General features: G+C 28.3%; 1 protein-coding gene across 1 annotated transcript; it reads left to right on the top strand.

Annotated features, from left to right (window-relative positions):
* The first annotated feature begins 51,285 nt into the window (after positions 1-51,285).
* Positions 51,286-211,141, top strand: LOC129959490 (fibroblast growth factor receptor-like 1). Its single transcript, XM_056072341.1, has 8 exons — positions 51,286-51,355; positions 82,977-83,075; positions 172,020-172,295; positions 182,176-182,493; positions 196,404-196,516; positions 198,229-198,475; positions 201,925-202,371; positions 208,198-211,141. Exons 2-7 carry the CDS (start codon positions 82,997-82,999, stop codon positions 202,359-202,361), a joined length of 1,470 nt encoding a protein of 489 aa, XP_055928316.1. The 5' UTR covers positions 51,286-51,355; positions 82,977-82,996; the 3' UTR covers positions 202,362-202,371; positions 208,198-211,141.
* The last annotated feature ends 77,217 nt before the right edge of the window (positions 211,142-288,358 follow it).

The following is a 288,358-nucleotide window of genomic DNA, read 5'->3' as shown; positions in this document are numbered from 1 at the left end:
TTTTTCTAACCTTTCAATTGCCTTTTTTTTTTCTTTGTTAAAAATTGGAACGATTTAAGATGGATGATAAAATTATTCTTCCGTTAGTATTATTCTCACCCTGCGCTTTTTGTGTGCACTTTCAATTTCATTAAATTCTTTTTTTATTCATTTTCATTTCATTTTATTTGAAAATATTAAGTTTATTATCAGAACTGTCTTCTATTATCTTTGTGGAGCTCTAATATTAGCATTTAAAAAAAAGCATTAATTCGTTGTGGATTGCTGTTTATCCTCATTAAAAAAAGGTCTAAGATTTTAATTCAGAATTTTACATTTTTCCGGGAAAGTTTTTTTTTATTTTCGCAAGATTACATTGCAATGCAATATACAGTCTATATTTTCTTCAATAATGTTTATAAATCCTACAATTACCATTATTTATGGGATAATAATAAATCTGAATTATTTTCTTTTCACATTAATGTAATAATTAAAATCTTACTACATTTTTTTATGTAATTTTCCTTAATAGAAATAATTTTGTAAAGAACGAAAATGTTCTCAATGTAATGAAATCAGAAACGCTTTCTTTCTGAGTAAGGTTCAACTTCCAACTTATTTTCCAAGCTTTTTCGATTCATGCTTCCGAAACTTCCTGGAATTCTTGTATCTTTTGAAGTATAGAAATAATCACTAGATGTATTTTAACATATGTATTTTAACATATGGAAATTTAATAGTACCTATTAAGTTCTATATGAACTAACGCCAACTTTAAAATAATTTTTCTTAATAGAAAGAATTTTTAAAAGAACGAAAATGCTTTCAATAAAATGAAGTCAAAAGTGCTTTCTTCAGGGAAAGATTGAAAATCCAACTTATTTTCCAAGCCTTTAAGAAACTTTAGATTCATCTTTCCGAAACTTCTTGAAATTAGTTTGTATATCTTAAGTAAAGAAATAACCATTAGAAGAACTTAACTTATGAAAAATTAATAGTATTATTAAGTTCTGCCGAAACTAACGCCAATTTTAAAATAATTTTTAAAAAATGATTTATCAATGTAACAGATATCTAGAAAGATATTGGTATATCGTACAGGACGTTCATTTCTAATAATATTCACCTTTTCATCCATATGTACAATTTTGGAAAGGACTTATTTATTTTAGAATTGAAGTTAATATGCTTTATACAAACCCTTTTATATTAAACTTATGAAAGCACTGAAACGAAATCATTGATCCTTTTCAAACTAAATGATATGCATAGACGTCCATATGAGTTTGAATTACTGTATGTTTTGAAACTATGTTTGATACTTGGAAATATGCATTTTTATATAAAATAGCAACTCCATAAAGATTGCACTACTCTTGGAATTCTTAAATTTAAAAAAAAAATGTAATTATTTCTTTAAATAATTGCTTCTGAAGGAAATAGATTCCATAGGATTTACATATAAAGAACAAAAATCTCCAAAAGTGGTTAATATTCAGCTTAGGCTACACTGTAACCGTAGTCACAATAAAAAGAACATAATCATTTTAAATACCCAAAACAACTTTATAAAAATTAACAGATAATAAAAAACAGAACTTAACAATGATGAAATTGTACAGATAACTGACTGTTAAATAAGGATATGCATTTTTTTTCCTATAAAATTCTAGTTTCATTCCAACTATGATCTTTACCTATCAGTGAAAATTATATTACACCTGTGTTTTCTTTAATATTTGATGCAATTATTTCTTTCAAAAAATGGCATGTATAAGGAAAATAATACTATCCTGATATAAAAAAATAGCAATTTAATAATCCATGTTTAAAATATCCAAAAGGCTGTTACTACAAACAATTTCACTAAGGTCAACGATAAACATTATAAAGAGAGAGGTAAAAGGAGTTATTTAACAGAAAAGTAAACTACAAAAGCAGTATTAATTGAAAAACTACACTGAATTGCAAGGGAGGGAACGGGAACTTGTACAGATAACGATGATTGTTGAAAAAGATCAATATTATCGGCTCTTTTTCTCACAGACAGATCAAGATGACATTAAAAATGAATGATTTCGTCTGTTCCAACCGAAGAATCGATCAATGCGTACAGAAGTTCAAGTTACGAGAGTTCGGATCATTAAATATTCGACATGGCATTGTAGTTAATAATGCATTTAGGGAAATAAGAATTTATATGCAATCGAGTTAAGCTGTCAGTTCGGGATATAGAATACCCCTTATTATTTTCGCATTATTTAGCTCTTGATTTTGATCATAAATAAATCATAGTCATTTAAATAATAATTCTTCTTTTCTCAAAAAGAAATGACATTTTTCTATTTTTAACTAGCCGCCTTTGGCGACCAGTCGGTTCGCCAATCTTAATGTTCGCTTAAATTTTAATAATTAAATGTTTTACGCAATTCCAACTTTAATAGATTCTTCATCAAAATATATTAACACTTCAAATTTTGATAGTCATATAATTCACTCATAATATTATAAAGGCCTTCAGTCATAACGTAATATGTATCTCTCTAATTTTCTGTTACCTCTCTTAGAATTTATGCTTTAAATTAAAATGGAAAGAATTAATCTGCAATTAATGTAATAATATTTTTTACTGAAAAAAGCATTTTTTTGTAATATGATTACTGATAACAGAGTCACTGAGCGTTTAAACTTTATGGGCACTAAAGAATATCTTTCTTAATTTATGTAATATCTCAAGAATTTGTCAACAAAATTTTCTGAAATTCATCATGAACAGATCGATTAATTAACAATGTTTAATTTTAAATGCATCAAACACTAAGAAAATAAAACGAATCGTTTAAAATAATCGGTCGAACACAGGTTAAAAAAAAGTACTTAAAAAACGATGTACTTAAAATTATAAGCATATACAAAAAATATATAACTAACATAAATAGAATTTAATTACAAAAGCATGCAACTAATCTAAAAATAATTTAAAACAAGAATCATCCGTTGATAATATTGTCAACAATCAGAACACAATGCACATGCGTGAATTTCCAATACCCGTTACGGTAACGCAAATGCGTGAGATTTTCGATATGCAGATTAGAAATTTTTAATTTCCTTTATTCTGTGTTATTTTAATTCAAAAATACTTCAGAAGGAATCTGATAGATCGATTAATTAACAATGTTTAATTTTAAATACATAAAACATTAAGAAAATAAACAGAATCGTTTGAAATAATCGGCCGAAAAATGTTAACCCTAGCTTTAAATTAAAGTGTAAATGATTAATCTGTAATTAATATAATAATATTTTTTACTGAAACAAAGCATTTTTTTAATAATATGATTACTGATAATATAGTCACTGAGCGTTTAAACTTTATGGTCCCTAAAGAATATCTTTCTTAATTTATGTAATATCTCAAGAATTTGTCAATAAAAATTTCTCAGATTCATCATGAACAGATCGATTAATTAACAATGTTTAATTTTAAATGCATCAAACACTAAGAAAATAAAATGAATCGTTTAAAATAATCGGTCGAAAACAGGTTTAAAAAAATACTTAAAAAACGATGTACTTAAAACTATAAGCATATACAAAAAAAGTATATAACTAACATAAATACAATTTAATTACAAAAGCATCCAATTAACCTAAAAATAATTTAAATCATTGAAAATAGGTTAAAAAAAACTACTTAAAAAACGATGTACTTAAAACTATAAGCATATACAAAAAATATATAACTAACATAAATACAATTTACTTACAAAAGTATGCAACTAACCTAAAAATAATTTAAATCATCCGTTGGTTGTCATGTGCACAATCAGAACATAATGCGCATGCGTGAATTTTCTTCGCCAGTTACGTTAACGCAAATGCATGAATTTTTCTACGCCAGTTGGGGTAACGCTATGCAGATTAGACATTTTTAATTTCCTTTATTCTGTGTTATTTTAATTCAAAAGTACTTCAGAATGAATCTGAAACATGGATTAATTAACAATGTTTAATTTTAAATGCATAAAACATTAAGAAAATAAGCAGAATCGTTTGAAATAATCCGCCGAAAAATGTTAACCCTAGCCTAATTACTGTTGGAAGAAGAAAAAAAACTGAAGCCTTACTCATTTGGCGGTGGGCAAAATGGAAGATTTTTTTGGCGGAAAAGTTGGCGGTGGGGAAAATAGAAGATTTTTTTGGTGGGAAAATTAGTTTTTAATTAACAATTAAAATTTCAAAAAAAGGGACCCCAGGTGCACATTCCCGACCTCTAAGGTATACATGTACCAAATTTAATAGCTGTATGTCAAATGACCTGGCCTGTAGAGCGCCAACACACACACACACACACACACACACACATTGAGCTTTATTATAAGTATAGAGTATAGATGAATTATTTCTTAAATATTAAATTAAATTATACACCCAAAATAATAATTACTCACATAATATTTACACTGAATCGAAAATACAATTTCATTATTTTTTCATGTACAAATAAGTTCCATTAGATTGTATAGTTTATCATTGACATATTTTATAAGAATTCAATTATAGTAACTTTAATATAAAATTAGCCATCTATTGCCCAGAAATAGTTTGAAAGGATTTCTGAACGAAGGAAATATTTTTCTGAATATTCAGACCATTTTTAACATCATTTATTTAAAGTTTAATTCAATACGTTCTTTGCTTTTTTTGGAAAGTATAACTAAAAAATTCTTCGTTTCGAAGAGATATTTTATAGTAATTGAATTTATTATTGAATTTCTACTTCCATACTTGAATAAATTATATTTTAGAAAAAAGTATTATCATTTGATACTTTAAAACCTAAGTGTATGTTCTTTAGGTTTATTCTTATTTTTGAAAAGTACTTAAAGTTATTAAATTTCATCTTGAATATTCAAGGAGAGGAATTATATTTTTAGTAATGGCTGCATTTTCGAATGAGAATATTCCTTTTAAAGGCTTAAGAGATTGCAAAAATCTTGAAAATGCTTATTTTAACCCTGTCTAGGGCGATGGAAAGTATGCTTCTTACCAAATTTATCAATCGTTTTATGAATTGATGTAGACTGGCGTAAGTTCTGACAAATTTTTAATGAGGCAGAAACTTAGATGCTTCAGTTCCTTATCTCACACAAAATAATGTACTTGATTTGCTACTTAATTATTAATTAACCAAATTAATTAATAAATCAAATTAATCTAATAAACTAAATGAATTACTTTTCTTAAGCCAACCTCAATTCTAAAAATATTTTAATATGTCATGACTTGAAAAAATGGGATTTTAAAGAGTTAACAAATTAGGATGATGTGTGATTGACCAGGGTAAAATGAGTTTGCTTATTCCCTTTAACCATAGATATTTAATTGAAGCAATGTAAACTAAGTGATTGAAATTACAAAACATTGGACGTGAATGCCTGAAATCTGGTATGGCATGAAATCAGGGCATATCGAATATAATCAGAAGTACCCATTCTGGCCGCTACTCAAAAGAAGTCATATGAAATAATAATGTCTTCTGTACCTTTAGAAAAAGATATTTGTACTAAAAATTAAAACAAGATATTTATTAATATTTATCTGATAATTATATATTATTTAATAATTATTATAAATTATAAAAATCGTACGAAATGTTATCCGAACAATTACACATAGTAACTAGAAGTTTGAAATATCAACAAAGCATTTTCATGTAGAAATACTTTGTAAAATCTCTTTTAAACTATTCATATAAAATAATTTATATGAATAGTTGAAAACTATATTTGATATGAATTATAAAATATAAGGACATATATTTTATAGTTTCCATTGTGTAGCGAATTATTAAACTATTGTAATAACTATTACTTTTATCTATTATAATGAGAAATTTAAGATTTTTATGATGAGGTTTATGAAATATTGTCATGTAGTAATAAACGAAAATATCGATATATGGTATTAAGTACAATGATAATTAATTCAAATTTTTAAACATTTACATACAAATTCAAAAAATAAATAGAAATATGTATGTTTCACACATATATTTATAACTCGATAATTGAATTTAGCCAGTTAGGTTTAATTCATGATGCAAAGTTTACGATTTTTTAAATAAAATTTCTATTTATTTTTATACTTCTTTCATATTTCAATATTGTTTTTCTACATTTCAAAATTTCCGCATTTCCCAAGTAATTTTTCTTTAAAATTCTTCTTTAAAAGTTGCTGATTGTCAGATTCGGTACCGCTAAATTTAAAAAAAAAAAAAAAAGAAAGAAATCTACACATTTCCTCTACAGTGCTTTTGAGACTTCTCAAAATTCAACACGGATATATCCAACTTATTCAGAAATTACATTACTTATCTTTATAAAGAGTGTGTTTGCTTAGCTGAAGCTGTTTTATTCCTTTTCCCATCACTTATCCAATGGATAAAAAGCAACAACAAGAAAAGGAAATAAAATCTGCGGCATGAAAACAGCTGTGAATTTGAAGCAAGATCCTTCATGTAGACCTCAGATATCATATATAAGAAACTATTACCAGAAAAAAGATTTTTTTCCTATCCTATAAGTAAATTTCATTGATCGCCAAAGTATAGGGCATAAAAACGACACTATCTTCCCTTAAATATGAATTGTAACTATGATCGGGGGTTTTCTAATATTCCATCAAATTTTTAAATAATTTCAATTAAGAAAAAAAATGTATGATTATTCACAATATTTTTTAACAGTTATTGACTGGAGAAAAGCAGAAATCGGCATTATAAATCTTTAGAAGAAAAACGAAAGCTACATATTTCTTCTTCAATGTCTTCGATGCTTTTCAAAATTCAGCTCAGATATATCCAATTGCTTGCACAAATAATTTTACTTATCATACCAGAAAGTATGTTTGTGTTGCCCAAGCTCTTTTATTCCTTATTCCATCATTTATCCAAAGGATAAAAAAAACAACAAAAAGGGAAAAGAAATCCACGCCATGAAAACAGCTGCGAATTTGAAGAAGATTCTTTATGTAGACCTCAGAGATCATATGTATGAAAATGTCACCAAAATGAAGAGATCTTTTTCTATCCTATAAGTAAACTTCATCGATCGCCAAAGTGTAGGTCTCGATAACAACTATCTCTTGCTTTAGATCGCGTGCTTTGAATGTGATCGGTGATTGCAGTTTTATATGAACTCAGTTGAGAACTTATTCATTATTCATGACTGTTTAAAGAAACAGCCACTCATGTCGGCGAAAAGATAGTTTGCAAGTTCTTATCGAGGAATGTAGAGAAATTACCATGCGTGGAATCTTTTTAGAGAGAATTCATAGTTTAGTAATGCTTATTTTGAATGCATTCTGGGACATTGGATTCTCATGAAAATAGTGATTGTTTGTTGAAGTAAAATATGTGGATTTACTTTCCCATTTTCTTTCAGTTCAGTTTATAATATTTAAACTAGACAAATCGAGAAAAGAGTTTTCTTAAAATTTATTCTAGTATGGTTCTGTTTAAAGTTTAAATATGAATAAGAAGGATTTATAGCATTACTTACTTATAGAGAATTAGAATATGCTTTTATGATAAATATTCAAGAATTCAAAGAGCTTGCTGTGTTTTTTCTTATTGTTTCTAAAGACAAATCTTACTGATGGTATTTGCTATTTGAAGACAGAATTTCCAGTGAACTTTTTTGATATTAGCTTTAGAGCGATTTCCTAAACTTGTGTTTACGTTAAATAAAGCAGAAGATTTGGGATAATACTAAAGAAATAAGATAATGTACATTACGGATATTGTTGTTGTTTGTAGACGGAATAGGCATTCAGACTAACTTTAATTTTAAAAACAAATGCTCATAGTTGAATATATTTTCATAAATAATTTTGTTATATATGTACGGAATTATAATACAAATTTTTTAAAATTCCTTATGATTTTGCAAGATTTTCTTTCATTTATATATAATAACTCTATCCTAAAATAATGTGGTTCAAGCGTTTCAGAGTTGATACAGAAGCTGCCAAGTATTAACATCTAGACTAAAAATCCTTCTTCTGAATATTTTTGCAATGTAAATATATATTTTCTTAATCTCACTCAATTTCTGAGCGATAGAAAATATTTTTATCGTTAATTCCATCTCACACAATTCATAATGTTATGTAGATCAAAATTGTTGTTATTTTCTGTTGAATTAAATTATTTTTCTACTATAATTTGCAAAGAATGTTATGAATTATAAAGTACTTGCATTCTTCACAAAGCTCTGGGAGTAGTTACTTAAAACACCAATTAATGCAGCACATGATTATTCTTATAACCATACTGACCTGAAATATTACTTGGAAAACATGTTAGGGCTCATTTTTCAGCTAAAAAGAATTTTTTTTATTACAGGAATTCTGTTATAACGTGTGACACTCTACAGATATTACTATTAGAAATACTATTAGAAACTATGAGATATTATAAGAAATGGTATAATCAAGCTTTCAGGTCGTTATTGTTGCAACTTACGTTTTTTGTTATGATTTTTTGGCCACAGTGTTAGTGTAAGAATATTTTGATGAATTGCGCTGTATGAATCTCTGTAGTAATTAGAATGTATGGGATGGTTTCTCTGATAAAAGATTCTAACTGAAAATTTTGAGGGAAATGTTTTTATTACATAAATAATATTACATTATTTGAATTTTCATTCAAAATGAAAAATTGCATTCAATTTTCATTTCGAAATGTTTTGCGAAACCCTTAAAACTGATGTTCCCTGTATGCTAAATTTGAATAAAATATAATTAATTAAAATCTATCTGAATAATCGTTCATATAATTTTTGGTTGTTTCAAGAAACATGTTCAAAGATTATTCATAAAAAAATACTCACATTTATAACAATCTTACATTTATTTCCTTCAAAAGAAATGGCAATAAACTTCCTTCTAGAATTCATTCACTGTCTAAAGAAATAGAACACCGTTTTCCGGGATGGTGCCTTGCTGACCCATTGAAGTTTGTACTTTGTACTTTGCTGATCCATTTAGGTCTTTATAAACTGGTCTATGATCCCTACAAAGATTATTTTCAGCTTGAATAAAATCCAGAAATCAGAAGGAATCATGTCAAGAAGAATGTAAAACCTAAAGAAGTACAAATATGTCGCTTTTCGCCAAGATATTTTTTATCATATAGGAAGAATGAGCTGATACGTTATTGTGATGAATCTTCACAATGACATTGTATTTTACGTTTCATATAAAAAAAAACAAAAAAAAAACCCTTGTTTCAGTACTTCTGATTGATGAATGAACCAGTTGGTACTTACAAAGAGACACACCATTGGAGTAAGAAAAGGGAGCCTAAATAGCTTTAGTCTTTCTGAAGGCTTGCTTGCTTGCTTGTGATGAATCTTCTCAATAGCACTTCATTTTATGTTTCGTAGCAGAAAAGAACTTTGTGGTACTACTCCTTATTGATGCATGAACCAGTTGGTTCGTACTCGTAAAGAAACACACCACTGAAATAAGAAAATGTGGCCTAAATTGCTTTAACCTTTCTGAGGACATGCCTTGCTTTTTTGGAGCAGGGAATGCTGGGTATTGTGATGGCTGCTATTTGATTTCCAGGCTGTATTTATAAAACCAATACTCATCTTTAGAGATTACTCGGTCTAGAAAGTTAGAAGCATTACTAGCCGGCGTCCTGGCATAGGGGTAGCGCGTCTTTCCCGTGATCTGAGTGTCCTGGGTTCGAGTCCCGGTTTGGGCATGGTTGTTCTTCCGTTGTTCTATCTGTGAGATATGTGAATGTGCCCTCCTGTAAAAAGGGGTTGTGCAAGCGAATGAGTGATGCGCGAGTAGAAAAGTCGTACTCTTGGCCCCAGTTGGCGCTACTAAAAAAACAAGAGACGCTCCCCCGCCAGCTTAAAATCGCTGTCTTTGTAACAGCGTGCTTGTCCATGGCAAGTGCCATAAGAAACAAAAACAACAGAAGCATTACTGGCAGCTTACTTTATTTTCAAATGAAATTACTTCCGTTCAATCGCTAGTATCTATGGCATTAACTTTTCAGAGATTCTCTTGAATTAATCCTCAGTTGAAATGAAATGAAAAGAACCGGTTCTGATGCTCTTTTTCTGAGCAAGTTGTCTGATTACTATTTAAGGATTTTACGTGACCGATGATGATATTATTCCTGCATGTTGGGACTAGTAGATCCTGCTTAACGTTTCACTGATGTGTGATCATGTGTGAAAATGTTATGCACCTTTTAAACTAGGTAGTTTTGATCTAGTTTTTCATTTATTAAAAACAGAGAAACGAAAATCCGACGCAATTCATTTAAACCCTTCAAATTATAAGAAGTTTGCTGGCGATAAACAGCTACTGCAGGAATGAACAAATTCGAGAATATGTCTTATAGGATTGTCTTCACATATGCACCTAACCACAGCTTCTTAATTTTCTCACAAAAATGTTTGGACTAAACATTTTGAACAAACCTCATATGTCTGCTGTCTATTTTTTATATAAAACAACAATTCTGAATAAATTAATAAAAAAAAATATTGTTGAAAATATTTTTATTAAGACTTTTTTAATAATTTATCAATTTTATAAAAAAAAAAAACTTCGAGACCTTATTTCTTGATCTATGAGCATAGATTATATGCACAGATATATATAAAAGCTGTTACAATTTGGCTGCTATTTCTGAAGTATTTATTAATTTCATATGAAGATCACTTGGACAATAACATGATAAAAATGATATTTTATTATTTTGGGTACAGAAAATAAAATTATCTCATGCATTATCAAAAGAGTAAATATGCATGTTGCATTTTCAACTTGAAATAAAGAAATTATATTTACTCGTATATTAGAGAAGCCTGCATTTCAATCCCTTAAGTCATCTAGAAACCATATATTTATTCCCATAAATATGACCAGATTATGTATGCAAAAAATGGGAGCTTATTTTCTGGAACATCAAAGAAAGCTGATCTTTTTCATTCTGAGAGAAAGCGATTCTAAGTGTCATAAGCAGCTTATTACTGAAATAACTACATGAAACATATTATCTGGAGCAGCATTAAGCATTTCATACATATTTTTCTTTTTCATTTCTTTTGCTGTATTCCGTTGTCATCATTAGATACGACTTTTTTGTCGTTACGTGAATTGTACTGATGGCAATTTTGTCCCTCTCTTTTGCATTAATTCCATTTTCATTTTAAATTAACCATTTATATAGAACTGTTTATTACAGTATTTTGCTTTTCTTTAAATTGTGTCATAGCGCAAGATATATGGACTATTTATGTTGTTTTCTAGTGCATGAATGGATGTTATTTTCTAGTGAAAATAATACCCAAATGTTTGTGAATTCGGGATTGTTAAATTTAAGTGTATGTGAGATTGAATGACCATATTTAGGATTAAAACCTTGAAAGAATGTGATCTTCTTTAACTATGTTTGAAATTTCAATAAATATCATCAACACTTTCTGCCACATGACATACCTCAAACAAATCAATCGCATTTCAAACTCTACTACAATTTTTCAAACGAACGGAGGGGCACTACATTTGTTGTTTTTCATTGCATATTAAAATTATGCTGCCATACACAGTAACTTTTACCATGTGCCGATGACGTTACATGATTTGTCTCGTTAAAAAAATATTTTGATAATAAATTCGGAATCAAAAATAGATTTTTCGGGGTTATGTTGATGATATTGTTATGCTGTAATTCCCTCAAGATATTTCAGCAATTCAGGAATTCTCCACGTTTTGAACCATTTCAGAAATACTTGAAGTAATAATTCACAGCATTTCATTTAACACATAGCATTGGAATTTTGCATGATTTAAACTTTATCGAGCTTAAAAAGCAGCATGAAGGAAAGTGGTACAAAAGAAATTTATTTAGATTAAATATTCTCATGTGATGTTTCGAATACCACTTGGTCTAGTCTATTGAATCAAGGACACGCCAGAAGTTTGACGAGCAATAATAAAGAACTGAGCTAGAAGTCTCTCTTAGCTATGATATATCATGATAGATTAAGAAATTCAGGAAGGATTTAGAGGAATCTGACAAACAATTGTATTTCACTTGAAAATGTATCAGGAATACTTCCAGTAGGCAATTGAGCCACATTCAGCGATTAACTCCTAAAGCGCACATTTGCCTATCTGTTATTGTATAATGCTTGCTAAAAGCACAATAAGAGCTTCGTCTCTATAATCATCTAAAGTCGACTCATGCCCCTCAATCATGCTATAACAACCCCCCCCCTGAACGGATTGGCTTATTTGTGTAAATAATTATTAATTTCTGACATGCATTTTTTGAGCATTTTACAATCATTTTCAACGTCATTTAAGATGCAAGATGTTCCTCAGCCGTGCCCATATTTATCTCACGTCAAAATGGCTTTTTTGTAAAAATGATTTTTGATGGCTGATATTCAAGTTTTTGCAAAAGCATCTTGAACGTTATGTAAGATGCACTTTATATAAATAAGAATTGAAAAAAAAACTATTTACCAATTGACTAAATTTTATGTAAATCGAAAAGATTTAGTCATGGAAATTCAATACGTTTGAGTTAAAATATGAGATTCTTACTTTTAACTGTAAAAAATATCCGACTCCTGTGCATTTCTTTCTTTTTCTCAAATACATTTTGCCTGAGAAATATTTCATCTTTATTTGATTCCATTATCTCAAAAGAACAGAATCATGTGCAACAAAATATCATATGTAACTTATTTCTTTAAAGCATATTTTATTGACGGATACATTTCACTGAAAACTTATTACATTGGTGGCATGTTGTGGATTTTTTTTCTGACACAAATTTAAAGAAAACTTTTTGCCATTTATATAGAATACGGGTATACAACATTTAAAAGAAAACTCGTGTTCAGAAAAATAAAATTTGATTTTATAGAAAAGAATAAATAAACTTTAAATGTATATAACGCCAGATGTAAGAGAAGCAGATTCGAAATCGAATATCGAATGAAAAGAGAGCATTCCGTATTGTGATTATGTCATGTGATTTCCTTTCATAAGATTTTATTCAAGTTAAAAAAAAACGTTAAAAGTCTTTGATCGCAATAATAGAAGTCTTTCTGACTGAAATGTCGATCTTATATATTTCGAAACTTAGTTGAATTTAAAATCATAAGGTACTCTCAAAATGAAAGTGGTTCTAGTGACATTATTCCACTTATTAGAACGGCTAGATTTCTCCAGCTCATGTTACGAGAAATCTAATATAAATCTTTCCGTTATTTTGTATCTCTGGATGATAAATGTAACGAAAAACAAATAAAATAGGGCCATGAAGTCGTCAAAACAGGCTCAGGGAACTGCAATTGAAATTTTGTGAACAAAAATTATTATTAAATAAGTATTTTCTGTCGGATGAAAAGTATATATGGAATGAAATATAAGTCACTTTATGCGTTGGTTGTAACATTGGAAATGTGAGCACAACTTTTATGTTATATACAGGGTAATAAAATTAGAAACTAATGTCATCGTGCCTTGATCTCTTCCAAATAGAGTTAGCGAACAGTAATCGAATTTTTGTGAACAGAAGATGATAAAAGAATAGATGTTTATTGTCAAATAAAGAACGTATATGGGAATGAATGCATCTCACGATGTGCATGAGTATGTGGCCACAGATGACAGGTCAACAGCACTTGACCATAATAGGAACAGGCCAATAGCATTGAGAAATTAGAGAAAAGACACAGTGCCGTTGAAAACGTACAGTATGTATTAAACACTCTTTAGCTAAAATGAAAGCATCGTGACCAACATTTCTATCATTACCTAATATTATTTCAGAATATAAATTGATCCTTTGAAGCACAACCGTATACTGCCTGATTGATATGTTCAGTCTTCATGCCATCGAGCAATTGCTTTGGTTGCATTATGTATGCTTATATGTTCCCTTCTTATAACCCAATTAGAAATAAATAGTAAGTTTAAATGCAAAAAAGGAAACAAAAGGAAAGAGATAGAAAAAAAGAAGAGATAAATCCGGTCTGAAGACTTTCTCTAGCGTCACCCTCAGGCAGGGATTTAAATCGGGGATTTTTTCTGTGAGGGGTCTGACTTTCGTCAAAAAATATTGACCCTTCATGACCCAAAAATTCTAAGAAATTGAGGTTTTGTAGATAGATTGAGCAACCCCTTTTTTAACGCAGATAGATGCAGATCTAAAGAATGAGAAAATTAACAAATCATTGAAAAAAAGAAGACGTCCTGGCTTAGGGATAGCCCGTGTTCCCCGTGATCTGGGCGTCTGGGGTTCGAGTCCTGGTTCTGGCATGGTTGTTCTTCCCCCCCTGTGTTCTATCTGCGAGGTGTGTGAAAGAGCCCCCCCCCCCTGTAAAAAGGAGTTGTGCGAGCGAGTGTGTGAGTGTCATCTTCATATGAGCTGGAAGTCAGATTCCTGCCCTCGGGTGTTCAGGGGTCTTTACCCTCAGAAGCTACTGCACCCCCCTTCCGTGGTAACGCGGACACGACATCATCATCATCAATGAAATAAAAAAAAAATTAATGGAGAGGGTTATTATTACAGAAGTAGATAAATCAGTAAATAATTTCTATTTAATTTGAAAATATTATTATAAGGAACTTTTGATTAATGAATATAACTCTAATTCGGCATACATTTTAAATAGAACTGGGAAAAAGGAATTAGATAAAGGAATGCTAGTTTTCGCTAAAAAAACTAAGATTAAGACTTGCTCTTTAAACTGTCCTTATTTGTTCTCAACAATAAAATTTCATAAAAAAACACCATTAAAATTTAGATTCGTAACTTGTAGCACTGGCAGTTATAATAACTATACGGGAAACATTTCTTTAAATATTTGAAAATTATCCTGAATAAAATTAAAGATGAGGATAACTTTATAATCAATTGTAAGAAAGAAGTTTTGGATTTTTTAAAAGATGGCAATATTAAAAAACTTAATACTTAATGATTTTGAAAAATTGTACACTAATCTACCGCATGAAAAATTAAATTATATGTCTATATATGAAAATTATGTGTATTTCATATATAATTATATATATGAAAATTATATGTCTGTACTTTTATATATGACGAATATTTAAATAAAGATATTATTACAAAAAGTAATTGGCTAGAATTATGCAAATTTAATATTAAAGAAAATTACTTTTTTAAAGGAATTAATTTTTATAAACAAGTAAAGGGAATTCCAATAGGAACATCTTTTTCAAGTGCTTAGCCAATATTTTCCTTCATTATTATGAGAAAAAAATTATTGGACACAATTTAATAAAGGGTTTAGATATATTGATGACTTACTTTTGTTTCGCAATAATAATGTTATCAATTGTTACACAAAATATTTAGTTTTAACTGTAACCAACGAAAATCAACTTAAAACTACCTATCTAGATTTAAAAATAGAAATTTCTAATGGAAAAACTTTAGTAGGTATACACGATAAAAGAAATGAATTTAATTTTAAAGTAATTAAACTTAGTAATTACCATTCTAATTTAAACTCTCACAATTTAGCAGGATTAAAAAAAATGTAATAATAAAATTTCTTATATTAAAGCAACAACCAATCTCATTAAAAATTTAACTACTAATGAATTTCCCTAAAACTTTTGCAATATAAAAATTTTAGTAAGAAAGTTCTTATCTATTTTCTTATCCATTTTTTCGCAACTTAAGATAAGCTTTCCAGTTTATTCACTTTGATATTTTAACTCAATAGATGGCGCTGAGGTCCTTCAATTATACCTTATGATGACGAAGCGGTCTGACGAAAAGTGGTAGGCGTATGCAGCTTTAAACGCGGGAAAATTAAATTTAGTTTAACGTGGTGCTTTTGAACTGATAGGTTTACTTTCTTAACTAAATTTTTTGGAGTTTTACTTTCAACTGGTATGTACTCTTTCATATTTTAATGATATTATGATTAAATGGTCTTTTTTGTAGTTTGGGCTTATTGAATTTTGCTGTGATCTTGCTTAGATTTAGAAAATTTAGTAATGGTATTTTGCTTATCATTGTGTAATTTATTGTCTTTAATTTTGTGATATTAATTTATCTCCGAATCCTCAATTTCTTGGGATTTTTGGGTCACGAGGAGACAATCTTTTTGGACGAAAATCAGATCTTTCAAAGAAAAAAAAATCCCTGGTTTGAATCCTTGCCTGAGAGTGACCCTTGGGAAAGTCTTCAGGCCTGATTTGTCTTTTCTTTTTTTTTTTCTTTTCTTTTGGGCTTTTTTTTTGCATTTAAATTTAATATTCATTTCTAATTGGGTAAAGTTCATTTGTGTTTTCGTTGTAGTAGCTTTAACGCTCTCTAAATACAATGCATCTTTTATTAGTTTGGTTCAGGAAATATTTAGTTTTAATGGAATTTCATAATGACTTCGTTTTAGATTAATAGTTTCTTTCCTTCTTATAACTAATTCAGAACAGAGTACTTTTTCTATTATACTGTGTAGTGATATTTCGCACTTATTCTTCTCTTTAGCATAGAAATTTAATCTATATGGTGAGGTAGAATATTAAAAATCCTGTGAAAACGAGAACAGCATTTAATAATCTTTTCTTGACAGACTTTCAGAAGAATCGAAATGATTCCTATCCGTTTTCACTTTTAAGTCTTGCGTCAGAATGAATTGAGATTGGCACTAAAAAGTTTTGTCACCAATGAATGGTGATCCAGTGGCCCATCAGTGATCTAGTATGTAAAAGTTTCACATGGTTGAAAAGTATGTAATGGATGAAAATGATTACGGATGTATTCGCATGTCTATGTTCTAATGAAGCATTATTACAAAATTGACCACCTCATGAGCGATTTTAGCAACGAAATCTCTATGCAATCGAGTTGGTTAAATGCTGCAACTTATCCTGATTTCCTTTAAGCTAAATAAAAATTTTGGTCTATTTGTTCTGAAAGCTCAGTAGTTAGTTAGCATACTCACATATATAGTAGATTAAATCAGTCTATAGCTTATATTGATATATTTGTTGCTCAAGGTCACAATAAACCAAAATTTCGTCCTTACCATGAATTCTTGTCTTACGAACGTGAATGAAAATTTTAAATCAAGTCGGATTAAGCTAATATTTTCCAAAGGAGACTAGTGCAGATTGACAATGTTGACAACTAACCGTTCTTAATAAATACAGTTTTTCATGTAAGTTGTTTTTCTTTGAGTATATTATTAGAATAGTCTTTCCTAGTATTGCTTTTCTACTAATTGGATAAATTTAAATGTTAATCAATATTTTGTTATTCTGAAAAGAGAACGCAAAAATGTCATCCTGATCTGGTATTGGGGATAAAGGATTTTGTCCTTGAGGCAAAATGGCAACTTTGGCAAATATGGATATATTTTTATTTTTAGAAAATACGAAAATAAAACAATTAAACATTACTAAATACATTTTCTAAAATTATATATAAAAAAGATTCTGTTTCAAACTCCAACTCAGACTAAATTAATATAATTCAATGTCTATGTCTGTTATCAAAAATTGAATGCAAATTTCCCTCCTAAGTGTGAATACCTCCTCCTCCTTCATATGCAGCTTATATAACCTTCTATTATTATTTTATGATAGTAGGTCAAAACAGATTTTACAACATGTAGGAATTGCAGTATTCTTTATTACAAAATTTCATTTTATGCCAGTAGTGTCTGGAAACGAATTTCTGTTTCTTAGTAGCAACTCCTTTCTTTTTAAATCCCGAACCTCTTTATTTAGTGCTTTAAATGCCGTTATATTACCTTATGTTTTTCCTTTAGAACTAGCATATCTTCCAAAGATGAGGTAGTTAAAACATTACCTGCAGGTCAATGCAACTTAAAATATAGTTTGAAACAGTTTGTGGATCATGTTGATCAAGAAACTCGCACGAAATAAGTAATAAATGCATATTAATCTCAAAAAGAGAATAATAAGAAACCCTTGATGTATGATGAGATAATTAACTTAATCTAATGATCTTGCCCCAGATGGAAATGTAAAAAGATTGAATTTTTAATAGTTAAAAAATTAGTATTCATAAAAATGTGCTGTCTAAGGTTAGTGCTTGATATAATATAAATTTTGAAAGTAACAATTTTCAATTATATTTCTCTGAACTTCACAAAATGGCTTTCTATTATATCTACATCAAAAAATGGCCACACTTCTATCTGCACTACATGGTACCCAAAATATATATTCTTAAAATTAAAAAGACAACGATAAAATCTATATTATTTTCTACAGATATATAATAAAAGGCTTGCCACAAAAATGGCTTTTATGCTAAGAAAATAAATGCAAGTTCCCGAAGGATTGTAGAAGAATCAAGTTTCAGAAAGTAGTGAAGTTATGGCTCCTGCTCTATACAACAGAAAAATATCTGTAGAAAAAGCAGACGGATAGGTGGAAGCGATTGTTAAATCTGAAATATGAAAAATAACTTCCAGGAAAAAAAATGATGCAATGTTTCAACATCGTTCCGAAAAGAAAGAACTGCAGAGAAAGCACGTACTTTCAATAGCCAAGAAAGGGCGGCTTGAGCAACAAAAGATTTCAAGAGTTACGACTGCAGTAAAAACTTGATTTCTGAGCTACAGTTACAAGCAAATGCCAGGAGAGACGAATAAATAAATAAAAAATGCACAAAGAAATAAAAATTCGTCCGTATTTGTTGCGCATGTAGTTAAAGCATGCAGCACGTTAGAAATATTAGTGATATTAGCCATTCATATTTAATTTAAGAACTCGCCCACCATTGTGGCATAATGATAAGGTCATGTCTTTGGGATGGGAGGGTTCCAGGAATAAAATTAAATTCGATCGAAGTTCTGCTGTATGTGTGTACTTGATGCACATGTAATCTGAAGACTAAAATAAAATATCATCTTACTGGTGCGGTGGGGAAAGTTGGATTGGGTAGTGTCGATTCGGATACTGCCCTTGTCATTTGGATATTGTTCCAAAATACGACCCCCCCCCCCAGTAAATCGCATTCTTACTTCTTTAAAAGAAATGTTATGACTAAACTAAATTTGCCATTGATTAACTCTTTAAATATATAAATTTTTATATTAAAATTTCGAATCAATTTTTGCAAATTTGTTTAAATGGCTTTGAAATAAAGTTTTTTTTATGCCTTTAAAGAAGAAGAGACATGGGCATTCATTTTAAGAATCATTAGATGCTCATTTGACAGGTTATATTTAAATTTAAGGGATTAGAAAATTCTGCTACATTATGGTTGTAACTTATTGTTAAGTTTCATTATATGAGAAACTATTACGACCAATGAACATAAGAAATTTATGATATCTATTCATTTTTACTTTTCATTACATAACAACGGATTCAGGAGGAACGTTAATTTTAAAACAAATAAAATAAATTTTTATTCCCTTTTTATTTAAATACAGACGCTCATACAAGTGAAATAAATCAGATTAAAGGTTTAGGACAGCTGAAATTTGAGAAATATTACATAATAAGAAAGCAATCAGCTATCAAACTTTTAGTTTGAAGAATTAACATAATGAACGTACAATTTCATGGAAAAAATTAAAAATATCAAATTACTAACTTCTTTGCAGTTTAATTTTCTCTTTTGTTAAATTACGCAGTGATTGTTATTGTTTTCGTAATGTGTTATTGTTTTGAAACTACTCATGTTAAAAAAAAATAAATGAAATAGTTTTGGATTATATTTCATTTCTGTTTCTCACCTTCTTTCCTTTAAAGCATTTTTGTGAAAAAAAAATGTAATAAGTTAAAACATATTTGATATAGTACAACTCGCAGATCAATAAATTAAAGTATACATATTTAACTAATCAAAACTTTGTCATAAAGCTTGACGTTTTAACAGATCCGCGTCTTAATCGCATTTAAATGAGTGCCGCAATAAAGTATAGTTTTTGATTATATCCTCGGGCCAAGGGGAATTCTTGCTTTGAAAAATATTTAATATATATTTATAAAAACAAAAGAGCGAGAAGATATGTATCTTCATCTCTAAAAATATATTATTACTATAATCCAAGAATGTATTTTAAAGCTAAGAAACTTTGATAATGAACGATTTTAAGATTTATGTGAGGGGAAATAAAAAATAATAGCGTTTTGTCTTAGAACTGTAGGTAAACACAGATAAAGAATGAATAATAAAGTCGTCATTTCCTGATATAGTCCCCTTCTTTCCGATGCATTTATTATCCAAGTCGTCCCAAGAGAGCGAGAGTGGTTAGCCCGAGAGAATTCTCAAACTTGTACATTTTCTTGGAATAGAAGGTTTTGGGTTGTAAGGTCCAATACTGATGCACCGCAATTTACATGTCCTATTCTATACAAAAGGAAAGCCTGCATAATAAATCGTTGAACTAGTGTCTCAAATCACTGTCTATAGAATTTTTGGAAAATTTCCTATTAATCTTTTACTTTTGCTTCAATTTTCAATCTGAGGAAACTCTTGACAACTTATTGCTCCCTTCTTGTACATGCTATATATTCTTACTCTTCAGCAGATTCAAGATAAATTATACCATCGCTATTAAGTATGTTTGTTACTACAATTTTGCATACTGTAAATATGAAGGCTAAGCACTATCAAAAAAACTATGGATAGTTTTTTATTTATCTATGTATGATGAATATGGCCTTTACTGCCTTTTATGAGTATGATTTTTTAACTATGTATGACTTTTTAATTGCCTTTTATGAGTATGACTTTTTAACTATGCATGACTTTTTAATTGCCTTTTATGAGTATGACTTTTTAATTGCCTTTTATGAGTATGACTTTTTAATTGCCTTTTATGAGTATGACTTTTTAACTATGCATGACTTTTTAATTGCCTTTTATGAGTATGACTTTTTAACTATGCATGACTTTTTAATTGCCTTTTATGAGTATGACTTTTTAACTATGCGTGACTTTTTAATTGCCTTTTATGAGTATGACTTTTTAACTATGCGTGACTTTTTAATTGCCTTTTATGAGTATGACTTTTTAACTATGCATGACTTTTTAATTGCCTTTTATGAGTATGACTTTTTAACTATGCATGACTTTTTAACTACCTTTTATGAGTATGACCTTTGAACTATGTATGACCTTTTCACTGCTTTAATTTAGATTTCAAAATGAAAAAAATGTGTTGTCCATTTTGGATATCTGATATCGCAGGTCCTTTCAAATGAAATGAGCTGAAAAATATTATCCGGATCATCTATATTCCTATATCGTAATTTGATGATGGTTTTAAAATATTTGAGGATAAAGAGAATATCCATTAAATGTCTTTGATAATAAATTTGATTTCAGAAAGTAGCCTTAATTTCTTATTTTATTTGATTTTAAAATATTTTTCTGTCAATTGAACTGATAGAATACATTTTAACTAGCGAAGGGCTTGCATTTATAAAGATAAGGTAGTCGCAGGTTCCTCTCTTTATAAATAAATCAGTTTACTATTTATAAATATTAGAGATTTACTATTTAGCGATAAATAACAGTAAAAATATTTAAATACGAAGTAGATAGGCAAATCAAATGGGAAAATAGATGATTATTATTTTCAACTACTCATTAAGGCGCAGTAAATTAGTTTTGTTTGATTTGAGTACAGTAGCCTAGCTATTTAATTTATTATTATGTAAACTATATTAAAGGAAAAATGACTAGCTTTTTCTAACGGAACAGAATATTAGTGGATTATACTGTAGAAAAAGAATGAACTTTCGCAGAACCACACTGATCAGTTATTTAAATTAGCATCTGTTTTGAAGTTGCAAAAGGACTTATTTAGGATGGGCCACACAGTTTTCAATCGTGATAATGTGATGAGAGTTCCAATTCAACTAACCCCGCACTTTGCAAAAACAGCAGGGCATCATAAGGAGTGTATATTCATCACATTATGATCTGCATGATCAGGTAAATGTTTAATTGTTAAGTTTTGTTGAAGCATGCTTGTTATTTAACATTTAAAACTTTTCATATTAAAATCCTTGACTTTTCCAAAAGGTTAACTGGATCTGGGATACTATGGAGAAGAATACTTGATTTCCTTTCATGCACGCGAGAAATGCTACCGGTTAACCAATTAAACACATTTACCAAATATCCAACTATATATCAGGATAATGCCATTACACTTGTTTAATATTTATTTCAAATATGTGAGTATTTGGAATCTAACAGAAGTATTTCCCAAGCATCTGATGCTGTGTAACATGATACGGTTGCAAAGATTTCTTTTAGTGAAGATTATAGTTCTGAACACAACTGCGCGATTTAAAAATTCAATGAAATATAAAATGCATTCAAACCTTTTCATTTGAATAATATGCAAGCAGCTGCATTTTACATGAATGAGAAAAGTTGTGCAAGAAAAAATGACATTTCTAACTTTTAAATATGAAATAGGAATGAGGGTTTGAAATAGACTTTTTCCTCCAATACATTTTGAATCATAATATCTTCTTACTGATATTGAGAAAATTTTTTTGTCCAACACAGCCACTGATAAGAAAAGAGATTTTTGAATGAGGAATAGAATGCATGACGCAAACGATTTCTTATTGTATGCCTGTCATTAACTCATGTTTTGAATTCTGATTATTGAATAGGGCATCTAACATTTGTTTGCTTTAACAATGAAATCCTTTGGGAGTCTTCAAGAACGTCTCCATAAACTGGAGCTGGTTTCTTAAATTCTTTTGAATGCTAAAAATTCGATAGTGCTTAGGATACTATTAAATATGTCATGAAAGTGAAATATAACAATATAAGATTTTATTTTTAATCATGCTTCCTTTTCATTCTCATTCTCTATGCTTAAATTCGTACAATTGTAAAGAAAGTTCTTCTGCTGTACAACTCGACCTCCCGCCACCACTGTCCGAAACAGTATCGACAGGATTTGTTGCGGCCGACTGCTGTCTTGAACATAATCCGTCCATAGCACCGACCGATTCGCCAACGTAATTCATCCATTGTAAAGGATTTATAGGGCGGGGGGGGGGTGACTCGTCACAATAATAGTGTTGTGACAGGCTAAAGGTTCCATCTCCGATGGTGGGATATATGTTTTTTGGAAAAGTTCTATGTTTGAGCCGTTGATAATAAGCTATATTTTGTGATTCTTAGCGGTATTGTTTCTGATGATCCTGCGTTTCAATTTATCTCGAATCTTTGGCTTAGATGGTTCCATATATTAATAACCACCAAAAAAATTAATTCAGAATATGTTTGCGTCCCATTCTTAAAGTAATTCTTTCAGCTTCGGTCATAATACTGAATACATCTAAGGAAACTTGGATGTCGGAATTTTGTTTTTGTACATTCATGGAAAATTTTGTAAGTGGTACCAGTTGAATACTTACTTTGTTTCAATAAAGAAATGTATTTTGTTTATCATCAAGTATTTCACAAATATCTAATAGCTAAACGCTCTGCGTACCAATCAGAATCGGCTAGAGATGTACTGAGAGTGTTCTCCCCTCAACTTTCTCAAATTCTTACATAACATTACCCATTTTTTTTTTTTTTTTGCTAAGTATGATAGCTTAATCAAGAAATATAGCATGCATTGTATAAACCTTCCCTTTTCGCGATTAAATTTGAATTTGCTACAGATATGCAATTTTGGAGGCAATAACGCTTACTGAATTCCATTTATGGAACATTTTGTCTATCTGAGCAAACGTGGTTACTATATATGCGTACAGAGAAACTGACAGATGATCAATATTTTAATAGATTTAGACCAATACTGACACAGATCTATAAATCATATGGCAAATTTAAAATATTTAGCTCTTTACAGTTTTGAAATGCCGCATTCAGAAATAAATTTAAATTTGATAATTCTAATTGCAATTAGACAGTCTCCAAAAATAATTTTTTTTTTCAGATTCCAGCAGATATAAAACGTGGAGATTTATCACAAAATCGTTTACCAAAGTTTTTGAAAGTTACTAAATCTTTCTTTGTATACGAGAAATTAAAACCTTTAGAGTGTTAAATGTGTAAACAGCAATAAAATTTAGAATTAAAATCTTACCTCTAAATTCCCATCAAAACTATCAGCTAAACATGGAAATACTTCATATTTTACAGAGAAAAAGAATTTAAATACATATTTGATCATCAATATTTTCCTACCTGAAAATATCGATAATGAAACACGTAGCCTTCTGTTCCCTTATGGGACACGTATTTCCTTTTAGTATCAAGCAATATCAGTTTCTGTCGTCAATTCCTATTCCCCCAAGGAAAATAAAACCAAACATCTTTTAGTGAGGATTCATCCATGCAATCCATGAAGGAAATGTGAAAATAACTAGTCGACGAATTTCATCCCCGTGTGTTGATGATGAATCTGGCGTCGCAGGATCTTTAGAAAGTCATTCTTTAGTGTTTGTCAAACACCACTCTCAATCTTCAAGACGGAAATGTGTTCCAGGAGACGGTGTTTTTTTTGATCACTTGTGTCTATGAATAAGTTTTCACCTCTTCTATGGCTACTGATATAATACTGGATAATACAACATCTATGTTAGCCGGAAATTGATGTTTCTGGAAGAACTCGCTTCTCTTTCAAATATTATATGCATCCTAAGGATTTTTTTCGTCTTAGGGATGAAAGACATTCCATCATTGTATATTAAATTTGTAAGTTGGGTAGATGGTGCTCTCAGTTTGAAAGATATCTCAGTCATTCAAATGAATGATTATCCCAACGGCGTTTTACTGAAGAATTTATGAATATTTTGGAAATATTTCGGTACAATTATTTTAGGGGAGAGTGGTGCAAGCGGGATTAGCGGAGCAAGATGTGATAATTGAGCTGCTGGTTCATTTGATAATGAAATTGAACTTTCAATGATGAAACGAAGTCTTGGGGTAAAATTGCTGAATCAGTCAGATTCAAGTTCGAAACACCGGAAGTCTAAATATTGTTTACAGAGTAAAGGAGAGTGGTGTAAGTCAAGTAGCGGGGAGGGGTAAGATAGTAGATCTGCTGGTTCTCTTAGTGGTATAATCGATCTGACAATGTTGAGGTGAGTGGTAATAAAGGTGAAAAATCTTGATGTGAGTAGTAAGGTTTTTGATTCAGTCAACTGGCTTCTGAAAAAGCTTTTCAAAGACGTTGTCTAATTTCACTTGCATAGCTTATTTGCGACTTTGCAGTTTCACAGTGAAATAAGTAACTTATTAACTTAGAATTTCAAGCGTTCAAGTATAAATCGTAGTTTTTAATGATCTATTATGAGATATAATCATTCACGATGATAAAGCAAGACGAAGACTTTTGCGGGGCATTAACCCGTTTTATTTCAATCTTACTGCGTTGTAATTTTTCTTCTGCAGTTTAGTTTAGTTATATTAACGTCCCGTTTTTAAAGCAAGACTGGGGCTATTTCGGGACGAACCTCGTAATTTTGAACCACGGTCAGATGACGAGGGTGATACAAGAGCTGGCATCCCCTTTCCGAACTCCCCCACCACACCACACCAGCGGGAGGACGTTTGCAACCTACGGATGTAGCGGGCACTAGACACGCTTACACGAAAGTTCTTAGATGGAATCGGGTCTCGAACCTGAAACCCTCCTGTTTAGAAGTCGAGACTTTACCATCAGGCCACCGCGACCCTTTTTCTTCTGCAGATTATCGGAAAAGATTTCTACTTACATAAGAAACGCTAATCGAGGAAGATTTGATATCGCTTAAAATGCTATTATCTGTAGCTAATGGACCATGATAAGTTTACCGAGGGCGTGACCTAAGGCCAAATCGTGCTTTGCAGGCTTCCACTATACAGAACATAAAACTGATTATTGATGCTATTTTGCATTGAACCCGGAAACCTCTCAGCTCCAAGCTAAAATTCTTCTTCTAGTCCGTCAGACGGCTATACTAAAACATATGCAGCTAAAAAAGGATTCAAAGATTTCAATAACAATTTCATTGGAATTGACTGCTCTTTAGTTAAAATGCATATTTAACTAAAGAGCAGTCAATTATAAATGCGACTAAGTCAATCAATTTAACTAAGTCAATCAATTTTCTTGTAGGCGAAGATTATAAGTGGTAGTATATGCGCTAATATATGGAAAATTATAATTCTCTTGATAGCGTATTATGTCTGTAATACTATTTGTATCATGCCATGTATTTAAAGATTCAAAAACATTAGATTTGGTGTGTTTGAATAATTTTAGGCATTCAAATTAACTTTAAAATATTTTGTAAATGCAACCTTCAATTTCCTTCAACGAACGTGGTTTCACCAATGAAAAATTGCATTATGTAATTTCAAAGCAAAATTGAATTAAAAGAAATCTAAGAAAAGTTCGAAGTTTTTGAAACTGAAAGAAAAATTTTATATCATACGACAAGAAACATATTTTTCCCTTGATATATCTTTTGTACTTTATAAATTTTGTTTATTCAAAGAATCAAAAATATTCCTGTAATTCTTTTTTTTAATCTAGATTTAAATAAGAATCGAAATTCATGTTTTTACGAATCGTATGTTTCCGAATATGCAAAATAAAATTTAATTTTCCCTTCAAACGAATTGTGAATACAAAGCAGATAATTCTCAAGTATAATTTTTGAAATCTGAAAATGTAATTATATTTTAAAGAAGTTAAGGAAATTCAAATTATTCAATCATTTCAGTGCAATGCAGTTTTATTTTAACTGAAAGAAATGAAACAATTTTTTGTATTTCTGTAAAAATAATATCTCCTATTTCTGATTAGAAATATATGGAATTTATCATATATATGAACAAGAATATTTTCATATGGCACAAAAGCTAAAGGTTTTCATTTTAATTCAAGTTTGAAAAAAAATAGATTTTACAATCCAACTGCAAAACTAATAATTCAACTTGGTGGTAGCATTAACAAAGAAAGAATTGACATTACAGAGTTTAATATTTATTAATGGAAAGAAATCGCTAACAATGCGAAAGCATAAGAGAATTTTCTCTGAAACATTTTTGAGAAAATTCACATTTGTGTATTTGGATTTAAGAGTAATATATAATATTATTTTGAGCAATTTTTCATAATTAATTTATACAATACAATTTTGTCATCTCCATTAATAAAAGGTAAATTAGAAAAGAGATTTTAACTTCTAAAATAATTTAACTAAACCAAACTCTCGTCCATTGCTTGACTCTCTAAAAATTAAATAGTCTCATGCATTTAAAGGAATGAGCCGAAATGTTTAAAACAAATATTCTCTAATGCATAGCATATTGGCTAAATTTGTCTTAATCATCTCACCCTATATCTTCAGGCGTATTTAATTTTCTAATTTTCTCAACATGTGAAATGCGTCCCTTGGATTGCTGCTTTCCATCGGAGTTGCATTGCATATTGAGATCGATGAAGAATTGGAAGTTTCTCCTAATGACCCTTCCAGGCATGAAGGCGTAAATGGGGACTATATGCTATCACAAAGTCCTGAAGTAAATTATTGAAATTTTGGAAGGAGAATCCTGTCTTCCTAGCTCGCAATAATTAGAAGCGCTGATTTAACCTTATGTGTTTTCTCATTATGTGCTTTGAAATAATTTTCAAATACAAAATATTCATAATATCTTGGAGTGAAAGGCTGTATTTTAAATCCAAGAGCTGTTTGTTGACAGCTCTAATTTAAACTTTTATTATAATTAGTGAAACTTCAGGGCTCATCAAATGTATAGATAAGACAGATGTGTAATATAAAAAAATGTTTTACTGTCCAGAAAATATTTGTAATAATAAATGTAAAATGATCATGATATTGTACTAAATCATTTTTCTCTGTTGTAAATGAAAGATTGATTAACATTTAGATACAGGGAAACTATTTCAAAATATCTTTTTAAAATGAGAAATATGGTAAAACACAGTGCTTTCCTAATTTTCATGTAATGTTAAAGTGAAATCTTCTGTAATTTTTGATCTCTTGTCGTGAAACTTCTTCTTGCACCCCATACTTTACCTCAACAATCAAATATGCACATGAAGTGATATAACTGGACAACGGAGTTAAAATGTCTAATGCGAACTTAGATTATTATATTACGCTTAGATAATTATATTAGTAGAAAAGAAGATAACCAAAAACTGGCTACTCCGACTTGCCGGAAGTCGCATGAAAAAATCTGAATGACCGCACTGCCGCAGCAGCGCTGACGGGAACTGCGGTTGAGTTCCTAAGGGCTATCACCGGCCATGGTACAACCCTTCCCTAAAGAAATGAGTCCCGTCATCAATGGGAGGAGCCAGATCCCCACCTTTTTGTGTACGCACCAAGGTGGCGTGAACCAACCACCATGCCAGAAGGAAGCTAAAGAAGATAATGCTATTGCTAACAACGAAGATAAAGATGATAATGATATTGCTAACAACGAAGATAAAGATGATAATGATATTGCTAACAACGAAGATAAAGATGATAATGATATTGCTAACAACGAAGATAAAGAAGATAATGATATTAGTATCAATAACAATCTTAAAGCTTTGAAGCATCGGTACATGATGACAAAAAATTGTTCTAATGTGATACAAGTTTCATCCATAAAGAAAGGCCAACTGATTTCTACAATCATTATATGCCTTCGAAGAGTTATTATAATCCTACAACTATAGAATTAAGTGCTAAGTTTTCAAACAGGTCTAAATAGTTTTAAAACTAGCCAGTTGTACTTTATGTGAAACTTTATAATTACGCAATACAATTCAGCGCTAGTAAAAGGTAACATATTCAGCAGCGGAAATCGCTCTATGCTATAGGGAATAGACTAATTAACAACCCTTAGGATTAATATTTAGATTAAGATCGTCATTTGATCAAATGCCATTCCGGTGTCAAGTGTATCGTAATAAATGGGAAAATATATTTACTATCGAACGCTACATAACATTATAAATCTTATAGGATTTATTAAAATTACGAGCAATTTTGAAATAAATGTTTAATAAATAGAATAATAAAACATCACGTATCATATTTTTGCATAATAATCAATTCACAAGGGAAATTTCTGAGTTTTTTATGATGTATATTAATTTCTTGTGAGATTAAAATTATTGTACCAAATGGAGTTCATTACTGTACTGTTAATTACTGGAGATTACTGTACCAATTAATCTTACTGTACCACTGTAAGATTAACGGAAGTAATTGATATCAATATTAAGTGAAATATCAGAAATGAACGAGAAAAAATTTATACTTTTCGCCTGTCGAAGATGATCCTTCCAAGAATCTCTAATACATTTGAATGAATACTTAAAAAATCAAACAATCTTAATTCTACATTTCCTCGAACTTGGAAGAATTTTCAAAAAGGCCCATAAATCACACATTATGATTACCACTTTTACGCATTCAGTATCTGCAATAAAATAAATTTATCCCATTTTTACTAGACAAAGATCAATCGGTTTCTCAAGGTCAAATTAAGAGTCGATGCCTGATAATCTCCTTTAGTATTTCATTGAAATATACATATTTCAGTTATTTCAAAAATTTTAAAGGAACAACTTTGTAGTAACATTGCCTTAAAATAGAACTTGGTTTGTTACAGCAGTATTTAGGTTTTTTCCCCCACATAAATTGCGTTTATATAGCGATTAAAAATAGATAACAATTTTATGTTGAAAAGGAACGCAAGTGGTCTGTAAGAGGAATTTTCTTGCAACAGATAATATACAGATTGCTAAACTATGTGTAAGTGATATAATTCCTTTATAAAAGCACAGCCTCTTTATTAACTTTTAATTATAATTCGTAATTACTTTTAACTTTTCCTACATTCGTAATTTATCAAATTGAATAAAGGAATGGATGGTTTCTATGAATGATAAACTTAACCGATGATATGTTTAAAAAAATCATCAAGCATTAGAAACTAATATTTGTCAAGCCTTCTTTTATACAGATACCAGCAATTTACATAGGTAGGATATAAATTATTCAATTCTCCAAACATTTAACAACGAGCACAAATTTGATAGATATATTAAACAGCTAGCATGCAAAGTAGAGTATTTTACTTAAAAAAAGTTAATAAACAAATTATTTATTTAAATGTAGATTTTCCGAAACAAGTACAAAACAAATAGTAGAAACGCTTTGTATGAGGCTCATTAAGTTATATTTAATTCTAATGAATCAAAATACATTACATTCTTATATGAAATGGCATGTGTGACAAATGGGAGTGCTGGGAATCAATGACTGTTTGAAAACCACTTTCAAAAATGGAATCGTCGATTAATGTGGAATGTGATTAGACTGAGCTACGACTATACAAGGTATAATCATGTACCAAAACATGTGCAACTAAAAATTTATTTGATAAATTGATAATGTGTGTGTGTGTGTGTGTGTGTGTGTGTGTGTGTGTGTGTGTGTGTGTGTGTAAAAGTTCAGTTCATTCGTTTTAAGAGCAGATTTTTTCTAATCTTAAATTCTTAAGATTAAAATATTTTGATACTCGGAGAGGTAAATTATTGTTTCATAAAAGAGATAAAAAAATATGCCGAGATTTTCAAATACTAAATAAAACTGCAGAGGACAGCTTAATTTTTTCTAAATCCCTTAATTTTGAACTTAAAATCGAAACACGCGCTCGAAACTAATAATTTTTTGCGATTTATTAACAATGTGTACGTGTGACAGAATAAGGAATGGGCTATTTTTTTCATCTGTAGGTTATAAGATTAGAATAACGGGAAACTCGGAGGGGTAAATAATTGTTTAATATAGCAAAGAAAAAACATAATATATTAAAAGTTCGAAATAATCAATAAAATTTAAGATAGAAAAATTTAGTTTATCCCATTGGTTTGGTTATGAATTATTTTGATAAATTTTCAGGCATAAAAAAATAAAGTTTTCAAACAAATAAAATTATTTATTGCAAACTTATAATAAAAGATACAAATTGGCTTTATAATTATCATAAATAAAACTATGACAATAAATATTGACTGTAAAGTTCACATATAATAATATGAGTTGTATGGTAGTATAAGCAATGGATACTTTGAATATAGCAATGTCAATTTTAGTTTTCTGAAATTGCAATTTAAATCTGAGAAAAAATCCTTAAGATATTATCTAAAAATTAAAATTTAAATATTGATGTTAGTGAACAAAATATTTTCGCAGTAAATTTTGGTGACTAAAATTTCCGAATGTTAAAGGAGCGACTTATTAAAACCGGGAAATGTTAGCTTTTATAAAACAAATAGAATTAGACTTTCATAGTTCTATCAAAAATAATATGAAATATTCCATTTAAAATAATATAAAATCTTCTTAATATTAAAAATTTTATAATATCTATGTTTACAATAAAATAAAAAATAGTAAATTATTGGATTTAAACTATTCTCCATTTCAATATATAAGATTTTGTCACATTGCTGATAGTATTTTGACATTTTTTATTGTTTTCTAATTATAAATATGGATCCCAATGAGTACTAAATGAATTAGTCACATTCCTAAAAAGGAATTTATTAAAATTTAAGAAACTGACTTATATTAAAAGCAAAAAAAAAAAAAAAAGCAGATTATCAGGAAGGAAACAACCTTAGGGAAGCTTCAGAAATTTAAATTCATTTCTTTCTTCTTTTGAATAATTCACACCTTAAATTAGGCGTGAATTATTCAAAATTACTAAAGTAGAACAACCACACCCTGTAGACAAATGTAGCATTATTTTGGGTAGTCTTTGTGTATAAAATTAGTTTGAATATGAATAGGTATTATTATTGCGTAATAGCTGTTCTGTATAAATTGAAAAGTATTTTCATTTCCTTACTCAGCATAAGATGAGTTTGAAAAAAATTTGTAAATAAAAACTACTTATAATAAAAAGCTAACGGAAAATTAGAGAGGTACTGAGTACACATAAAGTTTCTAAAATAGTATAAGTTATATGACTATCAAAATTTGGAGTTAAAAGTATTTTGCTGAAGGAGCTATTAAGAGACCAAGTTACAATATTTAATTGAATATTTTAGCGAACTTTAATTCTGGTGAACCAGCTGGTCGCCAACGGCGGCTAGTATTAAATAAAATCCAAATTATCATAAATTTATTATGTTTACCCATACTTTAAAAAAATCTAGCAATGCAAATGACCATAATATTTTCTTATATTTAAAATAAATTGTCCATAAAATTAATTAATTATCGATTAAGACACATTTTTTTCAGTCCCTTCTTATACAAAGTTGTAACATTTTTATAAATTCGAATTTAATCTCACATACGATCTGAATAGTTTTAAATTGCTCTATGCATTGATCAGAAAGTGTTTTTACAGGAATTCGGAAAAAATGAGCAAAAATAAAAATAAAAACTCGAAGAATGTATAACCATGTGAAGAATATTATTATAAAATAGTGATATAGTAATATCACCTTTTTTAAATCCTTTTAGAAAGAACATTTGGGAACAACAATCAAATTAGCAATATTGTAAATTGTCTTTTCTTCGCGTGATTTTTTTTTAATCATAAAGCTATTTATCAAACAATTTTTTCAAACGTATGCTTGTTATAAATTTTCATCAGAAGTAATTAAATTCAGAAAATTTCAAAACTCTTAACACATCAGAAAGCAAGTGAAAAACTCATTGCAGCTTCCCAGTTTTCCAAATACGAAAGAAATGAGGTTGAACAAAAATGTACGAATTTTCTTTTTGTTATACAAGCACATATTTTTTATATATATAAAGCGATCCAATTTCGACTCGTAAATGTATGTAGCTATATTAAATCATTTAACTGACATTTTAGCAGCAAAGCAATTGTAGTATTGCAGATCACTATGCACAAATTTCAATAATATCATCATGTTTGTATAGAGTCGTTCAGAATTTATCATATGAAATTGCAAGTGATTTGCTTTATTTTGTTTTGTTTTTTAAACTAAGAATTTCATTTAAAATATTTTTTTTTTCATTTTTGCTTATATTGTGTGACATTCTTCATTTCGAATAAAATTGCTATCCAAATCCTTAAAGAGATTTTTTTGGAGTTTCAACCTTTAAGTGAGAAATTAAATTTTATATTTTTCTATCAACAAATCGGAATAAATAAAAATAATTACTTTTATACTAGATCAACTCGCCAAGATTTTTTATCTTAGGGTTTAATTTTTATATATATTCCCTCAATATATTATATTTTATATATATTCCCCCATTTTTATATATAACCCCCAATTTTTATATAAGATCCTCCAGCTGGTATGGTGTGGAAATTTGGAGAGGAGGTGCAGCTCAGGTTCGGTCATCTAACCGTGGTTCAAAATTACGAGGTCCGTCCCAAAATAGCCATTGTGTTATTTTTAAACGGGTCATTAATATTACTAAACTAAACTAATACAGACACATAGAACAATTCTAAAATATCATTTTCATTTATCGATTGGTGAAGCGAAAAACAATGTCAGTTCCACTACTCATATTCTATTCTTCAAAATTATACTTTCTAAAAATGTTGGCAAAGGAATTAAATTGATTTAAATAGTATGAAGTAATTTGTGAAAAAATCCTGAAGAGCTTATAGTATAGGGAATAACATATGCATAAATAGGAAATAGGATTATAGGGGACATGCACTTTCAGACGAATTTTCGCAAGTTCAAATGTTTCTATGTTGTAATTGGACATATTTCTAGAGAAATGCTTCTTTTCATAAACTGACAGTTTCATTGCAACATTAAAACGACAAATAAATATACGCATTTTCTTTTCCAAACAAGAAATTCAAATCTATGAGATTGATTACATTTATCTTCATGTAATTGTGTTATGTGATCTCAATATTACAATTATTTATCTTATTATAAGAATTAACACTATACGAGAACTCGCGGTAATTAATGTATTTAAAAATTATTCAGACAAATCAAAATATTATTATATCTGCAAAAGTCAAAATTACTTGATAATAATCTTCAGACGGATTATCAAGCGTATATCTGAAGATGTTTATTTATTATAAAATTGAAATGAATAGGATTTGTCAAGGAATTTTTTTAAAAATTATAAAGTACCATTTAACTAGGAAGAGACTAAAAATCAGAGTGTTGCTTATATGAAATAATTTAAAACTATATCAGCTTAAAGAAGCATAAATTATAATTATATCCATTTTGCTTGCAAAACTTTAAACATTTGAGTACTGTATTATTTTTAGCAAATTAAGAAAATACATCTAATTAAAATTTTCAAGGAAAAAAAACGAAATTGTATTCATGAATTTTTTACGAGGGTCTTCTATCTCGTTTACTTACAAGATATTTCTAAGGTAGACAAGAAAATTAATTAAAGATTGCTACTTTTAACGAATATAGAAGTAATGTGATTTTAATTAATTCTTAACATGCAATTCAAACAAAAAAAAATAACTTTTTGAAACTCAAACTGCTTCTGCTCAAAATTGATTAATCAAAATTAAATTACCTCTGATAGAAGTGGAATCCGCAACAGAAATAGCAATTATCTTACAAGATCCCTGAAATGTTAGAACCAACTTTATTAATTTGGATCTGTCGGTTTTTTAAAGTGGGTAACTTTAAATAAGACGAATGTAATTTGAGAGCGATGTTTGCATAAATTTGTATTAATATTTGCGTTAAAAGGCTACGGTTTATCACCGGGACAAAATTTTAATTACTCATTAAGATCAAAGAGTGGAAAATTTTTCTAAATTTTATTTGCCTTTAAATTAATCTGTCAATGTATCCAAGTTTTTTTTTTTTTCAAACTATAGATGGTAACCATCGGCGCATTAAAAATATTTCTGCAATGTTTTCGAATTAATGATTTTCGCATTAACCTAGAATGAATCGCTTAATCTCAAAGATATTAAATATTTCAAAATACAAATTTACCAAAATGACTTAATATTAATTTTTGCTGGTATTAAAAAAAAGAAAAAAAGAAAAGAAGTTTTCAGAAAATAATTCATTGTAAATATTATGATCGAAAATCAATTTAAAAGTAATAACAAAAACACTCAATTTATTCAAACATTTAATGTCCTATAAGTCCTTTAAATTGATGAGTGTTGCGTGAATCCCCTGTGATTCACACCTACTTTTAAGTACATGAACCCTTTTCTATTATAGTGAAGAGATAAAAAAAAGGGACCATCTAAAAATAAACACAGTGCGGGTATTTATGGTATAGAAAATACTTAAAGGCATTGATAAATTTTTACTGATGCTAAATACAGTATGAAACGTATTAAATATGAATTTAGAAAACAGTTTAAAAATTTTATGCTCTCCATTTATACATATATATGATGATTTTTTTAAATTTAATTTATTCCTAATTTATTTCCAAATTTTTATCTTAATTCTGCCCATATTAACTTCATTCTAAAATATTCTCTTATTTCCGGATCCCATTCCACTTTTGAATGACTGAAGGTTGACTGAAGCTTTGTCAAAATGCTTAGGTCGGCGATTCCCCCACTCCGAGCGAAGAGATAAAAAACTGTAGTTTAAGACATTCTTTAAAAGATCCCTATAATTCCCTTGCCAAAACTGGCACGTGTAAAGAAATCCCTTTCAAAATATCATAGTATATAAGCACTGGGAAAAATATTTCCCCTCTCTTTTAGATTTTTCTCATTTTGCTCTGTGTCGTTCTATGCTGATGTGCTCGTCGCTTATGCTTGTACATAAATCATGCCTCCTGGGATAGAATGAAACGAGTTTAAAAATTCAAAGTGTCATCTCTGTCTTCGGCCACTATTCTGCTTAAAAAAATTATATATATAGTTCGACTATTCTATATGCGTTGTAGCATACAGATTTCATTTAACCGCATGGTATTAACTATTCATTGTTACAAGTATTATGAAAATTCACTTTTAAATAACACTGCGTGAAAATAATGCAGCATAGTAACTGCACAAATATGTTTGGTTTATTTTTTAGTTTTTAAAATATAATAACCATTTTTCCTTAAAGTTATTACTATGATACCATGCACTGAAAACAAGTCATTATATTTAATGCTTTGATTTTGTATGAATTCCTTAATCGGTTTTGTATAAACATGTATAAATTTCATCGTGATACTATGGATAATATATTTAGAATCCGAAAATATAGTTTTGAAATCAAACCAATTAAATTTTTATGCATAGACTTATTTTTTAAGAATATATTCGAAATTAATTAAAATCGAAATATGTGTCATACTTTAAAACGTTGGGAGTTATTTAAGATTTAAAAGATAATTCAAATTATCGCAAACGAGAAAAATTTTCAGTTTCCTCCAAATATTTGACTAACCGCTATTTCAACTGTTCCTTTCCTTATAAATTATATAAAAATTTACCAGTGCAGTTTATTTGAATTCCATCGTATTTTTAGACGAATTTTATTTTTTCGGTGTTCCGTTTATAAAACCCTTGATGATTTTTCTCAAGTATGATTCCATAACTATTTACTAATTTCTCATTAGGAATTCAAGATGGCAAATCTTCGGACACTTGATAATTATACTTGAGATAATTATGAAATCCTTTTAAGTATATCCATATTCTCTAATTCTAAAATGTAATTGTATCCATATTGGTTAAATTTCTCTCACTGGGAATACAATAAATTAAATATAATCTTATATGATATGCAGGCAAAGGATATTGGTCATACCTTGATGATTTTCAGATAAACTATTATTTATAAAAGAAATATCCGTTGGACTTTTAAATCGTAAAACTTCCGAGCCATTAACATTCTATGCCTTTCCGAAATATGGCCCCACAACAAATTAACCGTAATAAAGCATTTACGAAACAGCAGGTACATAGATTATTAGATCGACGCCAAAGACCCCCGAAACTATCAGGTAACCGTATGCAACAAATCTTTGATTTTAATAATATTTTGTAGGTATTAAATAAATTATCGGAATTTGTAACAGAAACCTTTATTTCAATGACTGATTCTGTTTTTATTTTCTATTTTAATATTATATTTTATTTCATCAAAAACAAACCATTTCAGAAAAAAAAATCTATATTTCATTAATTGAGAGATTTAATATTCCTTTTTCATGAATAAAGCATTCATGGTTTCCAAATGCACTTCATATGTTTTACTTTATCTCCCCTTTTTAAGTTTTGTTCATCTAAAAATTTTGTTGTTGTTACTTATGGCACTTTACAAGCCTGCTGACAGATCTGTCAGCGATTTAAGCCGAGTGAGCGTCTCTTGTTTTTTCAGTAGCGCCAACTAGGGATAAGAGGGGGCACATTCATATGCTATTTGACATTTTATTTTGTTATCATAGTTATAGTTCTGTGTAAAATATTGTATTAAATTGATGGAAAAATAGCATCTATAATACATTAGATTTTCTTGTACTGGCGCATTAACCATATTACAACAATTAAAGATTTCGCACTGGTACGCTCTTTCAAAAACCTTGTTCCCAATGATATGTGGTTAATAATAAATAAGAATATTTGTTAGAGAGTATTCGATAGAACTTCAAGTCGACCACTCTCACTGGTTCTGTAACTTGATTACCTAAAATTATCGACTTTTTCTCATTGAAACACATCTAAATAGTTACATATTATTACGGAATTTCCGGGGTTCGTTTGGATAGTGGGAGTTATATGGTGTGAAGAACACTCAATCAGCAGGCGGCAGTAGAAAATGAAACAACGACGTTTATTTACAAGAAGACACACAGGACAACACAAAGACGACAACTATATACAGCACACAATTATCTTCAGCCGAGACGTGCAGACAACAGACTCTAATGCAGACCGTAGCGCACAACTTAATTCAGCGCTCACTTGACTCCGTCGCTGGTCCGCTAATCTCTGGAAGGCCAGTTCTTTCTATCGATTCCGACTACTCTTCGACTCCACTGGTCCACGACCCAATTCACCACTGGCTCACCACTACTCTGCAGCGGCAGGAATGCTTCCTTTTATAGGCATCAGGAGGCTGGGCTAGAAGCCTCTCAACCAATCAGGAACATTCGAGGCGTATCTCCATTCCTACTGGACGGATCGGGAAAATTCCGATGTTTCGGGTATAATCTATTTTGGCGCCAAAGTCACCAAATTCGTCGCCAAGTCGCCAAATGGTCTCCAAGTTTGTCGCCAAGCTCTGGGACTTCCTATGGAACCCACTATTCTGGGAAGCCGCATCACAGGTTCGTAACAATATATATGCAGCGAAAATATTTTTGATTGCATATCAAGAAAATCGCAATTCATGTGCATTGAAGACTGAAGAATAGTCAGTCTTTTAGTGAACTTATAAAACTTTTTCTAAATAAAAATTCCACAATTTTGGTAATTTTGTCGTTATTTATTAGAAATGCTCCAGTTTTGTGCTTATTATGATAATGTAATTGGAAGAAGTGGGCCTGGACGTCACAAGTATTGAGAATTTTATCTTCAGAGACTCGTACATGATTTAATAAAATCAAGTATAATTAAAATCAAGAATGCATTTTGGATAATTTTTTTCCCACCGACAGAAACCAGCATTTGATAAAAATAACAATTTAAATATTAAGATTTTATACGAAATTTCATTTAACTAAGTACTTGCATGTTTTGAATTACTGCAATTATAGGCATGCGAATGTACGAATCGACTAGGAGTCACCTCTTTGACAGATTTGGTTCAAAATTTAATACAAATTTACAATCGGAAATGCTCGATCTATATGCAAAATTTTTTCTCAGTTTATTTGTTCAAAATCTGATCGAAATCTACAGATTTGATCTAAAGACTGCAGCAGTCAGAAAGAACTGTTAAAATATGATTTTTTGAAACAGGGAGGCCTACACGTGGCGACTCGTCAAAATCAAAATCACATTTTTTTTGACGATTATACTTCTTTCTTCATTACTACGCATACGAAAAGGTTAAAAAAATTCCTGCAATAAATCATGACAATATCTCCAATACACTCCGCAACCAGTGAACTAAATCTTGATGACCGAATCTACATATTTCTTTGGTATCATAAAATACCCAGTCAAATCCTCCGTGGTTCTTTCTGATTGTGACACATCTGAAAAAATATATATATGAACCTCGGAAAAGGAATTCATCTTGGGTATCAAGAGAACCCCATGCTGTGGGCACAGATAACTAAAAAGAGAACCAAACGGTGTATCAAATAAGAAGTCTTACAAAGCAGGGGACGAAGAAAATCCGACATAATGATTATTGCCGGGAAAACATCATGTATTCTTGTTCGAACAGGAGCTACAAATGTTTCCTTTACCGTACTACGTTGCTATATTTGCAAGAAAAGTACATTTACAGAGATTTAGTTGACGGTTTGGTAAGACCAGTGATTTTCTCATATCACGTAAAAAAAAAAAAAAAAAAAAAAAAAAAAACTGCCGGGGAATTGCGTCAAAGCATTCAAATTCACGTTCAGGATTGTGAGTCACATTTATTGCAGCTGTGCTGTGCTCTTCAGAAGTAAGCGTAGGATTTATTTTAAGCGTAAAAAAAATTGCTCATTTCTTTTCTTTTCTTTCTTTTTTTTGTTTCAAAATGAGGGTAATAAAAATGTTTGAGAATGTTTGTTTTTAAATTAACCTCAGAAAAGGATATTTAGAGTGTTTCATATAAAATGTATAAAAAAAACATGGAGTTAATTTGAATTCAGAATTTGAGAAGATAACTGTAAGAATACACCTGTTTTTGCTATGATTTTGTTATTAAATTTATTGCTTAAAAAATTATTGACTAATATAAGGATTACGATTATTTTTTCCTTTTTTAAAAAATGCTTGTTGAGGACAAAAAGCATTAAAGTATGGAGCAGTTAGAAAAACTATAGTCAATATAAAATTTTGAAGCTTAAAACAATTCTGTTGTAATTATTTATTATCACTTTGAGGAAATTGTTATTATTATTTTACTAATAGTAATACTAAGACCCATTTATTGCATCTATGGTATGCTCTCATCGGAAATAAGAGCAGGATTTATTTTAAACAAAGGAACAAATATTGTATTTTTTAATTAATTTTTTTTTCTCAAAATAAAAGAAATTGAATGTTAAGAGAAAATGTCATTTTGTTGCTGAAAACAAATTTTTGGAATATATAAAATGTATCAAACAATCGATAAAACGTCTCTGAACTGGAAATAAAAGATAATGATTGTAAGATTAAATTAGATTCTGCTACCAAATTTATTGAATAAAAAGTTAGCAGAGAAACTTAATGTTTATGATCAAATAATTTTCCTCTTAGAAATAATTTTTATAAAGACAAAGTTAGAGTATAAAGAATCTGGAAAGTTTATAGCCAATATAAAATATTATAACTTAAATAATGTTTCTATTAAATTATTTTACAAACTAGACAAGCAAAATACATTATATATATATTTGTGATATATTTGGTAGAAACTTACAGAACGAACTTTCATTTCTTATTTAAAACTTCTCAAGCATAAATTTGCAATAAGACAATTTACCATATAAAAAAATAAAAAAATGTTGAATAATTATGTCTATTTTAATTTATTGATAGAAAATGATTATAGAAGGGAAAAGTTATTTTGTTTATTTGAGATTTTTATTATGCATCAAAAATCCTGTAGTATATAGCCTGGATACCCATACCTTCCTTATATTATTTTTACGCCTGCTATTCTTATTCCCTGCCGAAATCTTCTGAGAACATTAACATTAACTCTATCAAGACTGTGCAAGCGTTTTCGGGAGATCAGATGATTATCATTTAACAGAGAAATATCGCTTCGTTATTAAAGGGTTAGTTTAAATTCTATAGTTTGAAGATTATTATGAAATCAAATGAATTAGGAATAGAATAGAAACAATTTTTGCTGAATCGGTTTTATGAGAAATTGTGGATTTAGCGCTAAAATTTAATGCGCTGCGGGGAAAAAGACTAGGTGTTTAGAATTGTAACGTAACAATTAGATGTTACATGAGATATACATTTATGTTTACCATGCAATTCAACCCCCCGGTGGCACCTCAAAATGAGGATGAGAAGCTTCCGGCATGGTGGTTGGTTCTAGCCACCCTGGAGGGTACAAGAAAAGGTGAGGGACTCGCTCTTACCATCGATGACGGGACGCACTTCCTTGAGGAAGGGTTGTATCGTGGCCGGTGATGGCCCTTAGGACTCAACCACAGTTCCCGCCAGTGTTGCTTTTGCGGCGCTCCGATCATTCAAGTTTTTCCGTGTACCTTTCGGAGGGTCGGAGTAGTCAGTTTGTAACTCCAATGTGATTCAACTAAATTTACTTTATTAAAGCGATGATTAGTATGAATTGTTAATATTAGTCCCTGATTTAACATTGAAATGCGTTGTATATTTTACAGTAGGAATAAAGACTTACCGTGAAAGCAATATACAATCAGATATTACATGGGCCATCCAAATACATTTGTCAGTTAACTGACTTGTGCATTCAATTGAATTCACTTCATTAATGTGATGATTATTAATGCGGCGCTCTACTCAAATGGATTTTGTTTCCAGTCTTGCTTTTATTCTCATCCAGTTATTTAGTACACCTGCCTTGTTGTGCCTCCTTCGTATGAAATATACATCTGATAACTATAATTATATGCACGCATTATCTGCACACAGGGTGCGGCAAAAAAACCCGGACAAAGATATTACATCATAGAATAGAAGTTAATTAATTTTATTTTAATTTTTGTTCACTTCTTTTTGTCTACCACTTCAATTATAACATATTTTATAATGTATCTTTTAATTTACGTATTGGTTTTTGGCTTTTTTACAATGCTAAGCAAAAGATATGCTATTTTAGTGCTACAAGGAAAACGAAAGTATGACATCCTTCGTTTGCTTAATATGCCTCGGCAAACAGTGTCTGATGCAATCTATCGTTTCAAATAGCTTGGAAATGATAGTCAAAGTCCAGAAAGGGAACAAAAACTTATGGTGAACACTTTCAATAGCCGTAAGGTTATCAAAAAATGAGTTCAATGAAAATCGAGGGTTTCCATGAGAAAGATCGCTCGTGAACTGGGAAAAAGGGACCGATCAGTGCAAAGAATGGCAAAAATAGAGCTTGGATTAAAGCTTTACAAGTTCCAAAAGTTCAGCTTCTCACTGAAGAAAACAAACTAGTGCGGCTCCAAACACGCCGAAAACTTTTGAGACTGGCCGCAAGTCAATGCTGAGAGAGATTCCTTTGCACTAATGAGATGCTCTTTAACGTGCAAAAGCTCATAACTCCTAGAACTACAGGATCTAGTATGTAGACGCTCCAAGCATTTCAACAATTGTTGAACATCGTAAAAATCCAAAGTAGGTCATGGTCTGGGGCGGAATTTGTGCTAGCGACAAAACATCTCTGGTTTTTGTGGATGAGGGCGTTGAAATAAATAAAAAAGTGCATCAACGGGACGTTCTAGAAGCTGTTGTATTTTCGTGGACCAAAGTGCATTTCGGCAATGTAAAGTGGGAGTTTCAATAAGATTCCTCACCAGCTCACAAGGCTGAAAAGGCAGAAGAGTGGCGCAAGGCGCATTTTCCTGATGTGGTATCATCTGGAGAATGGACATAATACTTGCCGCATCTCAATCTCATGATTACAGTGTATGATCCATTTTGGAGTCGAGGGACGACTAAACGACATAAAAGTTTGGACTTTCTAAAGCAATGGCTTCGGTGGTAATGGGAAAGATTAAAGGTAGAAGATTTGCGGCCCATTACTGAATATTTCAATAAGTGTTTGCGCAACTGAATCACTGCAAAAGGCGACCACTTTGAAACAAATTAAATTTATTTATTATTAAAAGTCTAATCTTATTATTATTTGTTATATTTTTTAATTTATTTATTTTTAATCAAGTTAAATTAAAAATTGTTTTACCTGGTTTTTCTGCCGCACCCTGTATATCCCACAGAGTGTTTAGTTCTTGCAGTAACTATCTGTTATAAGATTATTTTTTTAGTCTTTATAGGATTATCTACACCACAATTATTCAAAAGGTACTAGATATATTATCGCCAAATATTATATTGGAATCCTAGCATCTCCATTCGAATAAACCTTTCTATTGGTGACAAGGGCGTGATTTGGACACGTGATCATCTGGTGTTGGTATACATAATTTCAGATATATTTTACATTATTTATGATTGAAGAAAAAATCGAATACCATTAACTCCAGAATGTTTTAAAATAAATATCAATTCATTAAAGAACTTATTCAAAGATCTGATTTTTGATTTATATAAAGTTTTTTTATATACTTGAGTAATAATGGATTAATATACTTCAAAGCAGAAACTAAAAGATCATCCAAATCCATGTTTAAGTTTTAAAGTAATTGAAACGTGTAATTGTTATTCGTAAGTAAGATATGTTTGTTACTGATGCCATTGAAATAATATTAAACATTAAACGGCTCATTTTTTAACACTTGTGCAGAAAATGTTGTTGTTGCGTTATTTCTTCTATAAAATTTGAAAGCATAAGCATAAAGATTGTTTTCTAGTTTCAAATAAAAGAATTTCTCGTCAGAAAAATGTTTATTAAGTTATAGATGTATATTTCTTCTATTCAAATTTTAGCTCTGAAGTTTTTTTGCAGCTGATCATTATACAACCTTTAGTTTCTCGAAAACAACCTCAGTTCATTTAAATAACTAAATTTAAAGTTTAAAAGTTTCTTTCATCTTTTTGCCTTTTTAATGAACCTTTTTAATGATTGTTACCAAAGAAAAAAATCCTCTTTTTTTGTAGAAAAATCAGATTTTGTTCGAAACAATTCTCGGCAAAATCATTTTCTCTCTTTTAATGAATACGTGAAAAAAAGGTCCAATATTAGTTTTTCATTCAATTAAAAGTTCTTATAAAAATGGTGGATATTTTTACTTTCAATGGTAATTAAAATACAAGATGTTTGACTTGAAAAATAATGCATTTATGTTTTGGTACAAAATAACTCAAAATATTTCATTTAATGGGATCGTATATTTTTTTGTAAAATTGAAATTAACTGAAGAATTAATAGATTTTAAAACAGTGTTTATTATTTAAATACTGTTAGTCAATTTCATTTTTGCTTTTTTTTTTCAAAAGAATCATTTTTAAGGTTTATTAAACAATTTTAAAATGTTTACAATAAAGCTGTATTCCCTCAAGAATTTTTTTAAATCCTATGAAAACTGCAATCGGCGCTGACGATTAATTAATAAATTAAATTTTTATTTCCAATCTAATCAGAATCTAGAGCTTTCCATTATACCATTATTATTTTTTTCTTAATTCTAAAGATCTGTTTACTGTTACGACTACGTCTCATAAAAAAAGAAACATAAATATTTCATTACAGTTGTCTGAAATGAAGTAAATGATAATTATTACTTTTACGAATGATTGCTTTTACGAATCTTCACTTTCCAGACTTTAAGTTACAAAAACTCATTTTTGCATTGTGTCTGCTCGTCTGTCTGTCCGAGAACACGATAATACAAAACCGCTTTGAGTCATTTGGTATATTGAATTTAGATCAGCTTTGTAGATTTCTGTTTAATTTTGAACGAAATCCTTTCTGAGGAAATACATCTCTCTGGCTGTTTGAGTACAAGTGAAGTCGATATCTACAAAACGTTTAGAGCCAGAAATATAAAATTTAATCCACAAGTTTGGTATCTAACCATCTCAAGATAATTATAGTTCCGGTACCTCATAAAATTGGAACGCTCGAGGTTTATTCTTTCAAACACTAGAAGAATTCCTCACCTCCTCAAAATCCGCATTGATAGCCCGTGTTCTTAAGGAGTTGTACAATAAAAGGTATCCGCTTAGTTGATAGTTATTAAGCAAACGTTCACTCTGAGATCCTTTCAGTGTTCTTAGAAAACTTTCATGTGTCCCAAATCCGTGTGGACGAGCTTCTCTAACGAGCTCAGTACGATCCACGGGTATTTAATAAATCCCGCTTAAAACAATATAAGGGATTTTGCAGTGATATCCAGGCGACTTGAAGGGGTGGGTGGGTTACGTAGATTCATTGAACCGGTGTTGATAGAAATAAAATATGTTAAATGCACTCTTGTCAAATTTTGAACCAACTTCGTCAAAAGATTAACCGTCTGTTCTTTTGTACCTTTGCGTGTATGTAAAAGCAGTAACTCATAAGTGCAATGATTTAAATCAATACGATTCGGTTTGAATTCTTGTTACTGCAACTGTAGTTTCTTGTTAAATTTTGATTTCAATCAGTTGGAAAAAGGGCGTTGAATATAAATATTCACACATTATATTCAGCAAAAATACAAGATCCACGCTAAAGCAATATATTTTATAACTACTGTTTGCCAATTCTATGTCAGACATTCTATGTATGACATGTGCGATTGATCACATGGCATTAGTAAACAATATTTGTGCTTCTTTGGCGTGAATTTAGTGTTTTTATATTGAATCTAGCATCGGTCTTTGGTGCTACATTCAGTATCAGCTATATTGGGTGCAATAAATGCAACATGCGTTTAATACACAAGAACCAGAAAATCTATTATTTATTTTCGATGCTTTTTTCAGACAGATTGAATGAGTTGCATTTTCGAGTTTAGAGTGAATATGCATGCGAAAGTTCAGACAGGCAGACTTTCAAATCCTCGTAGGATTTGATTCCAAGTTTGATACAAATCTATATTTTAGATAAACTTGTGCACCGAATTTTATTTATCTAGCACTTTAAGCTTTTTTTATGTCATATTCATTTATACTCTATCAGCTGGGCAGGAAAGATATCTTCTGAATAGATTTAACTCCAAATTTTGCAGAAATCTACAAATTTGTGTGAAGACCATATACCACATTTTATCCATATACATGTCGAATCTGGTTTGAATTATCGTGTTCACAGACAAACAGATATAATTAACAGGTAGTCGAAAGGGTTTTTGAAACGCGGAGATTCGTGAAAATATCGAATTCGTCTTTTTCGACATTCTCGATACTTTCTCTTAATTTATTTCGTATGCAAGAAAGTAAAAAAGCAAATTTCTCCCTGAATAGTATTTGTATCCAGGTAAGAAAAACATAAACCAGAATTATTTAATCATGCTCTGGTGTCGAAATTCTCCATATAAAAGACTAAGCGCTTGAATACTTCTGACACAGATATGAATTCAACTTTATAGTTCCATCGGCTGCATCGAACGTTGACAAATTCGTTTATTTCAAAACCTCGAAATACGAAAGAGCATCGTATCCCACACCAAAATGTTCCGATTTCTTTCGGAATTTCAAACGCATTATACCATAAGCGACAGCTGTACGGGCATATTTCATTTGCCAAGTAACGGATAAAAAAAATGCTTAACCTTTTCCCCCATTCGTTTAATATTTTGTAAACTTTTTAGATGTGGGAAATGTCGTTCCCTAATAACAAAATAACTCTTTCTTCTGAGAGACTCTAGTGATTGCTGTATCCTTGAAATTTTGATAGTAAAAAGCAGATTGGCATTCAAGTTTTTTGTGTTGCCTAAAACAATCCAGTCAAGAATTTATTTTGAAATTTTTCTATAAAATTTATTAAATTGTTATTAAGGGAGAAAGTAATCTTCTTTAGCTAGAAAAATGTATTTTAATATTTTTAAATTAATGCAAATATCTTTGCAATGTTTGCAAAAATGTTCCGGAATGCAAGATTTTTAACAATTTTTTTATAGATACGTAAGAGTTATTTTTCATTTCTTTCAAATTAAGGGTAATGTAGAATACTTTATTGCTTGGCTATAAACATTGTTATTACTCGCCATTATAAAAAAAATGGTCACATCAATATTTATACTTGCTTACACCTAATAATAAAAAAATAACTGTATAAAAAATATCAGATATTATTTTTTAAAGGTTATAATAGCTAAATACATATCCTACGACTTAGAAATTTGACAGTTGTGATGAAATTTATTGAATGAAATGGCATCTAGCGAAGATTCTGTATCTTTTAAAATTAAAATCGTTATTCTTTGTTATAAAATTGTTATGGGTCCAAACCTTCTAAGTTATTAGAAGGATGGACACATTACTAACATGAAAAATCATCAGAAAAAACTGAAAACCGGGATTTAATTTGAAAGGTAAATCTTAACAATCAATTCCGTATGTATCTACAGAATAAATTTCGGAAATTTAAGAAAACATAACAAAATATATTTTTTATTATTAAATTTTTTCATTACAAAATTTTATCTTGTAGCAAAAGCCATCAAATTATAAAATTTTTCCTTTAAATAAAAAAAGAATTAATAAAGAAAAATAAGTGTGAAGTAATGGATAAAAATAGGAAGTTACAAAATTCTTCTCGGATTTAACTTAACCTAATGATTTTTACTACAAAATGAGCAACAAGATGTCAATTGAAATGATTTTTTTTGTATCCTGTATAAGAAATGTATTCATTATATTAAAAATTTAGATTTAGATAAAATATCACCTAATTATTATCAAACTATTATGGAAAAACGCACGGATTGTATGTTTAGTTCCATGATTAAAAAAGTAAATGGCTAAAAATTTCGGGTGTGTCTTAAAATGTCTCAGAAAGCCTTCAGCTTACATGATTGGGTACTGTAGATATCTTAATTGTTTTTTAATTCTTTAAAAGTTTTAATTTTTAATTAAAAATTAATTTTAAATTTAAAAATGTAATTAACATTCTTGATTAAAATATTTTTAATATTTAAATTTAAAATTAATTTTTAATTTTTAAAAAATAAAATTTTTCATTAAAAACTGTTTGTTTTAATTAAATGTTTTAATTTTTAATTAAATAGATAAAATAAAAGTATTAGTTTATTAAGAGTAAATATCATATTTCATTCATAAAAATGTGAGTATATAAATTAATTTTAAATCATTTGTAAGAAATAGTGCAGTTAATTCATCTGAACCTTCTCTATTCGGAGTTATCATTTATTAGCAAAAAAAAAAAAAAAAACGATTTTATAATTTTTATTTTAAATATTATTCATTTCATCTATTCCAATTAATTAATTCTTTTCAAATTAATTAATTAAAAAGATTCACTCATTATCTAGTCTCATGTAAGAGCAACATGAGCGAAAGTGCTGCTGTTCGTTGATTATAAAAAGCAGATTACTCTGCTGATGTCAAGTCGGACCACTGCTCAGAAAGGGGGAAAATTAGACTTCATTTTCCAAATATTGTATAGTTTCATTTATTGATTATCATTTTCTTGTAAAATGTTTCTGATTTCTTAAAATCCCTGTATCCTAACACAATATTGATAACCCTGGATTTGCAAGAAAAACACTGGAATCAATTTTGGCTCACACCATAGAAGACAGAAGCGCCGACAGAATTATTTTTGGAATCCTTTATGCATCTTTTTAGGGGCATATAGTATAAAATATTGAATATTGATAAATAAAACTGAGAAACAGTTTTAAGACGCTATATAGCTTACTATTAAATGCTAGAAGGCACATGAGATTTAAGGTGTCATGTGTCATATGAATGTTGGCTATGAGAAGAAGAAAGAATATAGTATTTAATTTTCATTATTGTTTGATGAAGAATTTATTATATAGAATATAATATATTAGTATATATATTAGTTATTAGAATTTAGTTATAGTCGTTTTAAATCATATTTAGGATCTTCTTTCACACCAATGATTTTAAGATTTAAATTTGAATCTATTTCTTAATTTATTTCAGTAATTTATCTATTTTACATTGATAAATTTCTTTGAACGGTAAAAGTTCTTAGACTTCGCTTATATAATTTTTTTACTTTTCTAGACATTCCTTTTTAATCTTTTTTTGCAATATCTCATCCCGAATTATTGTTTTCTTAAACCATCATTGATATATGAAAACATTTGAAATTAAATTAAATGCAGCAAGGAAACTCTATTTTTTACGAATCAATTACACATTTCACAATCTCACTATATAATGATTTTCATTACTTAACAAAATAATGCCTTCACTTAGATATTATCAATTTTTCAAATGGAAATTTATCTGTTTGAAAAATCTTTTGTTGAAAAATACAAATAGGGTATAATGATGTAAATATATGAAGTGTTAATTGTTTGTGCATTCGTATTCTACACATTTCAAAATCTCACAATAGAATAATGTTGGTTTATAATTGTATATAAAATATGACCATCACTTGGAATTTGATAATTTCTCAAATAGAAATACCTGGATTTGGAAATTAATTGGTAGGAAAATACAAAAGAGCATGAAAAATATCTTGTTGTATATAAAGAAACTACAATTCATTCAAAGAAAATTCTTGCGATTTTGGACAATTCTCAACATGTAAGATTCCATTGAGGATTTCCTTAAATTACTTCCCTGTATATTTGCAGCAGTATTCGTATTCTTTTTCATTGAACCGTTCTATCTTTGAAATATTCTAAATTACTTAGAAAACGATGACTCGTATACTAAAAGTATGATTCATATCAATTTAAAAAGACAAATTAGGAATTTAAATGAATGTGAACTTGTAGCATTACAATCGAGTATAAAATCGTTTTATCGTTTAGTTCTAATTCTCTAGAAGAACAACGTACAAAGGAATGCGTTAGTTTTCCGTTCCTATATCATTTAAGGGTCTCATTTTGGCGTGAAGTGAAATTTTACTGAAAGTTGGGGTCTGATGGCACCTTAAAATTACTTGGTCTGTTTATGCGGGCCATACATCAATTTTAGAAATGTTTGTTAGTGTTATAAGGTTAATGTAGTCAAAAGTAAGATGCCATTTTATTTTCAATCTCTGATGGACCATATAAAAAGACAAGGGTAGAAAACAATATTAATTCATTATGAAATGTTATGTGCACACATGGTCACCTTTCGGCATAAATTCCGATTAATTCAAATATTTCTCATATTGATGGATCAGGTTGCCGATCTCATATTCGAAGACAGTTGCCACCAGTGATGAGAAATTAATGAATATCACTCGGCTTTAAACCGCGTTCTCGATGAAGGAATACAAATGCGCAAAATTTGTCTCCACATAATTTGTTCAACGAGTTGATCAAATGCTCGAATCCCAGGCAACCAGCTGGCCGACCAGTTTGCCGAAACTGTTGCTTCGGAGAAATTTTAGGTATTCCCTTTCCATATCCTTTCCAGAAAAAAAAAACTTAAAGAAATAAAAAATAAATTAGAGGAAAAATGAGGGTTCACGTCCACCTCAGTTACTGATGGTAACTTTCTTCATAGGCAGAATGGAAATATAAATGCTTGTATCTTAGCTGTGATTGTGCCGAAAAAACCCGTTTTTTGTATACATTTTGGTGATAAATTCATTTTATTCTCTACTCTTTCCTTGTCATATAGTCAGGGGAGCAAAGGGGAAAAAAAAGAAAAGAAAAAAGCTGTTTTTTACTATTATTAGTTTTGAAGGGTACAAATCAATATTACTATACCATGAATAAAATGATTTGTTGTTTCCCATAACTGTGTTATGTTCAAATTATAATTTAGAAAATTTGAAGTATTATGCTCTATAGCGGAAAAAATGTATCGCATCTTTAGTTATTGAGTGAATCATTTAAATTCCAGGTTTCTTTTAAAAAGTATGCATTGTTGTTTAGTTATAGAACTATGCATCTTCCTCGAATTCGAAAACATCGACATACTTCTACCACAAAAAAAGGTATTTAAAAGTGCTTCGCAAAATTTTATGAGCGTCAAAATCTTTTAGAGAATTTTTTGTGAAAATCAAATCCTTTTCTCTCAAATTCCTTTCTCGTCATTCTATTTTCATAAAAAAAAATTCTCCTTTTGAATTCTAGAAATAAAAATGGTGCAATTATTTCGAGTAGAAAATGCTGGAATCTTTTGACGTAGAATTTGTTTACTTTACAAAAAGTTTTAAGAACTTTTTGCAAAAACCAGATGTTACCGACTTTCTTAATATAAGACGACATTTTTCGCACAAATTATCTAAGAAGAAGCCACATTTTGTGTGGAAAAGCTTGTTTGTTCCAGGGGGTGGCGGGAAAAAGCAAGGCGAATGTGACGTCATGTGCGCTTCGTCCCCGGCCGACCAATAGTGAGAAAGAATCGAGCACCTGCGTGTTAGCGGCGCCCTAGCTCCCCCGTAACATCCCGGGTGCTGAGATACAGACCAGCAACAGTAGCGCGAACACGCGCTAGAACTATCTTCACTTCGAACAGTAGAATCTCTGACTGCTCAAGGTAAAAACAACCCATATCCTCTTCTTTCGCCTTATACTTTTTTTTCAGGTTGCGCACGGTTAGCTTAGCATTTTTTTCTCATTTCCCACTTCAGATGCGTCGTATTTAACTTTGTCTAAAAACTTTTTTAAAGTATTCTTAATGATATAAGTATTTAATGTAAAGAAATGAGAAGTTTTTCTAACGTTGTCTTGGGAACCATGCACGCATAACACAGATACTATTCTCCCACTACAATCGATTGTTAGGCTAATCATTTAGACTGTCTCTCTGTGTGGACAAGTAATCGGAATATTAAATTCCAATTAGTTTTCGGGAGCGTTAAATAATCTGAATAATTTATTTCGGGCGGGAAAAAAAGGTTTCCTGACGAATGTCATCTTGTAAAAATAGGAATTATTAAATAAAAAGATCTTTACAACTTTTTAACTTATTAAATAATTTTCTCAGTAGTAATTTTAGCATTTATTTGTGAATAGTTCTGAAAAGAACAAGAGTGTTTAAATAAAATATTTCCATGTGTATTAAAGATACATTTTGCATTCTACTTAGTAAAAAAACTTGTAAAATTATGAATATACGTTATCTTAAAATATAAATCTTTTCATTTTTAAAAATTAATTGCGAAGGATTATTGCATGAAAATTTAAAGGCCATTGCGGTATATGAAATAAAACTTTTTTGTTATAAAAAAATTTTTTTTCGATATTTTAAAATCATATTACAACATAAGACAAATTTTATTTTAATAGAAAAAAGTAATTAAAATTTTTAAAAATTGAATAATTTTAAACATTAAAATTATTTAAATTATATTCTTTTCATTGTGGTCAATGCGTTTAATCAACTATTATTGATAGTAAACGCGGATTGCATTAAAATGAGTATTTATTAATACTAATGGAAGTCTAATTAAAGTTATATTATAAATAATATTAATTTTATTTTAATTGGAACAAAGTTTATATTATTAATTTTTTTTAAATGCCATAAAAATTATTATGGCTATAATATATATGCTGCGGTCAAAGCGATTAATCGGCAATTATTTTTAACAAATGCGATTAATATTAATAATAAGGGATAATTATTAATAATAATTTATCACTTTCCTATATATATATATATATATAATATATGATATGATAACTCCTAATTTACGCAAGGACAGTTCAATAGAAAATTTTATTCAATAAAATCCTCCATTCCTTGTCGAAGACATTTACATACCTGGAATGTTATCAAATTTTAAGTGTTTTCATGATGTTCAGTTTTTCTGTTATAATCATATTTAATTAGTTTATAAAACTGAAATATGTAATTTAATTAAATGTTACATATAATTATTTTGAATGAACGTGTAATGAGTAAAAGTGTGGTATTAATAAATTTCTAATTTTATTTTTAATTTTACCGCTTTATAATTAAAAATTAATAACTAAGATATTTTAAAAGTAATGAATAAAATTTTTTCATTAGTTTTGTTATTTTTAGTAGACTTTGAAATTAACTTCTCCGATAGTAATTTTTAAGACTATATTTTCTGTTCATGGGCACACATATTTCTAATAATACATGCTTGAGAATTATATAAATAAATTTTAACTAATAAGATTTCTAATCTTAACATACATTTTCTTATATTATAATAATTTTTACTAAATACTACCACTTCTTTTATTCCATTTTTTTTGTTGGAATGAAAATGGTTTCATTTATTTCTTTAAAAGTAATTATTTTCTATTTTGACGTGCATTAAATATATGTGCTTGGTTATGCTTTTCTATGTGGTTGCAATTCACTTTTTATTCGGCAGTATCGCCGATATTTTCCAAAGAAATGTTTCATTGTAAAACATAAAAATGCGTGTTTAGTTAAAAAAAATAACATACTTAAATAAAAATTTATTTGTACTTCTAAAACCATGATATTGTATCAGTAAAGAATCATGATGGCTGCGTAATATTATGAAAAAAAAATCCTTTTTATAAAAATCAGAAAAAAGTAAAGACTAATTAAATAATTCCGTCTAAAAAACTTGTATTCAGTATATCACGTATTTTAAGCGATTTATGGCATTTCCACTAGATATTCAGGTTTACAGGTTTTTCAGAGGGCCCAGGTTTACAGTATTTAAGAGCAATGTTTTGGATGAAATTCTCTCAGATAACTTATTACCAATTTTCCTATACAGTTTGGTGAAGAATTAATTTTAATATGCATTATTGCATTATTATAAGACAAAAAAAAACACTAATATCAATTATGAAAATTACAACCATCATTTTCTGTTCTTGTCAGCAGTAGGTTTGTTTTAATATAAGTTTCTACTTACAAAAACAACTATCAGACACTCTTAACCCGGGGGATGCGCATCGGATCTCCGAGGTATAAAATCGGCCTCCGGGCATCGGGCATCCCAGGTAGCTTAAAAATATATGGGAAAATCGTTTTTTCAGCGAAAAAACTCTAGTTTTGCAGTAGCTGCATTCAAGGTCATTTGGAAGCGGTCCACAGGTAATTTGAGATTTCTCCCATTTTCTTATCTCGGAACACATATGCCCGGGACCGTAAAGACCGGTGCGCGCGCTCTCACTTCAGAGTTAGTGCGTTTTGAAGATCATATATGTTATATTTCGAATATAATAATAATTTTTTGATACGAATAAATCTTAATTTCTATTAAAGTCTTGTTTATGAATTGTATTTTTCTTTTATAAAGTACAAAAATCAAAAAAATTTCTTTTTAAAATTCCAGATAAAAAATTTTTTTTTAAATATAAAATTATAAAATTTATTTTTTATACTATTTTATTTTTTTAAAAATCTCCGAACCTGCGACGCTCTCTCTCTCTCTCTGTCTCTGTATATATATATATATATATATATATATATATATATATATATATATATATATATATATATATATATATATATATATATATAGTATATATATATATATAGTATATATATAAAAATTTATTTAACCTTTGAAAATATCATATATTATTTTTGGATCTTTTTAGATTTTTATGGATCTAAATCTCTTCTGATCTTTGCAATCAGTGAAGTTGTGCTATAATGTTATGTTTAGATTTTCTTAAGTATTTTAACTTTGAGTGCTTTTGAAATTTTTCATTAAAATAAATGATAATGAGAAATTTTGTTTTAAAATAGACAAAAAAAATTATGTGTTAGTGTTAAAATTGTAAGATATATCCTTGAAACAATTACGTATTTCGAAAATTTACTTAGAACTTATACAAAAGTTTTTCGTTGAGGTACAGAAAAACATTAGTTATCTAATATAAAAAAAACCCATCGATTATCTTTATGAATAATATCAATTTAAAAAGAAGAATAAGCGCATATCTAAATCTAAAATCTAATGCTTATAAAAATTTCAACTACATAAATTTATTTATAATTTTAGAGGGAATCTTAGACAAAATACTTTTAATTTTCTTTGAAAAGTTCAAAAAAGGAAATCTTAGTAATAAATATAATATGAGGAATTATTTTTTTGCTTAAAAACGCATCGAACGAAAAAAAAAGCTTTTGGAGGAAAATAAAGATTATAGATTATGTTTCAGATATTTAATTTAGAAGATTGGGTTTGAAACTAATTAAATGAAAATAACTTCTAGAACTTTTTAGATGCAAAGTTTGATAAGAAAATATTTAATAAAAGTTGTATCAAAAAGATTACTTTTAATAGATTTATTTAAAAGCCTATCTCTATTTGCAAATAAAATAATATTTTTAAAATTTTTTTTATCAGTATGTAATGGTGTTTTCTTTATGAGGACATATCCATCACTTTATTGAGGTTAAATTATTAATTTATATTCATTAACGTGATAATATTTACTAAAGGTCTTTGAAAAGTTGATATTTTAATAAAATGAAGAAAAAAGTTTTTACAAAACTGGCAATTAAAAACTATTATAAGAATTAGTTGTTTCATAGTTTATTAAATTAAATTATTTCTTTAAAATAATTTAAAACATAATTAATAAAAAGCATATTTCAGCATATATTAAGGATCTCATACTTTGCTTAAAATTTAAAAATGTTAGTATTATAAATTGGAAGCTTAATCATGGAAACAACATACAAATAATCAATAAGTAAATGTCCTGTGTTTGCATTGGTAACTAATTCTAATTGAGCAATTCATTGAAATTGTACAACCTTATTTTTAATTAAGTTATAAAGTAAAATATTCCGAAATGTCTTTAAAGCAAATACTGTTTGAATTGATACTATTTAATTCATTAATGGCTAGAATATTTTACATCATGTAGACTGTCTATGTAGTTAAATTGGAGTTGTTCTTAGTTTATATTAATTAAGGAAATTTATATCAAATGATTTCCATATATCAGTTAATTTCAATCGAGTTTAATGTTTCTTTCATAAAACAATTGTAAATACAATTCATAAATTTAATTTTATATTTTCATAGTTACTTTGTTTAAAAATAAAACATGAATTGTAAATGAATTGGGATTAATTGAAAATATAGTCAAATATTTATAGTCTGTGATAAACACAGCAAATATATAAATACAATGATATTTTTTTTAATTAAAATATTTTTAAAGGTTCTTATTCTGTCCACTATATAAGTAAAACTCTTTTACTATTAATTGCAAAATATCTTCTAATTTTATACTTAAAATGAATAATGTTTCCAATATAATCTGTAAAGTATATATTCATTCGTTAAAAAAGTTTATTTACTTAAATTAGTAAAGAGAGAGGTAAATTCCTATTTTTGTAGAATATTTTAAAATATGACGGAATCAATATATTTAAATAAGATCTATTGCATCTAAATTAAGCTCTAATTTACATTGTTTCTTAGAGGATTAAGTAATTAATTGAAATTGAGAACAATAGAGCTAATTTCAAAATTTATGTTGTTTTTTTAGATATTCCGTTTATATTAAAAGGCTCATCTTAGAATACTATAATTGCTAGTTTATAAGTTTCATCTTGTTATTAAAAAGTAAATTTCAGTGTAAAGGCTATAGGAAAAAACAATGTAAAAATTTAATTAAATTTCTTTATATTTTAAGGGTTGCGTTGGTTAATGTTTTATTACGCAGTTGCTACTAAGAGCGTGAATTTAAAAAAAAATGAAATTCATACAGTTTTAAATATATTTCATTCTTTTTATTTACATTTCTACAATAATTTGTTCATGCAGGCATATAAAGAAATATTAACTAACAAAACATTAAAATATTTGATAGTTCATCAAATATCTCAATGAAGTTTCAGTTATATAAAATCTTAATGATAAGTATTTTTAGTTGATTAATATTTTACATTGTGTAAAATTTAAGTCTGAATATGCTTAAATGAAGATTCATTCTATATCATGTCCTAGTTCTAGATTATGCCTCAGTGAAAAGTTGCTGGTATTAAAATTTGGGAATTAAGGGTTAAAAATTACGATTTCATAATTCTATTTAAAATACAATCGGAAAGTTACAATTTGCATTGAAGATCAATATTTTAGTTTGAACTAAATAAATTAAATATTGCTCATAATAATATTGATGTAAATAAATTAATATATATATATATATATATATAATATTTTGTAAATATAATTATGAATTTATGTGTTTGAATATATCTATAAACATGAAAATGGGAAAATGTAACTGTAAAATTCCTTAATAGAACAAAAATTCCCCAATAATTTATATTCTCGATACTTACAATATTCTTAAGAAAAGTAATCTATACGAGTCTTCTAAAATCTACGCATTGAACCAACGCACTTCTAAGTACTAAAACACTTCGGAACTTTTTCAAAAAGAGCACAATCCCTTTTACGAATGAAAGAAAAATTGTCTTTTCCTCTAAATTTTGTCCTTTAACGGAGCGCAAAAATGATCCCTTGGCTTACAGGAAGTTCGAGAAAGGAAAAACTTACAGGAGAAAGGAATACTCTGATATTATAAGAGCAAAGAAAGTCTCCGCGAACGAAATCTTGAAAGCTCCGTAGTAGAAATTACTGCTGTATGCTCACATGGGACTCAGAAAAATGGTTCAAATTGGAAAGAAGAATGCCATTTATATTGAAATAGCGATCATTAAACTTCGAAGGAAAAATGATTTCCAAATTTTATGTGAATTATTTCTTTTCTTGTCGACAAGATCTTCCAGACGTGGTTTCTGCTTTCTGCTCTAACTAAGTAATAAGAAAAACTAATCTAAGTATCCTTTTTCCATAAGAATAACGATTGAAGAAAAAAAAATTAAAGTGCAGATTCATGTTTGTCACGCATTATCGCTCCTTTTTACAACGCGATGGAGATTTAGAAATCTCTTATTTTTATCAGGTATTCATGTCGCATTTAATTAAGCAAATTATCTAAATTTTTGCCAAAATGTGTTAGAAAAGAAGGTTTCCTGTTCTTTAAACATAACAGTGTCAGAATGGAAAGTCAAAACAGTGTTTTTCCCCCCTTTAAATAAGGTCTAAAGTACTATTATCAAAATTTCTGTTGAAAATTTCAATGGAAATATATAAATGCGTTCTATACATTTTGAAGATTTCAGAAGTTGTTATTGTTTCTAATGGCACTTGTCATAGACAAGCCCATTGACTTTAGAAGTCAGTGATTTTAAGCCAAGGGTTCATCTTTTGTTTTTCAGTAGTGCCATCTAGGACCAAGAGTACGACTTAGTTACACTCACGTCACAACCCTTTTTACCGGGCGGACTTAATTTAGTAATTTAGACCTGAATCAGAGAACGATCGCCCCTGATACAGTACCCCCAGTGGTATTACTCTCGACATGGATGACTTCGCGACTACGACAAATTTATACGTGCCCCAGCAACCACACACACGGAGATTTCAAAAATTGAAACTAAATAAGAATAGATATAAATAAAATAGATTATTAATAAAAATATATTTAAAAATAGATATAAAATATATAATAAATAAAAATAGATTTGGTAATCAAATGATTTAAATTGTCTATATGATAAGGAAGAATTAAGTTAGTCGATGATTCATTACTTAAAGAACAATGAAGAACTAAAATTAGAATTATTTATATGAAAGCTAAGAAAATTTTTATTCGTTAAAATTAAAGAACAATATTATTCATATCTTTTATCATATATCTATATATCACACACACACACACACACACACACACACACACACACACACACACACACACACACACACACACACACACACACACACACACACACACACACACACACACAAACAAACAAACAAACAAACAAACAAACAAACAAAAAAAGCTTGAATCAAATTATGCAAAACTTTCAAACTATTTTTTAAAAAAAACTTTAATTTTTAAAAAAAAGAATAATACTTTTTTAATACTTCTTCAGTTGCAATTATAGCAATAGAAAAGCGCTTAAATTAACCTACTTTAAATAATTAGTACTATTTAAGAACTATCCAAAATTCTTCTTTAAAAAATTTAATTTCTACTCACTAAATTGACTTTCCAAAATTAATAGTAAATTCCCCTTTTCTCATATCCCTAGTCTAAAATATTTGTAATCATGAAATATTTATTGGCAAAAAAGCGATTTGTATTTTAACGTTTCTTAAAATAATAAAATACTTTAATAAAATGCATTTTTATTCTTCTGTTATATTAAAAAATGCGGAAAATACTTTAAATTACTAAATTCATAATTTTTACTTTCTTGTAATCGTCGAAAATTCGTTTCTCGTCAAAAAATTCGAACACGAGATTTTGACGAATCTCTATATTTCAGGCTTTCCTGAATTCAAAAAACATATTTTTGGCATTATGTCTGTCTGTCTGTGAACATGGTAACTCATACCCACTTCAAGCTAGATCAATGGTTAATGGAATTCCAATCCTGTTTATAGATTTCTGTCACATTTTGAATGAAATCCATCAAAACGAAATCTGGTTGTTTGAGTACAAGTGAAGCCAATAGCTAGAAAACTCAGGAAGCTAGAATAGATAAAATTTGATACACTGGCTTACCATCTAAAATATAGATACTTTTCAAATTTTGAACCAAATCCGTCAAACAGTTGATCGTATACCGTTCTACACTTTCGCATGCATGTAAACTCAATAACTCATAAATGCAATGATTTAAATGAATGAATGTTATCTTATGATAAAATCTATAACTTGTGTCAAATTTTGGCTTCAACTGGCCGACAAAAATGTGTCGAAAATACATATTCTCGCGAAAGATTCAGTAAAAATGCTAAATTCATTCCGAAGATCTGTATTTCGTTAGTATCGTTTCCTACTGCCATGCAAAGTATTCGTGGCTTAGCCAAAGTCCATAAATTTATACAGGGGGAGGCGGGTAAACAGACCATTCTCCCTGGTTGAAAAGGTAATTAATGTCATGTTATTTTGCATGACTATTTTTAACTGTAATATATATACAGCCATGCCACAATGTGAATGCATATTTGTTCTACATAATGCTGTTCACTAATAAAACTATTTATATTTTAAATAAATGTAATGTTAAATACCAAAAATCATGAAATTATGAGAAACGTTGATAACTGTCTGTAACTAATAAAAAAAATCAAATCAAAAGTTTCTTAATTACTAAATTCTGAAATAATAAAAGGAATTCTTAAGTTTTTTAAGTTTAAGTTCTCTTTTCCTCACGAATATGAAAATCATTCGAACACATTTCTGACCTTCCTTCAACAATTTATCATCTATTTTCGGTAAAATTACCAAGTCCAGAGTAGAAGCAGACTGTCAAACTTTGGACAATTACCAGCAATGTTCACTAGCAACTGTTAGTTTATATATGCAAAAGCAGCTGCATCCTCTTTACCTGAACAGCCAACATTAACATAATTTCCATTTATGGAGAAAATGACTTGTAAGAGTTCCACTGTCTCTAGGAACGTTAATATTACAAAACAGGGAGTGAAAGGTATTTCCTAAGATTTTCAATGTATTAAATGTTAATGCAGGAAAAATAAATTTTTCTGATTCACCAACGTTGTATATAAAATTGATATGGAGATTTTTTATTAGTTATTAATAATACTGATAATGATAATTAATCATTATCAACTATCAATTTTTTAAAACTATATTGTTTATTGTCGTTAAACATTTTATTTCACTGTTTATTTCTTATTTTAAAATTATATTTTAATTAGTAATAAAATACTCACTTTCAAATTAATACTTATCAACAGTGAAATATATTGCAGACTAAACTAAAGTGTCAAATTTCGTAGAAATAATAAGGACGCAAAATTAATTTTATCCCCGAGCTTCTTTTAGTGACATTAATTGTTAGGTTATTTGACTTAATATTAAAAAAAAATCAGGTTAGAGACCCGATTCCACCGTCATCGAAGAACCGTAGCGTAAGCTGGTCAGGTGCACGCTAAATCAGTCGGGAACAAACGTCCTGCCGTCGGTGTGGTGTGTAAGTACAGGTGTTGTCTTCATCATCTAATCGCGGCTCAGAATTACGAGGTCCGTCCCAAAATAGCAGTAATGTTGCGTTTAAAAACAAAGTTAATATAACTAAACCAAATCAAACTTAATATAAAAAAATTCTAAAATACATTGATCATTTAAATTGATAGTAAAATATTTTTTCTTTGAGATTGCCAACAAAACAGCCAATACATTTGTAAAAATTACTGATTTTTTTTAATTTAATGAATTTTATATAAAACTATATTTGTATGCAAAAAAATAAAAAAAGAGAAATTATCATTAATAATCAAGAGAATGTTAATCTTTTTGTATGTGTACACTCATATACATATACGTAGAGACAAAATAACTAAAATGCAACATATTAAAAAAAAGAAAAAAAAGAATTTAAAATGGACGAAAAATCGTAATGTTTAACACATATTTCATACTGAATGCTTATGATATTTCTTTAATTTAATCCTCTCGTTCATATGATCATTCGAATTCAGATATCTCAGAATATCTGAAAGCACAAATTTATTTTTCAAGGATAAGAAAAATGCCCTACCTCCCCTCAATATCCATAATGAACTCAACTCAAACACCGTAACTGCACATCTTTATAGTTAATATAAAAATTATGTTAATTATTATGTTAAATATAAAAAATTACCCCGCTTTTCTGTTGGTTACTTAGCAAATTTATGCTTCATGTCTTTTGAGACTACTCTGAAAATATACCTGCCCCCCAGAGTCGTCTGAATAAACGCATCTAACAGACAACGCATGTACTACATGTATTCAATTAATAACAGCGAAAGCCGAGGGGGGGATTCCGTTGTGATATCCAAGCGTCTCGGGTACCCTCCGTAGTTTCGTTGAACGAGCTATTTTGGGTCTTTCAGTACTGATAGAGTTAACTTATTTCATTAAAATTTAAGTGAGGAAGAAAAATTCCGTAAAATGCAATAATGTCTCTTGAATTTTTAAAAAAAAACATTAAAAAGTTTCGCATGCAAAAGATGACATATTAAAGAAATGAGATGCAAACGAATAGCAGATTTAGATGTTATTTATGCATTCAATAACTATTGAAAGTTTATTAAATTTGAATTCACAAATGCATGCAACTTCAAAGAAGTTAAAACTGTCAAAGCCTTTTTGAAATGAAATTAAATATGGTGGTGGAAAGTACAATTATCGGTTTCGTTTTTTTTTTTTTTAGTGTAAAACTTTTAACAGAACTCTTTTGATGACTTAAGAAAGAAAAGTCCAAACTTTCTACACTGAAAAGAAGTATAATTTCAAGATAATTCGAGTCTTTTTCAGATTTATAGCCAAATATTTCTTGTTAAATCCTACTTTACAAAATTTATAGAACTTGAAACTTCAATAGGTGCGAAAAAAGGTGATGATAGAAAGAAGGCAACCAAGGATTTAAAGGAAAAAAAGGTTGATAGAAAGGTTGAAAAGTGAGAAATCAGAAATATGGCAGCGGTTGCCGAATCTCAGTTCAGATCTTATCTCATGTCTTTAGATTTGAGCGAAAACGTCTTTTCTTTTTTTTTCCCCAGTCCTTCTAAGCCCAGTAATTCAAAATTTGAATAGTGAGTATCGAAAATTCAATTTCTTTCCGAGCTTTTTCATCGGAACATTTTGTAATAGCGGCTTCAGAAAAAAAAAATTCTTTTTTCAAAAACATTTTATTCTAAACAGAAAACTGTTTCGGTTTTTCTACCGAAACAGGACTTCACAATACTTATGTTCGGGTTTCCCGTCGTAGTGGTAAAGTAATTTTAATGATGTTTGAAGATTTCGTATTCAGATTTAGGATGCGTTTTGATTTCTTCAGGTTTTTCAAATTTAAATAGTCGGAGAAATTGAGTTCTTTAAAATCAGCGAAGCTCTACCTTTTGCGTCAGTTTCTTCTTGGGAGCAATATATCACGACTGCGTTTTTTTCTCCAATTCTTCCGAAGAAAAGATTTCAAACTTTGATGCATTCCATCTTGCTTCATTGTTACGAAAGTGCAAGTTATCATAAAATGCGGGCTTTAAGTTTCAAAAATAAAATGTATTTTCACATGCATTGCTTCACCAAGAAAATTGGAATTGCATCTGGAGCAAGTGCATAAACATATAAATAACTTCGACTTTAAAGTTATAAAATGTAGATTCTTAAAGGAAACTATGAATCTAAAGGATCATTAGTAAGTAGCTTAATGGAAAAGAATCAATAAAAAAAAGAAAACAATAGAGGAATGAAGGGAAAAAATCTAACATTTAATTAATATTCGATAAAGTATTTTTTAAAAATTCAGATCATGTGTTCAAAATAAATTTCTAAATTGAAAATTTTCAAATTAAAAACATTTTATTAATTAATTCGTAAAAATACTTGTTCTTTGTTATCGGAAATCAAGTTTTATATCAAAAACACTCATATAAATATTTTGGTTCCGTATTTCACCGAAAAGGAATTTTACAATTTTTATGCATAGAAAAGCAAATGTTTTCGCTTTCCTGTTGTTTATATATAACCAATAAAGCAGACACCTTAAACTCGGGTCTTACGATGGCCCAACTACAGATATGAATTGATTTCTAATGTGAGCATCTCGCTTTATATAGTCTCCCGACAGGGTGCGAAATCACATGGAACACTTCAGAAGAATCACCAGATTTCTGTTCCAAATACAGATAGGAAGATAAATCTCGCAATTACTAGAACCTTCTTTTTTGTCGCCAAATGCGTGACAGAGCAGCTAAGTGGGAGTCATTCAATCACTCTTTTTCAATCTATTAAGAATTTATGTAGATCTCATTTTCAAACCCTAAGACTAAAATGAAAGTGCAACGTATTACAAATTCATAAAAATATTGATTTTTATATTGATTAAAATAACTATGTACATAGAATTAGAGAACCTGCTTAGCACTAGCAAAACATCACCAATGTTTCATTCTGGGTGCCCTCTTGATTGCATTTCGGCTTCAAAATCCACAAGTAAGAGACACTGTTCTATGGAAGAACCATCATGTATACGGGATGGATGCATATTAAATCTTAGTCAAGTGTTCTCTCATTGCAATGGTCTGGAACTTCGGATAGGAAGTGCAGGCTCATATTTCACCCTCGTTATCTAGACCCGATCGAGAATCACGAGTTTTGTTCCAAAATATCTCTTTGGTAGCTTCGAAACGGGTGAGGTAGCGAAGCTAAACTCCTTTCTGGAAAAAGATATCAAAGATTACAAACGAATTAAGCCTACAAAAACTTCCTTTCCCTATTCCAATTGTAGTTCCAGAAAGCTCAAAATTTTATTATAAATATTTTGGAACTTGCTTTTTTATATAAAAGTATTGTGTAAGTTTTAGGCCCTTAAGCTTTCTTAGAAATCTTTCCCAAATATTTCTTTTCTATATTCTGTCACATGCAAGAAATATGGCAAATAAATCAGAATTTCAAAATTGTCAAATAAAATTTAACATTATATTCAGTAAGAATTTACAATAATTAAAGGAAGAGAAAAACATTTAATTTTCAAGAATGATAATCCAAAAAGGAGTTTAAGAAAAATCTTTCAAAAAACCGCCCTGTTCCAAGTTCAATTACAAAGAATAGCGAAATACTGATAAAAGGGAAAAAAATTAATGGACTTAGTGAAAAGCAGATTTTAAACATATTTATTAATGTATTAAATGTATTATAACTTTTATATGCAATTATATAATTAATTGTATAATTCTATTTATTTATATTAGACATTCTATACTGTAATTTATATTTCATTATCATAAATATTATAGAATCTTGAAACAATTTTTTCTTTTATATTCACTCCCATTCGCATAAAACATAAAAACGATTCTAAAGCTCTAAAATATTAATATAATATCATCGAAAAGACACATATATTGAACATTTCAAAATTCTTTCCCCATCAAATATTTAGGAAAAAATTGATCGTAAAATTACATTGTTGCAAAATGAAAAATACCAACTTAAATAAAAACGTGTGGAAACAGCGAAATAGAGTATAGGATAGCCAGAAATATTAAAGCAAAATATGGTAATAGATATGCAAAAACCATATACAAATCATGTGGAATACTTTCAAAAAATGAAGACATAAGAGTAAAATGGATGAAACTCAGTAGATGGGATGATAAATATACCACACATTCAACTGGATATTTTGTATAATAAATCATGAAAACGTTTCTTGCGAGAATAAGTTGAAACTGAAAGCGTTGAAAGATTTTTCACTTACTTACAAAATTTTCTATCTGAAAACAATTCTCTCTTGAATAAAATGTTGGGTTATTTTTTTCAAATAAAAATAATAGTTTTCAGTCAAAATGTTTCACATGAACGTATTTGTAATTGCTGAATTTGAATTAAATACCATTGAATATATTTTTTTAAAAAAAGAATTAGCGCTAGAAAAAGTTTAAATTAACAATATATTTAGTATTTTTTGAAGACAAAACTGACAATTTTTTTCATGCTAAAAGGTTTTTATACAAAGTTATATTTATTTGTAACTATAAAATTTTTAACTAAAGTGATTAAAATTTCATTTGAAATTCAGTATGAAAATTGAGCTAAATTAAAAAAAAAATATTCAATATTCCTTACTTAAGTAAATATGAACTTTCTTCGTATTATACTTAAAATGATGAAATCATAATTTTGGAGAATTTTGTACTTATTTCAATGCAATTTTTCAAATCAAATAATTCCTCAAAATTCATCCATGCATGACAATGAACAATCCATTTTTATAGTTTACCTCACTTTGTATTTACTTTTTTAACTTAAATAAAATTATGTTTAAAATATTATTATAATTAAATTATTATTTTTTAATAACTATTCATGTATTCAACACTAAAATTTTTTAATATTAATACTTGCTTGGATATTATCGCTTCTGAATCTTTATTAAAAAAAAAGTAATCATTTCATCGCATTCCTAAAATTTTAAAGGATGAGATATTCTATAAAAATTTAATTTATTAAAATTATTTTTATTATCTCCAAGATTAATATATAATACATTACCTAAGATGTATAAAGAAGTTGCGTTGAAAAGTGATACATTTATTTTGGCTAAATGTAATATGCATTATTGAAATTATTTTCGTTATTAATAAAACAAAGATCTCTTGATTTACAAAACATATTTTTTACTAATGAAAAGCTGTCAGGAATGTTTTTTAGCTACAAGAAATATGAATATTGATTTTCGGATACAAATGTGAAAGTTCCTAAACAAAAGGAAGATGGTAAAAAAATAATAAGCATTTTAATTTAATATTACTATATTGGAAAATATCGTTTTCGCTCATATTAAACCTTTTATTAAAATATATGTGAATATTTTATTTTACATAATTAGATATTTAATTGTAAATTACTATAAAGTTCTTTGTGGGAACTATTCTGGCAGAACCAACCATTTTAGCATACATTTTAATGTCGAAGCGATGATGGAAAAAATGTTCATTTTTAATTAAGAAAATTAATTTTTTTGTAATATGAATTTAAATTTAAAAAAATTACTTTAGAATTTGAATTGAAAACATAAATCTATTTAACACGTGGTATTCTATGTGAATGTTAAGTGTTTTTATAGAGAATCTCAGTTCATTTTATCAACTCAGATTCAAAAGCTGTGTGGAAAAAAATAATTACAACATGAAAAATTTAGAAACGAAAAAAAAATGTCTTTATTTGAAATCAAACAATTTTTTTTTCATTAGTTAGAGCGTTTACTCTACGTAAGAAATGGTTTTTATTCAGAGTTTAAGCTAATTATATGATATAATGCTGAATAAATTATTTAATTTAAAAAAATTCATTAGATTACTAATAAAATGCAAGATTTTGCTCATCATTTAAGCGTCTTTAAGATATTATAAAAAGGAGTTTCTTTCACAAGTTCATGTAATTTAATCAAAAGTAAATTTAATGAAAGTAAAATAAGGGAAAAGGTATCAGTAAAAAGAAAACTACGACCTCAAAAAATGCAATAATACATAAAATAATAATTTGATTAAAACGTTCAAATAGAGTTTTGAATTATAAATTTTAAAAATATTAAACTTTAATCAATATATTTTTGAGAAGAAGCATTAACAAATGTTTTCTTACGCGACATAAATTTTAATTGCTTTTAGTTTTAGATTAAAAATTAATAAGCGAAAGTTAAAGAGTATTAAATACTTTAAAAAGCTTTTATATTGAAAGAAATAATAAGTGATAACGCATATGTTTGAAGATATTAAGAAATTTAGTTAGCTGAAAAACGTGTTCTCATTGAGAACAATTAGAAGGTTTAATTTTTTTTAAATATCTTCATGTTGAAATTCTAACATTGTTTTATATTCTGTACATCATCAATCCTACGCTAGAATTGGCATTAATTTAAAACGATAAACAATAAATAAATAAAACGGTGACGCATTTTTCTAATCTATATTTCACCATACTTCAATGACTTGAAATATCCAAATCATTATCTGATTCTGAAAAAAAATTGAATTTTAATAGAAAGCCATTTTTTCATGTTATAATTCAATACTCTATATTCATTTTCTTAGTTACAAAAATATCAATCAATTAAGGCTGAGCTTGAAATTTATTTTTTGTTTTAAAGCAGTAAATGTTTTTCAAATTCATTCAAATGCTAAAACTGTTAAGCTAAAAAAATGCAAAAAAAAAGTTTCAACTGAACTAAACTGTTACTGAGTTGAATCCCAGTACAGCAGAATTATGCTTAGAACTCACGCTTAATATTACGGAAAAAATGTTAATCAATATTATTGCGTAATATCTCTGCCTGAAATGCGAGATATTAAAATAAGTCATTGGACTACTCTTGAATTTTATAAAGTAATTATTTGAAGGATCGAATTAATTGATTAAATTTCCATTATTTCCATAAAAATTTATTTCATTGAAGATTATGATCCTACTTGGATCATCCCATATATGGGAATGAGTTGTTTATGATGTGGTAATTAGTTCTCACCACCCTGGTGGATATAGAAACGGAGTGGGTTTGACTACCTTCTGCTGATGACGGTATGTGCCTCCTAGGGAGATGTTGCATTATGGACGATGATGGCTCTTGAGACTGAACCATAGTTCCTACCTATGCTATTGCAACGTTCCGATCATTCCGTTTTTCCCATATACTTATAGGCGGGGCAGAGCAACTAGTTTTGGTTTTTTAAAGATGGTGCCATGAAAAATTCTTTATTCAAGTATTAAATATGTAATAAGATATTTGGAATCATACAATATCTTTAAAATGTTGTTGTCTTTGAAAATTTCAATGAAAATGGATAATCTGTTATGGGTAAAAAAATTTCTTGCTTCACCAACAAAATTTCTAATCCTATCGAAAGCATAGAAATTAAAACACATAGAAATATACGATCTTTATACTATAATCACTCGAACTATTTCCTTTCTTTCACCTTTTTTTTTCATGTAGACTATCAAATTAGTTTCTGAAATATCGGAATGCCACACATTCTGTGGAATTCTACATCAAATGTCTTGAAATAATCCTCTTTGTATATTCTGATAAAGATTAATTGAACAGTCCTTAGGAATGCATTAATCAATTTGCAAGTTCAGTATATTTATATTATATTCAAGGAATGAAAATAAATAATAATAATAATGCTTAAATTAATGCGTGTAATCTCTAGTCTGGGAATAAAGACGTAATAAATAAGTTCTTTTATTCGGTTGTATAATTCGACTGCTTTTTATACTGTATTATAATAGACTTAGACGTTTTTGAGCAATTGTTCGAAACGTTACGAAATGGAAATACATCATTATTCTTTTTTAAAAATATATTTGACGATTAGATGGAAATATTTTTCTGAGTTTTTACTAAAACCATTAAAGGCATCAAATAAAAAAAAATTAAGCTTATTTGAATAGTAACTTTATCGTGAATGGTTATGGAAATTTTAATAATTCAAAAGCGAAATGAATAAAAGAATTTAATCCATATTTTTTTATTCTAAAAAACACAGTTCGATAGCGTTGAATTGTTTATGATCATTCTTAATCTTTGTTCACTTAATATAATAATAAATATACTTAAATTGCGGATAGATTGATGTATTGAAATAGGTTATTTAAGTCGTCTTAGTCAGTTTATACAAAGAATATTATTGAGGGAATTATGTGTAGTATTATGTTGTGATCAGAAAAATTAATACAAAACAAAAACGAGAAAGCAAGGTTTTACTTATATAATGTATGTATTTATAAAACTTACAGTATTTAGTTTATAGCATTAACATCACGGAACAGTAGAGTTCATGTTTCTTACATACTTTAGTACATGCATTTACTAAATTTAAAACGAAACGCAGTTGTTTACTAAAATTTTAAATTAACTTAAAATGTTTGATAAACAAGGAAGAACTTTAAGCGAAAATATCATTTAGGATTGTTTATGAATTCTTATGAAAAATCAATCGAAAGATTTCAAATAAATACAGTGCCGTTACTTTTTTAGATTTACTAATAAAATATATTGTTTTTTAAGAAAATTAGTTCAACATTGAAACTTATGTTTTAGCGATGAACAATTATAATGGCGTCAGAATTTGGTATTCAAAATTACCTCAGTAGAGCAATATTTTGATTGATCCTTCTGAAAATAATGAAAAGGTTATTAATTGAATATTTTATTATTGAAGGAAGAAATTTTACGTTTCCGTGCTTTTAGAATATCCCTAAGATACTCCTTATGTTTCAAGTTTTTAATAATTTGATGGCATCTTTTATAACGTGCGTATAAATGAGAATGAGATGCTTCCGGTATGGTAGTTGGGTCTCGCCACCCTGGAGGGTACACAAAAAGGTGGTGGATCTGGCTCCTCCCATCGATGACGGGACGTACTTCCTTTCGGTAGGGTTGTACCTTGGCAGGTGATGGCCCTTAAGACTCAACCACAGTTCCCGCCAGTATTGCTGCTTTGGCGGTCCGGTCATTCAGTATTATTTATCTGTGTGCCTCCGGGTGGGTCGGAGTCAGTGATATGTCTTTATAACGTGCGTGGACCTAAGTAAACCTAGCGTTTTGTGCACACCATGAGAGTCCTCGGTGAGGACTTTAAATGTATTTCGAGATATATAAAAAGCTGCGGTATTTATATAACATCATTAAACCTCAATTTAGCATAGTTTGGCGTTACCTCAAATGGAATAATAAGATTTTCAGCCCACGCAAAGGTGAATTAGTTTCTCTTTTGTTCCGTGTCTCAAACTAACACTTGAAGCGCGAGAGTCACTTCTTTAACAATTTAAGCTTATTCACCCATTTAACCTGAGCCATTTCTATTTAGGAAATTTGTACATATAAATAACTTAACGTTAGATGCTATTTTCTTCGAAAGAAGATTTATTTTTTGTATGTTTCTATTTCTCTTCATTAAAAAGACTGGAAAATTATTTGTTGACAGTTACATATACATGTTTTGGTAATATGCTCTAAGGAAAATATTCAGTTCCTCTTGAAGTAGAATAACACTAATGCATACTTAATCACCCAAGTTTGCTGATAGCAAACATTTTAATTGAGTTTTCAAATTTTATTTGTATCAAGTTATTTATTTTTTGTTTAAACATAATTTTTTAAATTATAGAACTGGGAATACTTTTTGCATTCTGCAATTTTATTACATTCAGATTATGATTTAGTCAAGAAGTAGATTGAAATACGCTTTCATAGCTTCTCTAGAATACACTGCGCAGGAAACATGTATGTAAGAAGATCTCAATGTGAATAAATTATTTCTGAAATGAATAATTTATTTTGAAATAATTTGCTACAATCATTAACATGCTGGAACAATTGAAGTGCATCTTTAGCTTATTTCACAATCACAAAGGCATAAATATATATTCTTCAAAATAATGAAATGGGTTTTAAATTATTCGTATTATTTTTAATCAGTTATTAATAAGTAAATCAGTATGAACATTCACATATGGAATCTATTTTATATTTTCAATGTTCAATACTTCAGGCAATTTCTTTTTTGTAGTCATTTTATTTGTCAGCCATTGTTTTATACACATCAGTGTATAATTTCTATTCTTCTATAGCTATTTACTCCGAAATTATCTGCAAGTTATAAATTTTTGAATAACATTTTCTTTGCACTTTTCAAGAATCTGTATCTAGATGCAACTTATCTTGACATATATTGAAAGTACTCTTCTAATCTGAACCTGCACTTATCTCACATTGCACTCTATATACATTTTATAGTTCTCACAAATGTCTTCTTTGAATATGTTTTCGACGATATTTATTTCTGTAAAACTAAGTGAAACTTAATTCCAAACTGAAAATAGCAACAGGAATTTAATTCTTGTTTTACAGTTTATGTTATATCAATTACTATAAGAAGCTGAATACGCTATTGACTCTCCCATATGTACCAAATAGCAGCATAGTACAAAATATTCTTTGCTTTCTTTATATATCTGTTAAAATATTACAAGCTTAAACTTATTTTTGTAAATATCTTTTAAAAATAAGATTGCTTTTATATAAATTTTGTATTTTATTTATATGTTTTCTAACTCGTATTGATAATCCTATATTTTATGTATCATGTATATATATTTTAATGTGATTAAAATCTTGGCTAATTCACAGTTTAATTTTTTATGTAATAATGAACTTTCGTTCATCTGAAAGCTATTTAAAGTGTAAAAGGAAATATTAGTAAATATAGTTTAGACTCTTAGTAGATCCCTTAAATCATATCATCTGATTATATTTAATTAATAAGTAATGATCAATTATAAAACACATTTTTTCGAAATACATTGATAAAAAAAATAACTTTTCAATAACAGTGACTAAATGAATAAAAGAAACGATACTTTTGACGTCAATCTGTAGTGTAAAGGTAACAACTAATTAGTTAACCGGGCAGGAAATTCTCAGAGGCTGTTACTTAGAAATGTGCCAAGTATTCTGCTAATTGAAAGGTTTGGTGGCTGAGATTCATTGTTAATAGAGTCAAACAACCTACTCAACCGAGCGGTGTTATTTTAATGACTCTTGGAAAATTTATGAACAGTTGGACAATGGATTGCAATTACCTTTTTAAAAATTTCGTATTAAATTTCATGAAATTGATTTTGCTCTTTTTTGAGATAACTTTATGCTGCTTTGTTTTGTATGATAGTAGATCGTAGCAATCACTAAATTCTGAATTTCTTTTAAAAAATTTATATTTATAGGTTTTAACGTGTTAGTAAATGATGCTTAGTATCTTAAAGCTGTCATTCTTTTTCTTAAATATTTATGTATAATAAACATTTCATTGTTGACAAATGTGGAAAATGTAACGCGTAATACATCTACTGTTTCGCATGCATTTACAATCATGCTACCAGGGATGTTATGATGTTTCTATTACGTAAGGTACCTAGATGAAACATATATATTTTTTACCTCTCTCGAAGGAAGACGTTGATTTTCTGAAAAGTATATGTCCATTACATCATTCTTTATTTAAAAAAAATATATGTTCATTACATCATTCTTTATTTAAAAAAAATATATTTTCATTACATCATTCTTTATTTTAAAAAAATATATATTAAATCATGATATCTAAAATCCAAAATTTTAAAAGTGCTAATATTGTTAGAGCTACAAGTTGCATAGAAGAAAAACTTTCAAATTAAAATTAGATTTAAATTAATTAACTAGTCCACAAATGTCAGCAGTTTGCTTCAGAAAATAAATGATAATTTCTGATTACTTGTCATCTGATCAGGTGACAAGGATGGCAAATGATCCGACAACTCTCTCGAAACTTCCACTTACAATGACGTGACCACAATTGACTCTGCCTGATTCGGCGTGCACTAGTCCTGTTCGCAAAGCTGTTAATTGGCAGAGATTTGTCATGTCCCGAACCCCCCCCCCCCAGCTGAGTAGACAAGATTTTACCATTAAGTTACAAAGAATCTAAAAAATTTTAGTAGCACATTAGTTGAATGCGGTAGGATCCCATGCTTAAAATAATTTGAGGTAGCGTTTTACCTTGAGAAGATTTTGGTGTCAAAGTTGAGCTTTTTAAACGGTCAATATTATAAATTTTTGGATAATAACTTTAAATACAGTCAATAATCAAAATTATTTGAATGATTGTTAGTCTAATTATTTATTATCATCATTATATCTTAAAGCAGTTGTTGGCTTTATAATTTAATCAATAAGAAAAATTCTTGCAAATAATAATATTTTTGTTATCAAAGAACTATATAAATGGCTTAAGGTAATTCTTCAAAAAATAACCGAACGCTGCTTGCTATTCAGGATCTGATTATCGCACATTAGCATTGAAACTTTTTGTTATCAAGAAAAGTAGTATCTGAAAGTGTAGGCATTTTTTTTTAAATTTAAGACATCGTCTCCATATTAAAGTTCGTATTAACGAATTTTTTTCAAATAACAGAATTCTCATTTGGATGAAAATCCAAATTTCCAAGATAAAATTATCTTGAATACGCATAAAATTCTTCCATTTAACCAATTGGGGTGTTCGATTTAATATATGTATCTATGTAGATGGGAGAAAGATGTCATTAAAAGTATTATACATTAATAGTTAAGTGTTAGTAAAGTTAATTAATTTAATTAAAAACCGAGAAATTTCGAATTATCTCCTCAAGAAACATACATGCATTTCATTTTTCCTGCAGTTAGGTATAGACGTCTTTAAATATGGTAATCTTGATGCTCTGGATATAATAGTTTTATTTATTTATTCTTAAAATACAATAAAATGAAATATAATTACTTTTATTTTCAACGTAAATGAATTGTTACAATAAATATACTTACTTAAACTATAATTAAATTCCTTTAATGAGTCCTTCATTATACGTACCTAATTAGAAAAGATGATCTAACATTTTGAAACGTTAGATCCTAATGCAGCTTTTGCAACGTACGTACTCAATTATACACAAACAGGTGCAAATATTAAGACATAATTATAAATAAGATTGATTAAGGTACGCTTCATCATATAATATTGGAGGTTTATAAATCTTTAAAACTTTCTAAACCTTAAGGGCTTCTAAGAAGAAGGGAAGAGTAGTGTTCTCTGAATGTTTTGAAATGCCCCTTGGCGCTTTTGTAATTTTCTTAAAACTGATTAAATATTCTAACATTAATTATCAAATTTAAGAAGCTAATTCTCTGCTTCTTTCAGTAAACTTAAGTAGTTTCTCCTCCTATTTAAGAGCTTTCGAGTTCGTAACAAGTTGTTGCAATTGCTATAATTTAAAACCATTAAATTACCTTTTAAATAGCAGCTAATGCAAAGCTAGAAAATAGGAATATATGTATACATAAGTAAATAAAATAAATCCGAGATATTTGCGTTAGGTAATTAGAATTTGTTTCGGTAATATTTGGAAATTGTGTTTCCGAAGGAGTCATGAGACAAGAAAAAAAAACGAAATTGAATTGATATGGTAATGGTTTATTCGTTACACATCGTCAAATAAATCATGGCTTTGAAGTAAATTATACAATTTATTTTACTTCTATATTTAAGTATAATTCCACATTGCTCTGTTTTAGTGAAATTATATATACTCAAGAAAACTTATTTGCTAACAAATTGTAGCTATTCGCAACATTTAAAACAAAATCTAATTTACTTCTCCTAAGTACTTCGTAACAATTTGCAATTGGAAATTGAGTAACTAATTAATTTATTAGGTTAATCTTATATTAAACAGTCAACTGAAACTGATATTATTCTTATAACCATCAGCATGGCATTATCATATTGATTAATTTCAAAAGTTTGCTTAAACCTCAACTACAATAACATCATTAATGATTATGATACTTGTTCATTTCACAAGTGTTTCAAAATAATTACGATTAAATATTTGATATTACAATGTTATGAACGTTGTATAGCGTATATTTCAATAATAGGCAACAAAATGGTTTCAATCTTATGTTTTATGTCTCCCTTTTTTTAATTTGTTAAAAAATGAAACATTTAATTGTACTGATTTCACCAATTTATCATATCCAGATTTGGACAAATATATATGGATTAAAAATTATTTGATTTATTTATTTGATTCAAATTTTTATAAGGACAGTTAGTTTAGCATCTTTAACTAATTAAAAGCGAATAAGTGGAAACTAAGCTAAGGCAGTTAAAGAGTGACAAAATATGAGGACAGCAAATTGTGAATACATTTATGTTCTAATAATGCAAAATCTGCTGTATTTTGAAAAACCATCATATAAAATATGTAATTCTGTTTTAAATTTTTAAATTTGAACAGCAACATTGACTCACAATAATTAAGTCAATCTTAAAGTAATCCGAGTTTTTAGAACCTTATATCTGCTTATCAAATCCACAATTCAAATAACTTAGACAAAAAAAAATTATAATTTTTTTTCATGCTGATAAAATTTTGTTGCTCATGAGAAATATTAAGTTCTTCTAATCAGTTGAAGTATCCTAATCTGTGAAATACAGCTATACAGCTGCATAAAAAATGGATTTTTTAAAATTTACAAAATTACACATATATATTTTTAAATATAATAAAATAAAAATATTACAGTTTTATGATTTCAAAAATAAATTGCTTGATTTTGAGAAATTCAGCGCTATCGTGTGAAAGGTAACGCATTAAGAAATATTTATCATGGAAGCTTTAAAACTCTTATAGCTTTCCAACTGCTAATATAAATTATGAAATTAGCAGTATTTTAAAATTATATTTAGTAGTTTTACTAGGTAATTTAGTAATTATGCTAGGTAATTTAAATTTCATCAAAACTGCTGAAAACAAGATGCATCGAAATTAAAAAGCCTTAAAGACGGCTGAAAAATCAGCAAACATTCAAATATGTGAAGCTACAGTGTAATTTTGGTTCTTGAAATTACCATTTTATGATTCCCAGGAGAAGAATATTTTCTTTTTATTGCCTTAATTAGAAGCAGTTTCAAATGTTATCTGACGATATAAATTTCTAAGTCTGTAAACACGTTTCTTCTTCTTAAGAAAAGTCGTAAAAGTTAAAATCTGTCTTTAACGTTTGTAAAGAATCATTTAACGTAAATTTATTTATTTAGCATATAAATTTCAAATTTAATGCACTAGCGTTTTATTTCTTTGTTCATGCTTTATTCACATGTGTCTATGTATAAAGCTAATAATTCTTAGCTTATTTGGAAGAAAATAAGCAAACGTTAATTGATATTGAAAAACTTCTTAGTTTTGTTTTCTTACTATCTTTCTTTATACTTGGAAGTACAGCAAGAAAATGTAATTGTTATAGCAGGAGATAAATCAGTATTTTAGAATTTGTTAGAAAAATATCAGGATTCTTCCTTTACAAAATGAATGAATTTCACGGATGGTTATTATTACCCTTTCCTATGTCATGAAATAGTTTCATTTCACTCATTATTGTGTTAATTTCTCCAAACCATGGCCTTAAATAATATTTTTAAGGGTTTATTCTATCACCTCATTTCAACTTTTGTTGTTTGAGGCGGTTTTCTCCAGTTTGCTGCCTATACTTGTAATCGATGTTTTATTGTATTTATTATATTTATTTTGTCTTCTAATGATTGTTTAAATAATGCATTTTAATATAACATTACAGTGAATTTGTTACTAGATAAAATTACTCACAAAGTAGAATAAACATTTGAATAAATTAAACAGTGTAATATATTTTCAAAACAAAATGGAGTCAATTTTCATTGCATCATTGTCATATACAATAAAAATGTTATTTCGCTTGCCATTTGGCATTTTACAGCAAGCTATTTCATTCTGTGATGAAAAGTCTGGTTGTTTTGCTCTTGTGCACAGTGAAATCGAAAATTGAACGCACATTCATCATAAAATGCGTATAATAGCTCCAACTAGACAAATAAGCTTGAACAGAAACAATGTTCACATTTCAGTACATCGCATTGACATTTTATTTTACATGGAGGTATCAAAATAATACAATGACCTTGACACAATCGTCCAATACCATCGATCCGTCGCTGTAAAGCAACCCCCTCCTCCAAAATAAATCCACCGAAGGGAAACCCATGTCCTTCAGATTGACAATTAGTAGAATACTCACCTGCTTTGAGATCTCCGATTCATTCTCCGCCAAGAGAGAACCAGTTCCATCAGCAACACTTTATTTCTTTTTCAATTTTGTATGCAGACTGCAACCCTAAATTATGCATAACATGAATAAACCGAAAAAGTTGTGCCATAAAAAACTACAATGCGCAAGGAAACATAGAATAACAAATATGATATACAGTCAAACCTCGCTTAGAGAAAAATAACAAGTAAAAAAGTGACTCTCTGAAAGAGCGATATTTCGCTGAACGAGTGACGAGGAGACATCGTAACACACATGCTAGATTGGCTTGTATTAGTCTGTACTAAACATTTGTTTGAAAAAAAAAATCTTTATATCTATATATAAGAAGCTTCGATGGCTAGCTTTGCCGAACGCGATTTCGAGGGGTTTCAACAAATGCCTGTGGAGTCTTAATCGACGAGATTTTGTCTTTAAGCCAAGATTATGATTTGCCTGCAAGATTTTGTATCCAAGCCAAAAGAAACAGGTGGATAGCAGCGTCGTCAATGAATTGATGGAAAAAACAGTAAAATTAGGCGAGAAATTATATTTGCTAAACGAAGTTCCATTGTATTATGTAAATCAAAATAACGTAGGAAATAAATCGCGAGTTGTCTGAAAAAACTTGAGACCTGAGAAAGTTCCGAAAAGTCAACATAGAAGTTTCAATGTATCATACAAGATAGCATGATGAAAACATGGGAATAACCTACTCTACTATTAACTCAAGCGCATATATTGATGGTATTCATAGTGATACTCCAAAAACAACCAAATAACTACATCACAACGCCGAAAACAGGTTCAATATATATGGCAAAGCCACCCGATCCTTTTCTTTGATCATAGGGACACGCTATAGCGAGACAATCAATTGTCCATTGTTATTTTTATTCTCATGAAAGGTATAATAAAAACATCTACCAGATAAAGTAAGCATATTGATGCAAAAAAATCTGTTTTTTTTAATGCTTAGCACAAAACAATTTTACTCACAATTCGCGGAAAAAAAAACATTTCCAGAATGTTTTATCATAATTCATGCTTATGTCGAAAGAATTATTGATAGTCATGAGATGTACAATGTTGTACACACATCACTGTCAATAAATTTAGGGCATTGGGATATTTTTAATAAAATATGAAATAATAAGAGTGTCCCAAGAAGTACAAAATCCATTAAGTCTTTTGAAGGTGAAAATAACGTGCAACGGATCGAAACGTCTCATCCGTTTGCCTGCTTCGTGATTAGGAGACCACACCCTAGAGTAGGAAAATCGAGTTCAATACCAGTCTTCTTCACATATTAATTGGGTGGAACCTAACACATTAATATTCATCTTATGGCCGTTATATTTGTACATGTTCAATGTAACTCTCCCTTTAAAATTTTAATTCACAAGGCGTATCTCCGACAGAATACTGATATTTTCGATTGAAATCAATAAATCAATACTATCATTTTTGAATATCTTCTAGAATAAAGATAAAAGTGTTTTACTATGCTTTAAAGGTTGTTTTTCAAAGAAATTATTCTCTTTTATAAAGAGAACCAGTGAAAATGTTTTAAAGAAACCTATGATTATTTTTTAATATAAAATTTAAAGGATTAATAACGCTTACACTTAACAATAGTATTCTTTCATAGAGATGCTGTATAACAATAGTTTCCCTCTAATGATTTAAGTATAGTATCGCATTGCTTAATGTGGGACTTTTTTAATGAGTGTTTAACAAAAGCTAAATTTGTAATTATTTAATTAGGATTATTAAGAATTTAAAAAAAAATGGACTCGAAAATCTTTTTAATTATTTCCAACAAAGACAGATCTCGTAAAATCAAGAATTCATTACTTTATTCAATTAGAATACTTTCGAAACAGGAGATATTTAATTTCTGCACTGCATTTAAAATAAACGGGTTTAAATTAGTTTAATTTGAATAATTGAATTGCTGTGCAGTTTCTATTTTATGCAAGCAAAACTAATTTGAGTTTAAAAAAAGTTATAGATATTCATATTGAGTAAATTAATTAGATTTTTTTTAAAATTTTACTTATTTCTCATATTTACTATTTCATTATTGTTACTGAAAATCCCTTAATGATCTATCTAAAATATGACGTTATGAAGTTAATTTTTAACATGTTATATTAGCTGTAATTTTTCCATTGAAATTCATATTTTAACAGAGAACGTTCCAAAGATGTTTCTTTGCTTAGTAACATTTTTTTTTATTACAGAGGACTGTTTCTTAACAGGCTACACTTGTTAAAAATTTTCAAAATTCAAAGTCAATCCGAGCATTTTTTTTTTCAAATTTTACTTTGCATTAGGAAATTTGTTGAAATTTTACAGGAACCTTAAAATAACTAAACTCTTTGATAGTAAAATTAAAATTTGTAAAATAGTTTTGAATGACAAGAAAGTACAATCCGAATATCCGAATATGCTTCATACTTTTCACGATCAGCATAATTTCCTGCTTACAGCATAAAAAAGTAATAAATAATTTTTCGAATTGTATTCTTTTAATTCGTATTCCTATGCTAGGTGTGACAGTATCAATATTTTTACTTACTAATGTTACGAGTCTAAGCGATGGGACGAATTACTAGCATTTCATCTTAAAATTGCTTACCATTAGAAACCATTAAATTCATGCAACTATATATGTATTTTCTTAGTAAAAATAGTACAAAACTAAGTTTCAGTAATCCAAATTATAACCATTTTAAAGATGATTTTTGCATAAATGAAATAATATATAATTCTTTTACTCTTTGGACAGAAAATATATGTATATTCCGTAATATGTAACCGTCAGTAATATATTCATTTGTATGATTTTAATCTTTCAAGAGCCTTGTACATTCATCATACATTTTGAATATCGTGAAATATTAGTGAAAAATTTCATACAAAATGTTTTCTTTATCTTTTGATGTATGGAATATGCACATAATGATTCAAAATGATATCCCGATTTCAGCGCTTTTCTATGCAACACAATATACGTATCTTAAAAATACATATTACATGCAGTAACATTTTTAGATTATAGTAAACATATGAATTCAAACATTACAGATGCTCAGTATGCAATTATTTTATTTCATTGCCTACATCGAGTCAGTAAAACAATTCCTACAAAATCATCAATGATCTATTTTAAAGACTGCAATAGAAATAGTTATAATAACACTCAAAAATAAAATTGATTGCTGTGCTTTACTATGAAGTACGCTAAGATAGCTGCGTGATTTTTATAGGCAGTGCCACAATTGCTATTTCCACAGTCAAAGATATTTTACAGAAGACTTGAAAAGAGCTTCTACACAGGCTTTATGTATTGCGTAGGAAATGAGCGTAAATTGACCACATGTGGCGGTTCTTTGCAAAATCTAAGCATATTGTAGATTTTTCAATATTTATCTTGTAAATCATCTTGTTACCATGTAATGCATCTCTAGGAATTAATGCACATGAATAAATTTCTTTTAAAAATTATTATAAATCTCAGCAAAAGAAATTATATAATTTTTTCAGCCTAAAAATTTGCAAACTGCTCAAACATCTAAAACAGTTGAACTAAAAAAAGTGTGTAACCTAAGGCATGATACTGAAAAGCAATTCAAATGTAGCATTTATATTAGTTTCTAAGAGATATAAAGATACTTATAAAACAAAAGCCATTTACTAACAACAGATCATATTTAAACTATATTATAATTTTAATAAATATGCCGAAAAGTGATTTTTCAAATTTCTTAAAAGCACAGCCATAGATTATCTGGTATGATATAATTCCGACTATTATAATAAATTAAAATACGTTTATATGTTTTCATACATATTTTGCTATTCATAGAAAATTTTACTTTAGTATGTTATATAATACTTCTTCTTTTTCTCATAATACATCCTTCTTAAGTGAGTAACAAAACTATATATTAGGATTTTATTTTTTATTTGATACGCATAAAATGAAATAGTAATAGAAAACTAATTCAGGTAAGAGCCTCTTTCTAAACATATAAAGAATAACTATAGTTATAAATTTTGAGTGGATCATATTACGAAAATGAAAGTAGGTATATAGTTTTCATGCATATAGATAGTTTTGATATAATAATTGCATTCATATAATGAAAACAGTTGGGTTGCTGAGAACTGCAAAATTGCGAATTTATTTAGATAATAAGAAGATAAATAAACTATTTAAAATGTGTTTTTAAAACTTTTTGAAATGATTTTGTGAACCTTTTAATATATTTGTATTGTCAAATTTCTTGTATTTCCATTGTTCTATGTCTTTCTATTGTTAATCATTTTTGCTTATTGTTCGTCTAAAAATATTAAGCACTATAACCTTATTTTCTTTCTGTGTTAACATATCCGTTTTATCATGGAATATTTTAAAAATGACTTAACACATAAGAATGAAAAATAGTAAAAACTGAAAAAAAAATGCGAATATGTTGGTAAGTAAAGAATATGATTTTATGAAAAGCATCTTCTATAGAAATTAAATAATTTAATGAGATAAATTTTAATGAAGCTTGGCTTCTATGATTTGATTTTCCATCGTCGTGTCTTATAAATATTTTTGTTTCCATTCATCATCGTTATTTTAAAAGCGGTTATAAACTATTCTGATGATGTATTCTTCTAACATAATTAAAATAATCTTGAGAATATTTAATGTAAATTAAAATTTAACGAATAGCTTTCATCTTTTGGATTTTCTTTATATCCTGTAAATTTACGGTAGGAAAACACACATTAATAACTTAGACTAAACAGCATAAACACACAAATTGCAGTCATGACAAACAGCAGTCTTAATCACACAAATAATAACTTAAGACTAAACAGCATATTTACAAATAAAGATTTTTCTTAGTAAAATAAAATGTTTTTTTTTGTTTTTTTTTTAAAGAGTAGAATAGTCCTGTTATGTACATTAAGCATATAAATAAGAATATATTTTCATTAAGTAAGTTCAAAACTTGATAATTTTAGATAAAACTCACATTCTTAAGGTTTTCATGAAAGTTATTACATTGTTTCTCCGGTCATGGCCCTAAAACCTTAAACTACTAATCTTTAAAGAAAGATTTAGCATGATGAAATTTGTTTCAAAAACATCTAAAATTTTAAGTGGAGCAATTAAAGTTTATGAAAGTAAAACACATAAAAAATACTTATTTTCCGTTTTAATGCGGGGAAGAAACTAACAGTAATAATGCAAGATGTAAATAAAAATAAATAAATTAAAGAATGGAATTGTTTACCTGAAACACATTAGCTGCTTGAAAATACGGCAGCCAGCAGCACCATTGGCTTAAAAGCATTAACCAACAAAATCTCAAAAATATTGGAAAGAGACACTCGGAATTTTTTAAAATCGAAATCAAACAAACTTTATAATGCCAATATAAAACTAAGATATACGAGAGAAAATAGGAAAATCATAGGGTCTAATAGACAAATGTGTTTTTTCCAAGTTCACTCGGTGAAAAAATAAATTGGAAGATTTTTCATTCACCGTTTCTGCTGTGATTTAATTCAGAATATACTGAAATCATGTGCTACCTTATATGATGTAAGCTCCTCTAACAATTCAAGAATCGTGCCTTTTGTTGGATAATATGCTCGTGATTTCTATTGAGATGGTTTGTTAGAAAAGAATAACAAGTAATCCTATAACACTGTGCGACTTTCGATCTTTGGATCGTATTCTAAATTTAAATTTGAAGCTTCTCGTTTAATCTATAGGTTTTTTTAAAAATCTTTCACGAAACATAATGCTTAAATCGAAGTAAATTCATGACTGACATTTTGGAGCTTTTCTAACAGGTAATTCATGTTCCAATTTTTTAAATATGATTTGGGAATAGTTTCTGCAGCACTGTCTTCTTCATTACAGGTTGGTACTTTTCTGGCGAGATGTTTCTTAAAGGCAAAGGTCCTTATTTTCTGTTGATCTTCACGATTATCGCTTTGGGGAAGGGAGTTCAACATGCAGGTAAGTTGATATTTATGTTTATTAAAAATTTGTATTAAATTTACTTTCACATTAATTTCCACACAAAAAATGTATATATTTACAGTACGTAACCTAAATATGGTTCTTGTGTTGGAAATCTATATGCAATGGAACTTGACTCATTCGAAAAATGTTCATTCAAATGTGTTGTAAATTCGAAAATGCCTTTAATCTTTGAAGCTTCTATGAATATAATGCAGAAATATCATAAATAGTTTGATTTCATTTTAGTTTGCCTGAATTCAAAAATGCAGATTTTAAAGCATTATAGGTTTGTTAAAAACGTTATAATGTTTGTTCTAAGTGCTTATAATTAAATGATTTTTCAAGGCCTTTAATTCAGTTTAAGACTTAATTGTTGTATAATGCTTTCTATAAAAACATAATTGTTATTAATCAATTCAAAATTGGAACTACTTAGATATGAACTATATCTTTATTTTGAAGTTTTAATGTATATATATTTTTTTTCATTTAAGATGCTATGTAAAGATTGTTCAATTATTTCCAGAAGTTGATCACACTTTAAATTAGTAGCTTTAAAATTGAAAACTTTTATCATTTATGTATTATTTTTTTACATTTTTTATTTATTAAATTTATTTATTGTAGAACAGTTAAATTACTCAAAAAATCTTTATTATTTTAATTACAAAATTGTCATTTCCTATTGCTGTGCTTGTTTTAAATTTAGATTTTTAATTTTTAGATGATTAGTTAAATTTGGACTCACCGTCTTTGAATTAGTCATGCTTCACTGCATTTTAAATATATATCAAATTTTGTAACTTCTGCATCCACCAGGATTTCGAATCAAAGTCTGACAAATTGCAAAATGTGCCAGAGATTTTCTGATAAATAATAATTTTCTAAATTATCAATTTTTTCTAGCTTAAGATAACCAGCATACAAAAGTTTGTACATAGACTCCATTGATTTAAATTATTTGTATCGGTACAAAAGACTGTTTAATAAAATTCGCGTAATAATTCATTTGGAACATCTGCTTATTTATATTTGAAAAAATTAATAATGGTATTTATTTCTTAACAAAAATTAGTTGTGGCAAATTTTTTTATGATTACTTGGATTATTGTTCTTCATTTAAATTTTAAAATTTATTTAAAATAAAGAAAACCTGCTTTTTTTACGTTTTCGTTAAATTTTTAAACTTTATTATTTAGGAGAAGTTATTATTTCGAATTATATTAAAATTTTTATTAATATGCTATTTCTTAACTTTATTAAGTTTTTCTAGAACTTTATTAAGTTTTTTTCATATATAACATTACTTTTAAAATACTATTATTGAATTAATAATAACTCAGTTTTTATTTAAACGAATAAAAAAAGATTGAAATATTTGGAATAAATTTAATATGCTAGTGCTATGAAACAATAAATTAAATTTGTAAAATAAAAAAATTAAGAAGTGAATATAATAAAGTATTTGGAATCAAATAAAAATGTGAGATCAATATGATGAATTATATAAAATGAAAGAGCATCTAAGAGTAAGTTTGCATAATATTGAAGAGAGATTTACAAAAATGTTTCAAGCTTATAATAAACGTGAATAAATTATAAATGAAGTCGCTGAACTCGCTTTGTTCGCTAGTTTCGCTAAATATTTCGACAAAATATTCGTTAAATTTACCTACGATAGTTTGCCAAAGGTGTTTATGAAAATGTGCTGAATAATAAGCTGTCATTAAAGTGTACCACATGACTCTTAAAGAGTCGATGTAATAGGCAAATGAAACTTGCAAATTTCAAGGTAATGATAGCTTATTCAGAAGTTCCTGGGGCGAATAAATCTTTAAAAAGATATTTCCACAGTAATGGAAGTTTAGTGATTTATGTGATTTAAAGAAAGCAAATTTTGTTTAAGTTTCATTTCTGATGATTTATTTGGAATGCCTTCAAGTGCTTTGCATATCAAATAATAATTTCAAATGAAATTTAATTAACTGATGTTAAAAATGACAGTTTTTAAAAATATTTTTTGATCTACAAACATAATATACAGATATTCAACAGATACAAATGAATGGAAATGTTTCTATACATTTCGTTCTTTTATTTCCGATCAATAGAGAAGTAGAATTATACAAAATATAGGATTGCAAATGTAAAACGAAATGCAAGAAGAATAATTTTATGCTGGATGGAAACTTTTTCTTCGAAACAATTCAACACAGACTATTTTGAATGCATAAATGGGAAGTCCCCATCACCTGTCTAGATTTTTAATTTGTAATTAATGGATTTGATTAAATATATCATAGGTTTATAGGAGGTCGCAAACAATTATGTTCATAAGCAGTATTGAGGAAAATGTACAGCACAAATATTCACAAATTCAAAATATGAGAAAATTGTTCACATACAAATGAGATTATAGAATGGATGAACAGTTTATTTTCATGATTTTTGTAAGACAAGAGTTCAACATGTCAACTATACAAGAGTTCTGACATATTTAGTAATATTTTGCGGCAGTTTTGATTGAATAGTTGATTTACAATTCAATTTATTTTTTATCATTTGCACATAAATAATATAGATTTCAATACCACTGATGTAATACAAAAATATTAAAAAATAATTGAATACATATTATTGAATATATTAAAAAGATAATTGAATAATATAAATTAAATAGAAACGGTTGTTGAAAACAGTTTTATTAGTGCACTGAAAACTTGAATTTTCTTTTTACTTTAAATAGTTTCTACTTTATAATCATTAGTTTATAAATGATAATTATAAATGTAATGGAAACTTGAAATCAGTTTTAATTCATTACCAGATGACGACATGTGTCTGAGATGGCTGTTTAATTACATCAATCCCTTAAAGGATAATTAAAATCTAAAAATATTAAAGCAATGTGATGTTTTCTAGAATATGAGAGATACAGAATTTTAAAACTAACGCGGTAGGAAGTGTTTACTTCCATTGTAATTTCGACTATGAAATATTATAACACTTAATTTGAGATAACATCAACAGGATATTATAACAACATTGAGATATTATAACACTTGAGGTCAGATCATCCGGATTCGACAGTTAACTGTGAGCTTTGATTCCGCTAGAGGACTGTCATGTATGTGCACTGGTGCACATAAAATACACTGTCGTTGATTGAATACTCTCACGCTTGCGTAGCATGGAAGTTCGGACAGCGGGATCATAATGGTTCATCATTAAGGGTTCATCCCTAAACTGTCCTAGTACAGCTCCAAAATATGATGTGAATCATATTGATATTAAATCTACTTATATTTCAATTTTTTTTTAACTTTGACGAATTAAATTTCGCATGTAACTTCCAAAAGAATGCAAATGTTCATATATAACTTTTGAAAATAATGATCAAATAACTATCGTTATTCTACAGTAAATCTTTAACTAACTCTTTCTTTTTTTTCCTAACATTTTCAATGAATTTCTTTCTTTCTTTAATTCTTTTGTATTTCTCAGATACAAAAAAAAATTTACACCATTGAGAAATGGATTAGCTTATTTGAATTACTAAATAAATAGTTTTAAAGCACAGAATTTAATTTTTACCAATGTTGAAATAATCAATAACTTAAAAAGACTATAAATATTCATAATTACTGAATTAAGGAGAACTGAATTTAATTTATAAGCTGAAATTTCTTAGTTATAATGTTTCATTCCCAATTATTCTTTAAAGCATTACCCAAAAGTTATAATCACATTTTTTTTAAAGTTTTTAATTATATTTTTGTTTCTTTTGAAATTCTTGAATGAAATACGATATATTTTGTTCTCCTCAATAACACCAGATGAAATACATTTGTCGATCTTAAAGAAGAACAGGCATAAATTCTATTCTTTCTGGATTAGTTGTGATCAAATTGTAAAAGTATTCAGTGAATCGACAGCTTACAATTGTACATTTCATTATTATTAAGATGTATACATTCGATATGGCTGATGTTTTTTTAAGCGAAACCAAATTAATTTGGTTTGATGAACCCTTCTTTGGTTTCAATCAATACTTTATTCTAAAGCGAAAATAATTTTATGGGAATAGCTTCTAAATGAAATTTAATATGGATGTTTTGGTAGTAATTAATTGAATCCTGGAAAAACAATTTTTAATATATATTTTAAAATTGCATTATAAATTGAATGATATCTACCTAGTTGAATAATAAGAATTGTTTACCTCAGGATAATTCGTAATCGGATATCGGTGTCTAATTATTTGAAAATCATTTGTTCAATTATACCAAATCAAATTTGTAATTTCATTTCTTTTAAATTTAATTATTTAGATATAATTTCTTAATTAGATTTAATTGAAAATAGATTAATTCACTTGAAGGCTGTATTTTAAGGTAGTGAGTTAAAAAAAAGAACGTGGGGAGTACAAAATTTTAACTGACAGGGAAATGGCTTTTTTTATTTTCACCAGGAATAAACATATTTAATCTTAACATTTTTTTAAATTAGTTTTTATAAAGTTTTTATTATTTATTGATTCACTGATAGTTAATCTGTGAACTTTACACAAGTAATGAATTAAAAATGATGTATTCTGTTAAATGTTTTTTTAGTGAACATTTCTTGATTTATTTTTGTATTTCTTTCAACTTGGAGGATCATGAATATCACATAATCTACCATTCAAAATAATACGTAAATAAATTTAATTTCAATAGAAATTATATGGATATATATTATATTATATTTAATTACAACAGCAATATATATATTATGTAATAATATATATATATATATATATATATATATATATATATATATATATATATATATATATATATATATATATATATATTACAATAGCAATTATACTCTTAAACTGGCATAACGTACTTTCATAAATCAGTATATTCTCTTAAAACACTGTATTTGTAAAACTGCTCTTTTTCAGACGTCTACACTTAATAAGTATTTAACTATATCTAATACTTGAAAAGCGTGACTATCATTTGAACATTAAATTCCGTGAATTAATTTCCAAGAATTCAATCGAAATTTGCTTTAAACCATTATACAGCCAGACCTCAGAAATTTAAATTACAGAATATTTTCTCCATTAGGTATACATTGCATTTCAATTTGCAGGTAAATTATATTGAGTATGTAAATACGACTCTTCGAAATTTTAATAAATGACATTAGTAGCATTGCTTGCCAGCAAATAAATTTGAAAAAATGTATCGAGTTTCGTGTCATAATTTTGTTTAAAACGTTGTCGAATTTGGGGCGAAAAAAACATAATTTGTGGGAAATTATTTTTTATTGTTTGATTGCAAAGAAAATTGCAGCAGTTAAGCTTCGGTTTCATTTGGACATTTATGATGAAGATGACCCACTGGTTGCTATTGCAAAGAGAGATTTAAAAATAACGATTGTAATACATATGCAAAGATCAAGAGTTTATTATGAACTGCTGTGATCCAATCAAACCATCAATGGTGAACGATACCAACAACTGTTGATCAGTTAGAATGAAACATTGAAGTAGAATGTCCAGAATATGGCAATATATTTTACTAAGTTGTTTAAAATCTGGCAGTGCTCGTTTGCATATTTGACAGATTAGTGAACGAACCTTTAGAATAATTTTGCTGGGATATGCAGCCCCACCATCTATATTCAACAGATGCTATTCATTCGGACTGAGATTTGTCTCTCTCCATGCAAAGTACACTTTCTAAAGAGATGTTCAATTCCTACGCAGATTTCAAAAATTGTCTTGATAAACTAAGATTGCATTTAAATAACCAGACTTATTTTCATGGAGCTCATTCCTTGCTTGGAAAATGTTGTAAATGTTTCAAAAATGTTGTAATTTCTAAAGAAAAAATTTTTGAAAAAATCGATATTTAATTTGTATAACTAATAAGCATCGTTTCTTAACTTCAAAAATTATGAAATCATATTTATAAGCTCAATATTACATTGGATGAATATTCTAACACTTTATAAATGGCCGAATTATATACTTGTTATTTTAAAAATTAAAAAAAAAATGGCAGCAAGAAATTGTTTAGATAAGTAACCAATTTCTCTTTTCCTTTCTCAGTAAGTAATTTCTCCTAGTTTGAAATATTTTTAGTAGTATTGTGAACAAAACAAAGGTATTTTCAAGTAGGCACGAAAAAGTAATTTAGAATGCCATTTTTGACATGTAATATTATATTTAAAAACTGAGATATTTGCAACGTTGCTGAAACTTTTATTTCAAGTCTAAGCAAATTATGATTGTTAGAAAGTGCAAATACTATGTCAGAAATGTCAGTTTATATTGCACTTCTAAGACGAAATAGTCTGTTCTGTGAGATGTAAAATTTTGAATTCATAACATTTTGGAATAATTTTTGGAGTTGGAGATTTTTTAAAAAACATCAGACTCTTTTCAGAACTGTCTGAAATTACGGTATTTCAAAGTTATACTTCGAATGCTCCATTTTTTAAAAAGCAAATTCAGTTCCACTGATCTGGTATTTGGCATGGCATAGCATCATGACAACAATATAGAAACTCTGGTCGATGATGTTTGAGCCGTATCGTCTCAAGAATGCTATGAGCATAACTATATTTCTGAGTTATACTCCTAAAGTAGGATCGTTTCCTCTTAGGAATCGCCAAATTTTAACACGCTATTCAAATTTGGGATTTATTTTTTTAATGAAACTTAAACATTTACATTTTGTAGCCATGAAAAAAGTCAAGTAAACACATTAGTATGCCTGCCAAACATAAGTATATATTCAGCAAAAATACCCATACTGAGACATAACTTCCTCGCTGTTTTCTATTAGACACAAAAATTATGTTGGAATACATTTAAAATAAATTACATATTCTGCTGCTTCACACAATATTTTAATTTTCAAAAATCAGGAGAATAGGAGTTTTTTTTTTTAAAGTAATTCTCTTAACAGCAACTCTCTGATTCTTCAATTTTGCACTTAGATATGTTTTCCTGGGTAGTTACCCTGCTAGTCTAACTTGAGTTACACCACTACGATGCTGAATTATGTCTCAGACTTTTTACAAACTCTAGTTTTTTTTTATTATTATTATTACGGATTTGTAAATATTAATCATGTGTGAATGAATTTCTTTGTTTCATTTAAAAAAAATTGTACATACATTTATATTTTAGAACGAGGAACTAAATTTTGAGATTAAATAAAAAATTTTTAATCTTTGCGAAAGATGACTACTGGCATTGTTTTTATACAAAAGGATCCATTAGATTTTGTGTATATTATGACACGAACTTTGGACAAATGACAATATTATACCAGCTCATACTGAAATTTTTCTTTACCAGTGGAGTTTAAAGTTGATGATTCAGATCGTGATGATTAAATTTGACCTCCAATGCGAAACTCAAAATTAGTCTCTAACTTGACTCTCGAGAAAATGTTATGAACAATACGTTGAGACTAACGTCTTTTAAACAGCATTTAATGAATTAATTGATTTTTTTCCCTCGTCTTTAAAAATTATTTTTCAGAAATGTCATCTTAGTGACACAAAATCAAAAGTTTCAGAAATTTTTTTAGAATCTGCCAGTAATTTTTATACTTGGTTAAACATAATTTTTGTTTCAGATTCGTTTACTTTATAAAAACCTCTGAAAATTTAGCATAAATATAGTAAGTTAGTAAAATAGCATTTCAATCAATTTAATATAAAAGAAGTTATCTCGCTTAACACCAACATTAAATTAACATACTGTTACTCAGAAATTTCATTAAGATAAGTAACCTATTATATAGTGAGGGGAATTTCAGTTTCATGCAATTAATAATTGGCAATTTAAAGGCTTAATTTACGTTGAAAGAGCTTATAATTAATTCATTTTTTATTAAATGATCAAATCGATTTTTTCAAATCTTTTTTTATTTAAAGCTTCATTACATTAATGGAACTGGAATGTTATTTTCTTTCTAAAAATTTTATAATCAAGATTAATTATTCAATATTTCAAGCATTTAAACAAAATTATTTCAATATTACATTATTCTAAAAATATTAACAATCATTGCGGGATTATGATTTGAATTTTTAAAGTCTGGGAAATTAAATTTATGTTTTATAAAACATATAAAGCATTTATGAAAGTAATATAGGATGTAATATGAGTATAATCCTTAAAGAATCATTGTAATTTAAAAACTATACTGCGGTTAAAAAATTTAATGTTTTGATTATACAGCTCACTGAAAGACAAAGAAAGTAGGCTTAACTCTATTATTCTCTAAATATGCTAAAATAAGTTATATGCGAATATATTTATATATTATTACATATTTTTTAAAATAACCTTTCTGTTATAAAATGATAAGTACCTAAAATTAGGTAGCTCTAACAAGATAAAATTTGTAACATAAATTTACATTTCATCTGATTATTCAGTTTAATATCAAATAGAATCTCTGTATTTTATAATTCAGAAAAATGAATACAATTGTGTTGTTTCTTTCTCTAGTTCTATAATGCAAAAAAAAAAAATCTTTACATTTTTCTAAATAGAAACAAATTGAAAATATTTTATTAGATTTCTCTATTTTCTTATCCAAAATGTAACGATTAGATCAAGGGACATAAAATATGATATTTGTGTATTCTTTTCATCACTTCTTAGAGTATGAAAAAATGGTGTAAAAAAAATTCATCAGCTGTTTAAAATAAATAATAACTTGTCATACTTTTCAACACTTTAAAGTTTAAATGAGTATGTTAATGCAAAACATCCATTTGTAAAAATATTGATAGTTCCTTTTCCGATAGTTTGTAAAAAAAAATTGAACTATTGTTTCATTTTGAGAAACAAGTTTCTTCCATCACGAAGAACAACGAATGAGATGGATGTGTTTCCTTAGAAATAAAGTGATAAAAAACGTTCAGAATGCATTAGCGTGTCTGCACGCAAGAGGAACAGTCTGAAAATATACCTTTAAGAAGAAATGCTGGTTTAGCTTTCATGTATCGATTGACTGACAGAGTTAATGAATAAGTACCATAGGAAAATAGTTCATAATCCATCTCACTGATCATTAGGCATACTGAAAACGGTCTTAGCATTATTGCATTTGAAAGTGACTTTCTAAAATTTTCAACTGTTTCGAATAATCCTAGTTAAATGTTATATATATTTAGGTTAATGGGCTTAACAAATTATGTTAATAATAAACGGTAAAATGATTAATTGATTTATCATATTGGCAGGTTAGTATTAACTTTTAGCAGCTGCTATTAATATTTACCAACTAACCGCTTTGACTGTTCCCTATATATTGGTCAGAAAATTTGATCGGTGATTTTATTAAATACATGTCATGATATAACTAAAAGTTATAAGCAGTATGTGTGCAGTTTGAATATACAAAAAAATAAAGATTTAAAGAAATGAAAAAAAAAATCCATATTAAATAAGTAGAAAGAAAAATACAATAAAATATAAAGAAAATGCGTATTAAAAGTGGTAAATTTTAAAAATGTCAAAAAATTTTGGGGAGATTCCAAAAAAATATTCAAATTACCGGGAAAACCATTGCTTGCTCTATTGAACTATTTAGAGGATTAACAGAAATTTTCCACGTTTATCATATTCTAAAGTATAGCTCATTAAATGTGAAAATCGGTATTACTTTGAACCAATTACATCATTTTCTCGTATCTCTCATTTTTGGGTCTTATCTTTTACACTTTTCATTTTTTGTACTTAAAAAATGGAAAAGAAATTGTGAATCATTTAACATGATTTATCTAGAGATAATTAATTTTTGAAGTTGTATTATTGAAGACATACAAAATTTGAAAATGTATTATACAAATGTACGTTAAAATGAAGTAAGTCTGTAATTGCGTATTATAATGTGAATTATAATACATAAATTTGTATTAATCAGATTATAATACTTTATTTTAGGAAATTTTAAATAATTAAAATGAGAATCTGTGCAATATGCTTATATACGGAAATATCAAAAACTCAAATCAAACTAAAATTGCTCTAAGAACTAATGCTCGAAATCAAATTTTCAGTCAGTAAATTAAAAAAAAAATGTAGTGCCAATTATGAAATTTATTGAAAATTTAATTTTGTAATAATAATTATACTCTAGATTTGAGTGCATAAGAATGCTCTAATGCTCAAAATAAAATTTTCAGTCAGTAAATCTTAAAAAAATCAACTCTAGTTCGAATTATGAAATTTATAGAAAATTTAATTTCGTAATGCTACAGCATGACCTTGGAATCATTTCCTTATCATTTGATAGCATGCAATATAAAAATAAGACGATTTTGTGTCATAACTAATAGATTGTATTTTTGTATTTTGAATGAGCATAAATGTTATTATATGTATTTATAAACCTAAGTTTACTGGATTCTACTATTTTTCACTGAACATTTTAAAGGCTGGAAATCTGAATGTTTCTTTAAAGCTAAATAGAAAAATAGAAAATCACACTCACAAACACACAATTTCATGATACTTTTTACCTTTTATACTTAGTTCTTGAGTCGAACAATCAATCTATAAGATTAATGTCAAGGAATTGATATGATAAAATTAATATTTTTAAAAATTCTTTAAATATATAGAAAAAAATAAATATAGAAAGGTATTTAATAATTTTATTGAGTGACAGATTAAAGTCTATGAAAAGAAACATGTGCCTTACAAAATTGCTTTACTGAAATAAATCAAGCTAAATGAAGACTGTATATTTCCAAGAAAATTTTTTTCTAAAATATAACTTCTTTCGACTATAAATGCTGGAAATGATATATGTTGTCTTTTAAATATTCGAAGCTGCTCATTACGATTTTAAGAACCTTAATGGATATTCTAAATTCATATGAAAAATGACATAATGGGATATTCATGTTCTGTTTTATCAATGGTTATCAAAGCGTAGCAAGATAGAAACTCAAATAATGGTCTTGGTCATATATTAATTCTTGCAGAGTAATATATCTGGATAGAAAATAGTTTTCTAAAAATCTTTGAGCTTTCTAGTTTTTCTGAAAGGTAAAACACACTTTGAATCGTAGTGTTACAACCTAAAGAGGAAACATGATTTTTTTTAAAAAAAATTATCTTTAAAGATATCATGGTATTGAGCATATAAAAGTTTCATGCACATTTTACAAAAAGTTATTATTACAAAAGTTATTTCAATATGAAGGTGAAGAAATAAACAAAAGAAACAATTCATATTATTTTTTTTTTATCAGAGAGACATTAGAAGTACATCAAATTGCACACTTTTCTGATGGATCTGTTTACTCAGAAGAAAAGTTTGTTTTTGTTTCGTCTCATATTGTGTTTGAAATTTATCCTAATGATTGTAAACAATGTGGAACTATGCAAGTTTCTTAAATAACTCAAAATCATAAATGGTCATTTATTCACTCCTTCGTTCAAATCTTTCATATAAGATATCTTTCATAAAAAAAGAATATTTCAGATTACTTAAAATTAGAAACAATTTGACTGAGTAATTTCATACATTATAAATTATTTTATCCTTATTATAATAATTGTAATTCATATTGAGAATGCATTCTTAATATTTCTTTTCCGAAGTTAATAGACAAACCCAAACAAGTTCCAAAAAAGTAATAAGCCTTAAATTAGGGTAGTAATCTGATCACCGTTGGCCTTTATCCCTGCAGTACTCATTTGCTTAAAATTTTTAATGCAAAAATAAATAGTTTTTAATATTGAATAATTTGTAGAAATCTTTATTTCCTTATTTAAAATTTTTTACTCGATATTTTGCATATCAAACCGAAAATTGTGTACTGCTTTTATTTATTAATTATTAAGGGGAGAGTTGATTTTGAAATAAGCAAAAGTGGACAAAAACATGTAATTTTATTTTTATCATTTCATCACCAAACTACGTTTATATTCAAATAAAATAGTGTTATAAAATGTATTTTTCAGTAAAATAAATATTTGAAAGGCCTAGAGGAAAGTACATCTTAATAACTTTTCTCAAAATGATATTGTAATTAGATATGAATATCTTTGAAGTGATCCAGGTGTCCAAATTTTCGAAGAAAATAAATAGAATTTATAATTAAGATTTATGTTAAACACTTAAAGAAAATGGGCTATGCATTTTATATTATATTTCGAGTTATTTTAGATAGTTAAAAGTCAATTTTAGTTCAGAAAAACATAAAATTCCTATGAAAATTCAGTATACGTATGCATAAAAATATTTCTAAAAAATTAGCATTTAATTGGAATTACAAAATCATATATAGCTTTGTCCCAAATAAATTTATATAGGTTATTAAGAAAAAAAATTAAAAATTACGTCGTTTGGGATATTTTTAAATTTTTAAAAATTATATAGCTTTTATTTTTTTTAAAATAATATATTTAATTTTAAAAGGGCTTTAAAGAAATTCGACGCATTTATATTTTGTTGCATATGCAGAAAAATTTTGTAACTCTAAGTGAATGATTCGTAAAAGTACCTAGTAGACTCCACTGTCCTCTTAAATTACTCATAATTCATATAATAAGCGCAATAAGTAAATGCTAGAAGCTTACAAGGCAAATTTACAATTTGGACGATAAGATTAAAATTCTAAGTAAAAATAGTCATCTGATATACCCTACTCCGAAATAGGAAACAAATTGCTGTATATCCATAATTATTAAGATATAATTTTACGACGATATCTAAATCTACTGAAAGACAAATACTCACATCAAGAATTTGTAATGATGGCTAGAGAAAAAGACCTTCGACAGAAGGATTTTCAAAGAGTCTTTGTATTTTGTAGTGAGGAATGTTAAGCAAACAAAAAAAAAAAAAAAATAAAGGCTTATTTTTTTCTTAATCTTTCGTTATGCGTAATAGAAAATTCTTTTCAAAATCTACAAATAATTGGATAGAGGTCTGGTCTATAACAACTATAACAATCTCCCGATTCCGTGTTTTTTTAAAAATAAATATATTTCTCTCATTGAATTTAAAGTTAGTATACATATATGTAATAACATCTCTTTATCTGTATAAATATAATTAAGGATTTCAGCAATGCGTTTGTACTTTTCACATTTTTTTTTCACTGAGAATACTCAAACTTAAAACAAGAATGTGTTTAACTCTAAAAAAACTTCCACGATCAGCCACAGCATGTACGAAAACTGAATGACTGATTGCTGTCCACAATAAAAAGGGTAGAGTGAATTGTTCAATATAACGGTGCCGCCCATACACAGACCATTTCCCGGTGGAAATACGTGAAGTTCATCGACACTGATCCCGTTAAAAATGCATCAGCATCATTATAATTTCCACCTCCCCTAGAGACCCGAGAACCTGCTAACGTATACGAGAACCTCATCTCTATATTTGACGTCTCACCTGAAGGGGAAGTAAATAAAAACAACTAAAACTTAAAATAAGTAAATTGAAAATTCTGTTTCGGAATAATGTACTTATTACGTCGCTATGTAAACTTTATGGCAAACTGGCGGTGACCTGATTGTGCAGTTTTAACCCTAATATAGGTGAAATGTAGATGTAAGACACAATTCCATTATAGTGCACGAGGTTCGGGGGTATGTTAAGTTGACTCTACACTCATGTCCAAAATTAAGGTCACAAAAATATTTATGAAAGTCATTCTAAATGTCTACCAGTAAAATTTAAACAACTTATATTTTATATATTGTGAAGGACTGGTAACACGATATTAACCTTCGTTGTGGGAAAAAAAGTTGTTTAGCATTAGTTTTTGAGGAACTACTGAAATTAGGCCGTTTAGGCATCTGGGATTTTCGCCTGCAATTTTGTAAATATTGCACAAAAATAAAAAAATGTAGCCTGTTTCAGTGAGAATGAGTTCTCATAATTGTTTAGACGATTCCTTGAGATGGAGAGCCGTTGGCAGGCTTGAAGCTGAGCAGTCTCAAGCGGAGGTGGCTCGATGGTTACAAGTAGCACCGAAAGTGGTATCCAGGTTGTGGAATCAATTCCAAACAAGTGGTACTGTAACCAGGAAGGCCGGCCAAAGTCGTCACAGAGCAACGACGCCTGCACAGGATGGCTATTTGACATTAAGCGCACGACAGCATAGGCTGACAACGGCTCCTCAACTTGCTCGTGACCTTGCTGCTGCGTCTGGAATAAGAATTTTCAGATAAACAGTATACATACGTCTAGCAGAGAGTGCCCTTTATGCCCGGCGACCAGTTGAGTGCGTCCCTTTGACTGCATCCAACAAATAAAGCCCGGTTGTTGTGGTGCCGAACACATCAGTCTTGGTCACAGCAAGAATGGGAGCGTGTTCTTTTCAGTGATGAGTCAGGATTTACCACACAGAGTGACACTCGTCGAATTTTCATCTGGAGAGAGCGAAGAGCTCGCTATCATCTCTCCTACGTAAAAGAAATCGACAGATTTGGTGGCAGAGAAATCATTGTCTAGGGTGGCATAATGTTGGGCAGTCGTACACCACTGCACGTCTTCGATGCGGGTACTGTCAATGCCCATCGCTACAGGGATGAGATCCTTGAAGCCTATGTGAGGTTGTTCCGTGGTGCTTTTGGACCAGACTTCATGTTTATGGATGATAACGCGCATCCACACAGAGCCCAGATCGTTGTTGATTTTCTTGAGGAAGAGGATATTCGACGTATGGACTGGCCCTGGAGGTCTCCGGTTCTCAAACCTATTGCACATGTTTGGGATGATCTCGGAAGAGCCATTGCAAAGCGTAACCCCTCTCCTAATACCCTCCAAGAGTTAAAAGCTGTGCTTTTGGAAGAATGGGCTTTGTTACCCCAAGCATTTATTGACACCCTCATAAACAGTATGAAAGCTCGTTGTGAAGTCTGTATAGCAGTGCACGGTGGTCACACTTCATATTAGACAGGCTTTCCACGAGATAAATGCTTTTTCTCTGATTCATAATGCAACACTTTTTGATATACCTTGTTTCTTAATTCCCAATTAAAATCTTTTCTATGTTGTTATGTGCCTATGTTCTTTCTTCCATTGTAGTGTACCTTTGTGCCAAATTTCGTGGCAACGCAGTGAATAGTTTTTCATTTTTTTGCTGATTTTATGTTTGTGACCTTAATTTTGGACATGAGTGTAGTTCAAGATCCGCGTTCAAAACGCGATGCCAGCTCAGATGTTGTATTTATCCTTCGACAGCAATTCAAACTCCAAGATCCTTTCTAAAATATCATCCGTTTAATTTTCAGATAATTTTTTTAACTAAATGAACCACAAGATGCTTATTAAAGTTGCTACAAAATTTCATGTTTATTGTATAATATTCAAAAAATCTTATATGATCGTTAAAATATCACTCAATATCTTACGCTCAGAGAAGCTAACAACCTGGTGCTGTAAATTACAAAGTCAAAAAGAAATTATTAATAAAAATATGCTCTGTATTAAAAAAAATGAGAAGCGACATAAAGGGAATTTTTTTTTTCATTCCGAAATTTTTTAACCGTAGTTAGAGAGCCTTCAACAATGACCACGGGCATATATTAATTCTTTCAGGGCAGTATCTCTGAAAAGAAAGGAGGTTTCAAAAAATCTTTAAGTTTCCAAGTCTCTGGAGTGGAAAACAAACATGAAAATAAAAATTGACTTTGTCGTGGTCTTACAAATATAGTGAGAGTATTCATTCATTTTTTCCCTTTCTTTTCCATTGCCACTCAAAATTAAAAAAAAAAAATATCAAAATCCTTTCTCAAACGGGATATCCAGGATACCGATACGAAAAGAGAAATAAAAACTGTTGGATCAATATGAAGGAACAAATCTTTAAAGCTGTTAACATTCAGACCTTCTCAAAATCTCCTCTTGCTAAATTATCCACCATGTCAGAAGAAAAACTTATTTTGACATACTCCTGGGCGCGTGACTAGGAATTAAAACCAGTTGGACCGTCGTCTTTATTTATAGTCTTGAATACAGTCTCGGATGAAAGTACTTTTTGGGCTGTCTTAATACTTTACGCAAACATCAAGCTTTGCGTTAAATTTGTATTTATCTTAAAGTTTATTTGCGTCTTTGTGTGCAGCGGTTCGTATTAAAATCATCTAAGACAAGTGGAAAGACTGATGAAATAGAAAAGAAACTGGCTGCTGTGCTAAGGTGCGATGGCATATAATTTTGGAATCTAATGAAGTTTTTGAGAGTTGGATTTATTTGCCAATGTTTGAGGAGTTTTATATTTTTAAAAGTAGAAGCAAAATTTTTGACTTCGTTCGGTGGTTTCTGTATTTATTTATCACTCAGACAAGCTGTTCTTGAGGTACATTCTGCTTAATGTTTATCATTAAAAGTGTCTTTTTTGTTTATCTAGCGTAGTTAATCTGTTTGCGAATAAATTTTCGATTAATCTTTGATTAATTATGTATTGCATCATTTCCTTCTTTGAAATAAAATAAATTTGTGGGATCACATAAATTCAAAGTATGGCCGATTTATTAACAGAATTCATTAAAGATCAATATGATCATTTATTAAAATTCAGCTATTGAAATGATATTTCTTTACATGAAATAAAAAATAATAAATAATATTTTGAAAATGAATAAAAAAAGAGCAGTAAATAATTTATTAATTGGTTTAATTAATAAATATTATATAATTAATTTCTTTGAAAGAATATATTTCATCATAAAATATTAAACATAACATAAAGAATAAAACATTAAATATTTATAACTTTTTAGCGGGAATATATTTATAAGTTTTATGGAACACAGAAATTTATCATTTGCTTGCTGTCTTTTGATGTAAAAAATCTGATAGCTCTTTTAGTAAGTGAAACTGGGAAATGCAATCATTTCTGTGAAAGGGAACAACAAAAGAGATCAATTTTCCATTAACGTATACGATTCACGTTTTAGTGAGTGCCATTTCCTTTTCTTTACCTGAACCGGTTCTTTATCATTTCTTACCACTTTCACTGAATTTATATGAATTCTTAGAAAGTTCAATCCAAACACGAAATGTATATATATCTTAATTGAATTCTGGGTGTGGATTGGGAATAACTTACAGATCCTTATCATATAAAAGGATGCTGAATAAAATGAGCATTACTTTGAGCAATAAAAATTGAGAATTAGGAATATATTCTTGGTCATATTGAATTTAAAACTGATCTATTACAAATGGTATCAAAATTACCAAGACTAGAATGTTAATACAAATAGTATCAAAATTACCAAGGCTAGAATGCTAATACAAATGACATCAAAATTACCAAGACTGGAATGTTAATACAAATGGTATCATGGTATCAAGATTACAAAAACTAGAATGCTAATACAATTATATCAAAATTATCAAGACTAGAATGTTAAATTAACTCAGATTTAATTCATATGAAAATAAACCTCTGATTTAGTAATGCAATATATAACTGATAATTCTTATAAATATATTTTGAAATTAAAAATCATCTCTTATATCATCCTCGTAATAAATAGTCCATATTTATTGTTTTTCTATAAATTATTCAAAGCATTATGATACGCTGTTAGCATACAAAGATTTATGGAATTAATCAAAACTTTCACCAGTTGTTTTCGATTTGAAAATCCATAACCTTAATGTAAAAGGTGAGATAGTAGTGCTTATGCTATTTATTAATCAGAATAATAGCCCTTTTCATCTTGTTAGATACGAATAGGTGAGGCCTTAATCAAAAGGCATGATGCATTAGAGAGAAAGAGAGAGAGAGAGAGAGAGAGAGCAACGTTCTAATAGTTAGGTTTGCAAGAGAATGCAAGATAGATGGTGAAGTTCCTGATAAGAACTCATACATTTGGATGAAGTGCTTTCCATATAAGCACTATAATGCTGATAGGCCTTCGAGATTGCAAAATTGTATGGGATCCCTTTGAATGGAATAATTTATTTGGAAACAAGATGAGTTTTCTCACAATACCGCGGAAACTTTTCCTTCCTGAATTGAGTGTGTTGGTGCAAAAATGCTGAATTAATTTACTAATGGCTCTATACATGTAAATATTGTTTATTGTTTTATATTATCTCCATATTTTTTATTAAATATTTCACCACACTTGTGATGAAGTAAATACTTAAGCTCAAATAATGTTGCGCTTACAATGAGAATTATTTAAAGATTTTATTACGAATATATTGACTGCTAATAGTATTGAATGTCTTGGTATAGAAAATCTAATTTCTGTGTATTTAAAAAAGAGATATAATTTCATTTCAGAAGGAAGTAACCTTATTTTTTATGCTTAAAAATGATGTTTTTTTTAATTTTAGAATAATAAAAATAGCGACAAAATACCACAGAAATTTTTTTCTTACTCAATGAGAAAAAGATATTAAATATGAACGATGTTTTTCATTTATATATAGAAAAACATTTTCTGATTGATACATATAGAGAGCATAATAATATTTTTTAAACATTAAAATAATTATGAGCTATTTTTTATATATTTGGTTGAACTAATTTTGAGAAATATATATGATGAAATGGGAAACATCCCTACAGTTAAATCAGTTTCACAAATCTTCTTATATCTCATTTTCTACTTTTATCACTTACTGTGTAGATGCTATATCTTAAATATCATTTTCTCTTGATTTCAGCATCGAGTTTCGTTGTGACTTATAAAATTTAACTGTTTTTGCAGCATATGCAAAACTAAAATATTCAATAAAAAAACTGCTAAAACTTCGTTTTAATCGTGGAAATAATACATTTATGTTGTTTCAGGTTATCTGACAACAAATAAGTATTAAGCACTTTCATGAAACTTATTCGAATAGATTTAAATTCATATTCTTGGTCTGTGTCGCCCATAATTGCTGCTTAAGATTTCTGTCAGCTTCTCAACAAAAAGTAAAATGTTTTTGACAGAGAAAATATAAAATAAACAAAAAAAAGCCATCTTAAATCTCTTAAAGTAAGAAATCTTGTCTACAAATGGAAAGATTGCCAACAAATGTAAGCAGTTCTTATAAAGAGAAAATTAGAACAAATTTTCCCAAGAGTCATAAACTCGGAACCTTCCATCGCTCTTTAAATGACGCTTTCGTACATTTTCCTCGACAAATGCGAATAATTCTGATTGAAAGTAGTGATAAATTCAACGATGTTTGGATCTCTGCGGATCTCAACAATAAATATTTGAAAATCATACATGATTTCGAATCAACACTGAATCTGATTTCTTTTTACCAGTTGAAGAGCTATGAGTTTTCATCTATGTTTTCGAAATGGAAAGGAAAAACAATCATTCACAAGATCTTTCGATTACCCTGTTAAAAAACTTTAACGTGAAATCATTTCCTCGCTTTGGCTCTAGGAAAGGAAAAATCAGGGCGTTTTTTTATAAAATCTATAATAACAGAATTTCGTCTTGCTGATAATGAATGGAAATGATAATATTCCATTCTTCAATGATGATATTAAAGAAAAGAATATGATTCAGCAATGGAAATTAAATGGATGTGAATATAATTAAATAGTAATATAAATTTTTAAATAAATAGAAATGATTAAATGAATAATACTGTTGTCTAATCAGGATCATGTGACAACACATATACTAAACTATTGTTTATCTTTCATCAGTGTTATTTCATACTTCTAAAGCTACAGATGCGAAGGCAATGTGGAATTTCATTTATTTTACCTGAATTCATTTAATTCTCACATTTAGCCTGTGGTCTTCTTTAGTTATTTACAGTATTGGCCAAGCCCCTAACAAAAAGCAAATAGTAAACCAGCAGCAAATAATGAAAAAGAAGAGAAAGGCACCGTCTTCAGCCTCTTAATGTAAGAAATTTTATGTACTTACAAATGAAAGGCTTACCCTCAAACTAACGGCAATTGTTATAAAGGGAAATTAGGACGTAATTCCCAAGGGCCGTAATCTTAAAAGTTTTCCATCCTTTCTAAGTACTACTTCAATATATTTTCCCTGAGGGGAGAGGATAATTCCGGTGAAAGTGGATGGTAAACAGAGGAATGTTTGGATCTCTACGCATCCTAACAATAAATATTTGAAAATGGAACATGACTTTGGATCCAACACCCAAGCTCATTTCCTTCTACCAGTTGAAGAGCCGTGAGCTTACCTTTCAGCTATACGAAAGGGAAAGGGAAAAAAAGGGATTTTCTTAATAGGATCTTTCCCGTACTAGGGAAAAAGACAGAAACTTTAATAGGAAAACTTTTTCCAAGCTTAAATCTAAGAATACTAAAAGCATTTCGTTTTTGTAAAATCTTTAATGAGTTACCTTTTTTTTTACTCTCATTGACGTTGAAAATAATTCTTCACGTCGTACTTATGATTCTTAAAGAATGATGGGGTTGTATTTATAAATGGAAGAGGGTGTTTCATTTAGATCTCAGAAATACATTTTGGAATACAAAATGCACTATAAAACATCTGTTCATGTTTGTTGCAATCTCCTGTCAGAAAATATTTCCCTTTTCATTTTTACTGTTTTTACATAATGTAGTTATTTTGTATTCCATTTTTTAAACATTAATATGCCGATAAAAAAACTTGAAGAGGATTATCCAAATAATTTTATTGTAATTGTATTTGGATTATAAGCGAAAGAATGCTGAGAAACTAGAATACTTAACGTTTTGTTTGCTTACATAATCAAAGCAAAATCCAAAAATGGAAAATCAAATTTTATCTTAAAATAATTGCAAACATTGGAATAATAAATAGAAAAATAAGAATAAAATTGTATAGCACAATAAAATAAAATAAAATAAACTAGCGCAATAAAAGCCTTCATGTGCCAGTTTATTAGTGTAGTGGAAACATTAAGGAAATTTGGAATTAACAGATTAAAACTAGAAACAGATTGGATAAAATAATATTTAAATTTCAGAAAACATCATGATATCCGGAGAGCATCTGAATTCATGCTAGTAAGATATTAATAGAAGACAAGACTATGTTGGACACTGCTCTATTAATTTTAGATGCAGATATATTTTATGCGGAAGCAAAAATAAATTAACAGCCGAGAAGAATGCAAGATATCGTAGGTTTATTATGCAAAATCATGCAAAATTGCTTTGATTTTGTTACTTCTCTGACAACTACATTGAATAAATTAAATTAAGCTGAATAATTAATATGTTATATTTTCAAATTTTATTATAAATTCGAAATTCGATTTTTTTTTCGGAATTGATTTTGTTTTCGGAATCGCAACATATTAAAATTGCAATTCAGATATAATTTCGTAGTTTTCATGTTTTGACTCAAACTGCTTATTTTTCCAAAATGAAAATATGACAAACTATCCATCACAATGCAATACTTAAATAAATTTTATGCATGCAGTTGTCATACGCATTACAACTAAGTTTTTTACCATTTCAATGGATTATGGGATCGTTCATGCATTTAAATCTGCAGTAAATGATAAACTAACACTGTTATAAAAATAGTTCTTCATGTACATTTCACAATTTATTTTTTTCATTTTTAATATTTATATTTAAATCATGTCTTATTCTCAAACTATTAACTGTAATGGAGCAACACAATTTCCCCTGCATATGAAATTCTGGAAAAGAAGAAGAATGAATCATGTAGTATCTCCTGAAAACATCATCAATTCTTTTCAAAAAGAAACACGAAATTATTTAAGATTTTCCAACGGGTACTTTGAAAGAATATGAAATATCGATTTTCATATCTTCATAAAACTCCTCGTATCCAACAAAAGGAGAACACCTTATCAAATATCGCCGAGAAACTAACTACACTATCTTTTCCCTCTTTTTTTGTTTTAAATTATTACTTGTAAGATCATTGCATTTTTTTTATTTATTCATCCGTATTCTTTTGGCCAGTGCTATTTTTAAGAACATGTCTGCTTGCGTAAATGGATTCGGTAGAAATATACCGTCTCTTATTATTGTCTTTTTTTTCCATCAGAATCGAGTTTCTTCGTAATTATTATTTTTTTCAAAAATTGCAATTAAATGAAAGCCTCTTGTGAGTTACTCTGCAATCTTTAAATAAGTTCAATGAATAAGTATTAACTGCAATTATGACGGTTGCGTTGTAAAATACTAGATTTTCTTTCAGTAGATTTTATTTGTCTCAAAAATTATTCCATACATTCTTTCTTTGTGCAATCCTCTACAGCAATCATATCCTCCAAATGCATAAATGACAATCGTTCCCTTTGATGGAGGAAGAAAGATAATAAAAATCTTATGATATTTGATTAAATCACAATGGATAGAAATATATACGTTTTTATAAAAAATCACTTCTCCTGCTTCATAACGCTGAAGACAAACAATATTTCACATAATTTTGCATTCTATTTATATGTAACTCCAAAGGATGCATTACCAGGTTTCTTGTTCTAGCGAGTGAAACTTGATTTATTTCAAATCACATTCCTGAATAAGGTGTAGACGTTTCATAGGTGGAAATTACATCTAAAATAAAACTTTAAATTGTAATCTTTCAATGAATAATTCAATATATAGAGCTGAAAAGGTTATAAAGAAGTTTTATTATCAGTTACCTATTTCCTGTTCATTTAATAGAAAAAAATGGTACAAGGCATACATAATTGAAACTTTTTTCAGAGTTTTTGTGCTCTCTCTTTCATGACTTAAATCATTTCTTGAAGAAAGTCGACAAAAATGGCGTGAAATTTTTGCGTGTAAATTGATTTTAAGAGCAGTAGTTTCTTTTTCTTCCTCCATGTTTACAGAAAATTCCAAACATTCTTTATTAGCATTCCAAGGCGCTTTCTGAGTAAACTGTTTAACACTTTTAAAGCCATTTTATAAGTGAAAAAGAAGTGCCTAATGACTCTCGAGGTAAATGAAGACATGTTTCCCTTCAAACGAATTTGCTGTAGAATTAAGTTACCCTTAATGATCGTGATATTTTAATCTAATGATGAATTGTCTGGAACTAGAGGAAAGGTTAAAAATTGCCTCAACATAAAAAACAAATCATGAAGATGAATGATTATTTAAAGAAATGTATACTTTCTATTTGTTCCCCATAATTAGTTTTGGATGAATTTTATTGCATTGAAACTCACTGTTAAAAACAAAATGGTTTTTGAGCGTTTTTTCAGGAACAATTCATTTTCTTGTCGTACATAATTGAGTCACATTACTGTCTTTTCTAAAGTCATGTCGTTTTAAAAATTAATTTTACTTTGTTCAAAAAGACATTATACAAGTCAAAATTGAAAGAATCATAATTTTTCATCGATTCATGTATGTATCCTGAAAAATTACTTTGATTTCACACAAAAAAGAAAAAAGTTTGATTAAAGTACTAAATTTGCCTTTTTTATTCTAATTTTTATCCAAGCAGTTATTTATAACTATAACTAATAAAAAAAGCATACATGTAAAACTTTTCCTCTGAAAATTAAAAGTATTCAAACAAAACCATTATTCATTTAGAATCGCTACTTTTCCAAAAGTAAAAACTGAAAAAGTTGAAAAACTAGGTTTATGTAGTATTTAAAAAATACTTTTAAAAAATATCTAGAAGAACAAAAAAAGCAAACATATTATTATTTGTGGTTATAAAATAAAATTAAATATCATTTTTAATTCAATATTCTGTTTAAAAATATTTCTGCTATTTTTGAATCGCGAAGAATGCATTTTTAATTTAAAAATCCAACATTTTTTCTACATTTGTGAAGATCTTCATTAATTTGTTAAGTTCATTGGCAAAAACTAACATTTATAATATTTTTTTTGTTTAAAATATGTTTTGATGAAAAATTAATATCTTAGAGAACGCTGTATGAATTTTTGATATCAAATAATATGTAATATTTCCAGTCATAATGAATATGCAATACTTTCAATCATTTTGAATGAAAAGGCAAATGCAATACTTCCAATCATTAGTAGTTCATATCTTATGCATCTATAATGATATAAATATTTTTAATTACAATGCTTTAATTTAATAGAAATTAAATTAAATAAACAATTATTATTTGCATTTCTTATATGCTATTATTACGCATATGAGTAAAGTAAGAAAATTAGTAAATAATTTTAATGACATCATGTTTAAAAGAAGAACCAATTTATATTAGTTAAAAATATATTGTGTTGAGTTAATAATTAGAAGCAAAGAAGAAAAGATATCATAAAATTGTATGGACTTCATATTTAAAATACAAATATCACATTAATCTTTTCAGCTTAATTTACAGCAATAAGATTTTGCTGCATTTTGTTTTAAAACCTGATATAGAAAGACGTTAAAAATACTTCAGATGAACTTTTCTTTTCATTTTGGTAATCATAGTCGTGCGATTTTGCACAGATTTTTTTTCTTTTCTTTCTCTTTTGACCATTTTGAATAAATATGGCTGAATTTCTTTAATACAGCTCTAAATTTCCTCTTTCACACAGTGGAGGGTTGTCGGCTTGTTCGCATAAACCTTTGATTTCCAAGCCCTCGAAAGAAAAAAAAAATACAAGGGTGTTACATTTCATGACCTGGGAGAGACCTATTCTGATCACCAAAGCCGGAAATTACACGTTTAGGAAATTATTAATTGAATTGTTTCTAGGGCTGTATAGCACGTGGCACCGACAATTTTTTGTACGAAAATTACGAACTGTAAATGCCAAACCAACATTATTTTTGAAATATTTTTGTACACTGAAAACGTGTTATTCATTCATATAGAGTTCTAATTTTAATAACCCTGAACTGACAGTTGCTACGTTGTCCTTTATTTATTTGCAACACTTTATCGTACAAATGGCTTAAAACTGTCTCAAATTTTGTTTACATTTTGGGACACCCTTTATTCTTCTTTTGAATCAAACCCATCAGTGGCAGCAAGTCTTAATGCAATAATAGTAAGCGATTAATAATATGAACTATCAGACTGTAATAATCCATGATTTATAAAGCAATTAGTTAAATAGCAAAGTTAAAGCAAGCAATTAGCAATGTTAATTCATGTGAAATGCTAATTTTATAATTATTTTACTTAAAAAATTATCTTAATGAAATTGTTCTATGAAATTGATGAATTCGAATATGATATTTTGGCAAAATCAAAAGATATTCACAGAATTTGGAACTTCCGCCTGTAAAAAAATATTTCGAAATTTCGCAGGTATTTAAGTCATAAGATTCGCTGTACTATTTTCATCCTTTATTACTTCCATACGATAAAAGACAAGAATTCCCTAATCCTTGTGTTGAGCATTGAGACGTTATTAATGCAAATAAATATAAGACAATAGATCTCTACCTTTTGTCAAAAGAATAAATTAAATAGGCACGAACACATATTACACAAAATTACGTGAAAGGGATATCATTTAAAAATCAAATTTATTTTACCAACAGTTTTGGTTAAAAACCTTCTTATCCAAAATGACAAAAGATAACTTTTCTGTGTGAAGGGTAACTAATCGTGTTAGTATCCATGTTTATGAGGGGCAACATTTTTCAAAAAGGTTCCACGTTGACATCACCTTGACTTTACCAGTAAATGAACGTTGCTCAAGTGCTAAAACTCTCTTTGAGTAGAGGTCGCAAAGTGATTAATTACCATACAGCACGTAACACCTTTTATATCACGAGAAAAGTGTGTTAGCAGCTCTCTGTGAAGATTACAGAAGCACAATGACAGGAGAAGGACAGGAAACCCACTTAATGTCATTTTTTTGTTTGGCTGAATCAATAGAGAATTTTAACACTTGTCACACGTTTAAGGGGTAATTAATTTTAGTTCACGTTGATTACGGAAACTTACGGATAAGAGATAACTGACATTAATTGCTCCTACGTTGACGTCTTCAAATATTTTGTAAGTATAATTAATTTGTGGTTATTTTCCAAGAAATTTGAGGGTATAATTTTCAGTTTTAATCTTTGATCTGCCGAGCTTTAAGCAAATGTAAATTACAGTAATCAAGATGAGGAGTTTTCGAAGCGATATTAGGAAGAAATAATGAATGTTTGCTTTATGCGACCTTTTTGGAAATCCTTGTTTCTTTTCTCGTAATATAATTTCAGAAGAAAGGCTGCAAATACAGATTGATTGTGAAAATGCTTTCGTGGGTGCCAATTTTATCATTAAATAAAGAAAATATGGAAAGAAAGGCAATAAATACAATAAATTTGATGTATTACGTTTTTTCTTTCTAATTAACCACTAATTATGGGTTTCTTTCTTCTGTTTTTATCGTTATATGCTTGTTATCATAATAAGTCTTTCAATTAATTAATTTTTTTAAAAACATTTTTTTTAGAAAAATGCATTACTAACTAATATTTGGCTATTTGCTTTCTGAAATTTAACGTTGAATGTTATGTTTAACTTAAATAACTGATACAATTAAAGAATTGATACATGAAAGTTAAGAAAATAATGGTTTAATTACGAATACATCGTTATTTTCAGCTTACTTTCTGTATTATTTAAATTTAATGATTTTATTGATGCTATAAAACATTTAATTAAGCATATTTTCAGAGGCAGACATAACACAATATATCAATAAAAAAACACTAACAGTAAATGCAATACCTTAAAAAAATTTAAATAAAATTATAGAGGTCATTATTGATTTAAATAATGCTAGTACAGATTTATTCAGTATTTTCCGTAAAGAATTGCAAGTGTATGTTATTATTTTTTTTTAGTCTGTTCCAGCTTTCATTACTCTTATGCCGTGAAATATTACTTACAAGTATAAGAAATATTTATTGACTGACACAGAAGCGTCAGAACAGTGCAGAAAATAATTCCAAAAAACTTAAATTAAAAATTTCTCCTTGCATTTACAAAAGAAGATAAATATAAAGGAAACCACAAAGGACAAAAAGTTTCGCCGTCCTGAGTCATAAATATAAAAAGCAAGTGACCACCTGACCTTCTGGTAAAGCACGGTCATCAAAAACTAAAGTACGGTAACTTTATAGAGTTAATCTAGTTTTACGATGGGATAAACAACAATAAAAAGAGAAGTAACTGCCTGGTAGAAATGAAAACCAAGATTTGAAGTATAAAAAAAAAATGTTTCAATTTCCTTCGAAATAAAATTTTTCGATAACTGTGGAAATAGCGGTATAAGCCAAAATATTTAACGATGATGAATATTGAGGCCAAGCAAATGCTTAAAAATCTTTCTTTGAAACTAGATATAATTTACGATAAGATATCTTTAATGAATATCTGTTTTACTAATTATGCTAAAAGCATCTACTATTTTCTTGAAAGAGCTTAATTATCTCGAAAATCCCAAGATGGATTTAATTTTCGTATAATTTGTACTACCAGTACCTGACTTTAAATGTCAATTACCGAAATAAATAGAGTGCTTTGAAGTGAAATGGATTTTTTTTGTAGAACTCCCCACTTCACCGTTACTTCGGTGTGTGGGGCAAATTCTTATTGAACCATGTGTTTATCTTAAAACACGCAGTAAGCATTTTCTTAGAAATTACTGGTGGCCCGCATTTTATAATAGCAAAATTTTTCTCTGAAGTACAGTTGTTTGCATCTCACCACATTGCAGAATGCATTACACTTATGCAACTCAAAAATTCAGGTGCTATGTACTTATGCGCCTGAATTACGCTCCCAACGCTCATTTAATGAATAGTATACATAATCATATTTAAATTTTTTTTTAGTCTTGGGTTTTATTGCATTTTATCTGCAGTATATTATTTGCAATTAACTACAAATTGAAAGCGGTTCAGATTCTGCAATAATGGAATTTTCCTGCATACAGTTGCTATATGATAATTACATTAAACGGGATAGTGCAACTGCTATAGCATTCAAGGTAGCAATTTCACGTCTCTAATTTAAATTGTTGAATATTTAGTATGCAACTCAAAAATTCAGGCGCAAAGCACTTATTCCCATTGCTCATTTAGTGAAATGTATGTCTAATCCCATTTTAAAGATTTTTACTCTCTTTTTTTATATATCACGTGCCATATGTTATTTGCAATAAACTACAAATTGCAAGCGGTTCAGATTCTGCAATAATGGTAATTTTTTCTGCATAGAGTTACTATATGATAAATACATTAAATATGATAGTACAACTGCTATAACATTCAAGGTAGCAAATTCTCATCACTAATTTGAATTATTCAATTTTTATGGAATTTTTACATAGCTTTCCTCCGCTTCCCAATTGCCTTTTCTTGCTAAAAGTATAGTAACTGAACTTTTTTTTTATAAACAAGAATAGGTAACTGAATAAGAATTCAAAAATGCTGAAAGATTTTATATAAGAAAACTTGATTAGAAAATGAGAAACGTACCCGCCTGTTTATTCAATAAAATCTATTTTTAAACGGATATTGAAATTCCATCTGGTATGGAATCTAAAGTTTAAAGAATAGAGTAATAATCAGGATTATGAAAGAATGACGATTTATAACTGAAGAAAGAAAATTACCGTTAGTAAGAAATAACACAAAGACACTAATTAGTGAATGGAAAAACCCAGCGTATTATAACTCAAACCCCTTTTTAAAAGAAGCATTTAAGAATTTATATCATTGAAAAATTTTTGAACTAAATGACAGAATTTCAAAAATGAAATATGAATTACAACAGGATTTGTTTATTCTATTTAAACTTTGTAAAGAAAATTTGAAGAGAGGTTGTCTTACATATGAAATGAAATATATTATTATGGTGTTTTTCATTTAATTAACTTGAGTCGTATCGATAATTATGCATATAAGAAGAATCCAGTTCAGTAGAAATTGTAATATTTACTAGCGATGCTACCCGAAGCTCACTAAATTATTTAAAATGTTTCCTACCAGCATATCTTGATTAGTCAGCCTTTTTATATATTTTCCAATATAATAATATCCAGACATTTAGCTGGTCTGTAAACAGCTGATTTTAAACACCATTGGAGATGTTAATAGATGTCCTATCCTGTCCATCCTTGATCACCTAATTCTGATCCTTAAGGACGAAGCTTAGATTCCAGTCGTTAAATGTGATCCTTGTGCTTTTCTCTACCGTTCAGAATAAAAAGGTTAATTATGTTACCCTATCGAACTGATAAACAGACCATCAAACTTCCTTCTTCCATTCGATGTGTTCAATTAAATTCCAATAACGTTTTCACCTTCCTATCTTTTTCTTTTTGAAAATGTTTGCGTTTTGGGAAAGTTGGGAATTTCATGGTTACAGTTGCAGCGTATAAGTGTAATCTCACTGAAGGATTTATTACTAATTTTATATGATGCCCGAACATATGCCAAGGATGCTTCTCTCGGCATAAGAAATTGGAAGTAATCAACTCTTACCCTTCACTTACAGTATAAATCGAAAATTCAACATTTTTAAGCGATGTCATTCTACTTTTTTATTATTATAATCATTTATACTCATTTTCTAAATAAAGCAGAAATAAATATTTATTTTGTAATTCATGTCAAATAAATTATTATCAAATATGTGTGTAAAACTCCGACTCCAGAATAAAAATTTATTGCATGATGAAAAAACGAATTTCTTTTCATTTTTTAAGTATAATGCAGGAAAATACTAAGGTTTCAAGAAGTAAACATTGACATATCTGCTGGAACTAGTTAGTCCAATTACTGTATCACTATTACTATTTCTATCCCATTTGTTTGTGCGATATTTTAGCATGTTGTTGAGATGTTAAGTTCTATGGCTTATTTCATTACTTCATGCATTACGAATATTTACACTGACGTTAGGAAAGTACTTTATTTCTTTATCTGAATATTCGTTTAAAGAAAATATTGATGTTTCGTTTAACTCATAATGGAAATATTGAGACATTTTGGGCAAGAAATATAGTCGCAATTGGAGAAAGTAGACTAATATGGAAATTTTGCTATGTTTAAAAATTTAATGACCAATGTGTGATAAATTTAACTACCTAAAACCAGATCAAAAGAGATGAAATAATAATAATATATTTTTTTTTTTTTTTTTTTTTTTTTTACTTATTTCTTGTGTTCCAAACAGGATTCTTGGGAGTGAACCAGTTTCATTTAGCTTCAATCAAAACTCGAATGAAATGCTAGAGGGGATATTTTAAGCGGAAGAAGATAGGTAAAGAGAATTAAAAAAATAATTAAAACAATTGAAGTAAATAATTTTAACAGTAAAATATTTAAAACAATTCCTTTTCACCTTCAGAGGAAAACAATTGAATTCTACTAGCTTTAAATCATGGTGAAGTGAAATCCACGATCTTTTCTTTAAAGAGGGATTTTGTGAAGAAGCTAGATATCATTATCTCACTTTTATAAATATTGGAAAATCTTATCTAGGATACGTTTATGGTGTTTTTTTTAAATTTGAAATTTATTTTTTTCTTACGAGAATACAAATAAACACTTATGGATTAACTATTATCGTTACCTTCATTATCAGAATACTTATCTGCCAAGCATGATGTTTTACAATCGTGCAGTTGCAAAATAAATACTATAGACAATTGATGCTATAGACAATACTATAGACAGCTAGGGTGAATCAACACCAAGAGAGATGAGCAATGTCAGTGTACTTGTAAACTGCCTTAAATCACAACAACAACAACAGAGATGAGCAAAATTATGTTAGCTTAATCGTAAAGAATCCAGCTAAGTCAGCGTGTCCAAATAGAAAAGAATCTGTAAAATACCTGACAAAAAAAATTCCGTACCACTTACATAAGAAAATTTATGAAAGATTGGCATTCAAATTGCATGATTTTAATCAGCATGTGCATCTATGTAATATCAAAAAAGATATGAAGAGTCGTTTCAAAAAACGAGAAGAAAGCAGGTTGAATTTAAGCAACTAAGATAAACAGCAATTGTTATTTTATTTTACAGTATAAAATACAAAACAAAAAGGATTGGAAAACAATCAGACAGAGAAATGGTAATCAGGTATATGTAGTGGAGATAGTTAAAAAACATATAAATAAGTAAAAAGATGAAAGATAACTCGAAGAGAAAGTGTTTTCGCCGCAAAAACTTCTTTGAATTGAGAAAATTGAATTACGAAATGAAATAGTTCAATAACGCTATAAACTAGTAATGATGGTGAATATGGAAATCGGTGTAGAACGTTAAGACGATACAATATTAAAAACATCATAAAAGTCAAGTAATACCATTAGGATATGCTATTTTATCTTACTTTTCCCTTTACATTTTTACTATTTGTTTCTGCATTTTCGTTTAATGCATTTTATTTTCATTTTGGAGTCATTATTATCTTGCTTTCGTAAGAATTTAGTAATTCTGCAATGTACATTGCTATGTAATATAAATTTGTAAGCTCGCCTAGATACATATGTCGAGATAAATTAAATGAAATTTGAGTTTTTATCCGAAAATTTATTTATATCACATATTTTTCGTGATTGACATTAAGTTAAATTCAAGATCTGAAAGAAATTGTTTGTCATTTTACATTATTTTAAAGCAAAAAACATTCATATTCTTTATCGTAAACAGGCTGTAACAATATGTTTTTAATTATCTATGCCTTCTGTAAGAAAAAGAAAAGTAATCAATTTCCATTTTTTGAAATGATTAAAAATATATATAAAAGGCTCAAATAACATTACAAAAGTCGAAAACAATATATGAAATCTTATAATTTAGTTTACGAATTTGAAAGATTTTCTACATCCAGCATCGCGCATATGAATTCAGCAAACAAATAAAAATATTATTTTCAAATTAATCTAAGCAATATAAACAATATATTATTTTCCTTCTATTTTCCAAAATTAAATTATTATTATAGAATTTAGATAAATCTTTGATAGAAAAATTCTAAAATGTGAAACAATCTGTTGTTTGCATCAGTATAGAAAAATATTTATTGGATTGCAATTCTTGGCATTCCAAATGAAAAAAAAATGAAGACACGTGTTTATTATTATTATTTTCTTTAAAATTAATTAAAATTAGTCACTTAGCTCATAATTTAATCTTGAAAATATTTAAACACTACCTCTTCATCAAAATACCATAATTGTTCAAAATTTCATAAATAACTCATCAAGAAGTAAGATCATTTTTTTTTCCTTCTAAAATTTAATTTTTAGAACCATGAAATTAATCAAATTATAAGAATTCCACAAAACGATATCTGGTATTAGTACATATGTTATAAACAATAAATTGTTTCGCTTGAATTTTGAAACATTTTTAAACTTGAAAATGTCAGAAGAAAAGTGTAAAAGATGAAGAATTAGTATTGGCATATACTCAATGAATCTGATATTTCGAACCCTCTCTACAAAAAAGAGAAATTTTCAATGATTCCATGCTAATGAAAAGGAAAAAAAAATAATATTTAATATATTTAGTTATTTATTAAGCACAGAAATTCTTAAAACTTAAGGAATAAAATTAGATTACTGAAAAAAAAAATCAGATAGAAGAATTTTGGCTTGAAACTGTTGAGCGTTATTAATTAAGGCTACGGATCATGAATTAGAAGTTCCATTCATATATTTATTAAAGTCAACGTTTTATGCTTCAGACTTCAAAAATGCAAAGTCAAGAACGTTCAATTTTGCAGTTTGTTTTATCATTAAGGGTAAAATGATGCAAATAATGTAAGTTTGGAAGAATATTTCTACCATTGTGCATTTGCTATAAATGGAATCGTTAATAATAAAGAACAAGCGAATTTTCAAACATTTAATGTCATTTTCCATTTCTATAATTTAATGACATTTTTTTGTTGAATATTAGACTTATCAAGATATACAACAAGTAAACAATGGTTTTTAGCAATAATTCATGCTTTCTTACTTAAAAGAAACTCATTGTGAATGATAATACATGTAAGGATAGTAAAATTGTACTGTAAATTTTTTTCATACAAAATACAAAAAATTTCATGCAAGTTACATGGTCCCAAAAAATTATGCTGATTATTTTTGAAAGTTTATTTGAAATTTCATTTGAATATTTTAAACTTTACATGAAGAGAAACATAAATATCTTAAATACAAAACGTGCATTTCATTCGAATATTAACAATACCATTACTGCCTACAATTAAATGTCAACAACAAATAGACTGAACACAAGCATACACAAATTGATTAAACAAAAATAGCATATTTTTCTTCTATACCTTACAAATTTTATTTTTTCACAATTCGATTAACTGAAGAATTTTCTTGATTCATTTATATGTATGAGCTCGTATAGTAATGATGAATTCTACTGTTACCTCTTTATGAGAATTCTGTTTTAGATGAGCTTAACATATGCTACATCTGTAAGTGATATTTAAAATATATGTATCAACTAAGGACAACAGAAAATTAGGCGGATGGCCTTAAACAACCTTGTTATAGTTTAAAATAGAACTTCCATTTAACTGAAATAAATTCTTGGAAATAATAACTATTAGCAACTTTTGCAGATTATATATCCTTTATGAATATTATTCTCTTTGCTTCTCGGAATCTCCTATATTCCATTTATATCATGGATTTCTTTGCATTTCCATGAAAGCTACATATCAAATATGATGGGTATGCTTTCAATAAATATAATGCGATATCTTGGAAGAAAAGAACACAGAAGAGAATAAAAGACGTTAGATCCTATTTTTATTCCATTGCTCTACGTGACATCGAATCAAATAGTCAGCATTCTTTGATACCAAATGGATATCAAAATGAAGGATGAATTCTTTCGCTGTAGGTGAAACTAAGCTCTAAATAGTTTCTTTTAGTCTGACTGTTGCAGCTGACGTATCTCAATTCCATTACTGGATTTTGTATCTACAAATAGTTTAAATTCTTAAACACAGAAAAGGAAAACTTAGTGTGCAAGATGATACATAAGTCGGGCAAAATTTGAAAACCCATCATTCTTAAGCGAATAAAGACATAAATATACTGTTTGAACAAATAAGTTGGAAACAATGCCTGACGTGCTCTTTCTGATCAATGCCATGTTAGTAAATGCGATAAAAAGTTTGATACCTTGTTTGACATTTGAATTCCGCAATGTAAGACCATACATTGAGTAGTAGTCAGCCTTTACTTCCTCTATCCTTTTGTCTTTTATAATTTGTCGCTACATCCTATACATAGCCATCTAGTAGATTAAATCTTTAAACTAATTTCGTAATTAGAATAAAATTTGGTTTCGCGACAAAAGTGAAGTTTCATTATATCTTGATATCTTCCTACATTCTTTTATTAATACATTGTTGTTTCATAAATTTTTCCTGGAATTTAAATAAGTTCCACAGCATTATACATCAATCATCCTTCCCTGTGTTCTTTTTTTATTGCCTTATTTATTTTATATTTTCGTAATTAGAATTTAGATCTGTTTAAGGGGAAAATAAGACCTGGAGGATTAATCTTATGATTGATGCTTCTAAATAAAAATTAATTAATATTTTTTGTTGATAATACTTTTAAAATTACAAAATAAGATTTGAGCATCTATTTTTGAAACCCCGTAAAGGAGTAACAAACTACTGTAATGATGGATATCGTATAAAGTGGAAAAAAAATCCAATACTAAGAAATATATATTATGCCACTGCTTCTTTTACTTATAATAAGGCGATACTTTCTCAGTAAATATTAAGCAGGCAGCCTTATGAATATTTTCACAGTCTTGATAGAAGATACATGATCAATACATTGCACTTGTCTTAAGATTGATCTCAATTTATATGACATATTCCCTGCTCTCTCGATATAAAAAATTCGTATTGAATAGCACGGCGATTATATTTCAGAGAAATTTTAATAAAGAAACCAAGATAAATTTAATATAAATGTTTAAATGGGAATTTTATGTCATTCATTTTCCTTTCCTGCTGATATTCAACATATTTTATTATTTATTCCAGGATATAATGGCGGTAATTAGCGTAACGGAAATTGATCTATTTAAAGGATATCTCAATTTAACATCAATGTTGACAATGGAACTGAGCTACCAAACTTACATGTCGAACCAATTATTTGTCGCATTAGAACTTAATGCATTAGAACTAAAATCTGATATAACTTTTTATATTACAAATCAATCAAATAAATGCTATACTAGAAAACAAACTAGCTGAACTAAATTAAAATTTTATTTTACTTTTTAAAACAAGTAAATTTTGTTCTAGAAGATCATGAGGAAAGAAGTTTCTCTACTTAATATAAGAAAAACATTAAAGGTAAACTCAATTAAAACTTTTCCCAATTACAACTTTACCTTATTACATTAGATCATTCCTCAGTTAAATCTTTATATTATGAAATTACATTCCTCGATTACATCTTTAAAATATTACATTAGAGCGTTTTCAATTTATATTTTTGCAATATTCAATAAGCAAAATTTTGTTTTGTATTTATGGGATGGTGGACTATGAAACTATCAAAATTGTCCAGGATGCGAAATTTTTTTTAAAAAATGTTTTCAGCAAAATACAGTCAAATATAGCATTTATTATTAAATGGAGTGAATAATCAGAAGAAGAATAAATATATGATTAAAGTATTTTCCTCATAACAATATTTTTTTCAGATTGAAATAGTTTTTAGTATTCAGTGCCCTTTAATTTTTAGGCAATCATATAAAATATGCCATACAATTTCTGTTACACATTAAAATGAATCTGGACATACATTTTAAGTATTGACTTTTTTTAAATATTTAAAATTTAATTTTTGCTCAAAACAATTTGAAATTTCAATGAAATTTTCTTCTTAATCATTCCAGAATGTAAAATATTTTAAAATAATCCGTTTTACTCTCAATACATTTTTATCCAACAATAATGAAAAATTAGGACAAAAACATTTAACAGTTAGAAGTTTTTGAAATTAAAAATTTTTAAGCTATTCAAAATTAGTATAATTAGTTCAAAAGATATTTTTAGAGTTGTTGAATATAATAAAATTTTAATGAACATGTTTGCAAAATTTCAGAATATGTCAATAATTTTCAAAAAAGTCTAATACAATCCATCCTTCAGCTAAACTGTACAGGACTCATTAGACCTAAACATGTTATTATCTTTAAGGTTAATACTTTATCAGTTACAAACTAGAGATTAGCATTTAATGAAGGAAACCTTAATTAATCTTCAAATTAGCAGAGGGACTGTCACGTTCCTAAAGTTCAACGCATATTACCTATTTTAGGAGTATAATCGTGACTGTTCCTAACTCAAATGCTTGTATTAACTGTTCTAAGACGTGGATAATTAAATGCATTCTTTCGTTGCATTAATACTGTTTATGCGGCAGAGGGCAATACAGATTTTGTTGCTTTATGTTGAGTCTTTTGCTATTTCACGAAACAAATGTTCTAGGCTCATTTAACGGAACAAAATAGTGTGTGGGTAAGGACCAGATAGTATTTTACAGTTTTATCGAACCTTAATACAACAATATATATTTAGCAGAACATTTTGTGAAATACCATATTATAATTTTAAACAGTATTTCACAAAATGAAATTTAAGAAATTAAGATTTGCCCTTTAAAAGTTGTTTTAAAATTAATTATATTATTAATATTAATATTAATTGCAGTCGTAATCATTTAATGCAAAATTTGTTTCACATGGAAAATATATTATTTTAGAAATAAAAAAAAGAGAAATATATGTCTGAAATCAGAGCGGTTGGCATTAGTAGAGACTGATTATAGTTCACCGAAAAATGCAACAAAAATAATATAATTTAAAAATATAACCAAAAAGATATTAATTGCAATCTCAAAATGTGTGCTTCCTAAAAGGTTGCTAAAGCAGTCCCAAAAAATGTCTAATGGTAATTATTTTATGAAGTACTAAACAAAAGTGCAAACATGCACTTTCTGACAGTATAAATAGAATAAAAAACCGTAAAGCATTTCTTCACAAGTTAGATAACTCAATATTAGTAGAGTACTGTCAATGACGTCTACGCCAGAATACCATTTTGACGTTTTACATCGCTTCGATTTTTGAAAGGCCATTGCATGAAAATCATTTCTCCTTGTTCTCATGAGAGCATATTCCATCGAAAGGCCTGTCGACCTTGTCAGGGCACGAAGAGAAAATTGATGAAATTTGCATATTACGTCAGTGGTGCTTATTTATATTTAGAACAAAGCAATTTAAAATGCAAAACTGATTGTCAGAAAGCAATCATTTCTTAAAACAATGAATTTGAATAAAATTCGTTGTTCATTCATTTGAATTTTTCATATTTAATTCCATTTATTGGTTTTCTTAATTTTAACCTTTAGCAAACTCGCAAATGTATTGCTCATTATTATTAAACTTATTTTATAAGGGAAAGGGGTAAATCATTTATAATTCAAACTAGAAATAAGCTATAATCTTAAGTTAAAATTGCATTAAGATGGAATAAAACTTAAAGAAATGATGAAACCGGCTTGAAAACTTGATTAAGGGTCAAATTCAAGCAGGGATTTTTTTTTCTATGAGTCGTCCAAGTATTAGCTACAGAAAAAAATATCCGTGGTTTGAATCCCTGCTGGAAAGTGACTCTTAATAAAGTTTTCAGGCTGGATTAATCATTTAAAATTTTTTTCTTCAATTTTACTCTATATTAATGCAATTTAAACTAAAGATTGTTATCTTCTTCCGTTTGCATTATTTCATTTATGTTTTAAATGTAGCAGCATTATATGTATCAGCAGCAGCAATGTATTTTACTCTAAAATTTGTTTTTTGCTGAGAAAATATTTTCTTAATGTTAGTTTTCATAAAATACTTACTTTTATCTTTATCATTTGTATTTTCTTAAATTAGTTGTAATCAATTTCTGATTATTCTTACAGTTTTTTTCGAATTTGAAATTTTAATAGTATTTTACTGAGGTTACTTTACTTACCTTATTTCTGATTGATTAATATATCAATCTATTTTCTGAATTCATGCAAGGTAAACAATAATTACAAAAATTACTGCATTATCGATTTGATTAGAAAAATTAAAGACTAAACTACGTAGATGAAAAAAGAACATGCAAGGGATTTGTCTTTTTATAGCTCTTTTTGCTTTGAAATCCTAAATGTCTTAATGTTCCTGGAATTTTAGAAATAATCTTTTCAGTTTTCTTATCTTTTCAACATAACAAATGGAACTCCTTTATTATTATATTAATTTACTCTCTGGATTCTACTAGTATCAGAGAAAAAAGAATCAAAATCAAAAAAGTATCAGTAAAATCTTGACTGCTGTGCCGCTTATGTCATATTATATTAAATTTTAGAATCATTCAACTAATCATTTCTCACAACTGTTATTTTCCAGAGCAGAAACGTTACATTTTAAAAATTGACACATTATGCTGGTTTTTGAAATAAAATGGAAATAGAAGAAATTCAAAATTATGTTTTGCTGCTGTACTTAAATAGCTTGTAATCTGAATCTACACTCATGATCGTATATTTTAATTTTTAACGGATATTTAGGTGCATCTTTTCTTATGAAATACGTATAGATTTCAAAATTTCAACCATTGACTATTTCTGCACCTAAATTTTGATAAAAAATATATTTTCTATATTTTAGTAAATTAGTATAAGAGTATTTTAAATTATTAACTTAGTGTTAGCCAAAACATTGAACCAAGTGAAAGGTTCTTTTTTTTATCGCTGTCTTCGCCAAAGTCATGGCTAGCATGAGAAAATGACAAAATGATTTTTATTCAAATTTCACTTCTGTTATAAAAATAAATTTAATAGAAACAGTTTTGAAAATGATATTTTTATTAGTGCATACAAAATATGCAACTTTTCAATTTTAATTTTTTCCTACTATTTGTTTTTAATTTACAACTTGTTATCAAAAGGAGTCCGTTTTGTCTCAAATTAACTACTAGATAATTCCTTTCTCATGGAATTCAGATCTAAATGAAATCATAAATAAATTTCATAATTGTTAAACACTTTACAGACTTTATGAATACATACATGTACAAAATTTCAAAATTTTAGTGAATCAAGAAATGAGTGGATATCTGATAGTTATTTTCCATCTTTACAAATCTTAAGTTAAATTTAAGTGAATAAAAATAGTGATTTGAATCGATTTTTAACTTTGACATCAAGTTAAACAATAAAACAAAAAATATAAAATACATAATTTATAATGCATCAGCCATGTGATTTTCGTATAGATTCAACCCTGACCTTTGAGTGGCATAACCAGCTTAAAATTCGATACGGTTTTTTATTTCCTCTTTTTATAACAATCTAACTAACCAACTGCAAGAGCAAATATCTCTTTCTGTACAGAAAAAAAAAAACTTTTTTCAGAAAAGGTATCCTACATCCTAGAGTTTATAATGTCCCTGCTGTGTTTGTTCTTAGGTAATAAAATGTGTGTTTATAGCTTGGAGTGAATTCGTCTCTGATGACTTTCTTTTATTTGATTTTGAAGAAAGGTCATTTTTAGTGGACTGTCGCAATAAAAGGAATTCAGCACTAATGTATAAGAATAGAAAAAGCAGCCTTACCCTGACAAATCGCAAAAAACTAATCAATGTGTAATGTGATAACATTTATATTAAGCAATATAAAATAACATTCTTTTTAATTTAAGATTGCAAAAACATTACATTTTCTACATGATAGCATTTAATTTTTCGACTTCTATAAAGTAAATTTATCACGGAATATAGATTTCTGTGATATTAATATAATATTTTTATGTAAGATGATTATATTTTACATTTCAATCTTTCTGATGAATAAAATGATTGTTAAAACTTGTCCAGAGTTTCTGAATATTTACAGTGATCGCATCCTCAAATTTAAGATTGCAAAACATTACATTTTCTATATGATGGCATTTAATTTTTCGAATTCTATCAAGTAAATTTATCAAGGAATAGAGATTTCTGTGATATTAATATAATAGTTAATGTAAGATGATTATATTCTACTTTTCAATATTTCTGATGAATAAAATGTTGATTGTCAAAACTTATCTAGAGTGTCTTAATATTTATAGTGATAGCATCCTCAAAGATTCCTGAGACTCAAGTTTTTTCAGGAATAAATTTTGTTAGATAACGACTGCATCAACTAGTGTCTCAAAATGCTAATTCTAAGACTATTATTATAAAATATTCACATCTAATAATAATTCTTCATTTCAAGTCATGAATAATTATTTTATTTGCTACCTAAAAGTGCAACTTTCAATTTTTCTTGCGAATGGTCAATCTAAGTTCGAAAGTTTTATTCACATTTTCTAAATATTCACGTCATCCATAATAATATCAAAACTCTCCTAAGGCTTCAGTCTCTTTAGGAATTAATGTAGCATAAAATAAATTTATTCTGAAACAGAGCGAGAACAGAAAACCGCCTGCAGAAAAATCATTATAGTCAGACGGAATTCCATATTAACAATCTTGGCAAACTGAGGGAATCTTTTCCAGTTTCTACGTATTATATTCACAGAAATTTGAACAGACCATGATTTTCCGCTTACTTAAATTACCAGTTAAAGGGGCGCTTTCTGCAAGCCGATCACCTGAATTATTTATATTATACATTTAAGAATTATTAGGCAACGGCAAATCAGGAAAAATATAACTTAGTTTCAATAGAGTTCAGTTGAAGACTTGTATATTGCAGACTATTTCACTGTATTTGAACAGATATATTTCAGCGATCTCACGTGGCAATTATTTTGAAGAAACTAAAAACGAAAAGATCCGAAATCATTGGAGATGCAAGGAATAGTGAAGCAATACTGCTCTATTTGTGTTTCAATTTCATGAGGTAAAAATGGCATTTGTCGAAAAAATTTCAAAATAATTCCAAGTTTCATAATTTTTCACATCTATGTCTAGAATTATGGCAGTAAAATTATTCCCTTACAATTGCCTCTTTATAATTAATTTTATTCTTTCTGTTTAAAGCATAGCTAAATCAAAGTAAACCGAATATTTTACTTGAAACTTTCTAAATATAAGACGTCCCAAAAAATAATAAATTTTGAGTCTAAATTAATGCAGCATCTAAGCATGAATTTTGTTGCAATTAAGGGGACGGGGGACTCTATTAGACACTTTTGCGAATTACTCACTTAGGGTTATGAAATTTTTTTATGCATATGTATTAAAATATGAATACGTCAAATTTCTTAAAAAGCATTTTAACACGAAATATATTATTTTTAAAACATTTAAAATATAATACTTTTTTAAAAATTTCAAAATATTCCAAGTGATTTAATTTTTAATTTTTTCTATTATTCTTTTCTTACTACCCAATGTCAATTTATTGGAACAAAACTACTTATGATTTTGTAATTCCAACTGAATGCTAATTTTATAGAAATATTTTTATAAACACCTACTGAATTTTCACAAGAAATATATGTTTTTCTTATCTAAAATTAACTTTTAACTCTCTAAAAAAACGCGAAACATAAAATGCATTCTGTATTTTTTTTAATGTTTGACCAAAACCTTTTTTTATCAATTTCATATAATTTCTTCAAAAATTAAGATATCTGGAACTTTTCAAAGATATCTTAATCTAACTACAATATCATTTTGAGAAAAGTCAGTAATATTTACTTTTTTTCCTCTTAACCCTTTAAATATTTATTTTATTGAACAATGCATTTTATAACGCTGTTTTAGATGAATATAAACATAGATTTTGGTGATGAAACGATAAAAATAAAATTGCACGTTTCTGTCCATTTTTGATTATTTCAAAGTCCACTGTCGCCTTAAACGTTTATCGCAGAAAAGACAAATCATCAATAAAGACGACATAGGAAATATTAAAATTTTGATTCCAACCGGACTTTTGGATAAAAGACTGTTTCAGAAAAATGTAAAAATTTCGATTCCAACCGGACTTTTGGACTGTATCAGAAATACATTTGAAAATTTCTTTATTTACAACATTTTGATTACAATCAAGAAAAAATAATTAAAAACCTTTTAAAACAAGGTATTTGAGGAAAAAACAAGAAATTACTGGACAGCCATGGAGTTGCTAATCTTGTTTTCTCTAATTAGTATCCTAAGTTCGCATCACACACGAAGTAGATGAATGGGGTCGGGAAACAAATCGAAAAGCTAAATGATTAGAACAGAAATAGATGAGTTCAAATGAAGTGAAGGGAGGGGGAGGGGGTGAAATACTAAGCGTTTACTATTAGCAGTTACATCACCCAATAAATAAAAGCATAAGTTCTGCATGTATATATCTTGTAATGCTTGAAAGGATTATAATAAAGGCATAAGATATTTAACTTTTTGTTAAATTTTGTATGTTTAAATTATTTGTAATAATTTAACAAAATATGCATCTAGTCTTCACTATGAAATGAGTAAAAAGATAATTACTATTCGTTTCAGTATCCTGAGACCACCACTTTTCGACGGTTCTCTCTCACTAAAAGGTGAGACGTGGAAGAATGCGTTCATTTCCGGAATTTATTACTAAATGAAAACATCTGTTCCTTTCATCTTTCCTCTCATCCCTATTTTGTCGAATTAAACCCATCCCAACGCATGCGCAAAAGAGCGGAATTGTTTTAGAATCCGTTGGCAAATAATAATACAATGTTTTTCATTTTCTAAAATTGTCATAAATTGTGATTTTCGAAAGTGTAATTTAATTATTCAAACTGTTCGTCTTAATGGCTTAATGTAGTGACTTAATGGTTATTTCGGCTTAATAGCGGAAGAAAAGATGATGCGACTTCCAGTTACGTCAAATATTCTCTGTAAATGTGGGTCGTAATTTATAGTTTAATCTTATCATAGAAAATCATTAAATGCTACCAAACGTCCTCATATTAATATAGTATAAGTGCTTTGAAACTGGTTAGCTAGTAAGTGTTTTTATTACCATCTTATCATTAAGAGATGTGACGTCATTTCTAATAATTAAATTTTAAAGGGAAATAAGATAGTGTTCTAAAATGTGTAACTGAAAAGTCTCAAGAGATCGATTAAGTTGTAGAGTATAAGGATTAAAGAATTATCAGACACGTTCCAATACCTTTTCTGTCATTTATAACTTTCAAACTGGGCATAGTTTATTTAAGAAAAGGACATCTGGTCGATTAGCCTCAGGGCAGACAAGCCATTTGTTAGAACAAGTCGACACATTTGACCTTTAGAAGTCAGATGGAATGCTTAAACTGTTATTTTAATGTTTAAAAATCGCTGTTGATTTAATTGTTCCAGACGATTTAATTGCTTTCTCGATTAGTTCGGAATACTTTGAAATTTAGAGTCGTTCTAAATATTTACTGTGAAGTATCTTATATCGCTGCTTAATTTTCTCCATTAAGTGCACCATAAGGAAAGGATATATTTAAAATTGGAATGAAGACTGTGCAAGGACTGTTGCCATGAATGTGAAAATATGCGCCATTAAAATGTTTTGCAATAGAATTATTGTCTAATGAGCAGTTTCTTATAAATCCATGCATCGTAAAAATATGTCCATTTTTTAAATTTATATTTTAAGTAATCATTGTTATTTAGCTTCCGTTGATAAAAGTAAATTTTACATTTATTCATATTATTATTGCACTAATTTACACTTCAACAGCAATAAATGCGTAATATCACATTTTTAAAGTTACACGAGGACCAACATGAAGATATTTGTTTCCTTTAAGCAGATTTAAGGATCAAAAGATCAACACACAAAATGGTTCTCAGTGCAATTAAGGCTAAAACTCATGACTCCTATTCCAATTTTAAAATCACTCTCAAAGCTACTTTTACATAAAGACAAAATATATTCCAAAGAGTCCGACTAATAGCTACACAGATTGCATAACGCATTGCTAATTTATATTCCCTTTTGTTCTTAAACCATGGAGCACTATTTTAAATAGGTGAAATATTTCTAAGATGTTCCATATTTCTTATTCCCATCTTGATATTCTGCATTTATATTTTGAAGCGATATTTTCTGGCAGTGTGGGATTCCCTAGACATGTTGTAGTTAAATTAACTTTTTTGAAAACCTTTTATTTCTAGGTACAGTTTCAAAGGAAATAAATAATGTCTCCTTATAAATAATAGTTAAAAATGCACATAAATAGTTAAAGGTGCAAAGTGAGAATGATTTTTTTACACACTCATTTATAATGCTGTAATCAAATAAAATCTTCACACTTTTTAAAATTTATATGAAACTTCCTAAAGTAATTTTAATGCGTGAATCAGTTATTTATTTATATATTTATGTTTCTACTATACCTGGTTAATATGTAATTATATGGAATGAATAAAGCAATTCAATTAGTATTGCAAGAAGATCGAATGCATCAAAATTTTTCTGGCAAAATATTATAGAATTACGATTTCTTTAGTAAAAGTTGATAATTTTAATTATAGAATGTATATGAAGCTTAGAGTCAAGCGAAGTAAGTGTGCACATTTATAGAAAGGAGGCTAAAATAAGTAAATGCATATGTAATGTGTAATAAAAAAATGTATCAGCTTATATAAAGACTTAACTCTATATATAAAATTTACATGAAGTATAAGTTTAGATGAATAAGTATAAAATTATAAGAAGAATAACTTTATTAATAAAACATAAACAAGATGCTAATGTTCTGTAAATATAAAAAGATATTGACTATTAAGCTTATAAAAATTTTCCTTCATTTAAAAGTTTACCCCATTGTTTTATTTAGTCGAAATTAATAAATAATTAATAAACATATTTTTTTCGTATAAAAGTATCGGTTCCCTTGCCTATTAAATTAAGTTCGAGTCTATGAATATCAAACTAGAATTTTATTAAGCTATAAAATTATATAGCTTCGAAAAGTGTATTATTATTCGTTTTCCCTGTCGATGAAAACAAAATTATTTGCCTTTTTTTTCCATGTCTGAAGGATTAATTACTTCACATTTCAAATCTTGACGGCAATAAAATTCATTCTACTTTATAATTAACAACTACGTTAGGTTTGGGAAAATCATATTGCATTAATAAAAATCAGTTTTTATGAAAAATAATTTTTTTCTCCGACTTTTATAAAAGCATTTAAATTAAAAAAATACTGTAGAATGTTCACATTCGGATTATAGAGGACTGATTAATTTATGAAAATTTTATATATAACTCTTTAAAACTTTATTGAAATATTTTATTGCTTTAGAAATGCATATAAAAGACATCTTATTTCCATGAAATAATTAAAGGAACCCATTTAATTTCCTCCAGTCTTTAGATTTAATAAGACTATAATAATTAACTTTTGAAGTTATTTATTTATTTATTTTTCATCAAGTTAAAACTGCGAGGCATATTGCAATTTTCCAGTACTTATAATTTCAAGTAAAACAAAAGAAATAATTGAAATAAAAGATTGAAATACCTAATATCTTTTCATGTTTCTAATAATATTCAATTTTAAATTTTATCTTAAATGACCGAATTTGTATATATAGAAACATATCTGAGATTATTATTTTCTTATTTATATAGAGATAAATAGATACAGATGTCATTAATGAACTCATTTTTCTTACTTTTATATTTATTTTTTTTTTTTGTTGAATAATACAGAGAAATGAAGAAGACATTAACTTTTCATTTAGAATTTCAAATCTAGAAGAGTATTTAAATTTTGTGAAAGATTCTAATTTTAGCAAATAATAATCAACATTCCTATTTAAATACGATAATTTTGTTTTTTTTAAATCAAAATAAAGAAATTATTCATTTAATAGAAATTCACACTGAAAAAATTATGAAAAAAAAATGGTTGATTTGTTTGCTATACCTTTCACTACGGCAATAACAACAATGAAACCGTACAGTATATAAATAGTATAATTTAAAATAGCTAACAGAAGTATTCAAAATCAAGATTATTTTAAGTATTATATTTGATGAGATATATCATTAAGAAACTTAATGCGATTTCAGCTTTTTAATCAAATTCCATTTCTTGCGTATTTGTTTTCCCGTCTGCAGCAAATGTGAGACATTAATCGCTAATTAACAACAAATTCAAATTGATCAGCAATTGATGTCCTTTTTGGACAGTTTTCTATTTAGGGATAAGATGTTAGATGTTTCAAAATACAGGGTGGTTATAATTAAAGTTCCACTTTGAAATGATCATAAAAGGAAAATTACTGGATCAAATGTTATCAAACTTGGTAATAGTTTGAAAGGAGGTCAAGAAAATTTCTTCTCCATCAAAAAAAAAAAAAAAAAAAATTCAAAAACTCACCACCAGGAGTGAAATGACGCTGTATCAATATTGTTAAGCAAAATAGGAAATGGAGACACCGTTTCAAAATGTGTTTAATCATTTTTGAAACGTGTTACAAAGCATGTTCAATGTGGCTTCCATCATTTTTGAAGGCAAGTTAAGTCGCCTTACTGCATTCTCAACAATAGAGCTTAGCAAATCAGGAGAAATGTTACGCACATTTCGGTGTATCGAAATTTTCAGTTCCTTTAAATTGTTTAGATTTTCACCATAAACAATGCTTTTGAGATAACACACATTGAACATGCTTTATAACACGTTTCAGAAACGTTTAAACACATTTTAAAACGGTGTCTTCAAGTCCTATTTTGCTTAACAATATTAATATAGCTTCGTTTCACCCCTTGTGGTGAGTTTTTGAACTTTTTTTTTTTTTTTTGGCAGAAAAGAAATTTCCATGATCTCTCTTAAATTTGATAATATTTGGTCCAGTAGTTTTCCTTTTATGGCCATTTCAAAGTGGAACCTTAATTATAACCACCCTGTATTTCAATGAATCGATTTCTATTAAACAATTTTCAAAAATTTTCAAACTTTTTTTATTAGTGAGGAACAGCATTTAAATATGTTTGCATTTTTATTTGATGAAAAAGAAACTTAATACATACATGTTTAAAATTGTCTTTATAAACTTCACAAAATCCACGATTTCATCATCTTTATATTTTCTAATTAACTTTACGCATATTATTATCCTATCTATTGGAGGTAAAGTTTAGTTTGATTTAACTGTATTTCACAACAAATTTACTTAACAACCGTAAGTAACATGAAGCTATTTAGAATCAGACATCATAACTTTGAACCTTTATTAAATGACGAGAAACATATCTGAGCTGTCACTTCCCTAGAAGGAGGACCTCTCATTAATTGGAGAATCTTTGATTCTCAATATCAGATTTAATGTGCATCATATCCACATGCATGTCAAAGTAATGTTGAAATCTGGAGATCTAATCATCAGGGTATATTGGCTGTTTGGTTAAAAATGACCTATGGATAGTTTCTAAGGTGAATTTGTAGATATGGATTGTATTTCTATTTTGTTTTCTTTAAAAAAATCATCACGTATCTGGCAAGACAGCCCCCCCCCCAAAAAAAAAGGAACAAATTTATCTATAATCTCATAAAAATAATTCCACATGCTACATTTGTTAGCGCACATTTTAACTAAATGAAACCTATAATCCTTATTAGAGAAGGATAAACAACAACGAAATTGTATACATCGTAATTATTGTATTTATTGAAATTGTATACATCGTAATTATTGTATTTATTGAAATTGTATACATCGTAATTATTGTATTTATTGAAATTGTATACATCGTAATTATTGTATTTATTGAAATTGTATACATCGTAATTATTGTATTTATTGAAATTGTATACTTGTAAATCTTATATTCACGCATAAGAATTATTTTAAAACATATGACTCGTGTTAAATTATTAGATACTTGATAAAATTTAAAAATAAAAGTTTATGAAAATCTATTCAAAACAAACTAAAAATTAAGCTGTTCCCCATTTCTAGGAAGTTATATAGCCGAAGGGAAATAAATGTTTATATTTTGAAGAAAAGCACTTCAGAAATATCTTATAAGACTCTACTTTTTCAAATGATTGGATAGGTGTATTCACTATCCAAGATTTGTCTTATTTGTTCCTGAGTACCCGCAAGGCATCAGCCCTTATAGATTTCAATATATATTGAGAACTTTATTTTCTGTTTCAAATAGTAATGGAAATCGAGTACTTCTAAAACTGATGAGCTTCGAATAGGATAAATGCAATAAACTCCCTTGAATATTGATAATTCTTTGCCTCTTAAAGTACTCGATAACTTATATTCAAGTGCAATATTTGATGTATAGTACCTGCTATAAGCACATATGGTGATAAGTACAGATATATACTATATATTCATACTATTTGCTTTTCAGGTACCTTTATGTGAGTTATACTAAATTTTTTTCTTAAAAAATTATGAAGCAAACATATCAAAATTACGAATCAAAAATTATCAATGCGAACATAATTCTGATCGAATTAAACTTGCATTAATAAAATGTTCCAATACTCCAAAACTTCAGCCAATTTAAATAATGTTTAGTACATTTTTAAAAAACAAATTGTTGCTGTATTTTAGTTAAAAGGGATATATTTCAAATAAACTTAGTGATAAACCAATAAACAAGAGTGGTTTACTTTGTATTTTTGAACTTCGCTATGCTTCGATTCTAAGAGTGGAAAATTATTTTTTCTTAATATTAGTTTTTAGCTCGAGCATGAATATTTTTTTAAGTTTCGATATTTCGTGCTGTTAAAAGCTTTATAGTAGGTTTTGAAATAAACAGATAATTTTATTTGTTATAATTTAGATTCGCTATATCATATTTTAAAATAACCCAAAATAACAATTACTAGTAATAAGTAATATAAGGCAATATAAGCAAACCTATAAAAATATTTCTGATCATCTCTTTATCTGCAAAATATTGTGTATAAATTTAAATACACCATCAATCTTAAGGATTAATAATTTATGTAATAAGGTTAGCCAAAGTATTAACAAATTCAATTTCTGTTTTTATAAAGATTTATTTCTCAAAATACATTCCTATCGAATCTATTTAAGTTACATTCCATCTTCTTTTGCAATGCAAAATAGCAGAAAAAAACCCAGAGATTGAAAAGAATTTAGTGAATACAATTTAATTTTCCGCGTTTCACCCTGCCTTGGTTTAGATATACACTGGCATCCAAGTTCTGTTTTGGAAATTTGTATATTCCGTGCATTTCCTAAAGAACATCCGGAAGTAATTATTGTCAAGTTGGAGGAGAATGTGCAGAATTAATTATTTTTTGTACATCTATTCATCATTAATTTCTTTCATAAAATTATCTTAAATCGAATCAATTCAATCAAAAAATATTTCAAAATCAATCCATATGATAAAAAAGATTTTTAAAGGAAAAGTATAATAATATCATCAAAAATTATTAACATTTTATAAAAACTAAATACTTTACTTATAATAAAATTTTTATTAAAGGATTTGTGTATAAATTCATTAAAAATATTTTGTTAGTTTTAAAGTTTTATGAACAAATTTGGTCTAATCTGTAAAAGTCATTATCAAAAATAACACAAAATTAGGAATACATGCATTAAATTTGTCATGAAATATCAACAATACATATTAAATATTTGGCTTATCAAATGGATTGATAAGTATAAAACATTGTTTTTTTTTTAACTTGCAATGCATTAGCTGCATTAGAAACTAAGGGATTCATTTCGAAATGTAACGCATTATCTTTCATTTTACTGAAAAAGAATAGGTTTATTTTAAGCAGCTTTTACTCAAAAATACTGAATTTTAGGAGTAAATACAAAACTTAGTCATTATTTACGATTGTAAAATTATTAAGTATAAATTTTGAATAATTTAAGTCTCAAAGTTTCTTTTTATAAGCTACAATTTTATAACAATACAATACATTAATAATACATAACAAAACGTGGACAATCTATTAAGTTACAAAAGCTGAAATTTCATTCCCAAAGCGTAACTTCTTGGAGTACAGACTAAAGAAAGTGTTCTCCTTTGTGTGCGAGAGATTTCCTTTTTAAGTTTTTATTTACCAGCTATTTCTCTCGAGCAAATAACTTCCAGCATTCTTAAATCTTTCCCCTTTTAAATCCTCTAATCTAAAATCTTCCTTTCTACGTTCCAAAGACTTGTCATTACAAAAGGATCGAGTCAAAAGACTGTATTTTCAGCTGATTTGTTTTGTATTGAATTTTCTGCAAAGGAATTACTTTTTATGAAAAGCTCTATTGATTTTCACTATTAAAATAATAAGCTTCTCAGTAGCATTTAAAATTTTTCTCGTAAAGAAATTTTTTTAAGAATTAAGATTACTGTAAATTAAATTTTATATTTCATTGTTCCTAAAGCCAGCTTTGATTGAGATTATCTTATGTCAATTTATAACTTTATTTCTGTTTTTGCATTTTCTTTTTGATTCTTGCTTCGATGGACTCACTTTTTCCAAGCGTTTGAAAAAGTAGGCTAAAAGTATTCAACGGTATGTAGGGTTTATGAATGGTTACGTTTTGAAGTATTTACTAAAATCTTTTTTTGGAAGAAAAGTATAAGTAATATCATTTAATTACATTACTTGGAAGCAGGATTTTCTTTAAACTTTCTGGAGTGCGCTTTAACTACCCGTTATGTGATTCAGTCCACTTACCAAATAGATTGACCAAATGAAACATAAATGTTTCACAATTCCCCCTGAAAGTTGTTATGGCTCGTAAGCTAATATTTCAACGACGATTTCAGTTTAAAAGCGTCTTTAGAACTAATAGTTTAAAAGCCAGGAAAGGCAATATTACAGGAGAACAACAAGCTAGCCATCGAAGGCGTTTGTTACAATAATCATTTAAAAGTTAATCATTTAAAAACTTATGAATTATGTGTTCTTTGAATTCTAGATTTCTATTGAGAAAATAGGCATCTCAGCTGCAATTAAAGTTATAGAATGGTTATATCTGTTCTATATTGTGGCATATTATGATATTGTGGCTTAGGTATACTTAATGAACTTGGATAAGCTTTTGGATTAAAAACAATAGCTGGGAGCCGAATTTTGCTCTGCAGTTTCTTTTCTTTTTCTTTCTTTTTTTTTTTTTTTGTAAAATTGTGCTTGTTTGGAGAAAATATTTAGTTACGAATCACATATTGATTATATATATAAATATTTTTCAATCTTACCTATATATAAGCTGGTCATTTAAATATCAAAAAAATCATGATACGCTTAGTTTAACATGTTATTCGAAACAATCTACTATATTACAGCATTCATTTTACCGTTTATCTATCATTACTTATATTTTTGTGCTTACACTGAGTTTTACCATAGTGAAATTCCAACAGGGAGGGAGCCATATGACATTTTCAGCGTGAGAGCAGTTAAAAAGAGACTGTAATAGTTATTTATAATTTTTTGTACGTAAAGTCGCTTTTTTACAGGAAAAGCACCTATACAGATAAATTTAAAAATCAAAAATATTAAATATAAATACATGAGTAAAAAAAATACTAAGCCACAAGCGTGACTCGAACCGAGGACCCGCAACACACGCGTCATACATGTTCAGAATACTATGGTGCACTGACCACACTCCGAAGCGGAAGTTGAATATATTCATTCTAATAGTTAGTTATTAAAAGAAATTGAGTGTGTAAAAGCGAGTTTTTTCAGCAAGAAAAGACACATATATAGATAAAAAACAAAAACTTATCTAAACATAAAATTTGATCCAATTCATCAGAGCCGTTTCCGAAATACACGAAATAAATAAATTTATCATATATATATATATATATATATATATATATATATATACACACACAAAGTTATAAGATTATTTAATAACTGATACTACAGTGTGTCCTTTAGTAACAGATTACACCAATAACCTTCTACTGTAGACGACTATGTGCAGGCCATTTCTATGTGAAAGTCACCCAAGAAACTAAACTCTTCCATTATATAACAATGAAGTCAAATTTTTACCTCAGATATTCCTATTTGCACCAGACCGCCTTGACTGATACTGTATTCCTTTTTAATCATGATTATTTAATTTATTTTGTAACAAATATCAGCATTATGTTGGAATGGGCAAGTGACTAAACTTTTTGAAATTTGTTATGCAAAATTTCTATGTTAAGGGATTTATATTGATTTAAATTAATTAGTCGGTTGAATTTAATTCTAACCCAAAGTATATTTATAGTAAATATGTAACAGCTGAACTTATGTCGAGATTTCAAAGTAAATAAAGCTAGCATTCCAACTAGAAATTAAATACTGCTCTTAAATGTCATAAATTCAGGGGAAATGAATTTCTCTGCACTGCTCATTCTGAGGAAATTAAACTATCTTGCAAAGTATTTTAAGCTAATTAAGTTTTAGAGTTAAAGAGATTAAAAGTGCAAAGAAATTTTGGATATTTCTCTGACTCTCGAAGCTTCTAGAAAAAAAATGTCAGACGGAAAATGTAATTGATTACAGCGAAGTTTCCTTTTCTCATTCTTTGAATAGTTTAAAAGAGATTTCTGACAGAAAAATTAAAAAATGAAATTGAATGTCATTTCAACTTTATGAAAATCGAAGGGGCAATTGAATTTAAGGCGCCGATTACTTTATTTTTCGGAAGAAAGGATTCCGTATCAAAACTGCCAATAATAGCATATTGAATAATTTTTCGGTCGTTTTTATTTTTATAAATTTAATGGGAAATTAATACAAATTCCTTTAATTCTAAAAATATACATTCTCATTATCATTCTGTTGCATTTTTAAAAATCAAAAATATAAGTTTAAAATAAGAACGATGCGAGCCTCAAAGCCTAGATATGAGGATATGAAGCTTTCGGATCAGTTTTTTTTTGTGGGTTTAGGAATGTCCTAGGGTTGCATTTATCTACACTCAACTGACAGAACGGATCTGCTGTGGGAGAGATGGTAACGTGACCGGTAATGGTCATTAGGACATAACTTGAGTCGCATTCTGATTACTGCTTGCTATTTAGTGAGAAGAGGTAAATGCTTCTTTATAAAGACAAAAGCAAACTTTTGTTATACAGTGCCTTGCTAAATTATTATACTCGCAACACATATTAAATATATTAATTATATTAAATACATTTTTAAACACTTTTGCTTGCAAATGGTACCTAAGTGCGTTACTACAAAATCAATGTCACAAATAAAACTAATTTTAAACGATATGTATTATTAATTTTATAGACAAATATAAAGAAAATAATAATAAGACTTTTTAAAAATTATTTGGTTGTTTTTAATAAATACGTCTTTGATCTTTCTTGATATGTTACTGGTATTGATCACTGCGTATTCTCTTTTATTTGCGCATAAAGTTTCCTTATTGCATGTGAAAATAATAAGATTTTTAAAATTTTGCAAGCTTTCATACATCTTCAAGATCATGGGACTGTATTGGGAAGGCCAAAATATCATACTACTGTTTTTTCAACACAAAGCACTTGTGTAGAAAAGTACCGCTCTTTTCAGAAACTTGTACCTACCACTTTCTGACAATTTCATTCAACAAAGAGGAGATAAGCAGTGAATAAGAGATCTTTGCCTGAAGTGCTCTTTGTTATGCATGTTTTCGTTTTACCCATTCTTTTCCATATTGATTTCCAGTTTCCTTTTTGTTCCTACTTCGCTTTGATTGAAAGCTTACGTCGTGTTTCAATATAGTGCTTCATTAAAATAAACTTCTCCTACATCATCTTTCATCTTACTTTTATTTCTGTAAATTCATAGGTGATCGGCGCATGCGCAAAAGAGTGGAGGGCTTTCTCCTCTGAAAATACAGTAATTTGACTTCTATAAAAATTACCTTGTGTTTTATTGTACATATAGTAATTTCATGATGGCCAAAACATCTTATTAAGGATTTTCCACCTCAAATTTTTGGTATAGAGACGTAAATAGGATAATCTAAAAAACTATTTGTATTATTTTATATAAATTACAATTAAATAGTATTAAGTCGATCAAAACTGAGAAGTCTAATAATTTAAAGAAGTGGTATGAGGTAAAGAGAAAAAACTGTGGAAAATTCTCCTGAACTTTGTCTCATTTACCTTACACAAATAACAAACTGTGCAAAATTATGCGATTTATTTATTTTGAACCATCGCTTTTATGCTTCTGTTAAATTGAAGACCTCAAGTGTCAGTTATAGCATTATTTTTTACAAATATATTAAAAAAAATTATGATAAAACATATCTAAAAGCCTTCAGGAATTTTCGAAAAGCCTTTATGAAAATTCATGAAAATCATTTAAATTATGAAAAGAAATTATTTCTTGACTTATAATATTCTAAGTTTTCCCGTACATTTTCATATTTCTTCTTTTCTAAATTACTTGAATAAGAATTCCATAAATGTAAGATAATTAAAGGAATAGAATAAATTTTATTATATATTTTATAAAATGAAGATTTCCAAATAATTTTTGAGATGAAAATCAAAATGATATTCTTTCAAAATAATGAGAAGTTATAAGAACTCTAACTTAATTGCTTAAAGCATAATACGAAAAATTTAAAAATGAAGAAAAAATTTCCGAGTTAACTGTATTTTTGCATAGTTTGATTATATAAGCAAGCCTTGAAGCTGAACTTTCTTTTGATTAAAGCGAAAAAAATGTCGAATGTTTAGTGTGTCATTTTAACAGTTATTAAAAAAACTAAAAAAAATGTTTAAATAAGAATTAATTTAATTATTAACAATGATCAAACTAAACAATCATCTAACATTGAAATGAATTATTAATCTATTAAAAGAAAGAATGAAAAATGTGATTTAAAATAAATTTGTGAATATTTATTGAACCAAAAACAAAAGACATCCTAGATAATTCAGCTTCAATGATAAATGACATTTTAAATTGCCATACATTGTAAAATTCGTTATATGTAATGGGTAAAAACAAATTAGTAAAGCTTAGTCAAGCAATACACAGTCACTTGTTGTAGCAATCATATGATAAAATATTATAGGATTCTGCATTTATAATAAATTGGCCCTTTGAAATTGATGGATATCATCTAAAATTGAAATGATTGCACTCCTGAAAAATTACGAAGATATTAAAATTGCATTTCATTTAAATTCATAATAATTTAACTATAATTTTGAAAATTCCTTCACAAATTCAAGCTTTTAACATCTGAAATAAAGCTAAGCCAGATTTAAGAATTTCTAAGTACGCATTTATATTGTTTCTAGCGAGTACCTTGCAATAGATTTTGGAATCTCTAGATTTGAAGTTGTCACACTTCTAATAAAACTTTTAATTATAGCCCATTCTTCAACACTTCTAATTTCAGCCCATTCTTTTATTATCGTTCAAAATATACTACGAAGATATATTTAATTGGAAAATACGAATATATATTTAAATGGAAATTAACCATAAATAAATCGAAATAACAAACGATAAAGATCAAAAACTAAAATAATAAATAGAATTTTGGAAATCCCTTATAAATTAATTCTTTACCACTCCCAAATAAATCTTTGACAGATTTTATCTCTAGTTATGCAACAATTTCTCTTTTAGAGAAATAAATGACACATACTTTTTTTTAACATCATTCAAAGTATTTTGAATTCTATCAGCAGATATTTAAATGGGAAAACCTTGCATGTGTAGATATTCACAACCGTTTCCAATTAAGCAACCAGATCCGAAACAAAAGGCTATTTCCCTTTAACAGGAAATACCCCAACACTTCATTTTCCGTTATCTTTCGAGTATCTTGTTGAAGGTCCATAACATGTAATGGTATCGACATTTCACTGGCAACTTTCTTTTTTATTGCTGTCATTGTTTGAGCCCAACACCACTTCCTTTGCTCAAATAGTGCTTTTGTCTGCTGACGACGTCACCACCATTACAACCAACCCTGATGATCCTCCATTTACTTCTTGCATCGTTACCGCCATTTCATTTTCATTTTCTGATGGCTCTGACATCTGCAAGTCCGACGTTGCTCAGAAGTGGCCTAAGCCATTTTTCCTTACCTCCCTTTTTGACATGTTTCTCTTATAAAAATTTTATCTTCAAAAAGTATAAATTTTTTAGAGTAAACTGATTTTTTTTCGTAAAACAAACTCCCATATTCATTAGTTATTTTGTATTTCCGCATATATTTCCTGACTGCTGAAAATGAAGAGTAAAGCAAAACTAGTGCAGATGTGACGGAGACAGTATTTTGTCCTTTCATATATTGTTCTATTTGAGGTTATTCTATTCACATAAGATATTGTGTAAGACATCCACATGATTTTGTTTGATATTCTTAAAGAAGTACAATGTCGTGATGATATCGTGGAAATGTTGTAGAGCATTATATGTTATTAGGATACAATGCTTTACAAGATAATTCGTTTTCATAGAAACTGATACAAGCTTTTCTTAATAATTATGACTATCGACATGTTTTTTGTGAAATTCTTGTGGAAGAATGTGATTACCAAATTATCAGAGTGGGCTGCTATCTGTTTCTTCATCAAATGTTTACTGAATATCTTTACAAGCAGATCATCAAAAACTGCTACGGAGAGATCAGAGTTACGGTTGATTAATTAGAAATGTACAACAAAGGAAATAACACACAATATTATCTATCATAAATTTACAAAAAATTTTGTGTGATGCTATGTTGCCATAAACCATTAATGCAAGAAAATAACATAAAATGATTTTTTTTAATCCGTTTGAAATTTAAGACCATCAAAAGCTACGTTTCGAACGAAAATTTTCCGGGAGGTATATACTGTATCCTCCCTATTAGGAAATATATCAATACTACAAAATTAAGTCCATTAGTTCTAATTTTTTTTAAAGAGATTGTTTACTCCGAAGAATAATTATACTTATTAAATTAAACATACTTAAATGCATATTCATACATTTTTTTTATTTTATCATGGAATTTTTGTAAAGAGTTTTATGCGCGCATGCATTGAATGACAAAGCAAGCCGACAGTCGTTTCAAAACTAAAAAAAATCACCCATGCTAATAATTGCAAATTGTTCTAAGAAAAACTTCTTATGTTGATGTGTCTTGTATTAAAACTATGCCGTTTGAAGTTCTGTTACCTTAATGGGAAAAAATGTCATCTAAACATAATTAACTTTGAATTCCCATTAACTTAATTTATTAAATTCATTCTTTGAGGCTATATGATTTGCATAAGAGTTTAAAATCAAATTTTAATTACCTTGTATCAGCAGAATAACAGCTGTGACTTTTTCAATTTCACAAAATGAAGCTGTAGACATCAAACAATGAAATGATTTTTTATAATCATCAATTCAATATTTACGCTTCCAATTTTATCGGATTAAATATATGTAGTCTTTCTATTGAAAAGAGATTATATCTCGAGGCACATTGTTCATAATCAGAAAATATTGAAAGACGCGCGGGAAATTGCTAAACTTAGTTAAAGGACCATAACATAAAAAGAAATTGCTGTTATTTAGAATAAGGACAGGAAGAAAATGAGCAAGTATCTATGTATCCATAGCATAAACATCTATAAATTTCCAAGAAGCATTATCGTTTATTGGAAAAATGAAACCGAAACTCGGAATAAGGCTAGATACTCATGGCTTGTGTAGAAAGCATTGTTGAACATCTGGGTAGTCACAATTTTATAGTTCCTAGGCTATACTATTCAGTTAAAGAAGGAATTTTTTCTCTTAAGATAATTTAAAGCTTCTAGCCTGGGAACTGAGCTCCACCCTGAGCTCTTTTTCAAATGTAGGAAAATTATTTTAAAATTTTATGAAAGTTATTTGCAAGTCAAAGACAACACCCATTTAACTATAAAAGCAATTAACATTAAAAAAATTAAGTATGATGCTTCAAAGACCATATTACATCGAGTAAACTAAAATTCGCGAATAAAATTTTCAAAAAACATATTAAATTTAACTTTATTATAAAAAGAAGCAATCAAAAGTCACACCTTGGCTATAATGTGTGAATAATATATATTTATGAAGTAATATATATTTATGTAGGTTAATTTTTACCTTTTTATATCTTTGTGTTAGACGCTACAAAACCGACGCTGGCTTTGCATAAAGCTGTTGCCAAAAAACGCCACATATTCCATCTTAGTCTATTAAGTGTTTTAAACTTAATCTATAATATTTTACCATAATAGTGTTCGACAGCAATGACTTATCTTTTGACTTGTAAAATGATAAAAATGTGATTATTATCCTATTAAAGCTAATTAAAGCTAAATTATTCTCCAAACTATGCATTACTATAGTGATAAAATAAAAAAGGATATTTTTGAGACATGGAAAATATTGGAAAAGAAAATGTTAGTAAGTATTGCAGTTAAAATCTTTTTCAGAGCCAAATAAAACCTGATTTAATGTATTTGAGACCTGACGATATATAATTGAACTCACGTAAGAAGAAATGACTGAAAATTACATGTATTCAATTTACATTGCATTTATTTTCAAGCGATTATTAAAATTTAATTGTGACAGTAAATTTTTTGAAATTTACGATTAAGGAATAAGAATTAATAAAAAATGTAATACCTATTATTATCCAAATTATATATACCATACATATAATCAATTACAAATATTATTGTATTTAGATTCAGATTTTTTTTTTCCTTACACGGAAATATTTTTGCAGCAGATAGCACTTGCATGGCATAGTTTTTAAAATTTATTTACTAAATAAAAGTTAAAATGTAAACAAAAGAGTTTTAGAAAGTTTAAATTAATTTTAGCAAGAAAGACAATTTTGAGTTTGAACAACTGTTTTAGAAAGTAAATCTTTTATCAAAGAAACATTTAAGTTCTTTTTAGTAAATAAAAGTGAAAAGAAGGGAGCTGAAAGATTTCTTACCGTTGAAAACTCTTATTTGAGGAAAAAGAAAGGAATTGGTACGATTGTTCTAACTATTAAGTACGAACTTACATGAATGAACCTTTTTTCTTTGAAAATTCCAGAATTATCTGAAAATATACGACACAAAGTCTTTGATCCAAATGCCGCCTTTTGTAGCATGCATATTTTATTACAAACTCTTAATAATTTTAAACTTTTTTCTATTATTGAATTGAAACAGAATTCCCAAATAAACTCAAAATGTGAGACATTACCAACATAAATTGTAACTTATATTCTTATATTTATGTAATATTGCTGATAATAAAATGTATTTCGCTATCTCAATATATACACTTTTATGTGCTATGTTATATAGTAAAATTATTGATAAGTAAAAATTATTGATTCTCTTTAACACAAGCGATGAGTAAAATTCAAATAAAAATCAGATTATAGAATTTCTTTGAATATAACTTTATTTCGATTTTAGATCGAAATTTTACAATTTAATTTTAAGATTATAATATTAATAAATTCGGAATTTTTACTGGCATACATGGTACCTCGTGTGGACTGAATGCCTTTTAATTGAAAGTATAAGAACTATATTATAAATCGGAAGTAGGATATTAACTTTGAATGTATTTGTGCCAGCAATTGTTATACTCATTCAAAAATACAAATTCATCCAATTTGTATTTTTCTTTGTTCTAATGAAGCTATTTTCAAAAATAATTTAATTCTTACAATTGTTGATTTAAAAAAAAAGTAATTGGTGGTAATTATTTTTTTTATTTAGATGAAAATTTTAAATGTGCTTAGAGTTTTGTTTTCTTTATTAAAAGTCTTAATTACATTATTGATTTTTGCCTACTAATTAATATATAATCAATTATTTAAAAAAATCATGAAATTACATTGATTAATTAATTATATTAATACTAATATAATCTATTAGGAAGTGCTATTTTAAAATTTCCTTAAAACTTACATTCTATTTCCTTGACTAAATCCATGTCAAATTTCTTAAATACTAGCCATCTATGGCGAATAAATTGCTTCCCGAGAATATTAGTTGTGTTTAGCTTCAATTAGAATCCAATTACTGTCGACATTAAAGCCGTATACTTTAAAAATCTTACATTAGTACTGTTTATTCAGGAAATGGATCTTTCTAATAGAGTTAAAGCAATGGAATTGCAATGCCATAAAAACTGCAACTGTCTGAGAAATCTATCTTCTAATTACACATTGCTTTTCACAGTAATGGAACTTCACTTACATATTTCGCTTGCAAACTGTATTGGTGATCAAGAAAATCTTTCTCCCTTCGCTTTCATCAGTGGACAAAAGTTAAATATTTAATAAAACAATGAAAATGGCATAATATTCATAATTAATTTAATTAATTATTAAATTTTGTAGTAATAATGAAATTATTGTTAAAAAATATGCAAAGCGAAATACGTTTAAAAAATGTCAAAATTCAGAAATAAACAGTAAGATTCTTAAATAATATCATTGAAGAGACTATTTTTTTTAATTTTAAAATAGTATAATAACTGTATTTGCTCAATAATATTTTTCGAAATAATTACGGGTAAATATCAATCAGCATATCACTTAAAATAAAAATACTTGCGTTCAATTAATTAAAATGATAATTAAAATTTCAAAAAAAATCGCATTGAGGTGTGAATTTTTACTCTCGTAAGTATATTTGTTTAAACATTTCTGGATTAAACGGTCTGATTTTTAAAGCACCACACAAAGAGAGATAATTCTCCTTTATTATTATTAGAGATTAATTAAAATCTTAGTTATTAATTATTTTCTCTCGAGTTTTATGAAGATTTTCTAAGGAATAATCAAAAAAATCAATTCTATCCAGTCTCTACGAGGAATTCTTGAATAATAGTAACAGTAATATTTATTTCCCTTTTTCTAAAATTTTAAATGAATAGAGAAGTAATTTCATGACAATTGAAATGAAAATTCCCTCAAATAAAAATACTAGTTTGCATTACAAAATTCAGGTGGGTTAAGTAAATAAATTTGTAAACGTCTACATAATAATGAACTGCATTGCCAAGATGTCAAGTCGGCTTTCCTTCTTATGCAATTTTCGAAATAATTTGAATAATTTACAAACGAAAGTCGTACACAAACATGACATTCAAGAAAGAAAATTTGTAAAATTGACTTGAAAAGGAGAACATCTTCATTTATTCAATCATTTTTCTTTAAAACGCTCTTCGTACTCTCTTTAAAAACAGAAGTAAGTTTCAGTATCTTCAAAGAAAACTGAAAAACAATGATATTTGTAGACGGGCCTTTATCAATAGTTACTTTACTCTGAATAAAAGAGGAGAAAGTTTAATCAACGTAGTCAAACATGTATTTATTGAAGAATGGATTTCTTTTGAAGTTTGAAAGGATTTCTATTCTGATGATTGTTTTATTTGACTAATCATTCACATATAAATTTTTGACTTCTTTTGATGAACATTTCTGAAATGATTACATTTTTTTTTCTTAGTTTCACTAGTAATTTGTTCCTTTTATTTAAATTAAATGATTTATAGTGTATAATTAGAAACTTAAATGAAATTTCTTTCGGATTTTCTAGTTGAAGCCCTGTATTTCTTTTTTTTAAAAATAAACAATGGAAGTTTTCATTATTTCATTACGGTCTTTTATTAAAGATCTCAAATAAAAAAGAAAATGTTATTCATAATTTTTGAATAACAGAGATAAAAAAAAATTCCATTTTCATTCTTTATTAAATGGTAGATTAGTTACGCAAAGATCAGTAAAGCTATTTTATGCTAGTATTTTATATAATTACATAAAAAATAAAAGTTTATTCATTTGATTGCAGAATTATTCATATTAATTTGCATAAACTGTTTTTAGAATAAATAATGAGAATATATGAACAGATAAGGATTCAGTAATGTGTTAAAAAATATGAAAATAAATTTACTTATTTTAATATAATATTACGTATTGTTTACTTTTTTTGTAATGGTTTTAAAATTATAAGCATGTTTTTAAAACAACATGATGAAATGAGATTGTATGAACTTCTATAATGCTATACTCGGCATTATGATATTTTAGTTAAATCTTATTTAATCAATAATTTTATCAAGATAATGTCCTCCATTTTTTTGAAGTGTCAATAAAAATAAAGCATTAAAATCATTAACAATATTATTTCTTTAAACGATGCATATTTAATAAATAAGAAAAATAACTCTTCGAACATTTGAAAAAAAATCAGATATACTTCTAGGAGTTAGAATTTGGAGGGCATAATTAAACACATGAGTGGCCAGCATAACCACTGCGATTTATGAATTTTTCGTTATTGAAAACGAATAATTAATTTTTGCCCGTCAAATTCATTTAATAATGCTATATTACTTTTAATTAATCTAGTTAATAATGTATTATTTTTTATTCTTTTAATTGCCATTTTTAATTCATTGAAGCCTTTGCTTTCTATAAAACGTTATAAATAAGATAAGCACATTATTAAAGGGGTATTTTTTATTGTGTTTTAAAAACATAACAATTATATAATCAATTAAATAACTTATCAAGACAATGATAACTAATGCTGTGAAGAAAAGTTTCAGTAAATAAAATATTTACAGTACTTTCTATAGTTGGCAGAAATTAGGAAAAGATGATTATAATTTGCAAGTAACCGTTTGAGAACACATGTAATTTTGCAAGTTCAAATATTATTATCTAATTAGCCAGAATTCTGTTCTTAAACCTTAACATCCCACTCCATTAAAAATGTCTATCACTTTACTAGAAATATAATGCAATAACTACATTTCATCTCTCTATAATGGCATGATCTTATTTAAAACAGATGTAGATGCACCTATTTTTTGAAAAATCTTCATAGTATAAAAAATAAAAGTAGAAGAGAGCAAGTTGATTTCCATCCGAAATACAAAGAGATTAAATTACTAAACTAATAACTACAATGATAAATTATAATTTAACATTGTAACTATATTTATTTTCAAAACTCATCCAAACTACCAAAAGGGTCAAATAGAATGATTCAAAAGATAAGAAATTTCAATTCATGAGCGATTCAACTCAAACATATCACTATATAAGCAAAAAATCACACCAGACTACAAAAGGCTACAAAAAAAATGGTATACTCAAAAGAACAGGTGTCTAGGTGCTAAATATAAACTTTTACGAGTGTTTATCCAATAAACGCATGTAGTGCAATTATCTTGAATTTGGAAGAAAACATGGCGTTAAATTTGAATATTTAAAATTAAACACAATACATAATGCATTAGCAACTAAAATAAAGAGAATAGCACAATTCATGGAATTAAAAATAAATTAGAAGATATGCATTGAATAAATATGATTATTCGATAATTAAAACATTGCAAATACTTAAACCATGCAGCGAAACTGCATCAAGCCATTGCTGCCATCTCTGTATCAAGCCATTGCTTTATCTATGTGCTTTAAGGTAGAAGATATCACAATTCATGATTAGGATATTATTTGTTTCCATATTCTTACTGCTGAAATCTAGGGGCTAATATTATATCACCAACACGATAGAGAAATGGGAAGATAATTTCGTCCATATTCACATGAAAATCAAATTATGGTGGCTTATGTTTTAGCTTCAAAAACGTTCTACATGCTTTTAATACTTAAGCTGGATGGTTAATACACGAAAAGGATTTTGAAGGGTCTTAAGAAAAAAATAAAATAAAGCACACCTAAGAAGAAAATTAAGAAATAAAGCGGAGAGAGTTTTCTTTAAACAGAAACGATTACTATTGTTTAGCACTATTTCGTCCATTATTGCGCAAGGTTTGACAGTTAACAAAGAAACATCCGATAATGCAGCTTTCTAAAAGGCGCAAGCGACCTTAATTCAGTTTACTCCTGTCTTTACGAGCAGTAAATCCTATAATCTGTAGAAGATTACGATAAAAGAGCAATTCTCAGATATCTGCAGTCCTTTTTCTTTGCTTCGTAGACACAATAGCAGCAATCAATAAGCTGTTTTTGAGTAACAACAACAACAACAAACTTTTTTCTTAATTTTATTGCAGCGTTAAACTGGAATCACCCAATTCTCAAAAACAACGATTCTGGAGATTTATTTTTATACCTTTGAAGTCAAATATAACCAAAGAGTCTCTGGTAAACTTTCTAGCGAACTCTCTAATAGAGATGCTATCTCGCACAATCATTAGCATAAAATTATGGAACTTGGACACAGCCATGAAACATAATTTTTAGAGTTTGCACATGAGCATTTTGTGCTTCGTACTATAACAAGAAAAGCCAAATATGTATATTAGACACCCTATTTTTGCCTAATTGGGACTGGAATTTTAGTTTGATCACATATGAAGTAGCTGCAGTTTTGTATTATCTCCTTTATATGAATGTGAAAGTACAGGTCTCAGACAGTCAAAAATTTAACATATTTAGTTCCGAATTTCCCTAAGACGCACACTTTAGATGCTTAAATTGCGTACCGAATTTCATTTGCATGCGCGAAGGTGTGTAGAAATCAACCGCTTGTCTGATTTGATTGAAAATTTGATGTAAATCTATAGTTTAGACGTTAAATTTGTATATAAAATTTTACCCATCTAATTCTTAGTATTTTACATATTCACTTGTTAAATCCCATCTAGACTTCCCATTCATTCAAAATTTTGATGAAATCTGAAAATTTGATGTATACTAAAATTCATCCATCTAGCATGGCGTATGATAACTCAGAGCGTTTTTGAATTACCATGTTCACATATAGATATGATTCCATAAATGTGATTTTTATACTTCCGTGATTTCGGGAGATCCAAATCTGTCGACATTTGTCAAATTCTCGAGGTTGAATATTTTGACGATTACAATATTTAATTTATTTCTATTATGATTAAATTAAAAGAAATCAAAATTTGTTAACAAAATATAAAAAATAAGATTAAATTTAAATCTAGTTCATAATGGAGAATCGATATACCATTTTTTTATGTTCTTCAAATTTTATTCTTTTCTTAGGAATTGTTTCAAACATTCCTGATATCTACAGAGTTTTTGTAGTATGTTTCTTTTTGTCAATCGATTTTGCGAAGTTTGTGAAAGATGGAAGTTTACGAGTGGATTTTTTTTTTGTATTTGTATCAAAAAATGATAAATAGTATTTCTGACAGTTCCGTATCACGCACTGAAAATTTGATAATAGTTCGGTGGAGATCCAGGCTATAGAAGTTGTCGATTTGAAATACATTTTCTCATCGGGAAAATGTTTGAATTCAGAGGTCTCGGACATTTTTCATTTTAAATAAATAAAATATTTTTCTACCTTTATGTGAAAATTGTTCAAAATGAGTTGAAATTATACTTTAGAACATCAACTTAGGATTGTAATATATAAATATATATATACAGTGGTGGCCAAAATTGTGGACACTTTTGAAAATCGTTATGTTTTCTAACTTTGCATACTTATAGAAAATGTTACATTTCACAAAATGTAAACTCTTACATATGATTTTAAAGAGAATTTAATGCTAATTTCAATACAAAAAGAAAAGTTCAAATATTTGCAATACAAAAAAAGTTATTCTTACTTTAATCTGAATAACAAATACAGTGATGAAGGGGATTGTAATTTCTAACTTTCTTGACAAATCACTGTGTTTGTTCTGGGAACCACTCAAATGTTAATAACTGCTAGCTGAAGCTGGCATCATGTTTAAAGTTGGAAAAAGTCATTATTGAACTTTTTTCTGTAGAAAGAAGACTGTTTTTCATGTAATCAAATTGCAAGTTAAAAATTTTGTTAAAATTTTAAATATATATTTGGAGTTTGTGTAAATATTTAAAATATTTAGTCAATAAACAATGACATCAAATAAAAGAATAGATTGAGATTAGAAAGAGAACTAAAATTATTGTGTTACATGAATATGGTCTTTCCTATGCTGAAATTGCAAGACAGGTGAGTGGTTCAGTGACTATATCTGGAGTCCGAAAGTTTTGTTTACGATATCAGGAGACCAATAAAAAACAAAGAAGGAAATGACTGAAAAAGGTGCACCATATCTGTTGATGACAGAAGAATAAAAAAACTATGTCTTCAAGATAGAAAAATGTCATCAGAAGTCAATTGAATGACGCTGACATTTATGTTAGTTCAAGAAAAATCAGGAGAAGATTATTAGATGTTGGACTAAGAGGTAGAACTGAACGAAAGAATCCTTATATCAATTTACAGCAGCCTATAAAAAGATTACAATTGGCAAAGGAATGCATTAAATGGACAGATGATCAGTGATAACAAGTTATACGGAGTGAGAAAACATATTGTTATTCGATAGTGATGGCGAAAATTTGTAAGGCATAGAATAGGCGTAGAGCTAAATCCTGACTGCATTCAGGCACCTATGAAGAACTCAATTAGTGTTATTATTTGGTCATGAATGTTAGAAGAATGTATTGATATATTTCATGTTATCGGTGGAACATAAATGAAAGAAATTACATTGACGCTTTTCTAAAGCCAAAACATACACCTTCCATCAGTGATTTCTTTCCCAACAACGCCTCATTTATTTTTATACAGGATTCAGTTCCTTGCCACACAGCAAAATATCGAAAGAGTGGTTTTGTACAAAGAGCATTTAATTGTTATTACGGACAAGAAACAGTCCTGACCTCAAAACTATTGAGAACTTATGGCACCGTTTGAAAACTCTTGTATATATGAAGCGTTCATCAAATAAAAGAGAATTAATTGAGGCTAAAATTGTTTCCTGACATCATTAAATAACGAAGGAAGAGCTTAAAACTCTTGGCAGCTCAATGAAACATCAGTGTGAAGCAGTAATAAAAAAATAAAGGCTACCCTATTAAGTACTGATAACTCATTACAGTCATCAGTATCTAATGTATCTCGAAAATTATTGCCACTCAACTTTTTTGTTTTGCAAATATTTGAATTTTACTTTTTGTATTGAAATCAGCGTAAAATTCTCTTAAAAATAATGTGTAAGAGTTTGTGAAAATTTAAATTTTCTATAAGCATACAAAGTTAGAAATCATAAAAAATTTCGAAAGTGTCCACAATTTTGGCCACCACTGTATATGGAATAGTAATAGAATTAAAGGACTATGTAAACAGAAAATGTTTTATCTATAAATGCAATATTATCTACCAATACAATGTTGCATTAAATATTAATCAACTTGAGTTCATCTATTAATACAATCTTGCATTAATAGATACTCTAAATTGCATATTTTTACCCCTTTACTTTTTGTCTCTTGAAAAAAATTTAATAAGTTAAAGATTAATTTTTTGCTTCATTAGGAGAAAATGCATAGAAATTTCATGGTTTTATTTCCAAAATGCAATTATATTTCGGGTATTGTAGCTTGATTGCATGAGTTTTTTGGGTAAGAATTATGTAGTTATAAAATATAATAAAAATTTAAATTACTTGTTCATGCCTATTTTGAGATTTTTTGTAGAAGTTTTGAAATATTTTTATATTTATAAAGTAAAACAAATTGTTAATGGTACGAGCTAGTTTCTGAAAACTGCAGTTGCCTTAAACAGTAAAATATTAGCTTATAACATTTTGTACTTGGAATAGAGAAGTTTTAGGAAGAAAGTTTTGGATAAACCATTAGAGTTTCAATATATTTTTGAAATACAAAATTTATTTTTAGTAATTTTGAATTTATTTCTTCTATATTTATAGAGATTCACATAATTGTGGTTGATAGACGAAAAATTACTGCAATGTAGGAATATTTGCTGATATTTTAATATTGTTAACTGACTTGGCACCTATTTTTAAATTTTGTTTAATAATAAATAAATTACATAACATCATTTCAATAATTGAAGGTGATTGCAGTGAAATAACTAATAACATGACCAATATATATTTAGATTGATTTAATGACAGAAATGGCTTGAGAATCTTGGAAAAGGTCTTGTCTCGAAAAAGGTCATTAGAGAAAAGTATTTCGCAAAAATATGCCATGAAGTTATGGAACTCAAACGTAGAGAAACAGCACCAACTTTCTACAAATGATAATTGCTATTTTAGAGCTTATAATTAATTTAGAATAAGTAGAAAATGATAAATTATGATTAAAAACTACAATTATGAAAAATATAAATTTGAATAATTTATAGATGTGACCAGAATTTCATACAAAGTATTTTATAATATTAAGTGAAATACTCAATTATCCCCATACGATACGTCCATCAAGTCTTAAAAGTGCACCAAGTAAAAGTTAAAAACTATAATCCATCTTCGATAGAAGCTATTATTACAAAAATTAGGGTAAAATTCCTAATTATCAAAAGTATTATTTAGAATCTAAATTGAATGAAAATAAAAAAAAAAATATTCCTAAACTAGAAAACCCATTTCTAAAAAGGAAAGTATCTTACAATTAAATTATAGAAAAAACTAAACAGTTGAAGTTTTAAAATCTTTTACTGTAGAGTTATTCAAAATATTTGTACCGATTACAAATGGTTAAAGCTTCCTTATAAACAATGATAAGGAGTAAAATTTGAATACAGTTTATAAGAAAACTTTAATTTGGTTGGCATACGCAGTAGCTGTATACGTAATTATGTAACTCATATTGGTCATGCTGACAACATTCGTGCGGTAGTCCATTTGTGGAACAATTTCTATGCGAACCGTCCATCTCTGTTGCGGACGTAAAAAGCGTTAAGACAGAATCCCTGATAAATTCAAATCAAATTAAGATAAAAACAAAAGTATTTCAGAAGAATTATATAGCATCTACAGGATATTCACACTGCACATAAATGGTATGGGGAATATGCTTCATGGGAAATATACTATCCATGATTACGCTCATGTGACCAAGATAAATCATATCGGGCAACTATTACTCAAACAAATAAACTTCAAGATTCCATCTGTATTAACTTCCTAACTATTTTTACAAAGGAGTTATAATCCTTCGTAATGGTAGGGTTGTTGTATATAAAACTTCTATTTATTGATCACTGCTATCAGTAGTTACTTCAATTTCCTACATCTCTTTTAATAAAGATCACCTGACAAAATTTCATTTCGAAATTTACAGATCACCATACTTGAATGCTGAACTTGATATAATTCTCAACACATTGAAGATTTATAATAAAACATGAATATTTAGAATATACTAATGTAAATACTAATTTAACTATTCCTAAAATTCACTTTGATCAACTAGTTAAGAGAATTATCCAAATTGATCGTCTACGTCGTTCTGTTCTCCAACACATGCTGTAACAACCTTTATTTCAATTTACGAAAACTCACTTTCAAACCAATGCACCTGTCTTTCTCTGAGTGTTATTTTAAACTGAATTTACTTTAGGGGCAAATTATAGGTTTTTAAGAAAGAAATTCCCTCTTGAGGAATGAAAAAAAATCTTTATTGGAAAGGAGGGAATCTTCTCGATTTAAACGGGAATTTCAGCGAACCAAATATCTCAACTTCAAAGAAAAAAAAAACGTATAGAAACCACACTCCCCTGCTGCACATGGTGCCTGTTGTTATGGCCCGGTCTATCCAATGAAGCAGAAAATGATAGGTTCCTACTCGGGCATCAGTTTTATAAAAAGACGAAGAGGAAATTGCCTTTCCCTGCTACTAGAGCGAGGATCGTTCGTCAAGGTTCATGGAATAAAATAGAGCTTCCTCGCCAATTGGCGTAAAACGGTGCTTAGAAATAACGACAGCTTTTCGAAACTTTGAAAAATTGGGAGCGATTTATTTCTGTTTCCAGTATCTTATATTTTATTATTAAAATTGTAAAATAATGAGGATGCAAATATATTAAGCCTTTAACATGGTGGCGTAGCAGCTGAGCGCATATACTAAGAAGAAAGAAGAATCACATTAATAAAGGATATGAAGTATCCTTTTTTCTTTACTGCATACGAAAGTTTAATTAATATGAAATAATTTGCAAAAACTTTAGGCTGTATTTAATTAGTAAAAACGTTTCATTGATAAGGAAGGACAATTAAATGGAAATATTTTATTGGATGTTTTTTTTTTATTTGTTAAAAGAAAAAAAAAATGGAGCACAATTTACAATTACTATAGTACAATGGAATGAGAGAATTAATGAAAGTGTACTTGAGATTGAAAAGATATTTTGGGATATAACAGAATTATAGAGTTTGAAATGATGTGTAAAAACTCAAAATGGTTTTTTAAATATATATACTATATAATATGAATATTACTTGCTAAATTAAAATGGAGTCAATTCAGTTTCAGAAAATACTCGATGTTTAACTAAACATCTTAATTTTAGAGATTACTACATACTTTGAAAACAGTAGAAAAAAAACTTGATATCACAATATTCCATAACATAACGCACAATTAAAGCTCATGCAGTGTTGCTTGTCATGTGACAATGATTACGTTAACACTTGTTTTAGCTAATAGTAAATATTTTTTTTAGCATTTAAGATGAAATTTATAAAATAAAAATAATACTTCTCGTAAAGTTTTCAAAAGATGTAATTATAACAATGAGTTTTCCCAAATCCTGGTGAAATACTTTTTATCATATTTTTATCAATTTAAACCAAAAAATGCCTTTCAAAACCTTGATACTTTTCATTCAGATTAAAATCAGGTATTAAATGGTAGCTTTTTCATTATTTCATTACAAAGAAATGCTAAGAAAAGCTAAGAACTAAATGCATTCTCAGGAATTACTTGATTTTATCTTGTTGAGTAATAAAAATATTCATTGACTTGTGTTCCATAAAACGTGAAAATTTTAAAGAGTGTGTTGAAAAGGAATGTGTAATGAATGCATTTGCATTAAATGTTATAAATGCCTCCAATTATTAAAAAAGGCGAAAATGGCCTTGAGAATTTTCATAGACATGAAAATCATCAAACATTTCCTTTATTTAAAATATACTTTTTCGCTTCTGTTATTACTGTAATTTAAATCGTATTAACAACCTATTTAATGCAGTATAAAAATAGTTTTTATTCGAGCCTAGAAATCAAGCCAGCTCATATTTTTTCTTCTATTCTTTAAGCATGGAAACACGTTTTATTGATCCAAATGGTTTTAAACTAGAAACATGTTTAAAACCTTTATATTTTGCAGTTACAATTCTTGTGAAAAAGTCAATATTAACAAATTTCTGCTAATACTACAAAGTACATGCTTGTAGACAATATCTCTAGCTCTCTGCTACTACAAACGCTACAAATGAAAATTATAATTTACCAATACTGTTAATAAAAAGGATGTTCTAATTTTAAATCTGCTTCTTCTTCTAATATTAAAATAGCTTTTTAAGATTTTATTAAAATTTAGAAATATGCATGATAACGTTTGATGAAAGTTTACAATTCCACAGTTTAAAATTAGGAAGCGAATATTAAAGATCCTGACTCTTTACTCATTTAAAGCCGAAAGCTTGAAACAAATAGAATAAGCATTTCAAAACCAGTCTCTTAAGTATTTTTTGTTAAATGAAGTGAATAAAAATTGTTTCGAGTTTATTAAAAATTACAATTACAATGTTTGCGCAGCAATTCAGAACATTTTCCATTTCGAAGTCAGATTTCTAAACTCCAATTTTATTCTTTATCACCAATTTGTTGTTTATCTTTTATGAAATATATCGCCGCAGATTTCTTCTCTTTCAACTAAAATGAGCCTCGATATCCTTTGGACTCTTCAACTTATAATTTAGAAATTGATATCAAAAGCATCCCTTAATTTTTCATATGTCAATGAAAAATACTTTCTATGATAAACTCTTACTCAGTAACTCAGTGATGACTTTTAATCCGTAAAATATTTCGTAATTTCGTGTAAAAGAAATGCGAAATGTGATTTTGTTTTCATAAATTTCATTTCATTACAAATTCTGAAGGATAAATATTTAGAATTGAAACATTAATATAAAATGTATTTCAGTAAAATTTTTAATAATTGTATCACATTTTATTCGATATAAAATGTCTTTGAAGGATAAAGTTTCTCATGATCTAGCTTCAATACAATTATTATCAAATATTTCTTTACATTTCTACGCATTTTGTCGATAGACGTTTCATTCAGAAAAATTCGAATAGTCAATGAGTTGAATGCTATTGACACTGATTTGTTCACGCTTTTATTTGACTTGGCCTGTTTTATGCTTGTACCGATAATGTACATAATTCCAAAATTCCACACAGTACAACGCTCCCATTGAAAAAATATATTATATGTTTTCAGAGCTTGAAGATATCAATTAAAAGCTCTAATTTATTTTCCTATGATTCAGTGCAAGAGGCGTCATCTGATAGTGGTTAGAAAAAGAATCAGTGACGGGATTCTATGAAAGTTATAATGACGATTTTTATAATGTATTATAGATTAAAATGGGAAATAATAAGAAAGGAATATATTTAAAAATCAATTTTTGTTTATATATTAAAGGAATGAAAAATAAAAAATAATATTTTGATGTCAAAAATCTGGAAATCAAAACAAAAGTAGAGAGAAGAAGAACATGATAAGTACATTAAGCAAAAATGAATACTAAGTGGAAGAAAATACTTAAGCATATGTTAAATATATATAAAAAAATATTATTGGAATTCTATTAATCATTTGGTCAGTTTTTCATATTTTGCGATTTTTATTTTTATTTCCAGAATTTTGATAAAAAAATAATTTATACATTTTAGTGCAGCAATAAAATTCAGCTTTTTAAAAATATTCTTTAAAACAAAATCTCCATATCACTTAGTGATATGGTTTGAAATTCCCTTAATATATCATGACTTATAGAAATATTTATTATTTAAGAATAATAACACATCCTTCATATTTAAATTCTTTAATAATAATTGCGTTTTAGTTATTAATATTTTTCTATTACTGAGATATTTATAAGTTTAATTCTAACATCAAAATTGATCCTTTCTTATATACAACTGCGATATCTTATAAAATATTAATTTAATATGCAGAACCGTTAGACAATCTGCTTTTCTTGTCAAGCACTTCTTGATTGTTCTCTTTCTGAAATCCTGTAACCTAATACCAAATATAAATAGATTAAATATCAGTAATTAATATAAATTTAGATAGATTAAATATCAGTAATTAAAATTTGGATTATCTAAAATTAGCTTTCAGTTTTCCTGTCACGTCAATTAAGTTCTGAACCTCCAAAAGTTAGAGAAATATGATTCAATTAACCTAAAGGCCGGGAAGAGAAATTGCTTATGAAGAGGAAACATGATTTGTTTTCATTTTATAATCTAATACATAAAATAGTTTCAGAAAGCTCTACTTATGATGTGTAATAAATATAAGCGTATTAAGTATTTTCAGATGCTGCTTCAAATTCCATATCTAACAGTAATTAATAAAAAAGAAATTAAATGGTTTTTCATTTCACGAAGATATCAATTTTATAATTGAATGAAGTGTTTAAAATCGAAACCATAAAGTAAATAAAGTAGAAATATTTATAGTGAAGAAAAAATTTGTCACATATTTGTTTTAATTTCTTTTTTTTTTGTCAGAAATAGAAGATCTTGCATTTACTCAACTAGAAAAATAATTTTAGTCATTGTTTATTTAAAAGCCGTATATTATATATATATTATAATTTGCATTCGACTTCCAAAATTTAATACCATATTTAGGTCCAAAATGAGAATTATTTAATTTAAATAGTATATGTATGCTATGACATTTTTATATCTAAATGAAATCTTAATTTCCTAACTTTTAATTGAAATTAGTCAATATGAACTTCATTCTAAAATGTTCTTTTGTTTCTTGATCCAATTCCACTTTTTCAATTTAATTAATTCTACACGTGCTCACACGAAATGAAGGGATATAAACATTAAAATGTTTGCAACACACTTTTAAAGACATCTAAATTTTCCTTTCCTGAGATTACACATGTCAAAGAAATCACTATCAAAATCTCATAGTAAAACCACTGAAGGAAAAAATTTTGCTCTCTTTTACACATGTATCGTAATGTAAACGGACGTCAGTTTTATCGTTGCTTCTTGTGCATAATATGACTCTCGCGATAAAATAAGTTTGAGTTTTAAAATTTCGAAAGTTTCTATTCAACCACGAAACCTCTAAAATATGTTTACATATATGAATCGAAATTTTTGTATTCATTAATTAACATAAAATGCACACTAGGGAATCAAAATGGTTAATTTCAGCTGTGGGAATGTGTTTAGAGAAATACTTTCCGTTGTCCCTTGGTTTTCATGATCAAAATTATTTTCAAAATTTATTAAGAGTTTTATCTTTATTTTTCATTCTAATGACTTGTTGAATACTTTCATTATGTTTCTGAAATAATGAAATTCGATTCATAAGTATACTCATTAAAATGAACATTATTTTCACTGCTATAATAATCACTGAAGGAAATTAATGAGTGTTTTTTTAACAGCACAAGATAAATTGCAATAATAAACATCCTGGGATTTCCTCACGCTTCTCATTACGTTGCTATAATGATCAATGCAGCAAAGGCATGCGTTGGAATCGTTAGTTTTATTCAAAATATATTTGTTTCTGTTTTAAACGCATATTTTTAGCAATAATGACAGTTGCCTAAAGCCAAATTTCCACCATATACTGTTTTTAGTTACACTTAGAAAATGTCTTGCTTTCTCTTTTCTGAAAGTCACCATACATTTTTGTCAAAGCAAGCTTTTTAGGCAAACGAATAGTGACTTTTTATTATTTACTGTCAAGTGTGCTGGTAAGTATTAGGGAAAGGAACCATTCATCTTCATAAAAGCATGGATATCAATATTTGTTTAAATTTATTTAAACAAAATGTTTTGAAAATGGGCAACAAAGAATATTTTTTGACCTTCAAATATATTAAACAAAAAGCCGTTTTAAAGTTATGGTATCTTCCTTGATACATAAATCATCACAACTTTTCATGTACTTGAGGGACATGTAAAATCATTCTTAAGCTTCACATTTTGAAAGATTTCTGCTGTTTTTGGAAAAAAATTTTATGTGACAGTTTGAAAATTCACTGCTACCCATATCAATATGTTTTATTGTCTTTTCTATTAAACTAGATAGTAAATAAATAATTTTATCAATTAATCATTTGAAATAAATAGAGAATATAAAATGATGAGAGGCTTTGAATAAAAAATTTAATTTTATTTTTCATTTCATCGTTAATGTGGAGCGCACGATGATTCATAAAAAATTTTGAGTACGTATAGCTATAGGGAAGGATATGATCACACACATTGTACAATATTGCATGATATTAAATAATATTCGCAATATCGTATAACATTGTTAAAGATTAAATTGTATAATATAATATTGTACAACAGGACGTGCTACTTGAAGGTAATGTTGGGTAATTGAGTCTTAAATGAAAATTAACGTTTTTATGTAACTGGCAGCTTGAAGTTGCTACAATAAACAGACGGGTTTGTAAGGTTCTGTAACACGCTCCTTCTTTTTGATAATGTAACAGCAATCATAAATCAAGAGTTTCAAAATTTTCGGATAAAAATGTAAAGATACACAAAAAATTGACACAGAATTAGAAATATTGCTGCTTAAACAATAAAAAAAATAATAGTTATGATTTAAAAGAAAATGCCCAAGAAAGCGATCTGAAAGTGAATTCAAAGTATAACAAAAAATGATTGTCTTCAAATATCTTTGATAAGTAAAAATACCTTTTGTATTTGATAAGTAAAATTTTATTTTGCTTATCAAACTATAAGCTTCATAAGTAAACTTTTGTGACTTTCAGATTTATAAGACCAACCTAGATCCCATTTTATAATCAAGAATGAAATCTTGTAATAATTAAAACATACATTCGATTATCCGAATGCGAATACCCTGCATTAATTGCTATTCATAAGTAAATTTGATTTTGTATCCCAAATCATAATAAGAATAAGATTTTTATGAAGTGATTAATTAATCAATGAATGGATATTTACTATCCAGTATAATTATCCGCAGAAAAGTTGGCTCTAAAAATCCGGATCAGTAAATTCAGTTGATAATTTGTATAATGACAAAAAAAGATACAAACCTATATGAAGATACTTTTAAAGAATTTTATTTAAATTAGGGCCCTATACATGAGACGGTTATTTTTTTATTGTGTTTTGGGGGTTCAAACACATCTCTATCCTATTTGTAACATTTTTTTCCTCGTTTTGAAGCTATTAATCACGGATAATACGCCATAAGGCAATCGCTATTTTACAGTATTGATTTAGTCAAGGAAACCAGAATTAACTAGTGCATTATCCAATATTAATTAGTGTATAGTAAAATTTTAATATTATTACATTTTATATGCCTTTTTTTATTTTCTGGGAAGCGAAATTTTTCATAATTATTCTCACATGTTTATTTTCAACAAGTAATTTCACTTATGCTCCTGGATATTACTTTTTGTTACTTAGATGTTTTTATTAAAAGAGAACAGATTTTAATGAAAGGAAGTGTTATATAATTTACCCGTTTTGAAAAGATTTGCGGGTGATAGCGAGACTGATGAAAAATAATGTATGATAACAAAAAAACAGTCAAAATGATAGAAATAGTGGAGTTCTAGAAAATTATTTATAGAAAATAATTATTAGGAGAAATAACAGATTCGCTACACTTTAATGTGAACAGAAGCATGATGTTTTTCTCTAGAAATACACAATAATTACTTAAGTAAATAAAATTTTTCACTGCTTTTAATATGTATGAATAAAAGAAAATACGTAACATTAATCACACAAATCCAACTTTCAATCGATTGTCGTAATAGGGAATCGATATCAAATGAAGAGAGAAAAAGTGAATGAAGAATCGATCTATAATGAGTAAAGAAGAAACGATTGAAGTCAGATGCTTTAAAGATAGTTTTTTTTCTGGAATCTGGCGAATATATTGAATATTGATTTCTTCTTTACGACTTTATTCACGGATTAAATTGAAGTAGATTCTTTAATGAGAAATAGTGCATAATTTTCATGGGAATAAAAATTTATTAGAATAAAAGTAGTTTAAATTAACAAAATTGACCGAATGCATTGATTAAAAGAGCAACATTGATCATTTAGAATGAAAACTAAAAGCTAAATAAATTTACCGAAAAACCTTCCGGAATTTTAGAATCAAATATTTATAGGATGTGATGAAATTACTCATTTAATGATTTTTATTTAATTTGAAATATTTGCTTATCATTTACAGTGAGATTTAATTAATCTGCAACTTGGAATTGTAACAAATTTTTAGTCTCCGCTGATAATACCAGAAATTTCTCTTTAATTGAAAAAAGTTCTATTAAAGGAATTGATTATTCTTGGTTTTGTAACAAAGATTTAATGGGCAGTGCTTACATTAAAAGAATAGTCAGAAGTAATACAATAGCGCATCTTTGTGAAAAAAAATCATTTGGGTGAAATTACCTTGAGTGTAGCAAACAATTCTAATTGTAAAATGTCTAAGCGGTTCAACATTACGAGGTCCGTTCCCAAATAGTCCTAGTGTTGCTTTAAAAAGGGACGTTAATATAACTAAACTAAACCAAACCAAACTAAACTTAAAATGTCTAAATTTATTGTTTAACGTTGAAGACTACTTTTAAGTGAAATAGTGTTGCATTTTCATCCAATAAATATCAGTTTTTAACAATAAAAAACATGATCTTATGATGGCTAGGAAGACATACTGCAAAACGGTGAATGTATCGTAGGAAAATTTCCTTTTGTAACCTTTCTCATGCATTCAATGGCACTAAATAAGGATCCAATGTGTTATTTCTGATAAAAGACAGAAAGGTTAAGAAAAATCACACTATGCATAGCAATAATTTAAAAATAAATATATTTCTTCTTTCTTTATTAATTATTTAACTAAAGGAAATGTAGATACATTTCATTCAAATGATTGCATTAAGTATTTATTATTGCATCACTCTTTAACAAAATTATGCAAACCGAAGGATGGGGATATAATAAATGAAAAAGCATGTGAAGTTCATATTAGTCTCTTGTGTTTGTCAAAGTATTGAAACGCATAAAAAATTATAATGAATATAAAATGCTTTCAGTCTCTGAATAATTAGACAACGAAATGATACAAAAGACATCAGAGAACGGTTAATTAAATTAATTAAGAAAAATTAGAAAAGATTTTTTAAAGAAGACCTAGTCGGTTAAAATAGATACAAACAGTAATATTAAGATGTATTTTTATGGAATCTATATGAAAAGTATTTTTATACGATTTTAAAGAAATGAGATCAAAATTTAAGAATAATTTCATCAATACGAAATCATAATCGCAATTATTCGCAAACTATTTTTTTTTAAAATGTTAAAGCTTTCGTTTTGTAGAAAAGAAAGGTGCAAACAATAAATTTTACCTCGTTGGGGAAAACTTTTATGATTAAACATTAAGAAATTCATTGAAAAATATAGCTTACGGATATTAATATGTTTTGGCTTACAGAGCTAGAAGATAATATAAAATAAGAAAAATGATTAGCAAAAAAAGGAATGCAGTGGACGGACTATGGTATATGACTGAAATAAAGTTGCAGTTTTACAAAGAATAAAGCAGAAAACAGATATTTGAATATATATCGACGCGTAAATTTTAGAAGACAAGTAAATTGCAAATTAATGAGAAAATCGATTTGTTTTTAAAAAATACACTCTTGAATTTAAGTTTAAACATTGTTTGTGTGATATTGAAATTATCAGAAATAAAAATAATAAGCATTTTCATTGGAGTTTTTATTTCTCATAGTAATTAGATTGTTGAATGATATATGGAAAACCAAATATTGAAAATATTAATGCGTATACTCCATAATTCATAGTTTACATTTTTAAAATTCTAGCAATTAATTAATTTGAAAGTTTTGTCCTATTTGACTGTTTAGATTAACTATGAAAGTCCTATATTAAACCGTAGCCTTTAAAAATCAGATGAATTCACTACTCTGATAAATCTGAGTGATTTTAGGTGCTAGGAAGTGTCGAAAAACATTCAAATTTTATAGATATACGAGTTTAATTTAGAAACATAATCAAATCATAGTCAATGAATCATTTGGATGAAAATACTAGTTGCTCTAATACTTGATTTTAAAATCTTTATAAATAGCAATGATTAAAAAAATACATATTCCTATTGTCTTTATAGCAATAGCATACATGAGGAGACGAAATTTTCATGGGACTTGAAAGTAGACAAAAATCAAAATAGTTAATGACATTTTAAACTAAAAATAACTATTTTCAAAAAAAAAATGTCAGAACAGATCTATAATTCAGCATATTTAATAATACCGATGCAAATCATTTTGAGGTTTATGGCATTTCCAGTTATCTAAATTGCTTTTACATGTAACCAAAAACTGCCAATCCTTGATAGCAAAATTCAATTACTAAATAAAACATTTTTACATCGCCGAGCAGGAAGGAAAAGAATATTAAATTCAACGTTAACCTGCTTCAAATAATTAGGTTAGTCAAACTTTCCATGTTATTTTTCTACGAAGAGAATTTTTTTCTGTCATGTCGATAAAAAAATCAAGCAGGTGAAAATTATTCTTTCTTCTACTGACTACCCTCTGAAATCATTCTTAAAAATGTCAAGATAAATTCTTTTGGAATAAATCCTGAAAAGCTACTTTTAACATACATAAATCCAGTAAAAATGGCGAAGACTGACTTTACGAATTCTACATTCCTAAAATAATTCAAACGTTTCTTATTACTTCTTGAGATATATATATATATATATGACATAAAAAAGCTTATTGCAATTAAAACTAAATCAAGTTCCTTGATTAACTTCTCAAAATTTTTAAAAAGTACTATGCCTTCAAATTGAAAAAAAAAAAAAAAATGGTGCACCTTTTGAAATTTGAAAAAAGTGCACTTGCTTCACAAATTTTTGATATTTACAAATGAATCCTGTACATAATATCCAGACCAAAGAATCGTGTGTGTGCCATTTAATCACGCGTGTGCAATCTATAGCCTGAACTAAGGATCTTGTGTGTGCTAACAAATATGTATTAATGAGCTAGAAATGATTTTCTAGGATATTTTAGAAATCATTTCATTTAAAATGAGCTGATGATTACTTCCTTCATGACTTTATTGAAGCGTATCAGTACTGGTAAATGACAAATCAGTATTAGTAAATGAATCTACACTATAGAGTGAAAAAGTGAAATTTTCAAACGAATATATTAAATAGATAAAGACTGAAGTTCTGCTATTTTCTATGATACATATAAATTCAGAAATCTTTTTACGCCATATCTCCGAGATCTTACTTTCGCAAACCTAGAGAGTTGTACCAGCTATTAAGACACCCATTTGAATGGGAGTTATGGATTGATAACAGAGTAATGACTCGAAGAACAATTTTTAGATTTTTTCAATGGTAGACCAATTGGAATGAAGTTCTCTTGGTTTCCTTTCTCAATATAAAAGAGGATGATCAATAAGAAAAACTATTTCTCAAAACTAAAACCAGAAATGTTTCAAGTTTTAGGTAAATTATATATTTGAAATACGGATCAAATTAAAGAAATACAACGCAAAAGTAGGACGTAATTTAACAGAGTTAGTTAACCGTAAATATTCAATTACACCGTGACAAAGGCTTACAAATAATTGATATATAATAAAATAAAACACGTTTGATATATAAAAGCAAAACAAATAACGATAACATTCGGACTACTTCTTCGGTAGTGCGAGTCTGAACGAACGCAAGTGTATTTTGTTGTTTTCTGCTGAAACTAAACAATTGATATAATCTTTTTTTTCTTCTCTAGAACAATGAAATAAACAAAACATAAATGAAAACAGAATGTCAATAAAAATTATTTTAAAGCCAATTTAATCCAATTAATAAACAAAATTGAAGATCTTTGAATTAAAAATTGATTAATTATTACTAAATATTATAATTAAAACTAATATTATAAAAATTCAAAAAAGGAAAATAAAGAAAAAAGGGAAAGAATCTCAAGCATTTTTATTTTTACAGCAGTTAACAATTAAATTAGTTATAAACACTAAGCAGTTAATATAGCTATAAACTTATATTTATTTCTAACATTTCCAAAGATTAATCTAAAAAATTAATCATTTAGAGAATTTTTACATACAAAATCGTATGCTTTTACGTGTTTTTTTTCTAAGTTAGCAATCTTATTTACTAAACCAAAATAATTAATTTTCTTACAGCTAAAAATGCATATTTCAAGGTTCAAGTGGAGTCTTGCAGGCTGAGGAGCAGCAATCACAGTATTAATTGCTGAGCCATCATTAATTTCACGTGCCTACTTATATTTGTAAATCTGTGAAAATAAGAAGCTTAGCCCGAGATTTTGTTACAAATTGCTTTCCATTTGCTTCGGGAATGTTTGTTGATTAGCAAAAATATATTGTGATTGAAGAACTTAAAGTAGTTTTGTAATACTTAATATATAAACAAAATAAATAAAAATATTTTTGAAAAAATCAACTAACTTATTTTAAATCAAATTTTACAAAACATTTTTTCCACTAACTAGAAAAAATGGAGCACATATTTACAACGTTTCACTACACGTTTCGGTTGGGCACAACTATGCTGATGTTTAGATCCTGAGGTGATTATATCTCAGTATTATTCATTTATCCGAATGCACTACTAAAATCCGAATTCATTTATCCGAATGCACTACTAAAATCCGAATTCGTTTATCCGAATGCACTACTGACTGAGATGATTTTTAAAAATCATATTTAGCGAAAAGTTTGCTTAAAAATTTTATAAACCTCTGTGTAAAGTGCGTGTTGCAACTTGTCCCTGTTACAAATAACCCCCAGAATATGTGCCAAATTTGATAACAATAGGTCTAACTGTTTGGCCTGTAGTGCCCCCTCCCTCCCTCCCTCCCTCACACACACACATTCTCCTTTGTTTTTATTAGATATGCCAAATTTTCTTGTTCCACGGAATAATTAAGATGCTTAGAAAACATTATCACGGTTTTTATCAAATACGCATTTGCTTCTGTTCGTGAAAGAAAGTCGTATGTTAGTTTTTCTATATAGATTCTTAGTGCGTGTAAGATGAAAAAACTTTTGCTGGAATCAATCCATCATCTGTTGACAGAAATGCAAAACGTTGACCTACCAGTAAAATTCTTAAAGTAGAAAGAGAATCAGAAAATAAAGATTGCAGTTAGCAACCTTTATTTTAAAATCGCAATAGTTTCAGACATACAAAATTTTAAGAAAATTCAAAAGATCTTTCAATTCAGAAATTAATTCAACAACGAATTTAAAGTTTGAATATAAATTTCTAGATAAAAATTAAATTTTATAAATGCTGATAATTTGAATTCATCACTGATACAGAACATGTCATAGATATTTTTTTTAATAAAAAATTAACTCACTTTAAAAGTTACGATTTTTTAAAAATAATGAAATATATAATTAAACATCCCAATTGGTAATTCGGAAATATTGCATAGTGGTTAAAAATATCATTTTATAGGAATAGCAATACTAATGTCAAAAGAGTCTTTACATGGAAACATAGATTGCAAAACACAACCCTACGAGATAGAGTATTGAAGCTCCCCTTAAAAGAATATACTAGAAATTCTAGTATATATTTGATGACAAAAGAAAAGGGCTTAATGATCTTTAATAGCATCTCTGAAACACATCCATCTTGCTTATGAAACAGAACCATCAAGCAGGATCGGAAAACTTCAGCATTTCCGACTATTAGAGTTCAATTATTAATATCTCCTGAGTGAGTAGAGGCTGTGCCACCTGGTAATACAGAGAATAATTATATTTGTTAAAGTTTAGTAACGAATAAAAAATTATCCTTTTAATTTATTTTTATTCCACCTTCTTTATACATTATACTTTTTGTGATCAAAATTTTAAAGCATTTATTGAACAATGTGGATCCCTAAGGGCAACAAACATTTTGTTTTTTCCCTTTTTTTATATAGCTACAAAAATTAAATATTAATATAAATTATTGCATCTAATACTGAGATGCATGGCTTCATAACATTTCTATAATCCATCAGATGTTGTCTTAAATGACAACATATTCCATTTAACAGTTAAATAAGCCAGGATTATCTATCTTATTTAATGTTCTTTCTTCCTTCCATTTATTGACATTTTACATCATTATCGGTTATAAAAATATCAGTTTTATTGATTTTATATGCCGCTATATAGTAACAATAAAATCTTAGATCGTTTGAAATTCTATCTAAATTATCTAAGCTACATCTGTCTGAAACTTGTGGCTAAGCATAAAATCAAATTAAAATCCTCGACCGGAATGATGAAGACAAATATGTGACCGATTTAAAAATGGTTTTTAAAAAATGCACAACCACCTTGCAATTAAATTGCTTTAAGTATGCAGAATTCGGATATTTTTTTACATTTAAATCGCAGATAAAAAACAAAACGGGCAATCTATTGAACGGAAGAACTTTAAAATATTCAATATAAACAATTCAATATATGCCTTATTCATTCGCATTACGATGATCGAACAGACAAGAGAAAAAACTTATCCTTCCTTTACATATCCAATGTTAAATAGAATAAATTCCCCAGTAGGAAACCCAATATTTTCTCAATACAATATTTTATTCTAGCATTTTTGGTTTAGCAATTATATTAGAATGATTCTATAAAACTCCAATAACATGTTTTCCATGGAGTTTTGCATCTCGTATTACAAGGAATATTTTTTATCGAAACTTTCATCGCAGAAAACTGATGCATATTGAATTTTGAAAATTGCAGTAGCAGGGAATTTTGGTTTATTCTTCCTCTTTCTGTTGAAGGAAAGAGTCTATGTTTTAAAGGCTCATCATTAAAAACAAAAAAAGTTAATCGTATAGTTCTTGAATTATGGAAATAGAGACCTGCATTCTAAATGAATAGCATGGTTGGATGCAATTCTTGAATTATTTAAAAATAACAATACTTCTTTCTTTTTGCCATAACTTACTTATTCCTGTATTTATGTTTAATGTCACATAAAGAATATTTAAAATGCTAAAATATATGACATACAAGTCGTTCTTATTACTTACTAACCGCGTTTGGCGACCAGTCGGTTCGCCAGCATTAATGTTCGCTAAAATGTGCAATTAATATTTTATGTAATTTTTATGTTATATAATTTATATAATTTTTATGTTCTCATAATAGGTATTTCAGCAAAATATTTTTAATCTTCAAATTTTGATAGTCATATTATTCATTTATACTGTTATGTAGACCTTAAGCCGTATTGTTCATTGTATTAAGTATCTCTCTCTAATTTTCTATTAGAGCCCGTAAAATTCATTTTTTTAATTCAACTTTAATTAATTGAAGTTATGGATGAAACCGCAATTAATGTAAAGTCGCATTTCAATGAATCCAAGCATGTCTTTAAAAAAAATCTGAGAAATGAAATGAGAGTCATTCGGCATTGAAGAATGCAGGTTTTTCAGTCGCATAAAACATCTAAGTGAAAACTGTTGTAAAAAATTCATTCAATATTAATCATTTAACAACTTAAAAAGTCGCTCTGGGTGAACACATTGTTCGCTAAAAGCGGCTAGTATTCTATTATCTCAATTTGTCCAATGGTTTTCGGTAATCGTTGAGATAAACGGATCTAAGGCTTGTTAAAATTGATGCCAATATCCTTCATCAAAAATGCCTTTTGGAGGCAAATTCTTATTTACTGGTATCATGGATTTCTGGAAGTCAATAAAAAATTTATTATACATTTTCTGCTTGTATATCTTGATGATGAGAGAAATTCGAGCAATTCTTATACCTTTCCATTCGGTAAAATAAACACACTTTCTTTAGTGCAATAATTATTTTGATTTTAAATAATTTCTATGTTTATGATCTTTAATTTATCATTCATAATCTCGAATTTTTCTCAGATTCACTCCAAGTTCAACACAAAAACGGAATAAACATTTTATTAAATAAATAGATGAACTACTAATCTTATCTAATCTTATCTTTAAAAACATAAAATGATGAATATTTATAAACATGAAATAAATATCAATAAAATTTCATCTTAAATCTCAGTCATTTTCAGTTAATAGTTAGAAAATTATTTCGGGCTTCTTAATGCGAATAACAGACATCATCTGGTTTCCATATTAGTATCTATAGCTGACTTCTACAAAATTTAAGAGCATGGAAACGTAAAATCTAGCATCCAAATGTTGATTGCTATTTGTATAAACTCCTTCGCCAAAAATTCCTGTTAAACGCCATTGGAGCTTTATTTTATATCATTTGTAATGTATAGCATTTATTCTCTGTAGGAGATATTTTAATTATATTAAAATATTTACCATTTTACAATTAATATTTGAATAGAAACTTAAATAACATCTTCAAGTATAGTTTGCTCTCTCAGACATTTTTACAGAAATTAGCAACTCTGTTTTTTAGCATTTAATTTTTTTTAATTAAGAAAACTTATTTTGAGCAAGTGGGTTTTAAACTTTATAAGCTAAGAAACATTCATTGTTTTTTTCATTTCTTTATTGTTAGAAATAATTTCGGATTCCCAAGGAAAGGAATCAAAACTGCCATCATCTCTAATATCCTGATGAAACTGCATTTAAATATATTTGTAGTAAAAAATAAATTTAAATTAAATCGATAATGAGGATTTATCTATACAAGGATATATAATAATCTATTATAAGGATATATTCTATTATAAGGATATATTTATAAATTTACAAATGAATTTCAATGTGATAGATATTTTTAATATTTAACCTTAAAAACTTGATAAAACAATCTGCATAATTTTTATAAATACATTTCTAAATATCTGCTGTCGCATCGATTGTAAATAATTAGAAATTTCATGAAAAAAATACCAAATATCTTTTCAATACTTTATTATTTTACATATAATGTTATAGAAATACACAAAAGAATTTTAGATTCAAAAATTTTATTTCAATCAATTTGAAATTTTTTATGTCCAAAATATTTAACAGCAAATTTATTTTTAATGCTTTTTCAACAAATTTAGGTTTATTGTTATAAGTTTACCCTCACTTAAAGAGTATCTATTGATAGATATAAATTAACGATAAAAAGTTTTTAATTACTTAATTCAAACATAAAACGCGTCGCTTTATACGTTGCACTTTAAACGCTCTAGAAGCGTCATTAAAATTAAAACTAATAAATTGTTTATATAATATATTTTCAGACCCTTAATGAGCTTCGTTTCATCAGAGTTTTGGATTGCAAGTTCAAAAATTGTTGATACATTTTTCTTCTATTTATTTACTCGGCGATCTTATGTGCTTGATGATTTTCAAGAAGCTAGAAGTTTTATTTTTTGGCTTGAATTTATTTTCCAATTCTTTTTATTATCAGCTTATTGAGATAAAAGTATAAAGCGTATTGAAACAAAATGACAAGTAAGAAAAATTCCCCTGTTTTATGCATTTTATCTTGAAAAAAAAATGAATAATCCATAACTTATTTTCCATTTACCAATGCTAAGTTTTCGTTCTGAAATCGGCAAGCTTAAATAAATGTTGACAGCTTACATAAGCATTTGAAAGAATGATGTTAATAAAACAATAAAGAAAATATGTTGAAAAATTTCTTTAAAAAATAAATTTAAATGCCTAAGTTCACTAAAATACTTATGACCTAGAGCACACAATTTTGTTAAAATCTGTGTCCACATAAAAATTCTGAGAAAAACCATTCTGAGTAAATATTTATTCAATTTCAGCCTTTAACAAAAATAATTTATGATTTTGTCCATTCTCTAGAATAAATGGAAGTGCGAAAATACAAAACGACACCTTTCAGATTTAATTTTGTTCAAACATCAAATTAATAAGTTCTTTGGCTTTAAAAATTATTCAAAAAATAAAGTACATAATATCGGATAAAGAATATCTGATAATAAATAAAGGTGAAATAGTCTAAAGGCTTTTATGTCATATACAGTTTAGAATGCGGGAAATTTCCTTTTAGAATTAGATTGGCTCTCAGAGGAATAATATATCAACAAGGATTTGTGCTATTTTGAAGTAAATTCATCAAGTATGACACAAAGAAAGTGATTATGTATTTATGCTCTCACAATCATAAAGCAATGATGAGTGCAGTGAGCAATTCAGTGAGATAAAAAATTCAAATTACGAAATATTATCTGCTAAAATTCTGAATGGAGCACATAACTCTCCAGAATTTGTTTGATATGAGCATAAAATGTGATTTATAATATTGTCTTGGGTATAGAAAAGGAATGATTTGAAACGAAAATAGGAAATTGCTTGAAATTGGAGAAATAATCTCATTTATCTACATTTATTGCATTGCTATCAAAAATGGGAAATATCTAGGTTTGTTATGATTTGTTATATAAAACACATCTACACTCTTTTTAAAAATATTTTTTTTTTCATTAATTCGTATTTTTACACCTATCGACTGTACAATATCCCATTAACGACCAATTTATTTTAAAGCGTAGGTTTCAATAATTTTTTTTAATTATGTTGAAAACAAAACTTAAAAAAACCGGGCTTGAAGTTAATTAAATTCTAAAGAAAAAATTTTGATTTTGATTTCTTATAAATATTCTTTCTTTTATATATATATAATTGGTTTTTAAAATATAGTATAATGCCAAGAATTAAAAATAAAATCGAATTAATTCCATTACCTTGACAATAAATAAAACCAAAAAATAAAAGATGGGTAAAAATGGCGACTCTTCGATTTCACGATTTGGCTAATGGGTATCACTCACCTTTTGAAAATTGAAAAATTTCACAAGCAGAGTAACTTTTAGCAAATATATTAATACACATCGGTTTTTCTTCGTTGTTTTATGCTTGAATTTCATAACGAAAATGGCTAGTTAACATATTATAAACTTTAATCCCATAACACTGAGTGTTGTGATGACTAAACATGCATTTATAAATACAAAATATTTTTAAAATACTATGTGAAGGAATTCGATTTCTTAGCATAAATGAAAATGAATCGCGAATAAATAAAAATGAATCTAAATATAAAAAAGAAAATACATATTCTCGTTTATTTCGAGATCAATACTGCAAATATCGATTTTTAATAATGATTATACATATTTATTTAAATAAAAGATATCTCGATGATAAGTTCATAAATGAAAATTATTTAATTGAAAGAATAGGTTAGTAAATATGTATATTTTCAACACATTTCCAGTATATTCTAGGATGAATATAATAAACAAATATTTGGTCAATCGTCTGGAGAATATCTGGGCATTTCGTACGAATCCTTACTATATCCTTTCATATTTGTAGATGCGCATCTAATATTCAACAAAAGACTAAAGATAATCTATATAACCAAATCCTGTTATTAATCTGTTATAGCAGGATAAATAAAATAAATTACAATTAGTAAATACTAACCATCCTTTAGTGACAGTTAGCAGATATACACTACGGTAAGGTTGCCAATCTTTCATTTTTGAAAAGATTGTTCTCTAAATGTTGTATTCCATGAAAACGGTTAGACGAAACTTCTCGAAATCCAAGATGGCGCCATTTTGGAGGGTATTTTAATGAGTACCGAAGGTTTAATGAAATTGGAAACGAAACTTACTATTATATTCTGTCTAAAAAATCAAAGCAACTGATGGAGGATTAATTGCGTTAAGTTGAAATGTTATCAGGCGAAGGCGGATAATTTCTATAATTTATTTTAAAATATAACAATTTGAAAGCCTTCTAAATCATTTTATTTTTGCTAAATAGTTCCATGCTTGAACAAAAAGATAAAAATATTTAAAAAATCCATTTTTTATTTGCAGACTCCACCCATAAAGGGAGCGATTTGAGACTTGTTGTCGTGGCCAATGGAGTTGCGATTCTACCTTGTGGATCGCAAGATCCCCCTTCTGATATCGAGTATAGCTGGAGCAAGGATAACGTGCCCGTTGTCATCAGAAGCGATGGAAGAATCAAGATAACCGACGAGGGCAACCTGTTGATCAAGGACACCAGAGAAGAAGACAGCGGTGTTTACATCTGTAAGGCTACCACTAAGGATGATGTGGCTGAAGTGAATGTCACTTTGATAGTGTTGGGTAAGTTATCCATCTACATGTTCGACTATTTTAACCTTCTAATTAGATGGAACATAATATTTTTTTTTCGAAACTTCTATTTGATTTCATTTTGTGTGCAGGTTTTAACTGAAATTCTCAAGCGTAGATGTACTTTCAATTTACTGCATTTCGCTTTAAGCGAATGCCTTAATTCTTAAACTGGTTTAGAGAATTAAGGCATGGCACGACTGGGGAAAATGAAATGAAAAGACGATGATCATAAGTTCTGTTCTCTGGTCGTATACTTAACCAATGTATCAAATGACATTGATTAAGTACATAACCAGAAAACAGAGATTATGACCATTTTTTTTTCATCTCATTTTCATTTTTTCATTATCATCTTTTTTTCATCTCATCATATTGGTGTTTCAACTCTCAAATATATCGTTCAGCAAAAAAATATGTTGGTGAAATAAAACTGACTGTTTCGGGAGTTTCTCCAGAGATATAAAAATTTGAGATAGTATCCCCTGAAGGTCCTCTAGAGAGACAGGATCCTACACCAATAAACAGGATCTAAGCTTGACTTCTGTCTCATGGTTTACCTAGGTACATCGGGTCTCGCTGACAAATAAAAGTTCCAAAACTTCTCGTTGACCAAGAAAGCTTGAGTTATAGACTAGTTTGCATTGTTAAATAAATTTAGATCAGTACCACGATTATGACATTTCAAAATTCAGATAAATAGGAGCAATACACACTTCGACGTCATTATTCAATACAAAAATTATTTGGTTTCCATAACTATTCTATGGACTCTCATTTCATTTAAAAGACAAAAATTATTATCGATGAATTAACGACAGAAATAAAATCTTATTTATTACATAACGTGGAGAATTATTTATGTTATTTTATAATTCAAATCAATTACTATTAATCACTTGATTATGATTATCAGTAGCGAAAAAACGAATGCACGTGTGATCCACTCTATTGCATTCTAATAATTTTTAGATCTTTGTTTGCATATAGTAATTTTGGAAACTTTAAAATTTGTTTGTTCCTTCTGATAGCAAAATTATTATTATTTCATTTTTTTTTCTCATTGAAAAATGAAAACACCGAAACTTTTGGTAGCATTTCGTCAGCAATCAGTCGAATCTGTTATACTTTATATTCCTCATTACTTTTAATTTAAAACAGAAATATTATGAAATTTCAGTATGTTTTGAAGGTACTTTCTAATGCAATAAACACAAGCCGCTCTTGCTTAATTTTCTTATACAAATTTCCATTTTTAAAGTACACTATCTTTCAAAGAAAAACATTAAAATAGTTTATGGTAAATATTTTAATAACAAGAATTTTTGGAGAGCTCAAGAAATCTGATTGAACAAAAGTAAATATATATGAAAGTCTTAATATTAATAGTTATTAGTTATTTCCGTTATTTTTATATTAAAAATTTAAGTATTCAATTTTTATTTAAATATATATATATATATATATATATATATATATATATATATATATATATATATATATATATATATATATATATATATATATATGAGGTTTTAATTCTTTACAAGGTTTACTTTTTACTTAATGGTTTAATACCAAATTTCTTCAAAAAGATTTTTATGTATGCTCTTTATTCGATGAAATTTCGCAGCAAAAGGTCTCGCTTAGTATTCGTATGACAAAGATTTTAAATGGGGCTTTTCACATTTATTCCAGTTAGCAGCAGTGAAATAGTAAGAAACCACCTATAAAATGCTATAAATTTTATGGAAGCAGTAAATAACTCACGGTAATTTCAAAACGCGATGGAAACAGAGATAAAGAGCATTTCTTGCATGAAAAGTGAAAAACGAAGTTTTACTGTTTCACCTGAATATTTTTATGCTGCATTTGCTTCCCCCTTAACATTCTAGGACCCTATATGTTGTTTCAGCAATAAAATACTGGCAATTCAGCACTTTTTGTGTTTAGTACCATTATGTTAAACGTCTTTTCTTATCATTCTTTCGGGACCGATCTCCCTTAAACACACATAACTTCAGCAAAATAAAATTTGTTTTTTGCAACATGTAGCTTTCGACTAAACATAATAAATATGTCAGATAAGCTATTTTTTTCATTGACTTCTCCTGTCATCTATTTCCGTATGGTTAAAATATAAATATTTCTAACTCGTGTGTTAATTTAATATGAAGAGCACTTTTTGTAATAAAGGAAATATTGAAAAAAAAAGATCATCTAATCAGTGATTTCATGGGATTTTTTAATAGTGCAAATGTTAAATAATAATTAGAATTTCATTTCTTGATCAATAATATTATAATATAACAGTTACAATTTAGAAAATCACTTCAATTTTATTAAAAGAATTGATAAATTTACTAACTAGAAGCAATGATACAAAATAGAATCTTCATTAATTTCCATAAAACATTGTAATGACGTTGGATAATCAATTTTATAAATAATCTTATGCAATTTTTACTACAACTAATTTTCACTTTGTGTATTAGTATGACCTTTTGTTCCGCATTTTTTTAAGGTAGCTTATTCTATTGTTTTTATAAGAGCGGTCAAGTGGAAATACGCATTAATTATACGAATTCATACAAACTCGTGGCTTTAAAAAATGAATCTTTGTGGGAAAAATAGGATTAAAAAGATATTATGACTAATTTAATATCGTAAAAATGGAAAAATACACATTTTGATTTCTATTATTTCCCTCTAATCATTCTGTTTTACTTTAATTACTTTTAATAACTAAAAACACGATCATTTTAGTAAAACTATTCATCATTTGATATATTTTTAAAATCCTTAAACTGCAATTTAAAAGTTTTATCAAATATGAGGTAAAATTCTGGAACATTTGTAGCTAAAACAACAATCAACAATTCCATGATTTTCGAATAAAACAGCTCTCTTATTTTTGATCGAAACTACTAGAATATATTAAATATTTTTTTAAAAACTTTAAAACCCCTAGAGCTTTTATGTGCAGTAGAAAAACTGGGAATTATACATTCGAGACCTGTCTTTAACATTCTTAGACACACGGATTGAAAATCATATTTTGTGAAATATTCAACTTTGCCATTTTTGGCAGAGACGAACGAAGAAATTGAATTTTTAGAAGTTGGAAGTATAATATTGTCTACATTTAATCAAAACAAGCAATATTGTTACAAATCTGTAATTTTGCTACCCGGCACGAATAGTATCATCCTGGGAAAAACCGTTAAAACCCTGTGAAAGATCTGTCCTGTGCGTCAATGACCTGAGAGCTTGGCGATCATTTGGCGAGTTTGGCGACTAAATGGATCATACTGGAAAGTTCGAGAAGTTTCACGATCCGTCCAGTAGGAACCAAGATACACTCAGATACGCCCTGATTGGTCTGAAGATTCTAGCCCCGCCTCCCGGAACTATAAAAGACGGGCACTCTGAAGCTGCAGTGAAGAAGCTGTGTGCATCGTCTGAAGTCGTGTGTGAGAGGAGTCGGAGACGCCGACAAGTAAAAGATTTGAGAGGATTAGACAGCAAGCAAGCAAGCTGCTGAACTATAGCAATTAAATGTGCTGAGTCATTACGATTTATTGGCGGTATTTGTAGAAGAATAATTTTTGTAACAGTATGTTCTTCCTCTCAAAGTCAATATTAAAAAGTTTCACAGAATATTTTTTCTTTACACTTTTCTCAAATCAGCAAAATTTGTTGGTCAGTTATGCTGACATCTAAAGAAGTCATTGAGCCAATTTTGATTTTAAATTCTGCTTATGCAGAAAAACTAAAAAAAAAAAAATTGTTCGTAACAGTTGGAGACAATGTGATTCACTATTTGGTTGAATAAAATATGTAATTTAATCTATTTCTTTATGGAGAAACCTGTGCAGTTTGGAATGCAATGGTTGACTAATTTATGAAAAATATGCCTTTGGGTTGTATTTCTTTTTCATTTGCGATTTAAAACACCTTTATCCGTCATTATTGAGCACAATGAAACACTGAAAAGGTTTGTATACACAGATAGAGGAACAACAATCCACAAACAGTTACGAGACACATTTGGATTTTCTAATCTGGGTGTATTTAGATTAAACCTTGTTGACAGAAATAAATATTTTGTTTAATATTCATTCACCTTCATTGGCTTATTCCGTTTGATCACTTGGTTTACCTTAATAATATTTATTTTAGCTTAATTTAGTCATAGTTAACTTTAGTAATAAACTTTTTTTAAACTTTATTGCACTCGCATTTAAGAATTGACTTCAGAATCAAGTAATAGTGAAAAAGGATTAAAGTACGTCCAATTTTAAATACTACTGTTCGTTCTTGTGATAAAATTAAATATATAAATATACGTAGAAAATTAGGGAAGTGCATCGAACAATGATTTGAAATGTATAACGCTTATAAAATAATAGGAATTTCATGTTTATCAAAATTAGAATTTTGAAAAATATTTTGTAGAGGAAGCACTTGATACATTTTTACACAAAATATTTTATTGGAATTTTCAGCGACCATTAATCGACCAAACTCGCAGGTGACCAAAAATGGCTAGTGAGCAGTAATTGAACTATGAGTAATATGATCTAACAGTTCAAACAACTGAGATTTGCCATAACATATTTTAAATTAAAGTCTAACTTAATTATTTAAATTTACACAATTTTAAATCCTGATTTCTCTCAAATATTAGATTCAATAGAAAAAAATATCACCACTTTATAACACATTAAAGGATTTGATGTAAGAAATATATTACTTTTAGGAAAATGTGTGTAGTTGTGGGTTTGGTTTGGTTATATTAACGTCCCGTTTCAAGCAACACTAGTGCTATTTTGGGACGGACCTCGTAATTTTGAACCACGGTCAGATGACGAGGACGACACCTGAGCTGGCATCCCCTCTCCACACCACACCACGCCAGCGGGAGGATGTTTGGTCATGACGGATTTAACGTGCAACAGACCCCCTTACACGACGGTTCTTCGGTGGAATCGGATCACTAACCTGAAACCCTCCGGTTCCGAACCCGAGACCTTACCACCAGTCCACTGCGGCCATTGTTTAGTTGCGGGAATCGACAGGTTGTTCTATCACAAAATGCGCATTAACAAACGATGTGGGGATGATTTTTATGAATTTAACTATTCCTATTTTATCAAAAGTTATCCTTAGGGGAATAAAAAATATTAGAGTAAAGTCATTCATTTTAATTGCATTGAAAATTTATTCTTTCAAATTTCCTGTCATTAATTCCAATAAAATATTAAACGCAAGATTTTATTCTGAGATTTCGCCTTTTCTAAGAAATGAAATATTAAATTATAAAAAAAAAACATACAAGAAAGAAAGCTGTGTTTCAAATAAGAGATATTTCTATAGAGCGAAATGCAAATTGTGTTTTAATCGTTACATGATTCTTCAATTAAAATAATATATTCTAATCCTAGAAGTACCAATAATTATAAAAGTATTGAATATTGGCTGACCCAAGAGTGGAAGGGTTACTTCAAATACATGATTTTAAAACTAGTTCAAATTGAAAATTTAAATAATAAGTAAAACATTGAAGAATATGATTGGAAACAAAAAAGAAATATATAAAACAATGTTATAATTATTTTACTAATTACGAATAGTAAATAAAAATTAAAATTTAAACGAGTTTCTTTAAAATACTAACATAATTACTGTTCGACCCAGTGTGGACATGTTTATGAATTGTAGTAATCGTTAATCATGTCATCATTAATAATTATTACCAATAAGTCCCTTAATGATTCCTACTTAAATAGAGAATAACATTTAATTTGTGTAATTCAAGCTCATTTAATCTTTCAGCTAAATGAGTTGGAGGAGGAAAACCTTATTATCTTAAATAAGTGATATTTCAATGTGGAATACAACTGAGACAAATCTCCAGAGTTTTAAACTTCATAACTTAGGAATAATTGCATGAATAATATATAGTCTTAAGTAATATTAGATTTTGAATAATTGATATTTTAATAAGGAACACAATCGAGACAAATCTTCTAATCTTCAAAGCTACGAATTTCACAACGTTTTGTTCAATAACAATCATTCTGTCAATCGAAGCTGAAATCTGAAATCTTATTTAAATACATTACATAATAAGGATTGGCGTATTGAACTTAAAAGGTTAAATTAATTGATAAAGGGAAATGGTTATATTAAAATTAAATGTCGAATTATAAGTTATAATATTATTGAATATTTAAATCATAAAAAATAATGAGAAGCATGAGAAATGGGACTCTAAAAACTTCGTAATATGTTAACCTTCTTAAAAAGAATTGAAAATTGGATGCTCTTTAATTTTATTTAAAGTCATGAGAGAAAGCTGAGTTTACATCGAATATAGGGCATTTAATATTAACTTAAGTCTAAGAATATTATATGCCACACATTTCGATTCCTCCTTACATCAAATGCGGCTTTCATGTTTAATTCGAATAATAAATTATATGAGAAGCAAGACAGATGAAATGTTCCTTAACATTTGTACATTATGAGTATTTCAAACAGATCAAATGTTCATTATTTGAACATTATGAGCATTTCAAACAGATGAAATGTTCCTTAACATTTGAGCATCATGAGCATTTCAAACAGATTAAATGTTCCTTAATATTTGAAGATCATGAGCGTTTCAAACAGATTAAATGTTCCTTAATATTTGAACATCATGAGCATTTCAAACAGATGAAATGTTCATTAACATTTCAAGCAGATGAAATGTTCATTAACATTTCAAGCAGATGAAATGTTCATTAACATTAGAACATCAAGAACATTTCAAACAGATAAAATGTTCTTGAGGCTGATATTTAACTATCAGTTAACCATACAATCAAATAATGAAATGTTTAAAAACAAAAAATAATTACATTTTAATAGGACCATAATTTCGTATTTTGCAAATACATCCTAACAACTAGAATTTGACAAACCGCTTGAATAGAAATTGTACATTATTTCATTATTAATTTAATCATCAGTCATAGGATTGAAAGAATTATTTCGTACTGAATTTATTGAAGGATTTTTATTTACGCAAATGAAGATAAGAATTATTAATAATTTAAGATTGTTCTCGAGTATTAATCTTTTTCATACGACTGACATATATAGAATGTAACATAATATATTTTTCTGCACATCTTGACTGGTACAACTGTCGTTTCACTAAACCTTACAGATAGTTAATATAGCTAATATTAGAGTAAATAATCAAATGGAAGAAAGCTTTAATTCTAAGCGTTTAATGTCAGATTTTTCTAAAGGCCAAAAAAGGAATAATAGGAGAGTAAGAATACATGCCATCAAATGGAAGCTGAGATTTTTTTATTCAGTTACTTGAAATAGAAAATGACTTTTGAATTTTTGCCAAAAACTCATTTTAAAAGACATTTTTGATTTCGTCAAGCCGTAATCTAAGCTTTAAACACAAAAAATTAATCAACAAGTTAAAAGTTTGGAATTATATAGAAGGTAAATGATAAAACAATAAACATCTACTACTATGCCATATCACAATTGTGAATTGTTATTAAATAGCTCCGAGTAAAAATACGAAGAGAAGAGGAAAAAGTCTTAGGTAATGTATTTTAATATTTACGAAAGAAAAGGGAAAGAATTGCCGAAGGTTATTTGGTGTAGTTATAAAAGAGAAATTGCTTTTAGAACTTAGGAATGCGGAAAATACGAGCACCATTTGTTGCTCAACAAATATTGCATTGTGTGTATTATATATATATATATATATATATATATATTGATAGCCACATTTCAAAGATAACAAAATCTGAACTCTGAATTATTATTTGCGATCTAATTATATAATATTATTTAACTACTAAATTTAGAAAGAGGAAATGAAAATTCCGAATGTGAACCACAAAATCTAAATTTTAAAAAAACTCCGGTTAATTAAGGTATCTACAAAACAAATGACATCCTAATTTCATCATTCAATGAAAAGTATAAGAAAAATAAGGAAAGCATGATGTAAAAGGGAAGGCAAAAGTTGTAACGTAACTCTTCCATGCACATATTAATAAGACATCACTAAAAGTATCACTTTAAAAGGAAAAGAAATTTATCCAAAATATAACATTCTTGTAAAGAAATGTATTTTCATACACGTACGTATGTATGCATATACATATATCATTTGATAACATTTTGCAAAGTCATTAAAACTTTCATCAAACGAAGAATAATTTCAAACAGATATAACTGGAAATTCAAAAGCTTAACATACAAGAAACGAAAATAAACTTTGCTCAGTGAATTTTTAAATTTATCCGAAAATGATTGAATCAATATAACTATGATGCAATTTTGGGTAGAAAGACATTTTAACTGAAGCAGCTATTGCGTTCGCATTAAAGCCACCTGGGTTTTCAAGGACGAAAGAAACTGGTACTTTAATAAGTTGATTTATCAGTTCGAATAATGCAATTTGGCGTTAAAGCGCACCCAAAGTAAACAGATAATGAAGATCAAAGGAATGTTTGATACGACGCTGAGATCAAAGTCTTTATTACGAAGATGTTTCGCATCGTTATAGATATTTCTGTGTTGCTTTTTCCCAAATGGTAAATCTTATTAAAAGCTTCCAAGCATAATATAAAATAAAAGTGTTATCGATTGATGAATTTTTTGGTCATTAAATGATAAGTCATGGTGAATTTTTGATAGAAAATTCATATAGACAGATTTCAACCATTGACAATCTTTGATAGTCTTTGTTTGTCTATCAAGGAACGATATAACAGAATATATTTGCATGTATTTGTATAAAGGTAATGCAGATAAACTATAATATATTTAATCTCTTCTATATTAAAGATTACGGTCTTAAAACTGATCTAAAACTAGATAATTTAAATTTCAACTTGTTTACAAAATTAATACTTTCAGTATCCCATAATAAAAGTAGCATTTTCAAAATTAATTAATCCCCTAATTAAATTTAATTAGTCCCGTAATATTAGTAGTAAAAGAAAGAAATTTAAAACGCAATATTTATTATCAAGAAGCTATATTAATTGATATAATAATTTTAAAATCTTAATGATCATTTTTATTTTTAGTGTTCGAATAATTTCTGGATTTTTCAATAACTTCGTTAATGCGTTTTAATTTTGTAGACAGAATACCTTGGCTGCGAAGCTTTGGTTACTTATTCTTTACTCTAAGAATAGTTTAGGATCTACAATGGCGTAAGCTATAATGATCATCTTATGCAGAATGTTCTGCTCAGTGGAGTATGTCTAAGCTTTCTTGTGTTTTTCTCCATAATCTTTGCATTTAAGTTCTCAGTTTTGTTTTTTAAGAATCAATATCGACATAAAAATCATCTTTTCCGAAGAATGTTTCCAGATTTTTGATATGCGCATTCTTTTGCATTTAGAATTTTTTTTGCCGCTAAAGTAATAGTTACCTCCTTTATTTTTTTTCTTTTTGTTTTTTTATTCCAAGCTTCAAGAACTAGACTTGCTGTTTGTTTGAAAGCTCTCATTTATCCATATGTCTTTTAAAATGGATTGATATTTAACTGCAATAAAAAAAAAGTTTCCATCAGAGGATGAAACTAGAGAAAAAAGAATTGTAAGTCGTAATAATTAGATTAACCTTAAAATTGAAAGATATATCAAAACAACTGACAGATGTCATAATTTTCTCAGTTTCACGCTACTATGGAACTTACAGCTATATTCGAAAAAACTCTCGCTTAAATATTCACATGCTACTATTATTATGGGATAGAGTATATGTTTTTCAGTAACATATTTTGAAACTTTCTTCTCAAGTTTTACATGCTATATTTACTATTTCATTTCAGTATCCGACTCGGCTCCCTATTTCTACAACTTCACTCCACCTAATGCCACGATTCAAAGATCAGTTGGATCCTCAGTTCTGTTCCAGTGCCCAGCAAGAGGACATCCTCTTCCCGGTATCACCTGGCTGAAGAATGGCATACATATTGATACGACAAATCTTGATTCAACCACTGAGTATATGAAGTGGTCCATAACCTTGAATGATCTCAAGGTCGCAGATTCCGGCAACTACACTTGTTTCATTGCCAACAAGCTTGGAAGCATCAATGTTACGTTCAATCTGATGGTGACACCGAAAGAAAAACCATTGCTGCTGAGTAAGTTTTATACTGAATGTTTTTTAATGAAAGCAATTTAAGAATACATTTTCATTCCTGCGCTAAAAATAATTTTTAATCAAATTATTTTCTGCCTTTTAATCTTCAATTTAAAATTCATTATTATAAATATTATGACATATGGGAATTTTTCATCCTTATATTCACGATCAGATGGATCTATTACCAAGCTTTTTAGTTCGCACTAATTTTGTGGTAATATTATAAACAAGGAATTAAGCTTGTTATTTAATTATTTTGCATTCCCCTCTGGGATTCTTGGATATATGACAAGATTTAAATTAGACTCCATTTTTATTCGTTCATTTTTCAATAAAGGTATTCATATTGAATAATAAGAAAATCAGAAAAATCTTATGTTTAAAGGAAACAAAATATGAGAAAATTGGTGTCTTCAAAAAGACATAACGGCTCAAAATGATATGCAATTATTTTAAAGAAATAATATGAATCAGTTTTTCTTGCATGTTAATTCAACTTCAAATTTGAGTCTTCTAGAAATGTCGGAATAAGTATTTTATTTTTGTGTAAATATTTTTTTCTGATATATGTTTTGTATAAATGCCTGTCTGTTTATTTTATACATTTGCAAAAAAGGTTTATTGATATTTATCACGACAAACAATGCCAGAAAAAGCAAGTTCTTAGAATTGATCAGAAGCAGTAATTTTCGATTCGCGCTCACTATGTTAGTATATAGTTAAATATGTATACTGTTTTGATTGAAATAAATGAACATTTTTTCAGCATCAATTCATATCTCACTTAATTAGTGTAAGAATGTATTATTAGAATTCCATTCTTGAAATTAATTTCTGGTTCATTAAACTGGATAATTAAAAAGGCATCCTACATAGTAACCAGCTGGAATGTTCTCCTCGAAACATTCTTACATACTTTCCAATAAAGGTCTTATCCACCTTTAATTGTGGACCCTGGGTAAGGCCGAGGTAAGCTTGTATGGCATTAGTGAAAAATAGTTACAGAATACAGCTTGGCATAAATCTAATCATTTTACAGAATTCATCGCGAGAATATATATTTTTCACACTTTTTGCCCGATTGACAACAAGATTTGACCTAAAGCTACACAGTTGTAGTCACATGACAACATACCATTTTTCAATGATCGAAATCATTGAGTTTGTGAGTTGTTGTATTTACATACATGCGGAAATATATATCAACATATGTTCAACCGTTTGACGTATTTGATTCAAAATTTGATAAGTGCCTACATTTTAGATACTAAACCTGTGTACCAAATTTTATTTACCTAGCTCTTTGCGCTTCGTAGTTATTGATTTCACTTGTAATCGAATGACCAGACAGATGGACCTTTTATTGTATTTCGTACAAAATTTGAATGGAATTTCAAAATTTGATCGTTACTCCGTATACCAAATTTCAGCTGTCTAGCTCAAAACATTTTGAGCTATCATGCTCAGAGGCAGACTGACTGTCTGTTACACATACACAATAAAACATTTTGAGCTATCGTGCTCACAGGCAGACTGACTGTCTGTCACACAGGCACAATAAAACATTTTGAGCTATCGTGCTCACAGGCAGACTGACTGTCTGTCACACAGGCACAATAAAACATTTTGAGCTATCGTGCTCACAGGCAGACTGACTGTCTGTCACACAGGCACAATAAAACATTTTGAGCTATCGTGCTCACAGGCAGACTGACCGTCTGTCACACAGGCACAATAAAACATTTTGAGCTATCGTGCTCACAGGCAGACTGACTGTCACACAGGCACGATGCCGAAAATGCGTTTTTCGGACTCAAGAGGTTTTGAAACGTGGAGATTCATAGAAATCTCGCGCTCAAATTTCATAACGCTTACAATACTTCCTCTATACTACGTATGCGAACAAATAAAACACATATTAAACTCATTGGCTTCTTTCTGATGTATAATCCGGAATTTTTCCTCTTTATTGCCTCAGCTATATGCTAAGCAGTAATAAATATAAGGAATCTAGGAAATAAACAACTTAAATGACACAAAATTTCAAACAAATAAAAGTTACTTAGATAAACAAGAATCGAAACACAGGTAATCATATTTTTAAACACAAATAGAGTAAATCTATTATATCATGCCGTAAGATAAAACTAATTAACATTGCAAATATATTTGTGAAGCGTCTTATTATTTGAAGAAAAAATGGAAAAATACTTGCATTTTAATTGGAGATTCAAGGTTCAAAACAGCTAAATTTTCGAAAGTGATTTGATTTTGGTAAATAATTTTAATTAAAGCTGATGACTCTGCAAAAAATACAGCCATAATGAGAGCAGAAACGATAATTATTTTCTGTAATTTAATCAAAATGCTAACTAAACAGTGTTGCGGCGCGAAATAAATTTTTGCCAAGCAATCAAATTATCAAGAGATATAAAAGTCGTAAAGTTAAATAGTTGAAGAGTGGTTTAGTCTTTTAATTTAACGAGTTTTATATAATCAGTGTAATTTTAATTATTTTTATTTCATATCCATCGTCTAATTTAATGCAACATGCTTTGAATTTTTTTTTTTTTAATTTTCCAGTACTATTTGCGATATTATTTCTTATAAATTTCTCATTGAATTAATATTTATCTTTTGAAATTTACTTATCTTTGTGCTACAGAAATTGTAAATAACTATGTATGGGATTTTAAATAAATTACAATAATCAAAATATAATAGATGAGATAAAATAGATATTTTCTTGGATTGTTAAAGAAAGAAACTGAGGGCAATGAAAGAAAGACGAGATAAATATGTTATTTTAATAGTCTTATTTACAAATTACAGCATATAGTTCTTCTTCAGCATCAATGGTCATCGTAAAATAAATTCAGCTTTGATTTGGAGCTTATAAAGAATTGATTAAAAATTATATTAGGATTAAAATAATTATTCCGATAAGAAATATTTAATAGTTTAAACTAAATTTTATTAAAGATTCATTTGCCTAATTTTTCATAATTCATTTATTAATTAATTAGCTTTATTTCTTAGAAATCAGGGATTGTTTTTCTTAAATTTAATAGCAATAGAATTAACACAAGAATCTACTTACTTAATTAACAATTTAATCCATATTGCTTATCTGAATTTTTAAATTAATTGATAATTTTATCAATCGACTTTTTAGTTGCTGCTCTACAGAAATAAATCACCAAATTTCAAATTTATAGCCAAATTACAAATAGCAATTTTTCTAATTTAGCAATTAAATAATTATTTATTTATTTGAACAAATAATCAGATATATACCATAGCCTTTACCAGTTATTTAATATACAGTTGATTTTTTTTTTAAACTCAAGTCTGTAGAATGTTTTTCATTGCTCTATTGAAACCTTATTCCAAAGAGATCTTAACAGGAATCATCATTTATTTCAGAGATCTATATAAGACTTAAAAAAAGGCTAAAATGTATATCAACAGAAAATATATTACTTGAAATAACTTCCAGATATTTAAAATTTTCAAAAATGAATATATTTTAAGAAATCACAACGAATATGAAACAAAATTTTATCTATTATTTAAATTTGAGTACAAATTTATATATTTAATAAAAGAAACTGTATATTGAATAAGACATAATTTTTTTTAACGCATAAGAATATTCAGTAAATCCAGATAAATTAATCAAATTTATTCAATATTTATACATTATATCTAGAAGTTTGTAATGTATCATAACTGCAAATAATATTTGTCGATAGTTCAATTCAGTTTCTTCAATGATGCAAAATGGTATCAATTAGAGGAAAAAGAATAATACACAATACAATTGCAATAACAATACACGTTTTATATATTTTCAAACTTAATTATCAACTAGTCATTAATTAAAAGTTCGATTTTCCAACTGCGCAATCAGGCAGTAAACTTTAAAAATCAGTGGAAGTTGTCTCCCTGATACTTTCTCACACATTTTTTAATAAAGATGTTATCTTCCCTTCTCCCCACATAAAATTATAGATCTTGGCCAAGATCGTGAACCCCACGAGGGATCAGAAAATATTATCTTGATAGGCTTGTGCTTCGTAATATAATAAGAAAACCATACTTGTATATTAACTGCATGCCAGTGGCGAATAATGCTTAAGAAAGATTGATATTTGATGCACAAGTACTTAAAAACTTAGTTTGTAATTTGGGCTCCTCTTTTCCTGACTGGTGGTAACCAAAATTTGGCATAGAACTAGAATTTTAGTCACAAGCTAGCCTATTAAATTTCATTTACCTAATTTGTTGCACTTTTGTATGATCACGTATACATGCATGCTGACCAACAGACGACATTTTCCTTCACGGATATGGATAGAACTTTAATACAGGTATACATTATAGATGTTAAACTTATGTACCAAATTTCATCTACCTAGCTCTATTCGTTTCGCTGTTATCGTGCTCACTTGTACTCGAACAGCCGAACTGAAAGACTTCCTCTGAATGAACTTCTATCAAATCTTAATAGAAATCTATGAATTCGTTGTAGAGACCATAAACCAAATGTCATCCGTCTAGCTCAAAGTGATCGTAGTTTCAAATCAAACTGTTCAATCAAAGATTTGAGTTGTTATATTCAAAATTGGACAGATATAATTTAAAAAAACTTTTTTGTATTCAAAGATATCAAAAACGTAGAGATTCGACAAAATTTCGTATTCGTATTCGAATTTTTATTTTTGTTTTTTTTCCCTTCATACTTTGTACGAAAATAAGTAAATTAGATCTGATTTATTAATCAGATTATAAACAAAATACAAAAAATTATCCTGCTTAATAAGCTAACAAATAGACAATATCAAAATTGTTTTTAATGAATTTTTTTTAGAATTTACTACCTGCCATTCAGAATTGGATGAAATTATCGGTTAACTGAATTGTCAGTTAATCGTTAACTTTTATTTCATAATAGAATTGATTTCAAGAGACAGTTTATTTCAAAATTTCATAATTTCTATTATATAAAATTATACATTGAAAATTAAAATGTTCAAAGAGAAAAGAAAAAATAACGATTTCAATTAAAATTCAATAATTTCTGTTTTTTAAAGCACGAATAAAAGCTTATTTTAAAATATCTTTTTTATTTAATAGGATCATGGATATGAAGGTAAATAGCATTTATTTCCATTGAAGAGAAAAATAAAATGGTTGTCATAATATTCAATTTTTAATTTCAATTCAATCGCCTAACAATTTTTGCAGCTTATGAAAATATTTTCTGCCCTACAGAGTGTTCATTTAACTTGTGCATGACAGCATTAAGCTAATTTTCCTCCAATTACCTCATAAAAAACATTCAATTTTGGAAACTTTGAAAAAAGCAATTAATTCAGATCTTTTATAAATTGATGACTAAATCTTCATTTTAAATTAAGAGATGACTTGGGAATCAGCTGAAATCATGCTGAAATTTATTTGTTTAATAAATGGAATTAAAAAAATGGAAAAAAATTTACGATTTCAACTCCACCGTGCTTCATAGTTGGTAAATATTCAAGTACTAGGAATCTTATGAAATTCTAAACAAGCAAACATCCTTTTAATCTCTGAATTGATTTTTCATGAAATATTGAAATAGATGGATGATAATATTTTTTATTCAAGAAGATTTTTTTTTAATCACGAGGAATTAGTTCTTCGGCTTATAGTTAGACATTATTAATTATAATTTTTTAGGAGTATTAGAAATGGTGATAAGAAATCTTGAAACTAAATAAGGTTTTAATTAATTTATATTAAGAAATTTGATGTATTAAAATTTTAAAATATAGTTCCATTGTTCTTATTTTATTCCTTATATTTGTAGAAATATCTACACTCTAGGAATCGCATGAAATTCTAAATAATCAAATATCCTTTTAATCTCTGAACTTTTGCGTTAGCGATTAGAATAAAAGGATGATACGTAGATAATAGTTTTATTTAAAACGAATTTTATAATCTCGAATAACTAGTTCTATAGGCTTATAATCAGAACTTCGAACTAAATCTTTAAAAGTATTAGAAATTGTGATGAGAAATCTTAAACTAAACTTAATAAACTAAACTACTTCTTAAACTAAATAACATTTTAATTAATTTATATTAAGAAATTTGTTGTATTATAATTCTAAAATATATTTCCATTGCTTTTGCTTTTTTATATTTGTAGAAATAACATCTCTCACATAAATCATTTTACATCTCTAAATCATTTTATGAGATTTAAAAATTCCTGTCCATTTTCACTTTGTATTATACCGAGACTTTTTATAAGGTCTAGACGAAGGTTTTCAGTTTAAATGAGCAATAAAATGTAAATCTTTTTTAGATTTCAGTTTCTCAAACAATTTTCTCCGAACTATATTTTCGGCATTTTATATCCATCAATCATTTCTAAACTATTTCATAAATTCTATTGGAATGTGAAAAAATGGGTTTTGTACATTTTGCATGAAAGAAGTAAATATTTTAGTTATTTTTTAATATTTTGAGAATTGCAGAGACAATATTGCTTTGATTTGTTCTTTATCAATTCCGAATCATAGTCATGCCAATTAAGAATGGATTGATTTGGTTCTTTCAAATAAATTTTTTGAAAACGATTTTTTTATATATATATTTTCTTTCAAATCTGAAGGATTATTCTTGTAAGTAGAATTTTGGAATAGTTTTTTGATTCCATAACTCCTAACTTCAGCGAAATTTTAAACTTGCTAAACTTGAATTACGTTATTCTTCTTATTAGCTTTCCTGAAAATATGAGCTTCATGGCTTCTGTAAAAATGTATGCACTCATTTAAGTTGCTCTTAAGGTTTTGGAGATGTATATGAGTGGATAATAGCACAAGTAGTACTTCCTTAAAGAAAGTTAATTCATGTGGTCTATTCTAATGATTTTTCGTTTGATTTTTTATAATATTACTTTTATTATAATAAAGAGAATAATTTTATTTGATAGATCAACTGACAAATTCAAAATTTTATCCTTAATAGTATTAAAAACCACCTTAGATGATGTGCTGTTGAAGCAACGAGAAATATACGAGAAAAAAAATTTAAACTTAAACTTAACTTTAAGGAACACCATTAGACGTATTACTACAGAAGATCAAAATGTAGAAAATAATAATAATAAAAAAAAATCAGCTTTTCATGACACTGATAAAAGCAAGATTAAAAAAACTGATATTATTAAGTTCGTTGGATTTTAAAATGAGGTTCATTAATGTAAGTTAATTAATGGCTTAAAATTGAATTACAAATAATACTGATTAAAAAAATCATTAAAATAATAGCGATTTACTTTTAAATACTTGAATCTAAAAATAATATAACTTTAAAAATCCTGATTAAAATTCTGCTGTAAATAAATAGAATTCATTAGGAGCATATTAAAAAAAGACCCTTAATCCCTTGGGCTGGCACTTTTTTTTGAAAGCATTTAAATGGTTTATTTTGAATATAATAAATTAACGCATTTCTAAAAGTTTCGAGGAATATTTTCTGAAAAAAGATCAAAGAGCATTCTCTGATTTTCAATCTTTTTTAGAGAAAATTATGAATTCAGCTAGAATCTTACCTTACATAAGATAAAACATTCTAATTACTTTCTTAGGAATAATTCTTGCAATTCTTTTTGATCCAAAAAAAAAATGTAAGAAATTTTATACAAAGGCGCCTAAAATAGAAATAAATTTTTAGGACTAATAAAAATTATTAATGCCTTAATCTCAATGGTCTCTAATATGCAGCTATTTTTTTTTGCTGTACCGTATTCCAGACACCTCTGATGCAAGATATTATAGTGTCATTTTTATAAAACGCAAAATAAATCTCCAATAATTTCGAATGTAAGGACACAAATTACTCCTAGAAACAACAACATTTGATAAATATCATAGTATGTTTATCTAAGCGCTTTCTGTTTTAGATAAAGCGAGTATTCAGAATTTTGAATAAATGTTTTCATTTATAAAGGGTGAATTTTTTCATTGGGATATCATCTGGATTTTTTTTATCCGGCCTTCAACAACGTTTTTTAATTGCAACTGTAATCAAGAGCCAATGAGAAATGCTAAGAAAACAGTTGTCAATTTAATCATTTTTATATATATCGCGAATGATGTCAAATATCGCCAATAAAACTGGTGAAGAGGCATCTAATGACCAGAACACCAGAAATCCAATAATCATGCCCTAAACGTAGAAATGACATTTTTTAATGATTTTATTCTGGGAATCAAATACCATAATAAAAGAATAAAATCATAATAATAATAAATAATAAAAATAATAAAATCATAATTCTGAAATCATAATAAAATGAGCATTGAAAAGCTTATGGGTTAAAAGATTTAACTTTGATAAGACAATGAAAGATCATATTTGATAAGATTGAAAAGAATCGCATAAGCATTATAAGTATGTTTTCCATTTGTCTGTTTGTTACCTTTCTTCATTGTAATATCTTGTATTTTTCTGCCTGCTACCTTTCTTGATTGTGATCTCGTATGATTGTCTGCTTGTTACCTGTCTTAATTGTTATCCCGTGTAATCCCAAACCCAATCATTTATTAACCTTTTCCACTAGGAATACAAGGATATTGTACTAGTAGTTTTTACTTTTGATTATATGTATAGTGTAAAATTAGAAATTTAGGATATATATAGTACGAGCTGTACCACCAAATGTAAAGGATATCACTTCCCTTCTCACGCTTATTGTTAGAATCTCTAATTAACATAAAGTTAGTAATGCTAGCTGGTGCTGTTGTGTCATAACATGTATGAAGGTTAGGTTTATTGCTGGGAAGGGAAAGAATAATACCACAGGTCTAAAAAGAATACAGATCTGCTCGGGTTATCAAAATTTTTAAGTAACATGAATTAAGGGGCTGGCATTTTCACCTTATTCTCTTTAATTTTTTAAAAATATTTCTTTATAAATAATCTAAGGACTAAGAAGCATTAAATTCTATGAAAATGTCCATAAACAGATGCATAAAAATCAATAGCGAGTCATAAATTGCACACTGTCGAATCTAGACTACGAAACAACCAGTTAACAATGCTAGTAAATTCTGCTAACAAAGAAAAACAAATTAAAGCGATTTTAGTGCACAATAAAATTAGATAAGTTTCTTTCGAGTATGAATATTTAAGTTTCTCTTTTCTGAGTTGAAAATGTGATATTGTTAGAAATTCGGAGAATTTCCATCCATTATTAAGAAAAATAAATTAAAACGAAATAATACTTTTAAAGGTAATTGCTATTGCCCCTACGCGTGTTAAGGGAAATTTCTTATTTCCTTCTATGTCTCAAAAGTAATTTTAAGAGGCGAAACAACTTAACGCAGGACAGGAAATGTCGTGCTTAACTGTAGTTTTTAATGTCGCGAATTTCATCTCACGGAATAGAGAATTTCCATACTAGCGAAAAACTATGAAGCACGCAACGTTATGATTAGTTCAGAATTTCCACAAATTTCCTCTTGTGCTTTCTCTTTTTCAGTTCCAACTTGATTATTTTATTTAGAAGTTTGAGAGTTATTTAAGAAGGATATTCTTGATTTAACATTCAATGCTTCCTCTCTGCCTCGAACAAAAATGATTTTTACGTTGAAGCGTTTAAAAGAATAAGCGAAATTTTGTATCTTGCTTATCTCCAAGACTACATAGACAAGAGTTACGAGAAGTCAATCGTTTCTGATCTTGATAGAAATCGAAGCATTAAAATTTCTTGCCATTTCATCAGAATTATTTTTTTAAATGTCTATTTGATTACACGAACACTATTGATGATCCAGACACCATTGGCTTATATTTCTTAATCAGATAATTAAGTCGTTACATCTGATAAGTTATAAGTACACCTCAAATACTTTTGTTTCATTTATATTTTTTCAACTAATGTTGAATTTTCTTAGTAAAACCTATAAAATTATTAAGTCACATTTCTTTAGTTACTAATGAAAAGTATAAAATGAGTACTCAGATTTAATAATCAATCTTTCAGAAATTGAAGGACATTAACTTACCACATTATTTTACAGAGTCAATATTTTTCTGAAAATTAAAAATAAGCCATTATGATTATTTCTTATCTAGATTACGGAGTTTTATAAGCAATGACAGCATTTATATTTTTGAATCTTTTTTAATCAGAAATTTATAAATAGAGTAAAGAACGCATTTATTAGAAAGGTTATTTCATAAAAACAAGAAATAAATTTAATTTTAGAAATTATTTATAAGTTTATTTTCTATTTTCTGTTACGCTTTGTTTTATTTTTTCTGCTGTAAATATTTTGGTATTTAATAAAATTCCCGTAACATGCCCTTCAAACCATTAACTGACCAGAATGGTCAGTAAAGATTTAATATTATAGAAAAAGCACGATAAGAAAAATTTAATATTATAGAAACCATTGCAGAACTTTAATATGAATTACTAAAAACAAAATTTCACTTCAAAGATAATTCTGCTTCAGTGATATGATGTTACTTTTGAATTTGTATACCCTATTTTGGAATTGCATATTATATATCATAAAAAAAGATAGAAATTTCAATTATTTTCAAATAAATCTTGATGTGAAATTTCACATCTTTCAAATTCAATTTTCTCAGATTTTAGTAAGAAAATCAATACTTATTGATACTTTATCTGTAATGTCAGCAATATATTAGTCAAATGAATTTATGCAACGACCTCACTTGAAGGTAAATGATTTAATATTTCGCAATTGATTCTAACTATTAGAGCTAAACGCGCTCTTAAATCTGAAATATAATTCAACAGGAGATCTGTTGTGTAGAAATTTATGGAATACTTCAAATCGGATTATGGATCAGATGTTCTAAGATACATAAGCTTCTGTCCGATGAATACAGGAAACTAGAATTTAGAAAGAGTTTAAAACTTTTCCCGAAATCTTTTATTCTCTCTAAAAGCAAAATACAATACAACAAATTTTATTTATGCCTAAGCACTAATATTAGATCTATGTAGAAAGAAAGATTTGTATTTGTTGGAAATTGCTCTCCATATCTTTAAAATATAAATACGAGATAAAATAAAATTAAATGAGTATATGATTCATCGAAATAAAATTAAAATAGACCTTAAAAATAAATGCCATTCATACTAATCAAAGTCAAACAAAATACAATGACCACCACCCAAAGGAAAATGGAATTAGGGTTCCAACTTCAACTGATTTGATCAATGACACAACGTCGTTCATCACCTTATACAAGAATTTCCCTGGCAAATCAATGGTCTACTAGAAATCTGAAACTTCTTCCGCATAGAACACTAATGTTGAAACCATAGTCTGACTTAAACCTGGTCACTTATTATAAATACCTTAGCAAATCCATTAAATTATCCAATATTTAAGAGTATGATGCTGTATTATCACTTGACAGAGCTCTTAAAGTCTATTCTTTGTATGTTTTCTCTCGTTGTACTTCACCTGCAATTTAGTGGCGTGGTGCCAGCAGGGGATAGGGTGTAATAATGGTCCAGGTGATATTTTTAGGGTGTGCAAAAGAGGCAAAATCTTTGAAACCTTACATCAGATTTTAAAGTCAATTAAGATAAAGAAGTTAAAAGTGAAGCCATGCCCTAAGTACTATTCATATTTGATAAGGCACTGATGACTATCATAGGCGAAAATATATTATAGCCCGGGTAACATTTTATCTTCCAATGGTACTGCTGTTATTACATTTCAAATACGATTTGAATGACCAAAAGATCTGATAAAAATTCTCAAAAGTAGCAAGTGAATTTCTTAAAAACAATGCGTTAAAACATTGAAATTATAAATTTAATTAGCATGAAAAATCGGGATTTATAATTGTTTTGATATTATTATTATGTTTTAGAAAATGAACGTTTCTGATAGTAGTTTGTATAATTTCTAAAACCTTGTTTTTGTATTGAAACAAATACCTAAATGGAAGAAAAGTTAAGTATACATTTAATAGCTTACTAAAATGAAGAATTTGTTTCTACATTTCTGTAATTGAATCCAAATTCATTATTATAAATATTGTAGAATCTTATAATAAACTTATTTTGAATTCTTCACAGGCGACCTAATTGGTATGGGAAGAAACAAATATGTCGACTGACTAGTAATTAAACTATTAAAATTATGTTTCGTGGTAAAGATACATCCGTGCATAAAATTGCATAACTTTTAAACATTAAGAAATTAGAAAAAAACTTTTAAAATGTGTGGAGAAATTCAAGAAGTGACGAGTCATTTACAAAATTTTATAAGAATAACTATGGAACAAGATAGAGTTAAATGAAAGTGTCTAAAAATCTACTAAAATGAATTTGAAAATCAAAATGATTTTTAAAATGATTGTTTTATAGATAAATAAAAATTTCTAGCAAACTCATGTTAGAAAAATTTAAAACAGAATTTAACTTCTCATGTTCAAGTATAGCTATATATTTTTTTTTAAACCTGAAAAGATAAACCCATTTTCTTGAAGCAATATCGAAAGCTATCTGGTGATATTGTTCAATGTAGGTTACGATAGCCTCTCACAGCTCTAATGAAATTCATCTTCCCACGCGTTTCTTTAAATAAGTATTACTTATCTTTATATGCAAATGACCACAAAAAGTTTTAATTTTCCTGCCATAATATGCATCTATTAAAGAACTTCTTGTTTTAATAATAAAAATTATATTGAAATATTCTTCATATAATTGTTATCAGAATTTCTGATCAAAACAGGCGAACAAAGTTATAGTAGTTACCGCTTTCATCAAAGATTAAATCCTCCAAACAATATTTCAAATTTTTATAGCTTAAACTCTTCACATAGAACTCTTTATATTTAATAAAACTAACCAACATCCACAAATACAGATGGATAGGTACTTTGAAAATAGCCAGTTTATTAAGCTCAATAAAACAGCTTTCCTGCAAATAAAACAATTATGCAACAGCTTTCTAAAGAATTGGTTTTAATTTTCTAAATAAAACAATTATGCAACAGCTTTTTGTAGAATCGATTTCAATTTTATAAATAAAACAATTATGCAACAGCTTTCTGTAAAATTGGTTTCAATTTTGCAAATAAAATATTTTTTTATTTGATTTTTTGCTGTTTCTCCCTGAATAGTTTTCACGAAAAGCATATTTGTACTCGTTAATAAAAAATTAATAAGTATTCACAAACAATCAATAATTAGCAATTATTAATTATTAGTAATAAGGACTCCTATTTTATTCTTTTATAATTATATATTATTTTCAACTTTCATTTTCTGAATCTCATTGACAGTCACTTCATTTTAAAATTTGAGATTTTCCTTTATATTCACAATTTCACATTCAGTTAAAAATTTTTATTGATTATCTATCCCATCGCAAACTATTACTTTCAACACGTGATATACCTATATAACTGATTTTCAGATTTTATTAGATTGAATTAATGCGTTGAATTACTATAGTTAAGCCTTTCATTTTATAACCAGAATATTTGCCTTTTTAAGTTTTAATTCAAGAAAGTTCTGACAACGCTTGTTCTATGAAAATTTCAATACATTTTTTGTCATTAAAAACACATCTTAAAACAAGACAATAAAAGGGAAGCGTTCTTAAATCATCTAATTTAATATGAAACAAATGGTGTGGCTATTAGTTCTTCCCTATTTTTCTTCGTCAACTGCTTTATTTATAAAGAAAATTTCCCTATTTTATTTCGTCAAGTGCTTCACAAACATTTTTCTTTTTGATTTCGGTATGCTACTTCTTTTTGTAGTTTTTATAAGGAATAAAGACTAGATATATCTTATTAAATTTATTACGAGATTGTATTCAATGATTTTTATTCTATTTTCAGATTCCACTCGGCCAGATTTATCGGTTTTCCATCCTCTGAACACTACGGTGAAGTATGGATCATCAGCAACATTCCAGTGCAGAGTTCGTAGTGAGGCACCACCTAATATTCAGGTACGTAATGAGATATTGCGTTTTAAAATTCACTTCCTCTGTAAGAAATTTAGTCCTTCTTAAAAATTACTTCCTCTGAAAAAAATTTGGTACTTCTTAAAAATTACATCCTCTAAGAAATTTGGTACTTCTTAAAAACTACTTCATCTGTAAGAAATTTGGTACTTCTTAAAAATTACTTCTTTTGAAAGAGATTAGATGTTTAAAGCAAAATGTCTTTAAGTTGCTCAAAATGAGATCAACGGTGTAGTCATTCATATTATCAGCTTAGAATTAAATTAACTGTAATAAATAAGCGGCGTTTTTCAGTAAAACTTGTAAAAGCTAAGTAGATATACATCAATATAATATTTTTTTTTCTAATTTCAGTTATGTAAAATTTATACTCAAGTGTAAATACTCATTCTGATTTCTGGAAACATAATCCCAATATTAAAGCATACAGTAAAATTCAGTTGTTAGCTAAATCGCTATACCTTCAAAATTATGTAAAAATTTGTAGTATTATTTTGCTGTAATCCGTTAGTTTCTTTTTTTGATCACATACTAATAATGTAATAAATTAATGCTATGAACGCACTTTTTCATAAAATAATAAGTAGAACATACAGAAAAAAAACCAAATTTGAGTTCGATCATAGAATTTGTTCCGCCTGCTTTTAATATAATAATATAGATTAACAAGAAAAATGAGAATTAATATTATAAAAGGAATAAATTAAATTCTTTTACACTAGTGTCTTTTGGAAATCTTTCAATTAAATTCTTCACAATAATAAAAATTTTGTCATACAAACATTAGATTAAACTTTTTAAATTATTACTATTATTATTTTCTATATATAATTAGAAATCAGTTGTTCACTTTCTTTATATTATGATACTTAATATCAAATAAATTATGTGAAATGAATATAGATAAATTTCAGCGGTTAGTACAAGAATTCATATTATTAATCTTTCATAAAATGGATTAGATTATAATTTTATCCACCATTACTTATCTGAAAATATCGTTCATTTATTAAAAAATAATAAAAAAGGTCTTAGCAAAATCATATTCATAAATTTTTAGTGCAATAATTTTGTCCTTCAGGATTTACTTTTAGGGTAAATATTGCTTTATTCTTTTTAGACGAAGAGAAGTGGGAAAGTACCTTACGAAAGCATTTGATTTAATTTTTTTTGAAAACAAAGCTAATTCTTGAATAAATACATAATAAAAAAGATTAATAATAGTGCTACCACCTTTTGTCTTTATCCGATATTAGATAATGTACTTTTATCAACATACCGGCAAAAGACCACAGTGCCTAAAAATATTATTAAATGTCTACCTGAGAAAAATTACCCTTAGAGATATGGTTTTTGAAAGGGATTACCATTTCTGTTCTGGTAATCCCTTTCCCGTGAACTTTAAGGAGCAATTAATTTGCTCCTAAATTAAGGAGCATGTTTTTTACTAAAAAATATGAAAAAATAACAAACTTACTTGATTGATTAAAAAGTTTCGAGATGAATAAATTCTTTACTGAAGTACAAGAAAGCATATTGTTTTCTTTTCACGTGAGTAAAATATAAACTCATGAATTCATATTACAGATATGATGAGACTTTAACATATAAAAAAAATGAATAAAAATGTGAGGAAACAAACACCATTTTAAATATTTTCGTAACTTAACTATAACAAGTTGTTATTTTCTACACAGTGGCTGAAAAAAATTGAAGATTTTGAGCTGCCCAAATTCCAAAAGGAACATCATGATATCATCAAGGTTCAAGGCGAGAACTACAGAGTTCTTCAATCTTCTGAAGTTGTTGAGAGGTCTGATGGTTCATTCTTGAACAAGCTTACTATACCGGAAGTATTTGAGACAGACAGTGGAAAGTATATATGTCTTGGTGCCAATTCCATGGGATATAGCTTCAGGAGTGCATACCTCACCGTATTGCCAAGTAAGCGACGCATTTAAATTCTCTTTTTTTTTGTGTGTGTGTGTGTGTTTTGAAGAAATTATTTCAAACTTATGGTTACTTATATAAGATTAATTTAATATAATGGCTTATCATGGTTTAATGACGTCTGGGATGTAGAAATATTTGAGATTTTCTGGTTGTATTATTGGCCTTAAAAATATTAGTGCAGTGGGGCTATATTTTGGTTTTGTGGCGCACCCAATTTTTGGGCATGGGTGCTTCTTTACCTTCTTTTTCTACTGTTCAAAGCCAAGTAAAAAGTGCATTGTAGAAGATGAGGGATCTTTACTTTATAACCAGCGAGATGGTCCTTCCTAAAACTTTTTTGCAATAAAGGTGTTATCTCGAGAACGCCTCACGTAGCTTTGGCCTACAGTAGTTACAAAATATTAACCCTTGGCGTGAATTAAGCATTTCCACTGCATCAATCATGTCATCCTTGGTAAATTATTTGGCTATTAATCCCCGGCGTGTTGTTGATAGTATCCGAAAATCGAATTTGTGTTTTAGATGCTTTTTTCCCCCACTCGATTGAAACAAAAATCCACCCAAAACTACACTTGTACTCGCAAATTCCCATACCAAATGCGATGCATTGAAATAATTCTGTTTTTGAGTTATCACATTTATATGTTTCTAAAATAACAGACCAACAAACAATCAACCTGTTGGAAGATTTTATTCAAAATTCGATAGATGCCTAGAATCCAGATGTTAATTCTGCATTCCGAATTCTGTCTGTTCAGATCCATTCGTTTTGTAGTCATCGTGTTTACTTATATTCAAAGAACTGGACAGAAAAACTTCCTCTGAACCAATTTTGCTCAAAATTTGATAGAAAACTATAAATTCGGTATAAAGATTGTATACCGAATTCTCTCCGTCTAGTTCAAACGTTTTTGAGTTATACCTGTCTGTCGCAATCAAACAGACAGAATTCATTTTTAAAAATGCGTTTTTCGAACTTAGGGAGGTCTAAAACGAAGAGATTTGTCAAAATCTCGAGTTCGAATTTTTCAACGATTATTATATATTCTCTATATTACGTAAGCGATAAAGTCATTATATTATAATTTTATGAAATCATTCTTCTTTCTAAGTGTAGTTAGATTTTAAAACTTTGGTATGAATGAAAGTTCAAGCGATTCATATAAGTGGTGTAATGATGCAGAACACATTCACTATGTAATAGGTAAACTCTCCATCCTATTGACTTCTTCTGCTTTAAAACACTAAATTTTGTCTACGTAGAGGACTCTTGCGTGAGGACGAGTCATAAATGTGACAGATTACTTATTCAGTTTGTTTGATTTTATCAACTTTGTGGTACAATTTTGTGTTCTTTTTCTTAATCTCATCGATACATTTCATACGTCGTTTGAATGTCGCTAGCTCATGCAACAATTACTAAATTGGTTTCCTAGGAAAGGTTGAGTTAATCACTTGCTATCTCTTAAATCACCCAAAATAGCTCTTCTCTAAAATCATATAGTACCAGGGAAAATTCATTTAAAATGACTTTCTTTGAAACCCTTTTATCTGAAAGTTCTTAAACAAAATGTAGGCATTTTAACTTTTCATATAAATTTGCTTTCTACTTCACAATTATTTCTATTTGGAGTTATTTTCATTCAGCATGAAGCCGCGTGTACATTTTTAAGATGTCAATGATGGCATTGTGTTTTGTGTGAATAAAGGTTAAGAATTTTAAGTTTTAATAAGTCAAGGTGAGATGTCACAATACGAATTGGAATTCTGTTATAAATCAGACCATGAAGGCAGTACTTTCTTCCTGATCCTAATAGTTTAAGATAAGGGAACATGCAAGTAAAGAACAAACAAAATTTCTTTCCTAAAAATAAGTCACTTCTACTCGATGTGTAAAATAACTATCTATAATGTTTAAAATTGATTATAGGTGATTTTGATGTTCAAATTGCATCATTAGAACTTAAGGCTTTCCACAGATTGATTAAAATAAATTCTAATCAGGCCAAACAATCATAATATATATGAGATAAAAATCATGCAACCAAGTGATCCCTATTTATTATTCATATCATAATCAGCCTATGAAAAATTTACGAGTTATAAAAGATTGATGCATTCTGATTCAGGATTCATTTAGGAGTAAATTACTGTATGATGCGAAAACCAAATCTAATTGGCATGCATTTTAGAATACGTAGAATCGAAAGACTCTTAAACGAAAAATATTCTTTGTATAAACGTATTTCACTCATTTCATCTAGTAATTCAATCATAGTCGTGATATATGATACTCACTAAGTGCAAGTTGTATTATTTGGGGCACTCTAATGAATGAACTATTGGATAAGTGAAAGACAAATCTAGTTTGGCATGAATTTTGGGACTTAAGGTAAGTGAATAACTTTAGATGAGGGACAGTTCATTGTACAAATAATTTCAACCATTTCCGCTTAATAATTCAGACACAATCGTCATGCATATTATTCACTAATTGTACGTCGTGTAATATTATTAATAATTGCCCAATGCAAATAATTGCCTTAAACTGCCATATTACAATTTAATAAATGCATACAGGATGAAGGGTATTACTCATTTGGCTGTTTCGCCCAATGACTTATGAGTTTTACTTCAGCTAATTCCTGATTTTGTGCATCGTCACTCTATAGGCATCTTTTTTTCTTAAATTAAGTTATTATGTTACCAAGGAAGGAAATTAAGAAACAGACTGTTTTTTTAGAGGGGTGAGGGTTAATGGTCTGGGCATGATGATATTCAGTAATTATTATCTTCCCAATTTATTTAATTATGGTTGTATGTAGGCCAAATATCAGATTATCCCCTGACCATATGGAACAAATATGTACTATCGTATAGCATCTAATAAGTTAATGACAATATTTTGGAATCAACCGATTCGTTGCACCTATTCTGTAAGGGAATGACGATAAGAGCTTCTGCTGATCGAAAATATGAAGCTTCTTTGTGGATAGAGTATATTTCGTGATAATTATCATATAAACATAAAAAGCTAAGCCTTTTGCAATCAATAAAATACATTCAAGTTCAAAAATTTAAATAAAATCCTACTTTTCTAAATCTTATTTCTCCATAAAGTTATTATCAAATTAATAATAATATTTGTAAGCATTTCAGCTTAAAATGATATCTTCAGAAGCTGAATTGCATAAGTATGTGTTATAATTGGTTCTCGATTTATAAAATACAAAGTGGCAATTCCTACAGAATAATTAACTATTTTTTAATCGATTTTGTTTTATTATTTTGTTTCCTCACATCTTGAAAACCTCAGGACCAAAGTTTGTTTCACTTATGACTAGTCCAATCACAGAGAAATTCTTTAAAGTTTAATGTCCTTTTGAAGATTTGTAAATGTTTATATCTTTCTTCCTAAGAATTTAATTTTCTTCTTGCAGGACCCCGAGCTCTGCCATTAGGATGGAGTCGTAGCGTTGCTGTACATCCAGGTCATCCCGGCTCTCTACTGGTCGCCATTCCAATCACGTTGGGCGTTGTTGTTGGAGTCATGGTGGCATTAGTCGTTTTATGCCACCGTCGCAGACTGGATACTTCAGTCCCATTGCCAGCCTCTGGTTATCGGAAAGAGGATCTGAGGAGGGCTTCAAGGACCGCTACAACAGCGTTAGATACCTTTAAGGAGGAGAATATCGAGAACGGCATGTACTCGGCAGATGAAGGGGAGGATATCAAAGACGAGCAGGCATGCATGCAGTCAAGGATGCAGTCGGAAGTCGAGCTTGAAAGTAACGGAGTTGTCGTCACCAAGATTTGCATGGAGCCAAATTCTTCCAACAATTGCGACAGCTGCTTCGTGATGCGAAATGAGGTGTGATAAGTTGGAGGTAAGTAATCGAATGACTTCAGCTAGTCTTTATTAGACTGATAAAATTTTTAAAAAAGTAAAAGCGATTTACGTTTGGATGATTAGAGTTAAAATTGAAAAAATAATCGCTTTCAAAAAATAATCTAGAGCGAAAAAAAAGTAAAAATAGCGAAATAACTGACTTTTATTGATATATTAATATCACGACATTTTAGATTACAAAATATAAACAACACTGTTTGGTTTTCTTCATAAACATAACATTTTTTAAACATCAAATAATGCGTTATAAGATAAAATATTGTAACAAATAAACATATCTTGTCAATTTTTTTCAATATTCGATTATTCGGATAGAATATGTGGATGACGGATTCGAATTCTGCCGAATCTAGACAATATTTTTCAAAATGCAAGAAAAAGACTGGAAAATTCTAGAAGGAAAGGTGGATTTAAAACCAAAATAATACTAAATTTTAATGAACCAAAATTATTACGTTTTCTTATAAATCGATTTTAAAAACATTCAACATAATTTACAATTCATTTGTTTAAAACGCAATAAAGTTATTTTTCATGTAAAAAAATCATTAAGCTATCATTTGGCTTAAATGATATGGCAAGCTCACTTGAAATAATCACCTAAATAAAAATAAAAATACTATGCCGATAATTCTTTGACTTCCATGATTTAGCGATACTTATTTTTCAAGATTTGAAATGTATGCTGTCTTCTTTTAGCATATCAAGTGGCAAGAAAATAAAACAATTCGTACATCATCGAAAATCTAACATTGTTAACGTAGAGCCTATAATTGCTGTTTGAGTCACCTCGACCGGTAAAAGCCTATTGGGGTTAGATTAGATGACTTTGTAGGCCTCTCTTCGAAATTTTACCCATATATTTGTTTCTGTAATATCTCCACCAGGCATTGCTTCACATTTTGACGTCTTGCACGGAGGTTCCCGTCATATTGGATTCATATGTTTCCTCAAAAGTTAACATATGTCTGCTATCATCCATGTTTCTTGATGTTACAGTTTCGGAAATGGTGAACAATGAAATGTGCATTTTTATTCATAGAATTAATAATTAAAATATGCCTTTTTTATACTTAACTGAGGATAATTGACTTTCCCCCCTATTCCTCACCATTTTCAAGATAGGAGCGTTAGGGCCACTAGGCTGCAGATGAAGCTATAAGAAATCTCATAGTTCAGTGCGTGACCGTTTTACAATATCTACATACCACTTTTATGAGTATTTAATTGAAATTAAGAGAGGAGAAAAGGACGTTAGTGGGCATTCTAAATATTGAAGAACCGCAAAATACCTATTAGATTTTAAATTAGCTGGAAAATTGATGCCAGTGCTGGGCCAATTCAATTATTTAATTCTAAGGACAAATCAATGAAATAAAAACAAATATGATATTACACACTAGTATAAGTTATCTGCTCATTTTATTTTTGTTGTTGTTACTAGTGCATTTGTCATAGACAAGTCCGCTGACAAAGTCAGCGATCTAAGACGAGTTTTATGTAGTAGCTTCCTGAGAGTAAAGGCCCCTGAGCCTCCGAGGGCAGAAGTCTAACTTATATGATGACACTCACATATTCGCTTGCACAACCCCTATTTACAGAGGAGCTCTTTCACACACCTCACAGATAGAACACAGGGTAAAGAGCATCCATGCCCGAACTAGGACTCGAAACCGGGACGCCCAGATCACGCGCTATCCCTAGGCCAGGATACCGGCTAATTCTTTCGTAAAAAATGTTTTGGCTCAGAACTACTAGAAAACATCCTTTAGCACCGAAATTTTTCATATCAGAAGAATATAGTAGATAATATTTTAAATGATTTCGCCTTGTCATGGAAAATATATACATACCTTGATGTGTGCAGCTTTGATTTTGATCAGTGACGGTTGATGTTGATAACTCATGGAATGTTAAAAGGAACAATCTCGCAGGTAAGTAAAGGGTATTTCTACTTGCCTTAGGACTATAAAATGAACTTCATGGAGTTAAAAATCTTTCGTTCACAAATAGAAAAAAAATTCGCACGGAATACGGATTACTGTTACTTTTCTTTCTAAATTTTGATTAAACATATCGAATAACTTTTTGACTAGCATTAAAATAATATTCTGTTGAATGCAACAGAAGGAAAATCAGGACTCCTAAGTTGTAGGTAATAATATAGAGTGTTGTACCTTTAATCACATCTGTCTGGAAACTGGCGACAAAATTTTTAGTACTTAGTTCAACCATTAGTTATCTAATTTAACATTTTGCTATTTTAAAGAGATATATGAACAAAAATATTTAATTCATTCCAATACTAACATGTAACTATTACAGTTATAAAATTATTCTTCGTGGCATTTTTTGATACAATAGTGAAATGCTATTAGTATAATGCATACTATATACATGCCAATCATCTTATCTTGTACGAATTCTGATTTTTCTGTTCCATACAAAAAAATGAATTATAGAGGTTAAATGTGAAAGTATACCATGTTGTACCTTTGATCACTTCAGAGATGCTATATTTCTTATTTAAAGGGAAACTAAGGATCACTTTCATCGAACATCATATCCTTAGGCTATGATTGAGAATTTAATTTGTATATACCATTTATATTTGACTCCTGGTCTTGTAGTCAATCATTTTTATATACAAATTAGTTTCATTCTAGTCGGAAAAATCACTGTAATGGTGGATGCTTTGGGAACCCAAAGTGTTCTCTTTTCATTTCTATGTCTACTGGAAGTTTACTCTTGAAAGAAATTTAATTGAAACATTTGAGTTTTATGCACACTTCAATCTATAATTTGATAAACGATATTGAGCAATTTCTCAATTCTATGTGGTTCAATCTTTAGATTATTTTTCGCCAATGATTCTTTCCTTAAGATATTATCTTTCTACTTTTAATTACTTTTAAAATCATTAATTTACTTCAAGCACTACTTTTTTCGGTTATTTCAACACTTTTTCCGGCCAATTTATGACAATTTGTTCTATAGCCTTCGCGTAATTCTTCTTGTTATTGAGATGATAAAAAAAGGATTAGATCATCATGATATTTTCCTTTTACATCAATCATCGAATGCATCCGTTAGAGTTTGATCCATTCGAACTACATTACAATTAGGCAATGGAAAATAGGATGTCAATTTCAAGTAATGTACATGAACTTGTAGCCATATATGACGGGGCTAATTTGGACAAATTTGAATTCAAATAATGACATTTAAGGATTCAATGTTATAGATTTTGTTCTGTTTAATAAGAATGTTTTTACTGATGGCATGTTTCTGTATTCGTTTGTAAGTGTCAAACTGACGATTCATCCATATCTCATACATGATTTAGACATTATAGGTGAGTCAACACAGATTCAGATTCAAACTCATGTCAATCTAAATATACCACTGACCTCCTCAGTGATATCCCCTGAAAATATATTTTCTCAGCGGAGAAGAGGAAAAAGCAAAGAAAGATCAAAAGTTAAATCAAAGATTATCATAGAGAGTACTGAAAAATTAAACTTATAAGCACGAAAATTAAATGATGGATACAAAACTTTAAAAAATACTGAGAAAGGAAAATTTAAAAAACGTCCACTGCTTTAACAAAATAGTTTTTAAAAAAATTAATCCCCAAAGTGGCATTTTTTTTTTCAAAACATAAAGTTCAATAAAGATTCAACTAATTAGTAAGATATTGAATATATTGTAAAGGGAACAAATCCTTTAAAAACTACGAACTGTTGTGAACATATTTTCATGCCTAGAATTTTGAGATTTAATCATAATTATCTTATAATTTTATGTGAATAATATTAGTTTTCCCATTTTTATTTGTTTTATTAACAAGTGCAAGTCAAAGGCACAGCAACCCAGGTCAAATATACAAGAATATATTTGACTAATGACAAGGGTAAGGTAAGGTTTGAAAAAAATTCATTTGAATAAAAAATATTAAATTATCTGAAAAAAAATTTAATATGTAATGGGAACTAAATGGAGTTAAAATCAGCATTCGCAACAGAGTTGTGAACTTATGTGCGAAGCCAATAAAAAATTTATATTCAAAATCGGCCAAAGATGCAACACTCTCCCCTACACCGTATAGTTTTCTCTGTATCGTTAACTTTAAATTTCATTAAAGTGACGACTACGTTCTGGATGAAAAAAAATGCTTATATATTTGAATTTTCTTTAAAAAAAATTGAAAAATCACTACGGAACAAAAAAATGCTAAAAGTATTTTTATAAATCAAGTATATATTGGCTAAAACGCAGCATCAGACCTCTCCCGGTTAGGAGTTTATGAAATGACATCTTCAAAATCTTCCAGATAGCTAAAGAAATATATTACCTAGCTCCTGAACACAGAAATTAACTGTATGTCTATCCACTCTTTAAATTCTGGTGTTCGGCAAATAAATGACATGGAATTTTCAATTTTTATTTCGCCTCATGAAATATTAAATTTCAGGTTTTTTTTTAAATTAACAAATTGCTTTTTCTATAGTTCAGCACCTGTAACACATATTAAGAAATAATAAATCTGAAGGAAAAAAAAATATGCATTAGATTTTATGTATGAAGTTTTCCATATGAATATCTTTCTAAAATTTCGAATTGGAGAAAATATTTAAAGTTGTAAAACTGCATTAAAATATAAACTATGCAAGCACAAAAATGAAAGTAACTTACCAAATATTTAACTTAAAAACAAAATTCATATGATTTAATAAAGGAAACTGTTCAGAAATAAAGATATTGAACAAGAAAAGTATTCGGTATTTTTGTCAAAAATTGACTTTTCAATGTTGTCACCTACTTTATCTTACAAGAAACAATTGATAGCGAAACTTTTCATAGAGCATAAAATTTAAACAGGAGAACCACAAAATATTGAAAGTGTAAGAATTAAACTATTAGAATACATCACTAGAATTGATGAAATAATATGAAACAAATCTTCTCTACAAATATTTGAAACAAATTTTGGTGGTCATATCAATATAGTTAACGAAATTGTTAATGATAATTTCTAGTTTAGAAGCGCTTTTTCAATTAAGCATAACGTTTCGAAATATATTCCTAAATTATTTGTGTTCTATGAGACAAAGATTTGTAATTAATTTGAATAAATTTTAAGACACAGCGCTAATATTGGGTGTCAGTTGTCAAGCGAATAGCAAGGTCAGGGAATTATGAAATAGAATAAAGTACATTCCAAAATATTTTAAGACGAGCAGTTTGAAAATTTTTCTAGAATATAATATCTTCATAAATCCTCTACTATAGCTTGTGATGGATTCAAACGTAAAGAAAAATATAAAGGTTTTGTTGTAGTTTAAAATAAGAAAACCCTATAAGCTATATATTTGTGCGATATATCTATGATATTGTTCAATGTCATGCCATAAAGGTGTAAAAATAATTATGTAATTTTTAAAAAGCTGGCAAAATAAGGTATTATTGTTTTTTGAAATAGAGAAGTTTTTTTGTGCATAAAAAAATCGATAAAGTAAATTTCATATATATATATATATATTCAATTTTCAACTAAGCAACCTAATACCGAAATTAGCATGAAATAGAAACATATTTACTTGCCAGTTTACGAATTAAAGTTCGAAATTTTTATTTTTTCTGTAGATATTTCGCTATAAATATTCTTGTTAACGTTTAGTAATGCGATCTTAATATATGAAATATGTATTCCGGATTAATCTCACTAATAATAAAAACTGAAAAAATATATATTATATTCTTTACTTCAATGAAATGGTACCATGTCTTTCTTTTTTTTCAGGCTTTTGTTTCAGTGTGGCATACATTCATGAAAGCTGTTTTGCCGCATCTAAATATTTATTGTCGTAAACCTACAAGGGATCACTTACTTGAAGTTTATATTGAATGTATTTCTGTATTTTAACTTATATTTATACATGGTTAAACAACACAAAGATATCATGAGTCCAAAATTTTCTGTAAGTGTACTTATTGAAAATTAGTATTAATTAGCACAACGTATCATATTAATATTTCAAAAATAACCTTGCATATCAGGTGTAGTTAAAAACTAGTTATAAAATATTTATCTAAAATTTAACACACTTAAATGTTCATGATGACAACATAACTAATGTAAAAAAAAAAACATTTTAGATAGAGACACTTACTGGAACTTAAAAGCCTAGTTGAATAAGCATCATTTTATAGATATAATATATTAAATTTGACGTAAACGCTATACAACTTAATTATTTATTCCCTTCTAACGATATTTAAATTTTGTGCTCGAAATTCTTTCTAAAACGCACTTTTGAATTAATTGTTAATTAGAAGCAATTCAAAGAAGCTACCTTTGAGGTGTTTTGATTTTTATTTATTTCAGGAAAATTATAAAACTAAAATTTATAAGTTATGTTTATATTGGTCATTTTAATTTCCAATAATATTCATAATTCGTTTAAAATTTTTTCTCATGGCCTACATCAAAATCAAAAGTAATTTTTGAAAAAAAAGCCAGGCATTCAAGATGTTTGATATATTATTATTGACACGTATTTATGCATATACTATCTTCAATGTGAAGTGCTTCAGGCTTGAAATCTGTAAATTTGCTGTTATTGTAGAAACCTGGACCATATTAATTCAAATCGAAGATCACAAGACATTTTTGGGTTGCTCTCTGCTATATCGCGAGAGCTGAATAATATTATAATTTATAGATTTCCAAAATTAATATTCAGAAAATGGTTATGCATTTTTTAATGGCTGTTGACCTCAGGCCTAAGGCAATTCTCATGGTAAGTAAACAATAAACGTGGATGGTAAAGACTTTTTTGAATTAATTGTTAATTAAAACCAAATAAAAGAAGAATTATTTTAAGAAAATTTTGTAAATAAAGTTTATTATTTTTTTTTATTAAAGTTGTTACTTAAAGTTTATTATTAAAGTTGCTTATTTTTATTTTCAATAATACTGTAATTTTTAAATTTTTTTCTCTTAGATGCATCAAAATCAGAAGTAAATTTCGAAAAAATAAGACAGTCATTCAAAATTTTTTGATTTATTATTCTTGACACTTATTTATGCATATACTGTCTTCAATGTGGAGTGTTTCAGACTATCTGCTGTTATTACGGAAACCTATAACGAATCTATTCAAATCGGAGGTTAAATTCGAAAATTTATTTTTGTTTTGTTCTAGACGGTATTGCCAGTACTGAATGATATCTTTACATTTATACATTTCCAAAACTAATATTCGAAAGAAAGTGTATGCATTTTTTAACAGTTTTTGACTTCAGGCCTGGGACCTTTCTCATGGTAGGCAAATAATAAATGTTATTGATAAAGACTTTTTGTTAAGTTATTTTCGAGAGAAAACAAAAAGATACCTTTTTGAATTAATTGTTAATTAGAATCAATTGAAAGAAGATAATTTAAGATTTTTTTTATATTTTTTTTTTATTTAAAAAAAAACCGAAGTAAATTTTATAAGTTGCATTTATAACGCTCATTTTGATTTTCAGTGATATTTATAATTTCATATTAATTTTTTTCTCATAACACACGTCAAAACCAAAAGTAATTTTTGGAGCAATAAGCCAATCATTCAAAAATTTTGGTATATTATTCTTGACACGAATGCATATACTGCAATGCGAAGTATTTCAGACTCAATCTGCTGTTATCTTGGAATATTTTATTTCAAATCGGAAGTTACAATGGAAAATTTATTTTTGGATTGTTCTCTACGATACCGCGAATGCCGAATAATATCATCAGAGTTCAATTCCTAAATCTCCGTAATTAATATTCAGAAGTTCAGCAGAAAGGTTATGTGTTTTTTAACAGCTGTTGACTTCAAGCCTGGAACGGTTCTCACAGTAGGCAGTCAATAAATTCTAAAGACTTTTTTTGTTAAGATATTTTGGAGAGGAAGTAAAAGAAGAAATAATAAACTATGTAAATGATTTTAAACTTGAGTTTTAGAATGCTCATCTTGACATTCAAAACCAAAATTCAGTTCATTGTTTAAGGTATTTATTTTAACAAATTGTGTGTTAATAGAATTATTCATATCAAGGTTAAAGGAAATTTTGTTTATTTAAATGTAATTTATTAGCTCATATTTCTTAAAAAATGTGACAATGTGTAAAATACGTAAGTATATTAGAACCTAATATCTGATTTTGCTAATTTAAAGAAACAAATTAAAGTTTTGATAAAATTATTTATAATTTTGAGAAAACATTCTTTATTTCTTAATTGTAATGGAGAAACTTTATAAATGACAAATGAAAGAAGCTTACTTTCTCTAATCATTTTTTTTAATTAACAAGAAAGTATTAAGAATAATTTTCCTTTAAATTGCATTTCATTATTTTGGCCCGACTTTTTAAATATATGTAAAATCAATTTTCTTTTCTAGAACTTCTTTAAAGTTCAGAAAATCTGTGATAAAAACATTCAACATTAAAATAACACATTTTAATAAACATTTATTTAGTTCAAGTGAAATCACATGATTTTAAAAGAAATCGGATGCATATTCCCAAGCATTGCATTCACATTTAGTCATCGCAAAGCATTTGTAGATAAATGTACGAGTAGGCTTCTGCTTTAGTTATCAACCATAAGCGTTGTTGATCGTTTCACTAGTAGTTCTTGTCTTTATAAACCGTTCTACTACGAATCTTTCATTTTGTTTCGTAAATGGCATTTGAGGAATGCACAGTTATTTTATAATTTCTATCGTTTTGTAAATTTCTATCGTTTTGTTAAGAATTTACGAAACAAACTCCACTGAAACGAATTAAATCTTTTACATTTAAAGTAAGCATTGCCCAGAAGAAAACTTATTTGATATTTTGGTCAGAGTGTATTGAAAATTGAATATAATTAGATGGTCATGATAGATTGTGCTTTTTAATACTGTAATTTTATTAATTTAATTTTTTTTTAGAAATCATAGAAATACTTCACAGTTTAAGTTACCGAAAAGACTGCCCTAATTTGAAACTTATTTGATTTGATGCAAATTTAACTTTTCTTGCAGCGTATTGAAAATTAAGGTATTAAATTATTTAAAGAATATTTGACATTAAAAAAAGAATACAATTTTTGAACCGAGTTCTTAAGTTAAAATGATATCTATTCCGTACATCCCTTTTACTTGTGATGCACGCATTTATTTTTTTTTCCACGGAATACAATTTGGCAATATCTTGTTTAGCATCATTGCTTAAATAGAAGTAAAAAATTCATATTTGCTGTAAAAAAATAAAATTGGAAGAACATAATTGATAAGTATCCTTCTTATATAGGTTTATAAAGTTGAGATTTTTTTCTTTGAGCCCAATCTCTCTTTCAAACTTGAAATTAATTTATTTCTCTCCAGTAGATTTGAGCTCAGGATAATTCCCTAGTTTTCCCAAGATCAATTCCTTGTTATTTCATGACGGCATTAAGGAGATATATTTTATTTATGTGAAACAAAACCGTAAGCCTTTGAAGTGCTAAATTAATTTTATTTGCAGCTACAGTGCAAAGTTTTTGTCTTTATAACCTTCATCTATCCCCTTAAAGAAAAATAGAGCTTTAAAATCGTTTTTTTTTTCTTAAATCAAGCAACATAATCTGCAACGATATTAAAACTTGATTAATTGCTAAGGGTATTAAAAAAGCTTTCATTAAATATATTACTTACAAAAAATAAATTTTACACTAAGAATTAATTTGTAAAAAAAATTGAGCATATACCTTCAGCTCGAATAGGAACTATCTAAAAACTATCTAAATTCCCTTAAACCCTATAATAAATTAATTTGACAAGTTCGAAGAATCAATCAAATAAAAACAATTAATATTTATTGCATTGCGAAATACTAGTTGCACAACTGCAGTTCTTTTCGATGATAAAATTTCTCAAAACAAAGTATATGCATATAATTTTGAAATCAGTATGAAATTTTTTTATTAAAAAAACGGAAAAGACCGCTGCTAATATGCACTGTTTACTTTTCGAATTGAATGCATACACATATGCTTTCCTCTTATGACTAAAACACAGATTTTAAACATGATATATATGCAGATAAAATTTATCTTTAAGCTTCTGGAGAGAATTTTGTAAAAAATATTTTAATATTCATGGAAAACAATCTAACATAACTACATAAAAATATCACAAATGTGAACTTTTTAGCACATTATATATGTAATGCTCTGTTAACTTATTCTACGAGAGAATTGTGCAGTATTCACATGAGAGAATTTTAAGGTCTTTTTGTCAATTTAATCATTTTAATTATGGAAAAAAATATTTTCTAATTTTTATATATTTAAATTTTGAGAAAAATATTTTGATGTCAATACGCTCTATAAAGCGTTATCATTTATCCATAGCGGAACAATAAATTCCATCACTTATTAACATATCCCTTGAAATATGTTAATTTTTAATTCATTATTATTAATGGCTTCTTTACAAACATTACTGAAATATATGACGGAACGAGCTTAGTTTCTTTTTTTAATTTTTCTTTATATGAAAGAAATTGCACTTGTATATCTGTGAAAGTAACCATGTTAAATAAAAGTGTTTCCACTGCTTGTGTCATTATTTGCATTGTATTACTTATTGTATTGATTTTTAGCTTGAGTGCAATTTAATATGAACTCAACAGATTTTGGACATATCACTTTCTAACAGTGATTGTACTAATTGTATTGAACTGTTTTATGTTAAAGTCATTTAATACACTTTGTCAAACCATTATTAGAATGGAACCAACCCCAGTGCAACACTTTTTTTTTTTACAAAAATGTCAGAACAAACTACACTCATAAAATAAATTTGCTTTTTTTCTTGCACCGGTCTTTGTACGTGTGGTGTTTTAATAAAGTTCTTAATGTTCATTTAGCATTGCATTTGTATTTTTTATGGAAAAAAATTAAGACATAAAAATAAGTTCTGAAATCTTTCCATTGGCTAGAAAAAACTTACACTTTAATATTTTATAAAAATGAAGTTAATTCTTTAAATAAATAGAGTTAACAATAAAACTGTATTTTGTCTCATTAAGAAAAGATGAAAGATAAATATAAATAATTAAAACAAAGATGGCGTCTGGACAAAGTAGGACCGAAATTTTGGGATCAAATGCATGCTTTTATATTTAAACACTTATGCAAGCGCGTATAAGGAATTTGTTCCACATATGTGCATGTGTAAATTAACCTGTTAATCGGGTAAATAATATTCCGTTCGTTTTTTACCTTAAAATATTACGTCATACTCAGTTAACAGGTTAAGGTACATGCAAACAAAGGAATTATTGATATATTAAATTTCCTTGAATATTTTACAAATTCAAATTTAAGATACTTTTTTCTTAAACATTAAATGAATTTCCGTTTGAAACTAATATTTACAGTTCAGCAATTGTAAATGAAAGTAATTTATCTGATGTAAAAGAACAACCATTTAAAATTTTAATTATAAAGAGGGTGCATAAAATCAAAGCCTTATATCAGATTTTGACAGCAATTTTTATTAATTTCTGAATGGACCAAACGGTTCTTTTCCATAAAGGAGTTTCATTAAATAACAATCGAGAGATCCTTCTTTAAGTTGTTAACAAATTGCATTAAAAATAAAATCACGCTCCTAAAAAAACACTATCTGAAGTTAAATATATTGAATGAATAAAGTAATTTGCACCAAGAAGAATAATTGACTCTAAATTAAATTCATAAATTAGAAATGCTTCCTTTTTATTTCTCGGTAAAAGTATATTATGAAATTTAGTTTAGAGCTTAAAGACAGTAGGTGTAAAATAAAGCAAACATTAAAATATTTCTGAGCTTAAAAGCAAACATAAAGAAGGAATAGGGGAAAAAAATACTTGCCATCAACAAAATCCCATCTACACATTCAAAGATAAAGAAATACAGATCTCAGATTCTTATTCTCTTGATACAACATGAGTATATTTGGAACTAACGCATTTTTAGCAATTTATTTGGCGAAAAAGAAATGAAATAAAAAAAAAGTTGAAACAATGCCATTTTTCAAAACTAAAATACTGTTGGAAAAAATACAAATGGAAACTTGCATTTTTCAGAACCTACATAAAAAACGTTAAGGAACAAAATGTAGAAAGGACAGCTGGAAGAGTGACATACTTGATAGAAAAGAAAGATTTGGGGGAAATAGGAAAAGTATTTCCGATGATTTCGGGGAAAAAGAGTGGAATATCAATGATGATGAACCAAGCAACATGTGCCAATTTTATTGACTGAGTTTTCATTGTTTGTGGGCTAAATTCAACTGTCGTTTTATTTGGTTTGACACGACTATACAAGGTAAATGAAAAATGTTTGAAAAAGAACAGATGTTAGATTTATCTAATTTTTTCGTTCTTTCTGTTCCGATAAAGGAAAAAAGAGTTTGTGTCAGTACAAAAAGCATCAGATATCTCATAGAATTTTTCTATCTTTCATTCAAAAAGTCCGGGTTTTTTTTTTGCAAAATGTAATAAATAAATGAAGGAAAAAACTTTGTGATCTTTTGTTAAAAAGCTGTATAGTATATACAATTTAAGTTTACACTAATACCAAGCATTAATTTTATGGTGGGATTAGAATTTTTCATTATATAACATGTTTTAGAAGTTGCATGGCCGAATAGAGGAGACTTGAAATTTTAAAACTTCGATTTATATCACCACGGGAGGTATAATTTACACACAAAGAACCAGTAGTAAGAAATATGTCAGTCTACATCGCGACACAAGAGACCAAAAATTTTCTTTTTAGTGGGTTTACAATGAGATTTTGATGTGGATTTCTTCGACACGTGTTGAGTTAGGAAAGGGGAAATTAAGTATCTTTAAAAGAATGATCAGCTTTAGAAATTTGTATCCATTCACTCAGAGAGTCTGTTGAATTCAGCAGTTTTGCAGAACGCGTGCAGAATTAAATAAAAAAAGCCCGAATTGGATCAGGCAATAAGAGATCATTTTAGAATGAAGTTAATATGGGATAAAAATTAAAGATAAAAGATAAAAATTAGGAAATTAATTAAGAGATATCATTACATTTATATGGACTAACTATAACTGGAAGCCAATTTATATATAAATTTTGGTTGTTAAGCTATTTCGCAGTTTTAAAAACTATAATTAATATGTAAAAGGCTTATAATTTATATTAAAATACTGCGTCCTAATTGCAATGTTAGTTACAAAGTTAATGATGGAATGAAATTCAATAGCTGTCTTGGTATTTCCTTCTTTTAGATAGATGCATACTTTTATATGTTTTCTTCATTAATATTTAAATCGAGATAAATTATAAATTGCATATCAGCATTTGCGAATGACAATATTCATAAACCATGAATAGAAAAATTTTATTTCGTGAAGTCTGATACTTTCCTCCTTAAGGCACTATATGTTACAATGAGTAAAATATTTGGCTATGAATATTTAACCCTATTTAGAATTTCACACTTATCTTTCACATAATCAAAGTAAATTGCAATCATGATTTTAAAGGTACAAAAATCATTGATTCTGCACATTTAATTAATGAAATTTAATAAGGATGTTATAACGATAAATAATTTTGCACTAAAGGATCGTCACGTTCAAGAATCAATGTCTCAAATGATTGATGGAAATTAAATAGATTTTAAAAGACATTGTTACAGAGTGCTAAATGGTTATTAATTTAAATGGAAATTAAGGAATTGACTAAATGGAAATTAAGGAATTGACTGAAGTGACAAAGTTTAAATGTGAAGTGAAATCACATTGAATACATATATTGGAAAGCATCATTTGGAACTGTATACTACTGTATTATGTAGATTAATATTCTATTGAGTGGCATATTATAGTCACTGGGTAATTACAATTTCTTCTAAGAATAAATTATTTGTTTAAATATAATTTTAAAAAATCAGGCATATCAGTAAATAAAATTAATCCTAACTGCTCTTCTTCAGAGCATAGATTATAACCGCATTTCATTTAGACTCAAATTAAATTTTCTAATGAATGTATTAGTATGAAAAACTGCCAATATATTTTACAGATATTTTTCTTGATATATGTTTTAGAAATTTTTCAAAATATATTGTCATTGAAAAAAATAAATGAGTTGGAACATACATTTTCTTCTCAAATTACACGTTACAATAAATAATATTCTTGAAAAAGCAGATTACTTTTTACTTTTTAAATCATATTTATTTTTACAGTATTTGAAGGTATATAGAAGACAGTATAATGTAAAATTCAGCAATTGTATGAAAAATTAAAAAAATGACAATGGGTAAAATTGGACCTTTTTTTTATCGGCTTGTGTGACTTTCATAGCATGGTTTTCTAGGGCATTTTAAACATACAGGTTAAGAACTAGTATAAAAATCAACCTATAAATTATATATATATATATATATATCTTGGTATATTAATATATTTTATAAATTTTTCAAAATACATTATCACTAGAAAAATTGATTGTGTTTAAACATATATATAAAAATCAGTTCAACTGTCATCGAAAAACTCTTCTGTACAATTATCCTTATCACTAAAATCACTTTCTGCTTCATTTAAAAGTGTCTGGAGCACTGCTTTACAATAGGATAAGTAAATTGGATGATATTTCAGGGCCCAGCGCCATCTGCTAAGCCTTGTTTATCACTGGGACACTAACAGGGAGGTGCGGTCTTAGAAACCACGCTCAAAGAAATAACTGAATTATTTTAAAAAGCATCTGCTGAAATCGGTTGAAAAAGTGTACGTGTATTGAAGATCACAAAACAGGAAGCTACAGGGTCAATCCATTCAATTGAGCTAAAAATAGAATAGGGTTGACAGAAAATCCATCGCTAGCGGTCTCACAGACCGCACGTCCCCAGTTAAGGGTTAATTATGCTTCTTCATTTTTGTTGCCTCTATAAATCCTTTACAATAAAGTAGAAAGTGACAATCTTATTCCAAGCAGGTTAAGATGAGTTGCAGTATGAGGGTATTGAAATACAAATCAAGATTGATAATATTTAATTTTTTGAACGGATTTCTAACAAAAAGAAATTATAAATATAGTGGTCAATAATAGATTAAATACAAAGTTTTTGAAAATATTAGAAATTATAATAATATAATTATAGAAACACAAATACTGAAGTAAAAGCTTTTTCCATTCTTAACGATTCCTGATTGCTGATTCTTATTTAAGTATTATTAGAAAAAGTATCTGTAACATTTCCAACTTTTTCTCCCAGCTGTTCTTCAAAGAAAAATATATGTGGAACCTTGTGATAAAGTTTGGAATATTATTGAATTTTGAGCATCACTTTTTAAACAAACGCCATTTTTATTGGAAACTTGAAAAAATTGTTTTAAAAATGAATACAGGATAAACAGATGAGATTGAACCTTTAACCAATCAGGCAGATGACATTAAAATACAGTGTTAAACTCAAATATTATATATTTTGAGTAACTAGTAAAAAATTATTTCCTATATCAGTTAAAACTCTACATATCGAATTGAGAATCCTATTGCGTATATAGTAGGTAAATTTGAAATAATTGCTTTCAAAATATAAGTTAAATATTTAATAAGCCTACCCAGTATGATGGGAAAAATTTTGCAATGACTTTGTTAAGGAAATTTATGTACATTGAAGCTTTCCTTTTTTTTACATTTTTAGTGTGGATTTCACTTCTGTCAAAAAGTGCTTTTAAACATATATATCAATGTTTATTAAATTATTTTTAAAGATAATTGTTACGTTTTTCTTCAAATTATATTTGAAGGTAAATATATTCTTTTATTTGAATCATTCAGGAATTAAATTTGAATCATTCATTAAAGTATAATTTAATTTTAATAATTCATTAAAGATAATTTTAATCCCAAGTTAACTAAAAATGAAGTATTGAATTCTAAATTAATCGAAGTCAATATTTCTGACTCTCCTATATTAATAATAGAATTTATTTGGAATTATAAGTTCTTCCCTTTAAAAAGCATGTAATGCGTTAAAGTAGTTACTACAAATTCTAATCCACATTTAGATACATTCTATTAAAATATCGATACTACAGAAATGAAATATCAGACATTATGCTTCCCATAAAAAGTATAAAATGATGGGAAATTTCCTATCAAGACATATTTGATAAATGAAATGAATTTTCATCAATTATGATATTAAATGGCATCCTAAATTAAATAATATGATAAAAAATGGAAATCAATATTGATATAACATTTTATCAATTTTATAATTACATTTGATACAATACAATTTGATAAAAAAAATTATATAATTTACTAAGCATTTACATAAAAATCTTCTTTTTAAAAACTTGCTATGCATCCACAATTTATGCCACTAAACAGTATAAAGAAATAGATTTCATTAGATAGTGTTATAAGAAATATTGGTCCAATATCAATAAAATAATTCTCAAATTCTCCATCATATGATTATACAGCATTTTGTGATTCATGTGTTTTGCTCATTTTTCGGCCCATTGCGGGGGAATCTATATTTTTAATAATCCCCAGAGTGCAAATTTTATTCAAATTTATATATAAATGGAAATTAGTCCATTTATTGAACGTCTTTCAATAATGTACCATGACCTAACCTAGAAGGAATTGAGTTAGAACTCATTTCCTATTACAGTATTTTTAACTGAATAATGAAAGCCTATTTACTACGTTGCTTCAGATTTACTACTCCAGGGATTCAGTATAAACATCTCTTCATACTTTGGGGGAAATTGTCATTTTAAAGTGTTTATTAGAAAAAAAATACCCATCCTAAATGTTAGTTAAGTAGGTTGGTAAAAGGTAATCATATTTTAAGTGAATCAAATTTTTATATTTATTTACCACCACAAATTGCTTACACTGAAAAGTCTAGTTTGGGATTGCCTTAGAAACTGTAATATTTTTAATTGTTTTATTAAAAGCACGTGTCAAAAGTTTCAACAGAATTTAATCCGAAGTTTAGAATCGATGTTAAAAATACATACATCAAATTTTAAATAAAGAGAAAACAGATGGTAATTTTATAACTAATCGATTATTATTTACTAAGCAAATAAATTCTATCAAACTCCGAAAAGAAATCAAAATATTTTTTTTCCTAAAGTAATTTTGAATAGACTTATCTCACTTTCATTATTTTGTTCGTATTTTTGAGGGTCAACTTCTCTGAAACACTAAACATCATCTCGAAATTCTGAAAGAAAATAAAAATGTTAATGATCTTTTATTCTTTCAGATTGTTTTCCCGAAGCATAATTTAAAATGCAATTAAATCATGCACGCATTTTAAAACACCCTATTCATATTTGACAATGCGAAAGAAAAAAAAGTGACATCTTCAACGACTTTTGATAGGAAAAAAAATGTTCTTAAGCAGTGAAGCAAAAGTATGAACAAATGTAGTAGTGAATTATGTGAATTTAATGATGAAGAATGGATCGATTCCATTTTTCTCACAGTGGAGGTAACGAAAAATAATGTGTAATTTATGCAGCTGAACAACTAATTATCTATTGACTCAAGTTAAACCAACCGTTGCGATTTTTATTTCAATAATTTATGCCTTCAGAAATAATTAAAAATAAAATCATTAAACGCAGAATTATCAGATCAAAAGAAAGTGTGTGTGTCAGGCAATTAAAGAAGAAAGCCCAATAAAAAGAAAAAAACAACAACCCAACATCAATTTTCATCAACTGTGAATTAAGGTTATTCATGTATTAAATAATAATTTTTTGTTAAATTATGTAAGTAACAAATCATGCAATATTATTTAAAACTAAGGTAATAATTTTTGGATAGCATGTTTCTTAAAAAAATTAAGAGTTAAAAAAGCCTGGCTTATATCTTTTATATAGGCAAAAAGCTGACATTATATAAGATAAGTAATGCCATATTAAAATAAGAAAAATCTGCATTTTATAAAACATTAGTATATTTTCAATTACACATGATTAAATATTTTAAAACATAAAAGTCTTAAAGTATGGAAATTACATTTGATGAACCATCAAGTGTTTATTAATGATTGCATTTATGTTAAGAGTTGAGTAGTCTTAAACTCTGAAAAGACTTTGATATTTAATACCGTCTGCTTTTTTTGCCTTTAATGCAAAATACTGAAAGTGCGAATGAATTTTACTGTTTTAAAACTATTCACAAACTAATTTTTTCTCTACTTTTAAGATTTTCAAATCGTAGTTACCTCATACACTCCAGTAATTCTTTTCTTTTCTTTTCTTTTTAAACTCCAATAGTTATTTTCGTTTTCTTAGATCTCCTCCAATAATCTAAAACAATTTAATCAGTGGTTTTGAAACTTTTTCAACCGCAAACTAATAAATATGGAATAACAAATTCTTAAAAAACAGGTATTGCAAAAATATTTTTAAAAAATTAAAAAGAATATAGGATTTTCATTTTCCAGGTAGCTTAATCATCTGACGATTTTTAACAAATATCTTAATGAAAAGAAAACACAAAATGAAAACAGAATGGGTATGAAAATATTGTAAAAAATGTAACTTTTCTTCATATAAAAGTTATTTTCACTAACTTTTATAATCCTCTAAATAAAGTCAAACATTCTCTAATCCCTATAATAAATAGCTCATTGTTTCGCTAGAAGAATGCCTAAAGATATAGCAAAGGGTGTTAGAAAGGAATACGTATTCCCTTCATCAATGGACAGTTTTATTATCTAGCACAATAAGATTTTTTTTTTCTGTAACCGAGATATTAACTAGTTTTCTATTTTGCTAATAGCTAGCCTGTAATACACTTATAGCTCGTCTGGTTGAGCTACTTAAATTAGTTTGAATATTATGTGCATATTGTCTCTAACTTGTCTCCAGCAAAAAATTTCGAAATCTATAAATTCATAATACCGAATAATTCTGCTTCGTCAATTTAAGTGATTAATAAAAACTGAAAGACATGCTATTCGAATTAAAATGGAAAAAGATTAATACAGAATTCTTAAAGTTTAGAGCATATCACTTATTTTAGAGATAAAACATTTATGACAAACATTCGAAAGAGATCAATCTTTTTGATAACATTCAATTTCATACTTTTAAAGAAAACCTCGAAGCAGAGCATCCTCGAAGAGAGAATATAAACTTTCAATAACTTCTGCAAACAGAATGCGGAAAACTGAAGGCATCCTCCTCCAAGTTATCCGCCGGAAATGGTGTACCGTAAATTCGAATATTCTTAACGAAATAAAACAGAAAACTCTTTTGGAGCCAATGGTGAAATGCTGTTTAAAGTATCGCATGTAGTCCCGGAAAATATTCTCCAATCTTTAGTTTAAAGTAACAACAGACACTGGCAAATTATTTCCACAGGAGTTTGAAAATGATATAAATTTCTGATAATTCTTTCAAAAATGATATAAAGTTACCTTGGATGATAAAGATGATTCCATTGTTACTCTCTTGAAGTAACTTTTTAATAGAGTCTGAAAAGTTCTCTTTTCGACGGATTCACAAAGAAACAAGTCACTGCTGAACAGCGCATTTAAATATCCACATCCCACAGTATTTAGATTAAATTAACAGCAGACACTAAAGAATTATTTCCACAGAAATTCGATCATTCTTTTGAAAATGAGATAAGAGTCACATTGGATGATTCCGTTGTTACTCTCTTGAAGTAACTTTCAGATAGAGTCTGAGAAGTTGCCTTTTCAAGGGATTCAGGATGAAACAATTCACTGATAAACAGAACATTTAAATATTCTATTATGTTAATATTAAATCTGCCCGGAATAAATTTTGAAAATTTTTCTAAGGAAAATAAGGCGCAAGTTTAATATACTTCTAAAATATTATCCATCTTAATGCGAAATTTAAAGGATCTGTTCTAACTACCAATTCTAAATACTTTGTGATAATTTAACATTAGCTTTATAAAAAAAAATCATTTTTATTAACAGGATAAAAAACGAGTTAAGAACAGCTGAATTAATTGAAGTGAAAAGTGGTTCGCCTAAACTCCGGCTGCTTACTTAAGTGTATATCACTGACTCCCTGACCCTCCCAAAGGCACACGGATAAATGATAATGAATGATCGGCCGCTTCAACAATAACACTGGAGGGAACTGGGGTTAAGTCCTAAGGGCCATCACTGGCCACGGTACAACCCTTCTTTAAGGATGTACGTCCTGTCATCGATGGCAAGAGCCAGAACCCCAGCCTTTCGTGTACCCTCTAGGGTGGCGAGATCCAACCACCTTGCCGCAAGCTTCTCATTCTTGTTTCGAGGTGCCTTCCCTGGGGGATTTCTTACCTAAGTGTATGCATATTATTAATAACCCATCTGAAACTGCTGAATTTAATAATAATTTTATATAATTAATTATCACATAATTTCATATTTTACACAATCTGTTCCAAAACATATCAATATTAACTGATCCTTTAATATGAATAATTTATTGCAAACAGCAAGTTCACTTTATTATGAACATATCTAATTGAATCAAACACTCTGAAACATTACATACGATAATACCTTGGACCTCAGGGGCCCACCTTCTTTAGGTGGGTACGGGTGTCCCAATCCCGAGGTACCCAGGGATCTTTTAATCTTTTCCTCTCCCCTTCCCCCCTTTTCTCTCTTCTTATTCCCCCCTGCCCTTCTCTATACTTCATCCTTCCATCCCTCGACGGTAAGCGAGGGAGCTCTCCATGAGAAGCGGTTGCCGCTCTGTTTGCTTCTTGCTTCTCATGGACAGCAAAAACCCCACGTGTTGGCCGTGCGTGGCAACCCATTAGACGGGTGGTACATTTCGGTCTCCGATGTATCAATCGGCCGGTATCCCAGGCACATAACTGGTCTGCTTAAGGGGATCAAGCGAAGGGGTCACTCCTTGGGCTTGGCGTTAAGGGTGGTCACTGTCCCCGGGAGTGACTCCCAGCGTATAGGTTCTGACTAGCATCATGGCAAGTGCCGAGGTTGGCAATCACCAAAGCCGGTAACTACCATCCCTTGTAGGGCTCCGTGGTGGGTGGTGCCGTTGGAGCCTGAATCTTCTCAAATGTCGCATGGCTCTTAATGTTTATACTGATTGTAATGCTTATTTTAAATTTTTCGTTATTGCATCTGAACAAAGTTCATTGAAAAAAGTATCTCCACTGTTGATACATAAAGCAATTATTGGAATTGTAGGTGAAGTAAAAACTATCAAAAAATTAAACAACGGGAATCTGTTAATTGAAATAAAAAACAAACAGCAATCTCAAAACATAATGAAATTGAAGCAAATTGGAGAAATACCCGTCACTGTTACTGCACACCGTTCACTTAACCAAACCAAGGGTGTAATCTCGGAGAAAGAGTTCCAGAGAGACCTTGAAGCAGACATTTTGGAAAACTTGAGAGAACAGAAAGTAATTGATGTTCAAAGAATAAGTATCAAGAAAAATAACCAAAAAATTCCTACCAAACATCTGATCTTAACTTTTAATACACCAGTCTTACCAAAATCTGTGCAAATAGCCTACATAATCTGTCCAGTTAAGCCATATATCCCAAATCCACTCCGTTGCTTCAAATGCCAGAAATTCGGACACACAATAACAGCTTGCAAAGGGACCAGAGAAATTTGTGCCCGTTGCTCTCTCCCAGATCATAAAAGTGATAACTGCTCTGCTCTAACGCCGAAATGCTCAAACTGCAATGGCGAACATCCATCTTATTTCAGATCATGTCCAAAATTTAAAATAGAAAAAGAAATACAAACAATAAAAATTACAAAAAACATATCTTTTCCCGAAGCTAGGAAAATTGTAATGGACAGAATGCCCAAACCAGGTGTCTCTTTCTCGGAAGCTCTAACAACCAATATTATACCTTCAGCACAAACAAGTCAGCAAAATTCTCAAACTAATGCAACTGCTATAGGCACTCCCCTAATGAACATAACCCAAACCGCTAATAACGATATGGTAACCATAAAACGAAGTGACTGGTTAGCTCTGCTCGAAATAAAAAAAGCATTTGAGAAAGCTTCATCATCTGCTCCCACTTGTCAAACCATTTCAAACCAGCCTGTTAGGCAAATAGATCAACGACCTTCTACCTCTACCTCAGTTGGCAATAATGACCCTCAAAATACTGCAATAGCACCTCCTGAGACAACTTCATTAAATATGGAAATAACGTCACTACAAATTGCATCTATTCCGAAAACATCTTCATTCTCGGAGAAGGATTCAACTGTGAAATCTCGTGTCAAAAACGCTCGTGATTCTAGAAAGCACGAGAAAGATAGTGATCTGGCTCCAAAACTTAAAGAAAAACACTCAGCTAAACGTGCGCGAGCTCTTGCCGCAAAGAGAGGACAAGATATTTCTAGCCCTTCTCGAAGCGGTCCCCTGACAAAAGAAGACTTTTTAAAAATTCCTCCTGATAAAACAGACGGAAAAACTAACAGTGTCAAAGATGATACTGATGCCCTGCTTAAAGTCCATCCATCTGATGATGATATGTCCGTTAGCGACGCTGAAGATAAAGATTTATCTTCCTAGTTTTTTTTTTTTTTTTTTTTTTTTTCCTTTAGGCGGCTTTCCTTTTTCTTTTCCTTCAGTGCTTGTCGTCATGGCCACTCTTATTTCCTGGAATTGTCGTGGTTTCCTAAATAAATCATCAGAACTTAAAGATCTCATCAACAAACATAATCCCGCCTGTATTGCTCTCCAAGAAACATACCTCAAGACGGATAAACACAATATCCGATATTATAAAATGTTCTCCAAACATTATATTCATAATCGAACTTCAGGTGGCGTTGCTATCCTTGCAGCTGACCACGTTCCCTCAATGCCTATTAACCTGAACACAAATCTGCAAGCTGTTGCTATTCAAATCCAGATGCATTCTCTGATTACTGTTTGCAGCCTTTACTTACCTCCAAATGAACGTGTTATTCAATCTGAACTCAATAATCTTATTTCACAGCTTCCGTCACCATTCATAATTTTGGGCGATTTCAATGGCCATAGTCCTTTTTGGGGTAGTCCCGATTCCAATCCCCGTGGTTTGCAAATTGAGCAACTACTTACAGACCACAATTTATGCCTATTAAATTCAGATGAAAAGACTCATTTTCATCTCCCTACAAGAACCTTTCATTCAGTTGATTTAGCAGTTTGCTCTCCATCTCTTTTGCCATTCTTTAATTTAACAGTTGATAATGACTTGTATAATAGTGACCATTTCCCTCTGATTGCCTCAGACAATAGGTGCAACCCGAACAATCACTCCCATCCATCCAAATACATCCTAAATGCAGCAAATTGGCAAAAATTCACCATTTTAGCTAATATACAACCCGATATAATCCAATCCTCCACCATAGATGATGCACTAGATTATATAGTTGATGTTATAATTGAGGCAGCAAATAATTCAATCCCGAAATCATCCGGTAAACGAAAAAAGCAAAACAAACCTTGGTGGGACGACGAATGCAAACAAGCATACAAAGCACAACGGAAAGCATGGGGCATCTTCCGAAGATATCCAACAGCGTCGAACTTTATTTATTTTAAAAAGACTAGAGCAGTTTCGAGGAGAATACAACGTCGAAAACGAAGGCTTTCATGGCAAAAGTTTGTATCCAGTATCAGCTCTAAGATTTCAAGCCATGAGCTATGGAAAAAGGTAAAGAGGGCATCGGGTATTTCTACATCAAGCTACACTTCTTTTTTAATTCATAATGGAGTAACATTATCATCCACTAAAGACATAGCAAATTCTATTGCTTCGACCTTGGCACTTACATCTAGCAGCCAGAATTATCCTCTTCCAATTTTAAATTATAAAAGAAAAGCTGAAGATCAAAAACTAAAATTTTATTCTCGAGCTGATTTACCCTATAATTGCAATTTTACTTTCTCCGAATTTCAGTCATGTCTCGCCAGTGCCCGTGACTCTTCACCGGGGCCCGACAATATTAACTATTCCATGATTAAAAATTTGACAGTCGAATCCCAAAAAGCTTTACTGTTATTGTACAACCGTATTTGGAATGAGCAGTACTTCCCTACTCTCTGGCAGCAAGCTATAGTAATCCCGATATTAAAACCTGGAAAAGATCCTAAAAACCCAGAAAATTACCGTCCAATTGCTTTAACATGTTGTATGTGTAAGCTCTTAGAAAAAATGATTAATCGAAGACTCGTTTACCATTTGGAGACTAATCATTTCCTTCATCCTCATCAAAGTGGTTTTAGGAAATCTCGGTGTACTCTTGATAACCTACTCGCATTAGAAACCGATATTCGTCTGGCCTTTTTACAAAGGAAACATCTGGTTGCGATATTTTTTGACATTGAAAAAGCGTATGATCGGACTTGGAGATTCGGTATTTTAAGGGATTTGCATGACCACGGATTAAGGGGCAACTTACCCATTTTTATTCAAAATTTTTTGAAATTGAGGAAGTTTCGTGTTAAAGTAGAATCTGAATACTCTGATTATTTTATTCAGGAAGAGGGTGTTCCTCAAGGTAGTATTTTAAGTGTGACTCTTTTTATTTTAAAAATTAATAATATTTTAAAACAACTTCCCCCTTCTGTGAAAGGTTACTTATATGTTGACGACCTGTACATCTCCTGTACAGGGATGCACATGAATTTTATAGAGAGACAGTTGCAGACTGCTGTAAATAATATAACACAATGGTGCAATGCCAATATTTTTACCATTTCGGCTTCAAAAACTACTGGTATCCACTTTTGTCGAAAAAGAAATCTACACATGGATCCTGAAATAAAACTAAATGAAATAATTATACCATTCAAAAATGAAGTTAAATTTCTAGGTATTACCTTTGATAAGAAGCTTACTTTTCTCCCTCACGTAAAAATATTGCGTAAAAAATGTGAAAAAGCATTAAACATAATAAAAGTTTTGTCAACTACGGCTTGGGGAGCAGATCGACCATCCATGCTTAAAATATACAAAGCTCTCGTTCTATCCAAGCTCGATTATGGTTGTGTTATTTACGGGTCAGCCAGAAAAACAGTTCTACAGAAATTGGACCCTGTTCACCATAATGCTCTGAGACTATGTTCAGGAGCCTTTAGGACCTCTCCAGTTCAGAGCCTATATGTTGATTGCTTTGAGACTTCCCTTGAATTTAGGCGAGAAATACTATCTCTGCACTATTATTTTAGAACTGAATCAAATACACAACATCCTTTTCATAATTTTAAACTCCGGCCATTCTTAACTCGAATACAAGAAGCACGAAAATTTTTTATACCTGTATATTTTACTAGAATTCATAATATTCTCAAGGACCTAAATCTACTTCACCTGCAGGCAACACCCCAACTGGACAACATTTTTCCTCCATGGGCAATTCCCAATATACAATACTTAAATCCATTTGAAGGGTTTACCAAATCTGACACTTCAGATTCTATTTATAGAAAAATTTTTAATGAACATAGGCATCACTATAATGATTATATTGCAATATACACAGATGGATCAAAAACATGTGATAGTGTCTCATTTGCTGTGGTTTTCCAAAACGCAGTCTTTTCGTTTAAAATCAATGCTTCTTGTTCAGTTTTCACAGCAGAGATAAGTGCTGTTCTTTTTGCCCTAGAAAAAATATCCGACAGTCTGCAAGATAAATATATAATTTACACCGATTCATTAAGTGTTTTACAGTCTCTAAAATCATCTCATTATCATTCAAAAAATCATCCTTTGGTCTTAAAGATTTTAAACCTATTTAATAGACTTTCCTCTCGTGGATTTACTATTTTATTATGTTGGGTGCCTTCTCATGTAGGTATTGGGGGCAACGAGAAGGCGGACAGTGCCGCCAAATCGGCTACTTCTACAGCAAATATTAGTATCCCTGTGAGTGATTTAAAAAAACACATAACTTTGCTCTACCTCTCAAAATGGCAGACTCAATGGGATCTGTTAACTGAAAACAAACTTCATAGTGTTAAACCTCGTGTTGAACATTGGCCATGCCTTCCAAATAGAAAAGCAGACACTATCTTAACCCGTTTGCGGATAGGTCATACCAGATTCACCCATCGCCATCTACTTTTTGGAGAAGCGGCACCAATGTGCTCTCAATGCAATTGCACCATGTCTGTTTACCATATTCTCAGTGAATGTCCAAATTTTAATACTCAACGTTTATATCATTTTAACAACTCCACATTTTCACATTTGCTTGATAGAATACCACATGCCAATCTTTTTGCTTTTTTGAAATCAGTAGGTTTTTACCCCCATATTTAAGTAATCTTCATCTTTTTCATTCTTTTTTTTTTTTTTTTTTTTTTTTTTTTACATTGCTTTTTAAAGTTGAAATTATATTTTAAATCCTAAAATAAATACAGTTTGGCGCAGCTTAGTCAATACCATGGCTCTTGTGCCAATAAAATCCAAAAAAATCCAAAAAAAAAATCAAATCAAATAATCATACATCAATTAGATATATTTTATTAAATATGCATTAAATATCTTTCTAAATGTTCATCTTCAAGTAATTTAATTTTCCTACTCCTACTTTCCACTCTTAAAAGATTCTTATTCAATTAAATACATTTTTTAATATGAAAAATAGAGAAAATGAAATTGGTGCGTGCGAAAACCTTAACTCCAACTATTCTTCGAAACAGTAATTATTTTCATTTCTTTAGATAATTTGAAAACTTTAAAGAAGCAGAATATACTTCCTGTTCCCTCCTAGGTTTATTCCTTTAAATCTAATTTCATTAACTTGAAACATTAGAATGAATTCAAATAACGATTTATTAGCCTTAATTGATGGCAAAATTCACGCGAACAATTAAACTAGAACTTTAAATGAATCACATCAATCTTGAAGACAAGTACTTATTTTTTGGTTTAAAAATGGTTCCAGAAGTAAATGGAAGGGAAGTCTTTGCGTTTCGATTGACTGAAATCTTCCTGAAGAATTTTTGCTAATTGATCAGTATCGCAGTTGCATTTTACTTGCAAAGAAATCCAGGAGAAACTGTCAGGCAAGAAGTATTGGAAAACTTTAAAGCAATTAATTAGGAGGTAAAGCTTGGAGAAATAAACACTGTTTATCTATTATTCCTTGTAACATTTCGATGAATTAGTTTATTGCTTTTTTTTTAAGTTAAGCTTTAGATGCATTAATTTGACGTATAGTGCAATTTTTAGAATTTCTCAGAAAGAGAAAAGATCGATGAAATGTATTGGAAAAATGATTAATTTTAATAATGAATGAATTTAAAGATACCGAAAATAATGGTAAAATTTCCAAAATTTCTTAAAATCTTAATTTTTTACTATTAAGTATCTCTGCTTAAGAGAAAATATAAGCTATTAAGGTAATTAATAAAATAATTGTGTTTGGGAAAAAAATCAATTTTCTTTTCAACTCAGAAATATAAGATATTAAGAAAATAAATCTGCAACCAATTATCAGACTAAGACTTTAAATGAAAATTTAATCAGTTTTTATATAAATATCTGTCACAAATAATAATTTGCAATGCTTTTGGTGTAATTGCAATGAAAAAAACTACAATGAAATGCAAGTGAATTTGTATGCAGAAACTGAACAAAGTTAATTTTTACCATGTCAAGAAAGTAAAAAAGTAAACAATTTTCGAATAGAAATAAATTTTCATTTTAACTAAAATTTTAATTAAATAAAACTCAATAATCAGCAGCAAAATTAACTTTTTTTTTTTGCTTCATGAAATTTAATTGCCAAAAGAATTGAATTTACAAAAGAATTGCACAAATATGGAGCAACAATATATTTTACTTATTTTTATATTTGATTGAATAAAAGACAGCAAAATTATTCGTTTTTCTTAAAACTGCTTGCAAATTGTTTTAAGTTATTATTTGACATTCTTCATTGTACAAATCTAGTTATTGCTTGGAAAGATCTCAAATATTTTAAAACGTGAAATAATTACACAAAACAGACTCATATCTGTGAAAATATTTTTGTCTTGTTACAGTAACACTATTTTAACTATTATTACTCTAGGGAAAATTATATTTAAATAAATCACCCAATCACCTTTTTCTACGAATTCCTGAAAACGATAGATAAATTTGTTAGTCATTTCTTAGATTGATGTTGTATATATCATTTGTTCTTTCAGGAAATCAGTAAAAGAAATATCTTTAAGCTACTGCTTATTTCTTCTATATTTTTGAGCAGCTTTTTAAAGCTTTTTTTTTGTATAAACCTTTCCCAATACTCCAGCAACATGGTCTTACAGGAAGGTAGACATCAGAAAAAGATGACAGCTGTAAAGCGGTTAGGACTTATATGCTTTCGAGAATCAAACCCCCACGAAATCTAACTGAGTAAACATTTGATAACAGAACACGAATTTCATGTGAAATTGCAGTTCCATAATGGGCAGCTATATTTACAGAAATTAGACTCTGATAAGTGCTGGGTGCCAAAAACCCACATAACCTTAATTAAAGATTAAAGAGACAATATATGAGATTTGAATTTCCTTACTTCAGGCCAAGTAACAGGTGCTTTAAGGAAACGAGGACCGCTCATGGGCTTTCACCAATCAGACCTTAAAATGGCTTAGCATAATGTTATACAAATATCTATAATTCGGTGAGTTTTGGCTGCCAAAGAATAAAACTTTCTTTGTTTCAAATAAACTTTTACTAAATATAACTAACAGGACTTTAGACTTCGTCATTTTTCAGAAGCACATTTATTGATTGAAACTGTATCAAATATAATTTTTAAATCGTTTAAAGTATTTTTTTAACTGTCGTAGGAATTCGTTGCGAAAAAATAACTACATGAATAAGCAATTATCGGGTTTTGTTATTCCTAATACGGTAATTTCAGTCTTTCTTTTTTCCAAAAAAATCAGCACAGTTTCAAGAAATTTGAAGCAAGCATTCATTTATACAAAATTCTGAAAATTAACAAATTTTTAATGCAATTATTTGGATACCTGTTCAGTAAAAATTATAATTATTTATGAAGTTTGTATACTAGAAGATAGATTCCAATAAACATATTCAATATTCCATTTCAAAAAATAATTTTTGGTTTAAAATTCTTAGTATTTATGCGAATATTGCTTTACTACTCCTATGAATAATCAAAAATACTTGCTTTCGACTATAAATTCAAAACAATTTTGCAACTACATTCAATGCTTTGATGGTAATGTATGTAATTTTTTTTCAGGAAACCTGCTACAAGAAAAATACATTTCAGACAAGACATTTATTATTCATCATGTTTCTTTGTAATATACCAATTCATAATGATGTTAAAATAAAATCTTTGGTTGCATGAAATAATGGTCTTCCTTAGTTGATGCATTTCCTTTCGAACCAATTATGATGTTTTTATGTGAGCGTGTGCGATTTGAAAGGTTTTCCGTTTTCCTGTATGGTTAATGATTTTTTTTTCTAGGACAGACTTTGAAAATAACCCATTAAATGAGAAGAAATAAATGAATGGACAACTGTTTTACTGAAATATTTTTACAAAACAGAATTCTCATTGAAGTGCAAGGATAAAGTTTGTGGTAAAAAGTATTTTAAACATGCTAAATAAATGTTGCTTTGTTTGGAAGAAAAATATTTTCATCTCTTTTAAAGGTAGTTTTTAATTATTTATTAATTGTTACAAATTCTTCATCAAAAAATTTTTTTATAATTAATTTTACAATTATCACATAAAAAAATCTTGATGGCATAAAAATTATTTAAGGTACAAAAATTATTATTTCATAAGTCATGAACAATGAAATCAAAATACATTTAGTATGAGTACGTGATGGAATACCAGAGAGATAACACGTTCTAAAATTTATAATGTAAAACAAAGTAAATAAATGCATTTATAGAAAATTTAATAATACATAAAATTATTTTCTGCTTACTTCTTTCTTAATAAAAATGAGAACATCGGCCACACCAAACAGTTTTTAAATCTCGAGATATTACTGACTATATCAAACCATTTAAAAAAACTTATTTTTTTCAATAAGCTAATGGCACAATTTTCGAAGATTTGTTCGGTATTCAATTAAAAACTATGAATGAGGTAAGTAAATAACATTATTCAAAATGACTTTCAAAAGGTTCTATTCAATAAAAATTCCATAATTAAGAAAATCTTTTCTACATAAAAAAAACACGATTTTTAATTAATTAACGACTGAACATTTAATAAACTGTTATGAATTTTTCCCAAAAACTTTATTTAGGTTTCATATTATTGTGATTAAAGTTTGAAGAAGAATCTTCGGATTCTAAAGTACAGCAAACTATTTATGAATTTTCACTTTTACAAACAAAGAAAAAAATTAAACCTTAGACTTTCAAACGATTTAGTCTAAATGATTAATTTGCGCTCATGGTCAAATCTTGTTTCGTCGCTGAAGGGGCTTTGACGTAACTCTGTATTAATCAGCCACAATGCTGATTCTTCCATTCATTTAAAGTATGGTTTTTCCTCTGCTAGAACTTAGAAATAAGAGAATTTTAGCAGAAATCTTTCTTTCTTATAAATCATACGGAAAACAAACAGTTCGCACAATTTACGCTGACTAGTCTCTCTGCCGATCAGATATCCTTTTCTCCATATAATATAAAAATTATCCAAAACATCTTTCATTTATCCATTATCTCCAAAACCCAAAAAAATTGTAATTATAAGTGGTTTCTTCTTATTTTCTTTCGTCATTCTCTTGTGATTAGATAACGATCTTCGGTTCTTATTACAAAAGCACAGCCGCTGTCGAAGCTTCTACGAACATTGCCAGGAGTAGGGATTAGGTTTCAAAATTAAAGATATTACACATATACATGAGAGATTTTTCCATTTTTCTTTAAATAGAACTCTTTTCCTGATGATTAATTTTTCGACAGGTCTCGATTCAAATATCCCATGATGAGGAGGTATTGAATTTCTGCACATTATTCTTATACAGGACCATAATTTAGGTTTCATAAGCAAAGAATGTTTTCTTTAATTTTAAAATACATATTTTAATCTCACTAATGGTGCTTTGTTCAACGAGTAACTTTCTTCCAATTTTCTTGAAGCAGTGCACGCGAATAAAGCTAGATTTTATTAAATATTTCAAAAATGAATGGGAATAATGTTGAGAAAAAGATGATTGCTGAGTTTTTTACCAATAGATGCAAAATTAATAAGACAGTATAATGTAAAACAATTAAGTAATTAAGAAGACAATATAATGTAAAATTCAACAATTATATGAAAAATAAAAAAAAATGGCAATGGGTAAAATTGGCCCTTTTTTATCGGACTGTGCGACTTTCATTGAACAGTTTTCCAGGGCATTTTAAACAGGTTAAAAACTAGTATAAAAATCAACCTATAAATTCTGTATAGTATATCTTAGTATATTAATATATTTTATAAATTTTTCAAAATACATTATCAGTAGAAAAATTAATTATGTTTGAACATACATATCTGAATCGGTTGAATTCGAACTTTCATCGAAAAACACTTTTGTACAGTTATCCTTATCACTAAAATCACTTTCTGCTTCATTTAAAAGTGTCTGGAGCACTGCTTTACAATAGGATAAGAAATTGGATGATATTTCAGGGCCCAGCGCCATCTGCTAAGCCTTGTTTATCACTGGGACACTAACAGGAAGGTGTGGTCTTAGAAACCGCGCTCAAAGAAATAACTGAATTATTTTTAAAAGCATCCGCTGAAATCGGTTGAAAACGTGCACGGGTATCGAAGGTCACAAAACAGGAAGCTACAGGGTCAATCCATTCAAATGTGCTAAAAATAGAATGGGGATGACCGAAAATCCATCACTAACGGTCTCGCAACATCCTGTTTGGTAGAACCACTAGAGTCATACTGGGATAGATCTCATAATTTTGATCCCAAGTTCAATGACGAAAACCACAATTGATCTGGTTACCCCCTCTCCAAACTTCGACACCACAAGAATAAGAGAGCACCTGGCCCATGACGCCAGATTTAAAGCCCGCGAGGTCCGCATATGCAATGATTGTTTGGTGGAATGAAAATTTCGAATCAGGAGACATCCGGCCTTGAAAAAACACCTTGCTAACAAACCACCGCAACCTCATTGGTAGATAAAAACCTGAAAGCATGTATATACATCTTAATCTATTTCGTTAAATTTCTTCATATTCAATAAGCCAGCAATGCAGTGCATAACCAGCAGTCGTTTATGCACAAAGTAAAATTAAGATCATTTTGTGTGAATGTTTTATCTCTATAATTATAAAAAAAATATTAAAGCTCTTTTTCTATGCATAAGAACCTTATTAGAAAGATTGCCCTTTAAGTAATAACATTATTAAAATCAAAATTTTATTTTTGGTGAAGTAAACATGCTAAAAAAATGGAATTTCAGAATACAAAATCTGTTTGCAACATTGATGTATAAACTCAGAGATTAAAATTAGTCTTTCAGTTATAGATTATTAATCTATGATTATGTGTGAAATTATGATGAAAATGCTAATAATCATGAAATAATATGAAGCTTTAGAAGTAATCACCGCCAACTGAATTTCACTGCTGTAAAACAGTTCGGAAGTCTTATGTAAGTCTTTTAAAGCATCACATTGCTCTTCAATTCCTTTTCTCTGAATTTCCTTCAGATATAAAAGAAACAAAAGGAAAAATAAAACATAGCTTCAGAAGAAAGACCCGGTGGCAGTTCATATACCTAAAGGTCAATGAAAATGTATTTTATATTTGTCATATAAAAGTTATGCACTGCAGGTAATAAGTAAAACGTATAATCTTTGCAAATAATGCTTTAAGTATTTAAAAGCTGTATACAGTCTGTCATATTTATGCTTGGAAAATTAATACAATGGATATGTAAAATTTATTAAGAGTAAATATATCGGATAAAAGTAAATTTGCTAATAATTGCTCGTTAATAAGTTCCATTTGCAATAAATTTCTATGAAATAATAACTTTTAAATATTTAAACGTAAAAGTTATATCTAACTTTGAAACGCAAAATCAATCCCCGAGGGCAATGTTTTAATCTCTACTTAAACAAATATATGAACATTTCACATAGGAATTCATCTTCCAATTTCAAAAATTCAATCTAATATGCATTTATAGGCTGACTAAATATTTCAAGAATAATAAAAGGCTAACATATATATCAAATAATAGGAAAAGCTCCGGAAGCAATTTATTCTTTCATAATAATTAAACATGTTTTTGCTTTAGAATTTAAAGTGAACATTATTCCTATGAGACATTCTTTGTTCAGAAAGAAATAATATTTTTATATTAATGAATATAACTAAAACAGATATTTCTGATATTGTAAAATATGAATAAACTAATATGAACATATAAAGTTATGGCATTCTGTTTTGTTTGCACTATTAAAATATTGCCCGGAAATACGAATTTAAGATTCATATCATTAGAGGAATTTGCATTTTAATAGGCTCGCCGTATTTATGTCTAAGCACTCCTTGTTTTATTTTCAAAACATTTCTAAAATCTATTATTAATCAAACACATGCGCAGAAGGCTAAAAGCAATTGTATTATCTTAGTATGACGTAATACTTTTTTCCATATGCCTGTGGAGGGTGGGTATGACAGGGCTTCCATAAAATTAAGAAGCATTCATTTTTAATTTATAAATTTATTATCAAAACATACAACAAAGGCGATCAGAATTATTCAACATTATTCTATGTACAAAATTATCCTTATACAATTTTTAAAAAAAAATCAATGCTGCTTTCAGTTATATTATGAGCATTTAATTTTATATTTTCTTTATTAATTATATTTTGATTTAGCAATACGATAAATTTAATTAATTGTTTCCGTTTGCATAAGAATTTTAAGAAATTGTAAAATTCCACATTTGCAGATTTTATAACATTATTCTATGTACAACATTATCCTTATACAATCTTTAAAATAATCAATGCTGCTTTCAGTTATATTATGAACATTTAATTTTATATTTTGTTTATTAATTATATTTTGATTTAGCAAGACAATAAATTTAATTAATTGTTCCCGTTTGAATAAAAATTTTCAGAAATTATAAAATTCCACATTTTTAGACCTTATAAATTTTGAGCCCCCAATATTTAACGACATCTCAATTTGACAAGATACAATTATCGAAAAGCGATAGTAATATTTTTTATATCAAATAATACTTGTTTTTATATGTCCGAGATACCGAAATAGCTTTTATAAAATCAATTATCTTTTATTTTTAATACATAAATTTAAGAAGAAATTGGAAAGTATCATTTACTATTATTCCATGTTCTGTAACTTTTTTTTTTTTTAAGAATATAAGCAGGACTATTTCCTTGGCGTAATGACACATTTTATGGCTTTTTACGAATTTTCAAATGTAGCAGATGATGTTTGCGTCAGTTTCTGGGAATAAATTTGTTTAAATAAATTTTTTTTAAAAATAGTTGAGGTGTAAAAGTGGCAAATATTTTAAGTACCAAAATAGAAAATGTTAGATAATTACAAAAACTTGCTCACATAAGCTTTTAGAATGCTCACAGAAACAAAGAGATGATACGCGTTTTTGTGCTGTATGAAAAACAACAAAAATTTCACGCTTAGCAAATTTTAAACTGACATCTAACATTTTAACGTTGTAAATTGCGCTTGATAACTTTTAGAATTTAATATTCATTTCGTCAATGGAAATTTCTTTGTGAAAATATCAGATATCTAGAGCTCTGTACAAGTGAATGGAATCTTAGATATCTATAAATCCAAGATATACCTTTGGATAAAATAGATGGTTAGATAAACTATAAGACAAGCGGTGGGGAAACAAATTTGAAAAAAAGATTTAAAGAGATATTTAGAAGACAATAGTTACATAAAATGAAATAGTCGTCTCATTAAACGTTGGATTAGAAAGTTCAAAATATTAATTAAATGCATAAAATTGAGATAGGATATAATCATTTACAATGCTTAAATGAAGAAGTTATTAAATAATTATATAATACTTACTATTAGCATTTATTACAAATAGCCAAATACATTTTCCACAATATTATGAATAATTAAACTATTACTAAAATTTAAGCCAATAAAAATTAAAAGCAAATTTATAAGAATAATTGTAGCACTATTTTGTATTTGCCTTCAGTTCTACTGTTCATTGCTCTGACAATCAATAAACTATATAACTCAGAAAGTATAACTTTTAGAAATACGCTTTTTGCATTTCTTCCCCTTTTTGTTGATCCGGAGCTCAGAACACGCTTCCTCCGGTTTTATTCAAAACAGTTAGGTTTGGTTTAGTTATATTAACGTCCCGTTGTAAAGCAACACTACGGCATATTTTGGGACGGACCTCGTAATTTTGAACCGCTGCCAGATGACGAGGCCGACACCTGAGCTGCCCCCCCCCCTCTACGCCACACCGCACTACACCAGCGGGAGGATGTTTGGCATGACGGATTTGACGTGCAACAGACCCCCTTACACGGCGGTTCTTCGGTAGAATTGGGTCTCGAATCTGAAATCCTACGGCTCACAAACCGAGACCTTACCACCAGGCCACCACGGCCCCCTTTATTCAAAACAGAAGTAGGTTTAGTTTCCCAATTTGACAAAACAATAAAAGAGAAAATTATAGGACAATGCCTAGAATATAATGTTCGAATACACTTTTTAAAGCTATTAAATTAAATTACTGAAACTAACTTTAAAAAATTCCAAATTCTTAAATAGCTTAAAATTGATAACGCCTTTGAACTTGAAAAATAATTTTTAAGATGTTTAAAATCGAGATCATTAGGGATTTTTCCGATTTTTTTTTTTTTTTTTTAAATCGTAGCATCTATAGAAAATGCATATGGAAAGATTTTAAAATATTTTTTCACCAAATTAAATAACACTGACTTATAAGACACAATAACAAACCATAGTGTACAAAATAATCGTGTATATTCAATTTCCTAAAAAGATCGACTTTAAATCAGTATAAGGGTTTTGCAATCCATGATAATTCTCTATGTGTTACAATCATTTTATAGATATCTCCAAATTCTACATCGATATTTTATATTACTTACACGAAATCGGAAGATGAAATTAGAGATTTATCGTAGGCGTTCATTTCCACGGATATGCTAGAAACGTAATAAATATTCAGATTACGCCTTAGAGCCAAATTTAACTAATTCATGCCAGCAACTGAGATATGCGCCTTAGTTAGTACCTACCATTCACAAATATAGTTATGTTTAGGAATAAGTATTCTGAGTTTAGCAATGTTTCCGTTTATTACAGACATTCATTTTAGGCAATCTTATAAACTTAGAGTTTATCAATAATTTTCTCAATAATAAAAGTCATTATGTCTCAGAAAGCCATAAAAAATAAAGAACAGCCAGAATTTATGTCTTCTATTCTTTCGACATATAAGAATTTATTAAAATGAATGTAATTTTAAGGTAATCGGCTTAGGCACTTTATTTAATAATGATATTTAAAGTATTTTTTTTTTAAATTCTCAAATAGCATTTATGCAAAATCTTAATATATGGTACAAACATATTTTACAATCTAATCATTTTTTAATTATTTGAGAATCCTTTTTAATTTCACATTTCAAATTTGACCTTTTTTCAAAGACTCCCAATCAAAAACTAATGACTGGAATGGTATATCTTTCGCTATATATAATTATTGATGTATTGGATAGGGACTGAAACAAAATTATAGGAAATACTCAAATGTCTCACAAATTTCAAGAGTTCTATTGTAAAACCATAGATTTTTGTGGAATTTTGATCTTATTTCAAATCATTATCTTAGCATCAAAAGCATTACCTTAATTATTGCATATCTTAGAGTGGTTTTCATTGCAGTTATATTTTGGGATATTTAATAGATAGTGCAATAATTATGTCAATGTATGTGATGTTTAATACTAATAGTTTTATGTATTTTCTGACTAATAGTTTTATGTGTAATTTAATAATCGTGTCTGAAAAATAAATTTTTTTGGAAAACTCGCATTGTTAGAACATTTTTATAACGATTTATTTTGAATTTTCAATTAATTGAAGAAAGCGCTATTTTTCAAAACCTCCTAGAGTGGTGGGTTATTCCTTCCTTTTCTTGAACTCGGCTTATTTTTAAAATTTTAAATTTAGAAAGAATTTGCCTTTTCCGCCACTCTAACGACCATGTATTGTGATCTGCTAAGAAGCTGGTATGAGCATATTTTGATATTCCTTTAACTTTTTAGCATTTTTAATGTATATTAACTTAGAGGTTCTTTAATCAATTAACATTTCTTAAAAACTATTTAAATCTTTTCCACGCGTTTATTGTCAAAAATTACCGAATCAGTGGGAAATCGAGATATTTTAGCGATTCAGAATTATCTAAATTTGCAACAATGCCATCAAAAACAAAGAAATTCATGATAAAAATATCCCAAAATAATATCTAGTGGAAATGCAATAGGAAATAATATTTAAGTAATTTAAATAAAAATTATGAATACGTCTAATTCATAATATTGTTTGCAGTTCCGTTTTCAGCTTTCAAGTTATATTAAAATATCTTTAATTTCTTTTCTAATTATAGTAACACAATATGAAAACGGTTTTGAAAAATTAAAGTAGCATACTTTTAAATGTTTAAAAAATTGAAAATTTCGATTAAAAAAGGAATTTAATGGAGGCGTATTATTAAGGATAATAATACGCCTTCTAATTCTAATCATATTCAAAAAGATGCTGGAATGCTCCTTCAACAGTTACCTTTTCTAAATATTTCTTGAACTAAAATATAGATCTACAGTTTTATTCGACTTTCATTAGTCCATTAATAGTTAAAATGTGCAATATAAGGCGTTGATACAGTATTTTTCCATGGCAACTAGATGTTCCTTATTTGCTTAGTTAAAGTTTAAACACGTCTTCGTATAATTAAAGCAAAACATAAACAAAAGTATTGGACTCCGAATAATAATGGAAGATTGGATATATTGGAAAAGGAAATTTGTCGGGATGAGATTTATCTATATTATTTATGCAATTAAATTGTAAATTTATTATGTAATTAACACGTGAAAGGCTAAAATTCAGTAGCAAATACATAAATAAGTTTGATAATTGATTTTATAAGTTCTATAAATTTATTCTTGATTCCATTACTTTTTCATTTACAAGTGGAAAGTCGATTAAAATTATGCATCTTGATTAGATAAACCTAGTGAAAATATAAAATAATTAAAAAATAAAAATTCGAAGAAACATTTGCATTGATGTATGCTAGATATGCCGACTGTCTTGAAACTACGAAAGATAACATTTGGTTTTAGCTTAATTTAATTTAGTTATATTAACGCTCCGTTTAAAAGCAACACTAAGGGTATTTTGGGGAGGCCTTTATAATTCAGAACCACAGTCAGATGACGAGGGTGACAGGTGGGCTGGCACCTCCTTTCCAAACTAACACACCAAAACTTTTTGGAACGCAACTTATAATTGGTATGAATATTCAGATCAGAAGAATAACGTGATGAACGATATAACTTACAGGAATATTCCAAGCCACGCTTATAATAGGGCATTTGTAAGAAGTGCAGGAATGACTTTTGGTGGAACTGTAAATCAAAATCGATTTCCATTTCCTTTCATCAGAAATCAAGACTGTCGGGTGAGAAAATATATCATGAAGACAGAATCTCACAATTTCAATTTTATAAGAACTCAAGTAATTTACTAGCATTTCCTTTAATCATCAGGTAAAGTGCTTTCTCTATTTATCGAAGAATGTCTTGACTACGGCTCAGTAATCCATAAAAACATGTCAGAATTCTCATATCTTAGGCAGCTTTTTGATAAAAGCAATTATTACTTCAAAAACATAGAAAAGCTATGCTAGGGTTCTTTTCAAATAAGAAATTTATATCTACATTCTCCAATAAAAGAATAGAGAAAATAAGTGCCGAATTTTGAACCCATAAACACAAATGTATTTTATAAATATTATCAGAGAATAGCAAAAATTTTATACTTCTATTTTATTACTTTACTTTCTTGCTAACATAAGATTTTTTTTATACTAATAAAGCTAACATATGAAATATTTTAAAGTATTGACGTTAAGATGCTTTTGTCGACTAATGCCGAGTTAAAAGACATTGAATAACGAATTTCTGACTTAGAAAACACATCCTTTCAGTTTGAAAGATGCAAGTCAAAATGACCATACAGGCAACAGGTGGTGTGGACAAAATGATATAAACTACATGAAAAATGCACAAAAGAAAAACTTTTTTCATCTCCCCAAAAAGGTAAAGAAAAAAATTCTTTGAACCATTTAATTTGTGTTTGCCTTTTTCTAAAAGAACATACAAAAAAGAAGTGATGCTTTAGCGGAATTGAATTCCACTAAATATTATTAATCTTTTACTTTCAAATAAATCAAAAAATATAAGTCGCATCTCGGCATAGTTATAGATATTTCATCATGAGCATTGGGATATTTATGTCAAAATATACAACAGTTTTATATTTACTTAAATATTCCTTTTATAAAATTAATACTCTGACACCGAATGAAAATGCTTTTCCTCTCTTCCACATTAAATAGGATTTTTTTCCCCTTTAAGCGTCTAAATTCGTGGCATTTCTTAACTTTCCCTGCATATAATTTCTAATTGCATTTAATAGCTGTTTATATGCAAAGTATACGAATTTTTCGAAATACATTTTTAAAGACTAATTGCTATATTTAAGTAGACCGTTTTCAAAACTGTAAGAAGAATTGAAAAAAAAACCCTTCCATTTTGCTTGAAATAAGGAAGTTAAACTTCAAATTTAAGCAATGCAATGTCAGCAAGTACCTAGAAAAGGACATAATAATAATAATAAAAAAAACCAGCCAAAATTGGTTATCCTAGATTTATTTGAAATTTTTACATAAGCAACTCTTTCAAGCGCTAACACACTCACAACGGCGCCCCATTTCAGAGTAAATAAATCAATGATTTTTCAGTTATATGATTTCAAATGAATTTGGATTTTTTTAAGAGATTTGCACACACTTGGGGAGTCAAATGCCCCAACAACTCCATTCGCCCCCCTTTTGTGTTTATCCTTAAACCGAGACTTCCGTTATCTCTTTCAAGGTCACATTATTCCTTTCATGAGTAAGTTTCAACAAATATCTTTCTCTTTTGAAATCCTTATGTAGGAAAGATGTGTTAATTAACCTTTTAACACCCCTTATCGTCGTTTTAGTCGTGTTTTGTAAGATTTGTTTTGGTAATTTCTAGTTATTGTACTAAGAAAATCACTATTAGAGTGCCTGACAGCTAAATATTTATTATATGAAAATCGTATTATTATAGAGTGTATCAGATATTTCTGATGAATAATATTGTTGTGATATTAATTCAATCACCGAATGAAAAACTAAGATGCAAAAACAATTTTAATTGACTGAAATATCCTCCCTTCTCCAAATTACATCACCAAGTGAACAAAAATTAATGGAAATTAATTGGAAAAGTCTTTTCAAAATATCTGATAATTTTTATTGACTCTTGGTGACTTTTAAAGAACTACACAATGATTCTATATTTAGTGATTTAGTGCAAAATACTCGTATTCAAAGCATTTTAAAGGGTTAATATTGCAGGAAATGAATTGTTAGAAATCTATTAACATTTAAAATTATTCAATATTTTAATTTAGTAACAGCGTTGATAATGTTAACTGCAGAAATAGCGGTAAGCTTTTCTTCGATTTACAATATAAAAATTGCTATCGATTAGAATTACTTTCTTAGTGTGTTTAGAAGATACAAATTAAAATTTAGATTTTAATTTGCATTCTAATTAGTGAACAGTGAATACTAGTTTGAGCATTTGGGCAGTATCACAATCCGCCAGCCCTCTCATTAGCGAATAATGCACACGTGCTCTCATGAGATAATAAATCTATTAGCTAATTAGATGTATTTAGATAAAATTTTATTCCTTTTAAGAAGAATCATGCATGAAGAGCAAGTCTAACCAATAATTCGTACTTTTGTAAAATTTTTGGATGACAGGGGATAACAAGTTAGGTGATTGTTTTATTATATGATTGGAACTCACAATTACTTAGTCCATTCACAGTAGATCAAAATCATTTTTCTTAAACAACAAATATTATGAAATACAATTATATTATGTCTCTTCTTGAACGATGAACCTCGAGGATTCACTCAAACTCGCATAAAAATATTGGCACATCAAAAAAAAAGAAATTATAAAACTTACGCTTTCTTCCTTATTTCGAGAGTGATTGAATGCACATGGACCAAACTTTAATAACTTGAGGAAAAATAATCAAAAATAAAATTAAAATAACAGACATTTATTGGCAACATTGGTAATGGTAAAAAATTGATCAGAAAGTTTCAGAAGCTCTTTAATTTTTTTTTTTTTTTATTCTAATTTAATCTCTATCATCGAAGTGAAATGGCGAACATTTCTTGTTTAATCGTCATTTTATATTTAGAATAAACTAAATTTTATTAAATTGCATTTTTTATGTGATAATATGCTTATTTATTAACCCGCGAGCACTCGCACCCATTTTCGAACACGAGAACTCGCGCCGGGTATCTCATACCCTAATTCATTTCTGCTATTTAAATATTAATTAATACTGTTTATAAGCAAACCTTAGGTAATTAAATATTACAAAACAATACATTTAAGAATTTAAGTGAATTTAATAATAATTATTTACATGTTTAGAGACAATTTTTACAAATTACATACTGATGCTCTACAAAGAGACTCCTTTCACATTTTTATCACATAACCTTGATTTTCTGTCTTTATTACATGGGCAAAATGCACATCGTTTATAGTTTCCTTTGAGCTTTTTTGCAGGCGGTTCATTATTAGTAAATCCCAATTCCTTAGAAGTGCTTGGATTTGTTATTATTCCTTGAGTCTTACGGTTTCTGTGTTGTTCTGAAAGAGCGAGTCCCAGCGTTTTCAAAAAGAAAAGTCTGTTTCTGAACTGTGTGGGAGGATTTTTCTTGAACATCAACAAAATCCTAGAATTAATACCGGCCACATTCAAAATTGAAAACAGAATAACCATTGGCCAGCGATTTGATACTCTTGCATTCATCTTCTATTTCTGTCTCAATTTCAGTAGAAGAATCGTGATCGCTGCAGTATTCTTCATCCTCAGAGGCAACACTATCGTCAGATAACGGTTCATCGTCACTAGAAACAGTTTCTATAAGGTGTCACAAATATTGACTTTCTTCCTCGTAATTCATATAGCGCGTCATACTGCACTAAACTAAGAGACGGAAATGGAAACGTTTGACGAACACGAGGACTCGCACGGGTATGACATGCCCCCAACCATTCTTTCTCAAAATCTATTTTTAGAATAGAACTGGTTTTTCCCCTACTGAAAGAATGTGGCCTTTGATACAGCTACATGAAATTCTGGCCTAATCCGAAAAACAGGAAGTAACAAAAACGCTGAATGAAAATGTATCGGGCATGTCATACCCGGTGCGAGTGCTCGCGGGTTAATTATTATTGGAAAAATTCTAATAAATAAGATTAACACAAACAAATACATAAAAATTTCGTTTGAGTGAAAAAAAATATAAAATTAAGTAAACACGGAGAAAATTCTTTCAAAAATTTTTTTAACTAATAATACAGAAATAAAAATAGCAGAAAATAATTATAAATCTTCTTCGAAACACATCCTGGCTATCACGGTTGTTGCAATTTCTAAAAAGTGTAAAAAAAAAAAAAAAAAAAAAAAAAAACAGCAGTAAGAATTAATGTTCAAAATTGAGACTTATTCAAGGGAAATAAATATTTACAATTCTTAATTTCAGAAATGCATAAAATCGAAATTGACGATGAAAGAATTATAAAAGGAATTTAAACTTATGGAAAATCTTTAATATTTCAAAATATTGTTATGAATCTGTGATGCGGCTTCCCAGCATAGTTGGTTCCATAGGAGGTCACAGAGCTTGGCGACTATTTGGCGACTTTGGCTCCAAAATAGATTATACCCGAAACATCGGGAATTTTCCTGATCCGTCCAGTAGGAACCGAGTTACGCCTCGAACGTTCCTGATTGGTTGAGAGGCTTCTAGGCCCGCGTACTGAGACCTATAAAAGGGGCAGCCGCAGCTGTCAAAGTGCAGTAGTCGTAGTAGGAATCGACGTTAAAGAACTGGCCTTCCACAGATAAGCGGAGCAGCGACGGAGTCAATCTAGTGCTGAATTAAGCTGTGCGCACTGTATGCAGTAGAGTCTGGTTGTATGCTACACGTCTCGGCTGAAGATAATCGTCTTCTATGCTGTATATAGTTGTCGTCTTTGTGCTGTCCTGTGCGTCTTCGTGTAAATAAACGTCGTTGTTTTATTTACTACTACCGCCTGCTGATTGAGTGTTCTCTACACCATATAACTCCCACTATCCAAACGAACCCCGGAAATTTCATAACAATATACAGAAAACAATGAAAGAAAATTAAGATACGATACATCAATTGTATTTTTCTACTACAGAGTTATAGAAGAAGGTACAGATTACTAAATTGTTTATTCAAATATTTATGAGTTGCTATGGCTAATCTTACTGTTTATTGCAATTTACCTTTTTTTAGTAGGGTTCATTTGATTTACATAAACAAATACTCTTGAATTTATAGATGTCCACGTTTATTGTTTATTTCTCGCGTTACAAAGTTCTTATTAATGAATTTTTACCTACGCATAAAAGAATGTTAACTTCGCGTTGGACACTTTTGCTTGTTTGCTTAATTATAGATTACTTTCAGAGCTATGGTTTTAGAAACTAATACACTAGGTGAATATAGAAAGCTTTATTTGAAAGAGCCATGGCTATTTTGAGGATTTCGTATCTTTGATATATCAGTTATCAAATTTTATGAAGAATATCTAGAAAAATGTACAAGCATTACAAGAAATTTAAGTTTATAAATTCCTCCTAATATCTTTTTGTTTGTCATACAATTTACAAAAAACTCAATATATTAAACGTTTAGAATTAAAACATCCCTGTTTTGACCAGTGTAAATGGAAAATTTTGAATCAGATCTGGGATATTTTCACGTAAATCACACATGCATACTAAATTGATATTCCGCATTTCTATAGTGAGAATATATTTATATTTTTGTTGTTTATATTAGAAGAAACATGACACATCAAGTGTCATTAATATTTACCTTTTCTGAAGTAATTCTACAATGTGCTAGTTGGTATTCAAATAAATTTAAAATATTCCCTCCATAAACAACTCTCTTAATTAAAATAAACTTTATCATCATGAATTAAGCTGATAGATTTACATCGTAAGTTATTTTTTGGTAGAAAAAAAAAACAGGGCGCTTTTTTTTTTACAAAAACGGATTATTTTCATATTCTATTCATTATTTAGCAACAAGACACATCTTTCGAAAATATTTTTTTTTTAAATTTTTAATTGTAAGAACAATTATGTTAAATTAAAATATTTTTATTTTAGATTTTAAGGTGTTCTATTCCTTCAGGTTTTAATGAAAATAATAGAATAGAATTTAGTTTCATTTTTTATATGGTGTTAAAACAATTCGTATTTAAATATTCATCAAAGGAACGCTTAGATAAAAACAACCAATTCTTTTTAAATAAAATTATAATTCTGTTCTATTTTTCAATTCATCTAAAAACATGAATTTGTCTGTATTTAAGAATTATTTATTAAAAGCGTTTTGTTACTGGATTTATTTTGGCTGTGAATAAGATAATTCTGCAATACGAAGACATAAAATTTAAAATTATTTCTTTGGTTTAATGTATTTTTTATACAATTAAAATAAAGGAAAAGTTTAAGCTTTAAGAAGCAAAAGCGACAGATTCAAATATTTGAAGATATTTTAATTGCAAATTTTTGCGTCATGTTTTTTTAATTACCGAACTCGAGAAACGAATTACTTAACTGGTAAACCTCAAATTTTCTTCATTCAAAAAGCAGCTCATAGGATGGGAAAAATATATATTACCATTTTACAATTTAATAATATATATTCGATACGACAAAAAGATTTAATTGTTTATATACATGCATTCACATCGTTCAAAAATCTTTCTAACTTGTTTCCACTTTTCCTTCCCATTTAATGCGAATCATCTTTCCTTCCTCTGATAATTATGAAAGAAGTTTCGCTTCATTAATAAAATAATTTCAAATCTTGATTTTTTCAAAAATTATCGATTGATGTATCAAATAAACATCTAGTCCTTTCAAATAAATAAATAGAAATGCTATAGGTTTGTATAAAAAAAATAAGTATTTAATGTGTATTAAGCTAGCATTTGAAATAGTTTATGGAGTCTGAAAAATGTCGAAAGATAAAATAAAGAATTGAAACAGCTATTCTATAGAAAGTTCTTTTTGGAACTTTTTAGCTCATAGGCAACATCGCGAGATAATCAAAATGATATTTTTAACATCTGCTAAAAATCACGACGCAAAATCGCATTCTAGAACTAATTTAGTTTCGACAATTTTTTTTTTTTTTTTTTTTTTTTTTTTTAAATTCGCGTTTAATGGTTATAAAAGTTTTGTTTTCCAAATCTAGCATAAATAAAAATTTCCTATAAATTAAAAAAAGCTTTATCCGTTTACAAAAATTTTCTAAAAGAATTTATTTTAAAATGTTCGCTTTATTTTATATTTTACTATCTAACAGTTTTCGGTATTTAGGAACTCTTACGAATACCGATTTAATGCAATTTAAATGTTTGCATTTCGAAAAAAATTCGTAGTAGTTTTATTTTTGTACCTTATTTGAATTGATTATATGCATCAGAATTATGAAAAGCGTTACAAATTTCGTTCATGCATTTATTTTTTTAGCAGTTTCATCCCTTTCATGAATGAAAATTTATCTTTCATAAAAAGAATAGCTCTTTCATCTCATATACATCACCGAAAATAAAAATATCCATCGTCTTTTGAAAGAAATACAATACATCTGAAACATAAAATAACATGAAAGGAATAGAAAAATTACAGTTTGAAAAAAAAAAAAAATATCCATCTTATCTAGTGAATTCAAAGGAATCTGATAACATCCATGATACATAATATTTGATTAGCAGAAAAACATTTCCTAAACTGAATTTTGTATTTAAAAAGAACTGTATCACCAGTATTAAATTTCACTATAATCGCTCAGTATTCTAATACAATGCTTTCTTCAAATAACACTTTAGCATATTGAAATCGATGCACCTTCACATGTTTTAGGATGACTGAAAAATTTTACGTAGACAGAAAAGCTATGTTGTTTACAGCGTCTTCGATATCAGTGTTTCTTATCCTGATATGTAATTTCATTGAAAGAAAAATTGCATCCACATTTTTGTGAACAATTTACAAGATCATGAAAAGACATTTTCTGCAAAATAATAATAACAATAAAATAAAAATTAAAAACCTTTTAAGCATCATCTCTGTTCTTTTATCTGGCACCTTTTATTTAGGATGACTACGTTTATAATACATTTCGGTAAGTCCCGGTTTATTTCTATGATTTTTCTTTAATGTATGCATGTTTTTGCATTCAATTACAATTTTAGCCTGACTGTAGAATCTTTCGTGGATTGCAATTTTTTCCAAATTCTTTTTTTGCAAGTCCGCCATTTTCGATTACTTCTCGCTAAGCTATGGTAGCATTCCAGGTCGTGTACTCCACATTGTGCTATTCAAGATCATTCCATGTTACACATAACTCATAATAATCGTTTTCTTTTCCAGTGCATTCATTTAATGATGTCATTCAGGAGAGCTCTACACCAGATTCACCCAAAAGCCATCAATGAGTGCATTGATTCAGTACACAATAAAACCCTCAAGCCCTTCCCCGCTTATCTGTATTGACAAAACATAAACGACACTTTCCAAATGGTGCAGAGTGGAGGATGGATGGATGGATGGATGGGATGGACGTTCAGCCTTCCGCTCCGGGCATAACAGTTCTGACCACGATGACAATCGATTTTGGCTTGAGATGATCGAAGAATAATCGTAAATCATCCGTTTAACGAGTTCACGATAAATTTGCTCATATAAAACACTCATCCTCTCGTTGGTATACAGACGAAATAAGAAAAAATATGATATTGGTTCGTATAGTATTGCAATCAGGTGTCTGATCGAAATTTTAAACGATGATGTATGTTGAACAATAGCTCTCGTGAATCACGGGAAAAGAGGCATTAGCTGAGCTACAGTAAAATATTAAATTTCAAATGAACTGAAACGTTATATAAAGTTCGTATATGAAACGTTGTTAAATGATGCGGCATATCGTTAATTAAACTTGGAGTTATATTATATAAAATGGGAGGCACAGATGAAATAAAAATTAGAAAGGCCCGTCATTAATTCACAGCAATGCCTAAATCCTGGAAAATCTCAAATAGGAGTAGCAAATTCAAACTGCATGTGTTGAATTTGCTACTCATATTTGAGTAGCAAATTCAACAGATGCAATAATATTAGCTGTCTTCGCTTACAATAGTGAAACTTGGAAACTTAATCACAAGAATTATATTAAATGCCTTTCAAATAACATGGCTCAAAATGATTTTTGGTAAATAGTCAAAAAAAAAATTCAAATATTGAACTATAGCATAAAAACTTTTTCCAAACATATTTCCACCAAAATTACATTGAGCTGGCATGGATATCGGATGAAATGAGGAAGAAAATTACCAAAGGCACAGAGCACCATATGGCTATATGAGAAAGGAAATCTATTGGATGGAGCATTTGGGGATGTGCTCGGTTTGCACCGTTAGACGAGTTTAAATAAAGTACACCTGATGTGGCCGCATGTTATAACTTGGTGCAAATATAATTCGTATGTTATATTCGCATTTTATATCATAGTTTTATTCGTTTCCTCATCTTCAGCTAAAATTCTGCATCTTTTAGACGATTTCACATTTCTTTGTTCGAACTACCTCCTAAACCCAAGAAACGGTGGCATAGCGAGAGTAGGTGCCACTCAAGGCATAAAATGATATTTCACCCCTTACTATCACTAGAATAAGTGTGGAAATGATGCCAGGCATAGCATTAATTTTTTTTTTACCTTTTCAAAATATTTGACATTAAAAAATGGCAAAGGTACTAATCTTTATTCGTCACTGTGTCTTCAAATAATGACTTTCGGCAAACTGATACCCTGCTGCCACTCGGTATCTACGACACTGGCAACGTGATATGAACCCAGTCAAAAGCCCCCCCCCCCCGAAAAAAAAAGAGCTCCTGAAAATATTCAACATTTTGATTCCCTAAATAAAAAAAATAAAAAAGGTCTTTCATTGGTGAAGAGCTGGCAAAGTATAAGAAACGATAACTCAAAGCTGGTCAATTAATTTGACAGAAATTAAATTCTGAGGATTAAATTAATTTCCATGACAAGAAATAAAATCTCACGCTATTGAGAAGTATTTTTTTGACCTTTCAGTTTTATAGTTAGAACAAGAATTAAATAAAAAAATTCGGATAAATTTAATTTATTGTATATATAATAGATGTGGGTTTTCATTTTACTAACAATGGCGACTGAATACTGAAATTTCCCAACTAAGTGATGGGCGTATAGCACAAACTCTGCTCTAAAAACAAATTTTAAGGAAGAAAAATGTCTAATTTTTTAATAAAAAATTGGCAAAAAAAAAGAGCCTGGAATGTTACTTAAAAATCACTAAAGAATATTACTGTGAATATGTGTTTTCATATACATCATGAGATTTTTATTTATAATTATCAGAATAATTGAAATAAATCTTCTAGTAAGCAATATCGTCCATTCTATATAGGTTTTCTCTGTTTATTTGTAAATGAATTGACTATGTGGTATCTCAGATTCGAGGATTTTATTTAAACTGAAATAGATGTATTCCTCTCACCATAAAAAACTTTTTACTTTCAGAAAAAATTCGTAATAATTAGAGAAAATATATAAATATGTGCAAGTTCGTTGAATAATATATTTTTCAAACCCCTCAAGACACAGAGCCGAATACCAGGCAGTAGTAAAATATATTTTGCAATATGAAAGAGATTGAGATTCCTTTCATATACACGGCCCGCTGGCTCAAAAGAAAGAATCTAAATATTTTTTTTTCAGTCTGCTTTCTGCATATACTTATCGTGAAGGAATATTACTATATTCTAAATTATACATTTTTGAGAAACTATGCAAAAAATAATGCAAATGTTTGTATCATTAAGTACAATGTCTCTTGTAAAACAGGGAAGATGCATTCCGCTTGATAGAAAATCCCTTTAACCCTTTCTAAGGCCGTGGGAAGTATGCTTCCCATCAAATTTATCAATATTTGTATGAAATTATGTAGGTTAGCATAAGTTCTGACAATTTTTTTTTAGAAAGGCAGAAACTTAGATGCTTCAGTTCTTTATCTCACACAAAATGATGTGTCTTGATTTTTTACTTAATTATTAATTAACCAAATTAATTAATCAAATTAAATTTATCTAATAAGCTAAATGAATCCCTTTTCTTATTCTAATTTCAAGCCTAAAAATATTTCAACATATGACTAGAAAAAAATGGCCCTTTAAAGGGTTAAACTAAATAATCATTACTTCTTCGCAGGCCCACAAAGGTTAAGTCACAAACTCGAAACATGACTGCACCAAAGAACCGCCGTAAAAGCTGTTCTGATGCACATTACACACGCCAGGGCCTAATATCCCCTCAAGACATGATGTGAAAGTTTAGAAAAGAGGTTTGTTAGCTCAGACAACTTCCCCTTCTGATAAAAGTTGGACGCCAGACACAAGATATTGCTGGCGTTGTTGCTGATGCACAAGATATTGCTGGGATGCCTTTACATCCAAATTAAACTTCTTGTGTCTATTTTTTTAAAATTGTCAACCCCACTGTATGAATAGAAGATGCACATAAGCCTTTCTAAAAAATATTACTAACTATAAAAAAAAACGCATTTTGATTAAAAAAACGCATTGATACTTAAGGCTAATACAATGTATAACAGCGATTCTCAACCTGTGGGGCGCGCCCCTCTAGTGGGGCGCGAGCACACTAGAAGGGGGGCGCGAGAATATCCAAGAGAAAATATTATTTTAAAAAATTGATTAACTGACTGAAAGGAAAGCACACATAACACATACAAAAAAAAATTCATTTCGATATATTTTATAACTTATTAAAGTAAAACAACTTACTAAATAAAAACTTACTTAATCAAAACATACTAAATTAAAAACAAATTTAATAATTATTAGTGACTTTCTTGGGCCTGCCTTGCAAAGCAAACTTTTTCGAAGGAAGGTTTAGTATTAGAAATAGCCACTTTCAGTTCTGTTTCTATATTTTGTCTTGAAAGAAGCCATAGCAGAAAATCCAGTTTCACAAAAGTTGGATGTTGAAAATGGTAATAGAATGTGAAATGCCCTTGATTTTAGTGCCGAAAAATCATCCTTACTCCTGCCCAAAATTCAAATAGCGATTTATTACTAAATTGTCTTTTAGTTTCGCCACTTATCGTGAAATCTATGAATTTTTCTTCCTCGTGAATTGAGAGTCCTTCGGGAGTCTTATGAAATGAATCCCTAACCAACTCGTAACTTGCTATAAGTTTGTTGTCAACAAGAAAATACTTTTTTAAAATTCTTTACCAGCATGGTTAAAAGATTTTCAATGGTTACAAAACAACTTTTACATGTTCTTCTTCATCCTTGTAAGTTTTAGTACAATCATTCACATTTGCAAACATTGTTAGGTTTTTTGCTTTAAATTCCTGCTACACAATTCCAATTTTCTACAAAAAGCATTAACTTTATCACTCGTATCCAACATACGTATGTGTATTTGCTCCTTGGAGTTGAAGATTCAAGTTATTTAATTTCTCGAATATGTCGACCAAGTACCTCAATTTCATCACAAGTAAACCATCGAGAAAATTCTCTGCCTCCGGTCTGTTTTCTTCTGCTAGGAAATTGGCGATTTCTTCTCTTTATTCATAAACACGTTGCAAATATTTCCCATATGATGACCATCTTGCCTCGCAATAAAATAGTGATGCTGAATGTTCTGAAACACACGTCTTTACAAAGTGTGGAAAAGATTCTCGATTTCAGGGGTCTCATTTATATAGAATTTACTACGGTTACAACCGTAGTTAACACAATATTCAGACAAGGACTCATTGCTTTCGAAGCCAAACCTTCTCTGTGTCACGCAACTTCGAGAAAAGTTGACACTGTACATCTTCGGCTATATCGCCAATTCGATGAGCAACAGTATCATTTGAAAGAGGTATGGACTACAATTGTTTTGAAAAATGATCTCCAAACATAGTTTCTGCAATCTCAATTGCTGCTGGCAAAATAAGCTCTTCACCAATGGTATGAGGTTTTTTTTACATCTGGCTATTTTGTATGAACTTTGTAAGATGCAATTAAAGCTTTTTTATTCACAGACAAAGTCTCTTTAAAAATGATTTTTGCTTTTTATATAATTTTAATTTTAATTCGAAGAATTCTCTGGGTTTATTGACGTACTCACTATGAAGCGTTTCCAAATGTCGTTTAAGTTTATTAGGTTTCATGCTGTCTGCGGCCAACATTTTTGAGCAAATGATACACAGGGGCCTTTCTTCTTCATTTACTTCAGCACTGGTAAACCCAAAATTTAAGTATTCTTGAGAATATTTTCTTGATTTTATTTTCGGAACCACGCTCGTTTGTGTACTTGTTGATGTTTGACTATCGTCTAGTGCTTGCTTACTTCCGCTTAAAAATTTATCCATGAGTCTGCATAAATCTACTACCGTGAATATTTAATATGGTGAATTGCAATTAACACGAAAACATATATAACATACACATTCACTTAGATTCGATAACGATAAAAGGATCGACTCGAATGAGACTGGATGGAATTGAAACTTGGAACGAACATTTTCTTCTTACTATAGGAAAACATTTGCTCCGCGCATGCTCGAGACAGCATAGGTCGTGTGGATTCCCTTCCACAAACATTGCTTATTTTTTTTTCACTTTTGTTTAGTCATGCTTCTGTTTTATTTCTTTTATTATTCGAACAAAATGTATTCCCAGTTTCTAAATTTAGCTAACCTCGTCTAGATTAACTTTCATTAACGATTTTTTTTATTTTCATATTCTTTTAACGTTATCTCCCTGTTTGGCTATCATTTCAAATATAATATTAAAATTTTACCCGCTTTCATTCGCTTCATCTGTTTACCGCCGGTTTGTCGAAAATGCAAGATGTGGTTTCTCGCTAACGTTGTCTCGCTTTTACTCTTGTTTTGGCAGTTACTTAAAAATAATTTAACAACAGAATCCAAAATACTCAATATACATTATTGTTGTATACATTTTATTGTAAGCGGGGGGCGCGATGGAAATTATGATTGAGCCCTCGGCCGCAAATACTGAAAGGTTTAGAAACGCTTATGTATAAGAATTAGTCTCAAATTGTTCGTCACATGATACGGATTCACATTAGAAAGGATAGCAATAATCGTGCGTCCACATTATTTTCTTTTCTAATCGGAATGGTGATAATTTCAAAATGCATATGTTATGATCTAAATTGACGAAAAAAGTGCAAGTCGTAGTTGGATAATTATACATTTTTGTATAATTATGTTGTAATTGTAATGTAATGTTGTAATATAATTTGTTGCAAAATAAAAAAATCTTAAAAAGCATGAATGGTTAAAGCATAAAATAATACAACACAACTAATAAGCTACTAAAATTAAAAAGGAAAGAATTAAATTACCAAAAAAATGACGCAGCAGCAATAAATTAAGTAACTATTAAACGATATTACTTTTTTTTACGAAACTTAATTTAATCTTTTAGTAATATTGTAAGATCCCCAATAATAATGTTTTATTCAAATGTTACGTGATGTGAATATTAACTTTAAATTTAATTTTAATTGAATGATATTTCTGTTAAAATTTTTTTCAGGAAATCTCTCAAAGACGTTTTTTATAAATGAGATTTATGATTGAGATGAGTAAATCATCTTAGCAAAATATAGAAACAACTATTATTGGAAATCAAGAATGATGCCAGTTAATTTTAACCACACTTTTATCCTTATATTACCTACTGTTTAATTTAAATAGATTAATATTCCATTTTTAAATTACACTAGGACTGTTTGGGGATGCACCTTATAATTTTAAATTTATTCTAAGGATATAAAGGCATCTGAGCTGACAATGGCGTTCTAAACTTCAATGTCACACATTGATTTCTCTTCGTTATAAAAACTGGAGACAGTTAAGAACAAAGATTCTAATAATTCTTTTTAAAATAATGAAGCATCTGTTTATGGCAAAACTCAGATTAAAAGCAAAAATTATTTAACTATTAATATTTTAGCTGTAGGGAACATATAATTTGTGTTGTCAAGCTATGATAGTATAGCATAGCGAATAAATTATTTTAATCGTTGCAAAATAATTTTGATGTGTATGTATTTGCTACTTATAAATGTCAGTTAAAATGGGCCATGGTTTTACATAGTAAAGGTGACAAATTATCAAAAGTTGTATATTTAAATAAAAATGATATAAATTTTAACTCTACCATTAGATTTGGCGATCATTGATTTTGTTACCTAGATATAATTACGTTTGGGTCGTATAGAAGTTTGGAGAACATTCGTTTTGTCTTCTTTGTCATGTTTTATTTTAATAATCCCCAAATTTTGTTTTATTTCGTCAGAAGGGAGGAATTAATGAAAGGAAAATAATCAAGTTGGAATGTATGAATGTGCGAATAATCATTCACGAATTCATTCCTGATCGCAATTAAGTAGAATTTGGTATGATTCTAAAAATTGAATCCGAATGCTTCAGCATGAATTGATCAATACCAGCCTTTAGACATAAAAACTGATTGTATGATCGCTTAGTCACAAGCTATGATTGCTTAGTCACAAAGTAGACTCCTGCCAGATTTCTACAATTATTATTTAAACATATTTGAACGAGTTTTTATAAATTTAACAAAAATAAGATCAGATGTAATCTTAAAAATCTCGTAACTTTTGGTTTTCAAATTATAAAGTGGATTTAAGCACTCAGATGAATAAAATTTACTACTTACATTTTATTCTTTTTCTTCAATTCAGTAGCAAGAAAATAAAAAGATAAAATTGTTATTTAGGCTTCTTTTAGAGCGAACGCACTATATATGCTATTTACTCTATTTTTTAAATGTTTTATTAAAGCAGTTTTTAGATTTCAGGAGCCAGTTTAGTTGAGTTATCACAGCTTTGATTAATCAATTTTTCTGAGAGCTAGGCTTATACTGAATATCGATTATTCACTGAATTTAATAAATTTTACTTTTTATAAATTTAAAAAATCAATGAAAACATCTGGATTCTTTGAGGAATTTAAAACGTTACATTTTATTAATGTAAACATTGCCATTTAATAAAAATGCATTAGAGCAGCCATATATATTTAATATCTTTGAAATTACATTTTTTTTTAAAATTTACTATCGATAAATATTTAAAAGCTGCCTTTTGTGAATATATGAGTTACATTCGTCAAATAGTATTGGCTGAAAATAAATTAAACTAATAACATAATCTGACTTACAGCACTCAAACATTTCTTGCTATATCACATTACGTAATTTCCTTTTATAGAATCTGCTTAAATAAGTGAACGTGAGCGTTCTACGTAGTTTTAACTCAGATAAGTATAATATTTCAAAGAGGATTATATTATTATCGTATTTAAAATCCTTAGATTCAATAATGCGATAATATTTGAAACAAATTAGAAAGAAGAACCGAAATATTAAAAAAAAATTACAATGAAAGAAGATTTTCTTATAAAAATTAGTAAAAGTGTAATAAATTCCTAATAAAAAGCAACTATTTAACTTTACTAATTACTTTAGCACTAACGTACTCAATTAACAACTTTATAAAATTTTTAAAATATTTAAATTAAATTTTGTGTGAGAACAATTTAATACCATTAAACTTTCAAATTTTGCCAAGTATTATAAATCTGTAGCGAAGCAATATATTCTTATTTGTAACAACAAAAAATTCTTAACGGGGCATTAAACATAAGTCTGAAGACGAATAATAGATAAAAAAAAAAGATTTTTAATATTATAAATTTTGTGATTTTGTATGAAAACAGTTCTGTCAGAAAATGGGAATCTAATAAAAACTAGAAAAATGATTTCCTAGCCTTTCAAAGATATTAAAATAAAATCATCCCTTTTTTTTAGTATATTTCTAATATATAAAACTATTTTCAATCAAGAAAATTCAACAAGTATCAATAAAGCCAGGGAAATTTCATAACCATGTAGTAAGACAGAAAAAGTAAAGACTTTAAAAGAAATATAATTCGTTACTACAAGATTTGTTTAAATAAAAATGTAAATTAAATAAATGAAATAATATTTTTTGGAAATATCTCTATCTCCTCAAATGGTACTTTTTCATCAAAATTTCACAAAAATCGCATTTGATTTTAGTCGATAGTCTTTATAAATTTTTATACTTAGATAATATTTATTCTAATCATTTAAGACACTTTATTATTATCTTTCTATTACATCATAACATGAATCATAATTTTTTTCATCTATTTATCTGATAAAATTTATGTTTCTAATAATCAAAATAATTTTGCTTAGATCAGAATTTTCACAGAATTGCCACAAATATTTTTTCATGAATAATTTCATTTTTTCAATGGAAATAAATAGTTTCGAATAGAGAAATGATTTTTTTTCTAATCATCAAGTCAAATAATAAAACTTAATTGTTTTCCGAAAAATTCTGTAATTTCTGGTGCAGAAATTTTGCGTTATGCAAAAAAGATAATTTTATAGTAAATATACATATAATTTCTTCAAACTCTGTTTAAAAAGTTGTTGCACAACTATGGCAGATCTACGAATTATTTATTTAAATATATAATGAGTTTCAAATAAGAAGTGCTGGAAAAGTTAGCAAGAAAAGCCTTTGTTTATTTAGAAGGAATTATTCATCAGTTTTGAATCCTCTGAAATCATTGAATTATTAATTTTCTTTAAAATCTCTCTTAAATACTTAGAAAAAAAAAGTCACTTGAATTTTCTTTTCGATAACAAATGAGATTTCATTTCTTCAAGCTATTTTTGATTAAATAAGCGAAGTTAATTGAGTTTTGCATAACGGCGAAAGGGGAAAATAACTGCCATTACGTAACAACTTATTTAATATTAAATCCGTGTTTAAATAAGAGAATATTTTATTTTCCAATAACTTTTGTTGAATTTTTAAGAAGATTTTATTCCACTGTATTAAATTGAACTAAATAAAGATGTGTCCCGTGTATGTAATTGAAATAAAGAAATTAGTGATTTATCGATGAAGAAACATCTAATAATGACAAAAATAAACCAACTAGAAAAAATCTGAGAATTGACACGTAGTCAGCATTGAACCTCTGGTCAATGAGGTATTGAATTTTTTTTTCCTTATGGTATTCGGTGATGGTCTTGTCCACTCGCTTTATTTGGAATATTTTACTTTTTTAATGTTATGAGCATGTGACCATAAAGATACTTTGAAAATCTTTTTTTTTTAAATTCTTTTTGTATTGCTAGGATATAAAAATTACTTTTGCAATGTAAATATTTGTTTGGGAGTTTCATATTCCAATGATGGACGGATTTTCTTTCATTTACTTGACCTACGTTAGATTCTGATTTACCTCCTGCCATAAGAAAATGTTAAATGCATAACTTAATTGCAATTCAACGAAATATCAATTAATATATTTATCGTTTTCCGTTCGAGTATTGAATGCTTTCGTAATGACACCAAGGTTAAATACCTATCTTAATTGTATCTCACGAAATATTTATTCGTAAAAAATATTTTGTATTGAATTCTGTTGGAATAAAATATTCCTGCGTCTAATTATTAGTATTTTCGCATGAATGCATTCAATATAGATTTAATTTTAATTATTGGAGCTCGAAATATTTTTGATGCAATAGTTTTTTTTTCAATTTCAGAGCTTTATAATAATCTTATTCTTATTTTGTAATCATTTCAAATGTATTGAGCATTTAAATGTTTTAGTTCTTGAATTCTGAATTATATTTTGAAAAAGACCAACTGCATGAATTGTTATATATAAAAGTTGTTATATTGCTGTAAATTAAAAAATACAATAGGTTGCAACAGCTTCATTTTTGCTTTTTCTTATACAAAGAGAAAGTATTTTCTGTAGAATTTCAAACAAAATCCATCCAGGGAATTTCGGATAGCCGCGCAGCCAATTTGTCTAACTGGCTGTCCGAATATGAGTAAACAACAAAACGAAGAAAGCTAGATGAACGTACGCAGATTTAACATCTAGATAACTATTAAATTCGGAATCAAATTCTTCAACAGGTTAATCATAGGTCGGTCTATGCTTTCACAAGTATTTTGCTACTGCAATTGCAGTCCTGTGTCAAATTTTGGTTTCAAGGGGCAGTACAAAAGAAGCCCAAAATACACAATCGGTGTATGAGCATTAATTGCATCCCAGCGATTTTTTTCTCAAAAGTCGTTAAATTCTTCACGCTAATTGGTTGTTTCTTGATTTGTGTTTGTCAATTACACTTAACACCTCTACATAATACGCCATTACACAATACACAATTACATTTAATGCAAAGTACTCCCACTAGTTTGTAATGTATTCTTTCACATAATCGTAACTATCGTATTTATAACAAAACAAAGCTCAAAATTCAGTTTAATTGCGTATTTTTCTTTCCAGAGAATTCTACTGATGCGACTTAGAAATTATAATGAATTCGTTTAAATTCCCTAATGCTAATTGGCAATTATACTTTAAGTAATGAGTTTTTATTCTTAATGCCTCAGTGGTAAATACGCTTATTATTAAATGTTAAAAGTAAGGGGGTGTTTTTTTTGTTTTTGTTTTTTTGTAATTTGTAAAAATTTAATATATTGCAACAGCAATTGTTTTCCATTTCCAGTTTCACAGAATGAGCATAAATAAATATATTTATTACTCCTAATATTATAAATTAATTGTTAGACTTGCAAAATTTTAACGTTTTTTTTTTTTTTTTATTTACAAGTCAAATAATCATTACTCTCTAAATCTTTCGGATGTTGTTCCTAAATGTGAGCCCTTTAAAAAGCTCAAATTAGTTGGAACATTCTCAAATCACCAATAAATCGGAAAAAGTAAATGGCAAATTCATATTTTTTATACGCATTTTCTTAATATCATAAAAATACACAAAAAAAACGTCCTAATAATTGATTGTCTATGAAGCGGATCATTTCTTTCAATAACAAAAAGAAATGCAAAGATGTATTAACTTTAATCTTATTGCAGCAATATTTCATCACAATAATATTATTTATATTTTTAATGGCTGTTTTTTTCTTCAAAATGCCAACTAGTACATTTTTAGTGGAATAAATTTAAAATACAATTAAATCATGCACACTCTTCAAAATATTCCATTCCTTTTTGATAGTGCAAAGGAAAAAAAAAGAAAAACTGACATTTCAATGCCTTTTCCAAAAAAAGGGTTTATACAGTCTGCAAAAGATCAAGCAAATGAAAAATTTACGAAATTAATGATAAAGTGTAGAATTAACTTTTTCTTACAATGAAGATAACGAAAAAATATATAATGTTTGCTGTTCAACAACACAATACCGATTGATTTATTGTCGAGGAAAAACTGCGAAACGTTAAGCCTTTTCAATTAATAAAAAGTAATTTCATTAATTACAGCCTTAAAAGGTAATTTAAACATTCATGGCAAGGAAAATGAAGAGGAAATTACAACTATATTTTATAACTTTAATTATTTTATAACTTTAATTATTAATTATAATAAGTATAGTTAATTAACTATATTATTTTTATTTTTATTAACTGTAAATGATGGCTATTTGAATATAAAATAATATTAGTTATTCATTCTTCTAAATTCTATACTTAATCAGAACTTCTCATAATTCGAGAAAAATATGCTTATAGCTTATTCTAATATGCTTAATAAAAAAATGGCGAAAAAAAATAATATTCATTATAAGATTTGTTCAGACTTCATTAATAAAAATTAAATAAAACTCGTCCCCTTAAAAATATTAAATTATATTAAATGGATTCCTTTAAATAAATTGATGCATAAAAAGTTCGTGCATAATATCACATTCAAAAAATGACAACCACTTATTTAAATTACTTATTGATTGTTATGTAACCGGATAAATTTCCTTTATCCAAGAAAAGAATTCTCTCCGATATCTTGTGAATTCTTTCTTTGCTCTCAATTAATAAATTAATAGCACAAGTGAGGTTTAATGCGTTTTTGAAATACTCTTCGTTTCTGATTATACAAAATAAAATCTGAGCTTTCTATTCCATTCTTATATTTTGTTTTGTTTTGTTTTAGATATAATTTAATTTAGAAAAGGATTGCAACAACTAAGCATCTGTAATTCAGAGATAATTTAAGGGATTTTACCACTCGGAAATTATGAACTCAGACAGACAAAAATGAAATAATTACGGAAAGAATACATGAATAAAATTGAATAGAACAAAGGCCTTTAATTCGTTATGTCGCTCTGTTTTATTATGCATTTTATCATATAACTAAGAGTAAAACGTTTCCCACCTTTCAGCAGTGCATTTCTGTGTGAAAGCAATGTAAAGAAGGTATAAATTTCTCCTTTGAAAATTTCATCATTTGATAAATTTAATTGCACTTTTCGCAGGCATCTTTTTAACCAAACAAATATCCACTTCGTCCAATAATAAAAGGTTAAATGGCCAGTCTTAGAATGTCTGAGGATCATCATTGAAAACTTTAAGTGCTTCAATCATTGGTTTCTAACCAATACAAATTAGTTTCTTAATGTATTAATAACCACAGAAATTTGTAGTACATTAATCTTTCAGTTCGAGCCATCTATAGTAATGTTTCTACAATTTCGTACTACATGTTCAAACACTTCTGAATTTTGCACAAAAGCCACCAATTCTTTAAATGTACAGGTATCTTAAACTGAATAATTGAAAGTCACTCCCTTTCAATTTGAATCGATTTTTTTTAATGTAATTACTTTTTAAATCATTTAAGCCAGGGAATTTAGGTTCAAAACCCGATTCCAATGAAGGATCTGTTAAGGAGTGGGCAGCTACTAGATATTAAATTTAATGTCAGGATTCAAATGTCTACTCCCTGGTGTATGGAGAGAGAAGTGCTAACTCATCCTGTCATTGGAAAGGGATTCAAATTTACAAGATCCAGCCCAAAATAGTTTTCGTGTTGTTTTCACATGGGAAGCAAACATAATTTTATTTTATACTTCAATATTTATAATATTTAATATTTATACTTCAATAATATGAAAAATAACAAGACATTTAAACAGTCACTAAAAGAAATGAAATGGAAAACGAAGGCTAATGTATTACATAATTGAACAAATAGTACCAAATTAGGAAATTTAAAATGAAAAAACAGCTGAAATTAGTAAGAATCTCTCCACTCGATTTTCTGATACATTTTCAAAACACTTAGAATTTCAATACGATTCAAAGTGAAATAAAGCCCCAAATATAAATACTGGATCTTATTCCTTTCACCAATACAGTTTCATCCATGTAACTTGTTGCGTTTTTAAGTTACCATGTTCATTCACTTAGATACAGCTAGACAGATCAATCTGGGAGAGGGGGGGGGGGTATGGTTCAAATTTTGGAGCAGATTTACAAGTTTAGGTTAAAATACTATGTCAAGGTTTAAGGACTGAATTAGCTGAGAGGAACGATCTTCCCAGTCGAGTATAGAGTTCGAAGAATTTCCTTCATGTGGTAAAATTTTTTACATAATATACATTTAACTCTTGTAATATTAATCTTTAATAATATAAAATTAAACACGAGAGTTTTTAAAGAGAGAATATATGCAATAATTATTTTAAATTGTTTTTGATCATGCTATGACATTTATGTTCTTTTTTAACAACTAATATTCAAATGCTTTGATGGAATAAAATGTATCAATGCTGTTAAAGATCTGAAAAAATTAATATGCAATAATTTTATTAAAGGAATAAAAAAAAATCATATTTTTATTCGAAGTCAAATTTAATTGGTTAGCCTCTGATATATGTAATAAATCAGCGATTCTTTGCTGATGATGATAATGATAAGTCCATGGAGAATCACTTACTACAAATTGGAATCAAATGTATGCTTCTGAGATAATTATAACATTGCAAAACGTTTGAAAATTTATGTTTTGCAATTGTAATTTATGTCTCCTATTTTTAATTCTTTTAAAATAAGAACATAGTTTCATTAACAGAGTCAAATTTCATTTTTTTTTTTTGAAATTTCTGAATTTACAGTAAATTTTTGAATTAGATATACTTCTTTTAACACCATGATTTTTACTTTAAGCCGGAGTATTTAAAAAATCAAATATCAAGCTTTTTACTCTTACATTGAACATGGAAATTTTTCAAATAGATTCAGTTCAAATCTACGTAAAACACTAAAATACAATAGACAAAATTAATACATGGATATAACCGAATATCGACTATCCCTTGGTGTAATAATTCTTTTCATTCCTTAGTATTTTTATAGCTTCAGCTGCATTTATTTTCTCTTTTCGATTATATTCATTAATTTAAACCCTTTTTAAATTAACTTGAATAATGAGAATGAATTATTTATTCGCTTTAATTGCCGATAAAATTCAAGCATAATGGAAATAGAACTTCAAAGGAATTGCTTTAATGCTGAAAGCAGTTACTTATTTCTTTGAAAAGTAGTGTAAGAGCTGAATACAAAGAAATCCTGTGAAAAACGATAGACAAAAATATCTCTAAAGAATTACTGCTAATTAATAAGAAAAGCGATTACGTTTTACGATCATGAAACTCATTGGAAATTGTCAAATCAGAATTACTGGAAAGAGTGAATTTCTTAGAAAATAAAATTTCAACTTTACACAGTTTATCCATTTCTGTTTGGATGAATTAGTTCATTTTTTTTGCCAAAATTCGTTTTAATTATTTTCCTTTGACATGTATTGCAATTCCAAGAATTAGTTTGTATAAATAAAGTGAGCAAGAACTGTAGGAAATCAATTTATTTTAATGAGTATTAATTATGAGCTACTGGAAATTATTATAAAATATCCAAAAGGCATAAACCCAGATTTATATCTTACTGATAGATACACCTCTTTCATTTAATATTTATATATTGTTACAGAGATTAATAGAGTAGCTGCAACTGGAGAATTTTTTTTTCCGCTCTAAAGAAAAATGGATTACATTAAACTATATACTGTATTCAATGACATCATAATGTAGAAGTTGCTTATAAAATTTAAAAATAACGCAACAACTAACTACATAGTTGGTTATTGAATATGAGAATTAAATTTGCCAGTAAAGCTAAAAAACTGAGATCGGTAGTAAAAATTCGTTTTTTTAAATAACTATTAAAAATATATATTTACAATATTCAAGTCTTTATAGGAATTCAAATTTGATAAAGGATTTCTACAACATCAAGAAAACTATATAAAATCATGCAATTTAATGAGTAAGTAAATAGCAAACAAGTAAAAAACGAAATACTGCAGAGTAAGAAACATCTACACTGCTACATGGGAAGAAATAGTCAAAAGCATCTTAAATTATATACAGAAGTCAAAAAAGTGACTACAATATAATAAGTATAACAATCAAATAAGTGACTACAAAGCATTCTGTTGTTTTCTGATTTTAGCAATTAGTCTGAAATACTGTCAAAGTAGTCGTTTCTAACAATCACATGCACTTCGTTTCTAAAGGTGATTTGATTAATATTTCTACTTTATCTATAAATTTCTAAAAAAATGATTTATACGGAGTAACATTGAAAAATAATTCCCAAAAGATAAGAACATAAACTAACAATTAGATATCTTTCAAAGTATTTTCAATATACCCTCCAAACGTTATATATTGTATTTCAGTAAAGGGATAATGTTGTATTCACTATATCGGACAATATGAATTCAATTAAACATATCCCAGGCATTAAAATTATAAATCTGACGTCCTTTTTTAAAATGTACCTAACACAGAGAAAAGAAAAAAATCTCATTTGTCTGGAATCTTTATTAATATGAAATATTTTTTACACTTTTTAATGATCCTTATAATGAACTGAATTTCAAAAAACTGAACTAAAATAAAATTAGTGAAATTCATCAAAAAAGTATCTGTATCTTGCCCGTTACTTATGAGTTAATAATTGCGCTTTGAAAGCTTGAATGTTTATCTTCTTCGAAAGGAGTTAAAATGCATTTAAAAAGGATGCATTACTATATCAAACTACATATACTTTATTATTTTAGTTACAGATAAAATATTTCACTAACAATAACAGGTAAACATTTTTTCAGACACTTCGATAACATTGAATATAATTAGTGATTTTTGTTTTCTTCCAAAATACGCTTTCCACGTGACTTTCTTCAAAATAATGATATAATATGTTCATTATGATGAATATAAAGGACAAACAATTCTGTTAATGTAATATATTACCTTTTTACAAGTAACACCATTTTTCTCAGCTGCAAGAAAAAAATAAATTTTTCTCTATGAATAACGAATACGGCGGGTCGTTTTCCTTTTATATCTGGCATTGATATGAATTTTTGCATTAGTTTCTGTATTAAGGAACATTAAAAATATATATATATTCCTTACTGATAGCGAAAAGTTCTGTTCTATCTTCTTTTTGTAAAATTTAAAAATTGAGACTGGATTTTTTGTTTATTTACCGATAATATTACGTGCTGCGTCTTTATTTTTATGATGGTTTATTTTGCTTTCGCCATTAAAATACTCCTTAAGAAGATAAATTTAAGCTTATTAAATCATAAGCTTATGAAAATTTCCTGAATTTTTCAAAAAAATTTATCATTAATCATATTTTGTGCTTAAAACTGTAAGAGAAAGGTTAGTTAATGCATAAAAAGAATCGAAGACTTCATCGATATTATAGAGTGATATATTAGAAGAGACCGTTTATATGTTTGTCTGAGCGAAATAAAATTAATAAGGTTCTAACAAAAGTACTTATGAGGAGTTATATTTACCTTAGTTAATTATGGCTCAAGACTTAGTAATATTTTCAAAAGAAATACTGATTTATAATATAAAGATGATTAAAAGAATCCTATATCATTTTCTTTCCTTTGAATCAATCCTTTAATAAAATATATAAATCTATGAATCATTTTAATTCGGTTGCACTTTATGAATCGGATAAATCCCTATAATAAAATAGTATTAATATTGAAATAAAATTAGAAGAATAAATTAAGTATCGACAATCTGTATTGTATTAAATGTGTTGGTTATCTTGTTTCAGAGTGTCCATCATTTGTTAATGCATGTTATTACACGGTGATTTGAAACATTTAAAACGTATTTCTATTTCTAAACGCATTTATACAAAGAGCCCTTCTTGAAATCTGAGGAAAGTTACTTCTATCATCGGGAATTTTTAATGATGTCTCTAATAATGATGAATGATGTCTAATAATCTGCGCAGCGTTCTTCAATACGGGAATGCAATGGCCTCATCAGTTGAATGCATAGTGCTTCATGACCAACAACTAAATAATACAGTAAATGAATACTATAGAGCTGAAATTTAAATATTCCTGTGTCCATAAAAAGTTATATACTAAAAATTCAAATGAACAAATTGTGTTCAACCATTTATGTTATCACTTTATTCCTATATTTTGCAGATAATTCTAACTTTATAACATGATTTTGTCATTCATTAATCTTATCCTAATGGGTAGCAATTAGACATGGGAGAGAGAAGGTATCGTGCAAATAAGCAATCTCCCGCTTCCTTGAAACGAACATTAATTGTGGCAGCCACTGTCTAACACTGAAATTGCCGATGACGGGTCGTACCTCTTTTTCTGGGACCGTAGCATCGTCCGCTTTAAAGAAGACTACTATGCATTGATCATAAAACCTGATACTACAGCCAAAATATTCAAATCCTCCTTGCCCATATGCTAGTTGACAATACATGCACTTTTTGTTTTCTTTAACCTTTATGAATAGTTGTGTACAGCAGAATTATTCCATTTACATATAAAATAAAAATGTTAACATAAAATTAGAATTTCACTAACATCATATAGTTAATCTTTAGAATCATGAATTACATTTAGGATAGTTTTATACATTTGTCTCACTACATGCAACTGCGTGTGCCTTGATTAGATTTATTGTTATTGACAGTAAACTAGAAGAATAACGTCACAGAGAGTCTAAAAGAAGGCATAACTTATCTTCAAATCATTTGAGAAAGAGATAAGCATTCCCTATTTCTCCATCAAAATTCAGATTTAAAATAGGATATCAAAGAATTTGTTTGGCCAATAAACAAAACTTGAATAGAACCCATCTAAACAAGAAAAACAATTCTTTACACTAAGGGAGTTCATTAAATAAATAGAATTTTGGAAATAAAACTGTCAGCTATTTTTGAATCATGGAGTAAGTGCTAATAAATAGACATCTGTTGCTTTTCAAAGAGAAACAAATTTTTACCACCAATATTTACCTCTGGGTATCAACTAAAGTATCACAACACATTTCAAAAACCCATTTAAATAATAATTTTATTAAATTAAACAAAGTTTTGACAATTAACTTCAAAACATGTGAAATCCAAACTGTCACTTTCAAGACTAAGTATTATTAATATTGTGAGCTGGCATTTCACCTTCGGAATGGAAGTTAGTATTTCTGAAATATATTTTTACGAATTTATTACAGAAAACTCTTATTCAAAGCTCAGATCTGCAATTTCTCGATGAATCATTTTGTTCAAAGTATTTATTATTAAAAGCTTTAAGGGACACAAAAATTATTGAGTAGGATGAAACAAAATCCCTTCGAACTTTCAGATGAGATTTAACATCTTAAGATCCTGTAATAAAGGATTAAGCGATTCCAAGAGCACTATTTATTTCATATTTAAATGGTAGGATGTATTAAATATGTCACTGAATATATCGCTATTGTCAGAAAACGGATTTCCCAATTAACTGTAACTGTGGAGAGAAGCTTCTTTTGTAATTTCAAATATACACAGAAAAATCGATTGGGAGTAATTTCATATTTCAAAATATTTCATTTACAGAACATAAAGACTTTGAATTGATTGAATAGTTTATATCGAAGACCAATATTTGAAATTATTCGATATATTAATAACATCAACACTTTTCAGGAAAATCTTGGATCGCCCTTGAAGCTATACAATAATTTTAACAAAATAATTATTTATGATTATTTAACGGGATTAACGTAAATTACACGCATTGTCTATCTATTGAAAATTAAATATAATAGAATATTAATTTGAATTTAAATTATTTACCGCATTGATATACAAGATTATGTTTATCTAATATAGTAACGTCCATTATGCTGTTCATTTTCATGATTAAAGAAAAAATCTGCAATTTAAAAAAAAAAAAATACTTCAGAGTATTAGGCATTATGGAGAAACTTCTATTATCATGAATATTTACCTAAAAATCAGTTTTCCAGCTGAAGTATTATCAGTTTAATTTAGTTGTATTTATAATATAGAAAATGGAACTAATGCTATGTGTAAGTTTAAGGGGTCCGACTACGTTAAAAACACTGGTTTTCGATTACATTGGCGAATTCTTCTTTTATTATTATTTCTTGGAGTTCAGGCTTTCCTCTTTCCAAAATAGTATTTTCTAGGAAAAGGAATGTCTGATCTATCATCCAGAATAATTAAAAAAATTTTTTTAGCTAAAATATTTCTTTAACTTCAATTTTCTTAAACTTTAATTTTTATAAAAATTTTCCACCGTTAACATGATCTCAAAAACTAATAGAGGTATTTGCATAAAAATTTCAGCGTGTGTTTTAAATACTGTGGGCAATGAAATGAACCAAAAGTTTTATTGTTGGGGAAATACATTTTCATTTATAGGTGTTTTTAGAAAAATTAAGTTGTAAATTTATGGAAAAAATGTATATATGCGTACATTTTTACCCATAATTTCTTTGCATCTCAAAATGTTTCTTAGATTTTGGTTCATTTCCTTCATCATTATATTCTATAACTTGTGTACAAAGAAAAATAGGATAGCTGCATTACAGTTTTGTGTAGAGGGTTAGCCGTTTAGGTTAAATTTCATTAAAATTTACTACAAATTTTCCTATTTCTCAAAATATATTATATTTCCAAATAATTTTTTTGTATATATAGTGTTTATAATTGACAATACATCTAAAAACCATAAATAGTTTTTAAAAAATCCACTTTTTCAAAAATATCGCTTCGAACGTAGTCGGCTACCTTAAAGAATCCGTTGTAATTTTTTAAAAATATTTAACCCAAAGTTATGTTAAATCAAAAATTTTGGATTTGTTTAACTCTACGAGAAGCAAAAACAGCTCAGTATATATAAAAATCCCACTTTAGAGGCAAATTTAAATCATTTCATATGGCTAACACAGATCGGTCTCTTAATTAATGCTATTAGCTTACAAAAATCTGCTTTCGAATGCTAAACTTATTTTTAACCGAAACTGCACCCCATTAGGGAATGGTACTACGAGTACGTGGATGAAAAGCTATTTTATTTGGGCTATACCATATTCCAAACTACTGGAACTCTGGAACGGGAATTTCATTCGCATTTCCATGGGCTAATGAATCAGTTATTAGGTAAGTAAATATTTTTAGATCAAATTGAATTTCTATTAAAACGTATTATGTAAATCAAAAATTAAAAATGTTTCCAAATTAAAAATTGAAAAGGTTTTCAAATAAAAAATTCGTCATTATTCTAAAATGTTTGGAAGAGTATAAATTCCGAGTGAGGTAAATGCTTCATTCAATGGTTGTGGTTCCTAAATACTTCACCCATTCATAATTGAACAAAAATTTTTTACTCAAATAACGAATAGTAAGAAACATCGCTAACAGCAAAGTTTGCCACAGATAAATTGTGAACATTCTGAAAATCTCATAAAAATATGCTTATTAATTATTTTTATATAATAAAAAGAAAGCATTAACATTAAAAGAAAAATATAAAAATTTTCTTTTAATTGAAATATTTTAAAATTCAGTAAATGAAAAGGAAGTCCATTTCAATAAAATCATTTTGAAATTACAATAGATAAATAAAAAAACAGTATAAAATTTTAACTAGTTTTCTTCAATACAAAGTTTCGGTTTCAAGGCTGCTATGATTTGAATGTAAAAGTATTCATTAAAAACTGTAGTAGACATTATGTTGATATATCGAAGTAACAAATGCCCACATTTTCGTACCTCAAAAACGCATAAGACCGAAATCGACAATGAAAGAATTCTCAAAGGAATATAAACTTGTAAAAAAAATGATGCAAATTTTTTAAATATACAGATAGTTGTGAAAAATAATTTGGATAGTTTACCAATTGTATTTTATTAAGCTGTGGGAATGGGGTTCAAGAATTTATTTGTTTACCTGAAATTTTTATATGCCACAATGACAAACTACTTGTAAATTTTTTTTTCTTTGCGGTACTCATTTGATTTGCATAAACAATTATTTTCAACATCTATCTTTAAAGAGAATGTCTGATATTTGTTTTCATAATATAGTGTGAGATTTGATAAATCCGTAATATAAATTTCACTGTGGGTCCATCTATATAATTTTTTGATGACGGTCTCTTTACACAATTTAGTAGAAAATATTTTAAAATTATTATTTTATTGCAACTTTATTTTTAGAATCCTGTATACTAAGTAATCATATCAAATTGTAATTGAAAAGGCAGCATCAAATTAACAGATATTAGAAAATTCCTTATCTTCAATTTTAAGGGGGTCTGGGACACAAAAATCGTCAAATTTTCGAAAAAACTTTTTTAGCTGAAAAAATTCTGCATGCTTTTCTGCTTAAAATAACATTTAAATCATGTTTCTGTCTTAATTAGAACGAGAGATATCATAATTTTTGTTGACCACTGCTTTGAAATTCCAACTGTCAAAAAGGCGTTGCCATGGGAACTTCATCTCTTTAAATGAAAACATACATTTCCCGGCACTGTTTTAGCTTAATTTTTGATTTTTTTTAAATAAATTTTTAAAGAATTTATTTTAAATCTTAGATTTAGTTTGTATGCAACTCAACTCCTTCAATAATGAAGTGAAACGAAGAGATTCAGTGTTTATTAGAACCTCTGTGTTTACATTTCATGAGACAACGTGCTTTTTAATTTTCTGCTCTAAAGTTTGTTTTCTTAATTGTAAATGTAAAATTAAATTGAAATAAACACTTGTGAGGAAGGGAGGCGTCTCATATGTATCTGGAAGCCTTTAAATGTATTTAAATAGTTTTAATTCTTATAAATTTTATTTTTAAACTTTAAACGCATTTTTAACCATGTTGCGTTTTTTCATTATTTGTTGTGATCAAATTGATATAAGTCCAGATCATATAAAGATAGAGGTCTGAAATTTGAAACACATACTTTTCAAACTGTTTGTCTTAATTTTGATTCGGCAAATTAAAAAAAAAATTACTTTTCAAGATATGAATTTTTTTTTAAAAAAGCACCCAAGATTTTTTCAAAATTTTCATTCAAATTTTTAAAATTTTTTTTTAAATTAATATTTTTTAAATTGCCGAATCAAAATGAAAGAATATATATTTGTTTGATTTAATGAAAAAATTTTGAAAATTGATCAAAAATATTTTAAGTTATATCGATTTAAAACAACGTCACTTTTTTTTTTTTAAATAAATTTTAAGTTAAAAAAAATTTTTGTAAACTTTTGTGTTGTGATTTTGCTTATTAATAAGATGGTTGATCAGTACAAAAAATTTCAAAATTTTAAATTAATTAATAAAAATTTTTTCAAAATGTGTCCCGGACCCCCTTAACACAATTTATCAAATCAAGTGAAAACATTCACGGTATCTATGAAGGTTTTACACTATTCTTAGATTAGTAAATTCTTCCTAATTTTTCTATGTGCAAGGATATTTAGGAAATTTAATAAAAGGAACCTTTTTTTTTTTACTTATCCTGAATTCTTTCTTGAAATATTTTTTTAAATCACTCTTTTCGTCAATTTTCTCATATAATTTTTACAATGAAGTATCATTTTATTAAAGATATAAAATATTCATAAATCTTACTTATCTCTTAAATCAAGGTTTTATTTTTCTGACAAGAGCATGTGCCTTCGGATAAACGGACATACACAGAAACGCTTTCAATTTCTCGGTAATGCTGACATTTATCTTATATTAAACCGATATATTTATGAATGTCAGGAATTTCCTTAGAATAAATAGAAATAAAACAACCAAACTCAGCTAAATTAAATAGTTTTTTAAGCAAATTCTTTTAACTCATTCAGTAAATTACAGATGAATCCTATACTAAATTTCACGTTTGTACATAAACAAGATTCAAAACTACATCTCGAAAATTTTAAAGTTTTGGATAACTATAATTCACACGAAGTGATTAAATCCTTTGTTTTACAATTCAGCTATATATTGAAAATTCTTATTTATTAAAAAAAGAAAAAACCTTTTTCGTAGAAATCAGTAAAATGAAATTTGATGCCTTTTTGTTTGCGTGTATAAGGATGGATTTTCGTTATGAGTATGATTTTTTTTTAAAAAGTAGTTATCTTTTTTTTTATAACAAAAAAATAGCTATTTCATTATAAATATATTAAGAGAATATTTTTTATCCATTTTCCTTTGAAAGAATTTAATGTTTCTAAGAAATAACTCAAAGGAAAGAGAAAAAAAAAACCTCTAAAATCCTCTTTCATCTCAACTAGTGAACTCAAAAGCAGCTGTCTATATTTATTCTATATAATATTCGGAAAGCAAACAAAAAAATACAAGTCTAAATCTTGTATTTTTTAGAAATTGCTTCTAAAGCACAATAGATTTCTAAAAATCCCTCAGATTTTTTGTTCTAAATTACAGTTTTCTTCAGGTAATATTTTAGTCAAAATATAGAGATGATCCTGCATTTGCTTCAAAATAGTTCAAACATTTCTAGGTTTCAAATATTAAATATAGTTTTATAAAACTCCGTCATTTTATAGAGAGAAAATGCACATCTGTTTTTGTAAAAAAATTTCGAGATCAAGAGAAGAACATTTGCGCTGCAAAACAATATCTAAAAAAAAAAAAAAAAAAAAAAAAAAAAATAGAGATATTTTTAAATCTCAATATAATAAAAAGTCATTGTGGATATATTTGTAAATATGTCTGTATATTTTATTTAACGTTTATTCTGGTATTTAACGACTGACCCGATTTCATCCAGTCTTGCATACTTATTCATTAGAACAAGAAATAATGCAGTCAACATTTCAAAGCGAGAAAGATAATAACGTACTCTTTTAATTAGAAATTAACTAAATTTTTTGTCCTTCTTCAGTAGTGACTGCTGAGAATATCATTTTACTAGAAATATTGTTTATTCAATTTTAAACTTCAAAATATCCCTTTTTTTATGACATTAATTTGCTTCCAATGCAATTGCTTATCCAGTTTTTAATTATTCTTTTAAAATTTAGCTTAGATTATTTTGAAGGACAGTTAAACTCTGCTTTGCTATATCACTACTTTCTGAAATTCATATTTTTCATTTACATTGATTTTTCATATCTTTTCAAATTTTTTCATTTGTATTTATTTAAAGATGGTTAAAAGAACTGAATAAAAAAAATGATATACTTTTCATTTTCAAGAGATTACGAGCGACTAAGACTCAGTCAATGAAGTAATGTGGAAAAGTAAAACGATTGCATGTAGTATAATATTTCATAAAAAAAACTCATTTTTACATTAAATATATTTTACACAAATATATCTAAATTCTGAGCAACGACGGGTATATCGACAAGTATATCATATATAAACCAACATAGACTAGCTTCAGCTTCAATTACATGGGTGATTGTTTTTTCAATCTCCGACGAGCCACAAAAAAAAGATAAGGTTAGAGAACCAAATGGATTTATTATCAAAAGCTATATACGAACAGTTTCTTTCCGACATAATCTCTGTGAAGATTCAGACATTTATTATATAGGTGGATCAGGTTTTTGACTACCTCTTCGAAAACTGTTGCTGCAAGCAATGTGAGATATGCCTTAATACTCCTCTGGAACTCCTCATTAATCTGAAAGTTCTTTGAATTTCTTTCGAGGAAAATAAATAGAGCAGAAATATCTAAACATTTATCACCCAAAACCGCAATTTAGCATGCTGGTCAGTCAGCTTATTGCCTGGATTTCAGGCATCCTCCATTTCTTTCGAACCATAAAATCAGCTCGTTGAACAAGAGCATCTGCTTCCGTAACCTTGCGCCTTTGCCTCTCTTCTTCCAGAACGAGCTCCGATACGAGTGATTTCATTTTTTTCTTGAAGAATTGGGTAAGATTCCAAAGGCTTTAGAATAACGATGAATCTCAAGGGAATATGAAGGAATATCTCTCAGCACTGATGAAAATATTCTTCGAAGAGGAGATCCTAAAATTATTCATCCGAAATGACAAATGACTGAATCTTTGTTAATATATAACTTATTGTAATAAAATTAATTTTGCTCTCAACTCTTCCATTTATTTTGGTTCACCAGGAACTGTCGCTGTAAATAGACCTTTTCTTTTCAAACATTTCAAAAACCTTCTTTCTTTGCTTCTCAGGGTCGTTTATATATATAGTATGATACATTTTCCAGTTAATTTCCAGGTGATACTTTTTATAATTCATTGACCATTCATAACGCTTCATTGACTATTTCATGTAATTCTAATTTTTGCCAGGTGGTATAATTTCTGCTACACGAGTTGTGGACTCCGATTCTTTCGAATTCTCTCCTGCAAAGCTAATTATACATGGTCACTCCAAGTTACACAAATTGCATGGTGACACTCCATGCCATTTTCTAAGGGTTTTTTTTTCATTCATTTAGACAAAACATTTACTATCGATCCACACTATAAATATGGTACGATGGCACACAATGCCATTATTTTAGTATGTTCCAATTAAGACGGCCATTCACGAACACTATATTAGCTTCACTGCAACCCCCCTCTCAATGCACCAATTAACCGCAACTTCTTCCTAAGCTCTTTATGTTAGTTCTTTTTCACCCCATTTAGTGAGAGTTCATTTTAAACGTTGCGGAAGGAGGGATAGATGGATAGGTTGGAGTGTACTTCCATTCCAAACTGAAACAGGTCACGGCAGTGGCTAACTTAACAGTGTCCTCAAAATCTGCAGACGACATTCATGCATTTTCACATTACTTTGAAGACGAAGAATAGGATGGCAGTTCAAATTTTGTTTGGTGTATCTCATCGCAGCTCAAAATGCCTGTTCTCGCGTGCTATGAAAAATAGAGTGCATTTTAATTGGAAATGCACTTATACTTATTTGCATGGAATATGTAATCTTTTTTATCACTAAACAAAATATATGAAGGTGACTTTTGGTAGCAAAATTTACAACAAATATTATTGAAAATAAGTACACCAGCTATTAGTGGTTCTACTTTTCTTTTTGTATTTTAATGTTAATGGCAAATGTATCAAAATTGGTATATGAAAAAGAATTAAATTTTCCAATAAAATGATGGGCACATAATACATATTCTGAAATTAAATTCAAAAGCTAAAAAAAGGCATTAAGTAAGAACTTCCAAAGTAATTCTCTGATGAATTGGCAAAAATGAGCTACTAGAATTTTATTCTATCAGTAAATCCAGTTTTCACATAAAACGTGCAACCTCTTTTTATGATTGACAGGATAGTATAAAAAAATCTTTTGGTATGCGAGATCCTGCATTCTCAATATCTCTTTCCTGTTCATACAGACAGAGATTGACTATGCGGTATCTTAGATCCCGGAATTTTATTCAATCCGAAATAGTTTTATTCCTCTCACCATAAAAATTTTTTACTTTCAGAAGAAATTCATAATAAATAGAGAAAATGCATAAATCAATAGAGGTTGTTGTATAGTACTTTTTCAAACTCTCAAGACACAGAGCCAGATACCAGGCAGTAGCAGAAAATATTTTGAAATATGAGATAGGCTGGAATTTCTTTCGCATATGTGGCTCACTGGCTTGAAAGAAAAGAGGGATGTAAAGAATTTTCTACGTCTTATTTTCAGTACATTTTATCTCAAAGGAATATTACTGTGTTTCAAATTATATGTTCATAAATAGCTAGTACTGCTACTGTCTGTACTAATAAGTACAATGACTCTCGTACAACGTGTAGTATGAGTTCCATTTGATATAGATTCTTTTTAATTCATTGCACTCCTACGCAAAGTCTGACTCGTCATTTTGAAGGATGTATCGCTTTCAAATTTTTGCTATATATTGATTATTACAAAAGCATCACTTCCATCTGTATAATTGTGCATTCTATTGTTTTTAAGTGTTCGAAGAGTCAAACGAGACATGCTTTATTGGACGAATTTTTCAAGTTTAATATTTTTAATTCCGTTTTTTTCTCCTGGGCTGTCTAAATTTTCAGCTTTACTGCCAATATATAAGCAATAGGTAAATGCATAAATAAGATTTTCTATGCAGAATACTATGACATATTAAATAAATATAAATCTATTTGGAGCTTAAAATGTACTAGTATCTCAACTGCATGAGATTATATTTATTGCACTGTAAAAACTCTTTAATTCTTTGTCGAGTGATACGAATTCACATTATACAGGATTGCACTAACAAAGAATTAGTCTTTTCCACTGAGAAGGCAAATAATTTCTTTAGAAGATTAGAATTTTCGTTTCGTTTCGTTTCGTTTCGTTTGTGTGGATAAATTTCAGCTAAATTTCAAAATTACATAAAGAATAAAAGGATATGTCTTTATAGTTTTAAATCTTATTCAAATGATGTGGACGACGCCTACATTTCTTAATCCATTCTCTTCCTAATAAGAATTGCCGGTATGTTAGGAAAGAAAACGCTAGAGAAACTATTGAAAATAACTTTATTATCGAATCGGGATTAAAAATAAAGATTAATCATTTCTACTGATTTTGCTTCACGTTTCATGCAGTTTGCAAGCTTCGAAGCTATAATGTTATAGCACTGCGGATTAATAGCTGTTTGCTTCGTTATAAAATTATTTTGACTTGAACTCAATAGTGTTCGATAAATATAATTTAAAATAAGTTTGATTTCAACAATAAAAACATCTTCCGATATTGGATGAAAATGAAATTAAAAAAAATATATGAATATTTAATAAAAAAAAAGATAAATATCAACACTAAGTTTTAAGAATATTGATTTTGTGATCTTTATTAAGGAGATCTCACTTTTCGGTTATGCAAAAGAGAAGATTTGAATTATCTTTGTCATCGTACAATTTATTAGTTCATAAATGCTCTTGTATTTCCGCATGAAAGTGCTATAATCGAAAAAGAAAATTTGGAACTGTGAAAATGCAGATGGCATACAAAAATTTCTTGTTGAATGCAATTAAGCTGCTGAAAGTTAAAAGAATTTAGAATGATTCAAGAAATTAATTCAATCACCAGCATTGAAGTTATTATCAGTTTATTACATCAGAAAAATCCTTTAAATGATTAAATGATAGTTCAATTACAAAACGGATTTAAATTAGTAAACCATAGCCAGGTCCCTGCAATTGCAATTTAAACTGGTATTTGAACAAATTGTAATAAATTTAAAAAGAAAGATCTCGGAAATGTAATAATGTTTAGTTTTCATATGAATTAAATTTAAGAATTTCAATTAAAATATTTTAACTTCTTATTTTATGCTTTTTCTTTGATTCAGTGTCAAGAAAATAAAATGCAGCGTCTTTTACAGCGTCTCCATTTATGCATACTTTTATTTCAATTTTTTTAGATTTCCAGGGACTTTTTTTCACTTCAGACACAACTCTGATTAATCAATTTTTCTGGCATTGTGGCTTATACTAGAAGTGAATTAAACATTGAATTCAATCTTCCTTATTTACTTTTAATTTAAGAAATCCTCTAAAAGATCTGAAACGAAATTAAAATTTAAAATTTTGGCTTAGTGCTAGATCTACTATTTAACAAAAATGTATTAGAATTTTAACGTCTTTAAAATAGGAATTTATTTCTAATCTAGAAATATTTAATATCCCCTACGTGAATATATATGAACTACATTAATCGAAATAAATTAAATCAGGCATAATATGACATATGAAATTCTAAACTTTAAACGGCAAATACCTCGACAATTTTTATTTTCTATTAAATTATTTAATTTAATAAAAAATGTATTTAAATGATGTATAATGCAATTTCCTTTTATACAATCTGTCTAAGTATCATGAATTTTTTGTATTAAAAATAAGTAATTCTACATTTTTTCAAGACATTAATTTAACGAATTTTATTCGAAATCTTTTCATTCAATTATGTGATAAAATTTGAAATGGAGATTTAAAAATCACAATACGAGAAATAATAAAAATATTTAAAAAAAAATCTTTAGCAATGAAGGAAAATTGCTTTTCATTACCAATAAATTTAAAATAAAATCTTTTTTAAATATTCTAACAACAATTAAATTATACTTGGTCTGAAAGCAATTTAATACCGTTAAATTTTCAAGGTTTTTAGGGCATTATTATAACTCCTGATAGTATTCAAAACAGACATGTATATAACAAAAAAAATTTAATAGTGTCTTATAGATTTTAACATTTTAAATGTTGCAATTTTACTATGAAGAACTTCTGTCTGAGCTGAATAAAGTTTATTAAAAACCAAAATAATTTTTTTAGAAATTTTCCAAGATATTACAATAAAAAAATTACCTTTATTAGTATTTGTCGGTTTCGTAGAACTATTTTCAATCTGCCAGGAATAATAAATATAAATAAAACGTTTCAAATTTCACACACAGGTAAAAAATAGAGCTTGAAAAGAAATACAATTCTTTACCACCAATTATTTTTAAATAAAAATATAAATTATACTGAAGAAATAGAATTTTAAGGAAACAATAGGTTTTTATTCGAATGCAGATTTTTTTTATTCAAATGGCAAACGATTTTTTAATGATCCTCTTTATTATTTGAAACACGTGTAGCTCAATATTTTGCTTAACTGTTTTAAGGCATTTTAAGTATTTCTCTCTGTTTTGTAGAATTCTCGATGGTTCTGAATAAATTATAGGAGGAATTAAAATTTTGTTTCTTATTTGTCAGGTAAAATGTTGGTCTGACAGATCATTCCTAGAATCAAAATATTTTTCTAAGAAAAGGAATTAGGTAGAAGGGGCACAGAGAATTTTTGTAAAGGTTATGTATAATTTGATATTTCCGTCAATGGAAATACGAAGTTTCGAATGGAACTACGAGTTCTTATATCTCAATTCTGATACCAAATTAAAAAAAATAAACTTAACTATTCCTCAAAACATTCTTTGCTGTGTTTGCTTGTACACAAATGTTTGATTTTGTATTGATCACATCAGTGAAAATAATTTGAAAGATAATTATAGTTATAATTTTAATAGTTACAAAGTTATAATTTTTTTATAACTTTGTTAAAATAGCTGCTAAATGTCAAGAACTTTTTCATTTAAACATAAAATTATTTAAAATGAAAAATTATGAAGAAATAAAGCAAGAAAGTTACCAATCTGAAAGTTTTAAGAATCAATGTAGCATCTTTGGATACTCTTGAGATATTAAAAGGATTTCAATTTCTCCTGCTATAAAAATACTTTCAACCGTTTAGAGAAAGAAAAACAAATTTTATTTTCAATAGCAAATGAAATTCCGTTTCTTCAAGCATTATTGTTTAAATAAATGTAATTCAGCCTTTTTTTTTTCCTTTTATTCTTTTGACACCTAGGATAACTATATCAACTCTTCAGATGAGACGTCAGATAGAGACAAATATGTCAAATAAAATAAATAATAAATAGTTAACTTTGAATTTCTTAAAATTTAACAGAGTAAAATGATTTTTTAAAATATATCGAGATATAACAAATGCAAAAAATGTAATAACACAGTATATCAAATATTTAAAAATAACAGTGAAACTCAGCAAATTATAAATGAGACAAGAATTTTGTCAATATGAAAGTTCAATATAATTTAAGTAAACCCGAAAAGAAAAATTAAGATATTTAAGAATAGTTTCGAAAAAATTCTGGTTCAAAAAATATAAATACAGCTTAGCTTCACAACATTTTTTATTGAACTCCTAAATCGGCTTACATGAACATTTTAAATTGAACTTGCAATGCTTTTACAATTATAAGAAATTAAAACAAAGAAAACGAATTGCTGATAAAGACATCTAATATTAACAAAAATAATTCATTCAGGAATAAAAAGAATTGAAACTAATTCTGGTCCCCAATTAATTGTTTTATAGTCGTTTGTATTATAGTGTATATCGTTTGAACAAAATTGCATTTTTCGCCATTACGGCTCATGGTGATAATCTCGCGTGTTTGAAGTGCATTGAATTTTAACATTTTACACTCTTGTTTCCATAAACCTGTAAGGAAAATCTTATTTTTTAGTCATTTTATTTCTCTAGGGTGCAAAAAACAATATTTGCTTGCAATACAATGCAAATATTATTATGCTTTTTGTTCAACTGATATGCTTGAGTTCAACTTTAAAAGGATTAGCTTTGGCGGATCACTAGTGTATATAAATGCCGTGAATGATATTCTTTTTATACTGCCGACCTTAACATTTATGTAAAATTATAAGTAAGGCAATTGGATGCCAAATATTTTATTCATTTACAATAATACTTCAGAAAAACACTAAACATGCCGTTTAAACAACTAAACTACAAATGGGAAATATACGTATCATTGATTATTCAGTCTGAATGTTTTCGAAATGTCGCCGAACTCCAATGATTGTTTTTAAATTGTACGTCATGAAATATTTATAAATAAAGCATTTATACTATATCTTTTGGCTGATGTACATGGCGCAGAGCTTTCATCAAACTAATCTAAATGCAATCGCGTCATTCTAATTCTATTATGTGGTTTTAATTATCTCGTATCTAACATTTAAAATCTATTTCTAGCTTTCAATGAATCGGAGTTATCATAAAACACATAATAACATTTATTGACGAACACGAATAACCAACACGAACACAAAGATACATCGTTCTACGTTACATCTCTAATTAGACATCACAAAATCTGAATCACTAAGTAAATAAAAAAAGGAAACTTATCAAAATTCTACAGAAACTGCCCATACGCCGGTTTCCCGGCGACTACAGCCGGAATAGGGGAAAGGCGTCTCTAAGAAGTAACATCTTTTTATACCTAAAATATTCTTGCATTTAATTATCAATTTACCAAATGAATTTAATGCAAATTTAATTTTAATTTTGGGAACTTGAGAAATTCTGTTAAAACAGTAAACTTCAATTTTGAGATCTGCCTATTAAGAGTAATAAATTTATTGGATTTCTTTCAGATGTATTGAACATTTAATTATTTAGCTTATGATATTTTAATTTGTTTCTGATTGAAACAAGTGGATGATACATTATCTGAAAATTAGGATAGGTCATAACAGCCTCCTGTTTTTGTAATGTTTCTTTCCCCATTTCTGGCCGATTAAAAGAAAAATGTAGTACAAAATCTAGTTCATTTGAGCATTTTTTTCCTTCTTAGAAAATCAATTACGTTGTGTTTAAAAATGATAGTGAATTATTTTAAATTCACTGAAGGTGATAAGCATATTTTTCTGGAGAACATTTAAGGAAGTTTTTATCCTTAAAAATCAGTAGTAAGTATACTTTTCGTATGCACTTTCTGTGTACGTGGATTCAATAGTAAATATATTTGTACACCTTTCTCCTCAAAAATTAGTAATATTGGAAAAGTTTGATAGCTTTTTCAATTTACAAGATCACAATCAATTTCTCCAATCCGCCTTGAAGCTCACGAAAAAATTTGAATAACCGAAAAGCCACTACAGCTTTAGTGGAAACACTGGCTGAGTCCTAAAGACCATCTCCAGGCCACGTTAAAATCCCTCCAGTAAGAGGCACGTCCCTTCAGCGGTAGAGGAACCTTTAACCCCATATTATTTCTGTACTCACCAGGATTGTGAGAACCAACCACCAAGCCAAAAGCATTTCACCTGCATCTTTAACATGCCCCATGGGGGTATCAATTTACAAGGCTATTCCATGATAATATAATACCCACGAATATTTTGAATTTGTGCTCTTTAAAGAACTAAAATTTGTTAGAATTCTCAAATCACCTGTTATATGCATAAAGTAAGAAAAATATTCTGATTTTTCCTTCATCCTGACATGAGTATTTTCTTAATTTCATAATAATTACGGAAACACATTTTTATCCTATCAATTCATAATCTATGAAGCACAATATTTTTTTTGGCAGAAAGAAGTGCAAATATTTGTTTTCCTGAAGCTGTTTCGTTGCAGCAAAATTTCATTTCGATAATTATGTTTGTATTTTCATTGGTTCATTTTCCCAAAATAAAAGACAACATCTCAACATTCCAATTTAAAAAAAATTAAAGTAAACAACTTATTTGATTCATTTCGCTTGTTTGTTTACACGAAATATAATTTTAAATGCAATTAAATCATGAATACACTTCAAAATATCGCATTCCGTTTTGACACTGCAAAGGCAAAGAAACTGACAACCTAAACGACTTTTAAGGTGAAAAAATGAAAGTACCACAAAAGATAGAATAAATTGAGAAATAAAATATGCATGAAATTAATGAAGAACAGGGGATAGATGCGGATTTCCTTAAAGGAAAGTTTAAAAAAGTAAATACAATGTTTGCTGTTCAGCAACATTATACCGATGTATGCATAGCTATCCAACCATTGCGAAATTAATATTCATCCATGTATTCACAATTAATCAAAAGTGAATTCATTAATTAGAGAACTAAAAGATAATTCAAAAAGTTCGTAACAAGGAATATGAAGAAATTTCAACAGAACAAAAGTTTAACGAACCATTAATTTTCAGTCACTGTACGTGATGGTTATTCGAATATTAAATGATATTATTCATTTAGATAAATTATGTTCTTAGGATTTCTGAGAAATAATATTTTATTCGATCATGTTTCACAAAATATTGAAATAAATGACATCCTTTATAATAATTGAATATTATAGACTTCGATAATAAATAAATTTTAACCTATGCATCTTTTAAAATATTAACTTTAAATAATTCCATTAAATAAATTAATATAAAAATTTAGTTTAGTTACATTAATGTCCTGTTTTAAAGCAACACTAGGGCTATTTTGGGACAGACCTTGTAATTTTGAACCGTGGTCAGATGACGGGGATGACACCTGAGCTGCCGCCCTCTCCACACCACACCAGCGGGAGGACGTTTGGCCCTGAAGGATTTAACGTGCAACAGACCCCTTACACGACGGTTCTTCGGTGGAATCGGGTCTCGATCCTGAAACCCTACAGCTCATGATTCGACACCTTACCACCAGCCCACCGCGGTCCATTAATACATAAATGTTTGGCCGTATTATTACATTTTTGAAACTAGTCGAACATGCTTAAATTTATTGATTGTAATATGTCAAGCTAAATACTCTTTATCGAAACAAGGGAAATTACCTCCCATATATTGTGAATTTTTCTGCACTCTAATAATTTCATTATAATTTGATGGTTATTGGGTTTGAAAATGAAATCTGAACTATCTATTTTAACTTTTTTTTTTTTACTGTTCTATGTACGAATTTAATTTCAAAATGGATTTTGGCAATTAAACAACTGTAATTCAGTCGATAATTTATGACTTATTATCAGGAAAATATAAATTAGAAGAGACGAAAACAATTAAATCAGCGCATGAATACAAGAACAGAGAAAATATAGAACAAAGGTCTTTAATTCATCATCTTGCTCTATGTAGAGACAAATTTTATTAAATAATCAAAAGCAAAATATTTCCTTAGAACTGCCCTTTTTTTAATGAAAGTAGAGTTTAAAAAAAGTAATACCCTTTTCCTTTCTGAAAAATTCTTGTGATAAAACAAATTTTATTTTCTGAAAGGCCTCCAACAGGTACATATTGTGCTGAACAATAATATATTAAATATCCAGCCTGAAGAAAGCACTTGGTTTGGTTTGGTTATATTAACGTCCCGTTTGAAGCAATACTAGGGCTATTTGGGGACGGACCTCGTAATTTTGAACCACGGTCAGATGACGAGGACGACACCTGAGCTGGCACCCCCCTCTCCACACCACACCACACCAGCGGGAGGACGTTTGGTCATGACGGATTTAACGTGCAACAGACCCCCTTACACGACGGTTCTTCGGTGGAATCGAGTCACGAACCTGAAACCCTCCGGTTCTGAAGCCGAGACCTTACCACCAGGCCACCGTGGCCCAAGAAAGCACTTGGATTGCAGTCATCATTGAAAACAACAAGTGCTCGATCTTTTAAGAATAGCTATTTTGATTATCACTAACAGATTTCGCCACTGATTTGATTACCATCCTTTTAGACACTACAAGTCAATTTTCTGATTTTTTTAATACACATCGAAAATTGTAGTACAGTAATATTCTGTGTGTCTTATGAGAAATGACAGTAAAAAGACAAGTGTTTTAGATAAACAAAAATTTCGCAGATCTCACAACACCAAATTTACAATTTTCTAAGTATTCTCGGTCCATAAAATATGAAACCCACAGATATGATTTTTAGATTTTCTTCCAATGTAAAAAAGTTTAGAATTTTGATTTTACATGCAGTGAAAATAATTGAATATACTGTTAAGAAAAAATATCCAAAATCCTGTGTGTATAAGGTGAAAAGTCCAGTGGGCTCAATAATGATTAACGGCGTTTTATTCTACTCGAAAACTCGAAACACAGATGAAGTGTATAGAAAACATTTCCGGAAATATATAATTCACAAGCAGTAAATTGTTATGAAACAACTGCAACAACACAAAACATGCAAAAAGGATTGGGTATCAACACAAGAAAGCTAGAATTCACTAGACTACTCACATTTCTCGAATCAGCTCAATATGGACTTCGTTTTTGGTGTTTTATAGTCTAACATTACAGGGCATCAAATGTTCTAGAACAAACGAAGGAGATAGAATTTTAATGGAATTATCGCCAAATTTCTCGAATATTCAATATCCTTCTTTTGTGTCGCCAAATGGTCTCCAAGGCTGGTGGTTGTTGACTCAGCATTCATTCAGCGATTATATTTATAAAACTATCCTCCTTACGAGGAAATCTACCACGTGCAGAAACAATATTACAAATTCATAACTATACATTTTTAAACACCTTTCTTTCATACAGTTCAAAATTTTACACATAAGTTCGATATTGATTTTAAGTTCACGAGTAGAATTTCATTCATGTAACTTGTTGTATTTTTATGTTCTCATTCATTCAATAGCATAAAGCAAGATAAATCGACAATTTGTCACGTTTTAAGTATATTCTACACAGATCTTCAAACTCAATTTTACAAATATATAGCAAGTTTAATCCAATCAGTTACATTTTCGTGCTATCATATTCATATTTACATGAACAGGTGGATATACAAAGTTTCCAAGAGAACAATATTGTTCAAAATTGTATAGAAATCCTACAATTTTCTTTTAATTCTTCATCCGTTTGTCTCTTCCTGTTCTGGTGTTTTCCTTTTAACTGACAAAGATTATCCGATATATTGTTTTTCGGCGGCCAGATTTCGCAAATATCGAGATCAAATTCTTTAACGATTTCATTGTTTATCTTTGTATTCCTCACAGACGAGAAAGTGAAAAGACTAACCGTTCATCAGTATTTCCAATATCAATACAGTGCTGGAAATTGAAAATGTTTATTGACAAAGTATTACATGGGAAATCAAAGTGCAGTTGCCGATTTCGAATATATTACAAAATTAAAACAGAAAACTTGGCTATAGGCAATTGCGGATTTCTAAAATACCTGGTATTGCGGGAAAATTGTCCGCGTCATTTAATAGCTATTGAAAATAAAAAATCATACGGTTGGTGGAATTTTTCCATTCTTTTTGAAAATCACCTGAATTATCTTACTTGAGGTAGACAATCCTATTGTTAGTCTCAGAGTAGATTTGGGCTAGAATTTGAAAAATTACCCTACTGATGCATATAGAATGAATAGAACACCATTTGATGCATTTAAATATTACAATATTTGTGTTTAATTATATAAAAAATAAACATGAGGGGTTAAAGAGATAAAACAGGATAAGTGTTTAGAACGCATAAAAAAGAACCTGATCATACTATGACATTTATATTGCAGAACTTGAATATTTTGAAAGAATAGAATGTATACAGTTCTGTGGGAGGGCAAAAATAATGCTAATAAATGCAAATTTCATCAAAAGGATAATAAAAAGAATATCTTTTAGCTCAATCAGCGTTAATTGGTTGGATAATGATAGACATAATAAATTAGAGATTCTTCGGCGAAAATTCCCTCATTGGTTATGTAGTTGGAAAATTATTCACCGAAAATGTTTCAGATAATATTTTCAAAACAGAGTCAAATTTCATATCATCCTGAAATCACTCAGCCGTATTAAAAGTTCTGAAAAAGTAAGCTAAGTAGTACTATGGTTACCCAATATTACAAATTTTAAAACTCAACTAATTCAACTTTTAAACATGTTTTGAAAGGAAAACATCGATATAAAAATTAAACCTATATAAAATAAAAAACACAAAAGATTAATGCATGGATGTAACTAAATGCCAAATATTCTCTGATGTTAATTTTTTTTATTCCGTAGATAATTTTGCAACTTTAGTTTAATATACTTCCTCTTATCCATTAGATAAATTGTTTTGAAGTATATTTCTCATTGACGTAAATCATGATATGGGATTATTTTATCATCTTATTTGATGGTAATATTAATGCAACAAATAAACTAGATCTTTAAAGGTTGTATTTTATTACTAAAGGCAGTTATTTATTTTTAAAAACAATTTGGAAATATAAAGATATGTTAAGTACATTAAACGACTGAGTCATGGATTAGCAATTATCTAAAAGAATATTGCTAAATAATCAGTAATACAGTTGGATTGTATGACTATGAAATTCAGTAGAAAGTGGCAAGCAAGAATTATTTAAAAAAAATTTAAACATTTCAGTAAATTACTGTGATGAGGGAACCACATGATGGAAAATAAATGAATTCCTGCAAATTGTTCACTATATTTTTGAATACGATAATTTTAAGATTTTTAAACTAAAGATTTTAACTGTAGCAGCTTTTATTATTACATGAAAATTCTCTAAATATGCAAAGGTCTTCAGGCAAATAAGAAGTTACCAATTATAATGTTGTCGTATTTTAATGATTTTTTTGAAATAAATTTATTTTAATCAGTATATAATCATCCACTGTCGTCTGTACCGTTGGGTGTAGTTTTAAAATATCCC

The sequence above is a fragment of the Argiope bruennichi genome, chromosome X1 (assembly GCF_947563725.1).
Source record: "Argiope bruennichi chromosome X1, qqArgBrue1.1, whole genome shotgun sequence".
Classification (NCBI taxonomy): domain Eukaryota; kingdom Metazoa; phylum Arthropoda; class Arachnida; order Araneae; family Araneidae; genus Argiope; species Argiope bruennichi.
The sequence above is the reverse complement of the archived record's forward strand: the minus strand, read 5'-3'. Positions and strand labels throughout refer to the sequence as shown.

Bases quoted from the DNA above. Each gene is read 5' to 3' on its own strand.
- LOC129959490 (XM_056072341.1), top strand. From the start codon at position 82,997: ATGTTTCTTAAAGGCAAAGGTCCTTATTTTCTGTTGATCTTCACGATT. The intron at 196,517-198,228 runs GTACGTAATGAG...TTTTCTACACAG, and splicing joins AGGCACCACCTAATATTCAG to TGGCTGAAAAAAATTGAAGA. The intron at 198,476-201,924 runs GTAAGCGACGCA...TTCTTCTTGCAG, and splicing joins ATACCTCACCGTATTGCCAA to GACCCCGAGCTCTGCCATTA.